General features: G+C 38.9%; 2 protein-coding genes across 2 annotated transcripts in view; both read right to left on the reverse strand.

Annotated features, from left to right (window-relative positions):
* HDAC2 (histone deacetylase 2) overlaps positions 1–6,705 on the reverse strand; it is a 23,777-nt gene extending 17,072 nt beyond the window's left edge. The window contains exon 1 of the mRNA XM_074151183.1: positions 6,507–6,705. Within this exon, the coding sequence (XP_074007284.1) occupies positions 6,507–6,558 (52 nt within the window). The 5' untranslated portion in view covers positions 6,559–6,705. The remainder of the gene's footprint in view (positions 1–6,506) is intronic.
* A 43,601-nt stretch (positions 6,706–50,306) lies between these two features.
* On the reverse strand, positions 50,307–57,243 carry HS3ST5 (heparan sulfate-glucosamine 3-sulfotransferase 5). Its single transcript, XM_074150450.1, has 2 exons — positions 57,105–57,243; positions 50,307–52,055 (listed from the first exon to the last, which is right to left on the reverse strand). The coding sequence occupies exons 1-2, from the start codon at positions 57,209–57,211 to the stop codon at positions 51,125–51,127; spliced, it is 1,038 nt and encodes a 345-aa protein (XP_074006551.1). The 5' UTR covers positions 57,212–57,243; the 3' UTR covers positions 50,307–51,124.
* Positions 57,244–288,358: the final 231,115 nt, after the last annotated feature.

Raw genomic sequence — 288,358 nt, forward strand, 5'->3', positions numbered from 1 at the left:
CAAAAAGGCTATGGGGGAAAAAAACTGCCCCTAAAAGGTCATACATCAGAAGCTGAGGGCAAAAAGGAGGGCAAATCTAATACCTTTACTACAGCAGACAGTAGTAGGGGAGCAAAGATGCCTACAAGAAGTGATGTCAAATCAAGAGTGAAGAAAATAGTGGGTAAAAACTGAAGAATAAAGTAATGGGAAACAAAACTGGAATAAAGGGGAGCAGAAATTACTGATGACATAGTCACATTGTACCATAACAGAGGCTGTAGTAAAACTTGTCAATTTGCAGGAGCTGATTTTAGGATACCATCCTCAGCCTGCCCTTACCTACTAACCCTAGCAGCTACATTCCAGAATTTAACTTCAGATCCATTGCTGAAACCACTTGTACAAACATTCCCCAGCCACCTGCTGCTAGGGACCCACAGTAGTTTAACAGAACCTTGTAATCTAACTGGAGAACAACTAGACACACAATTAAGGTAACAAATTTGACACTTGCTTCCAATAAAAGAATGGCTGCTATGATGGGCTAGTTAAGCTTTCTCCCCAACTCAGATACTGTCAGAACATACATACCTCCACTTTGAACAGTGACATTCCCAAGACGCAAACCATTTTAACTAGAACTAGCAGTACATAATGTTTCTGGAAACAGACAAGCCTAAAAGGTATGTCCAGTTGTCAATAGCTTTCAGCTGGAGAATTCCATAACAATTCTTTGCAATAGTGCCTCTTTTCCTTTTGACCAAAGTTTTACTGTTCTTACACATCTTTCAACGTGCTCTGCCTTGTCCACTTGGAATGAAAGAAATACTATTTTCAAAATGCCATACTATTTTACAAATTTTGGTAGTCAGAGGTAAGAAGCACTGCTCCAAAACAGCTTCAGTTTCACTCTTCAACACAAGCTGCAGCTCAGGAGGAAGGGAAAATGTCAGCTTGCGGTAGCATCACCAGCTACTAAGAAAAGCAAGCATTACAGGACTCTAAGTCTCAAAGCATTCTAAAATCCAGCTTTCAAAGGGACAAGGAGAGTAAGGACACTTAGGAAAACTAGATATAACCTCATGTAATGTGAGGTTCTCTAGAAAAGCAATCGCTTAACACCTAGATCTTAGCCATCCCATAACAATGAAAATACCAAGTTTTAGTATTAAGTTAAGAACTTTGAAGAACCTGGACCTACTCCTGACTTAGGTATTTAAGTGGAAGATAAGCACTTCTTGTCAGTTACTGAGACCTGGAATCTTACAGATACTTATGAATTAATAAATTAAGCATACCTTTTAACTTTCACTTTATTTTTTTACCAGAAAGGAAAACTTCTAAAAGAGTTGGCAAGTTGGTAAATTTAATGGGAGCTTATTTAATTTAATGAAACAGAAGATCTGTGGGTGAGTATCTGGCAGAAGCATATTGACCCTTCCATGTTAGAGGTCAGCAGCAACAACTTAACAACAGATATCAATATAATACACTTTAGCAACAGGCAATACAGTTTATATCTTTCAGGTCTTAGCGTCACAAACAAAAAAGGGTTTTGGCATTAGCCTCATAAAGGAAAAATAATCAAATATATGTACAAAAAGACCATTAAGTTTCAAGGGACTGTTGCAATGTGTATATTGGCAGGGGTGGAGGAAGGAAAAGGTACTCAAGAGATTCTTTTTCTTCATCAGGACCTTGATTTCCAGCCAACATCACATCACAAAGGGGACCCATCTTGGAAACATTATCCTGTGGTCAAGGCAAAGGTGTTAAAAGTCTCTCCTCCTTTACCCAGTGAAGGAGAACGTGCCCTTCCTGGTAAAAACACTTCATCCATGGATTCTGAAACCTCTTCTTCATATATCACAGCCTTATTGGAGTACTTTGGGAAGAAATGCATAGTGTACCAAGAGCTAGTGCGTTCAGGGATGGGTCACCACCCCCACGGAAGGTGCTAAAAAGCCTTGCACTTAGTGCCAGACCGACTGTGACTGCAGTATGCATATATACAGAAACAGGTACAGTGAGGCCAAGCGCATAAGACTAGTATTGCAGGTAGTGTGAGTACTTGACCCTAAACTTGTCAGTACAAAAGTAAAATTGTACAGAAGTGTTATGAGCGTATTTTGTATCACTCACCAGCGTGGGTGCATGTGGAAAGTGCAAAAGAAAAGAATATAACTGAAAGAGGAAGTGGAGGGAAAACATGCAAAGTAGTATATGCAGAAAGTTGGCAAATCTATTAATCCCTCACAGAAAGTCTTCAAAAACTGACATTTACTGTTTTGTACCAGTAAAAATATCAGCTAAGTGGCTCCCATTGAGAAGTAACAACATGATCTCTGACAGTTGAGTTCTTAACTAAAACGAGACAAATCAAGTACCAACTTAATTCTAGCACAAGTTTACTGCCCTGCACTGTTCACCACATGATGCAAAATATGATACCAATAAATGACTGGAAGACCTACCTGAAAATTAAGTTATTACATACACTGTCATGATCTGGGTTCAAATATATTAAAAAAAAAAAAAAACAAACAATAAACATTACTTCTCAATTCATACAAGTTACTTGCCTAAATTCTGAAAGCTATCAAATTAAAATAAATGAACATAAGTTTACTGAACATAAGTTTAAGACACTCACTTCTCTATCTGAGACTTCCGCAAGGTCTACAGATGTTAAATATTCTAATACACAGAAAAATACTGGAGGCTACATGCCCTAAAGGAACTTCAATTATGTCTGACAAACACACAACCGACTAACAAAAGCTGCTGTCCTTTAGTCCCTCTAGTTACTAAGACAGAAAAATAACACCTTTAAATTAACCCATTACAAAACAGTCTGAACAGCCTGAATAAAGAGGCAAGATATGAGGTTTACTTATCTTTTTTGACACTTTGTAACTTGTAAATTACATTACTTTGTAACTTTATTATACAGATAAATTGTTATGTACACTGACCATATCTCTGCTTGCTTCAAGTACGGTTACCACAAAATCATGAGGTATTTCAGAACTGCACTAAGTGCAGAAACCTAACTGCTACAATGGAAACCACATGAAAAAAGCCTTAATAGCAGTAGGTACACTGGGATTGACTTCTGCAATACTAACGGGTGAACTCATGTAACGATGAACCTAGAAAAAAGATCAATGCCTGATCAGTCTAACAAACAGCTACTCAAACAGGCCTAGAATTACTGCACTAGCATCTGAAGGGTTGGGGGTTTTGTTCTGGTTTTTAAAATTAAGCAGGCAGCAGAAGACTAGCAAAGTTCTGACTTTTGAGTCCTGAGCGGAGGTTGGGCACCACAGCCATGTTCAAAAGCCACTGTGCAAAGCATTGATGAGTCTCCATAAAACGCTCTTCAGTTAAAGCTGACATCTGCAGAGAAGATGAACTTAAACTGCAAGTGCTAATGTACTTAAACTATGCCTGAATATAGCAGCATACTCTCCTATTAAAACAGGTTTAGTCTCGCCTTGAAGGGCGGAACAAACCACATTCTGATGCAGATCTCAGAAATTTTTTGTGAAGGTAGAACCTTTTGAACACCCACATTAAATTACGCACAACAAGCAATCTAAGCAACACTGCTAGTGCACAGGCATGGAATAAATACACTTATTGTATATAAATACACTTATTATAGCTGCTGTGTGATTCTCTAGATCTGTGCTTTGCTGTACAGGAGCACAGACCTGGAAAGACCCTCTGGGTCCTGTCCTCATTGCTATGGGCAACTGTACAACATGTACCTATTTTGGAAGAGGCCACTGAACTACCTGAGCCACATGCTGCAAGACTGTAGCAACAACCTGAAGACACATGGTAAGAGGCTAAAATAAAAGCTACGATATCTTGCCATATCTAGTATGGTTCCAAGTAGTGCAAGCAGACTTTGGTAAGCTATAGCCATACACATATTAAGACTAGAAGCAGTTGTTAACAATATTTTAACATGGCTAAAATATCTTAATTTGCGCAGGTTTTGTTCTTCCCATAGTATACTGGCTCAAATTTAAATAAAATTCCTGACCTAAGCATGATCACGAGCAATGCAAATTCTGCAAACTGGATGTAACTGACAGTCTATTATAAACAAACTCCAGAAAATGACATCAAGCTTCTTCTATCCAAAGTTTATTGGTTCTAGGTACAGTGTGAAGGCTATTACAGCTGTTAATTATCAGAAAACTTTAACAAGCAATACACTCAGAGACAATTTCCTAAGTTACAGGCTAATTTGAAAAAGCAACTTTAGATGGCAATCACACCAAGTTTCCCTAAAAGCATGTAGGAATTTATTGAATCGCAAAAACACGTACATGCTTCTAGTACTTTTCAACACTTTTTAGGGTATACTTTTAAAGAAACAAAGTGAAAGTACACGTGGAGGAAAAATTATGACAAAAATGGTAATATATTTCAGTTATTACATTACATACTTGGAGATACACTACTGCCTCAGTTGTGTGTTGAGGTATCTTTGTATTTTTTTGGTTTGGGTTATTTAAGGCTTTGAACACTCCCCTTGCTTTGAACTCAAGACTTTGCTGGTACGACATTACAAGATACTCAGAATTGCCAGATGAACCACAAATCAGCATTATTTACTATAGAAATATAAAAGTATTTACTGCAGGTATTAACTCTAGAATTTCTTCTAATAACTCTATTTCCAAAAGAAGTGTAAAATAACTGATGCCTTTGGCAATAAAAAATAATGCATCAAAAGCATTCCAAAGCTGGTAATTTCTTCTACAGAGAAAGTATTTTTTTAAAATCACTTTTACAATAGATACTCCTTTGCCTACCTTATTGTTAACTGCATTTATCTTAGTCTACATATTCAAGCAAGACAGGAGCTACAACTGGTTTTAAGTCGCCATTATCCTGCCACCTGAAAACTTCCTTCTCCAGTTTCTTCTCCCTCTTCACTGGAATAGCTTTTTGGCTTTTAAGGGAGCCTCTGACACGAGCACCGAGTACCAAAAACCAGGGATCACAGAAAAACTGAACATATTGATACCTTGTAAACTATAGCCACGTGACTTTAAATAAAGTAACAATTAAAAAGAAAAAAGCATATTGTTAAAAAAAAAACCATGTAAACATTTGCAAAGAGAGAGCTTCTAAACTATCACTGCAGTCTTCCTTTCAACAAGGCAAAAAGTGAGTCCTCTTCCCAAAGAAAAGTAAGATTCCAGCCTCACCAAAACTATCCCTAACAGGGGCCTCCTCCTTTCCCCTTTAGGCTGAACAAAGAACCAGAGCTAGCAACAAAGAGAAGGGGGCGGCAACCACGACTCGGCCTCCTTTAGTGTGGTAAAAAAAAACCAAGACAGGCCCCACAAGATCTGCCATTTCTAAAGAATGGCAGATTTGCTACAGCAGCATACACCTCTGATATCTTAACTGGGTTTAACTATTCATCTTCATTTCCAAAATGGTGAAAACACCAAAGCGCTACAGCAAAACAGCCTCAACCTCTGTTTCCTGGCTACCACCAATACCAGTCTAAAACACCGACTTAAAAGATTGTTACGGAGGCGATTCAAAAAAAAAAAAAAAAAAAAAAGGAAAAACAAATGCAAACTCGGGAAGAAAACTGAAAGTTGTCGCTGTAACCTGTGGCCAGAGAGAACCACAAACAAGCCGCTGCAAACATCTGAAATTAAGCAGGGGCTCGATGGACTTTTTTCGAGGCGGCTGACGACGCAGAACGCAACTCGCCGCGTCCCCGTCGGCGGAGCGGGCAAACTCGGGCGGCCTGCACGCAACTCCCATTTCACTGTTATTAAACACCTACGCGCCCAACTTTCGTGTTTGGCGGGCGGAGGGGCTGCTGGAAGCCAAACCTCCGCTTCGGTGCGTGTTCGGGGGGGCTTGGGGGTGGTGGGGCAGAGTCCCCTCGGCGCACAAGCCCTCCGCACGGGAGGCAGAGGCAGGGGAAGGCCCCAGCGCCGAGGACCACCAGGTGCCGACGCTACACATGGCCTAGACTTTTTTTTTCTTTTTTTTTTTTTTTTTATTGCAGGGGAGGAGCCAGACGCGGCGGCGACTCCAACGCCTCTGTGCCTAGCGGATGGAGGGGAGTGTCTCAACTTTTCTTCTTTTTTTTTTTTTTGTTTTTTCTTTTTGGGAGGGGGAACAATAGACACCGCATTCACCCCGCCGGGTCTCGCAAGCAGCTCCCCAGCTCTCACCTCGGCCGGCTCCAACTCCCCCCACACCACCACCACCACTCCCGCCACCGCTTCCCCCCCTCGCCCGGCGGCCCCCCGGGGCTCAGCCCCGCGGCGGGGCGGGAGCACCCAGGACCGATGGCGGGAGCGGGTCGCGGCGGCGGCGGCGCAGGTGGAGAAGGCGAGGACCCCCCCCCCAGGTCGGGGCCGCCATGGAGCGGGCAGAGGGGGCCCGTAATGGCGGGAGACGGGGCCAGGCCGCCGCGGGCGGCCGTTAGAGGGGGTCCACACACACGCGCGCGCGCGCGCGCTCCTGCTCACCGTCATAATAGTAGCAGACTTTCTTCTTGCCGCCGCCCTGACTGTACGCCATAGGGCCGCCGGGGCCGAGCCGGAGGGAGGGAGCGGGCGGCCGAGGCGAGCACCGAGCCGGCACAGAAGGAGGAGGGAGGGGGCGGGAGAAGGCGGACGCGGGAGAGCGGGAACTCACGACGCCGGGCCACAGGCAGCGCGAGCGGGCCCGACCATCGGCAACGGGATGGGGGGGGGGAAGCAAGCCGGATGCGTCCAATCTGCCGCCGCCGGGGGTGGGCGAGGGAGAGAAGGAGGTGGAGAGGAAGCGTGCGAGCGAACGTGGGCTCTCCCGTGCTTGTCCCTGCCGTTGAAGCTTAGTCACACACAGAGTCAGGAAAAGAATCAGCAAGAAATCCTCATAAGCGAATTTTTGGAGGCAGCGCTTTCCTTGCCCACCCCCACGCCGCGCAGTGGTACGGTCCGCTGGCGGGCGTCGGGCTCTGTCCACGCCCCTCACGGAGCCCTCTGACGCATGCGCGGAGTGACCGTCCTCCCTCAAGCTGGTGGGGGCCCGGCGCTGAATGGCGGCGGCGGGGCAGAGGCAGCCCCTAGGGAGGGGCTGCGAGAAGAAAACCCTCGCTTCACAGGCCGATCCCCGTGCCCGGAAAACAGTGGGCCCTTCACCTGCTCAGTGCGGGAGGAAGTCACGGCGACTCCCCTCAGCTTCCCCCAAGGGACCAGCCGTGACCGGGAAGCGGTTCACGCCGCCGGTACCTCAGCCTCGGCCCGTCTTCCCGGCACGGCAGGTGCTGGACCGGCTGGTGTGGTGGGCGTGTTGTGTCATGTGCTACCCCTGAAGCGCGAAGTCATGTAGTCTGCTGTTTCCCACAACAAAACCAATTTCTGTTTGGTTTTTTGTTTTCTCCACTACTGGAGTTATGTATGACTCTTCTTTTCATTATGTTAGAAGTCCTGAAGGTTTACACAAGAGCTGCCATTTTACCCGTGTTTGAGAAGAGCCCACCCAGTGCCTGAGGCGGCTGCAGCCAGGCCTCAGGCTGAAGCAGAGCTCGGGGTACTCGGGCCCTGCTGACGCTGTTGCTGCTCAATACCCCCTGTTCCAGAAGAAGTTCAAAGCCGGCTTCACGGCATGCCTGGCAACCTCTTCTTCCGAAATGAAGGTGTGCCATGGAAGATGGAAATAGTTGGGGTTTTACATAAAGGGCTTGACACCTGAATCAAGTTTCAGATGGTGATCTACCAGCAGTTTACCTTGTCTGCCTCAGCTCCACTCCAACCACACAGGAGGAGGAAATCCCCCACAGAAAGCACACATGAACATCAGCTGTTCGAGTCCCAGGCCAGTTCTGAGACAGAAAAGAGTATATAACAAAGCATTAATGGAGAAGGTGACTATTCCATTTTAATATGTAGCTACATACAGACCCGATTTTACAACATAATGGAGATATTTTTATACCTTCCTGTATTTGCTTGTTGCTGTTACTGGATGACTTTTAGCTTTGTTTCATGCTTTCTCTGCATCATTATACTAGCTTAGCTTGTTCTTTTACACAGTATTTATGTTGTACCTTAGTATTTATTAAGTAACATGAAAAAAGGAGCAATAAGGAGCTTTTAAACAGAAGAGTAACTTTCAGCTTCAGCATTTGCAACTGGCCTTGCTCTCCTAAAGCATGTCTACTATGAAAGTTCAGTGAATGCTTATGCAAAAGCGATCAAGATGTTCTCAAATCCGGAGTACCCCCACCCCATACCTCGTAAAAGCCAAGCTGAACACTTTAAATGAAGGATCTATAGCACCTTTTTTTTTTTTTTTTCCTCCTCACAGCTACTATAGAAAAGTGGTATTACTCATATATCTCAAAAATCATAACCAGATCACCTTCCTTCTCTCTCCTTGCATAATCTAGAAGTAGAATGATACAGCTAGAAAACTTGCTATCACTTAGCTCATTACCTACCCAAAATGCACAACCCCATGCAGACTTATGTACATACCTCCATTCATTTTAGCAGAACTCGATAAGTGTATTATCAAGTTAATAAAAAAAAAGCACAACCAAAAAACCTTTAAAGAGCAAAGGAAATTGTTCACCTAACAATTAATGAGTTTCCTCATTATCGAAGGCCAAAGAGAGCCTTTTAAACTACCTCACTCCAGACCATACACTCAGAAAAAACCAAACCAATTTAACCTAGAGATACTCACAAAATCTTTCCATTAGTTTGCCTCTTCATAGAACAGTTATCCCTTACACCAGTCAGTACAGTACAATCAAACACCCTATATCCTTCTTTAGCCATAGTCATACTCATTTGCCTCCCCTCCCCCTTTTTTATCTGTGAAAAATAAGTATCTTCAGGTGCTACCTATTAGCAGCATTCACAGCCACAATCTTGTAATCACACATACATAAATGATAAAGAGAAAGTCACAGACATTGATACTATTGACTTGCCCATTGTCTAGTAATGTTAACAATCTCTTGACAGCACAGAAGAGAGCTAACATGGAAAAAGAAGTTTTCTCAAGACATTCATAGACTTTACGAGAGTTCTAAAAAGCATAAGAGTAAACAGGGCTTTGGGGCTCCTTTCCTGAGAAGGAAACATAGGTTTCATCATGCAGATACCTCGCTAGTGAGATCACTTTATGCAGTATGTCAAAGTCATTAAAGAACAAAAAGATAAAGAGAACTAAATAGAAAACTAAGTGTGAGATTCAGGTTTTCTCCCCTGGTTATTTGTGCAATAAGCACTGGCAATATTGCTGTCTACTAATTGCTTTTGAATTTCAAGAGGGTTGACTGCTGAATATTCTTCCTTAATCATTGCTGGAAAATGCTAAGGTTCATAGTGGGTTTGTATTAATGCCATGGAATAGTCATTACTGTCAGTCTGGGAGCTAAGGGAACTTTGCTCTGCTCCTGGATGCTCATGTCAATAGTAAAACATGGCAGTGATTTCAATTTAAGTGGTTGGCCAGTGTATTCTCTTACATGTCTGTCATTTCTCTGTGTAGCATCTTCATCTTTATGTGATGTGTGTAAACATAATACACTAGTAGTGTATTCTGCCTGGGGCAGCTATACCCACCCATTGAATCTCTTCTGTAATTGCCTGAAACTGGTTCCCTGTTCAGTTGTGTGTCTGGCAGTCTGATAGTCAGGAAAAGTCTGTCTTCAGTGCACAGCACGTAAACACAGATGCAGTGTTTATGCAAAGTGGTAGGGTATAATGCAATAGCTCTAATGCTTGTCTTTCTCTTTTAAAAAATGGCTACATAATGTTTTTAAAGCACATAAACATCAACATTCAAATATTTTCTTTTAAAAACTTACTTTTTATAAAGTTGGTAGGAGTAGGAAGGCAGATGAGAAGAAACATGCAATGCTAAGTATAGTTTAATGAGAGTAATGTAATTCACCCCTCCTATTTGTACTGAAAACTTTGACAGACCTAGAGAAAATAGTATACACTCCCCTCTGTAAAAACTTAGATGGCCATCACTTGCTTTTGCAGTTAAAATACTGTTTCTTGGTGACTGCTAGAGTGCCTGGTATATGCAAGCTACCAGTGTTCTTTGTTTGCAAAGAGAGATCAGTTTAAATTATGCTAGGTTTTGGTGAGATGACTGAATGATATTCTGTGCATCTGGTAATGCCCGAAGAAAGATAGACATCTTTTTAAAAGGAAATCTGACAGATAGTTATGTCATTCAAAAAATACAGATTAAAAAGTTAATGTCCATCACGATATATTTCCCAAAGCTACAGACCTCTGTATCAAGCACAGTACTTGTGACTTACAGATGTCTGCTTTGCTTTGCTTTATCATATCTACTTCTGAGCTAAATACCAAAATTGTGTGGAAGGTAAACTTGTGTAAAGTAGCAGACAGATCTTCTCAACGTATAAATGATGTTTTCATAGCTCTGTATGCTTACAATTTTCTAGGGTTACATTTTCTTAGAAGCAGTCTAATTTCCAGAAATTGGTACAGACAATCGCAGGTAAGTTTTTGTTTTCAGTAACTAGTGGGAAATTTGTACCCTTATAGTGGGAAACAATCTGCTGGTAGAAAGTCCCCAGATGACGAGCATATCAGGCCGTGGGAGAGCAGTGTACAGATTACCATGGTTCTCCAGCAGCTCCCAAAGAGTGAGTCCTGAACTGCTATAACCTATAAATCACTTCCTTATTTCTCTGTCTCAGGGGCTGAACAGGTCACAGCTGATAAGACATTCTGGTCCCTACATGATTCACTCTCCCTCCTGATTCCTTGATTAACCCTTGATATCTCAAGCAGACAAAAACAAGTGAGACACTGGCCATCTTCAAACACCCTGCCAGTGCTAGTTTTTGCGTATCAGGTGTACGATGTGAAGTGTTATTAAGATAAAGCTGTATCTGCATAACAAAAATGCACCAATTTAACTTAAATCAAATTTAAAACCAATTTAAACTGTAGTGAGGCACTGTATGAACGCTATTTCAATTTGACAGCTGCAGGTTAGCTTCAATTTAAACTGATTCTAATCTTCAGGGACTAGTCTGATAGAAAGCAGCATCCACATAGTCATTTGTATCAATTAGAAAACAATTTAAGGTAAACAGGGGCAAACTTCCCATATAACTGGCGCCTATCAGTTTGAATTTCCTATCTGATTCAGTCTTGACAATGAATAAATTGTCAATGAATAAAACCAGACAAAATAAATGGAATTCTGCAGTCTGTAGGCAGTTCACTGCTCAGAGGACAAGACTGTTCGCCACTCCATTAGCCATACCAGTGCAAGGTTAAAAAACCAAAAGGGTGACCTGAGGATGCATGCATCTGAGGAGACGTGCAGTTGTCAGCATGCAGATGAGATTCTTGGCAATTCTCTTTGGCTTTATTTCCGCTGTGCGGGAATTACCAGCAGGCTGTGGATCAGCAATCTCATTATTGCAAAGTCATGAATGTTCCTTCTCTCCTCATCTGTTCTTAGTGTGGATATATCACAGGTGCAATGTACCACAGCATTTCTTTGCAGCACAGCAAACCTGAGTGTCAAAGAACAGAAGCAAAGATGAGAAAAAGTGTTTTTACAAAATGGGTCCCGAACAATGATTTTCTTGTTACTTCTTGTAAATCTAGTCAAAAAGGTCATCATTCCAAAATTTTTAAGCAACTATGATTTTTTTCAGGAAGCTCACTGAAAAAAAAAATTGTCTCTTCCAAATACGAAAATACCCATTCTACCCCACTGACCCAGCTTAATATTACATTCTAGAAACCATGTTAATTTCACATTTTAGGACCTGTGATTTATTCGTAGCTGTCTGTAATAATGTATCAGATAGTTCGAGATGAAAATACTGCAGTGTATGTACTGTGCATATATTGACACTATACTAGCAACACTGCCTTTAGAAAAGGAAGCAAGTTTTTCTCTACCCCTTTCTGACGTCATTTTGCCTGGAGCCACCGGTGTTGATATGCTGGCTATACACTTGCTTCTCTGCCAAGATTCCCGTTTCCTCACCTCACCCCACTTGATAAGCTGATTTCTTCAGGAATATTGCATTCATGCAGGTGGTGGCTGGGAGATCAAAACATTTGAAGGGCAGGCTGAAGCAAGTTTCTTGGGACTGAAGTAATTGAGGAGCAAACTAAACCAGAGTTTTTAGGTTGTTGCACAAAAAAAAAGAAAGTCCCTGTTACATTTTTTTCTCCATTAAATTGTCCATGACGTTTTATTTGCTCTCTAATTAGTTTGAGCTCATGATATATTTGATATGGGGGTTGAATAATGGACATCTTAGAAGGCTGGTCTGAGGGCTGGCGTGATCATATCTGTCTCACGGCCCCTACAGCACTTCCCTGTTTCCAAATTTGGCAGTACACCCCAACAGCAGGCCAACTGGACCAAGAAAAGTGTCTCTTCCATGGACCATCCTCATGTCCTCAGTCCCTTCCTTGGTTTCTGTGTAGGTCAGTGGGTCCCTTGCCATGTCCATCAGAATGCCATTCCAGGCAAAGATCAGACAGGCAGGGGTGTGGGAAGTGCCACAGGGTGCTTCACCAGTGAGAAGACTGGGGGGACCAGTGTTCTCCAAAGGGAAGAGCAAAGAATCATAGAATCATGGAATGGTTAGAGTTGGAAGGGACCTTGAGGGTCATCTAGTTCCAACCCCCCTGCCACGACCAGGAACACCTTCCACTAGACTAAGTTACTCAAAGCCCCATCCATCCTGGCCTTGATCACTTCCATGGATGGAGCATCCACAACTTCTCTGGGCAACCTGTTCCAGTGTCTCACCACCCTCACAGTAAAGAATTTCTTCCTAATATCTAATCTAAATCTCCCCTCTTTCAGTTTAAAACTGTTACCCCTCATCCTATCGCTACATTCCCTGATAAAGAGTCCCTCCCAATCTCTCCTGTAGGCCCCCTTTAGGTACTGGAAGGCTGCTGTAAGGTCTCCTGGGGCCTTCTCTTCTCCAGGCTGAACAACCCCAACTCTCTCAGCCTGTCTTCATAGGAGAGGTGCTCCGGCCCTCTGATTGTCTTTGTGGCTCTCCTCTGGACTCGCTCTAACAGGTCCATGTCCTTCTTGTTCTGAGCACTCCAAAGCTGGACTCGGTACTCCAGTAGAGGGGGAGAATCACATCCCTTGACCTGCTGGCCACGCTTCTTTTGATGCAGCCCAGGATGCAGTTGGCTTTCTGGGCTGCAAGCGCACATTGCCATCTCATGTTGAGCTCATCAACCAACATCCCCAATGCTTTGCGCAAGTCCAGGTAGATGACGTCAGTTGCTCTTCCTTTATCCACCAACGCTGTAATGCCATCATAGAAGGCCACCAAATTTGTCAGGCATGACTTACCCTCAGTGAAGCCATGTTGGTTGTCACCAATAAGGTGAGTCATATGGTATTATGCGTTGATAGAACACGTGGAAATGGTATAAAGCTGTATCATGGAAAGTTCACATTGGACATTATGAAAAAGTTCTTCATTGAGAGGGTGGTCTGTCACTGGAACAGGCTCCCCAGGAAAGTGGTCATGGCACCAAGCCTGTCAGAGGTCAAAGAGCATCTGGACGATGCTCTTAGTCATGTTAGGTAGTCCTACGAGGAGCAGGGAGTTGGACTCCTTATAGGTCCCTTCCAACTTGAGATACTCTGCAATTCTGTGATTCTATGGTATTACATGTAATAAATAATGTCCATTAGGCTGAAAGCTAAGAAAAAGAGTAATATGAAATGTAATGACATAAGACAGCATAATAGCAAGGTTGCCCTCTAAAATGCCTAGAAGGAATGATAAGGAAGTAGTCTGCTTTAGCAACATCATCGCCAAAGAAAGAGGCCGTGGCTAACTGCATCTTACATATAGCCCAGCTCTAAATCTAGCCCAAGTGGGGTCCCTCACTCCTTTCTCACCATCACAAATTCTAAAGTCTCCCGGTAGCCTGTCACTTCTGTATTTTATGTTTTCTGTGATACTTCCTGCCTCAAGAGATGAGGCAAGTAAAAAAGATGCATTGATTTGGTGAGAGGTGCAGAGAAAGCAAGCTGGTTCAGGGCCTGAGAATTCTAAGCTTTAGCTAATTTAGCTTACCAAGCATGTTTTTTCTCTTTTTCTTCAAATGTGATTTACTTAAGCCTAAATGTGTACACAAACAGCTGGTTTAGCACCTAAGCTAATTATACCAGCTGGGGGTCTGGACAAGTGACATTCCAAGTGATTCCCAGGCTACTTACTTTCACTGCAGTTTACTTAAATAGCCAAACCTATTTTGAGAGCACGGAGTACTTACTTCCTCTACTGTATTTATGTCAAAAGTTTTAACAAGTCTAAATATATCTTCAGTGTCCCAAGAGACCTAGGATTTAAAAGCAAAATATAGCAGAAAGCAAAGTCTCTAGTTCTGACATGAAAAGCAAATAGCAGAACTAAAACTCATATCTTTTTTTCAACTCAGGTATTTAATACTCTGTCACGGGCAATATGAAAACTTGAGGTTACTCCGTCATGTGTAACCTGATGGCCTAATTCTCCACTACTTTACTATTTATGGAGTCCTGAATTAAAGCAGGATTTAATACTGCCCATGAACTGTCCCCTGATTCAGATTTTCAGGATTAAACATCCTGAGGTATTGATATGCAGCCCTCACAATGTTGTGAAATGTACTGTTGAACCATAGGATAAACATATGAATCCGCTGCATATGCCTACCATCTATTCCAGGTGTGGAAAAGAAATACTTACAGATTTGTTTAGCAAAAAGCTAGGGAAACAAGTGTTTTCAAATTCACAACTTAAAAAGAGGAGATGGTGAATTTACCAGTTAGGAGAGTCCACCCAATGCACCTGCTGCATTTTGGGCAACTGGCAGATTCTCTACATTGTCTAATGATCAAGTAGTTTCTGAAGAGTAATAAAGACTTGCACCAAAACCTGACATTTTTCAAGAGAAGAAAAACTAATAAAGTCACATTTCTTGGTGCTTTTTTAGAAGAAAAATATGGACTTCCTTTGCATCTGAAGACAAGTCCAGTCTCATTTTAAGCTGTTACTCCAAACTTTGAAGTGACTTTCTCAGGGGGACATATTTCACATCAAGTGGATATATTTAACTGAAATTTTATCAGGGGGAAGTGTTGGGTTTTTTAATTATTATGCTGGTTTTAACTGTGTCAAAGTCTATTTTGGTGTTCAGAGTGCATTTTGGAGTACAGGAAAAACTCACTGTACTTCTGTCCCTGCCAACTCTTGAAGCAGTACAGACAACTAGCTGAGTCATCTTCCAAAAAAGAAAAAATGCAGTCACCAATTGGATGCTACTAACCAAATTTAATAGATGTTCCCCCCAAAGTCTGCAGCTGAAAAAGCAGAGAGAAGAAAACTACTGCTAGAGAATATTATAGTTTCTCAGAGGCAGAAGATAGAGTGAAAGGCCAATAGGTTTCATGAAGATTATCCGCTCCACTAACTTTCTTCTTTCTATTTAGGGAGACTTGGAAAATTATATTTGTGTTAGAATTTGCCCAAAGAGCCATGTGAATGAATTAATTCATTTTTTCAAGTCCCTACCTTACTGCTCTGATGAGTAAAAAGTGGTAGTTGTGATATGGTTTCTGCAAATTATGTTTCCTTTTACATTAGCATCATAAGCAGATAAAATACTGACACATTTGGACTGCTTTGCTAGACTGATCCTGGGGTGCGTCCAAATGAGAGGGCTACAGGCCATAAAAGCTTGCTTGTGTCCATGCTGCAAGGGATGATACAAAACACTTCATTTCTAAGTAGGTAACTTAGCATACAGCGTATCCTGAGAGAGGATCTCTATCAGTGTGTCATCCTGAGAGAGGATCTCTATCAATGTGTCTGGAAAGACTTTCCTCAGCCCTTCTTTTACCATGCATGCACTGTGACCCCTCTATACAGTGCCACCCCTTCATGCAGCTCCTCAGCACCTAGTCCAGTCTCAATGCATTAGTATCTTCTAGCAAGCACACCGGTATGATATATGGGGTAGCATATGATGGTGGGAAAGATGAGAAAGGACAAAAAGACTTCAAAAACTCAAAGGAGGAAGCAGCATACTCACACCCAAACTACCCAAACACCACGCTTAAGCTCATTTCAAGGACCATGTCATCCTGTCGAGTACCAGTCATAGTCTCAGGTCAGCTGCTCTGACATAATAAGAATATAATGAAGTCCTTGCTGTCAAGACTTGGTTCACCGTCTTTGATGTTTCTGGAATTATGTACTATGTGATGACCAACAAGAGTTAATCTCAAGATGGTCTTGACTGACTGCTAAGTGAACAAGCTTGGCTGATAAGTGGGTGGGAGAAGATGACGGAGGACAGCCAGTGGGAGGAGACACAGTGCTGCCTGCTCTCTTGAAGAAGAGCTTGGAGGATTGGACTGCCTGGGGAAAGGGATCTCACTGCTTTCTCCCGGTTGTCATCTTTAGTGTTTCTGTGGTCAAGCCCATGGCAAGGGAAGTTTAGTGTCCCATCCACCGATATGTGGCTACGCTAAGTGATTTTCTCTGCCACCCAGCCCAGAGTTTATTGCTGATATTTTTCCTTCTTTTTCTCTGCTCCCATGCTCACTCAGAGGCTGCAGAGATTGCTCTCTGCTGTGGATCTCCTGAAATACATCATCTGAAGTAGAAACCCCCCCTTTTCCTGAGCAGTTATTTTTGTCCTTATTCTTGTTACAGCCTTTTTCCATGAGCGCTGCCTCCATGTTTGTGTTTACCTGACTGGGACATCTATACATCAATAAACTCAGGAATGAACTAACTCAGGTCTACCTTGGCAAAGCTAGGATCTTATAAAAATCTCCTCTAGAAAGAGGCTCTTGTTAGAACATTTCAGTCTGAGTAGCAGGCTGAAGACTTTCTGCACATGTGTCTCAATACCAAGTGAGCTGTGGGTTTTTTTACAAACAGTGTCTTATGCTTGCAGTGGAGCTGGGCGTGAAGATGCAGTGACCACATTACAGTGCCTTGTGAGCTTTATAATGGTGAATTTGAGCCCTTTCTGGAGGAGACTACACTTTCAGAACATATCTAGTGGTTTCTGGAAGCGCTGTGAGGACTAGGTGACTATCAGGTTTACCCTGCAGATAATAAACAGATAATAAAGAACCACTGTATGATACTCTGAAATAATTTTCCAAAAGTTAGGCATTTAATCTTGAAGCTATCATAAGGGGAATTTTACAGAGCTGTATTCATCATTAGGTTAACCACCACAACTCTCCTGTCTAACATAGTTTCTTGATTTAGATAATGTCCTTGGAGTAGGAAGGAAAAACTCTGAAAGAAGCTATTGCAAAGGAGTCCTTGAAGTACACTTCTGGCAGTACTTTTGCTGTTAACAGACATATAGAATAGAAACAGAGGACTTCTGTTTGTGTTCCATACAAATCCTGAGGTTGCAAGTTTATTGGATTCCTAGTTCCTCTGATAGAGAGAGAAAGAAGGAAGAAAAAATGAGGTAAAGTAGAAAATATCCCCAAATTTAAAAATAATTTAAAAAAACCACAGAAGTTGGTAATTTTTATTCTACCCATAACAATAGTTGCTAAATCTCTGCCTCCACAGCTCTGCTTGAGAGAATTTCCCCTCTTGTAAGAAGTAGCTATGTTAATAATTGATAGCATTTGTTATTTATAACATGAAAAAACCTTTCATAAAAAAATATTCCCCCAGACATAGTAATGTCAGATGATCAGATGACCAGGCACGTGAACGATGCATGTAAGGTCTTGTGAATGTGCCCCCCACCCTCCAAATTAATGCTGGGTTTCCTGAGCCCAGTCCTGCTGTCTGAGCTTCATGTGTCCTTGGCTCAACTTCAGCTTGCAAAGGTGGAATATCATTGGTAAGTATTTTAAGGTTCTTTTTGGACTGGGGGCTGGGGAAATTTGATGGTGTATTGCAGTCATTCCTTTTCCATCTCTGATAAGCAGTCATAGAAGGGTGTTGACATTTAAAGCATTATCAATGGGTAGCTAAGTTGGTGCCCACTGAGAAGGATGCGGGAAATTGTTTCTCAGAACATTTTTAGTTGAGGTCCTGAAAGTGCAAGCAGATGCCACTACATCTGTTACATCCTCTTCCCATGTCTGAGTGCATCTTTCCGACCACATTAGATGGAGATTTCAGTCTAAGGGAAACAGCAACAAACACAGGCAGTTCCCCTCAGCCCCTAAACCTTTAGGATCTGGAAAACAAAACAAAACAAAACAAAAAAAGTATTTGAAAGATGCCAATATATCCTACAGCTTACTTGCAAATCAAAACTGTGCACATGTTATCTATTAGTATTAAGTGATGTAAGAGAAACTTATTTTAATACGTTTTGGGTAAATAGCTGCAAATGTATGCGCTGACAACAATGTGGCTGAGAGACCTAGGAATCTAAGGAAGTAGCTGTTCTCCTACATGAGAAACATATGGGACAAAAGGCACTACATGGTTTATATGGTCAGTTACATAAAGAGAATAGCAAAGGAACCAAGTGGTAAAAGACACAGTAGAAAGCAGCATTTTTTCGTAATACTGTTTGCAATTACAGAGTAGTTATAGGTCTTTCATAACAATAAATGTTATGTGTGCTTTGTTATTTATTTTTTAGAAATAATTCAACCATTTTTTACACATTTATTTGTTTAGCATGTTGAAATTCATTTTCCTGGCTTTGAAATATTTCTATATGTCTATTAGTAGCATTGTTCTTCTCATCATTACATGCTTAGAACAAACAGAATTAGGACCTAAGATCTGTGAATCATAATTTAAAATAATATTTAAGTTCTGTTGCTGATGTTGATTTATCAGGGCAATAATTTTCAACAGCTGCACAAGTTCTCCTTTTTTCCTTTTGTAGCATTGATACTACAGTAAATCCCAATGGAATAAATTCTGTGTTGCAGCCAATGGAATAAAACCAGCTTACAGTTACTTAAGTGGCAAATATAAGGGAAACTGTTATAAAAGTCCCCAAGACACTCTGTTAGGAGTCAAGAGGATAGACACAAGATAAAGGAGAACCTGGGGAAGGGAACACCTATTTCATAGTTACAGACTGAGCAATACCTCCCTGTTTGATTCCTTTAAAGCAAGGTACGAAAACCAAGAAAACAAGCAATTAAATCTAAAAAAGGGAGATTGGACTACAGAAACAAGAATAGGCACAGCATAGGGCTCCTCCTTATATTCGCTCTTTCAGGTTCAGGAAATTCTGACTCGCAACAAAAGATTTGAACAATGTTGCTTTTCTCTTTTCCAGATCCTTCCTGTGTCTATAATTTAGGTGGCTTCTGGTGGCTGGGAAGGTGGGAGGGTGTTTGAGGAAGAGGAAGGAAGCCTCTTCTTCCTACAGGTGTAGTTCCAAAGACAGGTCATCCTGACCAAAGGCTTTGGCTGCCACCTCCTCCTGGCAGCCTCAGGACATGCTGGTTGTCTTGAGCTTCCACTGGACTACTCCTCAAGCTGATTCAAATCACTTAGCAGAAAAGTAAGCTTGCAAAGGCAGCAGGTACTTTGGTGTTACATTTGTGAACTGAATTCACTCATAGGAGAATCTTGTGTGCAGGAGAATTGACACAAAAGATGGGGTCACGCCACATGCCTGGGAATGGGGAGAGGAGCGCAATCAGCATGAGGAGAACAGAGTAATGGAGGGGATCAGGGGATAGAGGAGGAAGGAAGAGGAGAGGAGAAGAGGTCGAGATCTAGTGACAAGAAGCTGTTAGTGTGCTAACTACTAAGCAAGTCACCACCGGTAAGAAGACCATCAAGACTATCAGAAATGTGAATACTGCCTTTGCTTATCAGTGTCTCCAGTATCCCAAGTGCTCCCTCACCTTTACTAATTTCAGGACTGGTCACACACCTGTACAACTGTCTTGCAAAGGAAAAGTTTTCTGTCTCAGGATTTGAGTGAGGCAGCCTCTGCAGTGATTTTTGGTAGTGTTAGAGCCTTCTCTGCCTGTCCACATGCAGTGAATTATAGCTTCCCAGCAAGGACATTAATACCCTGTGGCACAGCGCACCACCAACTATGACTTGCTGCTGCAGAATCTGTTTTTAATTTCACCGCTTCTAGGATGAAAGAAGAAATCACAAAGCTTAACTCTGGCAGGGAGCATGGTAGGGCGGACAATCAGGGACAGGAGCTAATTATGTTTCCGTTGCCATCAAAAATTTGCTCCCCTGTAATGATTCTACCTGTTAAGTTATCGTACAGATGGAGAAAGGCAGCTCCATGCCTTAGAGATGGCCCCCGTTTGCCATACAATACGGTAATAATCCCAGTCCCAGCTGCTTTATTTCCCTGACTCAACAGTGAAGGAAGACTTACCCAAGGTTCTGGTTTACAGCACCTCTTCTGAGCTTCTGAGATGTGTCATAATCACACCAAGACTGCATGGCAAGCCTTCTGTTTGCTGTAGAATCAATGTCTGCAAATAGCAGACAAACCAAGTAGTTCCAGGATGTGTTCCCAGACACTGCAACTCAGATATCTGTGCTGTACAACCGCCAGTGGTTGCTGGTTTTGACCCAGACTGGTCATCAGTCTTCCAAACATAGGCCTTGGGCATGGGTCAGAAGTTAGTATGGTTATGAACCGTTTCCATTAGGCAGTTTGGATGAAGACATCTGGTTTTGAAGGGTAATTTTATGTTATGAATGTGGGCTGTACTGTTCCAGTTCAATTCAACGCCACAGAGCTGTCCTGGGCCTCTTTAACTTACTAGCAGAGACACAGGAAAAGAACTGATTGCATTTTGGGCTTTCTGTGTTAATGCACAGTGTTTAGTATTAGTGCTTAATTTGGACAGAACCAAACCTAAATAAGGGTCCCCTATGCATAAAAGTCTATCTCTTTGCAGGTTTTGTTTCAGAAGAGTCACACCGAGAGTTTATTATGTGTCTGCCTCATGCATTACAAGGGACATATTTTAATTGAGTTGACAACACAATTAAGCAAAAAGTTTCATGCCAGTGGGGCACAAAATGGTGATTTTGGGGTTGTTTTTTTTTTTGAAAGCCATTCAAAACAGAAAATGCTAAAGCTGTCCTTCTTTCTTTTACATTAGGAGGAAGAAACTTTATTTATTTTTTTTTTTTTTTATTCTCTTTGTTGTCCTTAGTGTCAATTCTGACTTTAAAGTCAATGTCTTCCATAAGACTGCTAATGACTTTTTTCCCCAGACCATGCAACCATTTCTTTAGACTGTACTTCTTTTTAATTGACTTGCTAAGCTTTCTTCCAACAGCTTCTCTTCTTTTCTTCTCCCTTTCTTTCGGAATTCAGAGAAGGCTATTTGGACTGATTTCAGTCTCTTATAGATTTTGGAAAGATTCCAGAGGCAAAGATAGGACTAAAACAAACTGGCAAAATCGATTATTTTAAAGTTTTAGCTTTTGGTTTAGACAGTTTTGACAATAATGCTGAAAGGATGTTGGAAAATGTCACAGTCTGGTCAGAAAACTGCAGTATAATGTGTGGTGAATAAGTAGCACATCAAGTGACACTGATAAAGGAGTTCTGGGGAAAATGATACCCTCAAAAATGTTGTCAAATTATTATACCCCAATTTCTGCTCCCACTTACATCGAACTAAGTCTGCAGCAGTTTCACTGACTTAACGTCAAGATTGGATTCTTTATTCCCATACACAATTTTTTCACAAAAGGTGAGCGTCATCGGAGTTATTTCAGTGAGAAATAGAGAGCTCAAGTTTTTTAGTGAAGAAAGGGACACCAGAAGCTGAGGGATCACTGTGACTGCGTTTCCCCTCAGCAGTGGGTGCATGGCACAGAGCGCTGGCACATCTCCCCTCGCAGCAGCCAGCAGTGGGATACCAGGTACCAGAGGTCTGGGTGTCAGGCTTCTTCCCCCTGAGAGCTGTAGGGAGGGAAGAAAGTGAGCTGAGGCATTTTGACATCCTCTGATAGTTATATAATTGCTAATGAATATATTTATTGGTGCTTTAAAACATATAAGTAGTTCATCAGCTTAGACTGAGCACTTTATGTACATCTCGCATGAAAAGAAAAGGACTCAAGTATGATCCTTAATCCTGAGGATTTGCATGTAGTCCTGGGATTACCACTTTTTCTGCAACCTGCATCGTGGCAGTCCTCTGCCAGTGTGACACCTTTCAGCTTCACGGAGTGATGTAGTGCAGCTGCGAATCAGGTGCAATGTTCTCCCATCACCCAGCTATTCCCTGGGACACCCAGGGTGTACAGACCTCATCATACCACACCAGCCACAGAAGCCCTCCTGGAAGGGAGGTCAAATTAATACCCTTCAAAAATGATGATGTTCAATGGCCATCCTATCCAGTAGTATTTGGGATAATTACAAAATTCATTTTTAACAGACTTTCTATGGAGGAAGCTGGGATAGCGTTTCAGTTTACCTGCATGGTTCCCTAGAGACGTGTCATTTCTTCTTAACTGTGACTTTGCTGTGAATTTCTTCAAGCACCACCTCCCAAGCAAATAAACAAAGGAAAAAAAAAAAAAAAACCCAGGCTTCTTAGGGATTTTCTGTTCCTTAATGCTTGAATATGCTAGAATACATAGATGGACATTTGTAAAGCCAGGAAAATAGAAATAAAATGGCTTGCATTAATCTCGGGTGAAATGTTGTTCTCTGTCATAAGAACTGAGTTTTGTCAAAGGCAACCCTTGAACCAACAGGCCAAATTACTGAGTATCCTTAACTGGCCAATTCCATAGCAGAAATATGTTATTACTTTGTAATAAACCTGATTTGATCATACTTGTATCTTTTTCTTTCCATGCAAGGTGTACATAAAATGCTCGGCCTGAGCTGATGATTACTTTTATATCTTTTGTAGCACTAGTAAATGCAGCAGCTCTTTTTCTTTTCTGTATTTGGCCTCTAAAAGATTCCCTATCACTACATGCTTCCCTTTATTCTCAGAAGATGAAACAAGTGTTTGATTCACACTGGCTGAGGCAGCAATCCTAGCCAAACATTTTTCCCCATATAGGCTAACCCTGCATTTATGTTACTGAGTAATAAAAATCTCTGGTAGCATAAAGTGCAGACAGCAAAAAATGGTAAAGGCAATGCTTCCTCCCTGGCTTTTGTGGAGGGCAGTGGGTGCTGTTTTCTTGCCTTTATCTCCTCATTGTTCACAAGCTCTGAGTTTGTCGCCTGTCATCTTTCACGGGGCACGAGCTTGGCAGAGTCCAAATGCCACACACTGCTATTTTCGCCAGCGGGAGAACTCCTGGGTCTCTGAATGGATGTCTAGAAAAATTGCTTTTTATGATCTTTTGGTTCAGCTGGCTCTGCGGTGGAGGCCTGCTGCAATTGTTTGAACAGTTTGTAATGAAGAGGGCATAAGGAATAAATATTCAGTCTTTCCCTTGGGAATGTAAGGAATGCATCTGCCTGTTAAATGTCTCAGAGTTTAATTCAAAGAGTGAAGTAATCCGCCCAACAGTATGCACCTTGTCCTCAGAATTTAAAAATAAATGGTCCCTCAGGTTGTTCAAGTTATGGATTTACTTTTGCTTGTTGTTCGCTCTTGACTCTCCAAGTATTGTTCACCATCCAAATGAACTCTTGAAGTAGGTATAATATAATATCTTCTTCTCTCTTTCTGGTAAGTGTTTGGACAGCTTATGCATAGATTAGCCTTTTAGTACCATTGGGATTCTGCTTGAGATGGCTGAGTTCAGCTACACAGGGCTAAGGAAGCCTGTTGGGTTATTTCGGGTGACTTCGGGCTGTTTAGTTAGCTCAAGCAGCACCAATACTTCCCTACTTGGTTTATAGCTTGGCATTTTAATAGAGCAATTAGGGAAATCCTTGACTCATCCTTAACTGGCACAGCCCCTTTGATTTTAGTAAAATAATGGTAAAGTGACGAACTATCCAATACTTACCCTACCTTAAAGCTGCCTGTGTAGCTCCAAATTGCATTTTCTCAGTCTATCAATATTCCAGCCTAATAGATTTTAAAGAACTAAACACAATTCTAGTGCTAAGCATAAAACTAATTTTTCAAGTTTTTTTAAATGAATTGCTATTTGGATGTAACGTGTTATAGCTACATCTGCAGCTTCTTGTTGTAACAGGCACAATTAATAAGCTTACCAGGCATTTAGACCTAGAAAAAAATTACAATTTTGTATCCAAAATAAAACACTGTTACCAGTGGCAACCTCATTGGCCATTTTAGCAGATGGACCAGGTGCTGGAGGACTCAGGGGAAGGAAACTACTCTGTCAACATGAAAGAGGACCCTTCTTTGTCAGGACAATGTAGGAAGGACGCTCAAGCTATACTTGCTTTGTGTAAAATTGCAGAGCCACAGCTTCTAATGTAGGTTATTCTATAGTAAATTACTTTTAGAGCAAGCCAGAAATAATTGGAACAAAGCAGGCTATAGCTGCTCTCACCTGCTTTCACACCTCCAATGGGAACTAAATTCACTAAAGTGGACTGTAAGAAATAGCAGGGGGTGGCTCTTCCTTTTCACCTATGTCTGAATAGCTGGCTTCACCCTGCATCTGGGTTCAGGCAAATTAGCCTGTTGAGGGCAACAGCCATCTTCCCTTCAGGCTGCTGGGGAAAAGTTTAAATCCCTTTTGTTCAGAACTAGTGGAAACTGCAGAGGCCATTCACTGCCAAAACAGTTCCGTGGGGTCCAAAGGACTGAGAAATAGGCTAACAAATTATAAGAGGGAGGCATTGTCCAGTGGAGCTCTTTTTGTCCCCAAAATGCCTCTGGCCTGAATTCAGAAGAAGGAAATGCAGGATATGCCGAGATCAGCCCTCTGGGTTCACCTGAATGCTAGCACAGGAGACAAAGCACACTGGATGAAGATGCGCATGTTCATCCCACGTACACTAGCGCGACTAATCCACACACACAACAGCCAGACTGTGAGCTGAGCCATGCAAAGGGAAGGGGAAGCAGCACTGGACTGGAGGTCCACAGGTCCAGTGGGACCCTCTGAAGTTCCCAGTAGCCAACTCTAGAGCAGGAGTCTTTAGGTGTCAGGTTCTTGAGCATTGCCTGAAGCCGAGGAGAAGCCAGGCACTGCAGCTGCAGCAGGGATCTCTGAGGCATAAGCAGCAACACCACAGCAATGAGCCTTGAGAAGTCTGTGTGTCACCACAGGCATCGAACGTCTGCTCGGCCCAGTTCAGGATGGACTTGGACTTTGCTGCCACCACAGACTGCGGTGAGGAGTTGCGCTGGTGCTCGAGACCAATGGCACTGGAGAGCTGCAATTGCTGCGGCTGCTCCTCCCTCAACACCCCACCTTTGTCCACCACAGACACAGTAATCCTGGGTAGCCCCAGGCCATCAGACACCTGACCATGATACATGCACCCAGGCAGAATTTCTCGGCCATTACTGCCATTACACTCTTTCCATCCTTGTCTATCTCTGGTCTGACATGTGAGCTGAAATCTAAACATGTTTCCTGCAGCATATCATTCCATATCTTCTTTCTTTCTTTCTTTGGTCTTTAACACTGGAGAGAATAGCAAGTTTCTCTTCAACAGCATTTTGCATTATTGTTGCACTCTAAACTACCTACAATTGTCTATATTTATTGTCTGTATTTCATCTTTTCTCTGCTGTGCTAGAGAAATGCATGCTTGAGAGGTCATCATTTATTCAAGACAATGATAAAGTATATTATTGTGTTCTATTTTAAAATTATAAGGAAGAAATGGTGCCTCAGTCCAGAGGTGCTGGAAGCTCATAAACTGTGGATTATTTAGTGCAGCAGTTTATGCAGGAAATTATTTACCTTTGAAGATTCTAGAATGGATGAGGGATCGTTTTCTGTGTTTATAGTAGGATGGCATTAATCAATGGGGAAAAGTCATTTCATTGACAAGAAATTACTTAGCAGGTCTTTGACTAAAAGACAGAAAGTTACAGAGTGAGTGAGAAAAGATAACAGCAAATTTCTTCCCCCAAAGAAGATTATTCATAGGAAAACATTTAAAGCAAAATAAAGCAGATGGGACTGGCATAGGTAGGATGCTGAGCTAGACTCACCTGTCATGGGCATAGCCACCCTTGTCTGAGGCAACTGACCATCAAGTACCAAACCACATACCAACCAGACCCAAAGTCTTTTTTAAGTATTCCGTATCTGCTACAACCACAGGTTGTTCGGGAATTGTACAAAAGAAGGATATTCATACAAAATGTTTGCTAATTTACATATTCCTGTACCTGCAGACATTGCGCAATCTGCAAACTTGATTTTGAATAAATTATTTAGCAGTAATCGGTCACATTCAGTCAAGAATAAATCACTGGTTACATATTTAATTTTACTGTCGTAGTTCATCTTGGATTATAGATAATCCAAAGGCTGAGATACAGTCCCATTTCCACTTCAACGGAAACAAAGACCACTATGCTGCATTTAATATTCATAAGGGAGCAAATTCCTCTCACTTTTATGGAAGTTTCACTCATAATGTAAAAAAAGACTAATGGCAGTTCTCACCAAATGACAATTCTATAACTAGGGGGCAATCTCTGAAATGAGGAAGAGATTGTTTTAAAACAAATAAAAGAAGTAGTTTTTACACAGTGGATAGAAAAAATATAAGAGGAAGGTTGACAAACAGGAGTGAGGAAAGGGAAACAAGAGAAATTCCAATTAGGAAAAAAATTTCACAATGGTTAAATTGTGGTTAAATCCAAGAACATGTTGCCCAGAGAGGCTGCAGAATCTCCATTCTTGGAGATTTCAAAAGATCAGGTGGACAAGGGCCTGAGCAACCTGATCTAACATTGAAGTTAGCCCTACAATGAGCAGGATGTTGGACCAGGTGACCTCCAGAGGTCCCAGCCAACCTGCAATAATCTATGATTCTGCATACTTCTGGAATGTGTTGCTGAAGGAGGTTGAGGGATGCAGACCATATCAGCAAATTCAAAAGGGGATTAGACAAATCCATTGACAACGTGTCTATAGACAGATAGTAAGGAAACAGGCAGGGATGTGCCCTCTAACATCCTTGATGATTATGGATGCTGGAGGTGGATAAAGGGAATAGTGGATAGCTATTCATGATGTCTCCCTAAGTAGCACTTCCTATTGACATAGCCAAGGGGAAAATACTTGGCAAATGAACAGCTGGTCAGATCCACAGGACATATCTTTTTATCATTAATTTTTCTTATTTAACTTATTTCTTGGCTGCAACACTACTGCTGCTGCTTCTCTGATACATTTCATAGAATCATAGAATGGTTAGAGTTGGAAGGGACCTTAAAGATCATCTAGTTGCAACCACCCCGCCAACCTCTCACTATACCTGTCTCAAGTCCTTTGATCCCTCTGTTTCCTAAGTTTCTGCTGGTTTTCCCAAAAACCTCTGATGAAAACTAGGCCCAAGTGTCTTAAAAAGCCTGTCAAGTCTGACGATGTCGAAAATTTGTCACAGAAAAAGGAGAGCTGATGGATTCACCTGTGCTGTCTTTGGTCTCATGATAATCAAGGTGGATTGGTTTGTTGGTTTTTTTTAAAACCAGCCTCTCCATGGATTGAATAACTACCACTTGCTGCCCTCTGCTAGTGCCTTGGAAATAGTATTGGTTGTGACTCTGGGGATGATTTTGAATCATGGACTCACCTGACATCACACCAAAGTATCCAAGGTACTTCACTATAGGCCTCTGCTGGTTAGTAGTCTGCTCAGATATGGACCTGCCAGAAAGCTACGTATATGCTGTTTGAATTCAGAATTGGAGGGGGCCCTGTGCAAGAAAGAGCTACAATACGAACTCGTCACATATAGAATTAAAAGGGATGCTCAGTGCAGAAGATGTGAGCAGGGAGATACAGGTTCTAGCAGACTGGAATTTACTGGGGTCATTGAAATCTGTATTTTGGAGTTAAGCCTGTTTCCATCTTGCCGAGAGAATAGTCTGCAGTCTCAGTTAAGAAGAAATCTGGTCTCTACCTCAGAAAACAGGATCAAATTCAATGTACATTTAAAACTTTGCAACAGATTTTTCATGCTTTGATGGATTGAGCTAAAAACAGAATTAAAATCTTAGGTAACAAAGAAATACTTGTAGGCATATCTCAGCATACATTTATTAACAAAAGCCTATAAGCAAATAGTTATATTTAAACTTGTGTGTTAGTCAAGCTGACTTAAATATACAGCAGGCCTGAAGTGCTGTCCTTAAGAGGTGTTCTTTCTTGAGCTCTTCTTTCTAAAGTCTTTAAAAGAGTTCAGCCATACCCAGGTTTCTCCTGCCCTGCTGGAGATATTGCAGTTATCCAAGCTATGAAAGCCTCCTGGAACTTCTGCTAGGCTAGCATGCAATCACAGCCTCTCTGGAGTAGTCCCATCTGTCTATAGCATAATGATTCACACATTATTCCTTAGTAAAGGGTAGGGAAAGTCATCACTCTGGGAATTTACAATCCCCTTTGGTCGTCCACTATGCCAGAACTGTAACAACAGCTTTCATTATTGTGCTCTAGTTTTAATGGATTATCCTTTTTATTGCTGGCTGCAGTTGCAGTTCTCAGAAATAAACCAAAAATTATTCATTATATTAAAAAATTCTCCAATCTTCATTAATGTTGCTCTCTTTAGTGTTATTTATTGAATGATTAAATTACCATTAGCAGATGGTAACTGAAGTATATAAAATGCAAATGCCTACAATATCAAGCAAGCATATTTTACTGACAAAATTTAATATAAGTGCACATCATGATTGCTCTTTTTTTGTGCAGAGAATGGAAGATAATGGAGATGAGTACCATGTCTCTCTTAGATTAATTAATCTATTTATTCAACAAATCAAGCTGATGCCAGTAGTTTAGTTAACAATATGGAAAGATAGGTGATATTGGAGCATATGGTCTGCAGTTAAAATGAACTTTGTTGCTCTATAACGGAACTTTTTCCTTGTTTCTTAATTTTAATGGTATACCACCAGAAGCTAAAGGCATATTAGAGAACAAGGTTGTAAATTGCTTCTCAGTTTTATTCTGAAGCCTAGATAATCACATTTTATAGATGAGACTCAAAGCACTGAGATAACAAACTCTAAATACTTGATTAGTACAGAAAATGTTATTTTTCCAGTCACCAGCGTCCTCCACATTCCCCATGCAATTTGCTTGAACTTGTACCCCAAAATCCCATTGACTTCAGTGGGGATTAGGCAAGTAACATATATTCAGACCTGTAGCCTTTTCAGACTATAATATAAAGGTAATGGGAATCATACAGAGTGTCCCCATTGTCTCGTTTCCTGATTCAGCAGAATTAGTTCTTCCTTTATGCATCTAATTCAGCAGGAGCCATATGAAGAGTCCTGGAAACATTAGGGTAAATGCACAGTGGGGACCCCCCATGCACACATTCTTTCTTAATGTACCTGGGGCTCGGGAAGGCTCCTACTCATTACAGAGACAAATGAGAAGTGCTCGCTTCAGTGGAGGCAGCAGTAGCAAAACCAACTGCACTTTCTGCATTCTTCCTTTCTTCTCTATCAGGCAGCTTCTGCAAACCACAAAGCCAGCTGACACAGGGCATAGAACAGAAATTTTTGATGCAGCCTGGATGTTACAAGCTTGCATTTGTTTAGTCGCACATTTTTTGTGACAAATCAAAGAGGCTAGCAGTAGTGAGGAGGTGGGATATAAGTATAGTGATAGAGTGACTGAACTGTTTGCAAAGTCTCTGTGTTGCAAATCTGTGGGAATAACGCTGTAGGTGATGAATGAAAGGTTTAGTTAGCCAACAGGAAGACAGTAAGAAGAATCAGAGCAAACATTCTTTAGAAAAAAATTTATGTATTTATATATAGCATTGCTGTGTATGGGCTATTTCTACTGTTTTAAGGCCAGGCACGAATCCCTTTACTTGAGGGAATTAATTTACATTTAAACAAAATTAAAATCTTACTGCAATTGCACTGTTTGCAAAGTATGAAGTATGACTTCAAGTGGCTGTTGAGTAGAGATGCCTGGCTGTGAGTGTTCCCTCCATCTCTCCTTGCGTAGGGTGAAGCATTTGGACTTCTTGGGTCATATCCCAGAGGTTGTAGCATTGAGAAAAGTCGTGCAACACTGATTTTGCTCAGAAAAGTGTGGGTGGGCAGGAAAGGACTATCAGCTCTGGAAAAGTATAGCTTCTGCTGTCCCCTCAAAGTGGTATATTTGCCACTTGAAATTTAGCCAGGAGCCTGAGGGTCCATATTGCCACAAGGAAAAAGAGTTGCTGAAGGACCAGGCAAGAGGTTTTTGTGCTGGGTGATTTTAGAAAAGGGGTAACATCACAGTTGGAAAGTAGACTGAAGCCTTGACTTTGATGGAGAGTCATATTAAGCATTAAACTAATTCTTGGGAGAGTTGGGAAATGTGAGTATTTAAGTTCTAAAGACTTTTTTGTAGTAAGATAGAACAGTAGCTTTGTTTGCACCAGCTGAACAATAATTAACTACATTTGACATAACTAAGTCGATTAAATCCCTTCTGTCCACTTAACTGCAGCTTATTTCACTTTCAAACAGTTGCTACTCATGCTTTTTAAACTGAGTAAAAGCAACTTTTCTGTCTCAGCAGACTCTACAGCTGTATCATATTTACAGGTAGGCAGGTCAGCAGGTCCCAGGAAACCCTCCAGTTATACTGGCTGCGTCCTCCCTGCCACCTCAGTTGAATAAATGAGCGTAATTTACCAAGATTAACTGTTGGATCTCTGGCAACCTGGCTCTTGAATGACTGAACATTCAGTCTGGCTGCTGAGGAGATACAAGGGGCCATACCCTACAGCAAGGGTTCAGTATTGAGAAGCCAGGGCCGGGGCAGACAGTTACCTCTCAGCATGGCTGTATGTGCGGCACCTGCTGCAGGCTGCAGCAAATCTCTGAGAGGCTCAGAGATGGGAGGTAAAAACAATCACAGACTGTTAGCTTTTAGTTGAAAGGGATGTTCTTTTAGTTAGGATAAACTTCTTAGCCAAACCTCTCAAATCTCAAAGTTCAATGTGACTGAATGTGGACAGGCAGAGAAAGCTGTCATCTCAACAAAACTGTTGCCTATGGTATTTGGTACAGATCCTAAGAAGTGTGGACACTCTTTCTCATCTAAGGTGGTTATATAGGTGTGTGAGTAGTTCTATAATGAATCAAGATGAGGGGACATTGGGGATACTAGAGGCACTGAGAAGGGAACAAAGTAAAGTCCCATTCCTGATGATGCTGATGATCTGCTCACCCATCCTCATCTGCTAGAGACTATTAGCTGTTTGGTACTGAGTATTCATTCTTATCTCCCTCAGGCCCCCCTGTTCAGATCTCATCATGCTATATAATGATGCTGCGGTAATGAATTAATCCAGGAGACTAACATTTGTCATATTGGACTCATTCCTCTCCTCCACCCCAAAATAATTATGTGCAGTGTTTTGTTTGATATATACCATTATTTTGATAAGATTTGGGTTTCTTTTTCTACACTGCAAAATGTCTGTATCAGAGAAGACAAGGCTGAAGAAATGCAAAACTTAAGGCTGTACAATTCATGAGGGTTTTCATGTCTTGGGAAGAATTCCTTCCACAGTTTTGATTAAACTGGTGTCCAGATTATATATATCATCCTGTCCAGATATTTCTGGACACCATGGCCTAGACCTCCATGACAGACTGCGGGTGCCTTGTCCTCCTGTGTCATCGCTTTTTGCGACTGAATATTTTCTGGCCCGTTGTCCCTTCTGCATGTAGTGCCTTGGTAAGCAGCAGGCAGTGGGGTTATTGGAGAGGTCCTCTGCTGAGAGACCCATCTAGGAGGTCTCATTTAAGTTTTGCTGAAGTGTGAGGGACGTGGCTGAGCCAAAACATAGTCTTCTTGTAGCACAGCAGAATGTGGGTATCAGCCATTTCATGGTACAATTGTAGTTTGAGAAAAATGACACCTAAATCCCCAAAGTCACTCAGATCAATGTTCTAATCTTTTCTAGCCTAGGTTTCTTTATTTAAGAACAGCCTCACTTCTGCATGAAATTGCTTAGCAAACTACGTATCAGCCATAAGCGAGGGAATACCCTGAAGAAAATCTCTAAGATTTTGTAGGTTAGGATATCGGGATTGTTTTAGTCAAAATGAGAAACCTGTCTCTCTTATTGCAAAACTAGTTTCCCATTGTATTCCTTGAGGGGGAGCTCCAGTTAATGAAAATGACTCAGGGTGAAATCCACTGAAGAAAAAAACCTACAAAGTAAGGGAATATTTTCTAAAGATGCTAATAAACCAACTGATGGAATGAATCTCTCACTTGTATGTAACAAGCTTAATTTTCTAGCTGATACACTGCTTTTCCAGCTGTCCCCCTTCAATTAGTATGCAGTAAAGTTCTGTAACCAGGATTTCTAGCATCTTCAGTGGAGCACAATGGTGCAAACAGCTCCTGTGCTTTCAGCTCATGCTCCTTGTGTGCGCAGAATTTCTCAGCCTCTCCCAACCCAGAGCGAATATATTACTTTTTCAGTGAGTTCCCACCTACTCTTCAGGGAATAAAAGTTTCCATTAAGTTAAATTTAAAAAAAATTATTATTTATGACACACAAAGAGAAATCAGTTAAATCTTTTATATTTTAAGGAATGTTATTATTCTCAGCCTTTGACAAAAAGGTACAAAAGTGCTACAAATTCTGTATAGAGTACACCCTCCTTTTTGGATGTATTCTAAGTACTACATTTTAAGCTGCAGGTTCAGAGGTTCTCACAGTAAGGTAGACTCTTACAGCTGTAATTTTTCTTCCTTCTTTCTCTTTTACTGAGAAAGATTCGCCCCCCACCTCCTTTTTTTTTTTTTGTTTTGTTTTTGTACTTTAAGGTTCATCTTAACATGGAATTATAATTTCACTCAAAGAGTTAACTGCCACAAAATTATTGACATCCAACGTTATTAAAAAAAATTTACTGCATTTGCCAGATGAAAATAGGTCACCCTCACAGGTGTGCCTGGGCATCAATTATACATTTTATGCTTAGGACCAGGCACCAGAAATATTAATTTGCTAAAAATTGAGACCTCAAAGATTCCCACCCTTGTTATCCTGTGTTTCAAAATAACAAAAAGTCCTAGTATTTGGATAAGAAGGTCATGAACCATCATACCACTGACTTGCCTCTACATCTTTTGCAATACAACAGAAGCAGCAAGTATTTTAATAATTTTATGGCCTTTTTTAGTCATATGGTTGCTGTAGTATTGTTTTGGACAGTCTTTAGGCATCAGTGATCTTCAGTAAACCTGGAAAGAAAGGAATTTTTATTTTTTTAAGATATACCCATTCTTATGTGAATAAAAGCAACAAGATGAATTTACCTTATGACAACCTGAATGTGTTGTATTACTCCTTTATCCATTTTCACTTGCTTTCCGTATACAAACATACGGGAGTTGTGCAGTGATAAGGGAGTCGTTAGTCTAAAGATGCGCTTTACCACCGTTTTTTCATTGCAGAGCATACAGTCAAACACAGCCATTGCTCATTGGTATAAGGAAGGCTTTATCACAAAGGGCAAAGGAAGGTTGCTGGGCTGAAACAGGCTGGGCTTACAGGACTACCTAACATCACGACCCCAATTTGATTACTGATAGAGATGTAGCCATAGTGCTCAACAGGTTGTTTTCCTTCTAACGAATTCCTGATACACCTATTATTGTATCAATACCCTTGTTTAAATGAGGCATTCTAATTCCCCAATCTTATTCTTCAGACTTATAGAATATAAATAAAATGAAGTATAAAGATATAATGGTTTAATATTTCCTTAAACTGCATTTAAATTATACTTAGTCTGTATTGATTGTTTTTCACCTTTTCCTATATGACTTTTCCTGCTATCTGCCCTTTACTTCACACAAGGATAGGAAGTTGCCTTTAAAGGATGTATCTTGCTGAAGCTGGTGCTCTTCTACATTCGTCAGTATTTCCTGACATCAGTCATTTCCTCGATGAACAACTCAGAAATGATAAATTGCTTGTCTAGCTTGCTCTATAACTATCATCTTAAGTAGGTGCATGATCCAACTCTTGAAGGCTTTATTATCAGTAACCTAAACTTTTTTGTGTTCTTCACCCATGAACCTTTCTGAGACTTTTCATTTGACTACTAGGCTGTAAAAAATGGCAAGTTAGTCTTCTCCAGCCTCAAAATCCTGAATGTCTTTTGTACATGTTATTGGAAAAGTAACATGAGCTCTGTTGAATGTATTAAGTTTTAATGAAAGATCTTGAGATCCATGCCCTTGAGACCAGTTATACTGGGGATACATTTTGCAGGCCTAGGACATTTCCTTCCACAATTATAACAGAGGGAAAAGTTTCCCGACAACTCTCTATAAGTAAAAACATTAAAGGATTCTGTGATAATAGCGTTACAGTTCTTGCAAAGCAAAGCCAGACCTAGTCTGGTCCTGGTTGTCTGTGGTGCAGACTGGAAGATAGAATAGTGTGTTAATGCTGACTAAGTGCTCACACTAGTAGGGCTGGCTACAGCATTCAGAAATCTGTAAGCTTTTATCCTATGGTACATCTGGAGCGTGGACAAGATTTCAGCTTCCTTTCCATGGTTCTGTACAATTACACCTTGATAACCCCATCTGTGAGATCTTTGAACACCTTCAGGCCGAGTGTCACCAGATCTGGCCCCCTACCTCCTTGGTATTTCACTGACTTTGATGAAAAAGGTCCCTGTGTACAGTTCTCACTGCACAGTTAGTAAAAACCTCTGGACCGTGAATTCTTGTATGTATGTAGAGCCCAATAATAGTAAAAATCAATGAACAATAAACCTAGCAATTGGGAATCTAGCATCACTTACAAACAACCATAAATCAAATGGAAACAAAAGGCAGCAAACAGATCTGAATTGTTCCTTTTCTTGGAAACGTATGGTTCATTAGGCATACTGTACAAATTAGATTTAAATACGCAAATATGGAAAACATAAATATTTCTTTGCTTTTACTTTCAGTATAAACATAGATTCTTTCTGTGAATTAGTACTTTCCTGATGAAAATAAGCACTGGTCAAACTGCAAAAGACCTCTAAAAATATTTGAGCTGTTTTTCCATGTGTTATGACAACTGCCAATCTTCAGATTTAGCTATTAGCATGCTGTTCAAAGATGAGCAGAAACAGCTGGTTACATAATGGTACATAGAAAAGAGTGGAAACATTTAGCTTGATTTTCCTGATACTTCTGGATGTGGTGTTGTGGCTCAAGTAGGTGATGTCAGCATATTCAGATAGGATTAATTCAATTAAAAAATAACTTATTTTTCAGAGTATATGTGTAACTTCCTTTATAGTTTATGTTGGTTGTTTCTTCCAGGCCCACTTTGCAGAGATTACTTATATTATAGCTCAAGCTATATGGTTTTGATTTTTTGTTACCGTGGTCAAAAAACCATTTTGACCAGTTCTGCTGCTGATTTTTGCTACCATTTGACTTTGGCATCCTTTACTCTAATAATTTCCCACAGTTTGGTCCCCAGAATATTTTCCAGACATTTTCCTTCATTCATTTCATTAAGAAAGAAGATATAAGGATAGATCCCACAGCTGCAACTGCTAAAATGTTATTGCTGTATCAGAGGAATACTTTGCATTCTGCGTGTTCTTTTGCTAATAATTATATTCTGTTCTCCAGATTTCCCTTCATTCATGTTTTCTCATATATCACCTTGCTTATTGCTTTGGTTCAAGTTACCTGTTTTAATTGGCACAATAAAGACCAAGTAATCTTTGCTTGGGAGGAGCTATGAAGTCTTTGGTATCTGAAAGAATTTTCAAGTTCTTTATTGCAGATATGAAAACATATATTCTCATTCTTTACTTTGCCCTACTACTGATGTTGTGGTAGATTTACCATAGAACGAAACTCTGTTGTGTTTGCAGTTATATATGGAAAAGGAGCCTGGTGGGAAAGAGATTCTTAAGCACCAATGGAGTCTCTCTTAACCCTTATACTCTTCAAATCTGATTCTTCTAAAGCACTGACCACTGTGACTGAGAGTATGAGACTGTGTTCCTCAAATCTTAAAGTAGAATCTCCTGCAGAGGAGATCATGATACTCGTGTAGTTTATGGCATGCTACATCAGGGAAGCCAGATGTATTTGACAGACAAGTGACTGAAAGTGACTGAGACTACTACAAAGTTAGCAGGAGTGTAAATCCTCAGCTGAAAAATAAAAGTGTTATCACCTCCATTCTGAGGCATGAGCTGTCCCAGTCACACCCAGTAGCTAAATCAATGCTATTGACTAGAGCCAATTGTAATTTGGCATCTGTAAGAACAGAGAGCAGAAGGTATCGGTGATGGATCATTATCTCTTTCCTATCCCTTTCCAAAGTAGCAGAAATACTCCTGTGTATTTCTTTTTGTGGTGACACTTTCTGACCTAATGTGACATTTTGGCCTTTCAACCATATGTGTGTTTGACCTTATGAACTTTTCAGTTTATAATATTTCACCATCTGGCTCCAATCCAAACACAAACATGAGATTTCTGTTACTGCTTTAAACATCAGTTTCTTGAGCAAACAAAATATATCTATGAATCTATAGATTCACACAGAAACGGAACCACATACACTTGTAGACATACACACACAAAAATTTAATTGAGGAGGTGTACTTCTCTGTAAGCTCATTCAGCACGCTCTCACTACTTCAATGAGTAGATCAAGGTGTTGACAGAGGTAATGGTTTGAATTTTAGAGATTGAATATCTAAGTTGTTTTGCACATAATTACCTAATGCAGCAAGGGTGCAGAATAGGTGCCTTCTCTCATATGGCGTCTGCTACTTTATCAGCAGAAGCTAAGCTACTGAAGCTTGAAGACATTTTGCCACTTGGTAAAAGTCCAGCAATTCTAAACATCAGGGGGGGGAAAATTAATAAAATTTATTTATGAAATTGTTTTTCTATCACATTAACACAGATTTTTGTTGCTGCTGACTTCTCTGATACATGTCTAATTTATTTGCTCCCTATTGCTGTGCATTGTCAGGCTCAGATATTAATGAATTTACCTGGTATAACCTCTACACAGTGCAGAAACGTGATTCCCACTTTGTTGAGAAGAAACTGAGACACAAGTGACCTGCCAAAGTCGTACAGGGAGAGTGAGGCAGAGCCAGAAATTCAACCCAGAGCTCCTGCATTTTCAGGCAGAGGCTTAATAGTAAGATGACCCTTCCTTTTTATCAGATCATATATGCTTCTTAAAAGCCAGTAATTTCTAGCTTGGGTGCCTAAGGTTAGAAACATATATCCAAATTTGTATGTGCTTTCATAAATATCTTGCTTTTCAGCTGCTTCTTCAGCTGCTGACTTGCTGCTTCTTTTGAGAATTTTGTTTGCTCAAAGTTGTAAAATATACTCTTGAAAGTGGGAAAGCCACCTGTAAAAATAGTATTTTCATTCGCAATTTAGAAACTGGCAGTAATATTAATCTTGTGGAACAGTTTGGTTTCTGCTTTTAAATAGGCAAACCCATACAGGTATTCATAGAAGTATCATTGTTGCCAAAAACTTACACTACATTAATTCCAGGCAAATTTCTTTCATTTTTTTCACAACTCTTATCCCTTCACAACCACTGTGAAACTTCTTTATGCACTCTCTGAAATTTTAATTATGCTATCTGTGTCCTTTTGGTCTACTTGAGATTAATGGGAGTCAACTGCCTCTTATTACCTTTCTAAGTGAAACATGATTATGCTTATCTTCAGGAAGGGTGCCTACCCTTAAATCAAGACATTTTCCTCTTTTTAAAGTGTTCCCATCTGATCTCTGAAAAATGGTACCTAATGCTTTACTAAAAAAGAAGTTAGACTAACTGTTCTATAGTCTCTGGAATACCCATAGGATTTTTTCTTAATTATGACATTAAATTGGTCCATTTTCAGTCTTCAGGGGTCTATGTTGAACTTTTATTCAGTGATCTTTTTTAAAAAAATACCACTCAGATTTTCATTGGTTAGCAGTTACTAATGCCTTTAGAAACCTTGGGTATGGCAGTTTATGCTTATTCCTGGGCTCATTTTATGGAAGTAAATTGTTTGAGAATCTGAAGTCTTATTCTCTGTGAACAGGAAAGAAGCTGAAAAGTAGAGGACTGAAATGGGTGTGAAGACTAGATCGGTCTCTCTCCTCTTGTCCTGCACTTATTGGTAACTATAGAGAAATTCATGCTGCTCCTGGCTATTTGGTGATATTCACAGCAGCTTTCTGGGGGCTGTCAAGCAAATCCCTTTCATGTGCACTGTGGGATAAATGCTGAGGCTTCTTCATGAAAAAGATGAACTTGCTATTCTCCTAAAGCATGTGCGCTTTTTTTTTGGCTTAGAAATTCCAACCCAGTGCAAGCAATTTTGACTCAGCCACGATTTAAGGGCACTACCCATTGGGTTGGGGTTTCTGGATATCCAGCATATCGAGTGGAATTGTTGTTCCTAAGCCAGTTGAGCCTCCAGATGTTTGGAAATCCTAGCCTTGTCAGCATAACTGCTGTGCACACGGAAATATCTCGTATGCTGAAGACATTTGCAAAAAACAGAAATATAGTAAGCCCCAGACAGCTATGAAAACTACCTTGCATCCTGATAACTCATCCTGCAGATGACACAAGAGGGACTTGTGCACTATCAGATAACAAAATTGGAAGGAGGGGTGGTGATACTGAAGGAGACATAATGTAAATGGTCTTGACTCTGATGGAGCAATTCTGCATAGAAACTGATCTTGATCTTCTTTTTTTGTCAGGTTCAATAAACCAATGATATCTTTTGGGTCAAAATGGCAATAAAATACAATCATTGGATAACAGTAGCTGACTTGCTGATTATTTATTCTCTCACCAATTTTTACGTTATCTGGAAATGGCTGGGAAAAGACTTCTGTGCTCATCAATGTTGGTAAAATATTAAATATCAAGGAGCTGATGAACTTTCTGTGTTTAGAACTGTCATTAATTATTAAATAATAGCATATTTAAAATATCATATTAAAAAGATGCACCACTGAAGTTATGTTCAATTTTATGAGCTTTCCAGCAGAAATGCCATTGGACAAAACCATCAGCTGTGATGTTACTTTGCCTTCTTACAATTTTCACACAGATTTTTAAGGAGATATCCATCCTTTTCTCAAGGTAGATTTGACGGCTTGAAGCAGATACTGCAGCTACTATTCTTAGGATTTATGTCGCTAACTGAACTTCTGACTTTCAAAGCGTTCAAGTTTGCATGACAAGGAATGATCTGAAGCTCTGTGGCAGCTAATGGGTCAAACAAGTTTCTCGTTATCCTAGAGCATTACAGTGTATTTCTGCAGCGGAGTTTGAGGATAAGATCATAGTTTCAAGTCTGAGTGTTTGGGGTTTTTTTGTTTTGTTTTTGTTTTTTTTTTGTTTTTTTTCAATTTGTGGGTTATGCTATCTTGCTCCATAGCTTGTTCTGTTGCTTATGCATTTTCATCTTCATTATAACTCTGGCCTTTGAATAGAAAACTAACACCTCTGCTTCTGAGCAATGCGCTGAGTGCTCTCTCTGCCAGCTCTGTTGGATAATCCAGCTCTCACAGACTCATTGTTACTACTGTTGTTGTGGTTGTTGTTATTATTACAGCTGCATTAGTTCTTCAGAATTAGGACTACCTGCCTTTGTAACAATTTAAAGTGACCTAATCGTTAAACTGATTTGGCAGGCACTTTAAGAACAGAGAAGCAAGAAGCAGGTGCTGTTCCAAAGAGAGAGACCCGTGGTTCAGCACTGCCACACTTACCTTTTCTATGAAACCCCGATGGTGGGAGCTGCAGGTAGAGACTAAGACCTCAGATTCCACAAGCTGAGGAGATTCAAGGTGGTGGAGAGATACTTTTTGATTCCTTTGCTGGAGGTGGGCTGATAGCAGGAAGGTTTGGGAGATTGCTGGGAGCAGGGGAGGAAGCTCATCACTCACAGCTGAACTGGGGCACTCAGCTGAGCCAGTGGATCCCTTGAAAGTTTAGCTTATAGAGGGAAGATAGAAAAAATATCTGGTGTTAAACTGAATCTGTCCACTTCAGGTAGGTCGTTCTTATTTACAATAAGAAGGAATGAAACTTTTGAAGACTCCTGTATTCTTAAATGGGAAAGCAGAATAGTTGTGCTGGTGGGCCCCTGCCCTTGTTCACACAAACACAAGGGTGCAGAATTCAGCCAGGCTCATCAAATAGCACAAACCTGGCACAGATACTCAGGATTATGAGATGCATGACCTACATGGCAAAGGTGCATATACCTGGAGAAAAAGCTATTGGAAAATGCAGGCTACAATATATGTCTTTGGTTTACTTTAGTTCCTATTTTTTGTTTTATATTTCATTTTCAAATCTTTCTTTTCCATTCATCAGGGAATATATGTCCTGATTATTTATCAAATTATTTTCTCTATTATTTCCTTTCTCAAATATACCTGTTAAAGCCTTTTTGATTAATCTTAGATACTTTGACTGGCATAAAATTATTTTGCTTATTTCCATCTCTTATATTGTCCCCTCACATATGGCAACTGATTTGTTCTATACTCTTTTCCTATGTTCAATATGATTTTTTTCATACTTACAACCACAGATTTTCAGTCCTATTTCTTGTCAAATTACATCCGTGCTTGCTTCTACGTATTCTTTCTTTCCAAAGAAACTAGTGCCTTTTGTCTATCACTTTTATTTTCTCCAAGGTTTTTTTGGTGTGGCTTTTATTCTGAGATACAGAAGCTGTTTATCCTTCTGAGATGCAAGCTGCAGGGTTATAGTAAGGATTCATTTGGACAATTCAAGTTGGCTAGCTCAGCATATAGAGTTCCTCATACACAACTTTTACAGACTCCCTTGCATCCTGCAGCCTAATGCAGGGTGTTCCCTGTCTTGGAGAAATAACATAATCCTTGCCTGAAAGCCATGCATGAGCAGTCCCCAAGTAAAATTCATGCGGGTCAGGAGTCACGGCTTGGCCATGCCTGCTTTAGAGTAGCTCAAAAAGTGCACAGAATTCTCCCTTCATTTGAAACATTGAGATGTCAACTGGAATTAGCTCCTTTTCAAGTTGTTGATTTCTCCTATATTTTCGTTAGGAGAGTAATAACCTTTGTCAATCATGCTCGTAGTACCTTTGGCTTCACATACAGAGCTGCCCTTTCTGCACCCCTGGAATTTGGTGACTCATCAAGCAAGAAACCCAGCAAAAGGGGCAAGATTTCTTTCATGTGAGAAGTCTGAGGAATTACATATCTACTATTTTATAAAAGGACATAAACCAGCATACAAAAGTCACAGAGTCCCTTCCCTAATACAAAACCACAACAAAATATGTGAACAAACAAAGTCTTACCAAAACAACAGATTTCTTTAAACAGCCTTAGAGAGAGACTGAAAGAAGACCCATTCCAGGTGTCTGTATCCCAGGTGGAAAGAGCTCAGATGTGATGGAGATGAACTCTGGAGACTAGAACAGAGCAAGTGTACATGAAAGACTTAGAATAAGGCTTACTCTGCATGTACATATACAGAAAGGTTATGTAGCAAGGGAGAGACTTGCCTTGGAGAAGGAGAAGATGAGAGCAGCCCCCACAGGAAGACCTCCCCTTTACTGTATGATGGGCCAGGGTGCACACCTGCACCAGCAAACAAACCCACTTTGCCCCTGCCCTCCCACCACTGCAGATTTGGGTTCCCACAGCAAAGCCAAGTTTTCCCACCAGCTGGGAAATGTAGTCCAGCCCTGGGAGCTGCACTGAGGCTGCTCATGATCTGTATGTGCCTCAGCAGATTCCCTGACTTCATCCCTTTGGTTCAAGTCAGCACCGTCCACAATGACCTGCATGGAAGACACTGGAATAAATCATTGTTCTAGACTTGTGTTTCCTTTAGGCAGAGATTATGGGGAGCCTAATGATGTGGGACTCAGAGTGGGAAGGTGATGGCATGGGGAAAGCAGAGGAGGAGGATGGGTGAACATGTGCTCCCAAGGGTGCTATGTCAGCCCCCCAGAGAGGTTTCTGTCTATTACCTGACCATACTCAGACATAGCAGTGTAACACCAATAGAATTTTCCCAATCTAGATGCAAGCAGAAAATATGCTGGGGTACACTGGCGGGATATGCCGGGACCAAAAATCAATATAGACAAAACATATTTACTACACAGCCCAGGCCTGTCTTTGAGGATACATTATTTTGAACAATGGCTCCAGCAACTGTGATGCTCCCCTCTTTTTCATACCTGAAACTTGCCTCTTTCCTCTACAGGATCAAAAAGCTGGGTTTAACAGAGCTGTCTCCCACTGATTTTACTATAGGTGTGGCAGACAGGGTCTCTTAAATTAAAGGCAGTGGTACTTCATTCCTGTGGGCTCTGGTTCTATCTTGGATTTGACTTTTATTTTTGTGGGAGAAAATCAGCTCCTTCTAGATTCTCATAATGCACTTCCCAAAAGCTGCAGCAGAAGAACTGGAATTAATTGAATATAAAGTGCTACTACACCTTCAGCTTGATTGCACAAAAAGCTGTTGAAGTTAAAAGGACATCAGATCTGCTGAATTGTAACTAATAAAGAGCTGTAAAGGAAATGAAATGAGTTCACCAGTTGTCATGGTTTAACCACAGCCAGCAACTGGGATAATCTATGGCTAGAATATCCTAGCCATGGTGCAAGTAGAAACTGCCTTTGGATGTAGCTCAGTGCACTTTTTGAGTTGAACAAGGAAGCTGGCAAGAAAAGTCTTATGCTAACGCTTAGGAACAACCAGGAAGAGAAGGTCCCTACAGCTGTACCCTACTCCTGTGATCATTTCTACTCTTCTATGCAATACAAAAATGCATTGCTACTATTTTATTTATCAAGTAACTTAGCATTTTGTGTCAATGCTATTCTAATCCATTAAAATGGAGTAAAAATAGAAAGCTGGAGTGTTTAAGTAGCTCCAAGGCTTGATAAGATGTCTGAGTAGCTATATTCTGCATTTCTTTTAATATCTAAGTGTCAAAAGTGGAAGAAAACATGACAGCTGTGAACTACTCAATGTCAGTTTGCAACATTTTAAAATAAAACCTGTGTGGCTTTGCAAAAGGAGATTTTACTGGATCTTAAATATAAAAAAACCCACTTGTATAAGTAGCTGTACTTGTTCTCCTTTTGTTATCAGTGGATAGAATGGCAGGCCACCGGACCAGGGCAGACTATGTGCATGCAAGTGGCAATTTTAGACTCCAGGATGGAAACGTAGTCAGACTTTTTCCCTAATCAGCACTGAGGGCGAGTTTCTTTTCCAGTTAATCCTGTGGGCCTTCAGAGCAAATTGATTTAAATGAGCCTGAAGGTGTAACAGTAACTGCCCATTGTATAGGATATGCATTGCTAATTACCACTGATGGCAATGATAATTACGTGTGGCTACCTCTTAGAAGACTGGCACCACTATTCACTTTAAAAAAAAAACAAAAAACAACCCCAAACTGAAAAGACTATTATTTCCTTTATCTCCTTGATGCAGGCTGGCACCCTTTCAATGCATAGCAAATGTGGAGCTTTTCCATTTTTAAGACAAACAATGGTTTCGCTTCACCAGCCCCATAGGTCCAGGCTGCGTCTTTGCAAGGCGCTGTGATACACCACGACCATCCAAAGTAAAAAGGCTTTTTTTCTGTTCCTAAAGCTGTATTACTAGTGCAGCTACACCGAGGAGCTTGTAACAGCTGGAGCAATTTTCTGAAGATGAAGTTAGTAATAGTGCTGCTGCTAGTCCCACCTCTTATGAAATGCCTATCGCTTTTTTCATATAGTAGGGAATTGTAAATTAATTCTTGTGTCTCCATGGGTTTGGAATAGAAACGATGCCTTCACAGTTCAACGAAGTGGAAAGTCTTTCATCAGTAGAAAATCAGCCAAGGAATTGGATGGCAAAGGCCTCATACATTACAAAACCGTTGTTTGCAATTAAGGCCAGGAGTAAGATGTGCATGAGTCTGTCATGTTTCTTTTTGTTTATTTAATCAGCCTGAGGCATAACATTAGATGGTTTGAAGTGGCATTGTTTCCTTGTCACATCCTGTGATTTACTGTGTATTATGTGTACAGTATATGTACTGTATCAAAGGACTGCAATCTGTTAAAAACAGAGACAATTCATATTTTGCCTGAATCCTGATTAGGACATTTTCACAGAAGCATTAACCTTCTCAAGTAGTGACCACTGCTGCTGGGGGGAGATTATTTTGAAAGTTGTTAGAGGGAATCAGCTAAATACAAGGATATCAGCAGAATGAAGTTGGGTGTGCCACAATCTTTCTCTGCAGTCACAGGGGCAAAGACTATGACAGCCTCTGCTGATGTTTCTTTTTCTGTCTCACAAGACAGAAACTTCAGGGAGCGCTGAGGATCACTATGCACCATGATAGAGAACTTTATGACTGATGTAAAGTTGACTGGACTCAAAGCTGAACTGAAACTAAGCTACATATGAACTAAAAAGAGTCAAGTAGCTTGGTCAACATCAGCTCCTAAAGTCATGTTACTGCCAGTTTCAATAGGGATCTCAAAACAGCAGGTAATCTTATTTACCATATGCTAAGCACAGTACAGCAGATGGACGATGGCATTCTAGTCTTTTCTGTGCTTTCCTTGCACTTGTCAATTCAAGCCCTGGGAAAAAGACTGGTATCCAGATTGATAACACATGGACGTTCTCTAAGGGCTTGAATTTTTCATCAGTGCATTATTGCAAAAGAACTGAAAATCCTTTCTCTATAAATGTAAATGCAGTTAGTGATAGCTGGTAGTTCTGAAGATGGGTTTATTGTGTCTGTCTCAAAGTTCTCAGAATGTAAATCATGCTTTAAAAAACAGTTTAGCCAGAGCTGATCAGCTGGTAGAAATGTGCTATGGAATATCACACATTGAGATCTCCTCAAAGAAACTTTTAAACAAAAGAAAAATCAACTCATACATAGTAATGATGATTAGCTTGGGCACATCACTATTTCAGTAACATGCATGAGCCTTCAGTAACAAAATTAGCTTCTTACATGTCAACCTGAGACTCACTAGATCTATGTTGCCAACCTTTTAAAATTATCTTCTTTTCTTCTCTGTGAAGTAAATCTTACACGATAGACCCTAAGCAAGGACATTGAAGTAGAAGGCTAACAGGACTGTGACCCAGCAGCCAGTTGATCTCCTTGCAGCTGACAGGTAGAATAACAAAAAATGTTTGGTATTAGTATTAAAAATCTCTTCAAAGCATTTATCTGAAGTCCTTTTCTCTGCAAACAAGCTCTTTAAAAAGTAAAATTTATCATAATTTAATCTGTTTCTGCAGTCTTTCACAAATCTGAAGACCAAATCTGCTCAGGGATCTCCAATAAGTTTAAAGTAGTGTGGCAAGTATTTTTTTTTGAGAAACTAAGAAAACAAGCCATAACATTTTCAAAGTGAGTTGGGAAGGACAATAATACTTCTATTACCATGCCAGAATATTCATTTTCAGATTTTAAAGGTGCTACCCAAACTTCTCTGATTCATTTTATACATCTGTTCTTGCAAATTGATAACATAGGAGTGTTTAGAGTGCAGCTGTGAAACAGCTGGTCAGTGGGTTCAAGGGATTTCTGGGTAAGTACACAGAAGAGGAAGGCACTCAGTGCTGTTACATCTGAAGATTGCACTGTCCCACTCAAGTCATCCAATGATTGCAAACCACTGAAGCCTGGAAATATCTCCATGCTTTCCTTATCTTTATGTTCTTCTTGAGGCATTAGCTATTGGCCACTTCCAGTGACAGAACCTGGTTTCAAAAGACCTTTGCTTTGACCCAGTACTGCTTTAGTAACATTACTCACCTTTTTAGGTGCTCATGCTCTTAGGTCTTCTGTTTGCATAGTGAACTGAAGCTGCTCCATGTGAAAGAAGCATGAGAGTCGGTGCAAAAGAAAGGGAAAGAGAACATTATGTGGGCAGGGTGGTTGAGATGTTGGCAGGCGTCAGCTGGATTGCCTTAAATTGCCATGGCGCTGTAGGGTCCTTCTACAAACGTGATTTCTTTGTTTTTTTGCAGAAAAGAAATAGCATTTTATCTCATTTTAAATGAAAGCAGAGATGTATTCTGCTCCTGACCTCTTCTTCATCAAGATGAGTCATTTGTGAACTTCCTGCTTACTTCCTGGTTACTGCAGGCCTCTAAATCATTGTACCAAAACCAGCAGCAGTGATTTGTTAGATTGTCATTAACAAACGATGCTTATGCATTATCTTTGCCTCCAACATTAGCTGCCTTAGGAGAAACCGGACCTTGAACTTTTTCAAGTGGGTATTAAAAATCCCTTCCAGTGATGGCTCTATCTTTGGTCTTCTCCAAAGATGTAGACAATTCATGTCAGTGATATGCTATTGCTGGAATGATGAAAATTCTGTTTGATATATCAGTTAAACTGCAAGCAAACACCTTTTGCTAAAGCACTCAACCCTGGCTCATGGGAGATAAATAAGTTGCATGTGTGAAATCATGTCTGCAAAATAACTGGATGCAATGACTTCAGCATGGGATTAGGTATCCCAGTTTAATGATAAGTTTATTCCATCAAACTGAAAATCCCTAGAAACAGAATTGTGGAATTCAGAAAAGCCTAAAACTCATGAAATTTCTGAGCTTACCCCCTTGGACAGGTACACAAGCATTTAATTAGTAAAGTCTCATCTTTATGAGATGTTATGAAAGCATCATTTGAAAACTTCACACAAACCAGCTCCCAGTAATTTTATAGAAGCTTTATTCTTTCACCTTTGCTAACATGTGATTGTTTAGAGTAAAATAGATCTAGCTTACTAAATCATGATTTCAATAAGTCTCATTTCTATCAAGGAGCCTATATGGAGGACAGGGAAAGGAAGTTTCTCCAGAACTTTATTGTCATGAGTTTGTGGATTGGTTGAACTTTTCCTTTTGTTTTCTTCAAATTATGATCTATGCTTTAGTCTTACATATAACTCAAATCAAAACAGCGAAACAAAATAAGTTAAATCTTTACCACATGTATTCAGACATGAATCTTTTGTATTCACTCATCATCCCACACGTTCTGGATGTATCCCTAGGGCATGTATCCAGTATAAGTAGCTGCTAATATAATTTGGAACTGCAGAAAATATAATTATTATGCCTCTATGAAACAAGTTTTAATGGCTGTATTGTCCCAAGTTTATGGGTATATCTCAGTGTCTTGCTGTAGAGAATGCCATGCAAGAGACATTGTTCACTGTGAGCTTCTTGAAAAGAGCTTCACTAAATTCTCTTATCTGGAAGTTTACCTGCTGTGGACCTTGTATTATTATATCCTCTGTCACTCAGCATCACTGCTGAGGCCATCCAGGATGTGAAGAAAGACTTCTCAAAGTCACTCCCTTATCCCCACCAATCAGAACGTTCCAATAAGTTGCACAGGCTCCCCATATGTGTTAGGTCAGCTAGCCGGGGAGTAAATATGTGCACAGTAGTGCTTTCACTTGGGTTTGGACAGTGATTACACTGATTTGTGACACTGGGATTGGACCTTCTCTGAGATGTGTGTAACATTGAACTGATGGGCAATACTTAAGAAGAACGTTAATGGTAGAGTGAGATCTTCACAGAACGGTTGGGGTTGGAAGCGTCATCCAACCCCCTGATCAAGCAGGGAAACCTAGAGCCAGTTGCTCAGGGCCGTGTCCAGGTGGCTTTTGAATATTTCCACGGATGGAGACTCCACAACCTCTCTGGGAAACTTGTGTCAGTGCTTAGTCAGCCTAACAGTAAAAATTTTTTCCCGATGTTCTAACGGGGCCTCCTGTGTTTCCATTTGTGCCTAATGCCGGTTAAAAATCTTGGACTGATACACTGAAATATGTAGCTATAAATGTTGTCTCTTTTGTATTCTTAGACATCATGGCAAAAAAAAAAATCCATTAAAATAGGGCTTATACATTTTCATCATGCTTATTCTGCTTTCATTAAGAATAGGCAGTATAGTGGGTTAATGGTAAATGAATCACTGATCTCCAAATGTCAGTCCTTTATCTACCTATATACTGATTTCTGAAAATACAATTTTAAATTCATCTCTGATATTCTTTTATGCTGCAAATTGTTGTTCTATGTAGTTTAAATAGCAGCTGGGACAATCTGATAAAAATGCACAGAAATATTAGCAGTTTTAATCTAAACATTTATCAGAGCTGTGAAGCCTGCAATTTTACGGTACAGAAAATATGAAAGATGCAATGTCTTTAGAGAACTTGAATGCCATAAGTTAACAGCTGCAACTTCATATAGCAGTGCATCACTCTGCAATCATAAACTGAAGCTATGAGCACTCTTCCCAGTCTGAACACTCATGATCAATTTGAATAGAAATGATTCACTCAGGATTTGGGAAGCAAAGCAAAGAGGCTGAAATGAATTATTCACAAATTGTTCCTGAAGAGGTAAATACCATAAGGTCAGAACTCCTCAAACCGGTTATAAATACAGCAGCAAAATTCCCATTAACCTAGGAGTGTGCTTTGGGTGGTGTGTTGGATCCATGTATTAAGAACCATTTTTGAAATTTTCTTTTCAGTAGGTAACGTCAAAAAGGACTCGAGGACGTTGCACTGAAGGCTCAGTGAGAGCGAATCAGTCTCCTGCTCTTTTAGGCTTCTTAATACATTGCAATGCCTCTGAACCCTCTTTCCTCTGCTGCTATTCCTGATGATTCCTCTCTGCTTTTTTGAAACAGATTTGTCTAAGATACTGCCTAAATTTATCTGTGTGTCTCCCAAATTGCAAATGATCAGCTGGAGTTAAGCCAGCTGACTTTAACAGGAATATGCATAGGCGTGCCTGCTAGATCACAGTCTCTGTGATTTTTCTGATCAATGCAGAGAGATTTTAATTTGAAATGCGTATTTCATGCTTAGAGGTAACTTTGGCCTAATTTGTCCCTTTCATTTGAAAATATATCTCAGCCTTCATTTGTGGTTTGTAGCCAGGACTATATGTAGCCAGTAGGTATCACCTAAAGCCGTCTGGAATCTGCTCACTTGAAGACAGTGCAAATGTTAAATTGGATAGAATCTCCGCTTTGAACGCTATTAGGCAAGTTAAACGTCTCAGCCTTTATGTCTGGATGTGGGCAGGATAAATGGCTCTCATACAGGAAAACAGTGAGTAGTATTGTAGCTACTGCGGAAAATTTCACATATGCTCTACCGTGTTGTGTTGGCAAGGCTCCGAAGCAGCACGAAGAAAGGGCACATTGCTCACAGTGCTAGCACATATGATTAAAGATACAGCAAGACAAGTAGCAATCTCTCACAAGAGATTTAAAAATCACTTATTTAGAAAACTGATGCTTCCAAATCACTGAGCAAGATAAACAGCCCACAGGGAAAACTTGATCGTATTATAATCTGAACTACCAGCTACTCTGCTTTCATAGCTCAGAATATTCAGATGCTCTGGATACCTTCCAAAATCTGTGTCCCCATCAATCTTTAGATGTTGGTTTTAAAGTGGCTGGGGTTTTTTTCTTCCTTTCTTTCTTTTCATATTTAAAAGGCATTTTTCAATTGCTTTTATTCTTTTTCTTATGAATCTTTAAGAGCCATACAATGTATAAAGCACGAAAATACTCATTTCCTGAACTAATTTCTTGTACTTACTGAATGGAAACATGAGCTATATGTTTCTACCAGGAATAACAACACTGTGGTTGGTTTCAGAGGTATCAAAACTGTTTTCCTTGACTTCTGAAACATAATCAGCTTTCGGTGATGAAATCTCTATTCTTCTAATCTTGTTTGTCTGTTTGTTGTTTAGGTTTTAATAGCGGCTCTGCATTTCTGATATACCTGGTTACAGTAATCTTTTACAGTCATTCTTTAGCCTCACGGGCTACTGCAACTGAATTAATTCTAGCAAAGTGCTGCAATAGAATAGCAATAATGTTCTTTGAGGTGTGTATTGCACCAGATTCCCAGATGGATGAGTTTTTTAATAAACTCAGCTTTACCACATGTATCAGTTTTCTCAACTGTCTAGAAAGTAAGTGTACACGTGCAGCTCTCTCTCACACGTTTGCACTTCATTTGCCTGGGCTAAGGGACCACACTGATGCACATCAGGCAAAAGTGAAAAGTTGTTGCACATATAGGTAATTTTAATCCATTCCATTTTTAAATACCACAATAAATTTAATTTTCACAATAAATTAAATAGCCATATTCAGTTTACAAAATAGAATTACTTAGTGTGAAACCAGTATTTACAAACATTGTACACTATGTACACGATGTTTAGCTTTGCCGACACACAAGCATAGAAGAAAAAATTATTTGACCTTTTTTTGACACATGATTGACATGCTACAAGTGACACTATGGTCCATACAATAAAACAATAGTGCAAACTCACCACAGGAACTCTGAAACAATGTAGTTTGTATGAGATAAGATATTAATTTCAAATAATAAGAAAATAGTACTATCCACTCTCATTGTAAAAATTCAGCGCTGTGTTTAAAGTGTCAGTATTCCTTTAGCAATATACATACCAAATATAGCCTGAAGATTATGCTTTCTCACAGCTTCACAGACTTTTGACATGAATTTTTATGGCATAAACTGACATTCTGCCTAGATCAATAAGTATGTCACATAAACACTTCACTAAGCGAGAGGAACACTGACCCTTTTAACGGTCTCTGACTTTATGTCCCTAAATACCTCCTTTCCCTTTATTATTATATCTTAAAAGATGCAACTATGCTGACAGTAAATTTATGTTAGTTACTACTCTGTAGAAAAAATTGATCCCACCGTATATTTGGTCACACACTGCATATGTACATGTATGCATGAAAAAAGTTACTTTGATAGCCGTGTCTATGAAAAGTGCATATTTTAGCAGAGACATTTATTGCATGTCTCAGGTACAACAGAAAGTGTTGTATGAAGTTTAATTTAGGGCCAGTTAAATGTTCTCCCAGTGATCTGGTAAAATTTTTGATTAAAAGGATGAAAGAACTTGCGCAATTTGGTAATGACAGAGGTATCCACCTCTGGATGTATGCGTCCCTTGCTACCCGCCAGGCACTTGTTAAAGACAATGTTAAATCGCAAGCAGTAAAACCCTCTGGTGGCATTGAAGTATAAATTGTACTGACTTATCCTCGGAGGAAGATTTAGGAACTTCTCGACCAGCTGGAGTTCTGGCAGTGGTTCTGTGATGAGCCGGTCTCCGTCCACGATATGAAACTGCTCGACTGGGAAGTACTTTAACCATCTCTCCAGATGTTTTGTGTAGATGCTGGTTCTCACTGCCTTGTATTTAGTGTTCACTTCGCAGGTATTAGGATCAATAGCCAGCTTCTCAAATTTGTAGTAAGTTTTGTTCTTTCTTTCCTTACCTTCCAGCACCTGAGTGTAATCAGAAATAGCTCTTGTGGTAGGTTCCCTGACAATGATCAATAATTTGATAGATGAGTTCATTTTGTAAATCCTTTCAGGTACTTCCTCGGTGATAAAATACGCGGGGCTTTTCTCAATTGTTATTTGATGAGGGTAAGAAAAAGGCATTTTTTTCCGGTACCACTCAATCCCCTTGGCATAGTTCTCATCATTGTCAAAGAAGTGAATCTCTTGAGAAGCTTTGACCACTGCAGGGTGAAGGTTCAGCATCTCTAGCAGTGCTCTGGTGCCTCCTTTCCGAACGCCAATGATAATGGCCTTTGGAAGCTGCTGAACCAGATTGTGCAGTCGTATTTGTTCCTTGGTGGCATTGCCCTTTCGGAATTCATGGAGCAATCCTCTCTTGAACTGCAGAGCTCGCAGCTGGATTTCGTCCTGGCTGCGGGGCCCAAATCGACCATCAATGGGGCAGAGGGGCTGCAGTCTGCAAGAAAAATAAGAGATATTTGTAAAAAAAAGGTATGTCTTAAGGCAAGTTTTCTGTATAAGGCAGTCATGCTCATGGAAACCTTTCACAATGTGGTGTGATGTGCGTATCTTTCAACTTGTGTCTTATTCTGGCAGTGATTAAATTGTTTGCAAATAGTTTGATTATTTATTCTAGTATTTTGCTGTGATTTTGCTGAGTAACTCCCAACTCCAGCCTTCTGCTCTTTTCAAGTATAGACACTATGATTACTGTTCTCAGGGCTTCTTGAACCTTGCCTCACCTCCCACATTGCTGATTACTTTGTGATTGCTTTGGCAGTTTCTAAAACATTCTAAGATGAATTTTATTTGGTCATTTTGATCTGAAAATACAGTTCATTTAAGTCATCTCTTTCCAACACTTTTCCAATTCTAGCCTGAATTATTTCCTGTGCTTCCCATTGTGTTGACTTTATTAGCTGCTGATCCAGAGTTGGCCTTTTTAGTGAAGAGGAGAAAAAGGAGTGAAAAATAGCTTTCTATGCATCACCTTCCAATATTTTCCCTCTTCTTTAGAAGGTGCCTAGTGTTTTCCCTGGAACAGAATCAGAAAGACCAAGGTTCTGGATCAGGCATGATTAGCAAGGCACAGAAAGAACAGCAAGAAAAGTTTTTAAAAATGCATTTATTGCATCATTACAGCAATGATTTTCTAATCATCACTTATGTATCCTCCCACTGAACCTCATTTTGTGCCTTACTGTTACTTCTTTTCCTCCTGCATTTTTATACTATTCTTTTATATTCTCCTGCAATTATTTCACCTTTTTTCCACTTTCCTAAGGCTTCCTTCTTGTATTTGATGTTACTGAATGCAAGAAATGATTCAGTGAGAAAAATGTTAAAATTTTGCTACTACAGAACCTTGAATAAGCTCTCACCTCCACTTCCAAATCAGCGCTTTGGTCATTATGCAGGCCAATATTGCACTGAAGATGAAAATGGTGTGTAGAGAGAGCTTCCAAAGTCCTACAGAAAAATATTATTAAAAATTTTGCGGAGCCATGCTCTCCAAAATTAAGGATATGTAAGAACAAAGGTTGCCTAGGCAATTTTAATATGAGCTTGCTGTGCATATATATTATGATACATTTTTTAAATTACATGGCCACATGCTATTATTTTTCACAGGACCCCTGCCTCAGCCTGTATACCAGATGGGCAATGCTCATTAATAGCTGTTTAGGTATTCAGTATTTATGCTGGTTTCTCAGCATGTGGCCCCTCACTCATTTGCTGTATATTATTCAAAACCTGCTTTCAGGACAGAATTATTTATTTCTTTATGTCTTTTCCATCCATCACTGCTTGTTGGGGTCTCTAATTTGACACCGATGCTAGGACAATGGATGGTTGGGGCAAAGTCACTTTGATCCCCCTAGCTAACCCACTGCCTCTTTCCTTGATTATCCAGATGCTGAGAGATATAGCCTGTCCAGGCAGAGCTGAAGAAACAACCCAGATGGCATTGCTGGGTTCACATGAGCTCTAGCTAAGTCCTGCAGGCTAGTTAGAAAGTGTGGTGAGAAGTGAGTTCCTGTTGTTATTTCTTTTCTCAAGTTTCCAGCCTCTTCTTTTCCTTTGCCCTCTGCCATCTACTGAGTAAGAGCCTGACTCAGTCACAAAGATGCAAACCTGCCAATGAAAAAAAAATCACAACAAAACAAACAGAAAGCAATGTCTTGACTTGACAATGGTACAATTTGGTCAGACTGTGGTGTGGCTGGTAAGAGTCTTTCTGCAGCAGTGAGGTGGCAGTTAAAAGCCTAAGAAACAGAAGCTGCAATTGCTGTCTCTGTTCTTCTCTTCCCTCTCCTTCTGTGTATTTGTTATTTGTTTTCAAGCAAAAAGGATTCCACAACAGCAGTTCCAGACCCATCTCAACTAATTTTATCTCTTGCTCAAAAAGACAGTTAGCACTGCCTTCAGTGTAACACAACAGCTTGTCAAACAGGGTGGTTTCCTTTAAAAGTAAATAAATACTTAAGATATCCTCTAGCCTAAGGGAAAAGATTGGTTGTTGTTAAAAGTCCTTCCTCAACACTTTAGATTTCAGAGTTTTTTACTGTTTCCCCTTTCTTCTCCTCTCTCTAAACAAGAAAAAATATCCTTTAAGAGATCTTGGCAGTGGTGGTATTAAGCAGGCTGTCAGGTCTTGGTAGCTGAATCCCCAGATGCAACTATTTACTGTTATATCGTAACATGTTAATATTTTTGATTCGCTGAGTCATTTTCATAGAATCATAGAACAATAGAATGGTTAGAGTTGGAAGGGACCTTAAAGATCATCTAGTTCCAACCCCCCTGCCATGGGCAGGGACACCTCCCACTAGAGCAGGTTGCTCAAAGCCCCATCCAGCCTGGCCTAAAATGCTTCCAGGGATGGGGCATCCACAACTTCCCTGGGCAGCCTGTTCCAGTGCCTCACCACCCTCACAGTAAAGAATTTCTTTCTGGTATCTAATGTGAATCTCCCCTCTTCCAATTTAAAACCATTACCCCTTGTCCTGTCACTACATTTCCTGACAAAGAGTCCCTCTCTGGCTCCCCTGTAGGCTCCCTTCAGTTACTGGAAGGCTGCTATGATGTCTCCCCAGAGCCTTCTCTTCTCCAGGCTGAACAACACCAGCTCTCTCAGCCTGTCTTCATAGGAGACATTTTGTCCGTTAAAATAGCAGTCCATTAAAATAGCAGTCCTTTGCAAAGAAAGGGTATACGACATTTATTATATCACTGAAGTTGCTCTCCCAAAACAGGCAATTTCTCAAACTGCTACAGTAAAACTCCACAAGTATTCTTGAGAAAACCCACCACAGAACAATTAATCTCAGGGATCTATATTTTTAACTAATTTCTTAACAGCTAAAGTACATCTGGGCAATCTTAATGGCGAGTAGCAGTGCTCTCTCTCCTGTTCCAGAATACTTGCTAACTGGCTGCTAATGTAGGTGTCATGGTGATGAAAGATTATGAGCCTGGTTTCAACAGGAGAGTTTCGGAGCGTTGAAACCAGGCACAGAGGCTCCCCACACTGCCGGCAAGAGAGTCAGGCAACTCAAAGACTGGTCCAGATCTTCTCAAAATCACCAAGCACAGAATCTGTTTGAGCGTCCACATGCGAAGCAGCTCCATGCACTCAGGATCTGAAGGATGCTGGCCTCCCGGGGGGGAAGTGCTCAGCTCATCTGACTTTATGACTCAATGAATCAGATAAGATAGTGGTAATTTCCCTTCAGGCCTAAGAAAACTCAAAACACTCCTGCTGAAGAGCCTAATCTGAGGCTATTAAACGTGGGCCATCCCCAGCTCTCTTGTTCAAATTGGATAAGCATAAATTAAGCATAAATGAATCTGGATTTCTTCCTGAACAATTAGTTATTCCAAAAATCTATCAAAGCCACCCAGCATCCTTTTACTGACAAATTCAACAAGTTTGGATTGTGCCCTAGTGTTAAGGCAGAAGAACATTTCCATTTAATTAACCTGTCTCATGCTTTCTAGCACTTCTCTCTCTCTCTTTCACAACAAGTCCAAATAAAGGGCTGTTTTTTAGCAGTGTGGTATTTTTCACACTGGGTAATGCAAGAGAATGAAACTGAATTTTACTGCCATTGGCAACACTATATATGAAACCAGTGGAATTCACTGCTGCAGGAGGTCAGTGAGTCAAATACTGTGGCGAGATAATTTTATAGCCATCAGTAAATTCTGTAGATGTGCAAGCACAGATTATAACATAAGGTTAATTAGATTTCATTCCTCTGAGCATAAAATATACTGTTGCAGGGACCAGTAAGGAATTCTGCCTCCATTTACAGAATCACATTAGTTGCAGTCAATTTTTCACCTCTGAAGCATCTCTGATGCTTTGACCACCAAGGGAAAGAAGATACAAGTGCTTAATTTGCAATGCACTTGGTCCTAGCTGAGTACAGTCTCCCTCTTATTCTGAGGAGATTTAAGCAGCTGAAGAAGGCACCCAGTGACCTCAGATGGAGCTCAACATTACCTATCAATGGACCCTAGGTAGCTCTGTTTTCAATTCACTTTCCATGCACTGTGTATTCAGACAGCATTGTGTCACATTTTTGGGCTCAACTAATGTTTTCCATCATTTAAAAGAGCACTGTTAGAGCATTAGCACTGGCAAGCCGTCTACCAGCATCTGGAAATCTCGAAGTCTTGTTGCATTCATTCTTTCAAAACAGCTTTTTTTTTTTTTTTTTTTAATCCTGTATTTGTGTAGCACCTACTAGGGCAATCCCAGACCAATTTGAAGGTGACAGAAACAGAAGTGTCAGTGCAGGTAGCACTAGAGTTGCACTGTCAATAACCAGTCAAAATTCAGCCTGGTCAAAAGTGCTAAATACTCTTTGATTTCCTCTGCTGGATTTTCTACTGTTCTCCAGGAAAGCACTTGCAGAGAAAATGCACTTATTTAGCATATTCAACTCCAGAAAATACTGGCTAATTAACATAGTTAAAATTCTCAAACCCTGAAGCAGTCTTTCAAGTAAAATAGTATTCAAAACTTGACGAGCTAGTCTGCAGGCTCATACTTAATTTTAACTATCACTGTAGCACATTAATTGCTTGCTCATAAATTTAGAAAGATGATATATAAATACATCATAACTGTTTTGCTGAAACTAGAGGTCAACATACAGATGCACACAGACAAAAATGAGCCACTGTAATGACATTTTTACTGGGTGCTGTTTTATTTCTCTGAAAACAAGTGCCAATGTGCTTAGAATACAAACGGACAGACAGAAATACTTTGACAGGGATGACCTGCGACTCTATTTCCCTACTCTCTTCTCCAAAGAGAAGGAAAGAACAATGAAAAACAGTACTAGAATAGACAGTCTTTCTGTCTTTCTATACATAAGTAGACACTAAAAAAGGGGAAAGAAAGAGAAAAGTAAGAAATCAGACCCTTTAAGCAAAACCGAGAAAATGTGAGCCTGTTTTTAATGCAGAGAGCAGCTACTTAGTGACTTACCTATCCAAGCTCCCAACTCTGGCAACTAGATATAGGAGACTTCCAATAGCAAGGCTGCCTAGTACAAAGAGCTTCTGTCTCAGCAACGCCTGCTGTTTGAATAGCATGGCCCTCCATCAATCTTCAGGACTTTTTCAGTCTGCAGAGACAGAAACACATAAAACACTCATCAGAAAGCAATATGTAGGGTAATGTTTAATCAGATGTTGCAAGGGATCAAGCCACACTTGCAAAATCTTTTCAAACTGCAAAACAAGTAGTTAAAACTTTTTTTGTTTGCTACTGTTTTTCTATCCCACATGGTAAAACCTGGCAGTGTATCTGGGCTAGGACGATAATTCTGGAAGTCAATAGTTCGGTTACATCCCCCATTACTAGGGCTGTCTGATAGCCATACTGTGGGCCTTGACTGTGTAGAAGCTTGTATTGTAGTAGGATCTCTTGTTAGGTAAATACTTTAAGCCCTTCAAAAGCAGCCTGGGCTAGGTTGCAACACAAATTACGTGCTTTGCTGCAAGTGAGGCATCAGTAACCAGGAGTTAGGCTTGCAGGTGCTGTGCACACAGTTTATGGGGGCACATTTACTATGTCTCTAGTATTATTACAGCGTAAGCCACTGTACTTCCCGATCTGTGCCAGCAAGCCCCTGATGACAGACCTGAGAAGCATGTAGCTGGGGCGGGCACAATGACCATTTTTCGTCACCAGCTCATACTATCAGCTCTTCCTGGGCTGGACGTTTGCTCGGGCTGTTCTGTGGAGAAACCCTTAAGCACCTCATCTGCCTGACATCGGCCTTGGCTGTCATCTCAAGATCTGATGGGACACAAACTGTAATCCTTGAACTGAACATGCCCAAATTCCCAGATTTCAGAAACATCGAAACATTGGCTTAAATTTCCTTTTCTGATGTGCACCAGGCACCATCTAAAGCCCACAAATGAGCTTTGCTTCAAATACTTTAGATGAGTGGTAGGCATGAGTCAAACAATGTGACCTTGTGCCAAGAAGATTGAACCAGAATAACCAGGAGGTCCCTAGGTAAGGTAGAAGGAAGTGCTGAGTAAAAGCATATGTCTTTAGCCTGACTCTTCCCTAGACATTAGGTTTGTGTTCAGGACTGCAGACCTGTTTTAGGAGACTCAGAGCTGCATGCTCAATACCTTCTTATAAGAACTAAGGAGAAAGATCAGTGTCTTCTTTCAGAGCACAGACAAAGATGACATGGTTCTTCACTTTCTACCAATCCTAGGCTTTCTTATAAATGTACAAGAGACTGTTCAAATCTTCTTACTGGCTCAGGGGATATAAAGCCATATTGTCTACCTACCAAATGAATGCTTTAATCACCAAATCGATCCTATTGATATAAAAAACCACAAATATAAACTGGACTCACCTGAACTACTCATCCATGTTCTCACTCCCTCAACCAGGGAGTGTTTAATGTATTATGGAGTAGTTCCAACAGAAACTGCTTTTTTTCTGAATTTTGACCAGACTTACTTTGAACAGTTTTTGATGTCAAGTTTCTTATGTTTTACTTTACTAGTAAAACTCCCTTTGCAGCTCACTTTCTTCTTTTCCAGCCTTAGGTCTCGCATCAAGCAAGACTGGGATAGATTATTATAAGCGTATAACTATATACAGAAGCAGAACGGGTAATGACAGTGCAAGGTTTGGCTGGCCACTGTTAAATAGAGCCTGCAAATGTTTCTTTGTCCTGCCCATACTGTTGAATTTTTGGCCTAGAAAGCTCTTACAAGACTCCAGGATACAATTTGGGAGCTACTACAGGCCAGGGACCATTCCCAATAGATAGCATGCATGTAGCCTCCCTGCCTGCCTTAGTGCTGGCTGAGTTTCATGGTGTGGATGCAGGTCATTCCATACTGGTTGTCTTCACGGGTGGTAGAATAGTCATTCCCAAGCACATTTATTTTACTGCTATGTAGAAAGCCTTTGTAAGACCAGCCCATCATCTCTTGATAAAAGAGCCATGCAACATTGAAGCTCTGAGTCTGACTGAGACTCTAACTGAGTCTCTAACTGATGTGCTAATAATAATAGTAACTCCTTATACAACCAGGTCATAGCTCAGTATAACCTCTCACACAGGATAACCTATCATACAGAATATATTGCTTTTTACATAGATAAAAGCAACTCTATTTCCTGGATAAGATCCTTATTGCAACGAGAATCTTATAAAACACAGTGTAAAAGGAGTTTGCAATGTAAATACAGAGACAGAAGAAGTATTATCATCTTTTAAAAAATAAATGAGGAGCAGGGGTACAGAGGGATTGCTCAAGGTCACAGACAAAACCTACAGCACCAGTGAGATTCAGTGTGCAATGTCTGAATTCCTGTCTCGTGCTTTAACTACATGATAAACTTTTGCCTTTTTTGTAGTATAATTTTTCTTAACATTGAAAAATAAGCATAAAAATGACATGTAAATGATGAATTCTAGACTTTAAGCAAGAAAATCCATAGCTGAAGCTTAATTATTAAGAAAAATGCACAGATACTATATCTCTATGCTGATATGCTACTGCTAATTGCTTTTTAAAATAAGATATTTAATTAAAAAACAGGAAAGAGAAGGACATGATGATGATGACGACAACAAATTTTTATGTTTCCAGTTTTAAATCCTTTAGTGCTGCTCTCCCAAAATAAAAGTATCACTTCAGTGTTACAACCATGAGTTCTGAACTTTGTCTCTCAGAAAACATATACATATGCAACCCTCTGTACATGAAACTAAAGTGCTGTCTGCATGTTCTCCCCTATACAAGCTCTTGGACCCCAGTTAAGTCCTACCTGCAGGCCTCACTAAGGTTGTGGAGCTTATCAGGCCATAATGAAATCAAATTAATGACAAGTTGTTTACTGAAATAGATGCCATGAAGTCTCATGTCCACAATATTCATGTTTGCAATAAGATTCAAAGCAAAAAATCCAAGCAAGCCTGACTGACCAACCAACCAATCAACTAAAAAAACCCCAAACCCAAACCAGTTCCATTTGCTCTGTCTCTTCATGTACCTGAGTACAGAAAACTTCTCCACAGAATGACAAGTACTAAACACCCACTAGAAATGCAAATATAACATCATTTATTTGCTTGTTTCATTTTTGTTATCACTTTCAGCATCTAAAGCCAATGGAAGGAGAGGTTGTGACATCTATAATAGTTTCCTCAGATGTTAGGTTTTTTCATGAAAAAAATTGTAGAAAAATAATATCTCAGCTTCAGAAATGACTACATCTTGCAATGGATGTACTGAGATAGCTCTTCGTGACAGAGGACTGAAAAAACACTTCTATTTAAGCCACAGAGTTAATACAACCAGAATGTGATTAAGGTGAAGGTCCCTAAGGCTGAAATGTTGCTGGAGACTAACACAGCAACACCTAAATGAAATGGAAAGAAGAAATGAAAAGGAACAAATGAAAATTCTGGGACACATTATAGGCTGAACAAAGTTTTCTATAAGGAAGGCATACTTTTAAACTTGACAAGAAGCTGGAAGGCAAGATAAAATGTAATCCAAAGTGACAAGATTTTAGCAGTTATTTGAGGCAAATAGGGGTGTTTTTAAAAAAAATTTTGCTCTCTGTTAGGGATGACAGCTGAACTGGCACACAAGCTACTAACCAGTAGAGGGAAGCTTTGGAAAGCCGCAGGCAGAACTATCGCGGTAGCTGGATGCTGAATGTGAAACCTCCTACCAAAGAGATGACAGTATGCTGTTGCACATTGCCAGTGCGCTTACATCAGAAATATCTGTCTTCAACAATCTAGTTAAATATACGTACGAGGAAAGTCCCTTCCTTGGGTATCCAAGAGAGTCACGGTGCATAAAGAACAACACAAACAATTCACAGAGTGGAATGCATAATTTCCAGAAATGAAAACGTGCACAACATCATGTAAAGAAAAAAGTGTCATGTGCTTTGTGATTTCAGATGCACGACTGATCTAACTTGTTAGATTGACATGGTAAAGGTAAATATAGAAGCTTCATTTAGCATTAGAAAGTAGCTTTATCACTGTATTGATGTGAACACTTCAACCAACTCCATTCCCCATGTTCCCATCCCTGTTGGTGAGAGAACTGGGGTTATTGAGTTGCCAAAAGAAGACAGTATAACTATGTAGAATTGTGATGATAATACCAATTAAAAAACAGATGGACTGTTCCTGAGAAGATGAAGTGATCATGGATAAAGGAAGATATTACATGTGCTGGCCAAATAATGTGAATTTTTGGTGAACTCTTGTAAAAGTTAATTTCAAGTTCAAGTTAAGTCAAAGTAAAATAAGTAGGAGAAAATGGGAAAAAGCATACCAATAATGACGGTATTACTGATAAAAGCCTGAATTTGATAACACTGCAAATTGCGTAGAAACACTGAAAACAGAAGCTGTTGTTATAATCATCTATTCCAAATAAACAGACAATGAGACAAGAAGATCGCCAGGAACTTGTTTGAAAATGATCAGAGGGAAATTTTTGGACACATGGAGCAGAGATGAGAAGATGCTACTGATAAATGAATAGCATGTGGTTGATTACGGAGAGAAGCATAAGAAAGGAAGGCAACATATAATCCTTTGGTAAACAGACTGGAGAGATACAGTCTTGATGGAGTGCTGTGATTAATCAAAGTGAAGTACAAACCACAGGCAAATATGCACAAAGGAGGCTGGAAAAAATAATAAATAGGAGATGTTTTTAAAGTTGAATTTATCAATCAGTTGGCATAGATTTTTTTGATTTTGCATACCAGCAGGGGTCATCTGTTGACCAACAAATATTTGTCTTCATACACTGTGAAAAGATCTCTGACTTTATCTGGATTTAAATACAGTGACTGAGAGAACAAGTCAGGAACTGATCACTTGGCATGTTTCCATTTCTCTTGATTTTGCATTATGTTTCTTGAAAATTAACTACAGGTTCTTGCATTTGTCACTGTGAGTAAAATTCATACAAATCAAGCACTTAGACTTTTTCTAGGGTGGGAAATTACATGGTGTTTGGGAAAGGAAGGTATTTATCCCTCAAATTGTGCTCCTCAGCTCATGATCTCCTTCATGGTCTGTCTGGAATAGCCAGTCACACTCCTACTCCTTCTTTAGGCTTATCCAGGTCCTCCCCTTCCCCTTGTGCTATCTCACCACCGATGAAGGTCTAGGCTAGTGGCAAGGAAAAGATACGCTCCCGCTGTACTATTTCCCCCGTACCCTTCGCTTCAGTGGTTTAATTGCAACAGTGCTACTGCACCATGTGGGCTGGATTAAAGAGCTAGAATAATCATGATAAAGCAGAACATGATTTTTCATTAGAGAGAGGATTTTTCATTCCTAACAGCATTGAATAATATAAGAAAAGACAAAATTCTTCCCCTTGTAGACACAGTAAAATGAAAGGGATAATGGGAACTGAAAGTTTTGAAAATACCATTTTTCTGAAGGAAGGGCAAAGTGCTGAGCCCGCATAAATGAAATTTGGATTTAATTTTTTTTTATATTTTTCATAATGGTTCATATTTTCAATATAAAAAAGAAATTTAATTCTGATGTGTAATTACAGTGTTTCATTTTTTTCTCTCTAGCATAAGAATGAGATGAGATGGAATAAGATTAATGCACACTTGCTCAGTTCAGGATGTGAAGGAAGAAAAGAAGGAAATACTTTCTCAACATGGAACAAGTTCACAGATTCAGGTAAATGTCCCTGTGTACTAAACATGTCCTTTTCACCTCATGACTCATATTGACTGAAAGAGTGGAGAATAAAATGTCAGCAAAGCTGACAGAACACAGTAAATGATGCAGATAAACTCCAACATAAAGATTTCCTATAATCTTATGCCACAGCCACGACAATAACTTAAAAATACCTTTTTTTGTCTGCTATTGTAGAGTTTTGACATTTAGGACTGCCTTTAAACTGCCCTTGAAGCCAGTTCTTTGTGTGAAGAAGTGGTAAAATGCTTTCTCCAGAAAGGCTGCTTTTGAGACCATCCACAAAATCAGCGTCTGTATGTGGATACTAGATAAGAAAACATATGTTCCTTTCACAAGAAGTTATCACACTATCAGTGCTGAAAGAGCATTTATGATTCATAATTCCAAGCCCATCACAGGGCTGGCTTGGGAGGTACACCCAGATATCTGGGTTCTCTCAAGCCTATAGAGAGTGGTAATGGCTATTCATTTAGTCCACTGCCCACAGGAGATTTAACTTCAGTCACCCTCAAGACTCATCTATCCATAGTTTAACTATCTCAAGGTAGCTACTGTGTCAAGTGACAACAGTACAGAAGGCCATAACCAGCTCTTTATCACATTCCTTTCTCAGCCTGACCTCGGGGTTTTCTTTTGCATCTTACTGAAAGACATTGAGCAAGATGGTGTTGGGAAGAGAGAAACAGCTCCAAAGCTCGCTGTTGCCTTTGCAGTGCCCTGTGCCAAACAGATCTGCTGCCAGATTGTCAGAGTAGTTAGGAATCTCAGACGCTTTGATGCCCTTGAGGTCTCAGACACATCTGCTTAGGAAAACTGCCTTATTGCATCTGAGCCGGCGAGGCAGGCGGCTGCGTTCTGCTGAATGATGACTAGGTTGCCATGATCCACGATTAGCTACAATGCTCCAGGAACACTTCCAAGAACATAGATCTTAATAGGACTTCATTAGTCCAAAATACAAATGCCTGTCTCCCTGCCAGCATCCCGAGTGTATTACCCTGCAATGCTCTTCATAGAGCACGAGATTAATCTGATAGGGTTGGCCCTTTTCTTTGAATTAATGGTGTTTCCCCAGCTACTTCCCTCCTTTTCTTCTGAAATGATCACCTTCCTTGTCTGCTCCATTTCTCAGGAACGGTGGAGCTGATGACACTAAGATATAAAACCTGTGGACCTGCAATTCTGACTGTGGAAAGTTTATAATAGCTACTAATTTCACAGTCTTCAGAAGAGAATACCAGCCTCATTTCTTCCAGCTGGCATTACAACAGCTGCAACCAAAAATAGCAATCAGAAAGGAAAAAGCAAAATGCAGTGAAATGGAAGTGGGGAGGAATGACTGCAAAAGTCAAAAAAGAAATCATAAGGGGAGGCCGGAAGCACTGTCACATTAGGAGTAAGCAGTTTGCTTTTCAGCTCTGGGAAAGACTTAAACGGGAAGATTATGAATCCTCAGAAAGAAAAGTGAGCAGGTAGATACCTAGAGCTTTCTTCTGTCCTTCATTCAGAGTACTTCAAATAGAGTCATTAACAGTTTCACTGCATTGAATGGGGTATAAAGAAGGCAGGGAGGTCTTGCTTAATATGTTTCAGCATTAAAAAAAATCACATCTTTTCACATACTTGCAATTTTAAAACATTCTTTTCTGCTACTTCAGGTCAGGCTTGCGGACTATTGCTCCTTTTTTTTTTTTTCCCCCCTGGAAAAAGTTGCCCTTTCCCAAATAATTTCATATCTGAAATAAGACAAATGAAAGACTGTTTGACGGTGTTTTAATTAATTAAAACCTGACAGACAATTTAAGTTAATTCCCCTCTTAGCTATTATGGTGGCAAAATCTAGATGCCCTTCTGCATATCCTTACAGCTCTATTTTCTGTGATTTTCCTTTAGAAAAGCAGCAAAACTGACTTAAATGCAAAACAGTACCAGAAGTGAAAAACATTCATGGGAAAACTAACAGCAAAAACTTAACCAAGCTGCAAATCTATTTTGCTGGTACACTGCATTTACAGTAAAAAATGCTTGAGCAGATTTTCCTCATGGCTTTTACTCCCCAGTGAGAAAAAATTCCAATGTATGAGGTAACACATCCATCCACCCCTCTGTGTATATATGGGCATGTTTAAAAATATAATTTGCGTGAGTCTGAACATTTTTTTTTTTTTTTTTTTTTGCAGCCTAATCTTAGTCCTTGCTCCTGAGGCCAGATACACTGGCCCAGCTGCACTGCTGCCAGCCCCCACGCTATGTGTGCTGCAGAAATACCTACCACCTGCACAGCTGTGTCTTGCTCTGGCTGCTAAACTGGAGTAAATAACAGTGATAAGTCATTTTTTGCACTATTGATGCAAATGACCAGGTGCAGTGAGATGACACTGCATAATTCTGCAAGACAACTAAATATGATGACATCTTCTTGTGGTCCTGTTCTCCTTCAGCTTCTGTGACTCTGTGACCTGTTTCTTATGCAGCCTCAGTTTCCTCTGAGTGTCTTGTAGAGCGGGCAGTTCTCTCTTTCCCACCTGCATATCTTTAGGTAGATCACTTGCTCATCTCTTCTCTTGTCCAAACTCATATTCTGGACTTCCCCATTACTGATGAGTAGACATCACACTGTCTAATATGGAGCACCTATGTTCATTCTGGATTGGTAGCATCTCTGTCTTTTACTCAGACCCTTAATCTCAGACTTATTCATCTCAGACATCTCTCCAAAATCTCACATACAGGCTAAAGGTCCTAGGTCCTCTCTGCAGAACTGTCCTACAGATATAGTCCGTTACATAGCTATATATCTAAAATTTTCTAATGGGTTCCCATCACCATTTTATCTTAACTATTGCAGTGGTCTTTCCTCAGGCCTTGATGAGTATAACTGTTCCATTCACGTCCATTCTGAACAGCGCTGCAAAGAGCAGTCTTGTAGCCTCTCTCTCTCTGACCACAACACATCTGTCTAGACACCCTTTTATTGTCTTCCTGCTTTCTCTATCGTACCTTTCTGTATATTTCTGTGTCTGAGGGAACGGGGAGAAAGGGAGCTTAAAAACTTGACCCCAAAGACCACTCAGTTATTTTTCAGAATGCAAAGTCTAGTTCCCCTGTAAGTCCTGACCACATTTCCCTAAGTAGTGCTACCTATTTTAAGGTGGAAATCTAAGTGAAAATATCGATGCCAGTTTAACCAGGGACTTGTTACTATGTCTCTATGAGAAAGAGACAGACCTATTAACAGTTTTGTCTGAAAAAAAGTGCACTGTGATTTTCTCTTGTGCGTGTGGTTTAAAGGCCAAAAATACACTGTTATGCTGGCCGGAGTGACAGTTCACAGCCCCCATCTGGGTGGGAAAAAAAGGGGAGGCAAGGAGAGACAGCTCATGTCTGCAGCAGCCAGGTGTTACAGAGCTGCACGGTGCTGGAGTGTTCCCCATAAATGAGCTCTCTGCTCACTAAGCAGCCCTGCTTCACTTGCACAGCCCATTCATCTTCCTCCCACTGCGCAGTGTGGGATGTAGAAGTAACTGCTGTCTTGGGGCTGTATTCACTCTCTTGCATGTAGATAGCTTGGTAAATATGCCGGCTCCATGGTTTTAAATTAAAAAAAAAAAAACAAACAAAACCATAAAAAGTCAACTGAAACCTCTTTGCACATGCTTTACTGGTGGGTCTCTGAGGCAAGAAAGATGCCAGCAGAGAGAAGTAAGTGCTTCTGATCCTCACTGGCAGTCACACCTGAAAAATTCCAGAAGGGCTGCTCCTCTGCTGGCATGAGTCGCCTGCTCTCCCTGTCTCTTTTAGAGCAACTTTTTAGGGAATACTTTTCAGTCTACTATTCATGGTCCTTATACTGATTTCACACTAATGCAGGTTGATTAACTTGGTGGACTTAATCTAACTTGAGCTCCACGGAATAGAGGGGATCTAATCCTTTCTCTAAGTGTGCTTATGACTTAGCATCACTTTCCTAGAGATGTATTTATTTATTACTTTTAATTTTGTCTTTTTTTCCTGACCCATCATAATGACAGTCACCACATGGACTGTCCATATTTTTGGATATAGACACATTTTGCCTGCATGGTAAAATATGCTAGAAGTGATGCCACTAGGAGAAGCTATTACTTGTCTGTGACATAGTTAGTGGTGAAACAGTGAAAGGAGAGAGAAGCAATGGATCTAGCTAGATGAGAAGCTCATGTAATTTATCCAGGAACTTGAAATAACCTCTGGCCTATGCAGTTCACGTTTGTAGTAGCCATTAGTCAAGGTATCTGTCCGGTTTGGCTTTGCTCCTGATGCTCATTTACAGAACCTACATCCTAATACCTTTTGGGATCATGGGTTGGCAGCAGCCTCAACACTGACTGTTTCGTACAAATATAGAAAACTGTAAAATAATCTGCACAATTCAAAATAGATTAGTTGGGTGAGAATTAACCCTAGAATATGTCAATGTTTTCTATAATTTGTTTTGAAATATATAAAAACACCTCCTCATGTTCTCAAGGACCTCATATTTAAAGCTGCTGCCATATAAGTATACAATAAAGTTAAATCACTTTATTGTTTGTCTGTGAAAATATAGGTCCTAAAGAGTACTGCTTACAAATTGTGTAGCAGAGTGACATCTTGTAAATGTCTCAATAGATGGAAGAGTTTTTCTAATAATGAAAAAAGAACACCCACAAATAATTTATTTGTCATTTGGTGGGGGAAAAGAAGACTGAATAATTTATTTGGTCAATATTATTTAATCATCAATAGAACTGGTAGAATAATTTATAAATTTACTTATGAATAATTTATTCATCAATTGATGGTAGGAGGAAATTAATGAAGTAAACAATATTCGAGTAACACTCAACAGGCTCTCAGAAGCAGGCAGGACAGCCAGGGAGGAGCTGAGGGAATGGATCCCTTTTGTCAGCCTGTGCACGAGCACAGGAGATCACCAAAGGGCAGCTGCCCCATAGCCGCCTCTGTAGCTTGCTGATAGTAGTCACCTTCTTTCCCATCTACCCACCCAGGACAACAGCTCTGCAAAGGTACCCTGAGAGCGCTGTGTGATTTTTTTGTGTCTTTGATAACCGTGGCAAGCTGTGTGGAGATTACTCCTCTGGTCTTTCACTGGATTCTGCTGTGATTGCTCAAGCCAGACGCTGCTCACTCTGACTTGTGGCAGCAGAGGCTGCAGGTGCCATCGCAGCCGTTCAGCAGCTTGAAACTTGTCATGCAGCTGATAAGTGTGCTGTGCTCTGCTTGTGTACCCAGGGTAGGAAGCAGAAGGTTTCTCTCAGAAAGCCACTGTCCCCTGTGTCTAGATAGACCACAAAAAAAAAAAAAAAAGAAAAAGAAAAGCTCCAAGGCATCTTAGAGGAAAAAAAATAACAAAATATTTCATGTTGCATCTTTAAAAGGCAAATCATCAAGCTACTTGGATCCACACTAGATTACAAATGTCTGGTCATACAACTGAATTGTACCATGCCTGAAATCAAGCAACAAATTGCTGATGTGCAGAGTTAAAAATAACCCTATTGCCCACCATGTCTTTTCAAAATATGACTTCAGAGGTTTGTAACTGCAACCATCAAAATCGTTTCAAGGTATATCTTATCTGAAGGTAGTTTTTAGATTTGTTTAATTTAGTAATGCTTTCCAGTGTGGCTGTGTGAGGGAGAAGTTTCTTGCTATGTAGTACATTCAGAAATACCCCACTGCCTTCATAGAGCATCCACTGCTTTGCTCTGAGTTTGCGCTACTGCCATTGAGTGAATCCATAACATTTCCAGTCTGAACCCTAACCAAGAGCCACAACAGAATACTATTGATAAAAATAATCCCAAAATGGCTTTTGTCGTGTTATAATCTTACATTGTAATAGCTGTCATAAAAATACAAATATAAAGTAGACGTAGGGATATGAGTAGAAGGTTTTTTTTTCAGTTTTCAATGTGCTAAGTTTGATGGTGGATATATGTGCAGTTTGGGATGAAAAGAGATACCATTTTTGAATAGGCTAAGTGGAGGAATCAGCTGTCTTATGTTCTCCTCTCAACTGCTACCAGGATTTTTCCACTCTTTGTTCTTTTGTTAACTATAAATTGTAAGCACTGAAAATCAAAAAATGAGGGAAAGTTTATGAATTATACACGGTCACAGAGTTTATTAGCGGTCTGTGCTCATCCTCTTGGGAGTCACTAGAGGAAAAGCTTTGAGCAATTTCCAAATTTTCAAATGGGTTCTCCATTTCTTTATCTCATTCAGCTTTTGATATGGTGCATAAATTATTTATCAGGGCTACCATTATTTCGTTAGCTTGCGTTGTCCTCTGGCACCATGTCTGCAGAATGATATTCATTTTGCATTTGCAATTACTAAACTTAAAAGAAATCAGTTAATTCTTCCTCTATTCAGCTTTCTCATTTTGCAGAATGATGTTTGAAGGACTGAGATGTGAACAGAATTTCATTTTGACCTTGAACCCTAATTACTCTTTTCATCCTGCCATTTCACCAGAAGATGTAACTAACGTTTATGTAAGAAATATTTCTATTTTAATTTCTTTTTTTTTTTTTTTTTTTTAGGTGGGAAGATGGGATAGGATATAAATTTTTCCACATCATAAATTCACCATTAAAGCTGGTTAAGTTCAGAGAAGGATCTCTTTTATATTCTTTAAGTCTGTCTCCTTGAAGTTAATTTTTGAGGCAGTTCATCTCATAGCTTCCCAGTTGCAACAGCGTCTCAATGGAACAGCTTCTCAATTACTTCACCTTACAGAGTGTAAAGGAGACACTAGTCTTTTCCCATTCCATGCCATAACATACAATATAGTCTTAAGCAAATGTTTATGATTTACTTCCTCCTGTTTTACTCCCATAACGTGCTTCCATCCCTTCCTGCAATCCCTCACCCTGGTCTGCTGATGCAATTACCAGGTAGCCGGCTATCAGGCAGATTTCCATTCAAAACTATATCTAGGTAGCTTTACACCTAAACCGGTGTGCTAAGGGACTGGAGCCACATCATAGCTTAGCCTAGAGGAAAACTTTGTCCTCACTGTTGGGTACAAGAGCAGACTCAATTACACTGGTCCAAAATAATTTCCCCTCATGCAGATGTGGCATATCTGTTTCCTGCCCCTTCCTAGGGCTCCTTGGCTGAAGCCCTCTTGCAAAAGAGGAGGAAGAAGGAGAATCTCTAGTGGGAGAGGGCTTGTGGCAATTTCTGTCCAGCTGTGGTTCCCCTTTTGCATAGAAGACCTGGTGATAGCTGCTTAAATATCCATGCCTGTGAGGTGGTAGCTGTACTGAACAGTCAGCAGTGAGAGATTGTGACAGAGCTGCCTGTGCTGCAGAGCAGTGGCACTTCCCCACCTGAGGCCCCTGTCAGGACAGAGGATGGATGGCAGCACCACGCTCCTTCCCCTGTGCTGACAGCCACTCAGGTGAACGATTTGCCTCCTGGCATATCTGCAACAGGCCCTATTTTCTGCAAATACAAGATCACAGCCTAGAATAAAGAAACAATATTACAGTATTACCTAAGATTATTTTTTCTGGTACCAGCTATGGATTAATTCACTGATTTCTTTCAAGTAGCACTCTCTCCTACCTGCTGGGTCACTTTAATCCTTTCATCTTTGAAAATGCTTCTCTTATGACTCCATGAACATTCTTGCTGCTAACTAACCATCTTATTTTTCTCTAGAAATATTTGAGGTTTTGTGAGCATTAATATACTAGTGTTCTGCATTACTTCCTTGAGCAATTCTCATTCTTGAGAATGGCAGGCACTTTTACTCTTCTAAGAGCATTAAATGCATTGTGTTTGATTCATCATAATGTATTTAGTAGTTCTGTGGGACTGATCACAAATGAGAATCCAAGCAGGTGGGATGATATCAGTGGCCACGTTGTAATTATCAACAGAATCAGACTTCATGAGAGTGAGGTATGAGATAGGCCACCTCTTACCTCTAAGTTAATGGTCATTATGCGGTCTAATTAATAGTTGCCTAACAGACTATGTGGTTGCAGAAATGTCTTTATGTTGTATTAAGTGAGCTAAGGAAGTTGTTAACTTCTGTTTTGTAAAACACAGGTATATAATAGGTACAAAGGTACCATGGAGCTGAAGTTTTATATATACAGAGAACTTTGATTTCCGTTGCAACATATGCTTTTGTCCTTCCCCTTTGTATTAGTAGGTATATTTTTTTGTCTCCAAAATGTGGTGGTTCAGTGCCATCGCCAGCTAAAGCTACCCACAGAAAAGATACCACACTACCCTCAGCAACAGTAGGTTTCTCAAACTACCCCATGTCAGAGGAATCATTCCTGTGGTCCTGCTGAGACTCCAGGGGCAAAGTAGATGTATCCTAAGCAAACAGCATTTCCCCACTGTGGGGTGACTTCTCCCCACTGCTCTCTGCTTCTCCCCAGTTGCCTGTTGATAGGATGCCTCTTCCAGGGACAAGCTGTCAGGCTTCTGCCCCAGCTACCCACATTCCCAGGCCACCAGGGACCAGCCGTGTAACTGCCCCCCCCTGCTGCCAAGTCCAGCCTAGTAAGACCCAGTGAGAGGGCATTTTCTTGCACCTGGCCACCTTGAGATTCCCAGGGTCTCTGTGCTATTTATATATACAGGTCGTGGGCTCTGTGTGGATCCTTAGGCTAGTACTGCACAATAACAGGCATTAAGCATCATTCTGCTCAGCTGCCCCCCAGAGGTGCCAATCCACATCACAATCCACAGTGCCCAGCTTTAGGCTTTTTTCACACTGCTGTGTGAAGACAGGGCTGATTAAAAAAAACCCAACAAACAGCAGTAAATGTACATTCACACTCCTTTTCCTAAAACCAGCCATAGAACTATGGATGTGTTTGTACCCTTTGATGTACCAGGCGGAAAAAGAAAGAAAAAGAAATATCTCTTTTATCTCTTAGAATACTAACAGCTTCTTTCCATCTATGAAAATAACAAATACTTGCTTTAAAATTAAGTCTGTCAGATGAATATTAATGGAAAGCACTTCTGCAGACTAGTATTTAGTCTGCAGTGCAAAGGTAAAAAAAGAAAATTAAGCCATCCACTCAATCAGCTCCTGTCAGCGAGAGACTGCTCTGCACAGTGCTGTGCATCCCGCTCCTTCCGAGGTTACTGAAGGGGCCAGTCCCCACACATGGAGCTCCCCTTGTTATTGCAGCCTCTCTAAAGATATGAGTGTTACACAACAAGAACAGCTGCTAGGCTTATCCCTTGAATAAACAGAAGATAATACAATTGAGTTTGCTTCTGGCCAAGGAAGGTCTGGCCTAATGCTTTAGATAAAAATGTGGATCAGATTGTCTGACACCAGTTTAACACCTGGAATTCTAGAGCAGGCTCTAGCCGCTGCCTTACTGCATTGCTATACATTTCCCTGCAGCGCCCCAGCACCCAAGCCTTGACAGCTGCAATGCTGTGAGGATGCCGCAGCCCCTCCTGCCTGTCACTCTCTCTCAGATTGCAGCTTGGAAAAGATAAATTTGTTCCACTGGCAACTTCTTCCTCTGTTCAGGGTTACCATTTTTTCCACCAAAGCCTCCCCTTGCCAGCTAACAGAAGTAATGGAGCTGAGACCTCTGCTGTGACCGAGAGTGCTTTGAGCTTTACCCACCATCTGCCTTATAGGAAGGCAGATCTGTTTGAAATTCCCATAGAAGAACAATACTATTATTATTGCTAATTAATAGTAGACGAGGACACAAACCCATTCCAAATCAAATTAAGTTCCAATCAAAAATGTCAAGTGTGATTTCTAATTGATTGCATTTTAAAATCAATCGGGTTGCGTATGTTTTTTTTCAGAAGATCCAACAGCTTACTGATACTTGTCTTTCTAGTGAGACTGAGACTGAAGCAGAGTTGTGGAGTTTTTCTTTTAATGGAATTGATTTTTTTAAAGGAAGATCTATTTTAATTAGAATTGTACAGCGAGGTTTGTCAAGCTCATGCTCCTCTGGAAGTTTATTATGAGGCTGTGCGAAAAGAAAGATGCTCTATGTGTTTGCTCTCTCCCAAAGGGCCAGATGAAGTTAAAATGAACCTCTGTGCCTGCTGGCACATACAGACCCCATGAGTCTCCTAAATTCCTGCTCAGCAAAGACTGCTTCACGCTGAGAAAAGGAAATATCATCGCCTTTCTTCAGAATGGCAGATTAAGTTTTCCCTGGTTCCCCCTTTCTGAGGATCAGACTCCAACATAACATATATGGATGCTAAAGAGCCCAGATGGCTGGTTCAGCTTTAAATTAATAACATCAGTACTCCAGTCAGATGGGGCATGATACAGTTGTTGAGTTTGTTCGCCCCCACCCCTTCTGTGTGTTACACTAATAGTTTAATTTAGTGCTTCTGGCTCTCCTCTTGAACAAGTTTCAGGAAACTGCTGTTGAATAGCGGGTGCCTGTGTTTGGCCATGAACATTCAGAATTAGAAAGAGGGACAGTCTGCACTGCACTTTCTTTCAGACTGTGACACTTAAACTCTTGGGAAGTTGTAACAGTGTAACTAATAATATTGGAGTTAAGTCTTTAGATGCTACAGGGGAGAGCTATTGCAAAAGTGTGCTAAGTTCCTGGACTATGGGTAGTGCGTGACTGTATTTCAAAGGCAGGTTAGTAGAGAAAAACCACAATATGGAGCAAGCACTCCATGTTATGAGGATGAATTAAGAAATCCCGAATAATAATGACCATGGATCAGTGGAAATCAGTACAATAGGACATGCAACAGTGATGGAAGAAAATCTGGAGCTCTGGGAGCGAATCCTTGGAAAAACAATGCATCATTAAATGAGTCATTAATCATTTAAGGAAAGATTAATGGAATGACCATCAAAATCATAGAATCACAGAATCACAGAATGGTTGGGACTGGAAGGGACCTTCAGAGGTCATCTAGTCCAGCCCCCCTGACAAAGCCAGGTCACCCAGAGCAGGCTGGACAGGATCACGTCCAGGTGGGTTTTGAATGTCTCCAGAGAAGGAGACTCCACAACCTCCCTGGGCAGCCTGTTCCAGTGCTCTGGCACCCTCAAAGTAAAGCAGCTTTTCCTCACGTTCAGATGGAATTTCCTGTGTTCCAGTTTGTGCCACTGAAAAGAGTCTGGCCCCATCCTCTTGACACCCGCCCTTTAGATACTTATAAACATTGATGAGATCCCTTCTCAGTCTTCTCTTCTCCAGGCTAAGCAGACCCATGTCTCTCAGCCTTTCCTTATAAGAGAGATGCTCCAGTCCCTTGGTCATCTTTGTAACCCTCCGCTGGACTCTCTCCAGTAGTTCCCTGTCTTTTTTGAACTGGGGAGCTCAGAACTGGACACAGTACTCCAGATGTGGCCTCATCAGGGGACAGTAGAGGGGAAGGATGGCCTTTCTCGACCTGCTGACCACACTTTTTTTAATGCACCAAGACCACTGGCCTTCTTGGCCACAAGGGCACATTGCTGGCTCATGGTCAACTTGTTGTCCACAAGGACTCCCAGGTTCTTCTCCACAGAACTGCTTTCCAGCAGGTCAACCCCTAACCTATATTGGTGCACGGGGTTATTCCTCATTGAGACTGAACAATCCAGTTTATGTCTTGGACAGAACCAACATCAAACTATTTGGGACTTACCTAATGGAAAGAGTGACTTATGCAGGTACGTACAATAACAGAGAAATCTTCCTATTACCTGGGTCCCTAGACAGTTTTTCCTGTTCAAAATATATATTATTTTTTCTCCTATTATTTTGTCATGTTCCCAAAGGGCAGTTAAAGTTGCTAGGGAATTAATATATATCTATTCCTTGCTATATCCTTCTAAATACGAGGAAAGACAGAAACTGGCTTTGCTGTGTGTTGTGTTCTAGGGTTTCTGGTCAGGTGACATCACTCTGCTGTAAGTTGAAGGCCATGTTCCCACAGGACAGTACAGTACAGGAGGTTCTGTAACTTCAGCGCAGATCTGAGATCCACCCTCCAGAGCATGCTTTTCCTCTCTGAAAAACATACCTATCAGTCAATAACTGCTCATCTCAATTCTTGCTTTTAGGAGAGGTGGAAAACTCATTACATTCTTCTTGGACTGTCCATGTTTTCTTTAACTAAATTATATTTGCCACTGAAAAAGACCTATTGATTAATTTAATAGATCTTTTGTTCTTTCTGCAGATTAATGTCTTACTTTTTATCTTGCTTCTTTGTGCAATATTCACTTCAGTCTATTTAAGCATTCTGAAAGCTTTATAGCATTTTTTAAACTCTTCATGCTTTTGTCCCTTATGCATCAGCTTGAGCAGGGGTGAAATCACACAAGCACTCAGCAGCTACCAACACAAACAGGTCCCTTCTCCCCTAGGGTGGTGTCTGGTGCAAAGATGACAAGCACCAAAAGGATTTGTCACTCAGAAAGCTGACAACAAGATCGCTGGACTAAAAGTTGACTCCAATTCCCAACAGGACTGGGTAGGAATATATATAATTTTCCTGTGTCTTTTGCAGAAAAAATTCTGACACCACTTCTTGATTCTCATCTCTCCTCCAGCTAGAGCCTTGGGAAGTCATTCTGGGTGTGAAGTTGCAATAAATCCTGAGGACTCCAACAGAGCCAACAAGAAGACAACTAATATACCAGTGTGATAATGTGGTGGGTAAAGTGACGGGGTAGGAGAAGCAGGATGTAATGCTTAATGATAAAAGTTCTCCTCAGTCAGTGCCCTAAATGTCAAAAGTCTCACCTGACAGTTTAAAAGCAACAGCAATCTGGCTTCAGAGCCACACGGTGGAAAGTCACATTCCCCTAGATATTAGTCTTAAATCACGATCTTGCAATGTGCTCTGTTGACACTGTACTGAATATCTAGGCTTTTTTACAAATTTTCCATCTGCATACAGCAATTTTCTTGTTGATGTTTAGACATGATTGACATAATTTGACAATCTGGCTTATTACTTTGCTTTGTAACTATGTAAAATGCTGACAATGATTATCCCAGTTGACTGAGGACATGCTTCCTGTGACACAGTAAACAAATGTAGCAAAGGAGACTTTTTCCAAATGATTGCTCCAACCCCCTAATGAGAATGTTAACTTATTTCATCAGGGCTGCACTACACCAAACGTCTTAATGAATCCTCCAGTCACACAGCTCCGTTTCTTGAGCCTGGGGTACAGTTGCTAGAATTGTATGCCTACGGACTTTTCTCCAATCTTTAGCTGCATGCTGCATTATAATGAACCCATTTATTATACTGCCTGCAAAAAGACATTTCTTTGAAAAAGAAAGTATTTCCGAGATTTGGTTTCAAAACCTACCAAACTCCTTAGAGGAGCGCTTCTTCCTATAAACCAGTGCCTCTTAATGGAAAGAACCTGATGAAAGAATGAGTAATGATAGGTAAAAAAATAAGAATAAATCAACCTGCTCATTAACCTGCTTGCACAGTAAATTCTCTGTGCTCTGAAGGCCAGGATTTAAGACAGTTCCTCTAAATCAAAAGATTCTCATGAACCCTGTTCTCCAGTTCCCTTCTATAAGTTATGTTTGGGTAGTCAATGACCATTTGTAGGGGATGTTTTTCAGGTGTTCGCAAACATCAGTGCTGATTTATTTGGAGAAAATAACACATGGTATTCCCAGGGGAAAAAATCATTACCTTAGTTTTGGTGCATCTAATTACAATAAGTCTCTATCATACTCACCATCTACACTAATTATCCGGGGAATTGGCAGTGTTTAACAATGACGGAAAGAGTGCTCCTGTGTCCAATTAAGGTTTTCTATGAGGATTAATAAATCATGTCTCATCAGCCCCACTGACCCAGAGGTGTTAATCTTCACCTTATCACTCTAATCTTAAAGCAAAATTCTGCAGATCAAGAGCAGCAGAATGGTTGAGTTAATTGTTCCATTAGGCTGATGAAGTCTTTATACCCATGTCCAATAACACACTATTCCCTGAGCGTCTTTACATACTCTGCTACAGAGCAGAAAACAAACAGTAAAAGGACTGCCACAGCTCTTCGGCGCAGGTGTCCGGTAGCTTGGACTCTGCTCCATACTCAGCTGTTTTGATGTAACTATGCTGCATTCACAGCCTAGAGCAAGGCACTGAGAAAATTATAAACAGTCAAGAGAGGTTTTAGCACATCTAAATGCAGTAGCAAAAGGAAATAAATCATGCAGTCAATAATGAAAAGAAGACTTAACAGTTATCTGCCCTGTAAACAATATCCTTGATTAGAAGGCATAAACAATACTGTTTTATTTAAGGGCAAGAATCCACATATTTCACTGGGAAGAGTTTTTCTCATTGACAAGCCTACAGTAATCATGGAGAGCATGGCAAATTGAGTTAAAAATATGCTCCTCACCACTACAATAAATTAGAAATCACTATTTAACTGTGCTCCCAGTGTATTTGTATTTGCCTTTTTTTTTTTTTCCCCTAAGTAATCATGCAGGTTAAATTCTTTTGGCACAAACATTGACTAGAAGTACTGAGCTTGTGTTAAAAATCCATTTCATAACAATTGCTTTTCAAACAGTTTCTCCTCCTGATCTGAGTTAAACAGGAAAGGAAACGGGAATTGATACCTTTCAGAGCATGGGTCACATACTTTTGTGTCACTGAACAAAGAGAGAGAGAGAGATGGGATCAAAGGCAAAATAATTTCATGGGGTGGGTAGAGGAAAACAGGAGAAGGGCTGGATTTCTGAAAGGCTTTTGAATATATAATCTTTATTCCTATTCACACACTATTTCCTTCCCCATGTTTGTCTCCTTTTCTTCTAAACAAAACACAAACCGCTGCTTTCCCTCTCCCCACTCTGTCACACCCCCAAGGCAATGGGACTCGGACAGACTCTTCCCCCTTCCAGGGGTAAGAGACTAAGGACTCTGCATTGGATTCAAGAGGACAAAGTATGTTCTTGAAGTAAGGCAAGTGTTAAAAGAAGGTTAAAGAGTTAGGTTAGAGGAAAGAAAAATGAGTAACATTTTTTCCCACTTTTCTCCAAAATGAGTCACATATTATGTTATTTTCTGAAACACAGGCACAGCTTCTTCTTTTACGCTCTGGATTCACTTCTGAATGTAACACCTGAACAAGCAAAGAAAACATTAAACAACACAGTTGTTTATGTAGCTTTTCATAAAGATTTCTCAGAGAAAGTCAAGCTCTTGGACAGCTGCTCTTTCATCCATATTATTATTTCTTTTTTTTTGCATCTTGAAGATATTTCAAATAGATTCCGTTTAAAATAAAAACAGATAAGCTATTACCATGCTACCCTCTGTGTCCTATGCTGAGAAATGGGACATATTATTATACTGACTTCAAAGCATTTAATCTGTAAAAAAGACAAGTGGCTTACACATAGAAGCGTGCATGTTATAAAGAACCCAGATCAGATCATTTAAATGATTACTTTAACCAATACAGTTTTGAGATAAATCGATTTGCCTCTTTTCCCCTCCTCTCTCTCTTTCCACAATTCAGCATTCAACCAAATACTACCAGGCATACAACATTCCCAAGGTCATTCTACTATCCTCCTTCAAGATCCCCATTAAAACCCTCTTCTAGTATAAGACTATGAACAAAATAAAATTAATCCTCCCTTGCCCTCCAGCCTAAGAGGATTCAAACTCACATATCTCACCTCCCAAGAGAATTGCAACCTCTCCATCTCTGGACCAGTGTCCTTATGTATGCACATGCATACACAAATACCCAGAGACAGAGAGATGGACAGAGCACTCGGTGCTGCTCCGAAGAAAGCTGTTTTATTTTACATTAAATAATTAAGGATTCCTTGGGCCAGAGAGCAGGACAGAGCATGAACGTAGGGCACTCAGCTGGGAAAGAGACCTGTTTTCTGCTGTTTGCTCCAAAGACTTCTTGCTGTTTAAACCAGTGACTGCTCTGAAGGAAAGACATAACTAAGTCCTCTCTGCCCTGGCTGGTGAAGCATGTGAGCCCTCACCTTCCAGGTGACTTAGGTGTAGCAGGAGGACTTCCAGGAAAAGAGGTCTTCTGTTGTTTCCTGCAGCTTGTATCTGCATTGGGGCAGCTGCTGGTACTGAGTGTCTGCTAGGTCATCTTCTGGCCAGATCACTGCCTCACCAGGTACCCCTAAAAGTCAAACAGTGTCTCAGAAAGCTCAGGACTCAGTCACAATGTGTTGCTTTTATGCTGTACTGGTGTTAGACTGCCTTCTCTTCCTGTGGGGTGGAGAAGGTGATAGGACTGTGTCAGTACCTCTTTTTGGACAGGCTTAAAAAGTGATGGCTCCCCAGGTGAGATTTCCAGCACAAACCAAAGATCCTGAGTCTCTCAAGCTAAATTCTCAAACAAGGCAATTTTCCACCCATTCTTCTAGCTGTGCCAGATCACAGAGGTGTCTTTATAACATGTCTAAGGCTGGTGTTATGAGTTACAGAATTAAGTATTGCCAGCAGCTAGGTTACTCAGCTGGGTTATCAAGATTCAAGTCCTTCCTCCAGAACAAATAATTATTAACAAGTTTCTATTCACACTGGGTGAATGAAAGAATGGATGAAAGAAACATCAAGGAAAAATGTGAAATATCATTGTGTCTGCTTTATCAAATACAGAAAGGCGGCTTTGGCACCTAGCTGTAGGACAGAGTTTGCAGCCAAGAATATAAAGAGAAAGGAGATGTGTCTGGCCAGAGGCAGACCCTTCTTTCGCCTTCATTTCATTCCTGGTTAGTTCAGGTGGCTTCCCGTGCAGTTCCAAAGTGGAGCACTGCACCAAGGATAGAGGAGTCCAGGAGACACCAGTTAAATCCTCGATATGTCAGTACCTGTCTTCTACATGGCTGAGCATCTATGTGTGCCCATCCTACAGTCCTTCTCCTATTTAGTTCTTAAGATGTACAGAAGAAATAAGTGTTTACAAATCTGGCTGAAATCACTCATATCATCATGTGTAGTTGTTGTGCCCAGAAAAGAAAAGTGTGAGACAGCACTGAAAATTGTGGTGTTGACAAAGTAAAACCATTTATGCAAAGAACATTATTAGGAGACAAGTAAAATGTTTGGAAAGTAGTTAATGTCAAACCATTCCCATTCATACATTTTTAAAATAGATTTATAAAATGCATCCAATTTGTGTTTTGCCTTTCATATTTCTTGTTAATTTCTTTTATTGTAGAATTCCACTGAGTGAATATCTCTGCACATTATGTACAGAAGATAGCAGTGGAATAATTTTATATCTTCTTCTGTCTCCCTCTGCCTGAATTTTAATAATAATAAGTCTGAATGGTTATAACAAAATTGAACGCAACCTGCCTGACAAACCAGGCTGAATGAATGAACAACCTCAGTATTGCCTTACTCTCCAGATTTGTGACATATTACATCTAGTTTATGCAGAAGATGTTATTATCCTCATGTTTCTTCTCTTAAAAAAAAAAAAAAAAAAAAGAAAAGTTGCAACATTTACGGTTCTCATTCTGTTTGGCAACAAAAAGTTAGAAAAAAAAGAAAAAGAAAAAGAAAAAGAAAAAGAAAAAGAAAAAGAAAAAGAAAAAGAAGAAAAAGAAAAAAAGAAAAAGAAAAAAAAAGAAAAAGAAAAAGAAAAAGAAAAAGAAAAAGAAAAAGAAAAAGAAAAAGAAAAAGAAAAAGAAAAAGAAAAAGAAAAAGAAAAAAGAAAAAGAAAAAGAAAAAGAAAAAGAAAAAGAAAAAGAAAAAGAAAAAGAAAAAGAAAATATAAGGATCAAAAACCTGCCTGAAATGATGAAAAATAAAAGGGGAGCCATGTGCACATCTCTCATTCAACTATTTTCAGTTCATCCTCTCAAATAATCAGGCAGCCATTTATAACTCAGTTGCAGCCTTTAATAGAAGGCCAAATTCAGTTTGCTGGAGTCTTAAAAATGAACTTTTATTTTAATTAGCTGGAACCTGAACCTCATCAACATGAAATCAATAGGAGTATTTCCACACACTTAATATGTTTGGGGTTGCACTTTTGATTTGCCACAGCATTTTCCTAATTTGGACACCTTTTGCTGTCAGTAGCTGGAAGACTGCCAGTTTGCTGCTGTGGTACTCGATCTGGTCCACTATACAATTTAGAATTTTGTTTCTCCATTTATTTATTTGCAGTTTGAAATAGTTCTTTTGTCACCCCAGTGAAACTACAGTTGAGGTGAGTATTTCTTGGGGGTAGATATAGGGTCAGAAGAAATATCTTTCTTTCATGGAGAGAGGCCAGTAGAGACAGATGAATGGAGAGAACAAAGCCTCTACCATAGATGGAGCAGCATTTCTTCTGTCCAGGAGGCAAAGCTAGGAGGTGTGGAAGTATCCAAAGCCTTAAGAAGTGCCAATAAGGTAAAAAAGCATCTCTCACAAAGCTGCCTCCACACTAAATACAACCCTCCCTTGTGGGTCTTTGTTCATTCTTAGAAGATCAGAGCCGCATGGGCCGTCTGCCCCATCCTGTTGTCTCCCCTACGTGAGGTGTAGAGGATTAGTTGCCAGATTTGATAGCATAGATTGAAAAGAGCTTATTTTGGCTGCAGAGGAGGAGTCTTTGTCAAAGACCTGGAAGAATATTACCTGCTAAGAGGTAGCCCAGTAGAAATTTTGGTTAAAAGAGGCTAGTTGCAGTTTGTAATCTTATAGAAAAAGATATAATATTGATTTTGAGAACAGTGTTTATTGCAGTTTGCATCTGATTCTTGAGGGGAAAACAATAGGCAACTGCTAGCTGTATTTGCCTAAACTGCTTTATATATCCCTGGCTGAGGATAGTGTGAACTCAACAAATAATATATTTGGATTACCTTTCATGGATCACCCGTTTCTCTTCTGTTAGCCTTCACTCAAAAGAGAGACTCTTGTAGGTCTTCTTGCTGAAGACCTCCATCTTTCTGAAGGGAAACTCTTGCCAGGTCTGCTCCAGCTGAGTGTACACCTCTCTAGGGACAACAGGACCCCTGTTTTACCTTTTCCTTGTCCTTGGATCTTGCTGAGTATAATTTATATTGTTACACAAATTTGTTGCAAGCAAAGATTTTTAAAAAAATCAGATTTACTCTGCAAGTATTAAACTGCAAGCTCAGCCCAGCAAATTTATCTTCTCTAACATTTGATTTCTTCTCTTTGTCATTTCTTTTTCTTCACCTAAAAATTTTCTCAAAAAAAAGAAATTTTGTCAACATAGCTGCTCTCAGCATGCTGTCCGTATTACCTCAATAAAAGAAGGAAATTTGATGTCTGGACATATGTAGTCTTGTGGAAAAGGGTCTTACTTCATTCACTGACAAGCCTAGCAGTATAGCTAACGGCATTTCCCATGGGGGCTGGCCTTGCTTTAAAAAAGAGGAGAAGAAAAAAGAAAAAAAATCAATATTGACTCTTGACACATTTTCATTTACATCCCTGCATGGCTTTCAGTCTGGGCACAAATCAATAGGCAGCTTTTAACACTGCTCAACTAGTTTGTTCTATGTAAAAGAAAAGAGATTTGCCTCAAGTGGCTTGTTTTTCCCTTTGGACTCCGGGCAGACTCTCCACCATTAACAGTGTGTGATTCTTCGAAATGAAGTTGAGTTTATTTGACTGCTCTTTCTGTGACTGATCCAAAGTGCTTGAACTGTAATATTAATCACACGACGTTTTCTTCATCACCACTTACAGTCAATTGACTTTGTACTTAGTGAAAGCGTCTCAAGCAGCCAACTCAATGTACCAGAGGGCAAGAAGTCAATAGGAGGAAGAAAGATTTAGTTTCAAATCACACGGTGTGCAGCCTGTGGAGCTGCTGCCACACACACACTGGGCACTTTATCACACTGCAGGTGTGCTGCTATTGCATGGTTTTGTTTGCATGATGAAGGCATCTGCATCACCCAAGTTGTTCTTGTTGAATAAGTCCCCTCAGTCAACTACAGCTTTTCCTTCAATCTCAGATTTACATGAGAGACGTAGGGATCAGGTACTTTCTCCAAAGTGCACTGGGTTCAGCAACTGTTTAGTTTCAATTCAGCTCTCTGCAGATTTCAGCAGAGAACTGACCCATGAAGCAGGCACCTTCTGTTTCAGATATACTGGTGACTGTTACTCAAACGTCAGGCATATGCCACGCTAATAATACTACCCACATGCTTAACAAATGCCAATTTGCCTAAGATACCATTAATACCATTTTAATAGCCACTTGCATGCAGTGGGCCTCTAAAACCACATCTTTGTCATACATTGATTTTTGAATATAGAAGAATGGGAGTACAGATTCCCAGAGGTACAACATTGTCAGTTTTGTTTCCTAGAGTCTCAGCACCTCACCTGAGAAAATTTTTAGCTCATGAAGTCTCCACAGAAGTTTTCACACTAAAGGACTGCATGCAACATTGAAAACAAGAGCCTAGAGGATTCATTTATCGCATGCAATACCTTAGAAATGTTCTTCGCTAGAAGCAGACTCCATGCGAAGTCCAACACACCATAAAATGGGCAATCACGTCTTTTTGTATTGCACGTTTTAAATGTGCATGACCAGAGTCTTCCCACTTGTGTAAAGCAGCTCGTTAACTGCCTTCATGGCTTTCAGGGGATTCACTGTAAATAAAGCGGATTCTTCAGTGGTGCAGAACTGATGTAACACCCAGCACAATGTTGACTCTCGCTCTCTGGCCTTCCCTAGATTAGGCCTCTAATTATCTGTATACGTTGTTACTTGTAATAATAAAATAATGTATGGTAAATGAGTACATGCTGATACTAATCAAGTTTGCTACCCCTTTATTAAGTAAAAGTGTCGGTTTATTTTCTGTGAGTGAACCAGGGTTTATTGAAGACTCTATTTTCAGTGGATAAAATTAATATCATTTGGATGGAACACAATAAGCATATTTCACTTGAGACAGATTTTGCTGGTTATTAATGTTTCAAAAATTCCATAGACTGGCCCAAACTATATGAAACAGCTGTCAGTCTCAGACCATGCAAATCAATTTTTATTTAACCATCCAAGTTTTCTTGACATTTGTCTCTTATGAGTTTAGAGTTACAGGACAACACGTGTTTCCCAGTGGAAAAAAACAGAGTTGTAATAAGAATAAAGAAGGACTTTCAAGGACACTCACAGAGATCAGTCAGCCGAGGCTTTCTTTAAATCTGTATTCTTATTCTGTTGGTGAGGTTCAAACCAGGTTATATCAAATAAGTGAAGAAAAAAGTAAAATTAGCTATCTATTCAAATGTATCCAAACATTAATTTGGAAATCAACTCTGCATACTATCCGTTTTGCACAAGTCTTTAGACCTCGGTTCCTGATACAAATACAGCATGCACTTGTTCTCAACTTTGTCCCCTGACATTTGCAAAATAGTAGGCAAAACTCAAATTAATTGCTTAATTAGGAAGCATAAAATCATACTTCCTGTGGAACAGATCCATTCAATGCGGCTTGTACACCGTGTACCACAACCAGACACATAAGGCTTCTACTGCTACTCACCAAAAAGCCCATTAAATGCCAAGTCCATAAGCACACTCCAGCTGTTTTATGCTGCTCCACCCACAGGACTGGAGGCAGAGTACCCCCGTGTAGGGTGATGGGGTTACAAATGCGGGCAGTGCACAACCACAGCGGCCAGCGCTGTGCCCCAGCACACCAGCAGCAGCAGGAGGGTGAGGGCTGAGGGCAGGACGGGGTGGCAGTCAGCTCTGTCCCTATCAGGTGACAAACAACGGGCACGCCAGAAAGGTTGCAGTCAGGCTGCCCGGCTGCCCCCCCCACCCCCTTCTGAAACTCACCCACTGCTTAGCTGCAAAATATGAGCAATACTTTAATCCCAAATGGATATCAGATATAACATTTCATACCCGTTGTAAGAATACTTCCAGCTCCTATGACTTCTTTTGTAGATCTCTGATACTATGTACTTTGAAAATTCATTTGGAATACCTATTATAGCAAGTAACAAATGGGCATTATATAGTTGTTGATACAAACATAAGAAAATCTGAGGTCTAAGTTGTAAGGTCACCTGAGTAGTTTTAAATTTGGCTTTCCTGTCAGCTAAATAGGCTCACTAACTACAGAGAAACAGACTACCATTGAAGATCTTTCAGTAGGAGAGAAACTAATTACAGGAACCTCACCACTATAATTTCCCCATTTTATAGAGGCATAAGTGGGAGGGAGAGGGAGTTGAAGCATCTTGACTGAGGTCAACCAATGACCAAGAGATGACAGAGCCAGCCGCATATCATTTTCCACTGGATCAGCGAGCAGATCTCACTAACTCTGCAGCTGAAAGATCACTCGGGAGAGCCGAGGGAGGAGATGGTCACATGGAGCGGGGTGTAGAGGATAGGGAGAGACTGGAATTGTCTTTTTGAAGCTTGCAGCTCTATTGGATTAAGCACAGCATGACGGACTGTGTTTCAGCTCTGACTGCTCTAGTGTAGCGGTGTAGTGTAGCAGAGATAATACTAGGCAAGGTTTCAGTGGCCTTGGGGTGAAAATAAATTGTTCTAAACCTCCTGAAACAGAGCCTAACACTCTCTCTCAGAAACCACACCACTGAAGTGCAGCATACGTTTAAGTGGACAGTCAGAGTTCAAACATATGCAGTCATGCTGGTATTTCACAAAGGACTCCATTCGGAATGAAAAAGAACATGAGGATAAGGCCATGGGAATTTTTCACCATCTGTGATAATAATTCAGAAAAAGCCTGGCATGCAATCTGCAAAAGAAAAATCTCTCTTGGGGTTGCAATTCCAGGATTTACTTCCAGGATTCAAGTATTACATTTTTTTAATGCCTTATGATTGCTCACAGAGGCAGATGATTTCTGTGCGTGGCACAACTCTTGGAATGAGTTGCCATTCAGTGTAAAACATTTGACACAATGTTTTTGGTGTAGTACTTGCAAATGACCAGACTCAATGCTGTACTTAGGCCAATTTCCAATACAATACTCCACTATAGATTGTTTGATTCCTTCATGTGAGATTTCCTGAGATGAAACACTGATGTAACACAAAAAAACCCATTACATCAATTGGTTTTCTTAGCAATTTGGGGTTTTTTTACACTTGTTTACATGCATAAAAGTTCAATAATTCTTAAGCAACAAATCTATAGAGGTACACACGAGTTAAAATTATCAAAATCGATTCCATTGTTAAAAATCCCAGAAATTGCCATTAGGAAAATGGTATTACCAGACTATTTCAGACAGCTTGCCTAGGCAGTGATTCTTTTCTGTGGTCAGGGTAGGGCTGTGCTGTGGGCAGGCTGCAAAGTTCAGCCCAAGCAGCTGCCAGCATCCCAGCCAGTGTCCAAACTGCCCAGTAAAACTCGCCTCTGGTACCTCCTGCTCCTCGATGCCACTGCCCCTTCGCAGCGGGTGCCTGACGCTGGCACTGGCTATGCTGCCTCTGGGCATGCAGGGTCTGATCCCTATTTTCAGGTCTATTTTTCCTCCTATGCTGAAGGAATCTGAGCAAGTTATTCCTAGCAGTTTCCAATGGAGTCCAAAGTCTGCTGGCTTTCTCCTTTGTACCCTTCTCCCTATCCCTGGAACTGAATGGTACAAAATGAATAAGAAACAACATGGTGAAATATAATCAAAGTGTACATTTGTAGAAGAACCTACTTAATGGGGAAGCTAGTTCCTGTTCTGCTTACATGCTTTAAAGTTCTGATGTCAAATGTATTTAATCCTATTCAGTTCATGTCCTCAATCATTTCTTTTGACGGCAAGCTCCATTGGCTAATCATTTATTCCTGAGTCAGTTGAGGCTTGCAACACACTGGTTATTAATCAGATCAGGTTTTGCATTCATTAATGGTGAAATGCAAGTGAAAAAAATCACCCTGTCTCAACCAGTCTGATCCCAGTACACACGTGAACGTGGATTGAACTGAAACCTCCACAAAGCTGAACACTGGACTCAGCAGGAACATGAGAGAACCCAGGACAAAACCCTGCTCATGAGTTCTCTGCTTTGGCTTTAGCTGAAGTTCAGAATTGCAACAACTGATCCTGAGACGATAGAGGCTGAAGGCAATCAAGATACAGCCAGAAGAAAATGGGGATCATCCTTTTTTTCCTTTCTTTACTATTATTAAACAAATCTCTCCTTTCAAAATTTTGCAGTTGACTAACTTATGTTATATTGGTGTTAGAAACAGGAGCATTTTGTGTGAAGCCGTGGGCACCGCCTGGGCTAGACTGCTAGGCATTTGAAAGATTTCATAGGGGTCCTTTGTCTTAAATGTAGGTTTGAGGCTTAGGCAATTTTGGATTTTTGACAGTTGTATTGGCCTTAGTGCCTGGTTCCCATCACTGATGTCTGCTGCTTGTTCCTTTCCAGCCAGGTTGGCACATCACGCTTTTGCAACACTCTTTTTGTGGCCCCGTGTGTCCGGGTGAGCCCCAGCTACTGACAAGCTACATTTGACACAGCATCCTGGAGCAGGAGAAAGGCTGCCATCCTTTGCTGCTCGGAGGTGCACGCTCACAGGGGCCTGGCAGCAGCCTGCTAGTCGGCAGCATCCCCCTCTTCCACCTATGAGCAGCGTGGCCCCCCACTGAGACACTGCTGCCTTCTGCATGGAAAAGGCAGACAGGAGAGAGCAGTATTTGAAATCCCAGCAAGTGCCTACCTATTAATTTTTATAATCCTGGCCCAGACACAGGATGGTAAACAGGGCTATATGGGTCTTACAGGTAAGGACATAAATAGGTAAGTAGATGCAAAGGTACAAATGAATGTTGCATATCCTATGTCTGCTGAGATACCTACGTCCTTTTATCTCAAGTAAAACTTACAAAGCAAAATAAGGATAACAAACATGGCTACCCAGCAATGTAAACATGTATAAGGGGAACATAATAAAGGAGTATTTTAACCTAATTTTATGCAGAAAGGGAGTTTTTAAAAGACACACAATTATCTGAATTGTGATGCTGATGAACAGATCCCTGTAGAGTAGTGACAATATTGCAATGGCATCTCTTCAGAGCCCAGGCACTAATAACAATGGCTTTATTTCCCTTATGCTTCTCAGGAGTAAGAGATTAGGAGAACACTTTCCTGCCACTAGCAGTCCTAAGAATTAGTGAGCACAATATTGCATCTTTATATTGTGAAAAAACATTTTCAATAGCCCTCTAGAGATACAAGATTAGAGAGATGGATTTTCCACTATAAGGTGCACATGCTTACTTGTCCTAGCATCAGCATTTCTCCCAGCACGTCCATAGCAGTCACACACACAACCATATGCATGGCTGGATGCCCAATTCCTCCATGTTAACGGCAAATATTACACCATGTAGTAGTAGCACTGCAAAGACGAATGTAGATGGTACCAAAAGATGTCAGAGCCATTTCCTCTGTGAAAAGTATGAAGGTCACAAAGGACTTCATATGTGTACATATATACACATACATATGCAAATAAATATTTGGAGTTGTTTAGGTTGGAAAAGACCTTTAAGTTCATTGAATCCAACTGTAAAGCTAACACTGCCAAGTCTACCACTAAACCATGTCTTTCAGCACCACATCAACATGTCTTTTAAATACTTCCAGGGATGGTGACTCAACCATTTCCCTGGGCAGCCTGTTCCAATGCTTGATAAGCCTTTAGGAGAAGAAATTTTTCCTAATATCCAATGTAAATCTCCCCTGGTGCAACTTGAGGCCATTTGCATTTGTATATATTTAAAAAATATTTGCACGGAAAATTATATCTGCTTCTGTTGAATTGTGGAGACACCTCATTTCATAACAAAATCTGTTGCAATGGTATCATTTAATCTAGATATTTAATAACGTTTTTTAGCAGGTAGCAGTACTTAGGAACATAAGAAACGGGCTCCTACAGTTAGTTTTAAGTGAATAGCTCTGCTGAATTCCTGCTCAAAGATTTCAACCTGTGTTATTTTCCTCTTAATCTCTCATGTCATTTAAAATGGTACATCTTTAAAAAAATACATCTTACTAGAAAATAATGTAGCAGAGTTTTGGCTTCTGCTAATACAATGACAAGACAGGTATTCTGTTTTCTCCTCTCAGTCTTCAGGTTCCCACTTACTGTCCACCTTTTTTCTTCCCTCCTTGTAACTATTTTCCCCTATACATCCTGACATAACATGTGCTTACACTAATTGGACATCTAAATCACAGTGAAAAATTTGCATGCTATAGGCTCTAGTTTTAAAAAAAATTCCAAATGTTACTAGCTGAAATGACAAAAAATGTGCAGACAAGGGAGAAAAAAGGTGTTTTATTAACAGGACATGGAAACCTTGTTCTGATCTGTTAGTATTGTGACCATTTGGATGGAAGAGATTGATGATATTTGGGTAAAACATAGCTGAGAAATAAGGTCTTTCTCTCATAAATTCTGCAGAAAAAAAGATATTCTTGAAGGTACAGCTTCATTTGAATCACATCTATTGCCTTTACAAGCATAACATTTCTCTTGCTCTCAGTAAGGGCTGTTTTTTCTCTCCATATCCCACCTTCATTTTTTTATGGTGCATCTGATAATAATCAGTGATTTTATTTTTTGTTTTAATAAAGCCTCATTTCCTAGATCCATGCCATTAAAGAGGAGAAACAGAATAAAAGAAACCCACTCAATGTATCAGCAGCCAATTAACCAGCTTTAGTGCCCATGGAGAGTAGCTTGCAAACATTATTGAAGTGTTGTCCAAAAGCTAAGCTCAAGGCTGATAGAAAGTCTTTTGGTTTTTGGTTTGGGCTTGTTTTTTTTTTTCCCAATAATGCTATGATTTTTGGGGCCTAACTAGATGTTCTGGCTGACCATGCTGAGACCAAGTAAATCCTGTGTCAGAAGGCAGCTATTTGGCAGGGCATGACTGTGAAAGGACTGCGGTGGTGCTCTTCTGGGCAAAGGAGAACACTGTAAAGACTCCTCCTCGGTCCTGGTGCCCGAGGGTACCTCTCCAGTGCACATCCCAGAGACCAACGGGACAGGGGAGGAAGAACAGACCATTGGGAGGGATCTCACAAAAGACAAACATGCAGAGCACTGGGGCTGTGAAGATGCTGAGCAACAGCTCTTTAGCCTTTGTGTGACATCAGTCCAGCGTGATGCCCTTGGCCTAGTTGTTAAATCTTTTGGGGATGACTCAGGGAAATATAAGTTCCCTTTTAGTTTTCTGTTGATAGATCTGCAGTTTTAAATAAATAAATTGGTAACAGCATCTGACATCATCAGCTTGTTAATGGAAGTTTTATCCTCTGGCACCAATATTATCTTTGACCATTATATACTCTGGCTGCAAAAGGAAGTAGAACACTGTGTAAAATAAGATAAAAAGGGGAATAACAGAATATGATGGACATTAGCAGGGAAGCATGGTCATTGAATTTAAGATACTTCATAGGACTCAGGACATCCAAGTACAGTTTCCTCTTCACCTAATGATTATCAACTGACTGGGGAAGTGAATAAGTGTATCTGTGCCTCAGCACCATAACCTAAAATATTTCTTTTTTCCATCTTATCTAATTAGATTCAAACTGTTCAAGTTAGGGACTTTCTCTAGCTACGTACAGTAATTAACATTAAAAGATCTGTTGTACTGAGTGCACTAGTGTGCTGGTTTTAGCTGGGATAAAGGAGTAGCAAATTAAATAGCGACATCTATACCTTTAATAATATTAGTCTCTAATAGTAGTCACCCATACCTTTAAATAATGCTTAACATAAACCAATATTGTCACAGTGTACATAAATTATATATAATATGAAATATTGTTGTGTGTGTATTATATTCGTACGTTTTTGTGCATTGAATATAACTACGTATTATACAGATGCATAAAATTGAATATAAAATTAAGAATATGAAACCATAGATGTTACATATAGTCTCTTTTTTTCTGGCTCAAGACACAAAGCTAGCTCTTAAGCCATAATGCTTTTAATTTTATAAGACAGTGCCAGTTTATCTCACTCCAGAATACAAGCCAAGGTAGCTAACTGCATGTTATAAGTACTACATAGGTTATTTTCATTTATATTGTTTGATTAGTACCGTACTTGACCTTTTAATATTTATTAACCTAGTGAAAAACACTTCCTGTCAATAAGATAGTGCTGGACATAAAAGAATATATTTCACCTTTTTGTTAAATAAGTCTCTGACTTTCATAGAATTACATGAATTCTCTCTCTGACGTAAATAAACCCACAGCAGTTTCAATGAAGGTATTACAGAAGCTCCACATCGAATTTTGTGCAGTGATTTGGGGAAAGGATTGAAGTGATTTTCTGCTATGTAAAAGCAACTTCTGTTACTTCTAGCTACTTCTGGAAAAGATTGGGTAGTGGTATGGATTTGATTAGCTCATTTCTTTTCTTTTGACTCAGGGACAGGGAAAATAATGAACAACTAATCACTTCAGGTTACTGTTTTTACACTGAGGCTATTACAGAACCAATTAAAAAAGTCAGACATGAAGCTATATAGATGTGATTAGGTTATAATGCTAATACAAGGAATTTTGTATAGATAATTATTCTGCAGTACAGACAATTCCAGAAAAGACTAATCAGAAGACATATCAAACACCTAAGAATCACAATTCTGTCTGAATTCTTTTTGTCTGTCATTTAAAAAAACTGCAGACATATTGTGACTTTTTAAACAATAGAGGGAGAAAATTACCCCAGAATCTTTCCTTCCTTGCCTTGCACAACATTGCCCTGCAGTTTACAGAAGCTCAGTTTGCACTATGTGCCTGCATTAATCATAGATGGGATGCAATTCAAAGCAGCTTTGGACTGTCTAAATTCCAGTAACTGGTAATAGTTTCCCAGGTACTACCCCACAACTGCAGACTACAACAACACAGCACACGCCGTAGCTCAGCGGAGAGAGGGGATTACACCTCTGCATCAGGAGCTGCAGAATTAGACTCAGAGGCCGGCAGTCATAATGCACTTGCAGCAGCCCAGGTGCAGAAGGGAATACGACAGACAGTAAATCAAGGTAGAGCTGTGCTGCACTTTGTGTCCAATTTCTAGGAATGGGGAGAGGGTAGGAACAAATTTGTTCATATTTTTATTTTCAAATATGTTTTCTGTGCTAGCATCACATTTTGAAATGCAGAAGAAAAGTGTTTGTCATGTGTATGCAACTCCTCCTGACCTCCTGCACCATATCTCCTTCTCCCCTCCCTCATCACTTCTCTCATCTCGGAGTCCTCTCCTCTGCAGTTGTGCTTAGAATAGGTCCTGCATCCCCCTGCCAGCAACTCATATCTTATCTCAAAACATATGACTCAGTACTGTCTCCTTCTCTTTTTCATTATTTATACCATGTGCCCTACACAAAGTCGTGTTACTCGGTTCTGAAAACCCCGCTGCAATTCAATTCACATCAAAGCAGCCAATTTGTCAGCTTCTCCATCACCTAAAAGCTCTATATTCACTGCCCGACCTCCCTAAGCATATCTGCTACTTTCCTGCCTTCTGCCACATAAAAAACCCCAACACTTCTACCATGCTACTTGCAGGGAATTGACTGATTTGATACATAAATTGTCTCTCCTCTTCTCTTTTTCAGCATCTGCTGACTATTTAGCTGTCTCCTCTTAATGCGTTTGTTCCTCAGGGCAGAAACACTGCTCAGAAAGCTTTTAGCATGCATGGAGTGGTGCTTAAGTAATAACTACAAACTTCATTGTGCACCTAACTCCACAAGCCACCACCTATAGTTCCTACTTTATTCCAAAATGCATTTGTATATCGGTCCTTGAAATGTTTCAAATAACAATATTTTCCCAGCAAATGATGCCCTGTATTTGAAATAAAACCTTTGCAATAAAACCTAGTAGAACTGCTTGTTGAGATCCATTAATCAAACTACATAAGGAAAATTTGAAAAGCTTCTCATCACCAATCAAGTCTGTGTGGGCTCAGCCATGTTACCATGTCCTGCTTCTTGAAGTGTTCAACTGGAAATCCATTTCTGGATGAGCACAAGCTCATCTGAATGGGTTCTGAGGGTGATATGAGTTGCAGCATGAAGTACAGTAGCAACCTAATAAACTCTTAGAAAATTGCAGTCTTAGATCTTTCTAAGGTCACCTGAAAAGATAAATTCTAATATGATTAAGCCTGGAGTTGACCTGTTTCATGGACTTTATCTTTTACTAATTTTTTAAAATCTTAATTAGTATTTAGCATTTATGCAAGTCTGTGTGATATAAGATGCTGAATGATATATGAGTTCAACAGAGTCCGCAGCTGAAGGACAAGTATTTTAGTAAATGTGAGACCTGACCCAAAGGCTATTTCCAGCAGTTTGTCATTTAGTACAGGGAAGGTTAGGTAGGTTACAGTGATATATGATCTTTCATGCTCTGAACCTAACAGCACAGTTGAACTGCTCCTATGACTTTCATTAACTGTACGCAGCTCTTTTTTTTTTTTATATAAAGTAAAGTGAAAATGTGACAACCTTTCTACCTGTGACTGAAGGAAGAGTGGAAACTTGTGATAAGTTCGGTCAGTCCATCAAAACTCCGTGCTCAGTCCATGTAAGACTGAATGCAAATTTCTGCTGACTTTATTTTGCACTCATCCATATACCAAGGGGAAGAGGGGGAAATCTTGGCGAGGGCTCCGCGTGGAACCCTGCCAGCACACTGCATTAAGCACTCACCCTGGTGTGGGACCAGCCTGGGGAATGCCAGTGAAAAGCAGCACCTGCAAGTGTTCTGCAAATGGCACGGGACTATGGAGGGGGTGGAGAAAGGATGTAAATGGGGAAATATGATGAAAAATGGCAAAAAGCCATGAGCAAGCAAGACATATGGGCAAGCTTTTCTGCTTAAGGGGACAAGTTAGTAGAACAATTCTTCTCTTCCTTTCATGTATACATAAAAATCAGAGCTGTTAAAAATCCAAGGACTGAGAAATTGGCATTTTTTCTAAATAACAGTATTTTGAAAAATGCTGTTTTGTTTTCCATTGTTGCCATTTACATTTTTCCCCTCAACATTTTCTATCAGAAGACTGACAAAGAAAAAAAAAAGGAAGAAAATCTGGAAGATACTTATTTTTCTCTAGCCAACTGGACAGATATCTGCAAAAACAAATAAACAATCATTTCAAGAGGTGGTTCATAATGTGCTTTATAATCACAAACATTTTCTTCAATAATGCTCCTGCTTTTTATTGAAAACCTTTTCAGGTGAAAAATTTCCAACAAGTTTTAAATAGAATATTAGGGGCCCGATTCTGTCTGCAGGCTGGTGAAGCAATTCTGTTGAACTCAAGTTGCCTTGCATTAAACTAAGCTGAATGGAGAGCTGGGAGTCTTCTGTGTGCTCCTATGTCAGCTTGGGGATTATCATATGAACATTCCCCAGTAGTGGTAGCCCTTTTAAAAAGTCTTCCAATGTATAGCTACGAGTGGAATAAAAGTTCAGGTTCATATGGTTATCAGTGAAAAAGGAAGCAAACTTATACTAATCTTTCTTTGACAGTAATTTTATATCTCCCCCAAACAGCTGAAGAAAGAGCCTATAAGGAGAACATAAGGCTTCTCCTATCTATACCTACCATAATGTCCTCACCAAGGCAAGGCTGAGGGTAGAATGCCAGGACAAGTGGTGGGAGATCCCTTTTTCTCCCACATGAACACACAGGCAGTTTACCAGTGAGCATACTGGCTCTGGTATGCTCATCACGGACTGGTATCACCACCAGCATGGAGGTATGTGGTGGAGGTCTGGAGGGCATCCACACGACAGCACTGCTGTGGCAGGGAGAGCAGAATTCAGGCACAATGTTGAGGAATACACCTTGGCTTACAACCTCTTCCCATTGCATGACATCAATTTGCTAATGGAAGAGTATTTAGAATCCCTCTAGTACTGGGTAACCTTTTCCCATAATGATTTTACTAAAGTGGCTAAAATAAGCTGGGCTTGCTTCTTAGCACTGTAAGGCTGATTGTCACTAGTTGCATATGACCTTGCCGCATGCAACCCTTCCTTTGCTCTAAGACGCTGACTCAGTGCTAAGTGTCGGATGAGTCAAGTGCATTATTGCAGGCGCCTTAACTTCTGTAGCTTTGGAAAGTAACTATTCTGCAGTGCCTTCCACCCCCTCACAACAGACATCTGCATTTCTTCTATATACAGACCAAAAAGAAGCCTTTGTGGGAAGGAAGAGCCCCGGCATAGTGAGCAGGTGCAGGAACTCACGCTGGGAAGCTCCCTTTTGCATCACTGACTGGTCCCAAAGTCCGCAGGGAGCGCTGGACTGTCTATGCTTTCCTGGTGGAAGCGCAGACCACAGCGGCACTGACCGCGCCTCTTGTTTTCCAAGAAATTTTCACAACAGTGGCCTGAGGGGTATTGCCTTTCCCTTGCCTTGTATGAAGGCAAAGTTTGTGTTTGTTTGTGCGTTTCTTTTTGTGCTTTTGTTTTTGGTTTTTGGTTTGTTTGGGTTTTTTAACCTTAAGGTTAAAGCACAGTAGTCAGCAAGTTCTAGCCTCCTTTCCTGGCTCTGCTAATTATGTCATTGTTATTTGGGACTACTTGGGGTATATGACGCCCTGCTGATAAAGGGGGATAGTATTCTTTTCTTTCATACAAGGCAAGCCTAGATCCTATAACGACTGTAGCATGAGACTTTCCATGAAAAAACCCACAAGCAATTACCTCAATACAGGACCAGAATCTTAGATGAGAAATGACACTGGGCAGAACAACCTGTAACTGTGGTTATCTGCATTGCTTCACGCAGTGTGCCATTCAGCATGGTCGGGGCCCGTCTGCAGTGCCCAGCACAGCAGAGAAACCTAAAAGCCCTCCTGCTCTGCACAGTGTGTGGAGGACTGTGATGCTGCAGGGTGAAGGGGAACCCCTCCACCTCCACAGCATCCTTCTGGAGGGTCCAAGATGCTTTGTTAAAGGAAATGCAATTATGCTCACGAAAATCTGGAATATAACTGGCATGTTGCTTATTAGATTTCATAGAATCATAGAATGGTTTTGGTTGGAAGGGACCTTAAAGATCATCTAGTTCCAACCCCCCTGCCGTGGGCATGGACACATCCCAGTAGACCAGGTTGCTCAAAGTCCCATCCAGCCTGACCTTCAACACTTCCAGGGATGGGGCATCCACAACTTCTCTGGGCAACCTGTTCCAGTGTCTCACCACCCTCATAGTGAAATATTTCATCTAACCTAAATCTACCCTCTTCCAGTTTGAAGCTATTAACCCTCATCCTATCACTACATGCCCTTGTAAAAAGTCCCTCTTCAGCTTTCTTGTAGGCCCCCTTCAGATACTGGAAGGCTACTATAAGGTCTCCCTAGAGTCTTCTCTCCTCCAGACATTTCATGAAAAAAAGATGTTGTGTGGAGATTTAAAGGGCCATGGTCTCACTGGTCTATCTAAGGAAGTTTTAAAAACTAACACTTGATTGACAAGGCACTCCTTTAAGAATAATATCAGTAACTCAAACAGGGAAAACCACTTTTGAAGTCTCTGGAAATTAAAATCTATCTCTGTTTTACTGCATCAGTCCTCCACATTGTTTTTAACATTTAAAAATCCTCTGAATTTCCTCTACCAATTTTGACATTTTTACTATTTGTATGATATATTTTTTATTTTTAATCTAAATCTTTCCAGACAGCTATGCTGAGAAAATTCTAGCAAACAGAACAGCATCATGAAATTAGAATGGCCTTCAGGAAATAACAAATCTACAAGGCTTTAAATAATGTATGAAACTTTCTGTTTCAAATTGCCTTTTACAGCTGAGTGATAAGACAAACCATTTGGGGGTTTAAGCTACTAAACTTTTTCAAAATTTCAGCTACTGGAAAACATGCAAACCTATAACATTTCTTTCTTTTTTTTTTTTTCTTCACCAAAAGAAAGTTATTTAGTGTTTTCCAGAACAAAAAAATAGGTTGTATTTCCAGCAAGATACAAGGAAAAAAAAAATAGTCTGAATTTCTCAGAGTAAATTAATCCAGAGAATTATATTGCAGAGAGAGCACTCATTATCTAAGGCCTTCTTATGTGCATACACAAAACGGCGCATCTGCATCCATCAGACCTGTTGAGCTGCACTCACGACACCTGAGAGTGAAGCCTGGGGTGTCTCTCCTGTCCCATGACACACATTCCTGCAGAGCATCGCCTGCCACCCAGGCGGTATGTTGCAGGTGGCCGTGCTGAGCACTGCAGAAGGGGATTGGGTTGTGGTGCTCCAGCACGGACCAGGGATGTCTTGTGAGGAAACGCGCTGCCCACCCAGCCTCAGGGAAGGGACCTGATCTTTTTCCTCCTAGAAGCACATGTATCCTCCTGCCTGGTGATGTGGGTTTTCACAGTAAGGCCCACAAAGGTGGTGGGGAGAAAAGGCTGGATTGGTTTTGCCCTTTCTTCAATTTCGGGGAGTGGGAACTAGAGAGGTGTGCAGCAGGATCCAGGGGACCTGCAGGCAGCCCTACAGCAGCTACAGGCAACTGCTGGCGAGGGTAAAGCTACTCCAAGCCCCACGGCCGGCCTGATGCCAACATCTGTGCTTACAAAGGAGTTTTCAGCTTTCCAAGACAGCTGTTTTCCAGAGTGCCAACCCTGAGACAAACCTCTTTTCCCCAGGGAATCGGATACCCTGTCTAGAGGGATTTCTCCTGTAGGTCCTATCTCTGCCTGGCCAACTTATTTGTTAATGCTCACTTGTGGAAGGGGCTGAGAGTCATCAGCTTCCTTTGAACTCGGTATGAATAAAAATAATTCAGCATCACAAGCCTGAAATGATTTTGAGTGAAATCCTGGCATTAGTCAGGCAATGAAGTGAATGGGCTGTTATTTGGTCTTTCGTCCGACAGATGCACATTTTTACCACCTGAACATGACCCTTCTCTCGCCTCTTTAGGCACATCCTCTGCTCCACTAGAAAGGAAGGACTTAAAGGTGAAGTAGGTACTGCTGATGTTTCTTAGTGCTAGAGCCTGCTTTTTGTGGCTTCAAACTTTCTCAGGTTTTGAAGAAGTAGGCTTGAGTTTTCTACGTCTGGTGTCTTTTTCAAGCTGAATTTTGGGAATGGAAGTTTCATAGTCAAAATAATTCAGCTGTTTCAGAGAACAAGAAGAGAACCAGTATTGAACTATGCCTCTTAAAAAAAAAATAAATTGAAAAAAGCACAGGGGAGTTATGATGGAGAGAGCAGAGCAAGGGGCAGAAGTATAGAAGCCAGCAAGGAGAGTAAGTGAGAGTGAGTACAAAAGAAATAAGTATGCGCAGAGGATAGGATCTGAATTGAGTGTGAGGATGCTCATAAAATGAAAATTAATCGTGTTGCCATTTTCAGACAGTAGTATATGTCTAGGAGTTATTTCATGCAGTCTTTTATCCAACTTGTGCAAGGTGACTTGCAGCCACAAAGGGGTAGACAATAGGGCAGTGTTGTCTCATTGTCATTTCTTCCTGATTACATTTGAAAGAACATTAAAGAATTGTTTCTTTTACTAGTAAAACACATCTCTGCTCTAAATCTGTTCAATTTATCAAGTCTGTTGAAGTGAGTAAAGTCAAGTCTGTTGAAGAAATAAAAATCATTGTAGGCATGCAAACCATTCATTTAGTTTCAGCTTGACTTCAGACATCTTGGGGAGAACTCCAAATATGCAGACCCACCCCCAGCCTCCAAACCATGAACTGCCTCTCAGATATGAAGTTTGGAAAAATAGGGAACAATCAGATGAAAGACTGAAATATTCTATTTAGAGAATGTTGAAGATAAATCTTTCTGCTTTTTTTTTTTTTTTCTGACTGGAAAAAACTCATTTTTTAATTATTTGCAGTTACCCCTAATATTAAACTCAAATTTTTCACCTGAAACGTCTTAGCCAATTTTACTCCACAATGTAGTCTTGACAACTTTCAATAGCTGTTTTTAGATAAATATTTTATCTTAATTTTTTTTTTTCCCTTACTACTGTGTTTTACGTGTGACTGACATTAAAAAAGTGTTTGCACTTGTACAGGTAGGGGAAGCTGAGTCTCTTCGCTCAACACAGAGTGATTTCCCCTTGTTTATCTCCATCATATTTTACTTGCATTGGAGTATTTTCTTGACTTCATCCTTTAGCACAAAGCCCTATATCTTAGCATGAAGCAAACTCCCTTTTTTTAATCCCTCATGGCATTGAGCAAAGTCATTTCCCTCAGCGTGGGCTTTCTGAGAAAGAAAAATTATCCGAATATTTGCTTCCAAGGAAAAGCATTTTAAAAGAATGAAGGTTATCTGAAAGGATATCTGAAAGGATTATTGTGAAAGCATCTTTAAAAACACCTGTGAAAGCGGAGTAATTAAGTGGTTATTGTTAACTCTGCTGTTAATGTGCTCCATTGCCGTGGGCAGCACAAATACATCTATATCATTAGAAGAAACTCTTTTTCCTTCACCCTTCATTGTTGCCGTGTTAGTCAGTCATCCTACAATCATAAATTTGCTTTTCTTGTGTAAAGCATGTAGTGCCAACATTTTCAGGATTTCTTCGATATGAAGTTACATTTAAGAGATTAGAAGAAACACAGGGGCATAGGAATTGCCAAGGTCTATGTAATTCACTGTCTGCAAGAAAACTATTAGTCTTAGATAATCTGCAATCTTTTGCTAACTTTTCCTCCATGGAAAGCTGAAGTCTGAGATCTAGCTTGTGAAACAAATTGAAGCATGAGAATTGTGACCTCTTTTCTTGAAATGGCAACCAACATGTGAACAACCAGCATTCTTTGGTGGGATATTATGATGTACACATTTTAAAATATGCCAATATCTAACTTCTTGAAAGAAAAATTTCATTTTTTTAAACACAAACTCACATACGTCATGCTACGTACTATCAAGAAAATGACAGCTCTTTTCACTGACATGCAGTATGCTAATTGTGTGTCATAGTTTACGTGAAAGGAAATTCAAAATATGTCCTGATCAACCAGGAAACACAGTATTCAGTTGATAGTATTTCAGTATTACTAACATGGAAAATATGTGTAATCCTTTAATAAAGGTGTTCTTAAATGGAGGCGCCATTACAGTCACACCAATTTGAAACATTTTTCTTTTAGTTTTTTTTTTTGGCTGTTAGTTCTTGCATCTACAAGGTGGAGTACACAGTACAATCTTGTAATTTGTTGGAAAGAAGGACAAAACTAACCCAGAGGAAATGCTACAACAGACCTAGGATGTCTAGCAGCTCTTTAGATTTAAAAATTTCATGGAGACACTACAGAACATGCAGCCTGCACTGTGCTTTCCATGTTCACATCCATGTACAAAGATATTTGTTTTGAAAAAAAATGTGAATTCTTTTTATTAATTTTTTTTTAAATACAGCACTCTAAATATCATTCTAAAGCAGATAACAGAATTCAATTAAACCTTGATATTTTCATTGTAGATATGAATTCTAACACTTTCCATTTTACTCCAGGCACACAATCCTTCCATTTGTTTCCACTCTACTAATGAAAATAGCCACTTTATACAGCCAAATAATAACTGCAACAAAAACTTAATTAAAGTATTACTGTTCTCTTTATAGCTATCACCAAGACTTCTACCTTCTGTCAGATTTGGTTAATGGGTTCAAAAATTAATAGGAAAGCGTAAGAGCCTGCCAGACAAATATGGACATCATATTTTAGTAAATGACATTTTCTTCAGATGAAAAGGATAAAAAATCAGATTATTTCATTCTCATCAAGTAATTCACATGCTTGGTATCAGTTCTCACTCAAGAGACATACTCAGATATATGATGTTTTTTCACTCCAGAAGTGTACCACTCCCAAATTTCACATACGTGTATAAACTAAAAAAGCCTCACAACTTTTTGACTTTGGTCCATCCCTGGGAAAGAGATGTTTCTCATCTGCTGGCAAGGAATATTTGTCACATTTCAGCCAAGAGCATCTGAGCATGTTTTAGTTATCTATTTATTTGCTTGCCAGAAAAACAGATGATGTTAATCACAGCAATGATGGAAGAGAGCATCCAAAAGGTCCACATGGCTTTTGATTAAAGCATGTTTGATAGTATTTTAACTTCAAGGGTTTTGTTGCTGTCACAGCTCCCTGCAGGGATGCACCTAATATATCTGTGCTTTTTCACCAAGCAATATGTATGGTATGCTAGCTCTCTTGCTGTTACTTTTCATATACCCTTTTCTATTTAAATCCTTTGGTGATTTGGTATTCACATCTAAAGGTTTATCCAAAGTTTTAAAATATTTTGGAAGCCTTAGAACTGAGTTTTCTTACTGCCTATTCCACAACTCCTTAACAGTTCCACAGTTCCTCCTGGAACATGGAGAAATCCTTCATGCATAGCAAGATTTTGCCTCACCTTACCCCCTGATTACTACTCCCTGTACTGACATATGCTATTTTCCTTTGCACACCTATATTGCTGTGTGGGCTTCCCTGTGGCCCATATTAGGAGCTATTTGGACAGTTCTGTAGAAAGACGCAGAAAAGTTTTTGTGCCTTGGCTATGCGTGTACTTTTTAGGCTGTACCTACACAAGGTAACTATTCTTGTATAATCCCAGTTTTTGATCTGAAACTAATACCCTTGTATACTAGCTCATAGGAGCACTTACAGATGTGGGACAGGAGAGACTTTTGTTCAAAAATGTTCCTCAAAATGTGCCACCCAGACTAGAACATGTCAAATGCCTTGCTCATACATGCTCTGTTTCCAGTACAAAGAGGGCTCTCAGGGGCACTAAAATCTGCCTGGTCAGTGCAGAGAACAGAGTCCAGCTTTGCTGGAGGGTGAGACTGTGGCCATCTGGAAGGCTTGGCGTAAGGGTAGTTGGACTGGCTGGAGGGCATCACCCCTCAATGCTCACAATTGCCACTGAAAGACTTAAGCACTGGTTTAATCCCAAATTAAAAAAGCGAAGGCATATTTACCTACCTGGGGTGAGGGAATGGGTGAGGGTGTGTGAGAGAAATGGAACTTTGAGGAGTTGGGATTCACACAGAGACCCATCTTAGAGAATGCATTTCCACAGACAGGAGGGAGGTGAGGACACTGTAAAACTTCAGCTCAAGGACTACATCAAAATTCTGGTTCTTTCTAATGAACAGATTTAATCACTAATGAGCAATAACCATCTCACTAAAGAGTCTTTGTTGTGATTTGTCATTATGCATAGGCAAAACGGACTTGGAAACTGAGTTGAACAGTGAAACAGTTGGTATGACAAAAATTTCATGTTAGTCCAAAAGAAATCCAAACCTCATTCATAAGAGTTACAGAAGGAATTTGATGATACCAAATGACAAGAAGGTGAGATGGCAGACAAAATTAAATGTTGAAAAAGGCAAATTAACATATGTTGGTAGGAACAACCTGAAGTATAAGTGCACACTAAAGCATGGTCATGAAAATCAACTCTTGTCCATCAGGAGAAACGGATGCAAATAGTTCTGTCTAAAATGTCAGCTTAGTGCCCAGGGGAGTTGAAATTACAAAGAAATGTTAGAAAAGGAAAGGATAATAAAAGACAAAACATCATCGTATCACTGTGTGCATTCCTGGTGTGTCTACTCTCGAATTCCGCCGATGGTTCTGGTTGTGTCACTTCAAAAGGGACAAAGTAGAATTAAAAGTTCTTCAAAGAAGAATAAGGTTGGGCAATGACCTCCCTGTGAGGGATAATTGCATAAACTGGAACTCTTCAGGTTGAAAAAGGAATATTGGTAGAAAGAAAATATGATTTCATTCTATAAAATTACTAATTGCATGGAGATACTGAACAAGAGCCTGATTATCCATTATTTTTCAGGATGTAAGAACTAGGAAGAACCAAATGAGATTATCATTAGGAGGTTTAAAATAAACAAAAGGAAGTACTTTTTCAAATAAGGCATAATTTAGTTGTGGAACTATTTGTGAATGTCAAAAGTATAAGTGGATTCAAAGGCAGATTGAAGACTTTCAATGAAAGATCCATCAAAAGCTATTAAACATAGTGAAGTGATTACAACATACAACTCACAAAGTCTCTGAAATGTAAATTACTGGGAGTAGCAAGGGTACAAGTTAAAGTATCATTCTATATTTGCCCTGTTTCTTAGACTTATTCCATAAGCACACTTTATTTATTCTTGTCAGAAATGGGATACTGGAGAAAATGCACTTTTGAGCTGATCCCGCACAGCTGTTCTGCGTGTAGTACATAACTCAGCTTTCACTTAAGCCAAATTAATTTCATTGACTTTAATGGGAGACGAATTAGGACATCTAAGAGAACGAGTCTCCCAATATGATGTTTTGCTAAGGATATAAAACCTAAACTTGTTAGATTGGTAAATGTAAATTCAAAGGAAATTACAAAATTGCCCAAACCACAGAGTGCCTTGCAATGTAGCTGCAAAGCAAAACCACTGTAGAGATTTATCTTAAAATAAAGAATAGTTCTAATACAAATCATAAAACCTATAGGTTTATGATTTATCTGTTCTTGAATTTAAGTGACGGGTCAGCTGACTGCTTTCGCTCTCTCAAGTGGTAGCTGATCTGGTTGCATAACTGTTCATCCAAGCTTACAAAATGCATGGTCAATTCAAGGTCAGGCTATAGTTTTATGAAATTAAGATGATAATAGATATGGCCAAACTACAAACCTGTCACCTCCTTTTCCCAAATTATTTGCTTTCCTGAGACAGTCATTAGTAAGTGCACAATTAGATCAATATTATTTGATTTTCTTTTCTTTTAGAGAAAGAACTCTTTTTGAAAACAAGTCATGTTCGCAGAGAGAACATGTTCTTACAAAAGAAAGAAAATAAAACCAGAGTAGAATAATTATTTTAAGAGTGTAAACCAGAGAGTTATTGCTTTCGTCCCAATACCATGACTAAGTTTGTTACCTAAGGCAAGTTAAATACCAGTGGCATATTAGAGTGGATAAGCATAAATTGACTGACAAAAAAATATTTATTTACATGAAAGAACAATATTTTTAATTTTGAGGAAATATTGCTTTTGCATGTCCAAGCTTGCTCTCAAGACACCTCTCGTCCAAGCACTGTGACATTGTACCTATGCGTAATACTCACTGTATGCTACGTAGGGAGAATGAACAATCCCTTCAGCTGCAGTGCCCTAAAAACGTGAAGGGTAATTCAGGTGCCTAAACGTGGACATTGAATGCCGATTGAGATGCTCTGTGATAATTCAAGATACACATATGGTGCTAACAGATATGACACTGAATGATGGAGGACTCCCTCCTTTCAAAGTTGTAGTACTCTGGGGCACCTCAAAATGTATTAGGAACATATATTTAGATACTTGATTAACTGCCTAGGTTTCAAATTTAAGCAAGTTATGGGTGGCGTCTCAGTAGAGAGTAACAGGTATGTCCCAAAGCAGGTCATCTCAGCCTACGATACCATTTTGAGATAGCTAGTACCTGTCACCTGTGGAAGGTTACCTGTCTCTGTAGAGAGCAAATCTTAATGGGCAACCAACTAACTCAGGCTTGACACCCAGTTCTTCTTCATCCGCTGTCCAGTGATATGGATCCCACCCAGTTCCGCTACTGGGGGACCGTTACAGTGCTGCAACACAAATATTAGTAATGTGTAGGGGTTTTGTTCTCAGAGATCAGAACAAGCTCTAAGGACTTAATGTTAAATGTTTCCGGAGTTAATGTTAAATGTTTCTGTTTCGTGATGAGGGAATGGAGTAAGAGGAGTGAAGTGACTTAACCCAGGTCTCTTGGCAGGCTACCAGCAGAGCTAACGATGCCGCCCTTGCTTGTGGATGTCTAAATATGGTATATAAAAGCTACTTTCTTCTAATAATGAATTGTTAATTACCTGGCTGGAAACAAAGATGGAACTAGTTAGATTTGTTTCATGTTTCATGGTGAGTCAATATTAAATATAACTAATATAGGTGAACAAATTAATATGGTAAGAACATTAAGCTTCACAAGTATGTTTACTGATAGACAAATGTAGGAAATTGAATGGGAAATAAGAGCAGTAGGTTTTACCTTTAGTGTCTGGACTTACTAGGGAGGTGTGAATATGTATCACCTTAACCAAATATCACAACGAAGGGAGAGAAAATTCATTACTGTCAGAGGGAAATATATGAACTTTACTGTGGTCTTCCACTACTCAATAGATTGTTTCTCTAGGGAGGTATTGCAGGGCTTCTACACACTGGGAACACCTTGATGGCCTAGGTACAAAGGAAACAGCATTTTTTTTTTTTAATAAATAAAAAAATTATGTCCTATTAAAAGGAAGGTTGGGAGCATGAGAACTTATAAGTAAGTGAGAAGAGTATTCCCGCTTTTCTCTGGGTAATGAAAATACATTGTTCAGTTTTACATTGATTAATGGTCACTTTATCTTTATCTTTTATCTTTTTATATGTTAATACACAGTAAGAATGCTGTTTTCAAAAAAAATATCCTTTTTTTTTCAGAATTAAAGAAAGAGAAGAGTATGTTGGAAAATGCCATTTTTTTAAACAGTGGATACACATACAAAACCATACAGTGTGTGTTAGACAAAAAATTACTTACTATGCATGGAAGTCTCAATATGAATATGCATGGAGGTGATATGTACATGACAAAAGTGTTAATACTTCCATCTGAAGTTCCAAGAGGTGCCAATGTGATATCTAAAAGCAGTATGTGCCATTTTTTTACCAATTTGGGGTTCACTAAATGTATGCTTTGAATATATTCATACATTGCTCAGAAGGGGCCAGAATAATCTAGTTTCTCGTATCTCTACGCATGTGTTTGTTTACCTACATACACATGCAAGCTTACACTTTACAAATTCTCAAAAAAAAAAAAAGCAAAATTAAAACACAAAGAAAGGAAAATATGTGGTCTTTCTTTCTCTATTCTCTCTTTTTTTCAGGAAAACAGAATTTGAAAGAAGTCCTGTCTCTAAACATTTTAATTTTGAATAAAAAGGCCAATTAACACAAAGTATTTTAGACACAAAATTCTGAAAAACTGTTGCAGAAGCCAAACTATGTCTTATTTTCTGTAAACTTAATTAAAAACAAAAACAAAAAAATATTTCTCCATTTCTAAAAGCTGAGTTCAAATATGACCTGACACTGTCCCTTTGAATTCAAAACCTGAAGGCTGGAATCACTCTGGAGTTCTCAACAGCCCAGGGAAACCTGAACAGCAAAAGTGTTGGCTCTCCTTCTTTAATTCTTGAGTTTTCCAGCTGTTGAACTCTTCTGGATCATCTGTCTTTCTTGGCAAATGTTTGGCATCTAGATGCCTCCTGGGGTGATAAGTCAGACATGGTCTCTTACATATTTGCTCTGAAGTGTCACTAAGATGATGATGCGCTATCTCTATATTTTTAAAATAACTTTGTGTTTGAACATGTGCATCTGTATAAACAGTTATTCAACTCAATTTTTCTGCAAGCCCAGAAACCCATACTGCTTCACACCATAATGGACTTTGCCAGCTCTGAAGACAGAGTGGAGCTCCTCTGCTGTTCTGATGCATCAATATGTAAGTACTCAATTGGCAGCTGGATTAGTGCACAGCATGCATTTTCTTCTTTGTGAGTATTTTTTTTTTAAATTCAAGGGTAAATGTCAAAACAATGCTGTAAAACCAATTAAGGAGAAAGAAAACAAGATTAGAGGTGCTACTTGAATTATTTATTGTTGTTCACTGTTGCCAAGTCTTTAAATAAGTACTTAATAGACCTTACTGTAACTCTCTGAGCAATACAGTAATTTATTTAATGCACAGTTCAGCAGTTTCTTAACATTAAACTGAAATAGTCCATATAGTGTGTTGTGAGCCTTTCTGAAGGCTCCTAAATTTGGACTGTTCACCATGTATGAAAATCTTCACGCAGAGCTAAATTTATTAATTTCATTCAATAATCTGATATACTAAACAGGTATTGATTTCTGTGGAAGGGAATACCAAGATTTATTGACAAGAAAGATTAATTCTGACCAATTTAAAGCCAAGGTCAATATTTATCTTGAGGGGAAATAAATCTTGATATTCAGAAAAACAAGAGGCTGCTATGTATATATTGTTGTTTATAGTCTCAGTGTTTTAATCAGAACTATCTGGAAATCACTCCTCCATGGATTTGAATTTCAGGTATTTTTGAATATTTTGAATTCACTTGAATTATTTGAATTCCAGGTGAACTTTTTCATTGATATTGATATTAATATGATAAAGTGGGAAAAATATTTAAAGGACTGGGGAAAACCATCTTTCCTAACCCATTTCCACCAGCATTTCTAGGGAACATACTGAATACAGTCAGGAAGCATTTACTTTTAAAAATGAACAGATTGGTCGACATAGCCACAGATTTCCTGATTTGCGGTCTAGTAAAACCAGGAACTTTGTGATGTACACACAGTTCAGCAACATCATGTGAATATTCACCAAGGCTGTATCTGAACCATGTCGGGGGAGAAGGGGGTGGCAAGGGGTCTGGGTAAGGCTGGGACACACACAAGCACACACCACGCTGTGGTGCCCAGAGCCAGAGCAGCCCCAGTGTCTCACACACAATATTATCTGTTTCTTACCCATAAAACGATACTGCCTTTTGTGAACAGTTGCATTATATAGGACCTATGGCTAAGGCACAAAACGGGAAGTTAAACAGTACATATTATAAACTTAAATTCTTTCTCTGCATCACACAGAAGATAAATTCATCATGGTCTTACCCTCCATGCTGCCATGCAAATCAGCCTAATGAAATGGAGGATGAAAATCAGTAATATCCATGAGGTGCTCAGGCTGTATGGCAGCTTGTCATTCACGCAGCTGACAGAAGAGGGATTTATGATGGTGAAGGGGAAGAAGTTCTGGTTTTGAGGGAAGATTATTTTTGCTGCCATTATCTGACTATTTGAGCTGTAGGTGTCTTACTCTCTAAACATTTGGGCTGGGTTCCAAATCTTTATCTATACATGCGCTTGCTTGAAAAATAGTGTCAGGCACTCATTAGCAGTAACCTACAACTTTTGAAATTGACACCATTTACCTACAGGAAATTGTCTTTTTGAAATAGTACTTCATACTGGACCATTCTGAGATAATTGTTCCAATTAAAAAATACATGGGGCATTGCTGTGCACCTCAGGATGGAAACTTTATTGTGCTGTGAAAGAAGTCAATGGGAGTTCAAAGTATTCAGCCACCTGCAGAACTGATGACAGAAAGCCAAAAATTTGTAATTCATGCTGGAAAAAGAAACTAATCTACATGCAGATACAGTGCCGAAAAAGATGGTAGTTTTAGCTTTGCTCCTTCTCCTCCTCCACCCCGGCTCCCCCTCTCCTGGCTTCCAAAAAAGAAAGGAAAAAAGAAAATGAAAGGATGGATTTCTTCTGTCTTTGAGTATTGCTGAGCTCTACATAAATAGGAATATGCTCACTGTAGGGAAACAGTGAGATTCAACTATTCCCATTAAAATGCTAATTACCGCCCTTTTATAGATCAGTTGGAGAGGATTTGGGGAACAAAAATAGCACCCAGAGATTATCACAGAAAGAAAAAAATCAAAGAAGAAAACATGACATTAAAAAAACTTGCTTCTAAATTTAGAATCCCACTAAAGTGAAGCTAACCATTTATTCTCCCTGGAGCTGCTCCATATATTAAACTGATATTGAGAAGTCATGAATTGCTATGCTTCCAAGCACAGTTCACAGTTTGGATTATTGTGCTTTCATATATTTTGTGTCCTGTCCGAGCTATCACTGACATCTTAAAAGAAAGTCCTCCAGTCCTTACTACGTAGAAATAAATAATGTGGGACAACAGCATTAAGCAATATAATCATGAAATTACCTGTTATTAAAAACAGAGCACAATCTTTTAGAGGAAATATATTACTCAGCTGTAAAATAATATGTTTGCCATTCACTCTAATGTTTCAACATTATGATTCAATCTTCTAAAAAGCTGACATGGAAAATAACGGCGTAATAAACCAATTCATCATAATGTGTAAAAGAAACTACTGGAATAAATTGTAATAACCTTTCAAAAACTAGCAGCTTTTAAAAGTATTAATTTCTACTCCAGATAATTGGAAAAGACACCTGGGCGGCCAGGCAATATTTTTTATGGGATTGCCCTGTCAGGAACTCAGATTGTCTTCAGAGTCAGGAGCGATCGTTTAGCACTAAGTGACAGTGAATCTTGCAAATGGGTCTTCCTGGATGCTGTTTGCCATAAATTACCAAACTGAACTCTCCTTCAAGGTCAACCATAAAAGAAGGCAGATATCAAATGGCCTTCACAGAGACCCAAAGTATTCTTCAGGGCTCACGTAAGCAGGCACTGGCTGTGTTGGATCCCATAAAATTGACTTAATAGACTGACAGCATAAATTATTATCAAACTTCGAAGATATTCTTGGGAACTAAATAGCTGAAGAACATAATTGAGAGTTATAGTTTACAGGAAGAAGGACTAACGCAAGTTGTTCTACGTGGCAGTATGTGCAATGATACAAAATTAATAGCATTAGAATTGAAGATATCAATGTTTCAAGGCACGCTCAAAAGAACTTCCTAAAAAAAAGTAAGACATCCTAAGTCTGTTAACTTTTTACCTTTTGCCTTTCACAAAATCTCTTGGCATTTTTTCTCCAAATGAATATCAAGGCCATCTATGTTTATGTAAGCATTGTTAGTTCCAGTGTTTCTGCTTTGAAATCATCGCTCTGGATTAATGAAAGTTTAGTCAGTGATGTTTATAAAAGCAGCCAGCAGTGGCATAAACCCGTGCTACAAAAGTGATTTTAGTGCTTTTTTCTATTAGAAACAAGAAAGGGTAATAAACAATCTGAACTCTGATGTCTTGAAATGCCAGAAAGTTTTTTATTGCCATCCCTTTTTCTCCAGTATGGAAGCTGTGTTCCAGGGGTAACAAATGTTAGTTCACATTAAAACAAAACAAAAGAAGAAAAGAAAAAAGGATAGGCAAATTTCGCGACCGGGCCTGTTTTGTGGACCAGCAGTGTGTTACGGAGCACTGTCCTAAAGGCTGCTCACTTGACCTTCCATTGCTGTAAAGGCAGAGGAAAATCCTGCTCAGTACAGTAGAGTGTGTGCTTGCAAAGGAAGGAAAAGCAGGAGGGTATGAGGAGGTGGAATTAGTGGTACAGTGTGAACAACACATGCTTCAGGGACACTAGAGAGCCCACTGGACCGTGGTGGTGCCAGAGGATGCTTCAACCTTTGATAGATGTTGGTTCAGGTCACGTGTGGGGATGCAACAGTCCCATTGTAACCCCTCCTGGCCCCTTCCCACTCCACTGAAATGTATCCTCATGCTAATGTGCTTTTAAACAATTCTGTAGTGAAATATTGGCGTGCAGCAGCCTATTGGAAATCTTTAAGGAGCTGCTGCGGTGCATAGAGCAAAGCCTCAGCTAGTGCAAAGTGCTGACACGTTTTTCAGAAGCCTCTCAAAATGACAAATTTCTCCTTGCATACGTTATACTGTTTAGCCTTAAAACAGCAACAGATTTTATGTTAAAAATAAATCAAAGTGGAGGTTTGGGGATTTATAGAGTGAACTCTGGCTTAACTACACCACCTCAGCCAAGCATCCCCAACAGCATTCCTGTCATAGCTGTGTAGTATATTGTGTAGTATGAAAACGGGGGTTTTTTAAACTAAACTTTTGATAGTTTTACAATAGTTCTGTAAGAGCTCATGAAAGGATAGAAACTTCACTGGACAAAGCAAAGGCTTTTGAATTCCTGTGGTTCCCCATATTAATAAAATGACTTGCAAAGTTTCATACTGCATATGTACCTTTCTTTGCTCTGCTGTGCTGCTTTCCTCCTTCCTTCCCTGTGTGCTGAGCCAGTCTTTCTTGTGCTACGATAATACTTTTGTGTGTGCGATGACCTCTAGAAATGAATAGCTATTTCATATAATTGCAAAGGTACCCCACTCTTTCCCACTAGCTTCACCTCAATCCTGAGAAATGAAACAAAGAGAGATTCTCCTCACAGCCACTCTTCAGTGAGCTCAGCTGTCTGAGCCACAGCCAAAACTAGGTCAAACAGCCTGTTTCCACATCACATACTGACCTCTTAACAATTTTGTTCTGTGATATTCCTAGTGGGTCTTAGCACAGACATTTACAAGAAATGAGAGGAATAAAATCCTCTCCAACACTTTCTCTAATTTCAAAATAAATTGGTGACATAGTTTGAAGTTCAGACTGAAGATGTGCTAATTATACAGGGAAAAATCTAATTAAGCGAATCAGGAAACCCATGGCAACTATTGTCACATTCTTGTATGACAGAAGCATCAATCTGGCAGTCACTGGAGCATACGCTCAATAACTGCCTGAACTCAGATCCTTTTTCATCAAGACCTGCAAAGTTAAAATGAGATACCAGCTATGACAACAGTTCAGCTTCACAGACCATATTGCATGAAGCAGCACTTCCTTCTCTCCTCTTTTCTTTCATCTACAAAATAAATAAATGTATAAGAAACCTCCCAAACAAAATACACTTAGTATATTTGTATGTTGAAAGTGTGGAAATGTTATGAAAATGACATTCCCTACTAGTGAAAAGGGCCAAGATTGTAATATAATGTAATGTATATATTTTTCTTTCTGCAGCAGTGAATATATTCCACTGAAAAACCATGGAATTCCTGCTTAGAAGAAAATGGGAGATTAAGAGAGTGAGAAAGTGCCAGAAAGACAAAATCGCATGTCTGTAGGAGAGGTGAAATTGCACCACTGATAAAAATTACCACTTCTGCTGGAATTCAACTCTTCCAGCGCTCATTACTTTGACTACAGCAAGAAGTTAAAATATTATGGTCATTTTGAAGGCCCTTCCCTCTCCAAAAATACCCCTAAAATAGTAAGAAAAATGCTATTCTCGGAGACAGGGAAAGATATACAACTTGTAATACCGTAAAGATGTAGGACCTATTTAAATACGTTTGGTACATATGCCTTCCCAAAGCTTTTACATTTAAAAGGTTCATCCAAAGAATCTCTTGCATAATTAGCATTCCTGCTTAAAGACTGAGGGAGATTTTTAGGGAGAGTAAGAATTTTTTTTTTTTTTTTTAAACCAGCTGATACAGCTAGAAGGAATAGACCAGCTTCCAGGCATGAAAGAAAGTCAATACATTTAATGGTATGAAAAGAATGATATAGGGGAACACAGCATTTGGGAGAAACCAAAACTCCCTGCAAGGCTGATGAATGTGTTGCTGGTATCCATGAATTAATGAGCTCAGGCATAACATATATGTGAAGAAGAGACTATCAGTGAAGCAGTAAATTCTCAGAGTTGTTTGACCAAAGAACAAACAAAACTCTCAGCCTAGAACACTGCAACATCCAGGGGGGAAAAAGAGAGATCTGAAAGAAGGGTCGATCTGTGGCAAGGAGCACACAAGGTGTTGGGTAGGATATGAGAAATGCAAATGAGGATTGGGCAGAATTTTGCAAATAAAAGCAATGAAAGGAGATACTGGCTAGAAGAGATTTTTCAGGACTGATACAATGGTAATGGGAACAGTTTGCTACACAAGGAAGTGGACTCTATTAAACTTTGACTGAGCAGCCACATCCTTCCATGGGAAATGGCGTGCACGACACACATCTTCTGGTCAGCAAAATTGCACTTACTGCTATTCTCCAAAAGACTCACCCACCCTTTCTATGAAGAAGCTGAGGTGACGTACCCTGGTTGCCCATGTGTAAGACTTTACTTAAGGACAATAGGATAAAAACATCACAGGACTATAAATAAATTTCTGAGCATGACTAGGTCATAAATTCATTAAACAGGTAATGTCAGAGATGGAGTTCTGTGTTCCATTTCCACTAAGACATAGTAAGCAAAATAGCACAATAAAAGGACATAAATATATATTTCATAGATTAGGGCAGTTTTCTGGATAATGTATTATATAAGATAATATCACAGACTCTGTAGATTCAGTAGTACTTGCTGCACTTTAAATCCCTCATGTGTTACCCACTCAGCTAAAAAATTTCACAACCTAAAAAGCATTAGGTGCACTTATTTACAGAGGCTCTTACAGAATAACGAAGCAGAGGATACAGAACTAAGATTGTCTTGCTGTTCTATGTTTAGATTTTATTTCATCTCTATGTGATACAGAAGCTTACCTGCAAAGTATAGCTTACAAAAATTGGCCCATAATTAACTGCTGCCCAGTTTTTTGGTACCTTGGATAAGACAACTGAGTGATCCATCAGAAAAAAGAATACAAGATTTTTTTTTTTCTATAATTACATTTAATACTTGACAAAGGAGGATATAGTCACCCATGTTATTACTTAATTCAGCCCAAGAAGCATTTCCAAAGAGAGTGAACAAATCCAATGCTTACAATCAAGTAACTGGAGAATTGTGTAAGAACATGTTGCTAATCCATGTACCATGCTCCAGACGAAGAAGTCAAACAAATGTAAATGCATTAGCATAGTGTGATAAAAATTAGGAGTAGTAATAGCACATTAATTCATTTAAGTATAGGCATGAGACTCTTAGTGCATGAAAGGGAGAGGGTCATTTACATATTACTGCTTCTTAGGGACACCAAGTCTTGAAAAACTGTTGCACAGAGTACTTATGTCAGTATATAAAATTGAGGAAAGGCACTGAGAAGCCTCTGGAGACAATCAGAAAGAAAAACATTTGTGGCGGTATCAGCAAAGTCACCAAGAATAGTTTTGCACAAGTAGAAATCCAAGATTGTCAAAGACAAACCAGAAATGTGGCAGTTGCCAATGCTGGACACAGGTTTTCTCTAGCAGAGATGACAGTATGATGCTACAATCTTCTAAAGTAAGAGTTAATTTAGAAATAGACATTCTGTGTGTATCAAACAAGCAGGTAAAAGCACTAAGCTGTTTTTAACTGAGGAGATACTACTGAGTGCTACTAGAAACAATGATGGTCTGCCAAGAGAAATGCTTTGTTTGCCACAGTGATGGGGTCTCAGTTATTTGTAAGGAACACACACATGTAATATGACTTAATTTTACAGGTGAAAGATATAGTACCATGATCACTGGAATTAGAAAAAATTATTTCCATCCTTTCCTTCACTATTTTGCCTTGGTCTGTATGAAAAAAAAAAATTATTAAAGTGAGTATGTAAGTTGTCCTTGTTGATCACAGCATCCCCTGTCTTTGTCACTTTGTCAAGCCTGCACTTCTACATAGCAAAAGGTAGCATCCGTTTGTTTGGTTTTTATATTACAACATTTTTGTTTCTGTTCTGATTCTTGTTGAGAAGCAGAGACTGAGATTCAATTTGTGTGTGAGGAAAAATTATCTTTTGAACTGACCTTTGGTTCAGGCTTGACGTTACTATCACAAGTATGTTATTAATAAATGTGTAATCAATTTAAAGCAGCTGCAGCCCAGAGGACTTGTTTCAGACAGCACTTTCAGAATGATCATAAGAAAATGTTCAGAATTTTCTTGGTCCTGAGGAAACAGGCTGGGGTCAATCAACATCTTTTTGCCCTGTTGCAACCAACACCTGGAAATTAAAACCTGTTATCTGTAGATGGTCTGACAATATGTAAACAGGCTGCTAATATACAGTCTTGTTTGTGGTAATATCCATAATGGGTTGGGCACTGTCTGAGCAGTAGAAAGCTCCTGACTTGCCTTGTGGAGCACTCAGGAAAGCGTTGTTCTGGTAGACACCTGCTACATCTTTCACATATGCTCCGTTGACCCATATTTTGTAAGGAATCTGTATAGTGTAGCCTTGTATATAGGCAGCTGACGTGCACGGGGGGAGTTTATTTGACCACTGCCCTACTGTTATTCCCTAAAACCTTCCTGTGATAAACAGGTATGTATGTAAGCTAAACCTGGAGATAATTTTGCTTAGCAGAGGTCTGACGTAAAATAGATCTTAAATGAAGAGAGAAAATTATTTCAATGAGAGGAATACTGGGTTTCTGTAATTTCTCTGCAAGGACTGAGAGCAGGAATAACAAGCATAAGCATTTCCAGGTGTTGAATTTGAATGGATCAACGCAGACATTGTACTGGCCAATGATAGGTAACTTATAGTATCCTAAAAGGGAAACAACTGGGATGGGAACAATAGTTGCAACCATAAAAATGGAAAGCAAATGATAATGGATTTTTAATTAAAGCTTAAACCAATTTCCTTAAATAATCTGAAGTTTACACATGTAAGCTGTTTCTTAATTTTCCCTAAGGAAAATCTATAAATGCTTTGAGTTAAAATCTGAACCAGCTGCAATGAAATCAGGAAATTAATTGTCTTTAGTTTTGGAAGGAGGACCTTTCTGTCATGTACTGTTTCTAACAGCATGGCTACTTCTCGTATTATCTAAAAAAAAAAGGATGAAGTAATTGACATTGTCATTGAGCTGAAGGCATTAGATCAATATTAGCTTGAGAGTTCCCATAATTCTTGCAGTTTTAAGGTTTAAATGACATTGCTGAATATAAAGTGTATCAAATGTAGATGATTTGAGTATTAACTCCTCATTACTGTGTAAAGGATGATTAACTTTATTGAACCTTCACCTTTATATCTTTGGCAGGGCATTGAAAATTTATCTTAATTTTCTTTTAGTTTTCTTTAAAAGTCCAGGTAAAGATAATACAAGCAAGCTGAGTGTTCAAACTTAGATGTTGTTTACTTATATAGTTTATAGATAAGGATGCCTATTTTGTAATGTGAAATAATAAGGAATTTTATGTATACCAATTTGAACAGTTGGTGTCACTGCTTCTAATAATGTCTCTTTAGTTAACAGAAGATAGTGTGCTATTTAAGCAAGACCAACAAAATATGTAAATCAGCATGTATGAAACAAAAAGGGGAAAATAACTGCTGGTGCTGGCGTATTTCTTTCTGAAGGTCTGCAACAAATTAGAAATAATTCCAAAGAAAAGGTTATCTTTTACTAGATGACACTTTTATGAAATTGTTTTAGCTTTTCTCTGTAGTGCAGGAAAGGAATCATTACAAATAGGATACAAGTGACCTACAGATGATAAATCTCCTCCTAGCTATTTCTTTGTGTTTGGCTCTTCGGGCTTTATATTTAATAAATACAGTAATTTTAAATATGTTTACTTATATTTAATTTTGAAATAATTACTACAAAAATATGTAAGCCTTGATGTTACTGCCACAGCCATTTCACATTCATTATTTATGAAACAGCATATAAAGCATATTAAAGCTTTGATCATCAGAAGGCCTAGATATAATCTGGCCTCTTTGTTGTTTTTGGCTGGTGATTGTCTACAGTAATCTGTTTATATTTGACGCTATCATAGTGCTCTAAGATACTAATATACAGCAGTATTAGACAACTACAATGACTGTGGGGTGGAAATTTCCATTTGCTCTGGAAAATATTCATCAACTCTGCGATGACAAAAAACATAATCACTGTAATTAGGTTGTTCGATATACAATGAATTTCGACTCATCATTCTTGGCTGAATTTTCTCCAGTTCCCCCTACTCCAACTCAAATGTATTTATTTGTTGCTTTGTTATTTCAGTGATTCTCCGAGATGCTTTGGAAATAACTGCTGGTCATTCTCACAACAATATCAAAAGTTCACTATTTCTTAATATCATTACAGCTGCTTCAGTATTGTGATTTGAATATCCATGTAGTTTCATGGGACTGGTGGATTAGAAATTGGGAAAACAATTAGTGGGAAGCAATTATTGTGGTTGCCTCATATGGAACCCAGAGTTTTCTCTCGAAGAACTTTCACTGACGTTTATAAGCTTTGGATCAGGAATTTTTGGTCATTAATTGGCTACCTTTAAAGAAGAGCATGAGGACTGATTTACGAGTAATGTCAACACTTGGGAAGTGTACTTATGGGGCAATGAGAGACAGAAATGGGGAATTTTCTGCTGAGGTTATTAGTTCTCAGGCGCCACAGTACTTTACCAAGGTCATGGTAATGGCAGAGACGCAAGAAGTCAGGCAGAACAGAAATTTAGCAGCTCCAGAAGAGACTTTTGCAGGGAAACAAAGAGCACCCAGACAAGGGCAGGTGGTGTGCCCTGGGCAGCAACAGGTCCTGGGTCTGCTAAAATCACCTGCTTCTGGGCTGGCTGGCAGATTTTGAAAGGTATAGAAAACCCCAAACAGACAGAAAAACAACCTCCTTTGGATTAAAAGACCCAGCAAACTCAGTTTAAATTTTAGTTCTCTGCTTCATCTTCAGTATGTTGAAATGCAGTTAACAGTAGCAAGTGTTCATAATAGATAAGGGAATTGTTGCTACTCATATAATTATGCTGTTTCTACAGCCGAGCCTGGCAGTGAGACAGAGCAAGACATAGCATCACACTATTAGGACAGTTAGTGCCTTTGACAAGAATCCATTTTCCAGTGATCAGAGATGTAGTTTCTATTACTTCTTCTGTGCAAGCTCAAACATCAATGAAACAAACATTTTCCAGAAGACAAGTTGCTTTAAAATGCTTTTTTGCAATGCTGATGTTTTTCATGTGTTTTTATAAAACTCCAACAAAGAAGACAAGTGTGAAGATCAAGAAGAAGTGCATACAAATAGCATCTTTAATCTGTATCTGTAATAGGAACTGAGATTTCTCAGTACTGCAGAGATATATTTTTTTAATGACTCAGGCAAATCCTTTCCTAAATATATTCATCAATTTGGGGTTCTTTTGCTTTTTTCCTTACCTAGCATAATGTCTTCAGAAATCTCAATTTTCAGAGTAACATTCAAAAGTTGTGCACAGTAAGTCATCTGGGGTACTCAAGAAAATTTTGTTCTTTCAAAACTCTCCCCACCACGTGAAAAAACCACCTCTGTGGACTCATGCATGCCATCTGCTGGCACTTGCTAAACCTCTTATAGGTACGGTCTTGTTTTGTGGCCTCTCCAGTGTTTCTCCCAGTGCCTAAAAACACCCCCAGTACCTGCTAAGGTCAATCAAAATTATAGGTAGATGTTTCTAAGAGGCAGCATGTCCCCAGCTGGACACCCAGCTTCTGAGCTATCTGGCTTTAATAAGCACTTTCAAAAAGATTTCTTTGACTGAATTTCTGTCTCCTTAAAACATGTTTTTTAATGATGCTGATATCACTATTTCTTGTGTTAGTGGGAAAAGTGTTTGAAAAATACTGGTTAATATTTACATGTTCCTTCATGAAAAATATTTTATTTCAGTGTGATTCAGTGTCATACGCATACATCCATCTGTGTGGGTAAACAGTTTTTGGTATATAGAACATGCACACTTGGTGCCAGTGATTTATAAAATCTTGTGACAGTAAAAAAATGTTGAAACAGGCATGCTGGCATAATGGAGAGCTGCATTTGCAGACAGTAGTTGCTTTCAAAACTATTACAAGCTACATTCTATTAATGCCTTTTTTCAATCACTTTAATAATATGGCAGTTAATCACAATTTTAAATGTATGCATTTTCAGCTAAAACAATTGTTTGTGAATATGTACAAAAATACCTGTCTATGCACAAATATGCAAATTCATGTATACATATAAAGATAGATGTGGATGTTTGTCTATTAACGTGTTTGTGTAAGGGGAGTAAACCAGCAATGTCTGAACACATTTTGAGCACCACTAGAACTTTCTTGAATTTAAAGGTATGTGTATGTACACATGCACACACGTATACACACACGCACTCATATAATTTCAGTAAGCTGAAAATTAAGCAGTTGAGGCCTGTATAATAGCAGGCAAGCTGAACTGCTTGGTGCTGTTTTACATATACCCAACCACCATTCTGCAGGAAAAGACTGAAACCTGCCTGATATTCTTGTTCAGTAGTGACAGTAATCACTGGTAAGAAAATTGTTAAGAGGCTGAAGTGATAACCTAAGACAAGCACTGCATAGCGAAGGTCCCTTTGGATGAGGAAAATGTATTGTGGTAACATCAACAAAATAAATGGGGTCCTCCATCCTGTCTGCACACACTGACTGCCTTGTTCTGGGGATGGGGACAAGGTCTTGTGCTTTCAGCTCCTACCCGAATGTGCCAATCTTATATAAACTATTTGCCATATATTAGTTTCTGGCTCACCAGAAATGGTATCAAAATAACAGAAAGGCCTCAGTTCAGCCGACAACTGGAAGTGAGGTAAAGCAGTGAAACATCTGTCATTGAACCGTCTCTTCTTTGTGTTGTTTTATGGAATCTTTGAAGGAGGAACCGTGCTTATTTAGTTTTTTGCAAGGGGCTAATGAAGTTGCTAGTGCTAAGCAAGGAGAAAATAAAAAGGCAAACAAACATGCAAGGGTAACTCTGTAAAGAAAACATTGCAACACTCAAAGCTATGCAAGGAGGCCTGAATCATGTTTCTTGAAACTAAGACATGGCTTCCCTGAGCCAGCCACTCACTCTACCTCTAAGCATGTTAGTCTGCGGAAATTCAAAGCCTGAATGATGGACATTCCAGTTGAGAAAATATAAGAGTGGTTAAGCAGAGTAAAAAAATATTTTAAAAATAATCTCTTAAAATGCTAGCATATGAGAAATAAACAATCGATAAATTCTGTAACATGCACTGAAGAAATAGGGCAAAAGCATAAATCTTCTAATCTCTGCCCCTCACTCGTCCTCCCACACTATTGCAACAATGGAAGTCTTACTTTCTGGATTGCTGTTCTACTTAGGTTATCTCTGAAATGGAAAAATAGCACACATTGAACATACATTGGTTTCTGAAAATGAATATATTATATGTTTTTAAGGATTGGTTTGATAATCTTATGAAAGTTTTCAAGGCACTAACCCATTAAAGTTAAGCCTCTTATTAAGACCATATTTGGAAAAATGTCACAGTGACACAATTCTGGGAATCGTAATTAAGAGAAAAGATACTGACAGAGAAGATATTATTCTTCACAGAGGAACAGAAGTAGCATAAAATAATTTTTCTGTTACTTATATAAATCATTTGGTGCAATTATAACGGTGTTCAAGGATTAATATTGGAACGTTAGAATGATAACATTTAAAATAATTGCTTTTGTTCCTTTAATCTCCTAGTTTCATTGTTCTTTCATCTTCTGCTTAAATCCAAATGTCTGCATTTGAAACTTTTAAAAACATTTCACCAGAAAAGCTCATGGAGATATATTATCTCACTTTCATTTCTGTCCTGAGGCTATCGTGTTTGACAGTGACAGAAAATAGTTTCAAGGACAATATAATGACAGAGAGGGAATAAATTAAAGGAAAGTATAAACTACTTAGCTGCAGAAATATTTTGCTCTTGTTCTAAAGCTATAGTCTGGAATAAATATTTTAAACTGAAAAAGTGCCTTTTAACCATGAGCAGGCTTTTAAAAATCTGCTACTATTTAATTCACTGATAGCCTTGTTTTGAAGGAATATTCCTAACGTTATCCAATTACCACTTTCTCTGCAAACCATAAAATTTGAGTGAAAAGTTGATCACATATATATTCTGAAAGTATTTATTCATACCATCAACAGTGTCTTGCTAATCAGGCATAAATCTGAGGCATTGTTTAAAATACGGTGGTTGTTTTCTCAGTGCTGAAATATTGCAGAGAATTCTCTAATTCCTGCTTCTATGGGGACTAAAGCTGCTTCCACACACCAAGGTGGAGCTGAGGGCAGCAGACTTTTACCTCAATAGATGCAGGCCTTTTTCACACCCTTTTCCTCTCCCCTTCATGTCACATGCCACAGCCTTCTCCTAAAGTAGTCTGTATGGTTTTTAGATGATGGGAACCCCTCTGAAGGGGCTGAAGGACGTGCCTCTTCGTTATCACTGCACCGACCAGTACACCTCTGCGCCACGGCCAGGGCTCTTGCTGGCTCTCTGCTAGGCTGTGTCCTTGCTCTAAGTATGGGTGTTAATGACGTCCCTGTGGCCCAAGAGCCAACTGAAGGTGGGTTTAACCATCCACCTGGGAAACCTTTAGTTGTATGTGGGGTTTGTAAAAGCAGAAGCTTCAGTGCCTTGGAATTTCAGATGTTGACGGTTAGGCTACAAGTCCTTCTCTAAGATAAGGCTAAATTCTCATTTTACCAGCTGTGGTTGGGGCTTGAGGATTTTCTCAACTGTGGCAGCACTGTCATGGGCAAGGACATGCTTTGTTTATGAATTTCAATGCTAGGCCAGAATACACAGAATACAGCCAGAAACACTGCGTATGATCTAACGGGTAAAGAAACACAGAGTTATGTGCCTGGGGGTGGTAGCATATGCAGCAGGAGCTGCTTGAGCAAAACAGAAGGAAACACCAATCACAGGGGTAGGTGCAAGATCTCAGCCCCAGCCCAGGGTTAGGGACCTGGCTGATGCAATGGGCAGGTACCTCCCTGACCCTGGGACTGAGAAACCAAAGCTAAGAAAATGATTCAGAGTTAATGCAATATGCACCCATAAACAGTGTCTATCAATTTGGTCCGAACTCAATAACTTTGAAAGGTGTTGCTTTATTTCAGACCTGAAGGTTGGCTTTTCTAATTTTAGTCCTTTAAGCAATTTGCTGACTGTGTTGTGGCTACAGCAAAATAAAACTGGAGGTGGTTAATGCAGTCTCCTGTATAGAAGAAATATTTAAATTCCCTAAGGCCAAAGACCTTTGGTGTCTAAGCAGAAACAAAAAATGGATCAAGAACTTTAAAAACTGAAATAAACAACAACTACTGAAAGATTTCTAGCACCTCAGAAGTGGCAACTTGAATGTGGATGTCCTTTTTTTAAAAAATATTAATGTGGAAGTCCCCATGTCTACTTTCTGAAATTCATTCCAAGTCCTTTATTGTTTCTAGCTCTCATGACTGGGCCGATTTAATCCAGGGTGTCTGTTATCCTTTTAGTTTTTTTGAAAGTCTCAACCATAATTAATATTTTGTATGGTAACAGCAAACGTGTTTATTACTTTAAAAACAAATGTAAATATTTACAGCCTAATATATAAAAATTGATTAATGATGTTAGGTAGCTGAGTTTACACACTTAAAGAAACCTGATATTAAATGCTGATTTAATACTCAGTGTTTTTTTTCTATGCATATCAAATGGAACACTCAGTGTGAATTACTGACTGCTTTTGAAAATGTAAACCTGTATGCCTTTCAATTCTGATTAATATACATGAAGGCAGCAGTACACAATTCTTGTCAGAGTGGCTATGCTTGCAATGCTTACATGAAAACAGTTTGAAGACGTTACGAAGAAAAAGCAAAAAAGACAGCAAAACCGAAGCAAAACAAACTCTGAACCTAGGAGAGTGTTTTAGAAATAGTTATTAATTTCTTTGTATGTTTAGATTTATTCTGCTTTCAGTAAAAACACCAAGTAGAAAAGATAAAGGATAAAGAAACAAACTTTCATGAAGACGAGTTTATTTTGGGGAATCATGGCATAACTTCTAACTACTGTATGACTACTCTGTCTCTGTAATAATTACATAAATGAATCCTGCTTTATTTCATACTATATTCCCACAATGCCTTGCCATTTCCTCAAGTGCCATACCCATTCTATTTTTTTTAATACTTCCCCAGTAGCAGCCTACTAAAAGGCTTTTAAATAACTCATGCAAGCCTTTTTTTCTTTCGTCTTCCTTTTTTTTTTTTTGAAATTAATCACCTATAAAACTGCATATTCTCTAGGTAGTAGGAGATGAGGATTGCCCCCATTTTGCATAAATTGCTTTTTTGTTATTATTGCAAGGCTTATAGGCTCAGCTCCTTGTTAACATGGCTCACAGTAAAATTGAGTTTGTTCAGGTCACACTAGAGACTAACACTTGCCCAAAGATATTTCTGTGCTTATTGCCTTTTATCCCCAACAAATCCTCCTCACTGAGCAATAACATTGTTAAATTTGCATCCAGGTCACCTGGGTTTGCAATCAGGGGGCATTTCTAATGTACTTCCTTCTCTTGGTTCCACATGGGCCACAACTTTCACTTTCTAATTTCTTTTGGCTGACTGACAGCTAAGCAGTGAAAGAAAAAGAGGAACCTTTTCTCCATCTATCCATCCATCCATCCACTCACCCATCCATCCTTCCTTCTGCCCATCTGGCGAACTCCTCAACCCTCAGGTTTTTTTCCTTTTAAGTCCAGCTGTGATTTTGGTTATGACTATCCTTCCTGAGCAATTACAAAGGTTGAAATGAAGCCACTGGCAGGGGTAAGGCTAGGCTGGACTCTGCTCAGTGGGGGACCTGCCTCCCCTGCTGTTTGATGGAGGGTGGCAGCAGGACCTGAGAGTTCGATGCTTCCTTCCCAAAGCTTGAGATATCTCTGTGGCTTGCCCCCCACCATAAGAACAAAAATTGCAGAACGTCACCTAAAATAAAGAAGGGTATAGCCATTCCTCCACCTGTGACTGCATATAAAACCATGTTTCCCTATTTGTTTTTCTGTTTCTATTCAAACAAGAGGGGCTGCAATTCTTGCAGAAATCAGGCCTTTTGATTTTACTCTGTTTTCTAATCATTATCCTGGTTTAAACAACTATCCTTAAATTCTGGAACAATTCCATTACAGTGGAATGTTAGTCATGCTATTCAGTCATGCTTAATATTGAGTGCATGCTTTTCCCAACTTTCCCCTTATTTACAAAATGCAACATAAAAAAAATTATAAGTTCCTAATTTTAATATGCATAACACTAAAATTCCCACCTCTCACCCTCCTCAGTACATGGAGTAAGCTCTAATCTCTTTCTGAACCAATATGTACTACAAGAAGAAAGTACAGTCAAGTGAGAAAAAAAAATATCTCATTGCTCAAATAAGCAAGATATGTATATTCATATATTCACAAAGAAATTCAGCAATGTTTTTAAAATGAGAGGGTTCTGGAGATTTTCCAGCTTTCTTCTGGCACTATCAGTAGGGGATATTTCAAACTGCTGTTTCTTCATCACAAATGCAGAGTCACTATTAAGCAGCACCCAGGAAGACAACTGAGCTGATGGGTCTCGCTTGGTTCACTGTATGATGATCAGATCATAGGAATGTAAAAAATTGTCACGTCTAGTGATGATGTAAGGCAAATTTCCAGAAAATAAATCAACCGTGCATTTTACTACATTATCAGCTTAACTAATATTGAGAAAACATGTCTTGTTGACTGAAATCAACACATGAAATATAGCTTGTTAGTAACCGTATCAATTTCCTAATCAACGCTACTTAGAGTTGACAGAATAATGCTAACCAATGCAGAAAACAGGGCACATGCAGAAAGACACTCTGTAATATTGGGAAAGGAAGCATTCTATGCTCGAATGAAGAAAAAGAAAAGAAAAGGCAGACAAGTCTCTATACATCCCTTCACTCACACATTGCAAGTGTGAAAAGGATATCCAAGCATCATTTGCCACATGCTCTGAAGAGCAACTTTAAAAAAAATTTGTCATTTTTTTTTGTCACATTCAAGAATTTTACAAGTATGAAAGAAAAAGCTGAAATCGGACAGTGGTACATAACAGATGGGCTGAATTTCACTTTATACCCCTAATAGGAACGACAGTTTCCTTAAACGAAGACTTTCTGTAATGATGTTCTTTAAAAAACTCAATAAATATACCTTAACAATACCCACGTGAGATGAGAATATTGCTAGTGTTCTCACAAGACAGGGAATCGACCTACAGGGGCTCAAGAGGAATAGTCAAAAGTATCAGCTAACTTGAATGTTAGTCCAAGAGGGCTGCAACCTGGCCCTGTTCTGCTGGCATCCTCAGAGGATGGTACCTGTGAACTTCAGCTGCAGCTGGGTGTCGTTCACCATTTCTGTCAATCAGACCCCAAGCATTTCCTTTTGCTTAGCCAAATTGCGTGAATTGGGAGTAAAATCCACTTAGCAGACAGCTGTGAAAATGTAAATTTTAGTCATCTGCCCACCATCACCAAGAAGCCTAGGGCAGAGGCCAGGAGAAACCCAAGCTAGAGTCTTCTCTCTAGGATCCTCTTCTTTGGTCTAGAGTTGAAGCAATTTAAGAAGTTGTCCTCCCTTGCTCTTATAACATCCACAGCTAGACTGTTTTAATGCCCTCATCAAGAGTTTGAGTCTGCTTCAGCACAAAGTCACTGGACTTGTTCCAAGTTGCCAGCAGTGAATGCAACTCAGTTGTGGAGGCAGAAACCTCCAGCTAAAGGATGGTAATGAACAGCTGGTGGGTAGTAACTGCTAGAATTGCTATACTGACTTTTGAACCCTCAGGTGCTTTAATTTTTTTCTTCTTGCATTTTTCTGCCTTAGCTGTCATATAACTTCCATTTTTTCCCCTTTGAGACAGGCATCCTACAGAGATTAGCATATTTTTTTCTGTGTATTGCTAGTTAGTTCTCAGTGCTTAGTCCCCCTGTGCAGTGAACCAAGCAGAGGTCTGAAAAAAATACTATGTAATCATGAACTAAAGACTGTGCTATAATGCATACACTCAAGGGGAGTAAATTAGCACTGTATTAGGCTATCCCAGTCCCTGGGTGCTTACCTTAGCTACGTGTCAGGACACAAACCTGTCATTTCTCCACACACCCTTGCTTTTCATGGCAGAAAGCTTGGCCTTGTAGGTAAGAAGCATGCTGTAGTGTTCTTCTCCCTGCGTGGGAGCGCAGAGAGGTGCACTGGAGCACACAGCAGCATCTCTTGCTAACAGCAGCCGAGGAGCACCCGGACTGGTTCCTCACGTGGCATAAGTCTTCTCTCCTTGCTCTAAGAGTGTAATTGAAACCAGACTGTGTACTACTACATGGAGGTCCCATCAGGGAAGAGGAAGCAAACACTTTGCTAGGTGGAACAAATGATTTAACTACAAAGAAATGCTGGACTAAAAAATGCCAGCTTTAGTTCTTGCTGATTGTCCTTCTGCTACTGTCCCCTCCGCTTGCCTTCAGCAAGCCATTGCCTCGCTCTGCAGCAATTCTCCCATGGGCTTCACTGTTTCTGCAGTTTTAAAAATCTATGCTATTCACTCTCCCCCACCCATCATGCCCCAGTTTTTAATTCGCTGTAAGAGCTTGTTTGTGTGCTCCCCCAACATTTATCTCTGTTCAAAATGATTCTTCACAATCTGTAGTAAATAATAGAAGGAAGAATGCCCTGTAAGCAGATGCCCATTCTATTTATGTTTGCATATAATTCAATTGTAGTCCTTTTGTGCCTTAAAACTTGAAAAATCCACATTAATAACACATCTGTAGGGTTACAGAAGTACATCTGAAAGTGCCAATTCACTTTTATTTGCACACTATACTGGAGAAGCAAAAGGCCAGAGGCAATAGAACGAGGAAGACTGAAATGTTGTTTGCAGTTCAGTCTGCCCTTGTCTTTTCAAAAGGCTAAGATTATTATTATTCCCTCACATAGTAGCCCTATGAATTTCTTTGTGTCTTGAATTGTGAGCTTCCTATTTATGGCTTTTCCTGAGTTTTGTCATTTGCCTTGCTTGCAGAGTCTGGCTGCGAAAGCTGCAACACGCTTCCTCTGTGGAGCAATTGCAAGAGTTGCTAAATATTATGAACATGATCCCACAACACATCTGGCAGTGCACTACACTACACAAGCTTGTTACCTCTTTGTATGGGGGAGGCCCAGAGGAAATCATCATAAAAGTGCCAAAAGAATATCTAGCGATGACATCTGGAAAAAAAAATCCTCTAATGAAACTGGGACAACCGAGAAACATGCTGAATAGAAGCAAAGGTCTTCATGCAATAAGCAAATCCGGCAGCTGGGGCGTTAAGAAACCCATCAACTATCACGGGACTGAAGATAGCATTGCAGGGATGGCAGAAGTGAGCAATGGATGAGTTGGAATGACTCATGTGTTTGCAAGCCCCGTTCCCTGTTAGCGGTGTACTTACTCATACAGAGTTTATCTTATGCATTATTTGTTACTTTCATTCATTTTAACCTGCAGGCTGTAAACACATTTGTTATGAAAAGAATAAAATTACACAAACTCTGTGTGAAGCCCCTGAAATCTTGCTACAGGACTATTCATCACCTACCCATTCTCATCATAAAGGCACTGCACCATTTGTTATTATTAGATAACACGAGAAAGAGAGGAAAACAGGAAAAAAAAAAAGAGAGACAACACAGAATGGAGTTGGGAAAATGGACCAAAGGCAGAAAAGACATGGTGCTGGTGCTGGAGGACAAAGAAAAAAGAGAGGAGACACAGGCACGACAGAGTGATGAGACTCAATTCAACAACAGGCTTCCTTTATAAAAATATGTTTTCTCTTGCCTCACTACTTTTCCTATTGTGATAAGGTGAAGCTTTTGAGTAATTTCGCATACTGCCATGGCAGTGATTATCAGAACAGTCTCATGAGTACTTTTAGCCAAATAGTCTTCAGAAGTTCCTAAGTCCATTTTGTCAATTCAATGGGAATTTTAATTGACTATTAAAATACAGCATTACACAATAAAGACATTACTGTACTGCTGCAGAAATACCAGCAAATATGTCATCAACAGAAAAGGCAATTCTCTTCTGTGGGTTTATCGGAACTGCTACAACAGCATAAATAGCCTGGAGCAGCAGTAATTGAGGATAGAGAAGAGCTTTCCAAATACGCTTTTCCTCCAAACATAAGCAAAACACAGCAAAAGTCCAATCATTAGAGCATTAATTTTAAATGATTGGGCAGTTTCTCCCTTCCTACTACTACATATGTAATAGGTCATATTTTACTGTGCCATATAGGATGACTGGCTGCACATCTACACAACTGGGTAAAAATTACGTGACTAAGTGGAATTGCCATATGATGACACTGCATAGAACCCAGCCTCTTTGACCATATTTTCTGTCTTTCTCATTTCCAGAACAAACATCCTGGTAACTGCACTGGTTTAAGACACAAAGATTTTTGTGCCCTCAGATCTGTGAACTCATGGCGGGGGCAGGGGGGGGAACCCCAATTTTGCCACAGCCCTGTCTCAGCTGATGGTTCCTTCCATAGCAGGTTCCTCTGAACACTATCACAGGCAGGAACGTGCTTCACCATTCCCCGTGAGCTCTCTCACACGCACAACACAGAGATATGACAGTGTGCTAGGCATCGTGTCAGCAACAGTCTGTACAAAAATCAGCTCATGGCTGAGACCTGTGAAGCTTACCATGGCTCTGCCATCCTCAGTGAAATCTCTATACCACAGTCTGAACCAGCATAAATTGTAAAGAGAAAACTTGCATTTTGAAGAAATGATGTGTTCACAGGAATGTGGATATAACAAAATCATGTTAATCAGCTGAAATTGTATTTCTGGAAATAGCATAAATGAAACAGCATTTCTCTACGCTGCATTTGTGCTGAAGTTGTGTAATGAAGCAAGCGACCTTCCACTTAATCATGAGTGAGTTTTCTCATTAGACAGCAAACAGTGAAGAAGAAAGCGTGGTAGAGTCTGCCAATGAGCAGCATAAAGACCATACACAGACCGAAAGCAGGAGGAATATTACACACTGCTGCTGGTCTCAAAGGGCTTTATTAAAAACAAAAGCATATAAAGTAGTTCCTGAGCAGGATGATTTTTAATTGTGTCCTCTTGGGATAACTGTACAAGGCAGACTTACTTGTCCCTCTTGTAGTCTAGAGGGACCTAACAAGCTCTCAACAGATTCCCTTTGGTCTAAGATGAGTTACTGCTGAATATCTGGACTCTAGTTAAGTCTTAGTGACAAATTCTGTTTAGCTGGTTCTGAAACAAATGCAATTTTATTGACATCTTTTTTACACTAAAAGAAAAAAATTAAACAAATATATAAAGGGTTGGGTGTGACAGCCTCTTCTAGTTCTACTTTCTTATTAGCTTAAGCCTCTGAGCATACACAAACCACCGTGTAAAACTAGCAAATTGTGTCCACTAAACAATAATACCTGCAACTTGCCTGCTTGTGGTGGGACTAGTGACCAGCCTGATTTGCCTTAAACCCTCAGGAAGCCAGCCTATCCGTTTTCTCCAGCCTTTCTACAGGCCAGGGCTTCTTCTGCCAGATCCAGGGCAGGCAGCTGGGCACAGCACTGCAATGCCACGTTTTACAACCGTTCTTCGTCTACACTCTGTGTTCTGCTTATAAGGCATAGGCAATGCATGAGGAAGGTTGGGAAGAGGAAAATCCATAATAACTGTGGTAGCTAAGTAATGTGGGAAAAAAACCCAAACTAACCCTGTAGGAGAAACCCTCTGCAGCTAACCAAGCTAAACAATAGGAAGCACCAATGGAAAGGATGTGGCTTAAATTTTGATCCTGCCCTGGTGTAATTCCAAATTTTTTCCTGGGCAAGCAGGGGTTGCTTCCCTCCCATTGGCATTTGCAGACTAACATCTGTAGCAAGATCGATTATTTATCACAAAGGATAACCAGAGGAGAAAGAGCAGAGCCCTCTACTACCATCCCTGGCTTATTTCACAGCTTTATAGTTAGTGCCAGACAAAAAACATGCAGCAGACAAGCAGGACTCTTTCTCTGATGATTAGATACCCACTTGGAAAGAGGGAAACCAGGCTCCAGTGACTACTTGGCAGAAAACGGGACAAAGCACTCCAGCAGGAGGGCCTGACAGTCTTTGGTTTATGTTACCAAAATGTCTATGCCAAGAGGTCTCAGTATGACAGTCTGTAACCAGACGTCTTCTACCGAAACTGCTCATGGGCAGCGGCTGAAGATTTGTCCCCCCAATTCCTTATGTTTGCTGTGATATGGTACTTTCCCTTACCATCCCATTGCTTTACACTGATCTCTCAGATGTTGTGAAAGACGATGAAAGTAGCAAGATGAAAGAAAAAGGGAAAGCTCAAAACAAGCTCCCATTAAATATTCATAACTGCTAGTAATTACAAACAGAAAATAGGAAATAAAGCAGCAGTGATTACGCAGTGTCCAAATCATCTATTTGCAAATCCCTCTAGGAATTTTTCTCCATAGATTTCTGCTGCCTGAGTTGAAAACTGAGCCAGTCTTTTTGGCCTGTATCTTTGATCAAATTTTGTTACTTTATTTATTGGTTATATAAATGTAGGCTTGTGTGATGAGTTTCGAGTAAAAGTAAGGCTCTGTGCCTTACTTCTGCTCTCCACTATAACCCATAATGAAACTCCATCTTCAGGAAAAACAACATGGCATCTCAATGGCACAAAACTTTTAGATTTCAACACCTAAACTGTTGTGTCTGTCACTTCAGATGTTAAACGTTTTCTTTTGTGCATTCACAAAAGGAACGGCCTTCTAAATATTTTTTTCATTCTTTTAGATTAAGGTTTTTTATATTATTTCTGCTTATTATGATAACTCAGGTGATTCTGAGTAGCCATTTTTAAGTCTGCTAACCAAAACCTTTAAATGTTTAAAAACACATTTAAAATGTTGCTTTTCAAATATAAGATGACAGCAAAAAAAGAGCTTTATCTGAAGGCTTCTTACACATGTAAAGCTTATACCTACTTCATGTAAAAAGTGATGAACATGTTAACTTTCTGGGAATTTCCATTTTTTTCAACTACATAAAATCACACTTATTCCATTCTGGCTGTGCTTCTGTGGGGTAAAAGCTGGTGTTACTTAACCAGTGTTAAATACCAGCACATGTAGAAGAATCATGAAATACATCACAAGATATTCTTACAGGTTAAGATATAGACAACTGCTGGATTTGAATCTCATGTCAGTGCTAGAAAACAAGGTGTTCAGTCAGATCAAGGGTGAAAAAGTTTGTTGAAATCCAGTATTAGTTTTCTGAGCCATAATAGTCCTCTCAGATTACAGAAAATCACAGATAATTCACCCTGTTACTACTTTGAATCATTTTAATGTTCCCATGAAGAAGCCTCCCCCTCTGATATGAAACATCAGTTCATAGAAACACAGAAAAAAGCATGAATTCTGCTTCCATGGTGAACTTGTCGGTTTTTGCCATCTGAGCGCTCCACTCAGCTTTGGAGACCACAGTAGCCTTGTTAGGTTTCTAAGGCACCCTAATTACGTACATTTGAGATTGCAGAATGCTTTAATTTAAGCCAGCACACAATCAGATGCTGTGCTTTCACAAATATTCAGAAACATCATCTGCCAGGATCAAGAGTAATTGAACTGATATCTACTGGGTTTTATCTGCAGCTTTGCTGCATAATTTTTCATTTTCTTTAGAAGGCTTTAGCACAAAGAGAGAACATGCCTAGAGTCCCACAGAGGTGTTTTGACATTAGGCTTAATAAAGCATGAAGAACTCATTAATAAATAATGTTCTGCTAGGTTAACAAATAAAGCCGAATGCATTTGCGAGACCCAGAAGTAAATCACATCATGCATGCAGCCAAATAACTTGTTAAAGTGATTGCAGTGGTCCCATTTCTTCAGTGTGTTTGGCACAGCCCAACACAACGTTGCACAAATAAAAACCACTGCAGTGTATGTGCATACACCTTCAATTATAATGTTACCTGTCAATTTTTATTTGCACTCTGTGGGCTGGAGGGGTTTGTAAACACGCATTCATGACAGTGACAAAGAGATATTTATAAATTGTTAAGCTTTGCTGAGAGAGCACTGCTGTCTGGAGTTTCAAAGGAAAAGACCTCTTGTATTCATTGAGTTATGCATCATCCCATTCCTGTGTCAAAGCTACAAGCTCGATACATTTTACTGCAGACATGTTTGAGTTACAGCTTTCAAGGCTGTATCAATATTTCCATATGTCCTTACTTTCCAAGGTTAAACATTCTGGCAAGTTTTGAGTCAAGGTCTGAGGAGAGCTCCTAGCTGCCTGGGGTCAATGACACAACTCCTGTCAGCTTCAGCTGCACCAGGATTTCATGTAGAAACCGGAGTTGGATTGGGGGAACACAAGGGTCTGGATTCACCCTCTATCACGACGACTTTCTCAGTTAAGTGCCTAAGTTGGGAGCTGAAGTCACCTTACACTCTCCCTATAATCAATGCCAAGAGATGAATGTTTCCAGAATGTGATTCAGATCTGAGCTGCTGATTACAGAATCAGCTTAAAATGAGCAAATTCTCAATTTAGAGACTTCTGCTACGTGCTTATCCTTCTAGGCAGGAAAACTCTTCAGTCCCTCCAATGAGGGCAAGGAACAGATTGTACAATTCAAGCTTAGGCCTGTGAGATCTACATAGTTTGTCAGGGAAAAAAAAATTAAAAGGAAAATGTTTCCTTATTTTATTTTTAGCTTATATTTGAGATACAGTCATATTCTAAATAAAGAGTCATGATATTCAGAAACAGGGACAAAGAATCCAAATGTATGTCTTCAAGTCTCTACCACAGTTTCTATAAGCACAGAAATGCTAAGAAATGCTACATTCCTCTATGTTAGTTCACTGTCATTTGTAAGTAATGCAACTATCTTGGAATGAAATTGATTTAAAATAAGAAAGAGAAGTATTTCATGTCATCTATTTACTGAAAAACCAAATTCCAGCATATTTAGAGTGCTTATAAAAATGAGATTATTTTTCACATCTGACTGAGCTGCCAGGTTCTAAGAGTTACTGTGAATAAGAGGATCGGATGAAGCTATAATGTCATCTGAAAATGACTTAAACTCTCTGATATATTTGATGAAAGACATAGCTATTTAGTTGGGAAAGAACCCATCTTTCCAACAATTTTTTCTTGTTGTTTTTTTTTTTTTTTTTAAAAAAGACAACATTAAGAAAATAAACTTCAGATCCATGCCATTTTTAGAACATGAAACTGAGAACAAATGAACCTTTTCATCTGGGCCACAAATGAAGTGATTTTCATGTGACATTTTGAAATTTGAAAAACAGGACAAAAGTAGAAAAAGCTTTTTTTTTAGAACATCCACAGATTTAAGCTGTGCAGGGATATGAAATGTTAAATAATCCCCTGTGATACGGGACAGTAACTAGGGGTGGGTAAAGTGCATGGCCATTTCTTTTCTTTGTTTTTCTTCCATTTACTGATGAATATAATTTCTACCCATGATAACATAAGAATGCAAATTCATGAGCAAAGTCAGTGAAAATTGAAACAGTAAAGTATTTTAGTAAAAACGCTTTCCATATGTTATCCTATGATTTTGCAATCTCTGCTGACTCGGTGGTGGGAAGTAGACTTGTCGGTTACCTCTGAAAATGAGAGAGATGTAAATTTTAGAATCCAGTCTCTGTTCCCCCCCCTTTTTTTTTTTTTTTCCTAAGTAAAGCCTAAGTATTCAAACTAGGAAACAATGCTTTCAGTATCTGGTCAATGGAGAACACAAGTTTTTGGTACCTGGGTTGGGAGAGCTGAACTGCCTGCAGAATACAGGCAGTTTAGCCTGTTAGCTGAACACACAGCACAGCCGATACTGCAGTGCTTCTGGGTTGTGTGATCACAGGATCTGAAGTGACAATCTCTCTTGCAAGCTAAGATACTTGTGAATCCTCAAATACTAAATGGGCACTAAAGTTTTTTTTTTTTTGTTGCAGTTTCACTGGTAGGTTTCGGTATCCAAATTCTGCTTGCATTTTACTTCAGCTATTTACATGCTTCTAGCACAATACCAATAGTCCAGAAACATATATATCTATACAGGGACACTGACTTTTTTCTTAAGGACATAACTTACGAATAACTTAGTGTTACATGACGTTGGACAGCAAAATTGCAACAAAGTTCTATCCATTGTGTGTATTTTCATAGTTTTAAGAGGCTACATCTACAAGTTTCTTAAAAAAGCAAATATCCAACATTTGTTTATGGTAAGCCTTATAAGGGTGCAGCTAACACTTCCAAACAAGCTACAACAGATATTCACATAGCAATATGTGTATATTACTGTGTGATGGAAACACACAACACATACAGCTGTAAAAGGAAGTGCTTTATGGAAAGAAAATACTATTGCTACCTCATTTCCATGCATATTAATCTGCAAGGAGAAAAAATTCAGAGAATGGTATTTGTGCCACACAATATAAAATTCAGATAGATCAATTGATCAAAACCAGTAAGAAAAAGAGAGCTATTTTAATATTTTTTCCTTTACATTAATAATTTAAAAGAAACTTGCAATTAAATTTTTGTAAGCAAAGTGTACATAGTTTTGGTACATTTTAAATATTAAAAGGTATTTGAAGCACTATGCAATAGCTGTCAAGGCAGGGATTGCTTTGTCAGATCCATTAAGATAGTAATCAAGCTTTCTTGCTCTCAATCAGGATATCAGCATGTTAATAAAGGAGGGAAAATGCCACCCCCTATCAGAATAGTGAGAAAGGACGTAGTAAGAATTTGGCACCTATTAGTATACACATTTTGCAGCTGAGTTTGTAACTCTGTTTTAGGGAAAGAAGGAGGATTTAGGCTTTAAAGTAACAGTTAAAAATATAGAAAAAATAACCAGCCGAACCAACAAGCATAAATTCCCCAAGGGACCCAGTGTTTTTAAGGCAGTATCTCCTAACTTTGATCCTAACAGATCAAAGCACGTCAGCTCTCATTACACCCCCTTGAAAGCAAAACATTCACACCCCAGGTTCTGGTTTGCAAAGACTCCAGAAGGCAGAAGCCGACCAGGAAAGCATTTTGGGGTGTTCACTGCCCCCAGCTGCACTGGGACTCCCCACAGTGACATGGTGTTTGGGGCGGAGGAGGGAGACAAGTAGACCTCAAAGTGGATCGGTTGGCCGTTCATTCCTCAGACGAGCTGGGTTACACAAACGGTCAAGGAAAAGAAATTCCCAAAGTTCTGGAGGAGTCCCCTGTGCCCTTTTAGCTGGTTGGACTGTGCTCACGATTTATGATTATACCTTATGATTCAAGTACTGAAATGGGAGAAATTCTGCATTGTTTCCATGCCTTCTCTAACAAGCTCTGTCTTTTAAGTACCCCTCTAGGAATATACACACAATTTAGAAAAACAAATGCTTTATTCATGATAGCAATAAGTACAGCATGACTGTACACATACCAATTGAATAGCAGTTTTGCATTTTTTATTTTATTCCACCCAATAACTACATGTTCCTAGAAGTGCCTCACAAATGTGCACTGAGTTTTCTACACAGCTTTTAATGGAGAACATTTTAAATAGTTTTCATAAAGTGAATGAAGCTGTGATAAGCAGCACAGCTGGTGAGCCAGTGGAGACACTACAAGGAAGGAATTACCAGGAGGAAAATGTTCTAAGAATGTATTTTCCTTATGAGGCCCAAAGATTAACCAATTTAGATTAGTGCTCCAGTTCGCATATGCAAAATATATATGGGAAATAAACAAGGTGTCTTGAGTACTGTCTGAAAATATCTTTGCTTTTGAGACAGAAATTTCTCTGTCAAGTATCTATCAAAAATCAAAAACCATGTAATCACCAGTAAGAAAAGCAAAAAGTTAAATACCTGTATTATCATTTCACTTTTACTTCTGAATGTGGACTGGAGGAAACATGGATGAAACATTCAGAGGAGCACATCTTACTTGGGTCATGTTGTGACCTCTGAAAATCCAGGGAAATAAACTGCAGGTGACTTCTCACACTAACAAAATCCTCACCAGTGAGACCCCAGGATGACTTTTTTCTGCTCCCTGTTAAGGGAACTGAGTAAAGCAAAGATGATGCTGCCAGGGAGAAGGGTCAAGAATTTGACAGTGAATACCAACAGATTTACAGTTATTTCTCCTCCATAAAGATGCTCATAGATTTTCATTAATGTTTGGGACCAGGCTCAAAGACCTGTTCCATCCTGAAATTGGACTCCAGCTTTCCCAAAGTGCTTTGTGCGGCTTCTCCAACCATTTGCTTTCACGGGCATTATTTGCTTGCAACTTTCAAGTATGATTTTACCTCTACTCACCAGTTATTCATTTCTATCGGCTACTACTGTTGTGTCCTGGCACTTCACAGGTGAGGGATGTTTGTATGACCTCCTAGAGTTTAAATCACCTGTCTTTCACCTTTCTCCTACTGAGAGTAGAAGGCTTGATTTTAGCAGATGTACAGAAATTCTGATAGTCAAATTCTTTGTTGAAAGGAATCTGCAGAGTGCACAGACCCTAAGAGCTCACCACATAACCAGAAGAGATGCATTATGCCTCTCTCAGGAGCCTCTTTGCTCAGAATGTTTTAAACTGTTTCTTGTAGAATCTGTCCATTTGTGGGAAATGAAAAAGTAATCATGGATTTCAGGAGATCCAAAATGATGGTACCTTTGAGAACAAGATTAGTGCTTTCTATCCAAAATGCAAATAGATTGGGAGCCTCAGAGAGGCAGCAGTTCAGAAGCAATGTTCTCTTACTGTGAAGAGTGAAACAGCCCTGGATACAATGAGTTAGATCAACCTCTTAAAAAGTATGCAGAGACCTCTGTGGCTAAGCCTTTGTCTTGGAGGCATGGAATAGTTTTCTAGACATTGTTATTTTTGCTGCCTCATTTTCTAAACTCAGTGAAAAGCTAGGAAAGGCTGAAAAACCCCCCTGTGTTGCAGATGCTTTTAATTGGAGTGGGAAGAATTCTTGATTCATTCTCTGGGGCCACAGCTGAGCAACATGTTTTTCCCTGCCTTTTTCCAAAGATGTGAACAGTCTTATTGCAAACTAGTGCTTAAAGGCATGCGCCTAGGAATCTTGCTCAACTGGCTGTCTGGATCATTTCTGTCTTTCAACCAGTATTGTCTGGATCTCACCCAAGTTCAATCTCAGACAGATGCTCTTCTCCAGGAGCCACTTTCCTCTAGGCAGTGCAACATCTTTGTGATGGCTCTGGTTGCATCTGTGGAAAGTGAGATATACACTTGGGTGTCATCTGCAAAGCCTGTAGCAGCTTAGCCCCTCTCTGAACAGTCTTCTGAAAGTATTGGAATGGGACGTAGGGAGAGGATTTATAGCCCTATGGTCAGACTGCAGGTGCAGGATATTGGGAAAGAAAAAATATTTTACCAGTGTTGGTTTGAGGTATTACTGAAACCAGGTTTTGTGCCTGCAAGGTATACAAGACTGGGATATATTCACTTAGCATTTAAAGGGAGAAGAAAGACAAATAATTCTTTATGAACATCGAAATTAAAAGTGCATGCAAATTAATACAGTCACAGGAAGCTGGATTAAGCATACCAGCAAATGGAAATACGGTGCCCAGTATAAAACTCTCTGGATAAAACAGAATAAAGACTATTGTTTCTTACTGCAATATATTTTGGCCGCTGTGTATTTTACATTTAATTTTACAGTACAGAAGACATTACTGAAAGAACAGCTTTACTTGATAATTTTCTTGTTTGGTAGAGCTGATGTATTAAAAAGGTTAATGTACTAAATTTACGTTTTTCTATACTGATTATTTCTTACTCCAGTAATCTCTTTCCTTCCTGATTCCTAACCTCTTTAAAAAGAAATGATATAAAATAGGACTTCTTTTTGACAGTTTTAGTCAGAAAACCTTACTTTCCCTGCCGATTTTCATGCTCTACAAGCTTTGCTATCATAAACCACTTTGCATGTATTAAGAAGGAGTATTATATTAGATGAGGCAATTTAAGTGTATCCCATTTCACTTGGTGAAACTAAGCAGCTTTGCATTATAACTAAGTTGAGCTAATGAGAATATGCTTGAAGCGTGTGTTACCTGGAACTGAAGTTAGCTAGTCATTCAATACCGCAACCTGTGAGTTTGCAAAATGATGGCAGGAATCCTGCTGTGAGGGAGATAGGAAAATTATTATAATCTGCATTCCTAAATTGAATGAGTATTTTGCTCAGCAGAGGCCTCTTGACTGCAAATAGTCTGAAATTACATCCTGCAGTTTAAAATGCTTTTTTTTTTCCAAAGTGAGTAAAAATGCCCACATTTTCTTAAATCAAATATTTTTTAAATCATATGTGAGTAAAATTAGTGAGAAAGGGGAAGTCATATATCCTTCATTTCCTCTTGTAAAAGCTATTTGATATTCAAATTTTTGAGAGCAGGAACAAAGTGTCCAGAATTCATGGTTTTATACTTTTATCTTAATTATTTAATTATTAGATTGATAATCTTATCATCATATCTCCCTCATCACTTTATTACTAAAAAAATTCCATATTTACAAGTTTCTTATGGTTTACAAAAGAAAATTGTAATATGGATATTTCATCAGAATCAGCTACTAAGTGTGATGCTCAACATAGTAGTAAGCTAAAACTCATATGCAAAGTATCCAGAGAAGACTATACAAACATGAGCAAAAGACTATGAACTAGCAAGCAGACAAAGGGAATAAACTTCCCTCACAAGAGTGACATGGAAAACATAACTTAATTCATGCAAATTCTTTATCTCAGTAAAGCTAGAAATGATACCAAAAAAAAGAAATAAAAAGGCCTGGGGATAAGTATTAGAGGTCATCGTAGTTGTTTGAACAATTGTGTTCTACTGTGTAAAACCAACAAATACTGCAAATACTTTGCACTGCATCCTGCCTGGGAGTCCAAAATGGAAGAGGAGGTGGCTCATCTTCTCCTCCTCAAATTCTCTGTCCTTCAAGTAGTGGCCAGTGAAAAGGTTAAAGATAAACAAAGATGATGGAGCAACTCGTATGGACATCAGTGCTCCGCATCTAGCGTCAGAGGAGGCCTCAGCTTTGTATCACTTGGCTGTGTGCATACTTGTGAGTTAAACACACCAGGGCTAATTTTCTCACCCAGAGTGTGGGTGACCCAGTCTCTCCACCCCAAAACTAGGTGGCCGTATTCTTAGCTGTTTCCCAGAAACTGTCCCTACCCTGTGCTGCTCCCTGAACTCTACCCTGGCATTGCATGGGATTGTGGGGCAAAACCATGCTAAGGAACATGCAAACAGATGGGATGGATGAGCAGGAGCTAGGGATCAAACTCACACCCAAGCCCTATTTTGCTGCTATAGATAGATATATAAAGTTTTAGGTTTGCTGATGAGGCATAATGGTTGAGAGGAAGATGCAGTTACTCTTGTGTGAAAGATGGTTCTCAGGAGACCCAGCAAGTCAAGCAAAGGTGATGACAAGGGCAGAGACAGATCTTAAACACAGCCCTTTTTCCTGGAACTTAAGGGACCTTATGCTAAGTTGCAGTCGTGTTGATTTGGATTAGGATTCACAGCTCTGACCTACTTCTGAAGCGGTGGATAGATCACTTCTGTTTTTCCTCCTTACAAAATATATCTGACAGAAGACGTCTTTTTTTTTCTGTACATTAGGTCAACCTCCCAAGACATGGAAGGGCAGAATTCAGTCTTCCCCACGTCAGGGGACTCTCTTCCCACCCTCCGGGAGGAACCTGTAACCTCCAGGACTTAGTCTGTATGCTGTATACTTAGCAGAAAAATCTCCAGGATCAGTTTTAATCCTGGGGTTATGCTAAATGTGCCCACTTCATAAGACATCATATCTTTTTCGGTGTCCTTCTTCATTAAATGAGGAAAGTTTCTTTTAAGTCAATAAGCTAGGTACTCATTTCAGTATAACCACCCTTTATTCATTCACATCAGGGTCATTTCTTACTTTTACTACCTAAGCTTCTGCAGGCCTTGTGGATAACCCTAGATGCATTTGTGTTCTTGCAGAAGGTAAAAGTCAGTCAGTAACAAAATTCATCATGAAAAATTTGGACTGGTGAAACTCCACTGGATTTTCAGCCAATCAGATAATTTAGCTCATTTTTTTTTTTATTTGCACTGTTTAAATGAAAATATCCACTACCTATCAAAGAAAGTTTACTCTCCAATCTATCAAATAATGTTTGTAACATTTTTCGTATCATAAAGCACAAAATCCACAAAACTGAAGAATAAAGCATTTTTTGGTGTAATTTTCCATCCAAAATTATATTTTGGTGTTAAAGAATGTGTGCTTTAGTAGCAATACTGCAAGCAAAATGAAAGGTAGGTAGGATCTTCCAGCATTACCTATCCTAATACAGCAAGGCTCTGTCAACAATTGTACTGAATTTGCAGAACCCGTAATCCTATACTTTATATATATTTAACAGTCCGCACAAATACATATTATACAAATCCCTCAAGCATAAGTATAAACATGCATGCAGTGAAAGGAGGTGGAATTCACAACATTTTTGACATCTGAGCTCTGCAACGGCATGAGATGTTCACTCCTTAGTTCTGTATTTGTGTAAAGAGATGTAATATTATAAAAAGCAGTCTACACGTTAAAGCTACAATATATGTCCTATATGAACCTTACTTTCTTGGAAAATATTTAGGTATTGCAGTGAGGGCACCACACAGAACTAGCATAGCTCTCCTTCGTATGGAAATCTTTGCAAAATCTTTCAGCTCCTCTAACCTTCTGCTTTTAAATGGAGTCTGTATTTTTATATCCATGTTCTTGTTCCTACTGAACTCTGTTACAAAAACTCTCAGTAACTTCAATAGAACTTAGATGAAACAAAACTGTATTGTTCTTTTTCTTTTTTTAATCCTCTTCTTCTATCTGGACTAGACATTTGGTGCCAACAGGGAAACAATTCCTTTTGATGAGGGATGATATTTTTGTCTTCTATTTACTTTATACAGGGAGCAGGCATTTAGAATGCAAACAGAAATGCTAGCTAGAGTAGCAGACAGAAAGAGATTGATTAGAAAGCCATTATTCAGATGATATCACTAGAATCCCTCCACAAAAATGAGAAAGCAGAACTCAATTCGTGTAGTTCTAATTGCATCAAGTTTGAGCTCCATCTATTTCAGCCAGTAGGTTTCCTGAAACCATTTTAATAGGTTGTGGAGATATTTAATAAGAACAAATAGTATTTGTAAAGCTAATTATTTTTAAAAAATGGCCAAATCCAATAAGATGAGGTTGACAGAGTAAAACTGAAAAGAACTTTGCTCCCCTCCTCCCCCAAATCCAGACAAATCTGAAGAATATTCTGCAGATGGCAATCATAGAATAAAATCAAGGTTACGTGACTGTTCACTTTTCTTCTCTACTGCATGTAGCATTATTCACTCATTATAAACACAACTTTTTTTCATAATGTTATGATTGGTGCTGAAAATCCTGATGTATCTTTCTGATCTTGCTACTTTCCTTGTCAGTTATGTGTCTGAAACGTGACTTGATGTGCACATATGCCCACGCATATTCCACCACCTTTCTAGGCATGTATCTGTTTGCAGAATGGTTTATTCTACATTTTTGATCATACTACAGAAAAATGGTGTCAGTGAACTGTCCTGATCGAAGGTGATTTCCTGAGGTGACAGAGTGGTGACACAGGAATATCGCTAGATTACATAATATTGTAACAGAAATCAAGGGATAGAAAAAGCATTTTATTAAAATCTCACAGGTTCCAGGAAGCAAATAGCTGCAATTAGGAAGAAATCTTTTTTTTCCAACATTACATATGTCTTCAGCATTCCCCTGAAGCCCACATGCCATCTAGAACAACTAAGCACCCAGATGGACAAATATCTATCCCCTCATCCCTATTGACTGTAAACGAAGACCATCTTGTGAATAGAGGTAAGTAGAATATTCTTCTTTTTCCCTTTTTACCAGTCGAAAATCAGTGTGATTGTAATGCACTAAACCCAAGCTTAGAAGAAATACCACAAAAATGGCTAATGGCAATCAAGCTCAGAGCATGAGCAGAGCTTGATTTGCCAGCCAGCAAGTCATTTAGAGGGCTTTAAGTTGCATCAGCTCACTAAGTACATTTATTCCATGGCAGTTAAAAGCATGATCTCAACTATATATGTGATGCTGATCACCATTTTATCCACCTGTGGCTATGTTTAAGCAACAAATTGAAACACAGTCTGCACTGCTAATGGTTAAATGAAACAGTCCTGAAGCTTCAGGCTTTTAAGGAATACACTAACCTTCGTGTCCTTATGCACATCCAGAAAGTCCAGTACATCTACTTTTAATGAAGAACATTCAGGAAAGATTTAAGTCATCTGTTCCAGTGTTCAATCTCAAGAAGACTTCAGTGGTTACAGAAAAGAGCAGTGAATGGATAAAGCAACTCCAGGTATGCAGTTGGAAAGATCAGACATCTCTGCTGAAATGGTGTGCAACTCGCCGAGCCTGTGCAAAAAGAGAAGATGCTTGTTGCATATTTGAAAAAGAAAACAATAGAAGAAACACTCAGTCTCCCTCCTTAAGACTTAAAAGAAATCTTGTGCAGCAGGGCCCCAGAGGTAGTGCTTGCCAGGTCATGTTTTTGAACATACTGTCTCAGTATCTTGTAAGCATTGGCAGCCTGGAATCTGGAGCGCAGGTTAGGGGAGGAAGGGGAAGGGGAAGGAAAATTACAGCAAATGTGTTTCACAATAGTAAGCCTCAAACAAAAAACATTCCAAATAACAGAAAATTGCTAATTACACGTGTTTTAAGCGGGCTACAGCAAAAATAATGTTAAATGTTTACTGGCAAGAGGCAATATACTGCATGTGCTACTGCTGCTCCGCTGCCTTTTGCCCTTGACATTGACCAGAAATGTATTTTACAGGCATTTTGTAAATCATTGGAAAAGATACTTTTATACAGAGAACAATGCCAGACCAATCTGGAGAAAATGTTAATAGTATTTAGTGAGAATTGTTTGACTATTCTTGTCTTTCTTCTGTTTTCTGTTGGTGTTCTGGTTTTTGGTTTTTTTGTTTGTTTGTTTTGTTTTGTTTTGTTTTGTTTTTTAATAGCCTATCTATGCCTCCATATTGAAGGAATGGGACACAGACACAAACATGAATATGGCATTGAATTGCAAACCCTGTACTGTGATTTCTAGCTTTAGGCATGAACATATCTACTTTCTTTCAAAGTAAATCAAACCCAAGGAATCTGGAATACAGTTAAGCCCTCAAAATCATCAATGCCAATGTGACCTGCCAAAAGACATTAACTCTGTAATTATTCTGTTAGTCAGGAAAAAATACTTCTGAGTGGAGAAGCAGAATTAAATCAAAAGGATTCTACAGAAACATTACAAAGAATGACCAGTTTGAGCACCTTACAGTGTTGTCGGAGTCTAACAAGTGCAGATGCCTTTGCACACTTGAAATTAAATGTTCTTGGTTTACATTTGATGCACCAATAAAAGAAGGTAGAAACATACAATGCAGAAGCTGCAGAATCTAGTATAAGTCTAGGAAAACAGCAGCCATCCTTTCTTTGCAATGGAGTGTTTATTCACTACATAATTTCCATCTGCATTACATAAGCTGCTTATTTGGCTCAAGAGCAGTTTACTTCCGACTGCTGTTGCCTGTATGATACGTGATTTACAATGCTGAATTATTTGTTTTTCCATTAGAAACATTTATTTGTTAATCATTTATTGGATAAATGGCTTCTGATTGAGCAATTTAAAAAAGTAGGCAAACCAATGGCAAAAGACACCAAGCAGCATATTATAATGGTACAATAATTCGAGCTCATACATTAGACTGAACTGATAATGTCCCAAAAGCCCTCTTTTGATAGCTCAGTTTCACAGAGTAAATATTCAGCTAAAATAACTAATAAAACATCTCAACTACTGCTCTGTGAAATCATGCCGGTATCACAAACAGTATCTTTGAAAACATAATAGGTTGGCTCCAGAAAACAAACAAACAAACAAGCAAAAAAAAACCCTACAGAACTTAACTGCAAGTTAAGTATACATGGAAATGAGATTAACAGTCACTTGAAGGAGACAAATGAACTCCTCTCCCAGGTATGTGACTGGGACTTTGGAAATCAGAAGGGTCTGATTCCTTTGATGTCAGAGATAACTGGAGATTCAGATTGTAGCACTGGATCCAAAGTGTTTGCCATCAGTAGTACGTGCGAGACAGTGAGAGTGGCAAATGTGATAAACCCTTTAATAGGAAGCTGTGAAGGGCTCTTATCACAAATAAGTCATGGTCTGAGTTACTGAATTTTCAGCTAATTTTCAGCACAAGGCAAATAAAATGTGTTCTAAAAGGGCTGTGCTTTGACAATCTTCACTACCTTTGAGGTTTTAGAGAAAAGTCAGGAGATTTGAAAACACTTCTGGAGGAAAGTTGCATATACACATTTTCCCTTTTTCTTATAAATGCATTACATGTATTAAATAACAATTTTTTTCCAGTACAGTAGTCAAACTCCCTAAGAATAATGTTGCTGAATGTCCTATCATTTCACAAGCATCCTGTAATTGCAGAATGGACTGGTTTCCCATCAAACTTAAGGAGACCAATCAATAATGTGTTGACAGTGTGTAGACTTATTTATAAAATGGATAATGTTGAGTTTAAATGAACACACATATTCTGCCAAGAATAGATTGTTTTCAAACTTAGTAATAGATAGGATTTCTCTTCTGTTATTTGATGAAATCTCATATTGATTATAAACAATAAGTTTCAAGAATGACAGATCTACCAATAAAAACCACAATTCAACATGGAATATATGCAAATATCAATATATGTAATTATATATAATGATCACAAATGTCATCAATTTATTTACTGTAAACAGTTTAACTGAATACATATGAAGTGAAAAATCAAATTAAGTGGGGTAACATTTTTTTTTTTCTTATTTGATTTCTAATTCATCTCTTTCTTTTTGTGCTAATGAGAACACTGCAGATTTTTGTTTTGTGGCTGTCCATTTTTGATGTGCATTTACCTGCTCTACCTAAGACCAGATTCTTTGGCCAATGTGTCCTTTCAGATTCCATGCCCAGGATCCCATTCCACGCCCCACAAGAGGGCAAAAGGACATGGTAGATCCAACCACTTTTAGCTCTTTCCCAGAGCAGGATTTCTTTCAACAGACTGCTTTTCATGTAAGGGTGTTAGCATTATTGTCAATACTATTAACCAGTATGTTGTGTCACTCTTTTTGCACAAAAAAGACTTCTAGCTCCTTTCTTAATAAGCTGGACATGCCCAGACATATCCAGGGGCTTTATCAATAGAGAAGAAGCAAAATTTTTAGCGATTCAAGCAATTCCTGCATGCAAAGCCTTAGCTACTGCTTTGGCCCATGAATTGCTATTGGCTCCCGGTCCTCTGACTGTTCCCACTTGCTTCATGTTACTTTGCTCCTGAGCTTCCTTTTGAAATGACTCAGTGGGTTCCCCATATGTCCTGGGCATCACCCTGGCCATAGTCCACACGGACATCACTCCCCGTAGGCAGTAGGGACTAGACCTTGCCAGGCTTGACACCTTCTGTCCTACACAGTTGTGTGGGCATAGCCCAGCCAGCTGTGGTCCTCGCATACTACCACATGCCCTTATGACACATCTCCTGCCTTTTCTCCATTCACTTAGTGGAGAGACAGGAGGAGAGGAGGACTAAACAATAAGAAAATAACCAATTGATGTAGATGTGTCATTCCTCTCCATTAAGAGAGCAAACCCCTTACTCAGCCACTTGATGACTTAAAAGCATTTCAAAAGCTCATTGAATTCAAAGCAAAGGATATTGTCTCTCATTAGAAACTATTCAAGAGGAGTCACCTGTAGGTTTGCACTGTTCCAGGCTGAGCTGGTTCCCACTCCTTACCAAGGGCAGCTAGACACAGCATAGCCGTGTGGCTGCACCAGTGTCCAGTATTGTGGATTCCCACTGTTAAAAATCGTAAATCAAGGTACACCAAAAAGTAAGATCTGATGAAGGTTATGTTTCTTTTTTTTTTTTTTTTTTTTTTTTTTTAATAATGAAGTTGAGTTGCTTTGCTGGTTTCCTTCTTTGAATCTGCTAGGTGCATTTTTTGGGTGTTTCAAGTACAAGAAAGCACTCTGCAAGAAATCTTATAAAAACAGATGAAAAGATGAGAGTTTCTTGATTCTGGAAAGGCAGAATTAAAAAAAAAATTCTTTTTTTTTTTAGTTCAGAAAATCGCAAGTAACTAAGCACTTGTCCATTTTAAGAAGTGCCTACTTCTTTCTTCACACACAAAAGTTAGTCTCCCTTACATTATACACAAAACCTGGTCATGTGCGTGCACCTAGTCCATTGCAATGTAAAATAAAATGAGTTATATTAAACCACGACAGTTGAATACATGCTGCTTCAACAGAGTGAGACAGAAGGCACTAAATCTCAAAGGGTAGACATTTTTTCTCTTTTACTTTTCATTGTGATCCCTTGCAGTAGTAACTACCTGAGGTAATTCTAAACACCAAAGGTCACTCAGACTAAGACTGAATGAACATTACTTCATTGTTTGGTTTTAGAGCTACTTTGAGCCAACACTCAGATATTGTAATTTAATAATACAATAGTTAATGTGCATCTTTCTAAAGAATTTAAAATCTCAGTATTTTAACTGAATGCGATGTGAAAGTTAAGGTGGATAAGAAGCAGCCAACTGGCTACATTTTCTTGTAGACACCTCTGTGGAAAAAACACAGAGAGCAGCTATAGCTGCTTCCACAGCAGTGAAGAGGCTGCCCTGGCAGCGTCAGGGCTGCTCTGGCAGGTTCAAGTCACAGTCAGAGCTGATCCCTACAAATGAACTTGCTATGAATGCCATGAAAACACATACAAAGAGCCATAATTACGTGACTGGGGACAAAGAAGAAAAAAAAAAAAAATGAAATACCTGAAATATCCGAGATTCTCACACAGATTTTCACCTCCTGGCTTCCCTCTGTTCAGTGAGAATCATTTTCAGAATAACCCAAAATTTCTGAGTCTATGGCATCCATCCAACCCTGACAATCATACTGCCCCAACTTCTAAGAAACCAGATCTTCTAGTATTTGTATCTCTGGGGTAAACTTTTTTGACAGATGGCCTTAGGGCAGTAGCGTTGGGAAGCCCTCCAGTGCAGACCTGCAGAACTGACTGCGCGCAGCCCAAGAACTTTTGATGAAATCCGGGAGGAATTTCTATAGATTGCTTCTTTCACCTGCCAAATACGTATGAAGCAGTTACGCTCAGGGAAACAACTCTATTCTTGCAAATTTTGACATGCCACATATTCCTATTTAGCTGGTATTCAAAATGTTTTAGAGACGTGTGACGCCATGGCATGTCATCATGACCACCACGCCAAGTTCATCACCAGCTTTTCAGTTCCAAGATCAATTTTGGTTGCAGGATGGAATGAATTTCAAGTGGCTCGATAATTTGCCACCAAAAAGCTGAATACTAGCAACCTGCATTTTTAAAAAGATCCATTTTTCTTTTTGAACTCAAATTGGAGTGCGATAAAACACAACTTGGACTGTTTGTATCAATGTGTAATGGAGGTTGGTAAACGCACTATGCTACTGTGTCCACATTTCAAAATAAGCACAAACATCCCATTTCTCCTGTTTAACTGTCAGGCAAAAAGTGGCATCAGCATTCCATGCTGAGTAACGTGTTACTACAGTGTCAACCTTGTGCAGTGTGTCTACACTAAGAGAGTTACAACAAGTCAAAAAAATTCTCAACTAAAATTACATTATAGAAAAAAGTGTGAAATATGCAGTAAATTTCTTGAGGCAGGAGTCCGAAATAACAAGCTTCCATTATAATTCATGTTTAATAAGAAAAACAATAATAAAAGAATCATGGACAAATTTTGTCAAAGTACCCTTCAACAGTTGCACGTACAACAAACAAAACATCATTTATACCTACGTACTGTTCAAAGTACCACAAAGGAACATGCATATACCTTTAATCCACCATATTACATATATACACCATATATGCAATACGTACATACCACATATAATTTACATGGGTTCTTGTGCACCAGCTCTGCAACAGTTATTCAATGCAAATTGCTACCTGGGACAAGAGTATTGCTCTACTAACATAAATTCAGCACATTAGCACAACTGTACAGCCAGTACGTGATCTACTGAAATGGGTCAGTTTTATGAGAAAATCACTAGTCCTTGGAGGAAACAGTGAAATGCCCCTCCCCGCCCCCCCCCTCCCCCCCCCCCCCCCCAGACACAAAGCCAATGTGAATTTTCTTAGTAGGAAATTTGTTTCCTATGACAGTCAGAAAAAGGAACAGCCAGTGGCCCACCATCTATGCCTGCGTGCCGAGAGATATCTTTCTACCATATTGACACAAGAAATAGTGCAAAAGCGTACACGGAGTGGATGGAGCTCTGACACCGTTCATGTCACAGCCCTGGCAGCAGCGTACACCATGCTCACTGGAGAGGGAAGGCTGCAACACATACCGACCCTTGGCAGCTCTGTGCGACAGTGAGAAGATGAGGAAGGCCAGTGGGACTCACACATGCTCATCAGCACACTACAAACTGACAACCCTGACCAAAGATTTCAGGAACAGTTTAAGTACCTATATTTAAAAAGGAGACATTTGTTATGAAGATATTTCTCATAAGACTTGTATTTCTATGTTCACATCTATTTAAATATGTGTATTCATAACACTAATTATTTTGGGGCAAAAGGAAGAGAGTAAAACCATCACATATTATAATGTTCTGTGGAAGTTTTTCCCTTCAAAAACTCAATACATATGAATATTAGATGCTCCATCTCTTCAGAGCTACTTACTACATCTTACCATGTAGCGCCTGATACAATCTGTAAGTGGGAGAGAACAACTGAAAAACCATGATAGGGGGTTCTTTGCTCCTATGTCATGGGCACTCTGTCTTTCCTAATACATGACCTCAAGGTCACAGGCAAACCTTTCTTTATTTTCACGTTAGGCTGGGTGTCAGGGCAGCAGTATATTTGGTCCTGAGTCCTATCCTCTTAACTGGAGCTTCCAAATATTCCAGTTATATGGATTTTTTAAAAAGAGGCAAGAAAGAGCACCAGAAGACCCATTACTGGAGCATATGACTTACAAGGACAGGATAAGAGAACTGTTTGTTCAGCTTTAAGAAGGGAGTGCTAATGGGACACCTTACTTCAGTCTGCAGTCACCTAAGAGGAGAGTGTGGAGAAGATGGAACCAGACTCTCCTCAGAGGTACACAGTGGGAAGATAAGAAGCAGTGGTCACATCATGCAACACAGGAAATTCTGCCTGAGTAGAAAGAAAAAAATATTCACCATGAAGATGGTCAGATGGAACACATTGCCCAGAGAGGTGGACTCTCCATCCTTGCAGATATTCAAAACTCAATGGGATGAGATTGAGCTACCTGCTGTGTGACTGGGACATTGGACAAGAGATGCCCCGAGGCCCCTAAGTCCCCAGGTGACTCTGCTGAGAAGAAGCCCTGGTTCTTCTGACAGGTCAAACAACACTTGCAGACCTGCTTCCCACAAAATGCTGGGTATTTCTAGGAGAAAAGAGTTTCTTATCTTTCTGAGTTAAATCCCCACAGCAGTAGTCTGAATCCCAAACCAGATCATATGCACGTCCTAAAGAATCTCAGCCCCATCAGCTTTCCAGAGGAAGTGCAGCCTCCCGAAAACTTAACTTCACACACCCGAGCCGACTTAAAAGATGTATGACTGTAGAGAGCAGTAAATCTGTTCTCACTGCAAGTATCACTTATCTTTTCAGTACCTTTGCCCATTAAAGAAAGGTTTTTTTCTCATTTGGGGATGAAGCACAGGCCAATCATAAAACGAGTTAAATGTCTCTCCTTGAGCACTTCTCTCCCTAAACTGATAAGCATATAAATTAGATGAATTAATATTTTGCAATTCTAATTTCTCTGACTGGACAGCTTATTTGTTTCATCTGGGTTTTCAGCAGTTTCACATCTTCTCAATGTAATGGGATGTTAAAGATTTTAGTATATTTCCAGGCAGACAATGAAAACAATGTCATTCTGTGCCCAACCTTCTGGGATCTGATTTAACCCCCTTCCCTCAAAGGCAGCATGCTTTGATCTCAGTACCTTGCCTACCCACCCCTCCTCTCTCCTGGCTGTTGCAGCAGCCACACGCAGCTGGTGGGGAAACAGGGGTTTTCCATGAGCACATCCTTTTCCAAGGGACAGCTGCCAGGTGCCATGAGGCAGCGCTGCGGGTACGAATACACTGTGTATCTATGTGTACAGCCCGTAAAAGCAGCCTATCGCTCCCCAGTCAGATGTTTAAACAGTCTAAACGGCCACCTTTTTGGAAATCAGTTCTGCACATAAACCAAAGACACTGTCGGCCACGAGGAATACAAAAAAGTTGCCTGTGCTAACAAAATTATCTTGCCGTTTCCTGGTTTCCTTCATAAACATGCGCAGAAAGAATTTCTCTGCACCACATAACAGCCGCGCTTGAGGCAGAGCAGCAAACTTTATTTCCAATTTGCTTTTATGTCAGTTCCCATCCTGTCCAAATGCTGCCAACCAGTATCATATTAACAGCAGATCTGAAAAGTGTTTTTCCTTTCCAGACCAGAGGTATTTAGTCCAGTCACAGACGACATAGTTGAAGTTTCACAGTGTTCTCCTGTCACGTGTCAGATTAATTAACTCAGCCCTGATAAAATTAGAAGTTTCTTTCATTCAACCATCTAAAATACCAAATTCCACTGATTTCCTGCAGAGATACACAGGCACAACAATTCCCACTGCAATCTTTCATTATTCTTTACAGAGATACTGTGCCATATTCCATAGTCCCACTAGAATTTCACTGATGTGGCTGTACTGACATTGGTAAAATTATTCTTGATTTACTTTGGCACAAAAGAGACCAGCATCAGGCCTATTGGGATAAGAGGGTTCCTCCCCATGGTCATATTTACTTTACTTAAGACTACAAAAAAAAATACAGTGTTCAGACAGCTTCAGTATACCATCCTTTCTCATGAGAAAAAAGAAAAAAAAAGAAGAAAAAAAGAATTACAATTTGCTCTAAGGTGATCTGCTGCTCTTTGTGGTTACCTGGAAGAATGAGAACATTATCAATCCAGCAAAATACAGAGTTAACTCTGATGTTCAGTTTTACATGTACAAGTGATCTTCTTTGGTGCTTAAGAATGACAGTTTTCCTAATGACAGCTCTAGAAATAAGAGTTTTTTTTTTTTAAAAAAAAAAGGGGGATGGCTTTCATTAAAAATTGAGAAAGTGACTGATATGAAAACAGGGTCAGCAGAAGCTGTTCCCACATCCCATGTTATTTCTACGCATGTGCGTTTACCAGTTCTGGTAAAAACCAATGGGTTCTCTAGAACAGACGACCAACAATTGCTGTCCTTCGCTTGTGGTGTTTCATCAGCTGAAACTGATAGGAAGGCTGGGGAAAACAACTGAAAAAGAGGCTTATGATAAATGAAGATTGTCAAGGACAGGCAGGTGAATGACAGAACTTGCTTCACTGGAAAAGGAAGATGAATGCTTAAAATTCTTTCTTTTCACTTTGGTGAATATTTTCCTCTCTATTTCTGTTAAACATATCAAGATCAGTACTATCTGAAAACCTTTTTGGTTTTTTTAGAAGCCAATTAACATTAGTGAGTAACCTCATGCATGTCAATTTTGGAAATTAAGTGTATATCTTTAGGGTGCTCAGGCACTGGGGTGTTAAGAACAACACAAGAACTTGAAATGAGCAGAAACAATAAACATATTGAATGAATGTGATTTGTGATAGTGTTTCAGCAGGCTATGTGGAAGAGTGGTGGAGCTTCTTTGGGTGTACAGAAGGTTTGTTTAGCCACAAAAGTTGGCCAACAGATCTGCTCTTTCAGTTCTATTTTGCAGCCATAACATCTGCTAAATGGATCTATGAAACTATAAGTTACGTGATGGAGGCAAGAAGCCTTAAAGGCAACCCTACCAGGCCTTTCTCACTAAAAAACTTCCACTTATGTTAATAGGAACACTTTGCACAGACACTTTGCAAGTAGGGTGCAAGAAATTAAGCAGGGACTCTGCTAGCCCCAGTTTAACAAGTTGGACATGAAGAGCACTGATTTAGCTCCACACATGTATTACTTCACCTGTGAGTTTTAAAGACATCCATAATATACATTTTCTTAGGAGTTCTCACCACTGCAGTAGCACAAAAAACATACTCAGTTGAAAAACCTCCTTTGCATTAAAATAAGAAAAGATTTTTTTTCCCTCCTGTGATAAAACATGTACTATTTTCTATCCTTTTTCTGGTGACCATGCCTTCCTCATGCAATAAGGGGAATGCTTTCTAGGTTTTATTTTTCCTAAAATATTTGGTCTATTTTAATTCATTTTTCAATGAAAACTGAGGTTCCTATATGCTCACTTGACTCTGGGCTTTACAAAAGACCACAAAATATCAGTTGGCTTACAATCAAATCAAGAGCACTGACAACACTGAAAAAACACAAACCAAAATACTCATTAGCAAAACATCATCTTTTCAAAGCAGGTGCTTATGGAGAGAGAGCTCGCTTGTTTTCTTATAATTGCCCCTTAGGTGAATTTTGTATTGCACTCTAGCTGTGCTTTACGGGCAGATTGGGGTTGATCTGGCACAGCACGGGACCCAAAAAGATCATCAGTGGCCGCTCCCCAGATCCTAAAGCCCACTCTTGCAGAGACCACAAGGGATGTGAGAGGCAGCTGGATGCCAGAGAATGGAGATGCTTGGGTGGGCCTACCACAATGCTAACTTCAGCTCTGGTTCCTACGATCTCTTTCACTCAGGCTAAAATGACACTACTGACATTCAACAAATCTTCCACTTATACGTCTGGTTTTCTTGAGGCATCAAGATAAAGGCTACCAGAAAGGAAATGGGCAGAGTTGAATGAAACACTGACTAGTCATAGACCTATTTGCAGCTGTGTCCTCTAACCCCATCCTGAGCAGGTTTGGTCTCAGCTCAGGCAGGGACTGATGGATGTCTGAGAAACGGGTTTAGTCTACCAACTTTATTCCATTTAGAAGGATTTTATTTATTAGAGGGAGTACTTTTGGGAGTACTCAGAAACAATCATTTCTAAATCAATGTCTGAGAAGATCCATGTCCAGAAAGCGCTTACTCCTTTTTTCATAGTCTTCTCCAGAGACCTGTGGGATAGACAGTTCAAATGACTTAAACCTTATTTCTCCAGAACAGAAGGCTGTGTCCTTGGGCTTGTTGCTGTCACTGCATGTATATAACCTCCACACACGTTTTTCTGAAGTTCAGCTTGCCCACCAGTTATAACCCCTGTGGTAACTCATATGGGCAATGATGATTTGCCATCAAAATTAGAGACGGTCAGCAAAACAATTTAGGAGAAATATTTTCCTGTATTTTTGAGGAACAAAATTTTAAACTTTTTAAACCAGCTTTGCTGAATGGTAATAGAATAATCTTATTTTCAAATTTATTTATGCAAATGAATTATAACTCTCAAATGAGTACTTGCATAGACGAACTTTCAGGTTCAAGAACTCAGGTGTAACAGCTACGGTCATTTAATTAATTCCTGTAGACACATTTCTGATCAAGCAGATTAATTTTAAAATGTGCAAAATGGACAGAGGTGCAGCAGTTAACACTACAGTCAAAACAATTCTTACTCAGCATTGCTAATTAGGAAATCCCAGCAGAACAAGTAATATGATACTCTATAGCACTATTGAAAATCTGAAAAATAGCAAATTCCAAATACTCCAAACAGAATGTCTTAAGAACTCCCACTGCAACAAATCTGTTCCATATGAAAGCTTTACAGCTCTTGTTCAAAGCCTCAATAAATGCAAATATGATCACTGCATATAGACTCTGAGCTGATGTAATTTGCTATAGCTTCATGGAAGTCAGTGATGATACATTGATTTCCACTAATGAGGGTCTGACCTAAAAAATGCTGCATTCATTTACCAAATAAATGCTTTTTTCCCTCCCCAGTTTCAAACTTTATTTAGCTTTTCTCCAGGGGAGTAGAAGTGCTGAATTAGCATGTAAATACACTCAACATCTACACCATGAGCCAAGAAGATCATAAGTGCAAGGAGGGCATAAAAAATTCACCAATGTGCCTCTCCTTACTATAGACTGAGATAATCACTGTCATAGACATGAAGAAAGAACACCACAGAAGGTGTTCTGGAAAATTTTCAGTTGTCTATAAAATCCATAGCAGTAATTGGGAAACAAGCTAGATATCTTTATTTATACCTGGAGTCATAAAACTATTTGCTCCTGTCATCAGCATTTAGGAAGAAAGAATAGTAGAAAAGAGCTTACTTGACTCTTTCCACAAAAAAGTTTTCCAGAGGAAAACTTCAGAGAAGCAAGGTGGATTGGAATAATAAAAATAATTTGTAATCTATCCTGCTGTTTTGGCAGTGATTTTTTACTCCTGTCAAAGTACTATGTTTTTTCTGATATACTATAAGAATGAAATAAAACTTTTCTTAAGAAGATGAGTGACCCGTTTTTGAGGTAGCATTCATATTGTTATCCTCTGGGTTTTATGTTTAAAAGATTATCTCGACATTAGGAAAGAAGCTTTTCTGTATTTTTTCCCCAGTTAAATTTTGAACTCTATGCTTACAGGGAAAAATAAGCTGATAAGAGAGAAGAAAAAAAGTTTCAAACAAGAGTTCCATTAAAAAAAAAACCAAACCCAAACCTTTAAAGATATAATTTTCTGAAACTTCCTTTTGGATTCCATTTCCCAAACAAAGCACTTGTTGGCTGACTTATTTGACATTATCCCTCTATCTAGGACTCAAAAGTTATTCAGTGTGGCTCCTTAGGTTGCAGCAATTTTAAGTAGGACACTTATTCTCCCCACTAAAGAGAGCAAAGCCCCAGGCACCCAGTGTACTTGCCTGTCACTTGTCAGAAGTATTCACTTTGGTTTAGAAGCTGAGAATCTACCACAACTGGGAGTCACTGGGAGTCACAGCTGTGACTCTACTTAAAGAAAGCATTTTACTACATTTCTCTCCTTAGTCATACTTTTGCACCTTGATAGTACTAGAACCCACAGCATGGTCAGGTAAAAGAATTTTTTAAATGAAAAATACTCTTTGATTACTGTCACAGGTGCAAAACTTTTATTATCCAAGAAAGCAACCTACAAAATTAATTTATGCAAGAAAAATGAATTTGCCTGTCCGGGCAACAGTTAAGAATATACACATACCCAATTTTCTCACATGTTTTTCTTTCTTGATAATAATATAAAGATGATTCTTGTTTGAAATTGTCAGGAATCAAAATAATTTGAATGAGGTGTTGGTTGCCAGGCCAGACAAACAAATTCATCAGCACTTCAGCGTTTCAAAGGTTCCAGTCATTTGCTAATTTAACAGCTTTTATACAGGGATGACATATTCCAAAGATATTTTTCTTTTATTCTTATTAGGTGCCTAAATCATCCTCTGTACTCATGTTGTGGGCTCTGTAGGGCTTACTGCGGTGGTTACACCCGACAGAGGTTGACCTGAAATATACCACAAACACCTGATTTAAGGACAGAAGGAAACTCATACCCTTCACTTTTCTATGAGAGTAACTCAGACGCGTAATATTATTAAAATATTTTTATAGTTGTGAAATGCATAAACCCGACCATATAATCATCACTTTCTTTTCTACATAATTATAGTAATTTTGTAACATATCCAGAATGTAAACACAAAAGAAATGTAATTGTCGTTTTTCACAACAGCTAGTAAAAACGCTGCTTTAAACTTAAACCCACAAAAATGTGGTCACGCCTTATGCTAGTGGTGCCTGGAACAGCAGAAAACAAGCCTAAAACCTTGTTGTCTATAAAATGTATTGATCAAACAGATGATTGAAACTAGAAATTTCAAAGTTCAAAAAGTGGAACATCCCAAGTGGTATAAGAAGGGGTTTGCCTACTGTCAGTGGAACAAAGGAGCACAGAAGCATTTGCACAAAGTGGTTTTGATATCAATAGACTGAATTGTCAAAGCTATGAATCATCATAAAAAAGTGCCTGTAACAAGTAATACAATACTTTGTAAGATATGCTGTAGCGAATCATAGGTTTAAAGAGAAAAACAACAAACCCAAACTATATTACTTAACTGTTTTCCCCCCATCAGAATAATATTACACAGCACAGAAAACTCATTTTTACATTTTAGTGTCCTATTGTATGTGCCCTCAAAAGAACAATAATTGTTCTCTTTTCTTTTAAGGTTGCTATGAATCTCTGAATAAATATTACAACTAAAAAAAAATAAAATAAAGCCAGTATTTCCTTCAATACTGTCGCTGGATTGATTTGATTTAAAGATTAGCATTCACTGACTTGTTTCTACCTTTTTTTTTTTGGTGATAGTTCCATAATATCACTCACATTTTATCTACCTTTTTGTTATAGTCTCTGAACATACTTTCATATCTTCAGAAGGCACATAAATACTAGGGAAACAATATTCTAGTTATTTCAACTTTTCTCATCAGGAAGCAAACTGACACTTTTGTGTGGAATAGGTAGGCTCCAGAAACACAGCATATCACGCTTACAATGGTGAAGTGAAATGCGACTTGTACAGAATAATCAGATAAATTCTAGGCTGTGTACCAGTATGCAATCTTCTGCTTTGTCCACAGCTCAAGCTGCAACAAACAGGGAACTGGTTCATACATATTCATATTCGCAACAAGGAGATGAGGCTCCAAAGAGGCTGGGTGGCATGAAACAGAGCTGCATGGCAGCATGCACATACAGTCCATAGGCCAGAGGAGCCCAGCTGATCCAGCAGGTGCATCTATAGTTCTGCACAGGACCCCAAGGATCTCTTCCCCATTGTCCCAAGGAAAACCTCAGTTCCAACATCCGCTGCTGGAAACAGGCAGATTTGCAAGTTTGGTTTGTCTAATATGACACTTGCATACAGGACAGAACTGAATGATGAAACTAAGTAATGAAAAATTTTCCATTATTGAATTTTTCTTCTTTTAATATACTAGGATCTATTTTCTCATTAAAAGTGCAGAAGCTTTGCAACAATAAATAATATATGAGCCAAAATGTATTTCTTATTCATGGATCTGCTGGGAGTTTTTGCATGATCTGTTTTAGGTCTACAAAGCAAGCATTTAAACAGTGAATACAGACTTCATAAGATTATTTGGCAGATAGCTGCTTCTTCTTTCCCTTGTTCTGGATCACCTCACCTTATCAAAAATTCATAGAAAGGAATCCATAGCCTGATGGCGTTTAAAGACAGAAGGTAACATTATAGGTTTCCAATGCAATCTGAAAACATATTAAGATGAATTTTTCAAAGAAATTCCATGGAGCTTGGAATATCATAAGTGTAAAAACTCAAAATATGTGATGACAGTTAATCATCTAAAACAAGGGAGTCCATTTTCTGAACAAGGCACCTCCCTGAATTGAATTGCTTCATCAAACTTTAAGCTTAGAGCACTAAAGAGTAATTTAAAAAATTATCTCAGAGAAGGACCTTTAAGGTCCCTCATGTTTTCTTGTGCAATACTTTGCAAGTGTTATTGTATATTTAAAAAACAAAAAATACACTATGAAAAGCCAGCCGTGAAAGGCTAGAAGTATACTTTTTGAGCGTTTTGCATCTCTGATGTTCCCAGAGAAAATGTCACTTACTGTAAGAATTCATATCATTTCTCTACATGTGCTTAACTGTAAATTAGTATCAGTACAAAAATTGCTCTTTAAGTGTTGACTAGTAACTGTGAGTTTTCCCAGTAACACTGAAGACAGTGATATCCCTTTTCAGAACACGTGCAACAATATTCTTACACAAAGCACCAAAGACTAAACAGAGAAAAAGAAAGACTAGATCTTCAACACTGGTGACAAAAATGTTTAGAGTCAAAATATTAACTGTATGACTGCAGTCTTTGGTCAACATCACTGCCAAGAAGCTCCTGCACTGGGCACAGATGTGTGCAAAGCTCAGTCATATAAGCAATAAATTATAATGAACCTCCAAGGGAACAAACACTGAGGAAGAAGTGGAAATGCCATTGGCAAGGTGTGATCAAACAAAAAAAGAGGCTGGAAAAATGCATCGAGGTCAGAAAAACAAATCAGAAAATGAAATTGGTATCTGCATGGGCTGGGGTGTTAAAATTAATTTTACAATTTCTGCCACAAATCATAGTTAACACTAATATAGTTCTGAACTGAAATTAACTCTTTATTGCACAGCTGATATGAGTATTTTCTTGATCCTCTTATCTGAAGAAGAGCTAGTCTCCTGTATTTGTGAAACACACTTATTTTCTCACCATGTCCAGCTAGACCCTCGTGATCTCTTGGCAATGTGGCTCCTCAGTTCAATGACTGAAAGCCGAACCTCAGCTAAGGTTCCACATCACAGTTAGGGAATACAGAAATGAATGCTGATGGTGAGCATGTGCCCTGGGAAGTGCGTGAGGGCCACTCCTTGCAATCTGACAGACTCTACTGCGTTGTAGAACGGTGTGGTCAGCAGAAAGCAGTCTCAACTCTCCTGACTTACAAAGACAGTGTCAATGGTGGTGGGACAGGTATTAGTCCCTTGTGATCTTTCTCTGACTTTCTAAGGACTTTTAGCTGATTCCATTGCCACATCTGTCCAGGATGGAGCAACCAGTAAAATACTGATGTGGTTTCCAGGAAAGAAAACCTGCTTAAAGTTAAGGGGCTTGTTTAAGAGAATGTACAGCTAGACATCTCCTTTGCTCCACTTCTTGCCCAAAGACAATTTTTGAGTTGTATGTGTTGGACAACAAGATGTAGAAACATTTCAGCTGGCTCAAGGAGCAGTATAGCCATGGGTGCGCTTTCAGGTTTTCTCAGCAGAACCTATTCATTTGGCACAAATGTGCTGTTCTGCCACAGGTCCTCCAAATTGGTGAAAGTGAATGCTTAGTCTCAAGTCAAGGATATCACCATCACATACAAGTTCTGTAGCTTTTTTCTCCTTCACTGTCTTTCAGCATGGTCTAAGGCACTTGGGATCAGAATTAATCCAAACAGAAGAGGAGACTCAAAAGAAACAGGCAGCCTTTTGACTGTCTTGCCTACCATGTTTCTCCTTTCATTCCTCTACCTCCCTCCAGAAACAGACGTACCAAGCTCACCTTTGTCCCAGTGCTCTTGCTACCCAAATACTGGGTGATGTGATGTCCAGCTTCTTTGAAAGCTAAGTGCTGAAAATTTGATCAGAAATACTCAAACCTCACAAAATGTGATCAAATCTTACAAGGACAGTTAGTTCATTTTTAATATGGACAAAAATGCCTTTTGGTACTAGACGAGCTTATACAGGATAAACTGTTTTTTTTTCTTGAGGCCTTACATTTAACAGATTTTTTTTTCTTTTTTGCCTGTAGCAACATATCTCAATGCATAGCTCTTCATACAAGTTGACACCTAATAACTTCTGTATAAGAAGGCTGAGTTTTATTAGTCATTTCTATTGGCTCTGGCAATAAAACCCTGTAGCCCTAAAAAGCGCTAGTTCCTCTGGTGAGGAAGTACCAGCGCTAGTACTGCGCTAGTACCAGGTGAATGCTTGCAGGAAATCTCTAATAAGCAGCATTTGAAGAGGCCGAGCAGCCAGGAAGGGGATATTTTTACACCCGTGCTGATGGTTTTGACTGCTGTAAACACCTACTGGTAGCCCTCTAGGATGTCTGCATTAAGCCTTTGACTAATGAAAATACTGATAATAATAACAGCTTGGACACCTACATGTGAATGCTTAAATTTAGTTGTTCGAAACATGATCTGAATCCTTTTCCAAAGTATCAATCATAGAATCATTCAGGTTGGAAAAAGACCCTTGGGATCATCGAGTCCAACCATCTCCCCTACTCTACAAAGTTTTTCCCTACACCATATCCCCCAACACCACATCTAAACGACTCTTAAACACGTTCAGGGATGGTGACTCCACCACCTCCCTGGGCAGCCCGTTCCAGTGTCTGACCACTCTTACTGTGAAGAACTTGTTCCTAACGTCTAGTCTAAACCTAACCTGTTGCAACTTGAAGCCATTCCCTCTTGTTCTATCGCTGTTTGTTTGTGAGAAGAGACCAGCACCAACCTCTACAATGTCCTTTCAAGCAGTTATAGAGGGTGATGAGGTCACCCCTCAGTCTCCTCTTCCTCAAACTAAATAGTCCCAGCTCCCTCAATGGTTCTTCATACGGCTTGTGCTCCAGGCCCTTCACCAGCTTCGCTGCCCTCCTCTGTACCCGCTCCAGCACCTAAATTTAAAAGCGGCCATAGCGCGAGCTTCCCTCAGACCACGCGGAGAGCGGCAGCGGAGAGCGGCAGCGGTGAGTGCTGCGGCTTTAAATTTGAGCTAGATGGAGACGGAGAGGGGGCTTCCCGGAGACGGAGAAGCCGAGGGAGAGCGGAGAGACACGAAACGAGTCGGGAATCTCGCGCGGGAGCCGGGAGGCTGACGCGGCTGGGGGCGGGCCGGGCGAGCCGCGGCAAATTTAAAAGCGGCTACAGCCGCAGCAGAGGAAGAGCGCGTGCCGGGCGCGAGTGAGCGCGAGGGCGGGACTATCAGCGCGCAGAGCGTGAGGGAAGCAGCCATCAGCGGCCGGTCCCTTCCCGGCCCCAGGCAGGAACATGGCCCCGACACCTGCAAAGTGCACCACAAGGAAGAATGTGGGAACTCAGACCGAGCCCCCGCTAAAACCCGTGGCTGTGCAGGTCTCCGGCTGCAGCGGATGCCTGAGCCTGGCACTTGTTCCCAAGGGAGCCAGTGACACCGCCTGTGCGCTGTGATCAAATAAACTGCCTGCTCAGGCAGGTGGTGGAACTGAAGGAAGAGGCAGAAAGACTTAGAAGCATCAGAGACAGTGAAAGTGAAATAGATCGGTGGAGCCGTACCCTGAGGCAAAGGCAGGGGTAGAGGCTCTACAGGGAGTGGGTGATCTCCCTTCCCCCTGTCCCCAGGCAGAAGAGAGGCACTTACGGGACAATGGAGAATGGAGGCAGGTCCCTCCTCGGAGGGGCAAGCAAAACCCCTCCCGGTCCCCCTCACCTTCCCAGTTGCACTTGCAAAATAGGTATGGGGCTTTGGATATCGAGGGGCTGGTAGATGAGGATGGAGACGAGGATCTATGCAGTGAGATGCCCAGAGCCTGCCACCCACCCCCACGCCTTAGGACTTCTGCAACAAAACAAAAAAGGAAGGTAATTGTGGTGGGTGACTCCATTCTGCGAGGAACAGAAGGCCCCATTTGCAGACCGGATCCATCCAACAGAGAAGTCAGCTGCCTCCCTGGGGCCAGGATTAAGGATATACAGATATACAGAAAATCAATGTGAATGTCCAAATGTTAAATATAGCTTTCAGTCTCAAACATGCCTAAACTCTACACTCTCTCATAATCATCAACTTTGTTTTAAAAATTAAAATGAAAAAAAAAATAAAATCCTGAAACACTCAACTTTCTCCTTGCTATCTAATGTACAGGAAGTATAAAAGCATCAAGGTCTGTGTTCTGGAGGGAGCAAAGTCCCAGGCTACGAGGATTTGGAAAGGTAGGGAAAACAAATAGGGCTAGAAAGACAGGGCTGTCTGTTTTAAGCAAGGGAGGTCAGTACACAAACCCTCATACCAACTGCATCGTGCTACTGAGTAAAATGGCAGATCTGGTCAGCTTACTGTCTTCTCCTTGCTTTTCAGCTATGATGCTATAAATAGAGAGTTAACAATTTCACTGTTTCGTATTACACATATTTGTAAAGTAACAATCCATTATTAAAAACAGTTAGTGAATCCCATGCTAGCAAGTCCTGTGCTCCTATCCAATAATGAACTAGCCTTTTTCCTATATCTGTAACTCGGAGTATTAGTTCCAGTATTAGAGCTGGAGCTGCTTTCAGTTTTACTGCAACAGTTATCGCCCCCTAAAGCCAACATAGCTTGAGAAGGTAAGTTATCTGGAGTAACGGAGAACATCATATGGTAAAGAGTCAGGCTGTTCTGCTGACTGCTATCCTTGCAGCTCGCAGACCATGCCTGGAAAAGAGTGATACAAAGAGGTGCCAGCACCACATCTCCAGTTTCCCCGTGAAGATTGGCTGATGACAACTTAAACTGCTGCTACACACACCACCCTGCTTTCTCTGTGGAGCACTGCCTGCACCCATGCATCTGGTCTTTTCCTCCTTGCACAGGACAGATACATCTTCCCTGCCTTTGTATATTTTTTTTTCAGGGAAAGTGCTGATGCAGGAGTTCTGCTTGTGGACTGCTCAAACTGCCAAAACTCAAATGAGGGATGTGTACATTTCAAAATACTCCAACCTACAGAGAAAACTCTTTCTTGACGGATAACACTGATTTCAAATCCGCACTCTGCTGCTGCTCCCGCAGACGGCACATGACAAGCTCTGTGACAGTGATTGCAATCCCTGATGATAACAGCGGGATTGTTATCTGCTCTTCAACAGCGTGCTGCCAGCAGGAGCCTATTTAAGCTCGTGAAACACGCAAGGTCATTCACTCCCATCACACTTTTGTTTTCAAATTTTGTCTGGGGAAAAAAGTTTTCTTCACTTCTATTATTACCCTCCTAATGTTTTAATTCAGTGATTAAACTTCTCCAGACAAAGGAAGAAATGTGGCAATATTAATTTTAGTCCATTAACTACACCTATTACTTTCACCTTATCAGCAAATATCTATTATTTTGCACAGACATGCATTAATCTATGCAGCAGCCAACACAGGAGGTTATACAGTTATCTTTAGCACTCCATAGATATGTATTTTCCATTATTACTGTACTCAGCTTTTCTCCCTGGGGGGGGCTTCTAATGTGATATTTAGCTTGAATCCTAATGCAGCTAAGCTCCATTAAAACTGCACACATGGACTCAAGGGCAACTGTAAATAATGCAAAAATAGATCAATACTAATCTTGAATTGTTTATGTGTAATTCTCATGGAGCGCTTATATTTATGACTCCAGCCACATCCCGTCTGGTAGGTTCTGACTGGCTGCTCCTTGCCAGTCATGGTGGGGACTTCAGGAGTGTGCAACATTAATGTTACTCTTATGGATCATATACCAAATATAAGGAAAATTGCATTCCCTCTATATAAATACATATAAGGATACAAAAGTACAACCCCATCAATAATAATAAACATTTAATTATAGAAGTATATATTTTTCTTTTAAAACTAGATTCTCATGAACAAACCCCTTTAATAATCTTCTAAAAGTGTTCTCTTCAGAAATCACTGTGAAATATGCAGTTTTCTGGATAGCAAAATGCCTGCCTTCTCCTACCCTCTGTCCCCTTTCTGTTTATCTGTTGTGATTTTTCTTGTTTTGTTTTTCTCCTCACCAAATCTTTTTAGGAATACCAACTGAAAAGCTACTGAGTATGTTTTTGATGAAAAAAGCTCCTTGTAGAGTTTTAGCAGTATATTTTGCTCATTAGAAAGTAGCAGACAGATTGCTGATGAAAATTCTAATAAGTAATATTAAAGCATTAATACTACCAGCTCAGGGTTTTGTACAACATAGCAAACCGTATGCTGCAGAGCTTGGGATCTCTCTCCAGCTGTCAGCTGACAGTATCCCTGGGTTCCTGCTAATTGGCGGCATACCAAGGCAAACAAGTCAGCTAATTCCAGAACAGTGAACTGATTAACTTTGGGTGTATATACATATTTATAGAGAGTGTTGCTTTTGTCTTAATAGTAAAAAATAGGTTTAGTTTTTAATTTTAAAGGTTGTGGACTACAAAATTATTAATGGCATAAAAAAACCCCTGGAATAATTCTTTAAATTAAACGTTTCAAAGGTATTAACGTTAAAAAGAGAGAATGCACATGTATGTAGAAAACTGAGAATAACCAGTCATTGTATCATTCCTGTTTACTCATAAAAGCATCACAATTACTTTAAAATACATATTTTCAAGAATATATATTTTAAATTATTATTTAATTACTTTAAAACACATATTTTGCAAGAATATAACATTTTCCCTATTTTAGTACTGAAAAAACTGCATTAAAATAGAGCAGTTTATTTTCACTTTTTACCTCTTTAAATTCATACACTTTTATCATAATGCCATAAACTGATAAAATCATGTCTTTTAGATCTATAACATCGTAAAGTATTTACTTTTTTTTTTTTTTTCTTTGATGTGAATACAAATAACTGTGTCAGCAAATGCCACTCTCCACTGCCGTGTAAACAGTTCCCCTGGTTCCATTGTTTCAAACCTAATGTTTGGAGGGTTCAAGATCCTATTGAGCAGCCAGGAAAGCGGTTCTACTTTATGACCAGAATTCTCTAATCTGGTAAAGAGAGAAAACTAAAGAAATGAAAGATCTGGGACAGTAAAGCAATGTTGATATGCATGCTGAAGGCTGCCTGCATTAGAAGCTATAGATGGTGAAGACAAATGGTGGCCTAAAGCTACTTCTGATTATATTTTGTTCCCATTCGTGCCTGATCCTCTTACAGACCAGAATGTGCAATTTCGGATAGGCCCATGTAAGTCATTCTTTTTTATGACCATGCTGAGAGCAACCGTGGTATACCTTTAATACAACAGTATTGAATAACAGAGGCATTAACAGTTCTGAGAGCAGAGGTTGGAACATCGTATCTGGCTAATAGCAAGACTGTCTTCAGTTTTAAACCAGAAATTGGTCTCTTGTTCTTCTGCCCCACCACTTTTGCATTCCAGGTTTCGGTGTGGTCCAGTTACAAGGGAGAGATGGAAGATGCTTTTGCAGAGAAAGTCCATTAGTCTGACAGTGTTCTCCTGGTAGGGGGAGCTGTTATTTTAAACTCCCTGAAGATGGGAATGGCCTTGAGATTTGGCCTCCCACATCCTAGCCCAAATCAATAGAACACATCTGTGGTTACAAGTAGAATTATTGTGCTGATACATGGTCAACCATCATTAGCTTTTTAATTTCTGAGAAAATAAAATAATATTGTCAGACTCTACGTTCTGCTCAAAGATGAACAATAGCATTTTAATCTATAGTTTGCCTTGTGTTCTATGGTCAGGTTCTCTATACATTTACTAGTGTGACTTATCAATGGAAAATTAATCAGCTTGACCACAACTAAGTTCAATTAGCTGACAAGATTGTGGACATTATGTTTCGTTATTATAGAATTGAAGACCTTATTCTAAGACTACCTCTTCACCATCTCTTTTATAATTTAGAGCAACACCACATTAACAAAAAAAAAACCACTTTCTGCACCAAGTCCTTGCTACTGTGAGTTGCCAACCACCTTTCCTTCTAACAGGTTTTCTTATTGGTAAAATGACAGATCTGGGAATTATTTTTAAGTGTATGGGGTTTTTTTGCCCCCAAATCTAGTCTTAATTTTATATGAATGGTTCTCTCCCTGGAGATCATTACATACCTTCTGAATATTGTCCACACTCACTAAATTGAGCCATTATATAGCACAGTGCTCTGCTATGGCTGCAGGCAGGAGCAGGAATCCTAAAAGATATGTATTCAAATATTAAAAGATGATATGCAATATTTTCTGGTTCCTGAATTAGCAAATCAACACAGGAAAGGCTTATGCTTATATAAAGTATTTCAGCTTGAGTGTGACAACATTAATTATCCACTGTAACATGCTGATTTATAATTATGAAATCAGTAATTTAATTGGCATGTAATGCAGTAAAAACATTCCTGCCAGTGTCATTATCTAAGTGCCAGTGCTTGATGCTTTCAAACTTAGTTAAGCTATCAAAAAACATTATTTTGCTAAATGCTTATACCTGCAAAACCGATAACTATTTGACAAAAATGTTTAAAAAGTGCTACTACATGACTGTCGAAGATACTATCTTCACATTTCAGACAAAGCAGCCAAGCTCACTGTTGGTCATCAAGCACATCTTACTGTTGATAGAAATAGTGAATACCTATACTCCTTGAGAACAGAAGTTGCCTCCAAATCATATAAAAATGATTGATCTGTGGATTACTGATTATGTCAATCTGACTGTCAGAGCTTCATTCCTGGATGCAATTGCGTGTTGGCATAGAATCGTCTAGGTTGGAAGGGACCTTTAAGATCGAGTCCAATTATTAACCTAACACTGCCAAAACCACCACTAAACCATGTCCCTAAGCACCACACCTACCCATCTTTTAAATATCTCTAGGGTTGGCAATTCCACCACTTCCCTGGGCAGCCTGTTCCAATGCTTGATAACCCTTTCTGTGAAGAAATTTTTTCAGAATATCCATCCTAAACATCCCCTGGCACAACTTGAAGCCATTTCCTCTTGTTCTATCACTTGTTACTTGGCAGAGTGACCCCCACCTTGCTACAACCTCCTTCCAGGCAGTTGTAGAGAGCGATAACGTCCGTGTGTTTGAAGGTTTGTGATGGGGTAGTATGATTAATGTAGCACCCACCAAAAGATGAGAGCAGCCACTTCAATGAAGCAGAGAGGAGCAGTACAAGAACTGGGATCAGGTAAGCCAGTTCACTATACTCGAGGTACTGTATGTTAAAGAGTCTGGGGACTTGTTTTACTCCTGCTAGTCCTTTCACACCTGAACTAGAGATCATAGGTAGAACAGCAGGCAGTTCTTCAATCTTGTAGGCTTGGGTGAAGGGCCTGATCTTCAGAGAGAGAGTCACACAAAGGGAATATATCAGAATAACCTTAACAGGACAGTGATCTGCATGAGTGATGCTCTGTCAAAGGAAGAATCCAACTTAAAAACTGGATACAGCAGGTGGTAGAAGGCAGGGAAGAGAATAAAAATCCCAGCGCTGTAGCCAGTAAATCATCCTACAATGGTTTCTTAGCCTTGCACTACATGACGTATTGTGCCTGTGTAACTATTTCTGTGATGGAAGGGATTCCTTCTACTGAAATTGTTTTACCTCTCCAGCTGCTAATGGGACTGAAGTACTACCACTCTAAGCAGTTCATTAAACCCTATGGGAGTAAGCCTGGATAAGCAAGATATAACTGATGACATAACAACATGAGCTGCTGAAATATTTAGGCCTAATTTTCAGTTATTGCATACTAGCCTTTTTCAGTTTCCTGGCACAGTTGAAGTGCTACAACCACTGAGTGTGGACAAAGCCATTTTCTCACATTATTTTAGAAGAGTGTCAATTCCTTATACAATATGTCATTTTGATATAAATAAAAGTATTCTACTAAAAACTGCTAAGCTAAAGATAGCTGTAAGTATACCAAGAAACATATAGTATTACCAGGAGCATGGCCTATGAGGATTCTTGAAGGCAGATGTATAACTTCACATTAAAAGCATCATTCTGTTAGATGTGTGTATATGGAATAGGATTCAACTCGCATTAACTAAAAGCTAAGCAACAGACTTCAAAGGGAATCCCTCTGCGGCCAGTGGAGACAGGCATCTCCCTGGAATGGTCCATCCCTTCCCAAGGTAGTACTGCACAGTGTGTTTGTGTTGGCTGTCACCAAGGGTCTTCAGCTGGCAACTCTGAGGCCTGCCTTTCACTCACAGCTCAAATCTCTCAACAAAGTCACCATGGCAGTGTTTTCCCAAAGCCTTATAGCAGTATTTTCCCATTGTTATTCTCACATCCTTACATCTGCAAGCCTCAAAGTTGTTGTTGTGACACGTTCTTATGCGAAATGACTGCCACTGGTGTGAGAGTCACCCTTCTTCCACTCTTTCCCTACACTTTGGTTACTCAGTGGACCAAATAAAATGCAGGCACACAGCTTAACCAGCTGCAGCACCTGACCCTAAAGCGTGCTTCCATCAGCACTAACAGCATCATGCCCATAAGCAACTGACAGTTTGAGCAGGTCTTGAAGACATCCATATAGTTACTAAAGTTCATGTGTGTGTGTTGGTAAACCATCTACTGCTGATGGGAGCAAGGCCTGGGGGTGCTCAACTGTGAACCTTGTCACTTATCTCCCCTGATGGCCACCAGGGATAGTTTTCTCTTTCCCTTTTCTCTCTCCTTTTCTATTTTTATCTTTCTCCAAAAGCTACTTTGACTGTAATGCATGCCACCAGCTAGGGACCCCACTGACAAATCTCTGTGCATGTGAATCTGTCTCCTTTGTGCCACAATAGGTGACTGATATTTTTCAGACACCTAATTTTCTGACAGTTGGAGTTCGGTCAAAAAAATCCCACCCTCAGGCAGTGCTAAGATGGAGGGAGCTGGCAGAAGGCCTTTTCTAACATCTGACTTTTAAACACCAAGCTTATGTGCACAGTCCTGAAGACTGTAACCAATACACAGTAGCAATAGGATTATAGCCTGTGCTGGTAGAATAACTTAATTGTTCATGCTCAGTCTTTCCAATATTTCCCACAGCTTCCGTTCTGTTTGAAAGTAAACCTCAGCCTCACAAGCACTTTTAAGTCTTTGGTAACATTAATAGACCACAATTACAGAAGAATCGGAACTGCAAGAAGTAAACTCTCTAGTTTAGCACTTGTAAATCAAGATTCCTAGGCTTCTTTGATCACCATAAAAGTAATTAACCACAACACGAAAGAGAAATAAATACAAAAAAAATGTGATTGAAAAACGAAGCTATTATTTAGACAATTGAAAAAACAGGATATGCAAACGAATGTGGAATATTTAATTCCACTTCTTTGTGTATTTTCATTATCGATTGTCATTACTAAGAAGATTCACAATGGAAAACATCATCCCAATTTTTAATCACTTTAAATACAGATTTGTGAAGCATCACATAATTACCTTTTATTCTCCCTTTTGTACCATAAGGATGATATGAAAAGAGCTATTTTTAAAGTAGCATACTGCAATACATAATGGCCATGTGTTTATAAAACATTAACTGTTAGTGAGACTCCTCAGCATAGTGATTTGTTACCCATTGTCTTATGAAAATGAAGCCAATTCAAAGCAGTCACTTCTGCAAAAATACCAACTGCAGCATAGGGTACAGATTTCAATGAGCAAGAGAACATCTTTAAAATAATAAGAAAGAAAGTGAAATATATAGAAAGTTTCAGATTAAGTACAGAAAACACAAAAGCCTTCAGTTATGGCATTTTGGAGAGGGGGCTGAACCCACCATCTTCCCAAACAGTCAATAAGTGAAGACAGTAAGTGAGACATAGCAGAGCAAATTAGCAACACACAGATATAGTTACGCAGTTTCTGGGGTAGACCTGATTCATATCCAGCCTAAGAGAAGCCTGGGGAAAAAGCTAGCCTGGCAGAAGTAGTCTGTTAAAACATTTGCTTACTCATTTTGCTATTATATGTAATCCATAATTCAGCATTAAGTAGTTTGTTTGAGACAACTGAATGTTGAGAGTGCCCATAACTTTTTGTGAGTCTCCTGATGTGCTTTTCTTAAAGAACTAGCTTCTAGGAGTTATTTTAACTTAATTGTCAAGTTATAATTGTTAAGCATATTGCTGGCCTCAATAGCTGTGCTAAAATTTGAAAATATTATCAGAATATATAAAACCAGAAGGCAAATAAAAACAAGTGCAAATGTTGTTGGCTTGTTTTGGCTTATATTTACATTGTAATTTTTGAACAGCAAAGCTTAAGCACATGTTTATATGCTTTGCTAAAGTCGAGCTGAAATCTGGTGTAAACGAGGGAAGTGGAGTGAATAGGACTCAAACAGGACCTAAGGACTGAACACTAAGGACATTCTCAAGGACTTTCTGGAATTGGGACTTGGACTGTCTTTTGCACAAGCTAATTCAGATTCTACTTATCTAAAATACAACTCAGCTACATATTAATTTATTCAAATCGCTTGAAAGTAATTACTGTATAAGTCAAGAAATAAAGTGAAATAATGTTATAATATAACATGTGTCCAAAAAATAAAGATGAACTACAAAGTATATGAGGAAAAAAGTAGCTTTCATTTACATTAAAGAAAAGTTACTTCCCATAAACAGTAAAAGTAGGTTAAAGCCAAGGGAAATCCTGTGCCATGTTCAACAGCATTAAAAACTGACATAACATGAATGATTGTCAAAAACTGATGGGATCTGGCAATGTTAAGAAATATTAAATAGGCAAGAGATTTTTTATAATGTTTTACCATTTTTGACAGTTTATATACCTAGAAAGAAGGCTCATTAATAGTTATAAAATGCAACCTATTCAATTTTGTTTCATATTCTCTGAGGCACTTCAGCAGCAATGAAAAGATGATTTGGGCTCAAGTAAAGGCTTTTGTAATAGCTGTCAACTTGACCAAATACTGTTTTGAGCAATCTGGACAAGAAGTTTGACAGTGTACTTAATTCAATACAAAATTAATAAAGGCAATTCAAAGCAAAAGCTTTTTCTTAAGGGAGGAGGGAAAGAGAAGGAATCTGCTATTGCCACAGCTTTTGTCTCGCTTTCCTTCCTGTTAAGGACTAAAACCCATTCATTTTGATCTACAAGTTCCATTTGGATGAATGGCTGCCTCCAGGAATTAGCCTGTGTCTGAGACAGCCGTTTCTGAAACAAAAGACAAAGTCCTTGATACTGAGTCATTTTTTGACTTGGGGTTATGTGAACACAGCATTTACAAGTTTGATTCTCTTCCATTTACATTTAATAAAACATGGTAGAGTGTCACTTTCTGCTTTAGCCAAGTGACACAGAGTTTTTGTGTTCCAAAACCACTCCTGCTTCTTTATCCCACCATCCCCTATCTTCCCCTCACTTGCTAATTTCTATTCTACAAGAACAATGGCACTCAGGAGGGAAACAGTGGCATTGAAACCCCAACACTGGGGCTTAAATTAGTTGATATAATTTTTATTTGACTATTAGGACCAATATTGCCTTAGTGTTTATGGAAGATAATGATATATCTATTTGAAAAAGAATCTGTGACCTATATAAAAGACCATTAGAACTATAAAGTCCAAAAATTGTCCCCCTTCCTGCTCTTTGTAGGATATAGAAGTTTGGGAAGACTATAAAATGATAAAATATGATAGTAACCACAGAAGCTTTTATACTTTAGCAAGAGACAGATGATCAGAAAATTTTGCTGTATTGTCTGAAGCTGCAATTAAACTCCAAAACAAAAATTCTCAAGAATACACGCACTGTAGATATACACACTGGAACAAGAAAAGAGAAATTTAAATCTATAAGGCCATGCAGAACAACTGCTCCTGCTGTCAGCATTGGTGATTTTCCCTTTCTTCCCTAGGGGCTGACTGCTGACACTGTATGCCACCAGTAGCTTCTGTTGATGCAGTGAAAGAAGAAGCTATTCCAAGACCCAAAACTTACTTTGCCCCAATCAGAGATGTGTTTGTATACACAAGACCACATTCTTCAGATTAAATGTTTTCTGATAACTTTTACAATATAATAATTATTAGAAAATACTATAATCTGGACACTAACAACCTTGAAAGGGAAACAAACATAATCACATCACTTTAGTAACTGCACAAACCAAGCATACAAAAAACCTCAGCCATTGAAGAGATAAAGAAAAAAGGCAAAGTCAAAGCAGTTAGAGTTGTAAGGATGTGAACAGCGTCTCACTTCAAAGGTATATTTTTGTAGTGTTTTGCCGCTCCACTCAAGTACCTGAACTAAGAAAGACCTACATGTCTGGAACAGAGATGTAGTTGTGTCAGTATGGCAGGATGCCGAGGGCAGCTGGCCCTATGTCTCTCTGAGCCACTCAGGTGCATCTGTACCGCCCCTGGGATACAACCCTGCACAGATCTACGGAGACATCTCAGCTCACCTGGGGTTGATGCATCTCAGTAGTTTTTGCTGAAAATGCAAAACTACACTTTTGCGTGCAGCTTTTTTCTTTCATTTATGTCTATCCAAACATTTCATCCAAATCTCACAGTGTTTAAGCTGGTGATACCTGGATGACCAAGTAGGACAGCCTAAAACCTAGAGAATTTAATTTGGACCAGCGTCTCTCCCATTTTGCCATGAGGACACATGCTAAACCACTGATAACGCCTTCTGCAATTTTGCAGTTTCCCCCAACTTCATTCAATGAGGCCAGGATCGGGAAGTGCTATCTCAAGTCACCACAGTAACTCATATTGACCACATCACAAGAAGCCATAAAAATATTATTCCAGACAAGGTACAAGTGCATGCCGAGAGATGCCAACATTGCTTATTTCTGCTTAGCAAAGGGGCCTCTCTTACCTTAAAGAGGCTACCTTGAAACTGCAGCAAAGTTAGCAAAGGTTGCATCATCAGGGTCTTCAATCTGTGAGTCCTGTCCCAGACTTAATTAATAAACACAGTTTATGGGCAGGCAGGGGGAGGACAAAAGTGCTGCCAACATCACCTGTCTCAGAGAGAGACAGAATTTTTAGGCAACGTGTTCTAATGGGGTCCGGTTGGCATGCCTCTCTTCAGTTATATAATGACAGCCTTTAGTTATCTGACTCACATCCTACCTCTCAGTGTTAGGTATGAATCAAAGCCATCTCTGGTCAGAACACATTATCCTTTGCCACTGAAACGCCACCTGATGAAACAAGAATTATATAAACTCTCAGAGCTTATGTTTTAAGCATTAACGCGTTTTCCCTCAGTGGCAAAAAAATAGTTTTAAAAAGTTGAAAGTGGAATTAATTATGAATTTACTTGTTCATGTAGAATAATCTGTCTTTAAAATAGCTCAGCATTGAAATTGCCTCAAAGGCAGAAACATCTGCTGCAGAGCACAAGCACATACAGCCTGGCTAAAAACAGAAACCTGAGATTTTACTGTTGATCAGCTCTGCCTTCGCCTGTACTTAACATTGCTGCCCAATTGCATTACAAACACTATAGAAGTGTAGTGATTGCTCTGAGTGACACCTAAAACACAATATGCAGGGAAGATGAGTATGGGGATGGAGAAAACTAATGTCAAAATGCGTTTACATAAAGCGTAGTCCTAAGAAACCTGCCTCTTCAGCACAAAAAGCTCATACATACCTAGATCTCAGAAGGATTGTATTCAAGAAACAGATGGAAGTTTGCATATTTTTCAAAATAAAAAGTGAAGCAATAGGAAATAGCCTGCAGAGATCCAGGCAATCCTGATAGTTCACCAGTAGCTTACCACTCAGGGAGGAGGAGGGCAGGGAGGAAAAAAACCAACCAACCACGTACAAAGTCTGAAGTCACCACAATGTGCGTTAGTATTTGACATTGAGATTGCTTATTTTTCTTTACAAGAAGGAAGGAAAGTCCATTGTGATAGGGCAAGAGACACTAGCCGTGCAACTGAATAATGCTTGCAGGAACAACTAACCAGTTAAAAGGAGCCTGCAGCAGGGAAGGAGTTTGTTCTGCAGCCTCTTGCCTTGAAACAGCAGCTGGTCTTATTTTCAGACTGTGGAACTTCAGCAGAGCATTTCATACCAATGTGAAAATGCATAGGAACAGGTAAATATGCAAACATGCCATCCATGGCCATTCCTGGCTACTTGGAGGTGAGCTGGCAACTGCAGGTCCCCAAGAAGCTTTGCAGGTTTTCCTGTGTACTGCTCTAAGCTATTAGGTCCTGACTTTGTATTCATCATGAACAGAGCAACGGGAACATGATCTCCTAGTAGAGGCCTCTGTTCTTCATGATTTCTAACCCTCCTCACAGTAACACAGGGTGAAGGCAGTTTCAGCAGGCAAATGTTTGTGTGTTGGACAGATTCACTGGAAATTTATTGCTGTTTGCTGTTTTAAGCTCCTGCAAGAACATACCTAATAGAAGCCTATTACTGCCTTCAGTACACATGCACAGACGTGTTAGAGTCAGCTCCTGACCTGCTGGGATAATGGAGGGCCCCCAGACAATGCGAAAACATGGGAAACACAGAACATATGTAATTGTAAGTACATATAATTAAAAAGTAAGTGAGAAAAGAAAACTTGACAACACAGTATTGACTGCAGACCACAGATATCCTAAGTGATGTGGAAATGGCAACTCGCTTTGGAAGCATTACAATACAGAGCATCACCTCACCCATGGCACAGTTAACTCCCAAGCCAGATAACCTCCCTATTCAAAAGAAAATTTATGGAGTTCAAATTATTGACTTACAATCAGGGTAACATAACATGTCTTTCCTGATAGCTGTAAAGAATTGCAGCTCTCCGTCTCTCTCACTGTACATAATGCAGGAAAGAAGAGAAAAACCACTTTTATGTACCCGAATATCAGAGTCCCATTTTGCCTCTGATAACAAACAGGAAAATCCATACAAGATTAGTCTTTTTGTGATGTGCACCTGAGAAACAGACAGCAGAATTTTTTAGCATAATAACTCACTGTTAGATTACCACTTCCCATGCACCCGTGACAGGGAGAAGAAGAAACAACATCTGTGCTTTCTAAATAGCTGCAAACTTAGAAAAACCCTTATAGAAACGTGGAAAGCCAAGGTCCCAGAAGGGCACAGTAGAACAGAGCTTGTACGAAGCATTTTTAACCACTGGTTTAGGTCGGTCTGTGTTAACAGCTGACTGTATTAAATCAGACCAAATGACCACCAGTATAGTCCTACTCCATCACTGGTTAAGGATTAAGAGACCTGGATGTCCCTAGCTCTTCAGCCTGCACAAGAGCTCCACTGCCATTAAAAGCAAATGAGTGTGGTACATGTAAGAGAAAAGGAGTAGGGAATGGTCATATTTAGCAGTGGATTTACATAGTCCTCTGCCTGGTGAATTGGAAATCAAGTGCAATTCAAGTGCAACCACTTTAGAATTCAGAAAACTAAGTCCTGAGAAAAATCACACATAAAGGATTTAAATGGCAATCAAACCATGGGCTATGGTACTGAGATCATAATGGAATCTTATTTATTGGCAAAACAAACAACACAGAGGAAACATACTGAAAAGCTACATTAACTGATAAAATGCTGAGGAAAATGTTGTCAGGATAAGAACAAAGGAGAAACCTACTTGCAGCTTTGCAATACTATTTGTAATACTATTGCACCATAGTTCTGATGATGATGATAACTTAAACATGGTCAGGATGCTGCAGAGATATAGGCTTGTTTGTTTTGGTTTTTTTTTTTTTTCCTTTTTTTTTTTTCCCCCAATACATCTTCTGGACAAAGGGAGAGGAAACCCCCAGCCAAGGAGCTCCCCTGTGACATAGTTAGCTCAAGTGCTTTCCCCAAGTCCCACTGCTGTAAAGGAACATATTGGCAGGGAAGGGACATGGTTATACTGTTCTGGCAACCTCCATCTGGTGCATTTGTCCCAGGGGTGCTGCAGACAGCTGGCATTAGTTTCAATAGGCAGAGTCAAGTCTTTCTCTGGATCAATGTGTACAAATCAGACTTGTAACTCTGTTGGTTGCTGTTCTCCTGTACCAGGCCGACTTTGCCACAATTGGAAAACACAGGGTTTTGTCTTATTTGTTCACTTCTAAACCTAAAATATTATCCATTGTAACACCAGTCACTCAGCATCATCTTGCCATCTTCCTTGCCATTCTAGCAGAGAAAGCTGAGTTTAAAGCCCTTCAAAGGGGATCTTTTTTAATCTGTCCTAATCTGCGGAAAAATGAAAACATTAAAATATAGCTCAATCCTTACAAATTCAGGATATCTGAACTCTCCTAGAAAAAAGACTGAGTCCATTAAACTGAACCTCTTCTTCCACAGGCTGTACTGAATGTTAGGAGGCTGAATCAATTACCTCTATGAGATCCTCCGTGAATAAAACCTGGCTGAAATCATACCTGAAGGATCTATGTGCTACCTTAAAGGTTTTAATGAAGTAAATTTTCAAAAACAGCAAAAGTTGTTACTTCCTTCTTTGTCCCAGACATCCTGAATTCATACTTTTGTTAATCAATTTAAGTAATTTGATAATTTAAATACATATCAATATTAGGTCGAGTCAAATAACATATACCAAAAGGGCATTATATCTCTTATATAAGGGGCTGTTGCAAACTGTGTCATTATTCAAGACTTTAATGCATTACTACGGAAACATGGACAACACAAATAGCCAAAAATAATAATAAAGAAAAAGGTACCTATTATCTGTTGCAGTGAAATTTTACTAGCAGGAAGAAGTCTAGCAGCAAAGAGACTTCTTTTGCAGTCCTGCGTCAGGGGCTAATAAACTGTCACCCCAATGCTGCAGACTTTAGTCCTTGAGAATAGTCCCATTGAAATTAAAAAGCTTCAAATGTTCTTTTTCATTATGCTTAAAGAGATCTTTTTTAGAAAAAAACACACTTTGAAATCATTCCAATATCCAAAGCCATTGTAGAGGACACAATTGCTGCTTCCATATGAGATTTCTTCTAAAAGAGAAGGGAATTCAAAAGCTGTCTTTTGAAGTATAAAAAAAAATACCTTCATTTATGTAAAATTTGCTAATAATATGAGTAATGATACAGAACTAGGTAGAAAAAATATTTTTAAAATAAATGTCAGGTTTTCCTTCATGCTGTTTTACATGCCTATCATTCTCTTAACAGCTACACATCAGCAGAACATCAATTGAGCACAAATTCCAATTCTTTCATGACTCAGCTATTTAATGTGAAATTAGTGTCAAATGCTTATGTTAGTGAAAAATAAGAATTTGCTTGCAAAGTTTCTATGTGGCATCTTATCCAGATATCATGTGGCAGTTTTATTACTTAACATTTTAAAATATTATGATCAAAAGGGTAAATAGTCTTGAAAACTCAAAAAACCCTAAAATACTCCCTTTTCTCCAATCCCATCCTTCCTTCCCTTATGGCCACCTGGGAAGCTGTTTAAGTTTGATAAAAAAAAAAAAAAAAATAAAGAAAGGAATGAGATAGGCTTTTAGGTCTATTCACTGTAGCAGAACAAGTAGATTTTTAATGTTGTGTTTCTTCCATTATCCATATCCAAACCATGATGGCTTCTCTAACAGAACCTTATTTTCACCATCTCTGAGGCACTGTTTCCAGTGAGATCCTTGAACTGCCTCTCAGCTACCAATGTGTCACCTTTCTGATAATGCTGCCATCAAAACATACGTCCATTAGAACTTCATTGAAGAAACTGGACTTTAAGCGTGTACGTGTGTAAATCTTACAGTGCGGGGGGAGGAGGGGGGGCGGGGGCAGGGGAGGGGAGCAGGGACAAAAAAGAAAAAAAGAGACAGCTCCATTGGCATAACGTGACCAAAAGAGTAAAAGGAGCTATCTTACCTAGAAATGATTTCCAGAACGCATCAAGCTTGACTACCGACATTTCATTCTTTAGAATGCAAAGGCATTTGAATCATTCTAAACATTAGTTTCTTTCATTAATATCTATTAAAATAATTTCTCCACATATCACAGAGCTCCTGATTTTTCTTTTTTCCCCCCAGATAACTGAAGTCATTTTGGCAGAACTGAGGTAAAACTTGCAATGCAAGTAACTTAAATGTAATAGTTCTGATCAAAAGCCCCTTTCTTTTGCTGGAACATTTTCATTGACCTCAGTGAGCTTTGGTTGAGCTCCAAAGGAGATTATTAAAGTATTTTGATTCAAAATCTAACTAAAATGTGGAAAATTAAGACTTGGAAGGGACAAGTTTGTTGCTGCTGTAAATTTTTACAGCCCTACTGACTTCAAGGATGTTTAAATAATTTATACTACCAGATGATTTGCCTTAAAAATTCACAAACAACTTTCAATTCTCTTCTATTACTTTTCCACATTGCACAGACCACAGTTTGGACCATAAATATGAATGTACAGTCAGTACTTTGACTTTTTTTTTATTATTATTGTCAGCTTTTAAAAGATAACAAATTGTGTTCACGTTGTTTTCCTGCTGTTCTGTATGTGGAGCGGATAATAAATCCATATCACAGCAATTGTGATTTAGAAGAAGATGCATGCTGGATTTTAGAGCATATAATTAGGTCAAGAAGGCAGCCTGGATAGCTGACTTGTCTGGAAAAAAATTTAATATAGCTTGCAGACATTTTCATTGACAAGAGAAAGTGACTGAGAATTTCAGTTTTGTATATATTTTAATAAATCTGTAGGTAGTAAAGAAAGTAATTTGGGGATCTTGTGAGGGGTTCCTGTGTCACCTTGAGGCAAGACTGCCAAAATACAGCCCGTGTGAAATCACATATTTGTGAGATGATTAGGAAGCTTACAAATGCTGTTTCCTGAATATTATGGGGCAAATCCTATTGTGAACACATGGATACAACAATACAGAAACTACACTGGCAGTTAATTTAAGAGATGCATTTGAACTTCTAATGTCCTAATTACTTTGATTCAGACAAAGTGTCTTTTTCTCTGTAAGCTGTGGGTAGATCTAGGGCTTGAGTCAGTTTAAACTGAATTATATCTTAGCAGCATCTGTATTTAGGGTTGCTCACATCTTGGGCTCGCTATTCAGACTTAAACTATTAGACTTTTTCACCCATAAAATTATGTAGTTGTTTTGTAACAACATAAATATGATCAAAGACATAATTTATGGCAGACCTAGAAAATTTCTTAGCAAGCCAGTCGGTATGATGTTGAGAGGACCTGTCCATTTGCTTTCTAATTTTTTCAAATACTTAGTTACCTAACCAAAAGAGTCTTTCTTTATAAACCTATAAACGCTATTAGATTCTAAATGACATTGAGTGATGTAGTGATATCAGAAATACCTCTAATAGTATCACAAAAGGCTGGCAGGTAGACCAAGTGTTAGTTGATAATGGAAAGTGGGGTGAAATTCATAACCTGATTTGAAGCTCATTGAACTTCTTACTTTGAATCTTTGAAGCCATCCAGTTCAATAGGCATTGGACTGGCCTTTTAAAAGACATTTTTTTTTTTTTTTTTAAATTTGCACTGAGGCATTTGTAACATGAAATAGCATATTTAAGGAATGCATGCTTTGCCTTTTTAATGTGTCCCAGCCACTTAAGTGATGATAAATATCAGTAGAAGGTTATCTGTAATATTATTGACTTTGTGGGAGTTCTTTAGTGTTACAAGATTCACTTGGGTTCTCCATCCAGAAACGTTACTGTTATGGGAGAGTCTTAGGGAACAAGCTCCCCTTCTGACAGCTCCCAGAAGGCAGGTGTTCAAAGGACAGGGAAAAGCATAGAAAGGAAAGCACTTTGAGTCCAACAGGCTACTCTTCAGATTGTTATAAATTATTAAAACTGGAGGTGGCCCTTGAGAATTGGAGGAAACTCCCACTCTTTCACTCCCCAAAGGTTAAACAGGAGATATCAATGAATCTCATTACCATCACCAGAAGAAAATTTTTAAAGCATTAGTCTTTACCTGGACTGGTGACTTCTAGAAATACAACCATGTTGCAGAAAATCATATAAAAATCAGGTATTGCAGTAGCTAAGGGACAGCTTTCATAAGGAAGCACAAATCTAGTCTATTTTAAAAACTTTCTAAACTCAAGACAATGTTGCTATATTATATAGATTATTCTAAAGAGAATGTCTTCCCTTGCAAATCTTTCTTCCTCTTTTTGCTATGTGATCCATGACTTATGCAAATACACAGTAATTAAGCATCAGCACTATCCATTCTGCTTAGCTGACAATAACGCACCTGGCCTAAAATCTGTAAAGCCAGTTACCCACCCACTGTCTCACCTGAGCTGAATCACAAGAATTACAACTTCTCTCTCTCTCTCTCTCTCTCTCTCTCTCTCTCTCTCTCTCTCTCTCTCTCTCTCTCTCTCTCTCTCTCTCTCTCTCTCTCTCTCTCTCTCTCTCTCTCTCTCTCTCTCTCTCTCTCTCTCTCTCTCTCTCTCTCTCTCTCTCTCTCTCTCTCTCTCTCTCTCTCTCTCTCTCTCTCTCTCTCTCTCTCTCTCTCTCTCTCTCTCTCTCTCTCAGCAGCAGTAGCAGATGGACTATTACTGATGGAAACAAGCAGCTGTTGATTTGTCACTGACCCCAGGGAGAGTGCACAGAAATTTGATTCAGTCTCTATAGTTTTCTGACTCCGAAACCTTGTTAGAGCTTTGCACAGAGGTATAATATTACGTAATCCCTAGGGTAGGGCATGGGTTTGTAAAATAATTTTTGAGATGTTCCAAGCTTTGGCCAAAGATTAAACATAAGGGGGAGGTCTGTTCTTTAACTTCAAATTAGTAATTAGTGGTGGTGTTTATAAACAGCACATGCATGGTGCTCTCTAAAACAGCAGAAGGGAAAGCTATGAAAACAGGAGCTGATGAGAAGGATACTAGACTGAACACACCATCTATGGTATTCTAGACTGTACAGTGTTGGGGATGGTCAGAAAAATGTGTGGCAATCTAGATTCTCTAGTGCAGGCTGCAGGGTTGGTTTTTTTTTTTTTTTTCATAATTTAATTTGATTTTACAGTTTGGGAATTTTTTAACAGTAAGTATGTGTTCTAATAATATCTATCTCCAATAACATTTAAAAATGTAATACTGCTCTTTTTAGTCATTTCCAAGCTGCTTTAAGTGTGATTTTAAATGAAATAAGGAACTACTTTCTCCTGTTACAAACTGACACGTAGGCCAATGCCAGTATTATTTAACCCCTTAATTTATGGTTTCTGCCTTAGGCAGCTTTCCCTGGTTTGATGCCATTCTAAGCTGTGAAATTTTCATACATACAACAGTTCTCACAACACCTACATATTCAGTGTATCCAGAAAACAAACATACTAGAAAATAAAGTCCTTGGAGTGTAGAATTTTACAAAAATTATTTAGTGACGCACTCAAATATAGTTGGAAATTGCTGAAACTTCGAACACTGCTTTTCCTTATAAAGGTACATGGATAATCTATCTGTGTTTTGTTTAAAGACCAATAGGGTAAAAGTTTTTCTGGTTTGGGGAGGACAGCTGGCTAGTTTTCAAAAGGTATTCTATTCGCAATTACACAACTTTACAAAAATCAGAAGACTGAAAAGAAGTTTGGATTTCTATTTCTTCAATGATTACGGAAAAAAAAAAAAAGAAGATCAAAGTAATAACTAGTAGTGATGACCTTGCTAAGAAGAAAAATCTTTCCTTTCTCTTACTCCTATTTCAACATTATGTGCACTAGGGCAAGGAAAGTTCTGTAGCAGTAGGAATATTGATGGTTTAAGAATGGGAGGAATAGGATAATTGGAGACAGCTGGGTTACACAAGCAGTACAGTGGCTGGTGGAATTTCATGAACCATTCAATTGTTTCTACAGGTTTATCCATGTGCTAGAAGTTGGAAGTATTCTTTTACACTTCAGTTGGATAAAGATCTACTTCTATCCATTTACAAAAATCATAGCAACACTTGCACTTATATTTGGAGTGCCTGAATCAAACATTTCACAGAATTATACAACCTATTAAATTGCTTTAGAATATGAGGCTTCTGCTCCTCTCTTGTCTGTTTTAGAATGTTTTTTTAAGCTTCCCTCTTAGTTTCTATACTGTATTTCCCTTTTGGGATGATTCAAGTGTATTGCAACTTTATGGTACCTGGCATGTTAGGATCATGCTGAACTTTTCAATCTTTTTCCTATTACAAAAGTATAGTTTAAATATTATGACAACTATCATATGCTTGTTCTAAATACAGATCACAGAGATCACCAATTGCTGTTCATGGTCTTAGTAGAAAACTTGATTGTAACTACTTTATTGCTTTTTATTCCAAAAAGAAGTAAAATACACCCAAATAATTTTTGTGAGTAGAATATAAATCCATAATACTGACAGTGGCAAAAGAGACTTCCTTTGTGTAATTGTAGCTATCTTGTAGAAACTAAATTGCCAAACAGATCAATGGGTAATTTTCCAGATACAGCTAGAAAATGGAAATGTATGCTCTGAGCACTAGACTAGATTTTGACCATGCACTGGATTTTGAAGAAAAGATTAAAAGATTAATATTCCTGCTTCAGCAGGGGAGTTGGACTAGGTGATCTATATGGTCCCTTCCAACTCTAAAAAAAAAATTCAGTGAAAATTCAGTGAAATTCTTTTATCTGTATTCCTGTCAGAAGAGAAGAACATTGAGAAAGAATGGAAATAGACAGAAGTTTTTCTTTAGTCAATATTCGCCAAAAAATTAGATAACACAGAACTAACTAGACAGCAAAATATGGTTTACCCTTTTACAAATTAAAATAAATGCTTATTGCTTTAGGCTATAGGTAATATAATTTAAATCTCATTTGTATATACCAAATTAAATAAGTTGTAACAAGTGAACAGGATGAACCGGGAAGTCTGATCTTTGTGGGATTTATCTTACTTTTCTGCCCCATTTTTTTCCTGTTACCCTTTCTGATATAATCACAACACAGAACAGTCTGTCTCTCACATGTCACTGTGATTCATCTTAATGTTTCCTATGAGTTTGATGAGAGAGTAGTGGCAGTAGTGAGAGATGGTAATCCAATCTCCTTTGCCCTTTCCTTAGTTTTTCTGCTTGTCTGAGAGTCATTAAACAGTTTGTGATTTAGCCATATTGGTCCCTTTCTATATTTCCTTAAGAATGGAACTGTTTGAATCTCTTTTTAAAAATTGCTTGTTAAAGGAACGGCTTATTCTGCTTAAGTCCTCTCCTGTTAAGCTTTTTTCTCAAATCTCAGTGTTTGCTGAATTTCTCTGCGTATTTTTGTTTTGCTATTCTGCTCTGTGCTCTCTTCAGAAAAGCTGTGAACTCTGTCAATTCACTGTCATTCTCATCCAAGTTATCGTCAGCCTTCACAGTATCAAGTGATTATCTTTCTGTTGGCTGGAATCAGTCCAGAAAAATGTCTCCCTCTAAAATGTTTCTGGAAGTTTTGTATCCAGATCTTCTTATGGCCACATTCTTAGAATGCTGGACATTGTACCCCTAAAGTACTCTCCATTTACAGTCAAAATCCCCAATGGCTACCGGGTAGTTCTGCCACATACACATAAAAAAGTACTCAGAAAAAGCCTCATACACTTGACCTGTACTGCGTCTACTGTATTCCAGTGATCCAAGTCAAAAGTTAAAAGAAACATTGTGATGTACCAGACAAAGAACATTTCCCTTATTCCACTGTCTGTCCTTGAACGAACTGTAACTTTTTATTGTAATATTTATGTTGTATGAATCCAGAGGGGTAATTGGTGTGTCTCTCTTATACCAATTAAATCATATCTTGCTCTTCTAGTGAGATTTGCAGCTCTTGCTCTTTATTCCTGTATTTTCTGTATTAGTATATTTTTATGTATCTTAGATTTTCAGTAGACTGATCTATTATCATCCTTCATGTTCCTCTTATGACCTTATTCTCATTAAATTTTTCTTTCCTATTTTTTGTGGTTTTGCACAGCTTTCTGCTGTTTATCATTACCTTTGGGCTTTTGTTTCTCAGTCTTCTAAGTTCTTTACCTGTAAAACCCTTTTCACGAGCTTTATAAAGATATTTCTTTCTTCTTTTTAATCCCTGCCCCACTGCTCAAGGAACTCATCACAGATAAAACAAACTGAAGTCCTCTTAGTAGCATCCTCTGTGCAGCCACAGATCTGTCTCCAGGACACATCCAGTCTGCAGGTGGCTACTTGGAGGTTGAACATCATCCCCTACATACAGTTAGATTACATATCAGCCTTCACATTTTTCCAACAGCTCAAGATTTTTTTATCTCCTTATGTGGGACATAATCACAGGTTTCTTCCGTTAGTTAGCTCTTTCTTTTGAGCTTTCTGCCCTGCTGCAATATTTCATTTCTGAGATAAGATAATCAAAATGCAATTACTTAGAGAAAAACACAATCTACAGTTTGATTTTAATCTATTCCATAGTCAGAATGCTCTCATATTTTTACATACTAGACAAATGTTTCAGCCACTTTTACATCATCAGGATTTTATGACCTTTGAATTTGATTACATTTTATTTGGTTGACATTCTCACAGTCCTCTGAACTCTGAGATAGTCACAACAATACATTTTATCAGAAGATCCAAAGTCAACTGATTAGTCATCAGATCATCAATAAAAAAAATAATCAGTGTTGCTAGGCTTAGTATTGATTGTTTGAAATGCTAAAATGTATGCATATTCTAAAACTGACAGTGCAATATAGTCATCATAAACTATGATGAGACTTCCCAGAAAAAGGTGTAAGGTTTTATTGATTTTAATGTGATTTAACCATCCTCTAGCAAGATGGCAGTAATAATTGCCATCCCAAAGATGACATTTTTTATAAAGCATAGATCAAATTCTAAAACCTTAAGATGACTTAAGGGGGGATACTGAGTTCAGAACCTGGATCAACAGTACATTTGTGATGTTAGATACAGTATATCTGTGAGACTTGTTCTGCCAACTAAAATTTTAAGACAAGAAGCTAGAACAGCAAATTAAATGTTAAGTTAGTGTGTGAGTCTTTGGAGTAAGTATTACGAATTAGCAAAATACACTTTTTTTCCTTCTACCTCCAAAACCTCTAAAGTTTCTTAATTCTCTAGATATCCCTATATGTATTGTTCACTTTCAGCTGTGTCTTTTTTTATTATTAGTATTAATTTCAGCTTTACTGGAAAATATTTATAAAGACCAAGGACATCATGCAGTTTGAATGGGTAAATCAAACCTGCATTTGATTCAAACTAAATTCTCTGCCCTTAAAAATTGTAACTTTCTCTGTATGGGGCTTTACCTTAAGATAATGTTGAATTAGTAGAGAGAGTTTCTAACAGGTTACAGGGTACTTCCTATCAGAAGTTTATCCCTCCCTACCCTCCTGCTTGTAAAGAGAGCAGGAGCCTGTGCTCTGCCTACCTGAACAACTATGTGCAGCGCAGCGATTGTCACTAGCAAAAGGCCATCTCCCTGATTTAATACAGAAGGAAAAGAGCAAAAACTTCTTAAAGAGGGGCCCTTAATCCCAGAAAGGCCTTCTCTCATCCAGCACAGCAGAGTCTTGTTGCAGATCTCATCAGGGTATAACAAAATGAACTCCTTTCTAATTAGCAATTTGTCTCTGTGCTACCCTAAATACAAAGAATACTAAGTTAAAATGGACTACAAATGGAATCTACAGATATTTTCCCTGGCTTCCAATCTTTTTTCAGTGTTCAAAACTTTAATCTACTCTTCTGCTTTCATTATTTTTCCTATTCAGAACTGAATTGGCTTTCAGTTTAAAGTAGCGAGGATCAACTTCTATTAAAAAAGATAAACGGCACACTTCTTGACAGTTTTCATGAGTGTATAAATTACTGAGGCCTCTTCGTGGTGGTGCAGCTTTCCAGTTTACTCTTATTCCTTACTAAAATCCAGTAGGAAATTGCAAATTACACTTCGCTTTAACTATCTTTCTCATCTCTCTTTCATCATGTGTACAATGTCAGCATGATGACGCAAGATATATATAAATCCTCTCCTGTAGTTAGCTGTTGCTATTACATTTTCAGATTAAATCTAACTGACATTCAAAAAGCAGTCTAGAAAGATGCGTTAAACACTGCGTGAATCAGCTTTTAAAAATGTTCACTGTACCAAAAGGAATAACTGCTGTATATCATGCTGAGGGCTTAAAATGACAAATAATTTGTTATTGTTCTTTTTGTAGGCTCGGAATAATTAGCAGTTGATTAGACTTAGAAGGGAGGATTCAAAGATTTTTTACAGATACAATTTTGAAAACATCATTAAAGGAATAGATTATAATTCTAAATGCACTCTGCAAACTACAGTTTTCACCTTGAACTTTGCTGAAAGCTGGACTTGCATTAAAAACTTAATCAGATAAGACAGCAAAATAAAGAAAAAATGTTTTAACCAGTGTTTTATATACCGATACACAGCCAGCCTGTGTATCAGAAAACCTGCTTAACTAAGAAAATATATTGTATATCAGTTCAATATTTAAAGAATTTTATATTGCCACGTGATATGTATTTTACAGTATAACATGCTAGATTTGAACCAATGTGCTAGTGTTCTTCACTCGCACAGGTTAAGTAGGAATCCATTTTTATTAGCAAGCAATCACAATCACTACTGTTTACTTCTGTACTTTTGTCAGCAGCCCAATAGCAGCAACTAGGAAGAAAGAATCCTTGTTACTACTGTGGAACTCTGAAAGTAACATTTCACTTCAAATATACCATGAAAGGCAGCTTGAGGAAGCGACAATGATGTGCACTTGTATTGAAGGACAAATCTTGGAAATGTATGGGTAGTTGTTATAAATAAAAACATAAATAATTTTTTTTAGTAGGAATGATCTTCCATTGATTAATATTTTAGGACATGTAAAAGTAATTAAGTTAATGGAATGATTATTTGCTTTATGAAACAGTTGTTTTAATGGTAAAATTCAACCATTCATTTAGTCAGAACAATAAGCAGAACTGGACTTCGATTTTGAAAGTTATAGGCTGACAGGAGGATGCTAACTGAACAGTTCTTCACTACAGAAACATTTTTGCTTTCAGCATAAAGCCTACTAGATATAATACTGTAAGAATGCATATCTGGATTTGAAACTGATTTTTTTTCCTTTTTATACAATGCAGCATTGCCATAGAAAAATACAATATAAGTACAGATTCCTTTTTGTTAGTTCAGCAAAAAAGGCAACAGCCTCAAGATTTCAACAAGCTAGACATTTTTTTTTAATCTCATTTTATGTATAATCAGTCTTAGAGAAGGCAGTAACTCTGCAGGATGAGCTAACCATAATACCAATCTGGTTTTAGCAAAAACTTCAAAGGAGAGAAATAGTAAATCAGTGACTATGGTTAGCTGTTGATTTCTGTATGTACAATCCACTTTTCTGAAGCTAGCCAGACTCGAGGACAAGTATGAAATATCAGCCAGATAAATAATGATCATAACCTGTAGCTGTTGAGATTACCAGCAATATGAAGCCAAATAATAAGAAAAAAAGAGCACTTAATTAATCATTTATGCAAGATTGTATCTGATACAAAGTTATATGTGTCTTCTGGTATAAACATTTGTTGTGTTTTGACTAAAACTAAGTAGTCTCAACACCAGGACAAAGATTAGGCTTTCAGATCTTTAGGACTATAGGAACTCAAGCTTTAGATGAAAAGTGGAGAAAAGAAGCCCAATGTTTACAATAAAAACTGGAATTGAGGGGAAAGGAGCATTTCAGGTGTTGGTCTCTACAATATTATTTCTGTTTCTAGTACAACAAACTGTATAAAAGCACCAGCATCAGAGTCCAGGTCTACCCTCTTAAGACTTCCTTACTCTAATTATGCTCCGGGTGAGGATTTCATCTTGGTGCTTGTCCTTCTCTGATGACTTGTGTTGCTTCCTTCACAGCTGAACAGGTCTCACAGGATGAGGGAAGCCACCCACGTACCCAGATCCTACCTGGAGAGTTGGGGCATGCTGACCCTTATCCCAGGGACAGACTTGGCCTCAAACTCAAGTCTCTTGCTGCGTTCAGGGAAAGAAACAACGCAGGTTTTGCCCAATATTTTGCTTCAGATGCTGCTGAGCATGCCTTACGTTTCCTCTTTTTTTTTTTTTGCTTGTTTTGCAGTCAGTGTGTATCTGTTAGATTTAAGGAAAATTAAGTCCATCCTATTGATTAAAATAATGACCCTTTCTCTGGTCTTTTTTTCCAGTGTGAGTACTTATTAACTGTGCTGAGCTTAGTTGAAGTCAATGGGTCTAGTCTCACAAATGAGAATGAAGCGTGACTGAACCGTACTGCAACCCCAGCAGTCATAGCTTCACAAGTCTTCAGGGTTTGCTTGTGAAAGGTCCTACGGATAAGACAGCGTCACTGACATGCTTTTATTTAGTGCAAGGGATGAATAACATTGAGCTGTTGCTTATGATGTCCAGCTTCCCATTCCTGCCCTCCTATGCTGCAGGTTCGCCTGCTGCTGCTCGCATGACAGTTTGCCAAACCAGTGCAGATCATCAGTCCAGCAAAAAGAGTCAGTAAATTTCTGTCAGGTAAGTGAGCTGAATCAGACTGCTGTGAGGCTGGAGGTGCACCGGAGCCCATACAAGGGCGGGAGCAAGAGAAGTGGAAAAGAGGACAGGGAGCAGTTGAGGATGGGGCAAGAAAAAGGAACAGCAGAGCAGACAGACAGCTTGGGAGCCACACCTTCTGTGATATCCATGTGGTTACATTTGTTCAGCTCTATCACCTTTCTGCCATCTTTCATCCATCAAATTATGACCTCCCGACTAGCTTCTATTTAAAATTTAACTTCTGATCAGGAATCCACTGGGACCAGAGAAGCAAGTTAACGGGCTGATCTTGTAATGAGGGACCTGCAGACTGTGGTTTAGCATTAACCATGCCATTTATAGTAGCCAAAGCATTATTCACCTTCTCTAATTTTAGCCATTCATTTTAGTTCACCATTGGAGATTTCTCTCCTCTTGATTATGCTGATTCAGCTCTTTACATGGCTGTGCTCTAAACTGGACTGCAAAATGAAGTGCTCAAAAAAAAAAAAAAAAAAGAAAGAAAAAGTCTTTCCTTTAAATAAAAACATGCCATTTCACCAGTCTGATTTATAGTCAGGGGTAAAAAATGCTGAATTGGCATAAATAACTGTCAGGGCTCAAAGGGAGGCAGGAATGTATGGCCACTTGTGGGGAGGGGGGGTGCCACATCTTACACGTGATATGCTCCTGACAGAATAGGAGCATGAAGAAACGACAGGCTTAGTTCAGGCATTAGTTTAAACTTGTGAACAGTGTAGACAGGCAGCAGATTAGAATGTTTAGGGAGGTTGTGAAGTCATCTTTGCTGAAGGTTTCTAAGAACAGATTAGACATAAGCCTGTCAGGATGTGCATAGCTTATCTGGGCCTGGGAGTTGGGGTGTTCTAGCCTTGTTTTCTACCTGTTGGTGGAGTGTTCTGAAATATTGTCAATATTTGGTTATTTCTATATTCCCAATATAATTTCAGAATTAAAAAAAAATAATGTTTATTTTATTATTTATTATTATTATTAGCTTTGTCTGAAGTGGCAAAAATGTGCTACAGTGGTGTACTCTTTTATTGGTCCTGTATCTCCATGAAGATTCCTTTTAGCAAAGGGATAATAAAGCCATAAAGCAATACCTACTTTATCTTAAAGCAAAAAGAATCTAAACCATTTTGATATAACCACACTTATGTGTACTTGGCTTATGTCAACATCAATAGTATTAAATTGTAGAAAATTACTGTAATTAAGCAGGCGATTTGATATACACTGTCAAAAAGCCAGCTTTATAGAGCTGGTGACACTGCAATTGTTAAATGTGATACTGGGTGTTCATTTCATGTGGCTTGGAGCAGAATATCAGGCTCCAAAGGGAAAAAGGCAGTTCTTGAAAAATCAGGCTACTTTGGAAAGTCTCAGATATCCATACCTGAAATATTCAAAATAACTGCAATAGAGTACGAGAGGTAGCCATTTCAGTGTTTCACCTAAAGAGGTTTGAGCTAATTTGGACATACATTTTACATTTCACAGCTCTCATATAGGAGTTTAAGAAGCACAGAATAGTGCCTTGTTTAAGAGGCTAGTCCTTTTCCAGTTTGATTGTTTCTCTAGAGACCAAATCTTTACATAATGAAATTTTTCTTTTTTTTAAAAAAGGACTTATTTTTCAAGTGAAATAGATCTGGTCACTTGAGGTTCCTTTGAATTCTTAAGACACAGTTTCAGGATTGCTAGATATTTAAGAGTCATGTATGGATGCCAAATCAGTCAGCTCTAAAGATTGGACTACTTTTAAATAAATAATGGATGCAATTCCATATCCTTTTTTGATATTAAGAACATCAGCAGGAAAAGAAGTTGGATATTATTAATAAACTAGGTGATCACAAAATAAACACTCTCTGGATTTTAGAGCTGCATAAGGCTTCTATTGTCCCATTTTTTATGTTGCTTATATCTTACCCAAAAATACAGACTTCCATTTGCAGTATCTTATTCTTGTTTACTGAAACAGTTTGTACTAAATTAGAGAGTGAAGGAATGAAAACCAAAAAGCCTGAATACCACTCTTGAGGCATTAGATGCCAAAGCTGGGCGGGAAAGAAAGAAAGAAAGAAAGAAAAGAAAGAAAGAAAGAAAGAAAGAAAGAAAGAAAGAAAGAAAGAAAAGAAAGAAAGAAAGAAAGAAAGAAAGAAAGAAAGAAAGAAAGAAAGAAAGAAAGAAAGAAAGAAAGAAAGAAAGAAAAAATATTATAAGTGGGGCAGGATCATTGCCCCAGCCTTGTCTCGTGTACAGCATTTCAAAAAGTAACAGCATATTATAAATTTATGCCAAAGCATCTAAGCCGATCAAAAGAGTCCATGGAGAGCTGATCGATTCTTTTTATGTCTTCTGCATACTCATTAACTCTACATTTACTAAACAGGTGATAATCTGAATTTTGCTTCAGTCACAGGAAATCTAAAGTTGTCTAATACTTTCCACCATAAAATCTTAATTTCAGTTGTTTGTAACCCTCTCAAATTTGAATAATAGGGGCTTAGAACATTCATCCTGTCTGGCTCAGACTGCAACATTTGGTAAATTCCAGCCATTTCAAAGAAAGAAACTTGGGAAACCACAATGCTAAAAAACCCAAACAAATAAACCCACCACCACCTGTAGGGACAGCTCATTTTATAGATTTCGGAATCCCTAGAATGCTTTCAGAGAAAAAACCCCAAATCTTGTACACATATGACCTTTGAGCCAAAACCATGTCTTTTACCTTTTCTTACATCCAAACATATATTTTCATGGGGGAAAAAATCAATAGTTTTATACTTAGTAGGTCAAATTTTTGTAGCTGATTTTTTTTTCTTGAGGATCCTGTTCTCAGTAGGTATGTACCAGCTTTGGGCTGTTGTGTGACCGAGCCCAAGGGGGATTATATGTTAAATACATACAACTGCATGTGTAGATGTCTGAGCTGGTGTTTATGTACAAGTGCAATAACTGAGATTATTTCTATTCTAGAAGACTATTTCTAGTCTTCTCTTCAGACTTTAATGATAGGACAAATCACGTCAGAACAGTATCTCAAAGGAAATTGCTACTATATCCTGACTAAACCCCTCTTCTCCATTCAAAGAAACACATTTCCAATATTCAGTTGTTCTCATGGACTCCATTATTAATAATCTTCACTCTACAATTAAGTATTTCCAGCAGAGAGCGAAACCACCTAGCAACCTAGAGCATAATTTTGAAGTTATTTTAGGATATGATAACAGGAATAGGGATCCATTGTGTGCAATGGCCACCGTGCAAAGTGGTACCATTAAAATCTTAACTGGAAATTAAGTGATTGACTATTACTGTATAAGAACTACAGGAACCTATGAGTGGCATACATGAGAAATCAAGCTGATTTATTCATGGGAGACTATCTTGTGGCTTTTGAGGAGTTCAAGTGAGGCTCCCCTGCCAAGTATATACTGTGTGACAGCAGTAACACTGCTAGTGTAATGACAGGTCCTCTGTATGGGAAGAAACAAGCGAGTCTTACTGATGCTTAAAGCATGATGACACCCTTGAACTCATCTACAAGTTAATTTCTGTCCTTCATACAGCTGAGTAGTAGTACCCATGAGGAAGCACTGCCGTCTTTAGCATCTTAACTATTTGGTTTGTTCCCCTCTGCCTTCCTTGAATTCACTGAACAATGTTAACTTTGCAGTAGAGTAGGGAGGTAGATTGAAAACTGCCTGCAGCTTCAGAAACGATTTAATGTTGGGTAATTTATTCAAACATTTTGCAGTTCAAAATAGTTTGATCTTTCTATAAAGCAAAAAAGAGTTTCCTTTCAATTAAGCATACCATAAAAATGACTGTAATAGGCATACAGGATTTGCTAAAATTCTAGTTATCTAATCCCTGATCTCTATGCAATATCTTTGGTTCTGTAATTCACAAAAAGCTGTCCTTGTTTTGAACAGGTTGTTTTATTACTACATTTTCACACATTTGCTTTCAGTCACAACTGGGAGACTTTGGCTTAAAAGGACTCCAAAGTCCTGTCTTATAGAGAGTCAGCATGTTCAGATAAAATTAGGTTTTTTCCCAGCTAATGTAGCCTGCCAAAATTCTTTCTATTAGTGGCACCTTGGCTTTTTACAATACTAATATCACAGTGCCCTATAATTAAAGGGCATTTATGTCTTCCACATTGCCATTAGTATAAAATTGACTTGTATGGCCAAAAACATGTTAAGCTTTTGGTTGAGCAAAAATAGTTGAGGGAAGCTGATGCCATTAAGTTCTTTGGTCTGTTAAAACATTCCCAAGAGATTAAGGGTTATGCTTTACTTTTAACTGTGCTCACATAAAGTATGCTACCATTTAATTCTATGGAACTTGAATTAAAAATGACACCATTTAAGTCTCACATAAGTTTTAAGTAGCCTATATTTTCTCTCCTTGAAATGAGGGATTCTGGACAGTGTATGAGACTTCTGCATTGTTTTATGGAAAGTATGTCTAACTCACTTTACCATCACTGCTTCCTCATGTGTCATTGATTTCAGGCAATTTAATGCCAGAAAGAACATTTGATCATTGAGTCTGACCTCCTGAATATCACAGCTCATTAAGTGTCATCCATTTGCCAATTTAGAATCTAATATTTTGACTGTATTGAATTTCTTTTCTTTCATCTGCAGGTGATTAACCTGTTGTGGGAAAGGCAAGTAATTAGACTATCACAGTTCCTCAAATGCCTAGCAATAACTGAGAGTTGAACAAGAATGGCATGCCCAGTTAATCATACTACAGGACTCATACCACACAGTGCAGAGAAGTCTAATGATCTCTACAGACATGCGTGAGGAAAACATTCCTTCTTGGTCTCATGAACAATATAAGGGTAAATGTGTGAACAAAGCTGGCCACAGAAAACTATTCTTTATGCTGTCCCAGGCTACTGCTCAGTAACAGCCAGCATGTTATTCCAGTTGCAGCCTATCTCTAAAACCTCAAGAAGAGATGACTATTAACCCCAAATATACGTGGTCCTGCTTTTCACCAGGGACAAGTTCCTTTTTATGCTGTGCAAGGTTAAAAACTTCCCTTATTTTTGCATACATTTCTTTCTCAAGTGAGTGTTTTAATCAACTGCGAAGCCTGTAATGACTTGCTTCAGTTATCAAGTATGAAACTATGAACGATGCTGTAGTAGATTTCTGGCTAAGTACTTAAGCTAGTCATATTATTGCTAACTTTGGAATGATTCAACAAGTAATATCTTCTGCTTGTTTTACTTTTTTATTTATTTTAACAATAAAGCCTTAAAGTCACTACCTAAAAGTAGATAGAATGGCCACTATTAAAGCTGTTGGTTTACATATTGGGACTCCCCAGTATGCAAGGCTATTACAGTTGTTTCAGGAAAAAAGACTAGACTTCCCATGACAGTATTTTAAACACAAATGAAAACAGTACTGGCTAAATTTTGATGAATGGTATTCATTGTTGTCAATGAATTCATTCTTCCACATTTTCCATGCTTCCTTCCAGGAGAAAAGGATGCCCACTCAACACAAAGCTCAAATGAAGACTCGTTGTGTAAAAAGTGTTTACTATCTATAAATAGTTCTTAAGAATATCGCAGTACAAATAGTTCCTGCATTTATCAAAAATATTAAATTCACCCTTGTTGTGATCCCACTAGCATCATGTGAATGATACTAATCTCTATTACCAAATACCCAAGCAATGGTGACTGGCAAGTACAGCATTTTCATGCATCTGAACTGAAAAGAGGAAAAGATGACGACTACTACTGAGTTCTGCCTCTTCCCAAACAGTACCCCATCTGTACTTTCTAATTTTGTACTGGTTATTCAAAGGTAAGCATCACTTTAAGTGTCAATGCTTTGGCTGGACTGTAGGTTTTCTGAGACATGGGACATACATGAAAATACAGTAACTCTTAAATGTTACACAGTCAATTATAAATACATCTCAGGTATGAATTAGAAATGTCAAGGTCAGGGAATCATTGTATCAGATGATGATTTTGAACAATGTAGAATAACTAGAGTCCTGAATGTTTGCTCCATTGTGAAGGTGGAGGATGTCTCTCTTTTGAACCTGATAAATGTGAGAACTGAGATAAAGTAGGTCATCTTCCAGAAAAACTGAGTAAAAGTTACCTGGAGTAATAACATTATTAGCTTAGTCTGGCCCCCTTCAGCGCAGGAAACAAACAGTGAAGGACAGGACCCCTGAGATGTGCTGATAGGCAGGGAGGGGAATGGGAAAGTGGCCACCTCATTTGGACATGTGTTATGGTACACTCTGGGAGCAGTTAGTCTGAATAAATGGGTAATTTAAATCAGGTGATAAAGGAGTATTCAGAATCTGGGACACTTCACAGGGAAATAATACTATATGGATCCAATCCCAAGTCTCAGCGTGAAACATCTTAATTTTTTCAGTTTGGGTCAACTCAACAAGATATATGAAGACTAAGTATTCTTTTTAAAAATTATATAAAGAATTAAAAAAAAATAAAATATCCAGACCAGATGATCTTAGGGACATGGTTTAGTGGTGGATTTGGCAGTGCTAGGTTAATAGTTGGACTCAATGGTCTTAAAGGTCCCTTCCAACCTAGACAATTCTATGATTCTATGAAAGCAATAGCTGATAAATCTTGGATAGAAATGAGGAAGAAATGCACAAAAGTACAAGTTTTTGCTAAAATCCCAATTAAACATGTATCTGAAGAGACAGGTTTGCTTTGAGCATTTTGCAGTTAAATTAAGACCACAGATTACTCTGATAAAAAAAAATAAAAACCCAACTAATTTTAGAGTTTTCTCAGTGCCATACCTACATATGTCAATATATCACAGAATCACAGAATTGACATGGTTGGAAAGGACCTCTGAGATCACTGAGTCCAACCATACACACACAAAAATAACCCCCTACAATCTCAGCCACTAGAGCATGCCCTAAAGTGCCACATCTACACATTTCTTAAATACCTCCAGGGATGGTGACTCCACCACCTCCCTGGGCAGGCTGTTCCAGTGCCTGACCACTCTCTCAGTAAAGTAATTCTTCCTAATATCTAATCTAAACCTCCCCTGCCACAACTTCAGACCATTTCCTCTGGTCCTGTCATTATTCACTTGGGAGAAGAGGCCAACACCCACCTCTCTACAACCTCCTTTCAGGTAGTTGTAGAGGGCAGTGAGGTCTCCCCTCAGCCTCCTCTTCTCCAAACTAAACATGCCCAGTTCCCTCAGACTCTCCTCATATGATTTGTTATCTAGATCCCTTACCAGCTTGGTGGCTCTCCTCTGGACACGCTCCAGCACTTCAATTTCCTTCTTGTAATGCGGGGCCCAGAACTGAACACAGTACTTGAGGTGAGGCCTCACCAGGGCCGAGTACAGAGGCACCATCACTTCCCTACTACTGTTGGCCACGCTATTCCTGATACAGGCCAGGATGCCATTGGCCTTCTTGGCCACCTGGGCACACTGCTGGCTCATGTTAAGCTGGCTGTCCACCAACACCCCCAGGTCCTTTCTGCTGGGCAGCTTTCCAGCCACTCTATGTGGCTCATATCTATGTCAAACTTGTGTTGCAGAAAATTTGAACATAAATTTGGAATTCTCAGGACACAACACGTGGGTATGACCAAAGAAGGACACAGCAAGAGGAGATCAGAAACTCAGGTCTCATCAAAATAAGGTCTTTCTTTATTTCAGTGAAAAACAACTTACAAATAGCCTATATGAGGCAGGAAATTAACCACCAGGGCCACAGCAGAACACTTAAGTGTTAATCAAAAAAATTCAACCACAACTTCCAAAGAAAAATATTTGGAGTTTAAATATTGGTCTACACAGAATTTTTTTTTTTTTATGCAATTTTACATAGCCACTGCAGTTATTACTTCAACTTTTTCAGTGAGAGCAATATGTTGGTATAAGCCCTGATAAGACCGCTTACACAGTAAAAAGTTTTCTAAAGTCAGGGCCACTGTAAGAGTACTTTGTGCTGGAATACAACAAGCAAAATGCTTCTCTTGAGAATGCAACTTAAATCAGCAAAACTGTACTCTAGACAGTATACTTTACTCCAGTACACCTTTCCTCTTCCTGTGATAAATAAGTTATCTTGTGAGCCTGGCTGCACTTAACAGGTTTGTTGATAAGAGCTACACTGATAGAATTACACGACCCACTCCTTTGTAGTACAGAAATAGATCACTGATAAAATAGCTTTCTTTGCAGGTACAGCTTAAGCCAGCTCCTTGAACAGAATAACATATTCTATCAAAATATTTTTTTTCTGGCTCTTGAACTAGCACTTCTGCCTTCATTACTGTTTTGATTAAGGGTGTTATATCTGGAGTGACCAGAAATGTAGCATCTTTGAATGTAGACTACTGCTGGTAAAAGCTCAATATTCTTGGCATAACTGCTTCTTTACCTGCTTTTAGGTGCTTTTACTCCTATAGTTGTGTCAACCAGAGTGTGCACTGTCAGGCTTTTGGCTAATATAGCTATGCCAGTAAAACCTGAAATGCAAATTTGGCCTTAGACTGGTGTGACTTATTCCCTTTCTATATGGGATTGAACTAATATATGCCCCTTTACACTGGGTGACTGTTTAAATCACAGATTGTACCCATATAGCTTTTAGTGTGTACTAATGCACTAGTCTTAATGTCCCACCTGCAGGGCAGAATTGCACTGATTTAACTTAAATTGGATTTCAATATGGTATAAAGCTTTAACATACAAATGTAGTCCTGGGAATCAGCTGCCCCGATGTTCTTACGCATAATCTTACTCTGCAGCATCCTCTGTACATGTCAAGAAGCTTACCCTCCTTGCGAAGGGTAACCCATATCAAATACCTCACATTTATCATGAGGAAATGGAGCATGCACAATACACAGTTATCATGGAGTTGCTGATGCCTGGTAACATATTGTCACCCGGTCACTTGCTAATATGTCAAAGCTGATAGTTATACTGTGATAGACACCTGCATCGGACATTGAAAAAGAGTATGTCTAAATACTTCACACAAGTAGGGTAAATGACTCTATCCGAAGTTTTATGTTGCAACTACCAACACAATTCAGTAGCAGTCTATGCAATTTAATCCTAGATCCATGTCTCCATGTTACACTGAAATTGCCTCTGCATCTGCACTGCAGACATATCCTTTAATCTTCATCCATATGAATACATTAATTTTTGACAAGGGATGAGATCCTTACCCTGAAGAGCTTCAGACTCTTTGGAGTCATGAAGCAGCTTCCTGAAGAGGTAGGTATCCACACTGCCCTAAATGAGGGTTAATATGAGAATGCTATTTTTTTTTTTCATGAAGTTACTGTGGAGTGATTTGGTTAATGCCTTGACCTCTGTGTCTGTGTTCATATGTTCATGGGTTCATATCAGTGCAAAGGTGATTTCATTCATAAATCTTGTCCCAGCTGACCCATAAAATACACTATTAAAATGAAAACTGTGTCCACAGACAGATTTTCACTTATTTAGCAAGGTCATTTTAATTCGTCTTTTTCGTTTATACCTATGTAACTTTCCTATGTGGCCAAGGAGAAGGAAATGCAGGTGGTAGAAAGAATTTTTTTCCTTTTTTTATTGCTGTGTTCTCTTTTTGAAGAGATAAGTGAGAAGAAGGAATTTGCATTTTTATTTAAAGCAACAAAAATGAATTTGCATTTTACCAAGAACTGCAGTTTTTTTCTCAATGCCTAATAAAATATTGATATTAAAATAAACAATGGAGGCACTGAACAAACAAAAATTTTAATTAATGCTGCTAAATGATGAATTCAATTTTCTTTTCATATTTAGAATGCTTTCAGATGCTGCCCACTGCTCATTTTGGATTCAGGAAAATTTAAGTTTTTAACTACTGCATCTAAACCAGAGACATAGCTTAAGCAACTGGAAATGAAAAATAAATAAACTAGCTCTCTGCTATCATGAGCTAGAGCTTCAAAGGTCACATCTGAGCTGCAAAGAGTGAGTAGAAAGAATATCAGCATGGAAAAGAAGGCTCAATGGGAGGATGAGCAATAGGCAAGAGTGGCTCTGGGAAGGACTTGGGAAGCTTTGAGGAAAGGTTCTGGCTGACAGGAGAGATGTCAACATCTTCTTGTTATCCTTCTCTTAAGTGAAGGATTGGTCTTAGCTGAAGGCGGCTGATCTTTGCTTGGAATCCCACTATTTATTTAATAATAACACTGGGGCTAAATGAAGCCTTTCTGCTCCTCTAGTTTTTGTAGACTGACTTCTACCATTTCACCATAATTCCTTGGCTTGTGCTAGAACAGGAATCTCGTGTTTCCTTTCTCAACACTAACTGGCCATGCTTTACTTCCAAGAGCAAATAGCAGTGTACAGTCAACCCAGCAACGCTAAGGGCCTTGTAAAATCAAATTGAGCTTCTGACTTTGCACTACTGATTCTATTTCTAGATAAGTAAAAGAGCAATGGGACAGCTCTCCTCCAGAAAAAAAAATTGAATACAATAGATGATAGATAGGGAATGAATTCACAGAAGACAACAGGGAACCCAAAACAGAAGTAGAGCAGGTTTAAATAATGGAGTGTGCAGCAGCTTCTGCTGGGATTCCAAAAGGACACTTGCGACACATACATGGAAGCACTTTAAATTAATAAACACCGTTATAAAAATAAGGCATTTGCATCAATAAATAAATGACTAAAACAGTATTTTAGAGGCTTATGCATTTAATGCATTTATGCATTTATATGCATATGCATTTAATGTTCCCTTGGAGCATGGACTGTGTGCTTCATGTAATTCACTTACTGTATATGTGGAAGAACAAAGATGTCATCAGCATTTGTGTTAGTGGTGGTCCTCTTTAGAAAACTATTCAAGATTATAACATACTTAATACTGCAGAAACATCTACATGTAGATTTTCAAACCCTAACAATTTATGTAATTACATTTTACTTTGCCCAAATTGGCACACATCAAGAAATTGATTCTAAAAGGCCTATGCTCAGGACTTCACAAAAATTGGACTTTTACGGATAGTTGAAGCTGGGCACGCAGAAGACATCAGAGTTATTATTCAAGTGTTGTTTTTTCAGTTTCTGTCAATAGTTTTGACATTCTCAATGTGAGAAAAAATTATCGATGCTTGACACCTGTGTCTGGGACAAATGCTGTTTTGAACATTTAATGGACTTTCAGATTGTATTGACCTATGTTGCAGTTTGTGGCCTTCTCTTATTGTCTGTACCCTGTGTTCTTAAGGACAATACTTGTCAAAATGTTTAAGAGAAACTAAGTAACATAGAGAGTGTTGCCTGTCTTTTCTATTGCAAATCCTGTGTACTTAGTAGTGATTTACTGATCCAGTAAAAAAATATACTAACTATCAAGCCTACTGTTTGTGAGGACATTATAAGCGTAAATATTTTCTCCAGTAAGACTGACACATGACCCCTAACAAACAATCACTTCTTTCTCTCTCACTCATTGGTAGATAATGATATAAATAATTCTGAACATTTACATATAAAACCTTTACTTTCCTTGTAATGATGTACTCACCTAAAAGTAACACCTGGTAATCTCAAATCTTGATTAAATTTTAATAGTGTACAGGCTACCGACTTGGACAGGCAAACGTGAAAAGATCATGTTACTCACAGCTTCAGAAATATCCCCAAATGCTGAGGAGTAGAAAGATTAAAAATAAAGAAGCAAAATAAAAGATGAGAAGGGGTGGCGAGGATGAAAAAAGTTTTCTTTAATCCATATGAAAATTAGCTGCAAATAAAAGCATATATATGTTTGGTGATTGTATTCAATGTGATAGATCTTCACTTTTGCCTTTCTGGTGCCTCTTTTTTTTTAACTTTCCCTCTTTTGTTGCCTTTTCTGTGTACCTTATAATTCTTGTAATTTATTTATGTCCTTCATCACTGCATGCGAGGTCAACTATTATAACAGCATCCTCCCAAATCCTCCCACTCTGTACTTCACCAAACTATGAGAACACTGTCTAAATGGGACGTACTATCTGAATATTGTTGCCAAACAGGGCATTATGCAGAGAGCCAAGTAAGCTGTACAGAGTTCTGAACTCCAGCAATATGCTGAGAGTGCAAGTACACGATGTTTTTGTATTCAAATTTTCTGTGGACATGATGTAAGTCAAACTCTGAAGAAAGGCCAAATAAAGGAGCTTCATAAACAGATTTTGTAAATTTGAGAAGTAATTCAAAAAGTTGCTTATAAACATACTGGTAGTTACTTAAAAAAATAATGGCACAAAGGGGTTTTTAAGGTTGGTGGGGATTTTTATTTTTTGTTCTTCTTTTTCTGAATTGATGTTGTGGAATAAAGATCTTTCCACTGCATGTCACCTTAGAATAAAGTCAAAGAGGTCTTGCTGGCAATAGGCATAGCAGAAGATGGCACCTCAACTGCAGGCAAGACCATCAGGAATTAAGGGTAGATCTCAGGACATATGTGATCATTCATATTATCCTTAATGTTGTTAAACTTAGGAGCAGGAAACTAGGAGATTGAATTCAGCTCCCAGAGCTGTATGTATGTATTTATTTATTTTTAAGGACCAAACAGTGCGTGGTACCTGATGTCTCCTTGTCTCTTTAGATGCTAACATTACCTCAGAATTAAAGGAAACCTGAAAATTTCACCCTTCTGGGTTTGCTAAGACATTTGTGCAGAAAATCACTTCCTACATGCTGTTCTCTGAGAATCTCACAAGAGAGCTGTCTGGGGAGAAGTATTCCCCTGAGCAATATAAAAGCATATGCCTTAAATACTTATTTCAGGGAAGGGAAAATGTACTAAAGATGTAACAGTGCAAGTCAGGCATGACTAGATAGATCCCTTGCATACTAAAGGGAAAAAAAAAAGACACCTATAAAAATTACTTGATAATTAGATAATTGTTGTTATTTGTTGAGATCTTTAATATACAAGACCCTGCCCAGGATAGCACTCCATAAACCAATTAATTTTATCAAAAGCTGATCATCCACCTGTTAAAATCTCTAACAGTCATTGGAAGAGCAGGAGGACTAGTCACTGCTCCAGCCAAGGAGAGGGCCATAGCAGGGTTGCTGTGGTCAGGAAATGTTGCTGACCTGGTGAAGTTAGGGAGCTTTGAGTTTCAGCAACAAAGCAGGGTTGTTTCTCCAATTCCCCTAATAAAGAGACTGCAGCAAGGCCCAGCAGAATAAAACCAATATTATCTCACGCTGCAGTGAGACAGCACGTCTCCCTGTCGCTTCCAAATTCTGATCTAGAAAGATGCTGAACTCAAATAACTCCTCCAAGCTTTCAAAAGAACTGTGGTTCCTGAGGACCTCTGAAAAAGCTTATGCTTGCCAGTCAATGCTATGTGTACCCCAGTTATAAGGGGAAAGAATGAAGCTTTTGTCACCTTGAGGAACGCAGTTTAATATTTACAGATTAATATGTGCTGTATGGATTATATTACTATTTTTTCTGCAAAGAGAAACTTGTCTAAGTGGCATTAGTGCCAGGAAAATGCACAAGGACAGAAGAAGATGTAGTTCCTTCCCCCATCACAAGTCATCAATACTCTCTTTTCCTTTAAAACCGTGTAAGCACTTCTATGTCATCCATACAAAAGCTCTGGAATGGACAGAAAGAGGAGGAAAGCATTGTCTGCAGTTGAAGTGACTTCTTATTACAGCTATGTTGGTAGAACAGATGGAAACGCAACTTCTGTGGCAGCAGGGCACAACAAACAGGGCTACAAAATCTATTTCTGAAACATTGTTATGTTTGAAATATGGACTGGAACTTGCAGCGGTAGCTAGTTAGTTCCCACGCTGTGGGCTGGCCTCCCCAGGGTACCCACCTGTGAAGCAACACCCGTGTAATAAATAAAGGGATCCTGGTACAGTGCATTTTAGCGTTGCATAATCTATTTTGAAGCATCACTGCTGAAATCTGTGGAAATGTATCAGAGACTAATCTAGGCTCTTCATCAGTTTGTAAATAACCACTAATTTATGAGGACATTGATGGCTGATTTAGAGCCTGACCTTTTCTTTCTTATCCTCTGGAATACCTATTGACATTAATAGCAATTTTTGGGTATGCAACAATGCAGGATTGGACCCATAATACTCAGACATAATTGAAATATTAAAAGGTTATTCCAGATATGTAGTGCTCTTGACTGCAAAATTCTTTAACTAGAAGTATTTGGAAAGCATTTTGATTGTAGCAAATTTACTACTTGCAGCCAGTGATTTATTTCATGCCCTAATGCGCTAAAAGGTCAGTAGCCTAAATTTATCTCGGCGCTTTTCAACAGGTTATGGCTTCTACAGTGTGTTCATACATCACGTACCTTTGGATGCTAATGTTCAATCTAATCTCCAAATTCTTCAAGTTAATGGGAATTCCCTTAGATCTGAACTTTGCCTTTTTTTTTTTTTCCTGTTTCAATCTGCACATAAAATCACCTTGCAGCAAGATGTTATATTCTCACTTTTTGCCTTGTTTTGAGTTGCTACTAACAGCTTTTAATTTGGAAAGACTATCTCTGAATTTACTGCGCCTGACTGGTTTCAGCTCAATTGTTTCCCTAGCCAGCAGAGCAGTTCATTTCTCCTGAAGGTCACCGCAAGCTGCCAAGGAATTGAAATACACCAGCTTTTCATTCGTGCTTCAATCTAATGTTGCAGTACCATTAAGATAAATGGAAGTAGGCATGTTTGTATGACTTTTTCTATCAACAATTACCAAATTTATTATAATACCAAATAAATTAGGCTATCAGTGAATAAGCAACTGTCCTCTTTGACTTCAACTCTTTCCTCAAGTCACTCAAAATTAACCCTTTCATTACAGTGGTTTGACTGAGTGCTGATAATTATTTGTATAAATTACACCATCATGTCATCTGCTTGTGCAAGTGACTCTTCCAGCTGTAGCACGACCACGACTAGTTGCAGTAAGCCAGTGATGCTACACAGATTCAAACTATCCCATAAAACACAGTGGCCATCTGTTGGAGGAGGGCAGCCATTAACGGTTTTAAGGGCCTGGATGTGGTCCAGTATTGTTCATTCTGCCACTGAAATGAAATGACCATTCTAATCAACTATATGCTTTTTAAAACTGGGTCATCATGTGGCTCCAATGCCCGTGTTGTTTGGAATCAATACACGCAGTGCTGACTCACACTGATAAAAGGCAAACTACTCTGGTCTGTTTCCAAGCTGAACTATTTTCAAGTTTGTGTGCTGTCGAGTATTCATAATTCCCTTAACATGAGAAGTTGTTTAAAATTTTGTTAAGACTCAAATGAAAATTAAAACTGTGAAAATAGAGAGTCTGCCGAAATAGATGTAGTGTCTTGACAGCTCTACTGGACATTTCCCTGAAGCAGTAAAATACAGTGGTCAATAATGACCATAAGAATGAAGAATCTATAAGAATCTACAATAATATTCATATTTAAAAAAAAAATATCTTAAATAAGATGAATTCTGGAGTCTGTACAATAGTTACTCTATTTTATGTAAGGCTGCTACTCTATTTTATTTAAAAGACAAAGCAAGGAAGGAGGTTATTTCCTTGACCTTCCATCTTTCCACTTGAATATTTATTTAAAGTTGGACTTCTGAGTGAATTTGGAGATTTTTAGGAGTTCTTGGATCTCCTGTCACAGTGGTGGGAAATCCATTAACTAGATGTGAGAATAATGTAATGTAGGCACAACAGTGCCAGTTTCCTCACAACAGCCTGCCAAAAGACATAAAATGGGTCTATCAACACCTTTGCTGTTTTACAAGTGATACCTTGGGAAGTGTTGCAAATTATTCCTAGGTCTCTGATAGTCTTGTCAACAGATAAATACTTACTACAATCAAAATAAATTAAGTTAATTTTATTCATGGTTTCAGACAAAACTAAGTTCAAATCTCAAGCAGTTATAGCTAGCACATTGCATGCAGTCCAAAATGGAAAACCTTGGCTGATAATTACTGACACAAAGTAAAGAAGGGTGGCTTGTTTCACACAAATGCTTTCTTGTATTCATTCCTTATGTAACACTCCAGCTAATTAGATGTTAGGTAAATATTAGAATAACTAAGTATTGTTTGCATTTGAATTTCAGGCACAGAAACCTGGAGCAAGTTTCCATGTCTGAACACTGGTACTAATGTACTTATAAAGTAAATATTTAAGAAAAAAAAATTAGTCTTTTATGGGATTTTGATCTATCAAAGCAATCATATTACAGATCTATTGCTTGCTGTAAAGATCTAATTTATTAATTGACCAGCAGAACTGGTCTGGTCCTTACTCAGCAGTTAGGTCACCTTTCTTATCTGGCTGAAGTTCTGAAATGGAAAAGGAAGCCAATCTGTATATAACCACTTTGGGTCAAATCATCCTCAAAACATGAAGAAAACTTGCCCAAATACACCAAGCCCAGAAGAACAACTCCAGGTCATTCTTTTAGCTTTTTCCAACAGAGGATTTATTTTTTGGTTGAACATACAGAGGGAATGATGACTTTTATCTGTTTCCCTTCCAAAGGAGTGAGCTAAGGCTGAAGTCCTTGAACTTGCAGAAGAGTGCAATGGTTTCTGATCCTCCAAGAGGGAAGCTTCTCAGCCATCGGCACTGAAATCCTATTTTAAATTTGAAAGTTATACAAAGAGGGGTTTTGAAGTCATGCTGCCTCAGGCATGGAGATAGAATCATAGAATCATAGAATTGTCTAGGTTGGAAAGGACCTTTCAGATCATCAAGTCCAACCATCAACTAACACTGACAAAAACCATCACTAAACCATGTTCCTAAGCACCATGCCTACCCGTCTTTTAAATACCTCCGTCTTCTGTACTATTGGGTTGCAGGTATGTATTGGGGAAGAAATTATATGAACAGCTCTGTTTTACCTAACCTGTATGCCTAGGATGTATGCAGTGGATATGCAGCTAAAGTACCTGTAGGTTTATTGACGCACTGTTGGTCTCACTCTGGTATCCTCACTCTGTATTTCATACAATTATTTGTACTGGGACAGTGGCTGAAAAATATATCATTACAGTGTTTTACAAGCTCTTTTCCTCTTATTTTGGGTAACTTGAATTGCTGTTCAAATATGAATTGAATCCAGAACAGGGAGCAAACCTACATTTTTTTTTTCAACAATTTCACTATTGTATGAAAAGGGATGAAAGGGGAAGAATAAAGAGACACCAGTCTCACCAACTATTTTATTTCTGTTTGTGCAATAGCTGGAAGGACCAATCATCCAGTGATACGTTTGGATTTTTTCAGAAAAGAAGTGAGCCAATTGTAAGTAATCTCATAGTGGATACCCTAATGTCAGTGTGGACATTTGGTTGCCATCAAATAGAAGAAGAGCAATTACTATAACCAGAACAAACTCAGCACCAATATAGTTCTAAATCCAGCTTCATCAGCGTCTGATCTGTGCTGCTAAGATATTTCAGCCACACTCCTTCTATAATCTTTTCTCTCAAAAAAGAGCAGTATGAATGAGTATCTGATTCACTGGGACCCCTAGTTAAGTGATTGCTTAAGGTGATGACTCAGATTAGAAGTCTGACTTGGAGGAGCTGCTGGAAGATTGCTCTCCCTCTTCCACTGACTGCAGACCAGCTTGCTGGTGGCTGAAATTAGCCTTTGTTTAATACTTCACAAAATGACTGGCTGCACGTGGGACTGGCTCCTCTTCTTACACATATTTCGGATGTGTCAGGTTTACTAAGTGCTAACCAAAGGAGACAGAACTAGCCCACAACTCAACCATGAAGCATACTTGGAGGAAAACCTACCTGATGGGCTCTGTAGAGCCACCCAAATGCCCTGTTTCTTTTTGCTGCTTTTTCAACTTTGGCCAAAGGTTCTGCTCCCGCTGTGGAGCCAGCAGCATAATTCATAGAACTGCTTCCTAATCCACTGCCAATAAAAGCAGCTTAGTTTAGACTAGCATTTTAAGCTGTTTAAGTAGCTTGTTTCACTTTGCCCTGGAAGCTGGTGAGGGACTTCACACACACACACCACTCAGCAGGGCAGTGACAAATTTGGAGCAGAGTGTGCTGCAAAGTTTCACTGCTGCACCAGGAGGATCCTGGCTGTCATCTCATTTCCCTCTGGCCTAAAGGTTCCAGTGCCACAGAGATAACAGAAAAAGAAAGAAAACAAAACAAAACAAAAAAACATTTCCTATTGTTATGGAAAAATCCCAAACTCTATCTGAACTTTTACCTCATGCTATCTTTTATCCACCATATTCTTCCTCAGCAAGAAGCAAGAAAAATCAGAAAGCTCTCTTCTCTAGTGATTTGTTCTCATTAGAGTTCAGTCTCCTGGTTAATTAAAGAGCCCCAGGTGCCAGACAGAACCTTGTTTGCGATAACTTATTTTGTTTCGGTCGGTCCCTCAGCTCTTCTAGCCAACAGCAACAGAGCAGATACTTCTTTCCATTGCTGTTCTACAGTATAACAAAATTAGAGGTAATTAAACCTTCCAGTTGAATCAGCATAAGTGGCATGGCATATCTCTAGTTCCTGCCATTTTCATCACCTAAAGAAACCTTCAATATGTGCAGGAACTTGTTCCTCTCTCTTTGGATCCTGATTTGTAACAGTAATGCGGATTATGCTGTTTGACCTAAATGACACAACACTTGACAGCTATCAGTAACCTAAGGTGATAAGAGTGTAATAAATGTGTTTCTCCTGATGTGCTGCTGCCTATGAAAGAGTTAACTCAGAGAGAAAACATAAGGTAAAAGAGCAGGGGCAGCAAGTTATGAGGAATCTCCAGGATAATGCATGTGATGTTATGTTGGTTATGTATTACAGATCCCCCAAAGGAATTTTGCAATATTTAGTAATAAGTGCAAACACCATTAAGGGCTTGGCAGAAGATGAGATTTTCCGCACACCTCTCATAAAAAAATCTGTTAGACACAAGTGAATGAGATCTCATTTGTTTTTTACTAGGCTACACTCTCGTCACAATGAGTTTGCACTCCACCTTGTGCTGTGGTCCACCAAAAGCTTAGTAACTTCCTACAGAAACATATAAATCCTAGGGAAATCTCAGGTCAGCTGGAACATGAAACAACAGTGTCATGTTTCTGTCCCACAGAACCATATCCCTTGCTCTGACTTTATCCTAGATCATTTTTATAGATTTAATGTAGAGAGCAGTCAAACACGCTGGAGTAATTGAGGGGACAGTGTAATCTGGTGGGAGTCCAGGCAGCTGGGAGCAGGCTTGGTCTTTTGTTATAGCAGCCTGTTAAGTAAGTTAAAAGTAGGGAAGTCATTTTACCAGCAGAGCTATTTGTTGGACTGACAGTGTAAAGGCAGTCATTGAGACAACTTCAGGCCCAGGATATCCTGGCATAACCCACTCCATGGGGTACAAATCAGGATCCCCCTAAGCACACTAGCGCAGCTTTGACACGCTCAGAAGAGCAGGGGAGGCTTGGTGAGCTATAAAATATTCCTTTCTAAGGGCTTGTCTGAGCACAGATCTTTTTACTTACAACATACAAGTCATATAGGTATAACTCCTCATATGAATGCTCTCATGGTGGAGTAAGATCAATTGTTTTGGGTTTTTCTTGTGGTTTTGTATTTTCTGTCTAAACTGGAAAAAAAACCCAAACACAACCCCCCCAACTTAAAGCTATTAAAATGACAGAATTTGCAAATTTGATTTAGACCTGGACTTACATAATTTAAAATTCTGTTCTTGCTTGCACTGGTTTACTTTCCCTAATCTGACAAGACCGAAATGCTCAACAACCCCACTGTGCTCTGACTCTAGCAAAAGCTGATGTACTTAAAACAGTGTGAGAAATGTGCTGCTGTGAGGGATGCTGACCCACCTTTTCTCCAGTGCAGAGAGCAGCACGTGCCTCCCACCCTCAATACAACAAACAACTTCTGTGAACTTTACAGAACGTTACAGAACTGGGTATTGCCTGGATGGCATAAAATTAATGTCTTGAATATGCAAATCCTACTATATTCTGGAACTAAATACCCTCAAGAATTAAACATGGCAGTTTCCTGATAAGTAATTGACTTTCTCCCACCCACTGAAAAGGAAGAGATAAAGGCTCAGTGTAACATATGTCTGGATACGTTCAGGTCATACATAGTGACAAAACACAATATGCCAGAAATTATTAAGTAGTTTCATACTGTTCGGCAGAAATGAAGAGGGGAAGTCATAAAATTTTGGCACACATTCAGCTAGGCAGCACATCTTTATTGAATGAATATACATATCTGATAAGTGACCACTCGAGAGACCAGTGTAAATTGGCTGTATAGCAGAAAAGGTCCTCAAAAAAAGGTCAAATGAACTTATTCCAAAGACCACATGGGGATACTTTTATGTGGTCACTTAAGAAAAAGGCTGTTCATTGTAGATGATTCATAAGGTTATCAAAAAGCAAGAATATAAGGGCTGATTCTTCCGAAGGGCAGAAGGTCTTCTTTAGATTTACAAGGTTTTGCTGAAAAAACTGTACTCTATGGTTACATTGATAAATCCTAGCCATGGAGACAGAGCAACAGCAAAGGAGTTTCATTTTGGGAATAGAATAAGCTGTACTCGCAAAATGGCTTTTTTGCTGTTGTAGAAGCATTTCTACATCCAGGGAGTTGCTATCATACTTATGTCAGGATGGTGAAAACATCTCACCCCTCCCCAGCCCAGCTATGTCAGCAAATTATTTTAAGGGCAAACATTGTCTAAGTAAAGAAACTGTCAGAGACACTTTTTTTAAGGTCTGCTTGTTTTAGTAAAACACATTGGAAATTATTTCAGCTTTTTTGCATTAGATTTTGTTTGCAAGATATCATGACTTTGGATTTCAAGCAATTCCTACTGCTGTCCTTCTGCTTTATCCTGTCACTCTTTTTCTTTCTTCTCCCCACCCCCTCCATGACAATGTGCTATCTCTGAAGGCAGGGTTCACTTGTGGGGAAAAAACACAAATAACAATGATCACAGAATCACAGAATGATATGGGGTTGGAAGGGACCTCTGGAGATCATCTAGTCCAACCCCCCTGCGAAAGCAGGTCCACCTAGAGCAGATTGCACAGGAACATGTCTAGACGGGTTTTGAACGTCTCCAGATTTGGAGACTTTCAATGTTCAACATTGTACAAGAAAGCCAACCATATTCTGGGCTGCATCAAAAGAAGTGTGGCCCTCTCATGAGATCCCACCCACCTGGAGTACTGTGTCCAGCTCTGGAGCCCTCAGCACAGGAAAGACATGGACCTTTTGGAGTGAGTCCAGAGGACGGCCATGAAAATGATCAGCGGGATGGAACACCTCTCCTATGAAGAAAGTCTGGGTTAAGGTTGTTCAGCCTGGAGAAGAGAAGTCTCTGAGGAGACCTTATTGAAATCGTTCAATATTTAAAGGGGGCTTATACAAAAGACAGAGAAAACTTTTTTACTAAGACCTATAGTGACAGGACAAGGGCCATCAGTTTTAAACTGAAAGAGAGTAGATTTAGATTGGACATAAGGAAGAAATTCTTTATTGTGAGGGCAGTGAGACACTGGAACAGGTTGCCCAGAGAATTTGTGGATATCTCATTCCTAGAAATATTCAAGGTCTAGTTGGACAGGGATTTAAGCAATGTAATCTACTGAAAGATGTCCCTATCCATGGCAGGGTGGTTGGACTAGATGATCTTTAAAGGTCCCTTCGAGCCAAACCCAAGAGAAAAAACAGATTCTCAAATTAAAGTTTATGTGATAAAAATGACTTGTATACCAACTCTGTACAGAAGTAGATGTCATTAATTAATTCAAATCACTAAACTGAGACTCCTAATTTGAGTAAATGTAAACACAAAAATAAAAGGGTTTACATTTGATCTAGTCCCTCTAGGTTTTCTTTGTAGTTAGTGGAGAAAAATAGGTACTTTTATGGCATGTTTCATCTACTCCTAAACTAGACATTTGAAACAGGTCAAATGAATCATACCCTAAAAATGTCTCTTTCTTTTCTTCAGCTATAAAGGCCATCTAACCGAAATACTGTAGATGTTGGAAGTTAGGTGAGATGAATCCCAATCCTAGTATATATAACCATCACAAGATAAAAGGCAATAATAAATGGAAAGACAGACTTTGCTCATGGAGACAGAGAAGGTAATCTGAGCAAGCTTCATAAATCCATCTGTGAGAACTAAGCCTCAGCTGATAACCATAATTATCTATAAGAAGTAAGAACAACATGTTTCTTTTTAACTAATTTACAACTGTTTACTCACAAATGGCGGACGGTTGACAGGAAGATTTACCTTTGCTTACTGACCAACCATGCTTATAAGGCCTCTGGTTCAGTCTGATACGTGTCTTTGTCCATAACACTTTTGCGTATTGCATGTGATCAGTGTTCCAAATTTCAGAACTCAATGGGCAGAAATGTATTGATTTTTCAGAAAAAAAGAAAAAAAAGAAAACATGAAAAGAAAAAAATCATATCAAACATTAAGCCTTTGCCATCTATTTACCTAAGCAGCTACAAGCACCTTTCCAATTATCTGCAGCTCAAAGAATAGGGCTGATGTAGGGCTGAATTAATACCTTGCAGCAAAACAGTGTTCCCACCTTGGCTCTAACCCTCTTCCCAATAGATTTTTATAGGCTGACGCTCAAAATTATATACCTTTCTGAGAGGAAAATAAGATTACAAAGAAGAGGAAAGAGGGAGAAGAAGCTGCCAGAGCCGTAGGAGAGAGAACATTTAGGCACAGGTAGAAATTGCACCTTCCATGGAACTGAGAAAAACAGGAGACCCAGTATGGCTGGGCATGGGGACCCAAAGCTCTATGTACATGAGAAGGAGTATGGTGGATCTTGACATGAGGAAAGCAGGAGAACAGAGACACACCAGGTAAAATGGAACTGGGAATATTAGTATAGGGAAGGAGGGTCTGGGAAGAAAAGGGGGGACGGAATGTATAGGGAATCACATCAAACAGTGAAAACTGGTGACCTGGGATGTGAAGCAATGAGAAGCAAAGTAAAATCAATGCCTATATGGAAACAAAACAAACAAACAAAAAGTGGTAAGTGGACTGCAAGAGTCCCTGAAACAGAAAGGAGGGGTCGGCCAATACACAGGACTCACACAGGTTAGGGACAGAACATGAAGAAATCAAGAGTGGAAGTGCTTTACAAACCAGGAGGGTCTTTAGAGGGCTATCAAGAAGTTAATTTAACCTTAGCATATTTATCTTTACAAATCTTAATGAACACTGTGCAATTAACATGTTTCTTCAGAAGACTGGTGACAATGCAAGCAGTTGGGTGTTTTGTTCTCAGGACAGTTGACCAACTTCTTGTTTGTATTTTTTAAGAGGATATGTGAGGTTCCAATAAAATCCCACCTATCATCAACATCAAAGTGTCCTCTCAGTAGCTAAGGGGGTTATTTAAGTGGACACAAAATATGCTGGTCCAACCTCAGTAGAGTAGAACTTCAGTTCTAGTTTAAGGATTGCTAGTTTTCTTAGGAAAATTAATTCATTTTTTGTTAGAAAAAAGCCTGTCACAAATTATTAGTTGTGGATCTAATTCTGAGTCAAGATCTTACCACTAAGTTCAGTGAGGAGCGATGTAATACTGGGCACATGTTGCTTTGTTTAATGTAGTCTAGCTCTTTGTAACTATAAAATTTTTTAGCTTAACTCATGTAAATACGTATTTAAAATCACTTCACAACACACACTCTGCAGCACCTACAAGTTAAACTGGGATTAAATTCTAAAATGGAATAATTTAAATGTTATTGTTTTCTAGGGACTTACACATCATCTGTGACCAGTTTACAAAGGCTTTGTTTGTTATCGTTCCTAAGCATCAGCCAAACAAACTCACCCTGGCTTCAGAAAACCAAGCTGTGCTCTTTCCTTTTCACACATCATCACCAGTAATAGAGATTCTAAAGGCAAAATTAAACCCCAAGATAATGTTGGGCCACCCCACTGTCTTTAGATTAAGCCTGCAATAGAATTGCATAGGTGTAATTGACTGGAACTTAAGTAAATAATTCTGCTATGGAAGAAAAAGCAGATAGAGTCAGCTCACTCCATATTACCCAAATTGGTCTACAGTACTACCAGAATTAAGATAAGCCTAGATTTTAATTCTTCAAATGCTTTCTTTAATTATTAAGTCTTCTTTATTGGACTATCATTGTTAAATTTAATTGTATACAACTACACTGAAATTATTTATATAAGAATGTCATTTTCCATAAGTAACAAATGAATCCATCCATATATATGTCTGTGATCTATAATGAGCCTGAAGATTTATTGTTAAATTTCCATTCTTTTGTGTAATTATTGTGATAAAGAGAAATTAACATTCAATTTTAAGCATCAAGTTTAAATGGGTCTAAATTATCAATTCTTGCAGAAACACCCTCAAATAAACCAATAAAGGAAAAGTCGTCTTTCTCAACATCTCAGTGCTAGAAAAATGTTAAATTTGCCACTTTTTTCACACAGAAAGGGGAGGAAAAAACACAGCTTTCTGGAACTCCACAAAAAATTGCACTACATTGAATAAAACTATTGACATCTTCAGTGCTGAACTCCAGCCATAGTTCACACTTCTCCCCCCTCCTGCCTCGAAAAAGTTTGTTTCTGTCTAAATTTAGCTGTGTAATCAACACTGTGAGGTGTGCATCAAGAATCCAGTCCAAGACAATGGGTCAACTCCAGATTTCAAGATAAGAAAGGACTGAAGACAGAAAGCACTAGGAGAGAGGAAACTATAATCTCTTTGACACACATGGTTTCTACATGGCACTGGGGATGAGGGCATGAAAGAAAGCAAGGATCACTCCAGAGTTTATATAACCTCATTTTCAAAGTCACTGAACCCATGCATCTCCCATTCATCTTAAGAGAGCAACGCCACTGCAAGCAAAGCCATAGGTCTGGGGTGTCTCCTGATCCCTTGCTTTCAAAAGACTATCCATGACCCAGTCCCCCCGTCTCTCTCTCTCTGAGTGTCTAGGCCATTTCTACTGAAATTAGTATCTTTCTGGCCTATAGAAAATCCAAAGGCACAATATCCCTGAAGTATAATGTAAGAAAGAAAAATTTTATAACCTGTTGCTAAGGCAATTGTATATTTCAACATTATTTTGTTGCTGAAGATTTCAGTAGGTATACAGGGGTACAAATTAAAGAAGGCAGGAAAGAAGAAGGAGGATTACACAGAGATGTTAAATTCCAAAGTGCTGTGCAACTCAGAAGAATTTGAGAGACTTTTTTGTTTCTCCCAACTAGGCTTTTCAGTTTTGCATTTCACACCTTATTGCAGCTCCTCCCAATAAAGTATTGTGTTTGTGGGCTCTCCAAAGTCATTAGGAAATACTCAATGAACATATTACAACTTTATGAAATGAACCACTGAGCCAAGTACAATTTATTCTATAATGGTGGAGGAAACATTCATCTAAGCCTTTAATAATCTTCTCATATCTGTGGCTGATAAAACACAGTGAAAACAAGTTGATAGTTCCCATCTATTTTTAATAATGGCCACTAAAAAAAAAGCTCCAAGAATTAACAATAAGAGAAATTTGAGAAATTAAGTGAAAATGTAGATATGCCAAAGATATGTTTGGACATAACACTTAAGTAATATTCATGTCAGCATCAAGTAGTAGTCACATACATGCTGTCACTGCCTCTAGATATGTAAGGCAGACATTGAAAAGACATGTTAAAAGATATTGAAAGCTTTCTATTAATTTCTTTGTTTATTTTATTTTGTGGACAAACTACAGACTTCTTTAGTTCAATAACAAAAGTAATCACTTTTGACTTTTAGGCTGAAATCTTGGTCACAAGTGTCCTTTTCCTTATTATATTGGTTATCCATTGACAGATTTAGATTAAAGTGTCAAAAAACCTACTTTATATATTCAGACAGTGCAGAAAGCACTCCCTCCACTCATAAAATCCATATTAGGCTGGAGACATTTGTGTGTAGAAGTTTATTTCCTATTCCTTTTGGGATTTTGAGATGCTACCCAGTGTTGGGGAAAAAAAAATAACAAGAAAAAAGAAATTGAGGGGTGATATTTCTTTGGGGAGGGAGTTGGATATTAGCAAGTTCCTATAGGCATACAAGCTGTTGCCTCACAGTGGAGTGACCTGAGAGAGGCAGCAGTTCCCAGCCCCTGCTGAGTTGTTCTGGAGCAGGCAGCCTCACACTGCGACAAATTATCACTCTATGAATAACATCATTAAGCAAACTCAGAGGGAAAAAATAAATTGCCATTCAGAAAACAGCTATTTGCCTAAAAGAAGTGGTAACGTGGTGTACCACCTCATGACAGTTTCGGTATTAACTGGGAAAAGTTTTCTTAGAAAAACCTCAAGACATCTACTTAAAATGAGGATGAACTGAAGCAATATACTCAATTTTGTCTAATATCTTAGAATGCTCTGTAAGATACTCTGTCATAGCTAAATCCAAAAGAGTACATAATAAAAGCATATACAATTGTGTTTGCTCCAGATTAAGTACTTTCATAATGCATTTGTGGACTGCATAAATGTCTCTTCCAGCTTTTCAGTTATTCAGACTAATACACAATATTCCGCTACTGTTCCTGAACACATAATGTAATACAGTGATCACAGTTATCATTAAAGCAACTTGCAAAATTCTTACAGAGTTGGCATCATTCAAAGAAGAATGTGAATTACTTTTATGAAACTTTCAAAAATGTAGACATTATTTTTTTTACATCTTCATAAGACATTAGCCTGTAGTGATTTTTTTATGGTAACACAGTAGTTTCATGTAGGAACTTATGAAATGAAAATCTGATTTTTTCCAGTTTAAGATCATTTGCCTCATTGTCAACGAATACATCCATTTTTTCTTAATGAACAGCCATATGTCTACAGGGACTTAGAAATTGAGGCACTGGCAATGGATGGCACAGGGGCAAAGTTAGCCCCTAAAAGTTCTAGAGAGTGATACTCTTCTTCAGTGTTTATTTACAAACATTTCTGTTGCAGTGAACTTTAAAAAGATTATTTGAAATGGTGTTATGATGTTATAAAGTAATAGTTATGCCACCTACAAATAATGACTGTCTCTCCTTTCCTGTTCCCGTATGAAAGAGATAGCCTGACCCATAGCACTGTCACACCTACCACAACTTCTACATCAAGAGTGAAGAATTAAAAGTGAAAGGAAAAATGCTTAAAATCATAAATGGGGTCAGATGCTGGGTATACAACAAAAAGACCTAACCATCACAGCTCATTTCCTATACATGGTGGTAACATATGACCCAGATAATTATATTCTCTCCTAAACAGACGGGAGAGGAGTGAGGTGTGTCAGAGAGCTGGAAGCAGCCCTTTTGAATGTTATACCTTGTGACAGGCATCCCTAAATTGTGCAGCTGGCTTCAGACCCACCAGGGACTCTGGCAGAGCTGGATTCCGGTGGCAAGAGTCCTGCCCTGGTGGATTATTTCTCATGTCAGTCATCTGGGCTCTGTGACCCGAATGAGAGGCCCCATGCAGCCATGACACTGCTGCGTACCCGAGCTTCCCTGTGCACCACCTTCCATGGCGGGGCTCTGCACAGCCTCCACTGATCCGGACCGGACCCTGCACAGTAATTACTCCTACCAAGAGGCTGGAGTTTTCAAGAGACTGTAATGGTATTGGGGAGTGACGACACAAGGTCCTTATGTCTACCTCGGAGGAATATATTGCTCCCTCTGTTGCTCTCCTGGCAGTGTGAGGCTAGAGCAAGAAGAGGATCCATGCCACTCGCACTGAGTGAATGACCCCTCCAAAGGACAGCATACTGTAGTAAATATTTTTTTAGGCATTTCTGAGTCTAAGCGTTGCTTTGGGGACTTTCAGTCAGCAGTTAGAACCAATAGATATTTGTAATGCCTCTGAGTGTCTCAAAACCCTGATATCAAAGACCGTGCGTAGGGGCAGGAGTCTCTCCTTGACCCCGTAACCATCCAGCCTACCAACAAATCTGCCTTGCTGTAGGCTAGGACTGGAGTGGGCTGCAGCATGGTGTGTCATCACCTCTATTTTTCCTCCAACCATCAGGGGTTTACATCTACTTACCACATCGTCAAAATGTGGTAAAAAAAAAAAAAAAAAAAAAAGCCCGGACAAGAGTTATTTTACCTCTCTGAGTGATTTTATTTCCTGCTCACTTTCATTCTCCAAAGAGAGAAGCAATTAGCTTGTGGTGAGCTGTGCTGCCCTGCCACATAATGGCCTCCTACCTTTCTTACCTTACCCTTTTTTCTTATAACAAGGCTCTGTCTTCAAACCCTTTCTCCCAGTGAGATTCTGTCCTCAAATCACTGTCTCCTCAGAGTGCTCTGAAAAGGGGAGGCAACAGATGAGGACCAAGCCATCTAATTGTGCTAAAACAGATGAGGCACTGAGATTCCCCAGGATTATGCAATGCTGATTTAACACTAGCCCTTGCAATTTGCAGACTAGCTCAGACAAAATGAGTGTATTGGTAGCACTGAAAACTCAGGTGACGATGGGCTGGCAGTCCGAGTCACCAGGAATATTCCTCAGATCTCTCAGAGATAACTGATCCTTCTGGCTCCCGTATAACCAGGAAGGCTACAGCAACTTGGGCTGACTAAAACATGGAAGAACGGCAGTGTGGAGGAACCAGATCTACGGAGACTGGATGAAATCTCCCAGCCAAAGCCCTTTCAGAATTCAGAAGAAGCCAAGGCCTTGGCCTCTATTTTCAGGTCGTCCCCAGTTATCATGATTTGAATGACTACGTAATTCAGAAGTATCTGGTACGCCCACAGGTTGGCCTGGCTGGCATTTTACAGTCCTGAGACATATCAGAAGCACCTTCTCTCAAAATTGCGTCACAAGAACCAAACCCACGTGAATCCAGCACTTCTTTGGCTAAAGATCCTTAAGTCCTTCCACAAATTCCTTCTTCCTACTCATACCACAGGAAAAGATCCAACAACTTTGAAAATAAAGATACTGATCTTCAGCATCTCTTACAGTTGTATTACTGAGTATTTATATTTTGTAAGATAAAAGAGTGCAGGAGAGAGAGAACCAGTTCATTGAAGGTATACTTATCCTTTGTTGTCTCATAAAACACAAGATAAAACACATCTCTATTGCTGTATTTTTAGTTCCAGCTCTATTTATACAATGATGTTGTTGGATTTTAAAAGTGTAAATTTGCTGTTACAGATTGCATCATGTAATTTCTATATTGCACTGGGGTAATTCTCAGTTATATTACCCAAGTGGCAGGTGTGGGAATCAAGCAGAGCACAGAGCTTGTGGTAAGGGGACTGCAGCAGCAGCGTTTCAGGGGGAGCAGCAGATGCTCTGATCTGCACAGGCCAGCTGTGCTGTTCAATGGAAAGGAAAGTGTGTGCAACACCCCGTCTCCCTACAAGTCGAGAGCACCACTTAACAACCCTGGGCACATTTGTGCTCAAGGACTCTGATTGCTCCTGCCCTCATAGGGGTCAGTAAGGTCATAGGAATCTTTTCATATTTGTCTTGGTTCATCTTTATGTGATAACATCACCATGTTACTGTACCATATGTACAACCCACATCTCATTTAAATCTTCATCTTTTACATGAAGTTGAATTTACCGTGAAAGATCTGATATCCTGCAACAGGTAAGCATTTCTCTCTTGTGACATATGTTTCTACAATTATTTTTCCTCAAAGTTGAAAAGGCTTCATAAAATTAAACTGCGATAAGAAATGCAGTCTTTTCTGGAGGGCAATATATATGCGATACTATATTTTCTGCAAGTCTAAATAAAGAACAATCTTTTCATTTGAAATTCTAGTGAAACTATGCAGAATATTAATTAATCAACCTGGAACATAGCCAGAACACCAGAGTTTAACATCCTTGCTCTTGTAAAAAGTACCATAGTATGTTTTTCCTCTGACACGAGAGGCTGAGGACCTTGCATAATAATGCCCATACGAATACAAACTAAAGTGTCCTACTAAGGCATTGTTTCATTAGTTCTTTATGAGAGGGAAAAGAAACCCCACACCAAAACACCCCAGCCCTCTGCCAAAGATGCACCACTAGAAACAATTGCTTGGAAGTGCTTGGATTTTTTTTTTTTATTATTATTCTTTAATTCCATCAAAATTGACTAATAATTGGAATTTGATAATGTAATTAATAAAATAAAAGGCTCTGGGAAAAGGCCTATACAATAACCATTTCTGATATGATGTATGTGGAAACAAGGGAATTAAAAATAATGATTGAAAATATGCATTATATACATCCAACATATTGATGAAACACACTTTTCAAATATGGAGGAAAAAAAAGTGAACATTTAAATTCCAAGCATTTTGAAACAATAATAGATCTCCAATATAGATCTTAGATCAAACTCTAGATCTGTTCTTGGTTAGGACTTTTATGGACTCTTGTAAAGCATATAATTAAATATATGAGTCAATCTATATTAAAAAAAATTAGACCACCATTTTGTAGCATAACATATTGCCCAAGCACAGCCCCATCTACTAATACATTTTCGGAGTTGGTTACTACTTCTTGGATTAGAGAGCTACAATTACATTCTCCCAACACACGCAGACTACCAGAATTCCTTGTTTCAATAAGTAGAACTCTCAGATTTTTTTGTTTGGGGTTTGGGTTTTTTGTGTGTGCGTTTTGGTGTTTGTTTTGTTTTTTTTTTTTAGGAAAGAAAAATTGATTCTTTGGGTTTGGTTTTAAACATGAGAAATTTGCTTGAATGAGTCATAGTCTGGAACCAAACATTTGAGCAGCTAGTATGTTTCTTCAGGAGATTTTTTTTTTTTTGAAATATGAAAGAATCCAGCCCTCTTCTCCACCTCCTCCTTTCTTTTTCCCTTTGAGTTCTTCATACCTATATTGCAGAATTTCAAGATGAACAGCAAAAATGAGTTCATGTCTTAACATTCAGTTGAGCTTCAGTTCTGAACTGTGAAAATAGACTAATGATAACCTGTTTCCTCTTCAGGATTTATGAAAATTATTAATTATATTAGTGACTCTTGCAAATTACAAAAATGAATACTGAAAAAAGTCAATGAGAAAACCATAATTTCTGTCTTCAAAATAAGGCCTTGAAAGTATGAAGTGAATGAGGCATAGGTTCACTCAGTAAACAATAAAAATAAAAAAAAAAGAATTGAAATGTTGCTCATTAGAGACCCTTTTCTAATCAACATTCCAAATGATTCAAGATTCCTTCTGAAAAAGTACTATGCACTCATGTAATTGAAGTCTGAATCATAATGCATCCATGCAGGAGGCCTGAAAGCAAAGTGCTCTGGTTGTGACGTTTCCTAACTTTTGAACTCTTGCTTTCAAAAACCTTCCCAGTATTTTTAAGTGTTTGCCATTTGTTATACGGCTGCTTACTTGCTTACAGCTTGGTTAAAAAGGCTAGTTACTATTTTGACGTCATGATCCTTGATTTTGGTTTCTTCTTGTTTTGGATGACTAAATAAGGTTTCTCAAACTGCACAATTGAAAGCAGTGGCTATTTTTGAAATCTCTTCTTTTATACAGACAAGCTGTTAGCACAACCAACAATTATATATATTCCCCATCATTGTAAGATTGTGTAAGATTACACAATACAAAAAGGGTTATTAAGAGAGCCAAAATTAGTATACTAATGATTCAATTTGACAGTTTCATTATGTATAATGTGGATAAAACTGATAGAGAACTCCTTTTAAATTACTCCTGCCACATTCTGAACAAGACCGCTAAAACAACATAGAATACACTAGCTTACGTTCTTTTGTAATAAATTTATCATCATGGCAAATATGTAAGCAGCCATATATTTTTCCTTTTATACCAAATGTTCAGGACAGTATTTTGATCTAATTATATTTCATCTAATTATAGTTCATCACGGTTAAAATATCAGATTTAATGGTATGTCACGGATTAACAGAATAATTTGATTTCTACACTGTTAATTAGAATGTACATTTACATGATTATGGAAAGTTATATATGAATTACAAAATTAATACTTAATGTTTAAAAAATCCCTTCAGCCTGTCTCTAAGAGGATCTGTAGACAAATTAAACTATTCAAAAATATGTTTAGATATTTAAGGTCAACTAATGGTTTTCTTGTCTATAGTTATGTCTACTATAGACATTATAAAAGTAAAAAACTAGTTTATAAGAAATTAGTCATTCGCATGTGACAAACTCAAACATAAGCTTGGAACATCCCAGGGATTCTCCAGCTAATTAGCTCCCTCGTCGTTCTCTCCCGGTGTACATACACTGGCACTGAGGCGGGAATCTCCCCTGTCCCCCACTGCAGTCCTGACAAGTAGAACCAGGGGTATCTGGATGTGTGAAGGACAAATCCACTTCCAGGCTCCTGTGGTGCAAAACCATACATGTCCCATCACACCATCATCTTACAGGCATGCAATAACTGGCAAGGACACCACAGCTAAAGAAAAGAGATATTTTCAGGATTTTCTAGGACAGACAAGCAAACAAGGCCATTCCAATCCAGAAAGATGCTAATAACTATATGGAAATGGAATATTCTGGCCTGCTGCAGACCCATAGCAGATGAGTTTACGGTTTCTAGTCAGCTGAAAATGTTGTGCTACTGCTGGCTGGAGAGACAAGTTACTCTGTAGAGTAGGACTAGGTGATGTGCTGCTCTGCATTCACATCTGCCCTCCATGTTTGCCCAGGAGAAGATTTTTCACCTCTAACTTCTGAGCTGGAAAATTATCAGGTCCCCTAGTTTAAATGAAGCTAGTATATGTTTTCCATGCCAGAAAGAGCGGGTATGTCAACAACATAATGGAGACAGTCACTTTACAGGCTGCAGTCGGTCATAGGGGCAGTGGCATATGACAGTATGAACCCTGCAGGAACATGCAGAATGCTGAAGAGATCCTGCATTCATCTGCAGGGACAAGCAGGGATTTCATTCCTTCCCAGTGACACAACCATCAGCCCTGTTTGCAGACTCAGTACAGCAAGCAAGAAACTCCAGCAATTATTACACTGGGTGAGGAAGACTACCAAAGGAAAGAAAGCATATTTTATGTAGAGGGGGGGGTGGGGGTGTTGTTGTTGGTTTTTTGTTGTTTTTTTTCTTTTTTAAATGCATGGCAGGTTGAGCTTCTGTGGTAAATGACAGACCACTGTCATGTGGGAATGCCACAGTGTGTAACTGACTATGAGAAACACCCCCATTGTGGGGATGGTTTGATTTTGGATCATTTTAGAGCACTTTAACACATCACAAAAGCAATTTCCTATCTTTTTCGCTGTCTTATTTTTCCCTTCACAATCTCAAGTACCAATTTACTATGCAAACCTATGCCAGGATTTAGCAGGAGTATCAGTTACTTGAGTACAATTGTAGAAGAGTTATAAATATGCAAAAGAACCTGAAGTCCAAAGTTTTGCAAAGCAAGGAAGGTCTCAGCTGGAACCCTGGCCATCATGGCTATTTTCTGAGTTTAAGACCCAAGGGTAACAACCTAGTATAAATGACATCAAGAGAATGAGAAACATATTAACTTTCCTAGTCCTTTTATTTCCCTTTTCTTTTCTTTTCTTTTCTTTTCTTTTCTTTTCTTTTCTTTTCTTTTCTTTTCTTTTCTTTTCTTTTCTTTCTTTTTTTTTTAAACAAAGAACAAAGAAATACAGAATATACCCTCTTTATATTCAATGTCAATAGAAAGAAAAAGTCACTTCCACCAGGCTTTTATTTCTTTTCTATTGCACTGGACTACTCTGAATTCCTCCCGGACAAGAAGACTCAAGGAAAACCAAGGTGAAAACTTAATACAGCTAAAGAATAAAAAATTGGGAGGCATCTGGTTTGTGTCTTAACAGTACAAAATTGGAGTCCTTTAAATAGTACCAGTTCAAACACGCTATCACTGTGGGAAAGGCTGGCATTATGTGACACTTTCAGAAACCCTAGGCTGATAGAAAAACAGGCTACAGGTGGAAAATATGTAAATAAGACTTTTCATCACGTAGTGACTGAACCACATATGAAAGCATGGATAGGGCTAATTAGCTACTAAGGCAGCTGTTGAAAATTTGTCCTACCTGGGTATCTCAAAGGAATGTCTACACTGCAGTCATGCTGGGAGCCCAGCTCATGTCACACCCGTTTAGGTACAGGAGAGCCACCACCGCAGAGAGGCCCTGTCTTCCCATGTTTTCACCCACAGTGGGACTTATCTCAGATCACAGACACCAAGTGCAATGGGCAGAGAAAGGTCTGTCATCAAAGGTAGTCGCAATTACTGGCATGGGGGATAGTACAGCCTCGAGCTTGCTTTACTGGTTGGTTGTACACTAAAACTCCTTCCCTGTTATGCCGCAGATTCTCTTGAGAAGGTAGTGAAAATTATGCAACTATCACTAGCAGATTGCAAATCTGGTTTTTGTCTCCATGCCTCTCTTTTAACACAGCCTCAAACTGTCCTTGGAAAAATTACACTTAGTCAGTTAGTACCTACAGGTCCAGCTAGCCACACAAGCCAATTTTGAACCAAAATACTCCCTGCCCGTTCCTTTGAGTTGACACCCTGCCCCTTTGCCAGCTCCTCCCGACATCCTCAGAGCATTTCCACCCTTTTCCTTGACAACACATGTTCACATTAATGCCACAGGGAAGGGTGTCCACCACGGGTCTTCTCCTCCCGATCACAATGGTTTCTGTGCTGAGGCAGGACATCCTCCTCCCCGAGACGCAGCATCAGTGATTGTCTTGCTGCTCTGCAGAGCTGGGCAGAGGGGACGGGAGTGTATCCTGGGCACCTGAGGGTTTAGGTGCTGAGCAAACACATACGGACTAGCAGGTTTGAGAGGAAAGGAACGAGTAAGAAATTATGCGTACGGGGTGTTGTTGGAAAATGTCTACATATGGATACACTTTTTTTGCTGTCATCCTTACGGAGAGAGAGCACAGGCATGGCTCACTGCTCAGTGCACGCTTTCTCTCATACTCCATTCATAAGTGCGACAACAGGGCTTGGCACGAAGGTACCTGGGGACACATTTCTGAATGGTGAATACGAACCATATTGTAGTTACAACCACCCAAACACACACTTCACTTTTCAATGTAATCAAACTTAAAACCTTAATACGGCATTAGATTCTTCCAAAAACTTATGAAGAAACCTATACATCTTGCCCTAGACCTCACCTTTACCTATACATGGAATTACTGTATTGACGCTGCAGAAGATGTAATTAACTTTTTATATGATAGATTAAATCCTTAGATCTCACTGTCCTCCAAAGGAAGGCAAAGGTTTGGTGTTTAGCAATAGCATTGCTCTGATCATGGGACTGAGCCCCTTTTACCACACTGGGAATGGGATACGTATCACTCTCTTTTACCTCCCCCCATAACAAGCAAATACTGTGGAGTACCCAACCTTACAAGAAAAGGTAAACAGTTAGTTCTCTTATGTTAGATGCAGGAAATACCTGAAGAGTCCTTAGTTCGGATATGATAACATTTTTTTTTTTTGCCCCATGTTCTTCTTTAAAATATTTTTTAAAGTTCATATTGTGAAAGGATAACCTGAAAAGTAGGATCCTTATTTTGGAAATCATTATAATTTGGTCTAATTATGGCATAATGTCCAATAAAATTAATTTTTTTTAGTCATTAGTCATATATTCAACTAGTAGGTGTGTTAGCTAAGAGATGAGAGAGTTTTATAAAATGGTGTCTGTCTTATCAGACAGCCTGTGGTTTCAGTGACATTAAAAAATGACAGGAGCTCTTCACTATTTCTAGTACAGACGCAGTGAACTACTCCTCGTACTAGTGGAGTAGTGTCCTTTTTTACTGAGTATTTGAACACTTTCAGTCCCATTACGTGTCTTATGTCCCCTTACAAATTATTGGGAGTAGCACATTTCAAAAATCAAAAATGCACAGATATATAAAAGGGAGGAAAATAAATTTGGTAACTCAGCTAAATTAAAACCTAATTTGCTCAAATGTACTTTCTACAGGAATGTACAAAGTAATGAGTTTTAATGATAGAAGTGTCCAAAAAATTTTTATTCCAATTTATACACTAGAAATACTTAAAGATATAATTTTTAAAACTAGTATTAAATATTAAAGTAGCAATAGTTGAACATCTTTCCAAAACTCAATCCATAATGAAGTATAATATATGCCTGTGCATGAATTGGTTTATATATTTAAAGAAAGAAAAAGACTGAAATATGATACTAAGCATTTAATTTCATGTAAGGATGAGATGGCAGAGCCCATGGACATGCTCCTATGAAAAACACAGATCTGATAATTTTCTGAATACATGATCAATTAAAAACGAAGAGCAGCTATATTTATAAGTTCACAGTGAAGAGCACCTTGTGCAGGCGTAGTTTAGAGAGCCTCAACTTCTCCCCTGTTCTGATACTACACTGAATGTAGCAGAGTAATTAAACTAAAATATAAAGCTTATGAAAAAAAAAGGGTAAAAAAAAGGTCCTGGAATATGGCAAAAAAATCAACTGTAAGGGTTTCTGCAATGATTTTTTGAATGTTTTTTATAAATTCTCTACATATTTCTCTCAAATGAATGTAATGAAGCAGATTTATTTTTTAGGAATAATTCCTTAGCTCTTATACTATTTAGCCATAGATCTAGTTTTGGAAATTTTAATTAGTATACTGCGGAAATATCTTACGTACGAAAGGAATTCAGAAATTATACTGAAAATCATGCCATGATTTTATGAATTTCTGTTGCCAGGAAAATTATTTGAATGACGGGATACTGATTATTTTCGGAATCTCTCCTTATTTAAATTATCTTTATGGCATATTTCTTCAGAGAGTTTCCTATAGCACAGAAACTTTTCCTCAATTAACTGGAAAAAAATATGGGTTGGCTGAGTTTTGTAGCAGGGTTCAGGCAGTTAAAAATGAAGCCACAATTCTTGCACATCACAAAGGTGAATTCAGGCCCAGTGCAGACACAAAGAGCTTTGAAATATGACTATTCACACCTAAAATTAGACTATGTCAAGTAGTAAAATCCAAGTGCCAATCACTCTCTCTGCAAAAAAAGACAAAATCTTAACTCTTTTTTCTATTTTTTTAAGTTTTCTTTGCCATAGTCACAGCTAGAGACTTACGCCTTTTTTTTCCTGCAGATATTCTACTTTTATTTAAAAATAAAAGATAGCACCTTCAGAGAAGCATCAGAGAAATGCCAGTGCCAGGTTCCAATAAAAAATAAAACATGCTGACATAGATTCTAAGGTCAGGAGGAAAAAACATGACAATTTAGTCTGACCTTTTTCAAAACACAGGGCACAGAAAATTGGGAGCTAATACTTGCAATAAAAATTACTTTTACTAAGTTTACATTTTTGCACAATGGCAGCTTTAATTTTCTCTCACTAGATGGACTTTTAGTAGGATTTTTCCAAGGTTATCTGGTGATATTGTTTTAAAGGAAAACATGAGAGGAAGGTAACAAAAGAAAAAAGATTTCTCAGTTTGAAATATGCTGACTGTGTATTACACAGTGTCATTTGACTGCTTGTCTCAGATATAGACTCTCCTGTTTTCTGTAAGCAATCCACAGGACAGCATTCTGCTTCAATGAAAAGCTGAAAATGCGCATTAGGACACCCTTCATGCCAAATAGAGGACAAGAGATCTCTCTCATTCCTTTGAATGCTAAGTATATTTCAAATAATTACAAAAATATATATAGAACTACATTTATTTATAAGTTTAGAGAAAAATCTTGCACTATATACTTTTTGAAAAGCTGGAGCTCAGTCAAATGTCACTGGATCGACAAAATGCGTTTTAAAAAATATTTATTTGGGCAATGGCTTTGGATTTAACTTTTCCAGTTTACCAGCCCTGGAGGTTTCAGTTTTCTCAGGCATTAAAAATATTAAAGTCATTTGCTGTTTAATGATTAACATGATTGTGGAGTTTTCCTTAAAGGTAAAACGAGAAAATATTTTCCTTGAGCTTTCTGGGTACCTACAGCAATACGCCCATCTTGGAAATTTCAGTTCAGGGGCATTTTCAGAATGATAAATCCTTCATAAATGAGTGTCAACTCCTCACAGTTATTAAATATAACTTAGGTAGTTAGACCAAACCTCAATTATGATATTTTTATGGAAGTGTCACCAAGTGGTGCTATTACATACGGTGTTCCTGTTCTCCGTGTGTGTACAACTGTTCAGCTGTGGCTACGCCAGGCTCTGTGTAAAGGGAGTCATCTTTTTCCAGCAGCTGTGCATGAGTAATGAAGGAGTTTGTTAACTGCAAGGTCACTTTTTATTGCAAAGCTGCCACATAACAACTAGGTAGGAGCTTTGGGCTCCTACCCAGAGACCGTGCTTGATGTTTTTTTCCCAGAAGAGACATATATCCATGCAGGAACAAGTTACACATGGAATAGATCTAGATTATCTGTCATTCATTTATTTTCAGCTAGGGAAGCAAACTGCAAGACTCCAAATAGTTGTAACTCTTCATAAGCAACAGTCACGTCAGCGTGTGTTCTCCCTGTCTGCTTAAATGTGCAAGAGCTGTATACTTTATACCCAGTGACATGACTTTTTGAGAGGACTTGAGTTAATTAAAAAAGGTAGTCAGGATCTGTTAGAGTTATAATGAAATCTTTAGAGTGACAATGCAAAATCATCCTGCAGAAATCCCAAGACCTCCACATAAATGAACTCAGCTGATAATATTTATTGACAGAACAGTGGTATAATCTCATTAATATTTGCAAATTTCAATTACAGGGAGGGCATGAGCATGTTAAATAGTCACAGTTTTCCATTATGATTGGAACAAACACTAATTTATTAATCCGTCATCTAATTTTGAAAAAGGTGAAAGTGTGATGCTGCTGAAAATGATAGATGATAAAGCAGATTATTTTTGCATAGATGTAATGTTGTTATTTTCTTCCTGTGACATTGAAATTCTGTATCAAGCTCTGGGAGAGAGGAAAGGATAAGAAAGCATAGGTCATTCTTCATATAAGTGAAGAATTGAGATGGATCACTTAGCATGATGAAAACAAGTAATGCAGTATTTCATTATTCAGGATCTGTATCTGTTGGATAACAATCACAATTGCAGTTTACAAAAAGGGGGGCAACTTTATGTGTATTTCCCAAGAGGAAGAAAAAGACAATGAAATGCCATTTTGATCCTTTTTGTTTCAGCAAAGATATTCCCAAATGAGAAAATGGACAACTAATCAAGCAGAATAGTTTGACAAGAGGACTCTGTCCTCATAAGGACCCAAACCCGAACACTCAAAGAGTTGTCTAAACATCAAAAGACATAGGGATTTCTTGATATACCTTTACATCTTCTACACAACTGCATTCTTATATATATTAACAGAGCAGTTTGTATACTGGAGCAATAGATTATTTGTGGAGTTGTATAATCTTCTTTATCCTTCTGGGGTTTTCATTGTAAATAATATGAAGCATTATCATTACTTTCTTATTTGCATTATTTGGAGCATATTTGTACCAAAAGGCTCCTGTGGAGAATCAGAACCATTACCTGCCTCAACTAACAACCAAAAAAAGTCACCCAGTTCCTAAGAAGCCAATGATTTTAGACCAGGACAAGGATAAAATAAACCTTCCAAAGAAAACCTTGCCCTCCTTCTACTCAAAGAGCAGAACTGGTGTATTATGCATCACACATCTAGCACAAAAGCAACCATTCAGCCCCAGAAAGAATAGCTTGCAGATGTCACTGCCAGGCACAGTTTTCTGTCAGTCTAAAAATAAGACACGATCTTAGAAGGAACCAAAGAAGCATTCTAGAAACTCTTTGCTAACTGGCAAACGGCTGGACACATGCCGAAGTTAATAAGCCTTTTCCAACACATGGTAGATGAACAGTTGTTAAACTTTCTTCCCAGAGCTTGCTGGAGTACTCAGAAAAGACTGTGACTTATCTGGGAAGCCAAAGAATATCTTTTTTGCACAGTCCAGGTACACAGCAGGCTGCAAGGTTTCACTGTAGCAGCCATCCTAGGCTTTTTACTTCATTCTGCTCCTGAAAACACAACAGTGAAACACATCTGTTTTGGCATTCTTCATTAGACGTGATAAAAAAAAAAAAAAGAGGTTGAAACCACAGCCTCATCACCTATCATGGAAGATGTCACTCTGTCTCATCAGCATGCACAGTGCAAATGGATCTGGACTCATAGTTCCTTGGAGGGAAGATGAATACGTTTGGTGGCAGCTGGTAGAACAAGGAATATATTGAATTCATCCTTCCTTTCCCTCTGGCTCAAAGAGACCTCCTCCCAAAGGAGAACAGCTCCAGTCAAGCTGAGTAAGAAGATATGCTGTGAGCTGGGAACTATTTTCAGCTTTTCAAAATTTGATTTCGGTACAGAGAAGGTTAGAACTAGCATGCCTCTAAGGCTGTTAGCAAGAGAGGGTCCAGACGAACCAGAAAGGTACACTTGCTCAAGGCCTTGCTAAAAACTACCTCTGGGTAGCCTTTATCCTTAATGATCTGGCAGAACAGATGGCTGACGGGTTGCAGGCCCTGCCTAGAAGCAGTGGGGTTTGTTTTGTGCCCAAAAGCTTGTCCTATTCCATGGCTGGATGCCCACTGCAATCTATGGTTTGGAAAGAGCCTGAAGGCGAGGGCAGGGTCAGACCAGAGGAGGTGGTAGAGGACCAGAGGAGGAGCCCAATGGGTTGGGCTGGACAAGCAAGGATCATTGGATTCAAATTCACAGTAGAAGAGGCTACAGCAAAAGAAGAAGCTATAAAACTTAGGCTGGGGGGCATGAGGATCACTGCGTGATGAGAATCAGTAACAATACAAGTAGAGCAGCAGGAGAGGTAACAAATACTGGATAAACTACATAAGAAATAGTTACATAAAACTTTCTCAAGACAAAGAGGTGGTAATCTTGTTTTTTCTTTATATGCATGTAAGGGAATGGATTAAGGAATGCTACTGTTTGGAAAAATAGACCTGTGTCTTTCACCTTGCCTAATTCCAGATTATAAAATGATTGTTTTCTACATAGGTTTTAAAATAATCCCACATTTTTGAGTAGGCAGTCAATTACAAAACCAACAACGCAAAACTGTTAATTCAGATGCACTTATTAACAATTGCAGTAACACAGAACTCATATAGTTAACAATCTAGCGGCCAGATACTCAGACAATGAAAACTAAAATAACTGCCAGTATCTATAAATTCAGAAATTCTTACCCTGCATATTTATAAATTTCAGCCTGTGTATCAGTGTGCTATTAACTGAACTAAGCTTAAAATTCTGTGTGCAGTTTTAAAGATAATTTTTGAAAAGCATGGCCTTCTGAGGATAGTTATTTAAAATTCAGAAGGCTGCCCAGAATATCAGAGTAAGTTCAGCATTAGTGTAATTTTTCAACCTGACCCCAGAGGCCCACGAGCTAAAATGCCAGCAGATTAAAATGCCTTTTAAGAACCATACTGCACTAAGCGTATGTATGACAGAGTTATACTTTGAGTTATAAGCAGACAGTATCACTTTTGAGGCAGCAGCTGACACAGTTGGGCTAGAACAATTTTGCTACAGCGTGTGCCAAATGGTTGCAGGACCAGGCTAATAGAGAGGTCTCCATTACTGTAACAGCAGCTTCAAGGTTAGTTGGGGGGGTCAGAGTCAGGCCTGCCACCCGCTGAAAGCAGGCAAGAGGAAGGGACAATTTTGGCCAGGGTAACAGCTGCTTTCTCATAGTTTATTGGAAGCTATTGGCACCGGTACCGCATTGTCACCAAACGTGTCACGATCTTTCTCCCTGGATGTCTCAACCTAACATCTGTTCAAAGCACCTTTTATAACATAGACTGAAATATTTAATAGATGCTTACGCTTATTGCCACAAATGACGATGTTTTGATACATAGGCAGTCTGCAGAGATTTGCATCTCATAATTTTGCAGTCATAATTATTAGGGCTTTTTCCAAGAAATAGGCGGGATGAAAAGGCCTCATCTTCAAAAGAAAGATGCTTAAAGAAATCTCAGACTTGTGGGAAATTCTGTGTCTGCCCCAGATTTGAGACTGGCTACTAGTTCACTGTCCATTAGCAACTGTTTGGTAAGAGTCCCTCTTAACTCTGCACTGCATGACTTGCATTCATCAACTGAGAACTATCATCCCTGCAGATCAAACTGAAGGAGAGAAGAGATAAAGGCAGAGGCACCAGAGGCATTATGGCAGGATGCTCGGAGCAGGATGCTCTTTAGAACATGAATTATGGTTGCAGTTAGTAGACATGCTTCAGCCACACATCAAAGGAGCTCCTGGCCAGCTTTGGAACTACTTGTTTAACTATTCCTTTTTAAGTATCATTGATAAAGAAGTTAAACTTTTTAGAACACAGTTCTCCTTAATCATTACATCCTGTATCTAGTGTTAAAATGCATTTGTATTCTGATAAGTGTGTACAATATATATTTAAGAATAAATTAAAAATCAATATCTACAGGTATATAATAAATAATCATAATGTATCTTTCTCAGATTTTTACCAGCAGTCTTTAAATATCTGTTACTATCCTATCGTTTTTAAATGTATTTATAGAGTTGCAGACTGTACATAATTTTCCAAGCATGAAGCATTTTAGGGAACTCAGTGATTTCAATTGCAAAGCAAATTAAGTGACTTGTATGTCATCCCAACTTCCAAACCAAAGCTGAGCTCAAAATCCTGGTGTGTTTCATTGTTTCAATGTTATGCAAAATTCTTCACTTCTTTGCTGGTCAAGCCAAATAGCTCCTACTGAATAACGAAACTGAAATTTGACTATTGTCTATTTATCAGATTCAGATCCAATTTTTTTGTAAGTTGTGTCCATCAAGCTCATTATTTACGTACTTATACAATAGTTAAATCAGACTCCTTGAAACTCCTCTGAGAGATTTCCTAAAAGCATCACTTAGAGGAAGAAATGGCTAAAAGATTTAGGTTTGTTCTTTCTCCCAATTTGAAACCACCAAAGGTATTAAATCAATGCAGCATGCCAGACTCCTAACCGAAAGCATTGTCCAGAGAAGGCACTGGGACCTCATGACCTTCCCCCTGAGATTCAGTCTTACCACACACCTGGGGTCACGGCATTTGGAGGCAATTATTTTACTACTGGTAGGAAAGTATTCTCTCTCTGTTAGGTGACTTTCCCCCAAGAGCTCTCTAATTTATGTATGTAACCCATGAACCACAAAACTGGTACTGAAAGATTACAGAGAGAAGCAGGATCTCTCTTAGGCAACATTTTTGTTTAGCAATGCCCGGACTAATTTTCACTATTTTTGAAGTTGTGCTATCCTACATTGGTGAAAGAATCATAAAACCTCACAAAAGCTCACCAGTAAAAGGTGAAGAAAGAGTAGAGAGGATGACTTGTAGAAGTTGCAAAAGATATAGAAATAAAAGAAATAAAAAACTGTGATAGGAACCACTCAATTTTTTTCTAAAATAGAAATTTTCTCTAATTTAGAGAACCACTCTAAATATTTTCCTCCACAACTGAAATAATATTTTTGTTATACAATTAGTCTACTGTCATACAATTACTTATTAAAATTTTATCCAACTATCCTGTGTAAGCATAATTTTCAGTTATCTGAGAACGTCTGTATTTTAAAGCCTAAAGGAGTTTGATTTCTGAGAGCACACCCTAAAAGTTTTCTCATTATTTTTTTCTGACACCCAGAATACTGAATATTCAACCAAATAAAGATTTTTGTCTCCATTTTTATTCTCTGGCAAAAGTTAGTAATGCATCTTTGAGAAGTGCTTGTACCCTCGCTTTTGTAAACCAGATTTTTCAACATTTCAGAAAGTTCTTATGATAAATGCACTGAAAGTAGATAATAGCTTTCCTATAACAGTGATTTCTGGATAAACTGACCCCAACATTTAATAAGAAGCATAACTATAGATAATGAAAAGTAATCAAAAAAGTAGCTACCGTTTCCTAAAACATTTTACCGTGCTTAGATCTTCCACTACTTTCAGAACATTATTGCATCTACCACAGTTAATGACTGCTTACAAACAAGTATTAAGCCCCTTATACGCTATTTGCAAAAACATCATGCTGTGCTGTAGTAACACCACTTAAATCAGTGGAGCTCATTCCAAACAAGAAAAGTGAATAAACAATATGTACTTATTTGGAGTCATACTGACCTAAATAATACTAAGACTACATCTATGCAAGTGAATTAAATAATGCTAGGGCATGAATCCATGCCCTAGAACTATTTTTTTTTTTTTTTCTAAAACATAAAATCTCAGGGCAGTCTCTGACACTTTTTTTATCTTGGCTACTTGACCAGCTGTCTCCCAAGGGTTTCCTGGGCACAGCTAGGGCACTAGCCCAGGCTGGGGAGCGTTCCCAAGGGCAGGATAGTTGCAGCCTGTGCTCGGGAGGCTAAAGGAGCTTAACCATATGGAAGTGGCCGTGCTTAGCTGGCCTCCAGGCTAAAGACAGGCCTTGCATCATTCAGTTTATTCATAAAAAAATATAGGCAAGGAGCAGAAATGCAGCTGTAATAGAAAAAAAAAAAAAATCTAAACAACAAACATTCCCAATTCATCTCCCAACAGTAAACATTCCCAATTAATCTTTCATTATTACTGGAATAAAAGAGACAAACCCTGACAAATCTGTTCTCTTGTGTCCCTGGGGGATAAACAGAAGTGAGTGGCCAGCTTCTGTCTACCACCGTGCTGAGGATTTACACTGTATCTCCATGCTGTGCTTTCCATATTGATCCGGTGCACTGGTGCTGATACACATCCCAGTCCAGAGGCAAGCTGTCTCATCCGTAAGTACTACTTACTGATACATGTCAAGTCACATAAACACCATGTATTAAACTTAAATTCCTGAAACAGCAGACTAAGTAAATCGGTTTTCTTTGCAGCTTGCCACTAAATGTCTTTTAATCCTACATTCTGAGCCTAAATACAGTTTGGCCAGGGAACGTTTTCCTCTTAGATAAAAGACACACCTGATTGCCCACTCACTTATTTTCTTTAGTTATGGCAAAACGACACTTCCTTCCCTCTTTCTTTATGTTATCACCTTAAGTCTGCCTCAGTGCGAGGGCTGTATTCAGGAATAAAATAAGCAACCCTCCAGCAGGAAGTGCCTTTCCAAGACAGCACCCGGTTACCTTTTCAATACTTCCACTGTATCCACTGGACAAAAAAAAAATCTACCAAATGGTGCGTGCTCTAGAACTGAGCAAGAAGTATTCTCCCCATCAGGAAAAAAGTTTGGAGCTTTTGAAATTCTTTTTTGAAGTTGCAAAATGGAATTAAAAACGGTCAAATTTTAGAAAGAAATACTTTTCTGATAAGGGACAAATCAAGAGTCTTGTGTCAATATTTTGGGGACTTTTATTTCTTTATTTATTTTAGTTTTTCTTATTTTTATAAAAAAAAAAATCACTGTATAAATGGAAAAAGAAAGGAAAACATACCTTTTAATTGATATATTACCACAGCATAGAGAAAATGTATGAAATATAAGTCTTTTCTACAGACAGCTTTGGTTTCAAGGAACTTATATGTCTGAAAAACATAAATTTCAAAGAAATTTCAATCAGCTTCAAGTTTTTCATCAGAGCTGATTGAAATATCTTCAAAGACAAGATTTTTGTAAAAAAAAGTTTTGATCCATTCTGAATTGACATTAAAAAAAGGATTTTTTAAATTTAATGCAGAATATTTTCAAGGTGATGAATAACAAAGAAGCATTAATCATATATATTTAGTTTGTGTAAAAGAGAAGATTGTTTGAAAGCTTAAAAATATTTTTATCTCTTTTAAATTTCTCCCCTCTTTTTCTCACTGAAATTCTTCCCTGCTTCCCCAAAAAGAAAAGCAGAAAAGAAAAGAAAAATGATGTTGATATCTTTAAGAAACTTGTGTGTTACTTGGTTCTGAAACAAACAAACCAAAACTTTCTAGTTTGCTTTGTTACAGAAGAAGATGACAAATCTGAATGACAGATAAATTTTTTCTATCCATTTTTGTTAAAGAAAATAATCTCTGTTCAGGGATAATATTCGTAAGTAAAGCTTCTGTCATGAAATTCATCCTTTGTTGTTTCTTACTATTAAGTTGTGTAAGGCGGAGGTAAATGAAAATGTCCCTGAAGCATCTGCACCATAAATAGTCTCTTTGCTAACCTCCAGGAGAGAAGCAAAGGCAGTTACAACACTGTGTGTCCGATACAGAGGGGAGGAAAGAGCTGTTGATTCATGTTGACCCGGATCTACCTCACTGGCAGCCAGGCAACAGCCTTGAAGGAACTGCTGGGAAAGCAACCACAGAAATGAAACACGATTTTAGGTAGATCTGAATGAAGGTCTGGGTTTCCATTTTCTGCAGTTGCACAGGTCAACTTTTTGAAGCCCTGGTTATTTGGCTATACCTAAAGGAAGTGCATTTCATTCTTAGGTCAGGATACTGAAAGAGGGGCTAACAATGTCAACTGTAACCAGAATTGTTTGGTATATGCAAACTGAGAACTTCTAATCCTAGAACTACTTGTCACTAATTCTCCTCAGATCTTTTCTACCTCTTGAATGAAAACTCTGTGGCTGGTAAAAAGCTTAACATTCATATTTTCTTTTTGGAGTTATTTACCCAAAAGATTATAATAGATTATTTTAGCCAGATTGTGCATCACCATTCAGGAATGTCATTTTCCACCACAAGACAAATAAAGGCATGTTGTTTGTTATACTAACAGACTGTACACTGATAGACTTTTTTCCTACTGCAAATCTGTTTTACTTTACATTGGAGATTAATGCTTTTACAAGAGGCAGGAATGTGAAATTATAAATAGGAAGGATTTGCTGCCACCTCTGACATTATTTATACTTTTACAGCAGTTACAAGGTGAGGACATGCATCAGCAAATTATCTAAAACTATTTTCCCCAAATCGTACTTCTGACATCATGACAAAGTTATCTCCACTCAATCCAGTCAACTGTCTTTCCAGCATCAAAAGCTGATACTAAAAAATGGTATCTCTATTTACTGTATTAAGTACAGTGTTGTATTAAATACTCCTCTGCTCTATTGTCACCTCCTGTTTTCCTAAAGCTCAACATTACATTCACTGATAGTCTTTCCTGGTTCTTCAATGTAAGACTGTAGTTGCTTTTTCAAGTCTTAACAGGAAGATCTTGACTGTGATTGTAGATGACAATAGCCTGTAGCTGGTAAAATATCTTTCAGATTCATGTTTTTCAGGACATAATGTAACATTGGTTTCAGGCACTGAAGTGAAGATTCATTTTGTTTTCTCCTCTTCAGGACTCAGGGTGGGTTTTTTTTGGTTGTTTTGGGGCGTTTTTTTGGTTTTTGATGATTTTTTTTGGCAGCATTGGCTATTATTTATAGCCTTGGGTTTAAAACATTCTGCAGGAGAACCGCTGGGCCCTGTTGTTTTACCTTCAGGAAAACAGTTTAACCACTCTCAGCTATTTACTGTGCTGTCATATCTTCCTCTGTATCTTCATGGCCAGAAAGGAAGAACAACCACCAAATCCCTGATGGGGTGAGGGAACCAGACAGTAAAAAAGTAGGGCATTATACAGACTTTGATATTAAAAGAAAAAAAAAATAATATGTATGCACATCTATAGACACAGATAAATGTGTATACAAATACACACAAAATCTGCTAGGGCCATCTGGATTTCCAACAGGGGAAATAGTTATTTTCTGGCTTTTGTCTTCTTTTGAAGCTCCCATCCTATTGGTATGTCAGTTTTAGTTACTTCTCCCGTGGCCAGAACATGTTAGGTAACTCAACTTTTGTAATTTTATTTTTAAGCTCAGTTGCATTTATTTTTGTTTTACTTCTGTCTTAAGGATCTTTCACAAAAAAAAAAAAAAGTACTTGTTTTCCTCTCTTAAAAAAACCCAGCAAAACACATCTTTACATACTTTTACTTCATTTTGCCATGCCTCCCACCATTTCCAACTTTGTTTCTACATTCATTTAGGGTTTTGCCAAACTCAGTTGTGTCTGTATATCTGGCAAAAAGTCTTACCTTCTATAAGAGAAATACCTATCTGGTAAGAGAAAAAAATAAAAACAAACCTGTCTGCACAGAATCCAGGATGCAGTGTAAATCCACTTCCACTGATGTAAACTGACTTGTCTCCCATGAGACGCCAGTTTTCTAATGCTGTCATCATAGTAGCAATGTCAGGTTGCAAAGGGAGGATTTGATGTAGGTTGAAAGTCCATCAGCTAGTGCAGAAAGTTTACATGCTGCTGAGCAAGCTTAAGTATCTGTTGTAGAGGACAAATCCCTTATTCTTTGGCTCAGTTTCCACTTAAGTCTACATAGCATGAATCCATTATTAATGAATATTAATTTCCTTTACGTACTTTTAAAGAAAAATAGCATATATATATATATATTTATATTTATATATAGTTAGTTGGTTCATGAAGTCCTACCAATCATTTTTGGTATCTGTAGACATTTTTAGTGATTTGTGCTGTAATGTAAAATCCTGTCATCCCTTGGTAGACTCTGAATATGCGTCTGCTATAATACAGTGTAATAGTTTTATTTATGACTGTCCTTTGGAGACTCCAGCAACTGTGTGCAGTCAAGATTGTTCAAGCCATTATAGTACAAGATTGTAGTACAGTGATTTGAATGGATAAAAGTTCTTTCATATCCAAAAGAGAAATGTATTGATAGACACTGTTCTACAACATATGAGGACAAAGGTGTTATTTTAATCTCCCAGACCAATGTATTTTCTCAAGCAACACTGTTGCAATCAATAAGATGCATAAGGACTAAAGGTGCTAGTGCAAAAAAAGTATAGGAATTACTTTTTTTTTTTTTTTTTTTTTTTTTTTTAGTGGGAAACATTCTATATTAACTCAGGTACTTTCAAAAGCCTTATCTTCTGTTTGAGGATATTAAGCAGTTTAAACATTGGGACATTCCTTCAATTTCCCTCCTTGAAAAATGTCTGGATCTTACAAAATTGTCTATTAAAGTCTATCTTATGTTCCTGATATTATATCTAGAGTGGTAGTCCTTCATTGTAAACTTCATCCTTCACATTTTATCTACAACAGTTCATTTTTATTAGGAATATCAAAGAGCACAGCTGTGCAACTCTTTTAAAAACACTTAACAGCTTGCAGTACTTCTAAAATATACAAAACTTAAAATAATGAAATATAGAAATATTTAAAGCTTTTCCCCCGGAAGTGAAAAATTAAAGAGTTCTGATGCTGAAAATATTTTATAACCACAGATTTAATCATTTGAATAAACTTGGGAAAATTATTACTTTTCATGGTCATTGATCACGAAAGCATCTTTGCTCAACAAAACAGGTGATGAGGTCCCTTTGAGGTCAGCACATGCTTAAAGACTAATATTTATTTAAGGGTTTTGCTGATGTGAATCTTTCTGCAATTGCCATTTAATGTGATTGTGTTAACAATGCACAGTAATGCCTGTTTGTTCAAGAAGAAATTTTGTGCTTACAGACTTGTAACATTTGAGAGAGAGAGTATGTGGAGCTAACACGGTATTTATGCAACAGGACAGAAGTACTGTTAAGTGCTATTGCCGGGCTGGGCAAACCAAGTGCATAAATAACATAGAAAAACAATCTTGATAGCAAATGGTGTCTGGCCATTTTCCTTAAAAGATTAAAAGTTCTGTTCTTGATTATTTCTTTAATTTGCATGTGTTTGTATTCTGAACCTAAACTAAACTACTTTTTCTTGTATATCCATCTTTATTTCATTTAGTCGGCAGCGTGTCATTTAAATCTGCATGGTTTTCTAGGGAAGATCATACTATCAAGAGAAGATTGAAAACACACACACACACACACACGAAAACAAAGCGCCGTTGAGACTAGACATAGGCCAGTAATTGATATTTTAAGTTGCATGTGACACTCTTTCCTTGTTCTGTTGCACTGCATTTAGATATTGTATGGCTCTCCAGACATGCTATGCATAATTTTACATACCATCTGCTTTACATGCCAGGTTCCATATGTACAATGTATAACCTAAAACCAATATTTTGATTGATTTGAGCTACAGTGGAGGCTTTTGTTCTTAAATTGCTGGATAGAAGAAAATAGTCCTAAATAAGTTATCTGACAAATATGTTCTAGGATTAACAAGCAATCAAATTTATTTTGAAAAAGTTTTTAAAGGTGTAATAATTACAAAATTCAGGTCACTTTCAACAATCCCACTAATATTGCTTCCTAGATTCAAATACTAAGAGACCTGTAAACACTTGCTACCATTCACTTAGCAACTATAGCAATACAATGGCATAAACATGTTTCAGAGTCAAGCAAGGGACAGCAAAAATAGTCTAGAAAAAGACATATCTGAATAAAGATGAACAGCACTTATTCCTCAAAACAGGATGAGGTTGATAAAGATGCTAAAAGTGAGTAATGGATATTCAGAATCGTGTCCTGGAGATTCCCAGTACTTCATTATCTGGCTTCTTTCAACCCGTTTGCATTTTAAATACCAAAATCTTTTATACTCTTCAGTTACAGGTAAGCCTAAAAAACCTAACTGTCTGGTTTGGAGATGCTGTCCACAAGAACATCTGTCTGTGTTTCCATATGCTTGTATGAAGAATTAGGATTGGAACACCAAAATGAAAAGAGTACAGAATCTCAAACGATGGCTCTCAGGATAAAAGTCAAGATTTATGCAAATAGATATCCTCATTTTTAGAACTGCTGGCTGTCTTCATCCAAGCAAGCAAAGGGGATTAAGCATTGCTTTGGACCTTAAAAAACCCACCACCACCTCCCCCCCAAAAAAACAGTCCAAAACTCTTAATATAGAAATAATCACCATATTTTTTACATTTGACTTGAAATGAAAGTATTACCCACAAAAATAGATTGTGGCATTATAGTGTGTTAGTAAACAGCAGATAGAGTAGAGAATACAGGAAGCAACAAAGCAGCTCAAAAGAAAATTTTTCTCCATGCAGTGTCCCATAAAATATGTACCCTTCACCTCCATGTATGGCACATGGTAAAAGAAACATTTGAATTCACAGGGAAATTAGAAAGGAACCTGCAATATGACATTTTAAGAAGGAGCTTTCTGTCTTCCCTATTTAATTCCAAGGAGAAAAGATATAATCAGTGAAGGATTTGTCCATTTTACAGGTTTTTTTTTCCATTGTAACGTGAACATTTTAATCTGCTCACAGTTAAGTATCAGTGGCACATTCAGTTCAATTCAATGACAATTTCACCAGATGCCTACAAATAAAGCTGAACAAGAGATGCAGCACCTCAAACTTTTTTTATACTTGCCTATTAACACACACTTGTTCTTAGAAGGGAAACATTATTATTGGAAAAAAATGAGGTTATGTTTCTTGTCAATGCAATAGTCACATTCTTCATGGAGTATGGGCATAATTCTAATACTTGACAACTTGTTGACCATATGCAGCATTTTCGGGGTTCTTTCAACACTCAGATTTGAAAAAAATGTTAAAGCGTGTCTTCACACTTCTTTTTTAAGGCATTCCAAGCAATTGAAAGTGGTTGGTCAGGTTACAGGAACAAGACTAGCTTTTTCTCTTTGAATATCAACATTTTTATTTGGTGTTTCATTGTATATCTGACTGCTCCCAATCTAAATACCGCACTGAATAGAGGATGTTCTGTAAACTAGAACTGCCATTTGCTAATGGATTATTTTTACATAAAATCCTCCTTGTAGTTCATATTAATATGGACATTTTAATTATTAATCACAAGCATTCTTTCTTATTTGTATCTGTGTTGTGAAACAGTTCTTAAAAATGGGATAAGAAATTAGTGTACATTTAGATTTTCCTCCTCCCTGGAGGGAGGCTGTTCATGAGTTAAATGCTTACGCAATACCTTTCCTTACAAACTCTACCACATTTCTCTTGTTACTTCTCTATTGAACCTTTCTGGGCCTGATCCACAGGCCACTGAAGTCAATGGGAGCCCATCCAATCGTCTCAGTAGTCTCCCTCTGCTTCCAGCTTTTTAGTGAGAAAAAAAGATACACAGCACTGGAAAAGTATAAGGTACTAATTTAGTAATACTTTATAAAGTCTACGGGTAAGACAATCTTCTTCAGTCCATCTTGATATCAAACATATCAAGAAATCATTCAAATATTTCACCACTGCAAAGTGGGAATGAAAATCTAGAAGATGCTCCTGACACAGTGCAGTTAAATATCTTTGGTTAAAAAGCTATCTTTTGAAAATGAAGGGATTTTCATGCATCTCTCTCACTTTGCTATCTCTCAGCCTTCTGCCTAGTTGCTGTCATTTGAAAAGCACTCGGTATTGGCCAAAACCTTCTTCCTCTGAAGTCAATGGGGAGTTTTGCCATTGACTTCAATGAGAGAATTATCATATCCAGGATGCAAAACACAGTGAGGAAAGACATCTTTGTCAAAGTAGACATTGTAAAAGTAAGAAAAAAAAAATAAATTATTTAGAAAAATCCACTTAAAAAATCTTCAGCAATAGTCAGCTTTTATATATGATTCCTACAAATTGCACCGGGCAGCCTAGGAGAACAAAAAGCCCTTTGCCCGGTGTCCCTGGCATTCGGTAGCCGGAGTTGATCCCCATCCTGCCAGGAGCTAGCCGAGCGCAAACCCGAGCGAAGCAGAGCCGCGCACTCATTTGACAGCAAACATTTTGCAAACATTTAAGTTTTCCCTGAGGGACGAGCGTTTTGCCCCCGGAGCCCCCTACAGCGCACGGGAGGGAGCAGCCGGGACGGGGAGCGGGCAGGGGAGCTGCCGGCACCCTCTCGCCGCCCTGCCGGGGCTCCGCTCTCCTCCCCTGCCGGCTCCCCTCCGCAGGTGAGGCTCCCGCCGGAGCTCCCTCTCTGCCCGGACGGCGGCACCGCGGCTCCCGAAACACCGGACGGCGCCGGCAGCCCCCGGGGGACGTCGCCAAAACCGAGGAGGGGAGAAGCGGGGCGCAGTCCCCTGGGCGCGCCGGGGGCACCGTGCCCTTCGCGCCCCGGACCCAGCGAGGCGCGGAGCGGAGCCGCCGAGGAGGGAACCCCCGGCGCTGCACAGCACCCTCCACACCTTCCCCGTCCCCGGGGGACCCCGGCGCGGAGCCCCGTTACTCACCGCGGTGCTGCGGGCAGCGACCCGCAGCGCAGGCGAAGTGCCCCCGCCCCGGCCGGTGCCCGCTGCGCTGCACAGACCCCGTCCCTCGGCGCCCACATCCAAGCCCCGGCCGCGCAGCCTAAAAGTCCTTCTGAGGAGCACCCGGCGAGCCCCGCCGCCTCCTGTCTCGGATCGCTGTCATCTCCCCTCCCCTCGCCCCCCCCCCCCGCCCCGCGCCCCCCTTCGGCGGTCGGCAGCGTTATAAAGCGGTCCCGAACCCGTCAGATCACGCACCGGCAGAGATGCCGGTCCTCGCCGCTACTTACCGGGCATCCTTCAGAGCGGCGGGCGGGCGGGAACGAGGGAGGAGGAGGAGGGAGGGAGGGAGGGAAGGTGGGAGGGGGCTGCGCGGCGCTGCGCTGCGCTGCGCGGCAGCCTGGGCAGCTCGGCAGAGCGCTGCGAGTCAGCGAGTGAGTGGCTCCGTGCGTGTGTGCGGGCTGCTGGGCACGGGCGAGGGGAGGCTCAGGCAACCGAGGGGCGGCGGGAAGCGGCGGGGGAGTTCAGGGGGCGCAGCCCGCCCAGCGCGGCGCGGCCAGGTGCGGCCCAGCGCGCCCCCGGCCCCCCCGCCCCCCGCCGCCCCCCGCTGCCGCGGCGGGAGATGCCGGGGAAGGGGTTGGGGGAGGCGCGCATCCTCCCCGGTGGCACACGCACCGCGGGCGGGGGGGTGGGGGGAGGGATTAAAAATAATTATAATAAAAAAGCCCAATCATAAGAAAGGGGGAAAAAAAAAAAAAAAAAAAAAAAGAACCAAAACAGCAAAACTCTGTCTCTACTTCCCGGCCGAGGTTTGAGGCCCCCCCGCGCCCCAGAGCTGCGGTCCCGCGGCAGCGGCGCGCTCCCGCCGCGCCGGGAGCCGCCACCGCCCGCGGTGCAGCACGGCCGCAGCTGCCGCTGCCGGTAGCGCCCAGCTGGGAGCCTGAGCCTCTCCCCGCGCACGCGGGAGCCTTCCTCCCTCCTTCCGTCCCTCCCTCCCTCCCTCCCTCCCTCCCTCCCTCCATCCATCCATCCCTCCATCCATCCATCCCTCCCTCTTTCCTTCCCTCCCAGCCCGCTAAGGCGGGCAGGGCAGGCAGGTGCTGCCGGCTCGCCCGGCGGCCGAGGGAAGGGCAGGGCAGGGCAGGGCCCTCCGCCGGCGCTGCGCGGGGGCTCAGCGGCCCCTCCGCGGGCAGCGCCCGCGCTCCCCCAGGCATAGGGGAGGCGCTGGGAGGCTGGCCGGGCCGGGACGCGGCTGGAGGGGAGGGGAAGCGAGGGGCGGAGAGGGGGAGCCGGGTGCCCCCGAGAGCTGCCGGCGGGCCCAGGCAGGCAGGGGGCGGCGGGATGAGGAAGCAGCGGTGCGGGGAGGCAGCGGTGCAGCGCCCCACGGCAATGCCCGGCAAACGCCGCTTCCTCCGGCTCGGCTCACCTTCTGCCCGAGCGGAGTGACCCGCTGGGGAGGACCGAGGACCGTGCATCGTTACTGCCTGGCTTCGTTGGGGGGGGGGGGGGGGGGGGGGGGGGCAGGCGGAGGAGGGAGGGAGAGCATAATTATAACAATCACACGGAAAGGGGGAAAAAAAAAAAAAAAAGGCAAAAAAAAAAAAAGCACACCAAAAAAGCCCGTTCTCGGGAGGGAAATCAAAAATAGCCACAACAGCATTGAAAGTTGCTCGCTTTGTGATTTGCATTATAACGCTGCCGCTGCTGCCTGGCTCCTCCAACAGAGCACCCAAGGAACACGCAAGATGGGAGAGAGGGAGCCAGATACTTTCCGTGTGCTCCCCCTCCCTGACGGTAGTTCTCTCTCTCACAATCTCCCTCTCAAAAAAAACCCCACCCCAAACCAAAACACACACATACCCCCCTTGCTGGATAGATGGCTCCAGGGGGTGGTTCCCGAGTTGCAAGCGGAGTTTGCCCGGGGGCAGGGGGCGCGTAGAGGACCCCTGGGACTGCTCCCCCCGGGGTTTTGGGCCTCCGGGTTTGGCACCGCGGGGAAGAATGGGGGGAAGAAAGGAGCCCGGGGGGGCGGCCAGGTAGTGCCCAGCGGCGGAGGAGCCGGCCCCCGGTACCTCGGGGATACCCGCGGAGGCCCGCGCTGCGCCGCGCAGGTGCTCGCCCCCGCCAAACGGGTGCGCCGTGGCCCCGCGCATGTTGCGCCGGGCGGCGCGGGGCGGGCCGGCGGCCGCGGAGCGCGGTGCCCGAGTCCCGGAGCGCAGGGCGCCGGGGAGCGCGGGAGGCCGCCGGTTGCTTTCCCTCCCTCCTCCCGCTGTGGAAAGCAAGATGTGTGGTGCTGTTTTAGGGAAAAAGGTTGGATAAAATCTAACTTTTATTTACCGACAATCCATGCCCCGATGAAAAAAAAAAATAGCACCAAACCTTAACCCGGATCACCCAGTTAAGTGTATGGAGCCAGAGGTAGCGTGGCTGTTTGCCAGACTGTGATCCATTAACCTCTTTAGCTCATTGTTGGCAGGCAACAATAGCACACGATCAAATTCTTATATTTCAAAGACAAGCTATTTTCTTTTCAAAGTAAACTCCCCTCTCTTATGTCGCAATTAAAAAGGGTCTCTTCAACAGTAAAAGTAATAAGAAAGAAATATACTGTGGGGCTTTTTTGCTACCTCGTGTTCATTTTATGAGTAAAAACACTTTGCCGTGCTTAAGGTAGTAAGTACAAAGGTAGACAGCAGCATATGAAAAATTCTTACTTTATAACAAGAATTTTGGGTAATTTTACTTTCACCATTTAATTGTTTATTATTTAGATCATGTGTCATTTAAAGTTTTAGTTCCAGTTCTTTTAGAGAAAGAAACCAAGCAAAACTCAAAATAATCAAAATTAGAGTATGAAAATAGGATATACAGGGCTTTTTTCCTTCCATATATGTTATGGATGTATATACACATATACATATATGTCCTTTAATCCAAATACATTCTGTCTGAAGTTATATATTCATACATAAATGTGTGCAGGTGTACATGCTATATATATACATACATACATTATATAAATAACATACTTCAAAATAATTTTAAAAAATAGTATAGAAAATGAGTATAGAAAAGAAGCAAAGCTAAAACCACAGCTCTCAACCCCCTGCTGAGCACTATAAAAAAATGCTACCACTTGGAGGAGAAGTCATAGAGTCACTGAATCAGAAAGAACATGAAAGTTAAACCTCGCACCTTATTCTTCACAGAAGCAACTTAGTTAATACATCTGTGGAAAAATAGGAAGTACAATGGTTTCTGGGTTTTTTGGCATAGGACATTTTGACATTAGACTGTGGCCATGTTTCAAAATATTTGTTTTGGAAAGCCTGCATTCAGAGAAGTTGAATCTGACACTGCAAAATTGAGCGGTCTGGCCTGAGAGTGGAAGATAATACGTGCAAAAAGGACAACTGATGCCATGAGGATCTGGGGAATAGGAATGGTAAAGGCAATGGGGTTGGGGAGTAGGGCCAGTTGGGTAACAACAGTGAATACAGGAAGCTGGCATGTTACAGGGGAAACTGGGCCTGGAAACAAAATGCTGCCTCATGTGGAGGAGACAGTATGAAAGGAGATCTTCATCTCCTTTCTCATGGTCAGGCTGTGATGTAAAACACATCCCATCGCTCATTAGGAGATGAGGAGTGTAGGAGAACACCTACATCCTCTCAAGACCTCCATACATTGCTTCTAAATCCTCTGTGGTTTAAGAAAAGTTCCCCCCCCCCAAAAAAAAAACCAACATGAAACTCTGGGAAATCTGAGTTCACAGCACTCACCTACTTCCTAGAGAATCTTTGTTCATTTGTTTATCCCAAGGAAGAACATTTTAGGGGTGTTTTTTGTCACCTTAACCAATTCCTCAGACACAGTCAGCTGGCACTATGCTGTCTTAGCCCAAAGAGAAAAAGGCTCAAGACTCTTCACTAACTATTTTATGGTTTTAATCTGAGAAAATGAAGTCTTGATCCCATTTTCATTAAGATCAGTAACAAATTCAAGAAGTGACTGATACATTAGCAGAATGTTTTGAATGCATGGGACTGCCTGGCTTCAAGAGCAGACGTTTGGGATGGGAAAGAGAAGTAAATCTACACTGTATAAATAGTGTTAAATTCAGGCTATATTTCAACCTGTTGTGGCAAGAGTAGTCGGTAATAGCTCAAAAATGAATGAGTGCTTATCACTACTGTAGATAGCCTGTTAAATATTAGATTTTAGCTGTTTGCTTTTTCACTGTGTTTTTTTCACCAAGTCCAAGGTGTTTTCTCCTGACTTGAGATTGCCTGTTGTAGTATAGGAGAGGTGTAAGGCATTACACAGTGGTCCCTCTTTGCATATGTTGTGAAGGATAATCACATTGATAATAGCTGATGCAAAAGTGTGAAGTTCCTGGCTCTCCAAGCTTCCCACCTTTCACATGGTAGAAAAATAGCTGGTTACCATTATTTTAAAGAAATACAAGGTTGACCCCTCTGTTCTTTAGTAAAGTTCTTCTAAAATGTATTCTTTTTCTACTATAAGGTATATTACCTAACAACTTTATTGTATTCATTTTCAGTACTGTAACTTGAAGAAGTATATATTATTTATTACAAACAGGCTTTGATAATAAAATAAAAACCAAAACCTGTCATTCTCTGCAAAAAAAGCAAAGCCAGCAACAATAGATAGGAATGGTAAGATTGAAACACCCAGCCTTTCTTACGCTTGGTATATGGCTGCTTTAGCATGTAATCTCATTGACCCCTCTAAACCAAGTGAGCTTTTTGATATTCAAGAGTGTTTTCTAAAAACATCGAAATGATGGAGAAAATGACACTGATTGGTACAGGATGGCTACTCTTCCTTATGTCTTGGTAAGAAACTAAGATGATAGCTTGAAATGGTGGTGTTTTGACAAAATACGAAATTCAGTTCACAATCCAGATCCTGACCCTTAAAAGCCATGCTGTTTTGTCACACATAGACACATGGTCTCAGTTGTTAAAAAATAATGTAGCTAATGGTAATAGGAATATATTCTGCCTGCATTTTCAGTTTAAAATTCAAGTTTCAGTAATAGTTCTGGCAATAAGAGTGCTAAACATCTATTTAAAACATTAACATCTATGTAACATCTATCTAAACATCATATTGTTAAACATCTGGTCTGTCACAAAGTTATGTTTTATGTAATCATATCCCAATTTTTCAAACTTGCGTTTTGTTTTATCTGAATTGTGTTGTACCCCAACTTTTTATTAATTTACGGCAGATTGCCTTTTGTTTTTTTAAAATAAATAAATTGTGCCCTTCAAGAACTTATTAAAAAGTTAAGGTGTTTAAAGATCTTATAGGATCATGTAAACTCGTGTATTACAAGAACAGATATAATTTCTAAGAAATCTAACTGATATACTTCTCTTAGGTTGGAACTTGCTATCGTAATCCACTAAAAACATGCTTCACTGAATCAGTAAATACTATATTTTTGAGCTGTCTGCATATTATTGACTTTCACATTTTCTGCAAAGCATTATATCAGAAATCCCTTCCCCCCATTGTTTTCGTACCAGAAAAATCAATTAAAATCTTAGATATACAAAGCAACAAAGGTAATCTAGCCTTGATATATTTCAGAATTTATACCATCTCCTTCTTTATTTTGTTGAAGCCTTGCTTTGCGGGCTTATCTGCAGCACCTGAAAGTTTTGACAACTCTTCCTGAATATACAGGAAAACATAGTAAACCATAACAGGTTGAAAGGCATCTTATTTAAAATCATGGTGAAATGTGACTAGCATGATAAAGAAGGACTTTCATGTTGGGAAAAAAAAAAACAAACCCAAAGATACTAGGCTTAGAATCAAATTCTGTCTTCCAATGTCCATTCATGTCTCCCTCCAGGAAGGAAAAAAAATTATATGCAAAGACCTAACATTAATTTTAATAGAAGATCAATGGATATGTGCAGAGTTCTTTGGTCACTGGGCAGCCGAACTAGTCACCATTTTCACAGGTTTATGATATTTTAGTGTTCTGTTCTGTTCAGTTGCAAATTAATATACGAGGCCTACTGGCTCCTGTTTGCCATTCATATAAGCTTTGAGAAAATAGCTGAGGTTTACATATAAGAGGAATAACTCTCAGCTATTCTACTGCCCCTCCTGTGTTTCTTCCTGACATTGCCATTGTCTTAAACTGCTTTTAGCTCTTATAAGTTTGCTAAACTTCAGTGATTCGACCTGAAATTTTGTATGCTGGAGCATTGCCTCAGGCTGCATGTTCTTAGCGTACCCGACAAATGGCTCAGCTATATCTGAGAACAAGATTGAGGGTCATTATTTTATTTCTTGCTAATGCATGCCTTGTAATACTTTTTAAGAACTCTAGGACCTGCAGGCAATGGAGAAGAGACTGGTAAGTTGGCAGGGTAATAAGTATTAGTTTAGTTGAGGACCCTTTGGAACCTTCCAAAAAAAAAAATTTAATTTTTTCCAGTTCATGAACACTTGGAAGTTCAGTTCACACATGCTAAATAGCAGTTTGTTAGAGTTGCAGCTAATTGTGTATGTTTAGCTGTTCTCCAGTCAGGTATATTCAGATGCTGCCTGGTTTTGTCTCTCCCAATGTTATGGTTCTTAAACAAGAGGGTCTGTCTTTCCTCTGCTCTTCATTTGCTTAGAGCCAAAGCTGCACTAAGGAGGCTGGTTCAGCTGAGCGCAGGAGTGCAAGATGTCTTCTCTGGGTTTCTTGGGACCAGGAAGCTGGCAAAGATGAAAAGACAGGCATTTCCATGGTAAAAAGTATGGGAGAAAGATTTGAGACCTGGGAGGAACTGGTAAGAAAGAGACTGAACTCAAATGATTAACTGCTAGGTGCAGGAAAGGAGCATGGGAAGAGACAACAGATCTGGATGGGTGGCAGTCAGATGGGAAAGCTATGTGAGAAGTTTATAATTTTGGATATGCTGATAAGGAAAAAGAAGAAATCTAAATACTGAAGACCGTAGCTGGATAAGTGAAAAAAAGTCAGGTGGAAACAGGCCAGTGAAGATGTGAAGATGAGAATGAAGTCCCAGAAGTGGGGGAGAGAGCGAGAGAACTGGAATAAGACATGAAGGCTGAAAAAGAAACAGAAAAGTCTGTAATACTAGAGCATACTGCTGTGCAGATCTTGGAAATGAACCAACCATCCCAAACCTCAGCGTTTCACTGTTATCAATAAATATCTGTGAAACCTGTTGGCAAAGTGTGCTCCCACTCTCCTCTGGTGCTGCTCTACACAAGGGGTGACCATCTGTTACCATTGTCAAGCCTGACGTTAGCTGTTCTGGCAGAAACATATCCTGTAGGTCTAAATTTCTGACCTCAATGATAAATTTTGTTGGTGTCAGGCCATTTTTAAAAATGTTTATGTCCAATCTTTTTTGAAGAGTAGAAAAAGCATGGAAAATGGAAGGAAAAGGAAAGGGAAAGAAGGGGACCCTCTAATTGTTAGTATAATATAGTGTTATATAGTGTATAATATAGTGCCATCACATATTAGGCAACATTAGAAATAAAGTCGCCTTTACTAACTCCATTCATCTTTTCCTTTCCTGCTTGGGGATATACATTATAACACAGTTTAAAATTATAAACCCATGTAATAGTTTTTCTTCCATCAGAATAGGACACCTATCACTGCAGAAGATGAGTCCTGCTCAATGACTAAGCAGCTGCATAATGTTTTGTTTAATCATATAGAATCATAGAATAGTTTGAGTTGGAACAGAACTTTAAAGGTTATCTAGTCCAACCCCCTGCAATGATCAGCGACATCTTCAACTAGATCAGATTACTCAGAGCCCTGTCCAACTTGACCTTGAATGTTTCCAGGGATGAGGCATCTACTACTTTTCTGGGCAACCTGTTCCAATGTTTTACCACCGTCATTGTAAAAAATTTCTTCCTTATATCCAGTCTAAATCTATCCTTTTCTAGTTTAAAACCATTACCTCTTGCCCTATTGTAACAGGCCCTGCTAAAAAGTTTGTCCCCACCTTTCTCATAAATCCCCTTTAAGTACTGGAAGGCTGCTATAAGGTCTCCCTGGAACCTTCTCTTCTCCAGTCTGAACAAACCCAACTCTCTCAGCCTGTCTTCATAGGAGAGGTGCTTCAACCCTCTGATCATCTTTGTGGACCTCCTCTGGACTTGGTCCAACAGGTCCATGTCTTTCCTGTGCTGAGGGCTCCAGAGCTGGATGAAGGACTCCAGGTGGGACCTCACCAGAGTGGACTAGAGGGACAGAATACTGCTCTCAGTCCCTTCATTCCCCAGCCTGTATTGGTACTGGGGGTTGCCCCAACCCAGGTGCGGGACCCTACACTTGGCCATATTAAACTTCATGAAGTTCACAACAGCCCACTTCTCCAGCTTGTCCAGGTCCCTCTGGATGGCATCCTGTCTGTCAGGCATGTCAACCGCACCACTCAGCTTGGTGTCATCCGTAAACTTGCTGAGGGTGCACTCGATCCCACTGTCTATGTCACTGATGAAGACATTAAACACTACTAGTCCCAACACAAATCCCTGAGGGACACCACTTGTCACCGACATCCATCTGGACATTGAGCTGTTGACCATTATCCTCCGGATGCAACTGCCCAACCAATTCCTCATCCACCAAACAGTCTACCTGTCAAATCCATATCTCCCCAATATATAGAGAAGAATGTTGTGGGTGACTATGTCAAAGGCCTTTTATTTTCACTGGCCTTTGAGCAGATCAGACACTTTTTACCAATTTGTTTAAAGTCTACTGAGAAAAATCTTAATTGCATCTTCAGAGGTTTTTCTCTGATACCAGTCAATATGGCATCTGCATACCTCACAAATGAATATTAATATACTTTCACAGTGCTTCCATCATTCCCATTCTAGAGATGAGAACTGAGACATAACAAATTGAAAAGATTATCCACTAGCTTTGAGAGCAAATGTAAAATTACCTAGGAATTAACATTTTAGTTGCTGAAAGGCTATTGTGTGCTGACTTCAGCTGAGAGGTGAACACTTCTACAAATGACACCCAGGCTTTTAAGTAGGGCATCCAAAAATAAAATACTCATAACTTGTGAGAAATATGTGAACAGTTCAATTTTGGTGTTTTTTTCATCATCCTGCTGGAACTTCCCAGCAATTCAAGGGGAGAGTATCCCACTCTTCATGTTACCATTCAAATGGTTTAAGAAAGAAACATTCATTGAAATGCATACTGAAACTTATTTCACTGCATAAATTCTAAAATTTTTTTTTAAAAAAAGGGCAGAGACAAAACAGATACCAGCATTTTTTAAGATGTGTCCCATTTTATCCCCAGGGTTAAGTCATCCTGTGCACTGATGAGGACAGGTCCTGTAGAAACAAAAAATATCTTCACAATCCATATATGAGGTAAACCAGAACCCATCTATGCTTTAGACTTAGATTATGTCTGAGTATTAGTTCTCAAAGCGTAGTGAAAATCTAAATCCGAGAGTAATCTGCTACTGAAAAGTTTGCTGAACATTTATTTTGGAGCTGAACTGGAAAAGTTTGTCTACTGTCTAGAAGCGCCTGGAAAATTTCCAGCTTTGAAGTTGACAGCCCACTTCACTTTTGGTGCTGTCATTGCATTATTTTGAGCACTTAAAATATTGCATTTAGAGGGAGAGAAAGGATCCAAGCACAGCTAAAGGAAAGGGAAAATACTTGGAACTGCTGGGGGCTGGAAGCCTTTGCTTCTCTCTCCAAGTGTTCTAACAGTGATGCCAGGATAACCTTTCTTGTTTCCTGATTTGGAGCAAACATTGAAGAAAAAGTAAAATATGACCATTTCTTCCTTTACTGTCCACGACAACAAACTTCTTTTGCTAAGTTATGTCATCACAGAATTTCAATGGGACATAAAATGTTACAGTTATTTTCATATTCTTTTTCCACTGAACCTGAAAACAAAACCCCTTTAGATTAACAAGGACTGGGTGATATGCAATACGGGGCCCTCCTTTTTCTCTGCTAAAACCCATAGGTGGGGACTTTTATCTGTGGGAAGTTTTATAAGAATCACCAAATGAATATTTCTTCTGAACTGATTTCTTGTTGGTCAGGAATTGCTTTGCTAGGCCAAGATAGACAGTCACCTCATCCATCTGTAATATTCCCAGAACAGCCTAGTTAAGATCAGGTCTGTGGGCAATAAAACTCGGGACATTGGGGTTTTTGGTCATTTCTGTAACCACCAGCGGTTTACTAAGTTTGCCGGTTCTATTTGAGCCACGCTGCGTACTGCTGCTTTGAACTTTGACTGAGCCACATGCCTACTTGAATCCACAAATCTCAATCACAGTGGAGACATGCTGCAGAGCTGGGCCCTCAGCTCTCCTCTATAGAATTCAGAAAATTCATCATGCACATCTTGACACCGTCTCCATGCTGATGTGTTTTCGTCCTTGACTGTTGATCCACAACAAGCTCTGGACAATGGAAAACGGCTGAATTTATTTAACTCAGACTCTATGTTTGTGGAAAAAAACAGTAAATATATACAAGTATGTGTTGAATAATGTATTTCAAGAGCTGCCTGTGATCGTGACTGTTTACATTTACTTCCATATTTAACAGATTTTTTTTTGTAACAAATCCAAACACTCAGCATCACATGCTAAGTAAATTTGCATTTCATGATACATATAGCTGGCAGAAATAGAGAGAGATAAGCGGCACCTGCACTGCAGGTGACATCCTATAAAATGTACATTGTCCTTCTAGATGCCATATTTCGGAGTTGGTGTACAAATTAACCTTTCAAGTTCAACTATCGGAATCTGATCTTTGATAATGGTCAATTTTCCCTTTAGAGATACACATCACTAAATACATGGGTTCAGTCTCTATACATTCACGTATTACAGAACCATATATTACCCTTTTAGACCAATTCAGAAGCACTGATGCCCCTGAAGTCTTGCTGGTGAGAATGGAAGGGACATGTTTCGTGTATCCCATTTCCCTCCTTGCTCAGGCACATGCCAAATAATCCCATTCACAACAGGATTAGGTGTACCAAGATCTCTTTTAAAAGCTTTCTTCCTATTTATTCCAACTGGAAAGCCACTGTAAAATTTGCTAGATGTAACGGTTAGGAGCCTTTTTCATTTCCACCTCAACATCTTTATACCCATCTAGAATGGTTTTTTGTTTCAGCATTGTCATTTAATGAGCTCTTTTTTCTTTCTTTTGTTTATCCACTGACGTATTTGTGGACCTCAGTCACCTCCCTCCCTGCTTCATTTTTCTACATATTCTTCTACCAGGAAAACATTTTTAGGCTCAACCTGAAAATTTGGCCTCTACTGCTGTTTTCTTCCACAGCCTTCTCTGCAACTCTTCTCTTTAAAGGTTACTTTTCCTAACCAGAAAACTCAGTACTGTATTGCAGGCAAGGTTTAACCAGGGCCTAGTATATTGGCACCAGTGTTTGCCTGTTTCTCATGGATTCACCTTTTGCTATACATTTTCCCTTTGCGTTTGCCATTTTTATGCTGTATCATACTGGCTGTTCATTCATTCGGAGATTGACTATCATAGCCCATTGCCACAAATAACTTCCAGCTGATGAGCCTCCAGCATACTGGAGAACTTTTTATTATTAGCTCCACGTGCATGACCTTGCATTTCAATCTAGTCCTATTTCTGTTCATCCAGATCTTTTGGTATTCTGTTGCAATCTCCTCTGTCCTATCTTCCACATTCATGGCATTGGCAAACTTTATCGTTACAGATCTAAAACTGTGCCAGGTTGAAAACAATAAACCAGATGAGTTCCAAGATCATATTCTGAGGAACTGGACTAGAAACCACCTTGATACTACCATCTGAAACATCTGTGTGCTGCCGTCCCTGAAAATGCATCTTTGTCAATTTTACAATTTCTCTATTAATGTTAATCTTTGTTTGCAGATATACTAATAGTATACCAAGTGCTACAATATAAAATATACCTATCCAATCACTAAATAGAAAAATCCACTACAATGACTGGAAAAAAAAAAAAGTTACATTGTCAAAGAAATATATGAATAAGGAAAAAAATCTCATAATAGTTCTCAACCAGAGAAGGAGCAGTTGTCACATTGTCTTTATTGCAACGAAAATGTTTTTTCGGCTGTTAAAAAAACCCAAACCAACAAAAAAACCCCACCAAACCTGTTTGTGGCTGTTTAGATATTCAGGCAAAACAGAACTATTTTGAGGCTAGAATAGTTAAGTACTAAATGATATGGGGTGAATCTATGAAATCAAGGTGATCCATTCCAGTAGTCTATCAGTGGATGACTGTAGCCTTCTGAAAAACTCACCTTTTGAACTGAACTTTTCAATTAATTATGTAAATCCATAGTCTTTCATTAAAATCCAAGGCTGATTCTCTCACTGACTTCAGTGGAATCAAGATTATCTAGTAACAATAAGCAAGTTACTTTTTGAAAACATGACCAAATCAAACCAGGTCTCTTCTCATAACAGAAGAGAGAGGAGTCAGGGAAAAGACTAATTTCTCCAGGCATTTAACAAAAAGACCAATTGACTTTTGTTTTGTTTTGAAGAGCTCTAAAGGAGCTGTGATACAAAGAGTAAAAAGGACATAGAAGTAGGTTATGACCTAACCAAGAATCATCTATAATATGTAGTAAATTCATAAATATTCTCTGAAGTCCTGTAGGCAGGATTGCTGTGGTGGGCAGTGATTATACAATGTTCCCATAAGATCTTTTTACCAATTAATTATGCATTTCAGAACATACTTTTCATATAATGTAGGGTACATGTTGTTTCCTACCCATTTCCATTACATTTTCTGTCAACATAATTCATATATCTGTATTTCTTTTGTGACTGATCATATATATTGCATAGAGTTTGAAATGGATTATTAAAACATTCATGTAGGTTGTACCTTTTGTGTGCAGCTGCATGAACTGCCACCGTTACCAAGTCTTGAAGCGGTGGGGTTTTTTTCCATAGCTCAAGCTCTCTTTTGTAGCTTTGTATGTATATTTCCCTCAGAGAAACAAATGTTCTCATATTCAGCCTAAATAAGCATTTTAGCAGGCATAAGTTTTGCTTATTCTAGTCAGAGCAAAATTAGATATTAATCCACCGCCAAACAGAGTTTACAAGAATGTAATTCAGACACCAGATTGCAAAGTGCTTTTAAGTACTCCTGCACTATTTCCCTAAAGAGATTGGTCTCTTAACATGCTGAAGGGGAAGAGCTATAGAATGCACACTGGAAATATGGAGAATATTTCTTCCCTGTTAATTTATTACAGTGAATTGACATAATGAAGGATGACAAATAGGTCTTTTTTTTTTTTTCATCCATACAGTGCTTCCCATTCAAATGTGAATGTTTTCTGTATGAGGGTCAAGAGCAACCCATTTAATTACACAAAAGCCATGCGTCATGTGTTGTGAATGTAATACGGAGCAGAAGAGAAAATGTACTGTGTAGTGATGAGTAAAGTGTTAAAGGGTCACCAGAGGCCTGCACTTTAAAAAAGAGCCTCCATGGTGTCTGAACTCATTGAAAAAAGAATATTTTTTTTCACCTTAAAGTTAGTTGTGGAAAAGAATATATAAAGACTTTGTTTTGAGCTTTCTTCTGTCCTGTAGGACTGAACTTGTTGCTGCCATTATAAATTAGAGATTGGTACACTGAAATATCCATACCTAATAGATCACAATAATATGTTCTGTGTAATATAATAGTATATAATGTTATATACTCTGTTTATAATACATATAGGCTATTAATTTTTCTCTATATATTAATATTAAATATGCACATGTATTAATAAACACATAGGAAAATATATCTAATTCAGATTTCCACTGGATTCAATGAAAGTAAAATGGACATGAATTCAACCTTGTTCATTTTAATTCCTTGTCTGGAAGCTCACTATGTAACTTCATAACTTACCATGTAACTTGTCTAAAAGAAAAGTGATAGTCATTAACGTTGCATATTCAGTAAAAAAACCTCTATAAACAGCTTCATATTAATAAATTATAGTAAAAAAAGAATCATAATTTTTTCATTCTATATGCTGTTACAGCTATTTCATATATATATTTTATCAGCAAGCCTAATAGAAACAGTATAAAAATATAGGCAAGATTTCAATAGTTAAAGCACGGTTAGTATTGTTAATTAAAGGATTTTCTTATTTGATTTTGTTGAGCATGGTTCAGTTTTTATAGTGGTTAAGTCCAACAGGAAGTGAAGTTACCATACGTAATGCAACAAAGCTAGACCTCTGTGAACTTTGAAATAAATGCAGTCTTGCAAAAAAAACCCTAAATACAAAATAAATGTACTGATCTGCAGTTTATATACTTCTGCATGACATTTCCATTTATTTCCTTTTTTTTGTTTGTTTTTGCTTTTCTTTGTGTATCAAAGAATAAGAAAACAAAATTGGTTGGTTGGTGTTCTTCTTTGTCTAAGCAAAGGTTTTTGTAAAGGGTACTGTGACTTCAAAAACACACCTACTTGTGGGTTAGTGAGCTCACTGAAGGTCCGCTAAGTCTAAGATGATCTTAGGCCAGTTGTTTGTAGAGAGAAATTTTGGTAAGATGCAGGGAGCATTACTGACCTATTATTTTTACTGAAGAATTTTTGCCCCAGATTCAGGAGTTTTTACTCTTTCAGATTATTTCTAGCTATTTCTTATGTTTTGCTTCCCTGACAAGCGAGAATAAGCTGTATTGAAGTGATAACATCACAAGCAGATGAGCACAACTTTCATTGCTGCCTTAATCAAAATAGGATGTGTTCGTAGGTCTTGCTAATGGTCTTAATTTGTATCTGAAGTCTGTTACTGGGGCATTTTTCTTTCATCATGCTCCTTCCCTCTGCTTTGCCTTCTTTAGATCAAAGAATCTCAATAATTTTAATGTTTATTTACTTTATAAACTAAGCTAGCTTAAATGAAACTGAAGCTGACATCACAGCACTTGTAAACCACGTGTTATTTAAAAACTTTTTTTTTTTCACTCCTTGCATGCGCAAGATTACACACAGTTTAAAGAACTACCTGGATGCCTGTCTCCCAAGTACACAAACATCAGAAATGTTTTATTTTAAAAATTAAAATTACCTTATCTCAAAGAATCAAGCTCTTAGAAAGCTTTACCATCCACCAAGTTCCACTGGCACAGAAGTTTATCAGTGTGTGAAGTTCGACTAAACAAAATAAGCAGATCTAATTCTGTTTCTTTGCAGAAACCAACCCTCTTGTATTTTACTGTTTAGGGTCTTTTATTTAAAGTGCTTTGTCTTGCATGTCTGCCATAAGACCCCCTGTTTTGAGTGCTGACCCTTTGTAGTTCATAAACCTTTTGGATTTATGTTACAATTTTCTTTGAAATCATCACACAAATTGATATCTTTTCATTTAATCCAACTTAATAATAAAAAAACCTTCAGATCAATAGTTCTTATTCACTTTTTTGTGTGTTCTGGTCATCTTTTGGTGTCTAAATTTAGTGGTTTTCACTGGATCTGAGTATATTAACTGAATGTACTACTACATAATGGCAGGAGTCTATCTGAATGGATTTAGCAATCTCTCTCTAAAATGCAGGGATCAGGTTCTTGCCAGGAAACCTCAGACAGGATTTGAGGCCATGCCAGTGTTTGAAGGTCAGAAAAACTGGGGTCGCAAAGCCGATGAGAATGGGGTAACCCAGCCTACCTACCCGTGTGGAGCCACACAGCCAGCAAGACATCAGCTACGAGGGAAACAGTCAGTTAAGGATGGCCGTGAATGAAGTCTGCTCATTAAAAGGGTTGCTGATGACATCTCATGAGCAGGATGCCCTTCACCCAATGAAATAACCCTGTTGTTGTGAGAGGGTTGTGTGTGTCCCCCAGCGCTCGTGAGGCTGAGGGGACACCTCGCCAGCAGGGTGAGGGGCTGAGGGGGTGACCTGAAGTACTTGAACAGCCAGATGTGAGGATGGTTGTACAGGCCGTCCAGGCACTGTTAGCTAAAAGAGGCCATCAGAGGGCACCTGAGAGAGAAATTCTGCATTTACAATCCATAAAACAGAAGGGTGGTTTTGTCCCCGCCATTTCTTGACAAGTTAACAACTAATTTTGAATGGTTTTATTCCATGTAATTAACAAAAAGAATGAAGGGCATTAATTCAGTGGCGTGTAGTACTACAGTGAGATACATTAGGCTTAGGCAGAAATGGCAGTATGGAAAGTCACTGATACACTTGAACACACAGCGGCTATCTAACCCCACGTATCTGTAAGTCCACGTAGCTGCTGCTGGTAAATCAGACGAATCAGAGTTGTTTCTTGCAACCTGAATGAAGAGCAGCAATGGTCTCTTTAAAATTCAAGGCTGCTTTCATTTCAGAGGTGCTTACTTTGTTTTTCTAAGTAAGAATATTTCTTCTTGGCTGTTAAAAGCGGTCAATCTATGATGTTTATTTTGTGTCATATAGTGCCCTTTTATGTGTCTCTCTCTTCTTATCTGTTCACTCCTTCAATATTTAGTACTATCATATGAAAGTATTATAGTAACACAACAATCAAGGCAGAAAGCATGTTTTTGAAACATAGTGGCAGGTACAATAAATACTTATTTTTCATATTAAGGCATATATGTCTTCTTGAAATAATTATATACAGTCTTCACCCAAGGATGTGATATACCGCTGAAATAAGTCCACTAGGGCTTATTGTAAATGGTTTTTTTTGCAGCTTGTTTCCTTACGCTTTTGTCATTCTGCACTTGATTTAGAAAGAGATTCATGGAAAGTCATAATTATTTTAAGAAGGCAGCAGGGAAAGTGTTCTTTCACCATGTCTATAAATCTTTACTTATGCTCTACAGAGAACTCTGCTCCCTATGTCTGCTTTAACAGAGTAAGAGGAGTATATCATAATGCCTTGAGTTGTCAGAGCTTCGGGAATCTTTATAATATGAGATCACAAGTGGAGACAATTTCATTGTAATAGTCCTGGCAACAAAGGAAAAAGGATACCAATTCAGCTGGCACACTGACATGATAGCAAGGATATATTCTTTCATAGAGTTAAAATATGTGAGGGATTAGAACGCGTGTGTGTATATATATATACACATACGTATAGACACACATATATACACACACATATATATGTATAGCTAGGAAGCTAGTAAATCTGAGACTTAGAAAAGGACATGACTACTGAAAATAGGGTCTATTTTTGGGATAATATTTCTGGAGAAAAACAGAATGTAAAAATTGTCCCCCTCAGAATGGTAAATAACTGCCTTTCAGAAGAAGCTTTCACTGTTTCTCCCAATGAACTCCACAGCAGATAGCAGCTTGGGCTATTGCTTTTCATTCTCCTAAACACACCTTTTCAAAAAAACATTTTTCCTTTTCTTTTTCTCTTCTGCAAGGAACTATTCCTTTGTAAGGCTCACAGCCTGTCAGAGAAAAAGTATAGTTCTGGTGGTTAAATACAGACACAGATTTCTTGTGGAGCTTAGGGAATGTTTTTCACTGGAAATTTGGAGGGCGGTGTGGAGAAATAATTGTCAGGATTTTTTTAGGCACAGCTAATTCTACTTTGGTTAGCAGTTAAGCTAAATGATTTTTTATGGACCTTCCACATTTATTTTTTTTTAAGCTCCCTATGAGATCCTGCTGGTAAGCAAAACCAGCTGAAAGCTATTCATCAAACCCACTTTGTTTTAAGATCATCACAATATTTACTGCCTCTGTTTACGTAAAGTCACCTTATGGTCATTTGTAAGGAATTAGGTGTCCAAGAATGGATCTCTCAAGGACCTGTCTGCAGTCTTAGTGGCTGCTCTGCAAGATATGTGTGTTGCACAGTAAATACTGTGTTCTGAGTGAATATTAATGATATGACATGAGAAGGAAATGAAAAGAAAATGAAATATTCAAATTGCTGGATTCTGGCATTCAGATATTTCATTTTCATATATTCTTTTTAAAAATGAGAAACCTAAATAATAAAAAAAACTATAATCTAGAGAAAGCTAAGAAAGATGAAAATTAGGTTGGTCAGAAAAAACAGCTGGAGTGCCAATATATTTTTGATGGGTTCCAGTCTAAAATTTTCAGACATGTGAAAACCCCTGAATGTCTTAGTAATTATGTAAAGAAAGCTTTATCCTTTGCTATAACAGATATTTGATGTATAGCTCTCTCTCCTTTCTTTTCCTTTTTTTTTCATTAGCAGTATGAATAAGAAAAACTAAGTTCTGTCACTCTTGCCTCATCATTTGTTTTATTCTTTAAGTGTGAAAAACTTATATAGTGTAAGCGTGTATCCTTCCTGAGTGAAAAGTACTGTTTATTTACACTGGAGTAAAATCTAGAAGTATTCTTTAATGTTAGTCTTCCATAAAGGTCTTGCAACTGAAAAAAAAAAAAAGTATATGTAGGAGATTTATTCTGTAGATTCACTTACTATTTTTGTTACCTTGATGAAATATAAACAGGTAATAATTTTGCTGAAGCATGATATACTTAACTTGACAGTTTAGGAAAATTTGTAATCTCCTGGGAATTACAATACTATATATTTAGAGTATTCAATATTACCACATGAAAACGTCCTCTTTGTAAAATGAAAAATAGCCTTTCTTTACAAGACGTCCACACACCATAATTTATTTTTCCAACAAATTTTATCTAAAAAATTGAAGTATCTCTAATGATTTCCTCATGCTAGGTATAAATATGCTGTATATAGTTTATGTATACTTAAATTAACAAAAGACTATTATGATTATCAAAAAATATAAATATGTATCTAAAGTAATTTAGTGAAAATAACTAATTTTGTTATTTTTGCTCTTCTAAATTTCAGAAGTTTTCCAAAATCTCAGTAGAAAGAGGAACAGCTTTTATGGCACTCCTTCATGATTGTGCAGTTTTGATGCATCAAAACCCAAGTGAGTTCTATCATAAAATACTTTTGCCCAATTAATACTTATCCTAACTACTGCCAAAACAGGGAATTTGTTTCCAAAGATACTGATTGACTGATGGAAAAAAAATAGAGAGAGAAAGAAAGAAGAACTTGACATCAGAATAGAGCAGAAATTTGTTTTTGTGAGGGTCCTTTTTTATGTAATGGAGCTTTGCTAAATGATCTTATTAATAGTTTTTGTTTCCAGCAATGTGTGAGTAGAAGTGTTGGTGCCATTGGCTAGAGGCATTAAGCTCTAAGCTCTATCCAAACATACGGTTGCTACAAATTTGGGAAAACCTGTTTTTTAAGATTGCTGCTACTCCTTACCAGTCTAATCTGTATTACTGGTTCTGTGATCCTCCTCTGTTGTCAATGACTTAGTCAGACCTGGTCTCTTTTGAGATCATGAAAATGTGCTGAAGTGTTAAGTGATGGTTGTTGGCATTAGAAATATTCTAGGTGAATCTGGTTATTCTTCCATGTGCCTTAAAGAAAGATAATCATGAGATTCATTGTGTCTCATTTAAAACATTTCTTATACCAAACTTTAGTAGGTTCAGACATAAAGTTTTCTTTTTTCTCTCTATGCCAATCTCGCATAGACCAGAAGCAATTGGAATTCTCATAGACCTAAGTCTGCGTAGTGGCTCCCAATACTGAGGCTACAGTCACAGCTTATATCAGTCTTAGCCCTGCTGGGTTCTGGTGTAGCTGCCATTCAGGTTAGGACACAGCTCTTCTCATACTTCTGATAGATGTGCCAAAGAAGTGTTTGTTCATTATGATTCAAAATCATTACTGAAACAGATCACTTGCCAAAGTTAATGGGAATTGCATTTTTCTAAGGACTATATACGTCACATGTGTAGGACTAAGATATTTCCATCTGCTCTCAACTCTTAGTACTCAGCTTCCAAAAAGAATCAAACTTTGCAATATATTTTCCTTAATACCTATATATGCGATGTTTTTCTTAATTAAAAAAGTACAACCCGATTATATTTTGTATGGGTGGGTAGTTGAATACATAAACAGAAGAGAAAAGGCTTGTATTCAACCATAACAGGCTCTCAAAGCAATTTCAAAGAAACAAACATCGTATGTCATGCCTTTTTTTTTCTTTCTTTTTTTTTTCTTTTTTTTTTTTTTTTTTTTTTTAAGTGTTATGTCAAGCTGTTCAAGCTTGGCTTTTGATTCCTCTGGTAGTAAGATAGCTGGTATTTTAGCTAGCCCTCCCATACAGGTGATTTAAGCAAGATTACTGTTCAGTGCATTCAAAATGGAATCGACAACCAGTTCAGAAAGAGGAAGAGTGGGTTTCCAATATGAAAAATTGTCTGCTTCCTCGAATTTTACTAGTCATGTCATGTTACATTAGACAGAGTAATAGAACATTAGCTGTGTAATGAGACATGACTGCTAAAATGTAAAGGAGAACGCACTTTCAGATTGGCTGGTCCTGTTGAAAGTGATAGCTTGCATCTAATCTGCAACGCTTGTAGATATTATGCAAACCAGCTGTTTGTGAATTCCAGATTGTTTGGAAATTGGAATAAGTGTCAGATACATTATCAAATTCTCAAAACATTTCTGTATCTTACCTTTGGTTTCTAGATAAAAGGAGGTTTTTGAGAAACACAGTTATAAGTTATTTTCATATAACACTTGACAGTTTTTCTGAGACCCTTTGGCCCATAACTTCAATTGAATTAAAAGGTGATTTTTTTTACAGAAGTCAACAGGTCTTCAGACATTTAAACAATTTTAAATCTACTCTGTTTTAGAGAGGTGCAACTGCATAAAGTTTTATAGTTCTTAACAATGTAGTAGTTAACAATGTTGATCCAAAATTATTTTTCTTGTTATGAGCTAATGTTTCATTACAACTAAAATATTTTATAGAAAGTCTTCTCATATATTTTATCAGGAAAGAGAAAGGCAGAGATTTTAATTTAAGATTATTTTGAGTAAAGATCTCACCCTTGAACTTCAAGGTGTGAGGTGTGTTCTCTAACCACTGAGTTGCCAGATATTTTGAGGCATGCTAGATGGTCTCCTCTGTTCTGTGACAGATTTCAAAACATTTTCTTTTCTCTCCTTTCTCAACCAGTAGTAAACAAGAGCAATTTTCCAACCCCTTATGTTTTTGTGCGCTATAACTGTGGGTTTCAACCATATCTCACAGCAAATCAAACCAGCTGTTTCAAAATCTGAACGTTTCTAATATTTTGTCTTTGCAGTACTAGTGCTTGTCACAGCAATGCTCTGCATCATGCAGTAAGCCTCTAGAACTTGATCATATTCATATATTGCATTTTGTACCTGGAAGGGAGGAATAAAATGGTTAGCATCTCATAATGGACCCTTAAATACTAGGCAATAGATCTAGGTTTTGACTATGTTGAGTAACACTGACACAATAAATGATGAAAATAACCCCAGAAGTGGGAATATGAGATTAATTTTCTCAGTGGAATGAACATTAAAAAAAGCAAAGGTTACACATATGGAAATGCACATCTAGAGAAAGTCAGGAAATGCAAACTTCTAATGCTATGAAATCAATCTGCTCGTTATGTCCCTTACATTTAATATTTAGAAAAGTGATTCCACTTTCAAGCACCCTGGTTTATTCAGAGTAATGCCATTTTATTAAGATATGTGTGCTAGGCAAACCTAGCTTCCTCTGAAATCTCTAGGAACAGTCAATCTCATAAACAACAACTCATACTTTGAACAGGAAAAAAAATCCCCCAAAAAAAAGAGATTGATTTTTTGTGATGCTGATTGAAGATGAACATTTAGAAGAAAAAACAGATCAGACTGAGTCTATGAACTGTTATGTATGTAGTTTTTTGTGAAAGTTTCTCATTTATTATTACTGTGCAATTACAGTCATATATCTATACCAACCATAATTTAACATCAGTGTAGATGAATTGCCAATACTTGGCTTCCTCTGAGCAGAAAATGCCAAACTGCTGATCTGAATTATATTATCAAGCAAACTACAAGTTTTAAGTTGTTCTGCCTTTATTCACATCTTGGGAATCACATTGCTAAATCCTCACATGGTGTCTTGAAAAAGCACCCCTTTAGGACTATATTTTTTTCTACATATACTTTTTATTTAAAGTGAAGATGTTTCTGCTTAACTTACATTTTTAATAGCAGTGAAATCCTTTGGGTTCTTATTAGATGGAATCTAAGCAAAAAATTCTTTCATCTGCTCTGCTGTACAGATCTTTTATTTGAAGGGTAAAAAAACTCTTTTATATTTGTTGTTGTGGTTACAGACTATATGCTGGTGTCTTTACACTGCCAAAATGACTAAGTTTTATACGTGCAGTTGAAGTCATGGTCAAACAGGCAAAAAAAGAGAGGAGAAAATAATGTATGGTTTCTTTGTATCCTGGTATAAAGTCCTGCACTTACAGACCTCTTGGAATTTGTATTCATAGAACAGATCTTTCTCCAAATTCTGGTACCTTTTAGAAACCCTGCACTGGAAACAGATCCAGAAGCTGGACTAGCCATCAGGCCATGCTTAGGACATAGATACTGTAGTTGTAAAGATAATTTTATTGTAAAAAGATAGCTACAAAAGACTGCATGCCTGGCCTTACTTCCAGCAAGAAAATTTGTTGACAACTTCTCAATATAGATTTCATCATGGAAACCATTTATATATACAAAAGCAGAATTTGGAACTGTATTGTCAGGGCAGCTCATTATAGCCAAGAAGGAAACCCATTATAGACCCTGTCTGAAAGCCATCTTCCCTAGTCTTTTGACTTATGATGCTGACCAGAAATTGGCTAACTATGATGTCTAGACTAAGTGAGAGCTAGAGACAGCTTTCATTGATGAAAAAGAAACAGTAGAAAAAAAAAGTGATACTAGAAAAAAGAGTAAGAATCATTAAGCTACTAAGCTATGTAATTGTAGGACCTCTTTTCCATCTAAAATATTATTATTGTTATTTTTATTATTGTTATTATTGATATTTAGACAGGTAAATGCACACACATTTTAGTTGCAGGGGATTTCATTGTAGGATTACTAATAAAATATGCAGTGTTTTTTGTGGGAGTGCAACATCTTACAAATCACTGTGTAATACACAGACACAGTCTTTCTCACTGCGGGCAATAAAATAAAACTAAAACAAATATAAAAAATCTAGGCTACATAATTGAAGTTCCTCTTCATTATTCTGACATTAGCTAGCCTCAGGCTTTAGAATCTGCTCAATTGTAATGAATCGTTAAGATTTTAGTTGGACCAAAGAGAAGATAACACCTCATTGTACTTTGTCGTTTGCAAGATTTTAACAAAATAACATCTGCTATCTTAGATTGTGGATGATTTAATTTTTAAACACTTGTTCCCAACCTTTAATTTTCTGCAAAACAACCACATAAATTATTAATTCATCTATATTTCCTCAAGGCGAGCTAGACTTAAGGTCCTTCATAAATATTTAAGAATTCGACTGCAAAATAAACAAAAACTTTCACTTAACTTTTAATTGCAAGTCCCAACAACCAGCAACAGCATCATCAGTAACAGTAAAGAGAAAGATTTCAGGTGGAAGCATATTTTTGTGAAAGGATACGGCCTTTTTAGCTTGTGGAAATTCAATGTGTTTTGCACCATTTGCAAAATATGTATTTCATTAGCAATAAACACCAGGAAAAAAAAAGGGTCAGTGTTCAAATCTAATCCAGTCTTGACTTGAAAGACTTTCTACTGGTTCAGAAGAACATGAAGCTCAACACACATACATCTGTGCATACACTTTCTCCAGGAAGATATCTGTCAGTATTAATATGCTGTATTCTCCAGGACCAAATCTGTGTTGCTGTTTAATTCTGGCATTGGATCTGAGAAGTGAAGGTGGTTTCAAGCATCAGGGTGAGCCTAACATAATCCCAGCTGCCAACTTCTTCCCTTTGCCCAAAGGAATTGTTCTAGTAACTATGGATCATTGCATTTGCTATGACTCACCACATCACCAGAGCAGTTCTCACCTGCTGGATAAAATAGCTCTCCGAACGCTTTTGAGCGGTGCAGAGACCAGAGCAAAATTAAGATCTGGGCCTGTGAATCAAAACACATTTAATAACAACCTTTTTCATATAATATTTTCTTTTTACAAAAAGTGTGCTTTTCCACAAAATTTTTTGGGATTTTTCCCCATATTGCATATGAGAAAAATACTTTAAAAATGTATTTCCATGTTTTCATGTTTCAGTATTGTTTTGAGATAGATGTAATATTTTGAAAATAATTATTATTGAAATTTATGTATTTAGGCTTTATGCCTAAATTTTTATAATAATAATGCCTATTTTTATCATAATCTTTAGAACCTTTTTTGGTTTGGTTTGGTTTCACCCCCTAAGATAAAATCAGTGAATTGATTTTGAAGGTTCAGGTCATACCTAACTTCATTTAAGAAATAATCTTATGGAGACAGTAACTAAATAAAAGTTTCAGTCGCTATTCCAAAAGAAGGAAAAGAAAAAGTTTCTGCCATAAAATGCAAAAACTCAGGCTCAGTATTTTCAGTTTTCTTCTAGAAATGCGTTAAAATTATTTCCCTAAAAGATAAAACTTGATAAAAATCCAAGTCTGTGTAAAAGCGGAGAAATCAAAATATTCTGCACAGTGTGGAAGAGCTTCAGCTGTAACTGCTTCTGCTCTTTGCTTTCTCTTCCAGTCCTATGCAGAGCATTTTGGCCATTGTTCCTCACAGGTATGGACTCTTCGGGTCTAACCGTGCTCTCATCTTTCTAGTGCTGTCCAGAACTAATTCCAAGGAAGTACACAAAATACGGGCATGTGAGAGCACAGTAAGGGAGATTTAAAACAGGCCCATGAAAGTATTCCTCCTGCCTTGCCATATGGATATTGATTTCTTTCCCTCAGGCTGAATATAATTGCCTGCTCTAATTTAGCATTGATCTACCCACCCAAGTTTCTTAAAGCACTACACAGGCATCAATTAAATTGTTCCTAATACCACCTTTGTGAAGCAGGATAGCTATAATTTTTCACACTTAGAAGATGGTGAGGGGTGAAAACTGATTCGTCCTGAGCTATGCAGTGAAACAACCCTGAATTAAAGCATGAGACAATTATACTTTGCCATGTGCCTGTTATCAGATCATTCAGAGTTTTTCTAAAGGCAAAATATTTGCTCATCTAATGATTTGGGATTCCAGTGAAAAATACTTGGTTAGATAATGAGTGTACAATGACTGCTGCAGATCAAATGTGCCTATTGCCTTGACTTCTCTCCTTTCTGGGATTTTTCTACTGTCTTATCTTTTGTCTTTTTCTTCTACCCACTCCGCTTAAAATATAAGAGGCTTTTTTTTTCATATGCTTCAGCTCTTGGCACTTGATTGTTGGTTTGTTCCCTGATAAGAACTTTTATGCATCATTGCATGCAAGAAATAACACCTTTTGCTGCTGAGGACGACAAACATGATTTTGCTGCTCTTCTTTTTAGTGTCATTTTATTTAGTAGTTCAAGAGAAATCAGCTAGGGTGTTAATGAGGAGAAACAAGTACAAAGTATTTCATATACACATCGAAGAGTTCAGAAAAATTACAAGTTCAAGCATATTTACTGGGAAAGCCCAGTGCTAAGGCAACACAGGCATTAGACAATTCTTTGAATCAGGTAGTAGCAACTAACCAAAGTCAGACTGGATATCAGATTGAATTTAGGCAGTTCCTCTATGCCATATATGACTTGTAGTCAATGAAGATAAAAACCCAAACAAAACCCCCCACCTAGCACACTATTACAAGGCTTGTAACTTGCACAAGGCCAAACATTTACAGTTATGTTCAAATGTAAGGTGGACATGACCTTTAACATGCTGATTCTAGCTTTATCTGAGAGAAAAAGAAAAACGTATTGATAGTGGAAAGCTGTACAATGTGTACAAACTTTAATTATCAGCTATGCTACGCTACTCAATGCTTACACAGAGAAACCACAGGAAGGTCAATAACACAGTACTTATCATTATTTGACCTCATTTTCTACACTGCTTGGCTTGAACGATGTAAGTCTTTGCATTTTTGGCCAAGAATTCCTATTTCAGAGTCCCCTCTGGGCTGCACTTAGGGCCATGGATTAGCTTTAAACATGTTTATAATATGAGCCAAATCACTTTAGGCTTCACTGTTAACATTCTAGGAAATTAGGGGTGTAGAGTATAAACTCCTTAGGCTGTTTCTTCTGAAGCATACATTTTTCAGCATAGGAGATGCAGGAGAGGTTAATGAATTCACTCTTACCTCCTGATGAAGGAAGGCGATGGAAATTAAGCAGTATTTCCTTGCTCTGCCCTTACAAATGTGCAACACATGATAAAAAAAAGAAAAGTGTGGTGGTTTTTTGTTTCCTGATTTTTTTTTTTGTGTATGCATTTTTTGCTTTTGTTTGTTTGTTTTAAATAGGACCTAACCACATAGCCTTCTTCCAAGACACTAGTTTGAGAGATGTTTGTGCCTAGTCGAGGCCTTTGTGTGAAGGTAATGACATAGAAAGGATCAAAGAGATCCAGGCCAAAAGTTTTGACACCCTCCACTGTATACACAAATACATGCTCTCTCTCTGTCTCTTATCTATATGATGATATATTCTACTTTAAAATGTTTGGACTCTCTAATCTTTCCAAGTGATGGGCCTTGGGGCAAACTGTCCCACTTGCCTCCCATTAGTCTACATGTACAGCCTGACAAAACTGCATCATGCAAGAAATACAATGATCTTTATACGCTTACACACAGTGCAACACAAGGAATCATGGCTGTTGTTAACAGAGAAAATATAAGCCTATCACAGCCTGCCAGCATTTACTGCATTTTAAGCTCTCCCAGAAACACATCTGAGTCCCGAGCTGCACAATTACCGTGAAGCTCCAGCATGAAGGACTTCTTAGTAAAGCCATGTCTAGGAGCAAGCGCTGCTTCTCCATGGCTCCAGCATCAACCCAAAAGAGCAGAAAGCCTTTCCACCATGTGCTGACCTCCTTGTCTGTGTTGACACTGGCTGTTCTCTTCTGCAAGCACATGGAGGTAGTACCGCCCTTACTCAGAAGTTGCTGTCCCACCTACCCTGAAAACTGTGGCACAAGCAGCCTCTAAAGAAAGTGGAGTAGAAGATTCGAGTTCCTGGTTTGTACTGTGGTACAATGTTGCACATGAATTTGTCGTATGGAAATATTACTTCTGCTGTCATTTTCCCCCTCTCAAGTAACAGCGAGTTTTGGGGGTATAAATTATCAGTTCTCAAATAGCACATTTTGTTTATATGCTATTTCAAAAGGTATCTCTGCCTGCAAGGGCAATTAAGCAAGAAATGGAGATAATTGCTATTCTTAATTTTCCATTTGCAGAATGAAATAGAGAACTTTCCCTTTTTAAAATATATATTTATATCTTTATACACACAAAGGGAAGAGCGACTAACTAAAATGTAGCAAGTACTTTGTAGAAATAGCAGTAAAGAATTTTCAGCTTTATGGTGTTGTCCAGGAGGTAAGGCAGATAATAGCTTTCTCTGATAAAAGTTTCCCAGTCAAAGAAAAGCATTTAATAGCAGCAATACCTGAAGTGCATACTGTGCAACTTTAAGTATCACCTGAGCTGGGGAACAGTTGGACATATTCATAGGGGCTTTTTGATAACCCCAGGACATAATGTGTGCTCTGATCATTTACAAGAAATAGGAATGCTTTTCATATGCATGACCTACGATGCATTTTAACTGGGAAAGGCAAGGTACTTATCAAGATAACACTGACAGGTGGCAGAGCAACTTGAACAGTACAAGATAGAAATTCTCAGCCAGTGGGCGGCAAGAGAAAATGGGATAACGCTGACTGGTGTAAGCTGATAGTCTCCAATTACAGCCTCCCGATTGTTCGAAATAGGACATCGGGAGAGACCTGGACCACTAATGCTGCTAATTCTTATTTCCCCCCCATTGGAGTTCCTTGATTTTCCTTAGAGTATCCTTTCACACTGAATGGAACCATGCTTTGTGCAGCTACATCCAGGATTACTTTCAGATGAAAAACTGAGAATAACAGGTCTTTTCCTTATCTGCTTACAAAAGAACAATCATTACACTGTGAATCATGTGGCCGCAACTAATCTGTTTAAATGAAGACAGGTATTTTTCAGGTGTCCTGAGTCATGGTTTCCTTTTATATCATTTTTCCTTTGTCACATTTTGTTTTACCTTCCCCATGACCTGAATAAACTAAAAATAACTCAAGGTTGATGCATTATCCTTAGTTTGTTAGCTGTTAAGTTTAAAGTAAGTTCTCTTTCTTTCACCACCAAGCACCAAACAAAACAGCAACCCCGGTTAGACTTGGATCTGAGTTTTTTTACACTATCTCACTGGCTTTTTGGAGAGGAGACAAGTATTTGATGTATATGAAGAGATGGCTTTTCCTAAATTTTATTTCCTTCAATCTTACTACTGTGTACTGAAAATGTTTCACTAAGATTGCTTGCAAACTTCACCAGCACATATTAGCTGCTTTGGACTATTCTTCTAAATCAAAATAGTCAGAAACTCAACCCCCACCTTTCTGCGCCCCTTTCCCAGTTATTTCAGATTTACAGTTCTTTTGGTTTGGGGTGAGCCGCAGCAACTCATAGCTACCTGAGTAAACAGGTGAACTTGATCCTTCACATTTCCTTATGTGTGTTTAAATTAATCAATACTATCTCAGTACTGTGCCAGTGTCAGTGGCAACAAAATAGCGGAGGTCAGACTTAAAGTTGCTTTTAACTTCATCCACACATGTGCACATGCACATGTGGACTATAAACACACAGACATCTCTTGACAGAATTATATGATTGCTAGCTTTAATCGCCTCTCAATAAACAAAAATTGTTCAAAAACCACCTCTGTATTATCTGATAATGTATGGGGTTTGCTGCAGTTTGCATTGAGTGTGAGTTAATCTCTCACAAAATAATGTTTTACTAAGTCTCAAGGTTGGCTGTAGGACACACCATCTTAGCTAATATCACACAGGAGATCAGTTATTTCCCATTGTGATTCCCAATTGGCATCTTGCAGTGAGCTTGTTTACTGCTCCGCAGCAGAATGGATTGTCTGTCGTTAAGTACAAAAAAGCTGCATAAAAATAGTGTTAAGTCTCTGGCTTAAGCTGACAAATTCTAGGGAAGTCTAAATCAAAGATGAAGTATCAGAATAGCACTTGTTATGTGCAGTAATATTACCTTGGAATGGGGAAGGAAGACAGGGCAGGCAATAGCCGTTGTCTAGCCATTACCATGACAGTCTTTTACTTGGATTCAGAATAGTAAGAGCTCTTTAAAAGGTCCTTGTTTTTCCTTTTCAGATTTGAACAGAACAATGTAAGTGGGCCAGCGCTTGTAGGCCAGCTTTTGGTCCAATTACAGTTTGAAATGGTTGAGTTATAAGAAGAAGAGGATTTCTAATGGAGATGTTGACTGAGCAACCAGGCAGCACATTTATAATATTGACAAGATGATAAAATCAGTTCTTCAGGGGAAGAGCAAACCTTTTGACTTGAGATGTATTGGATTGACTGGTTTAAAAGGCACTGGTCTGGTATAAGTACTCCACAAATAGTATTGAAAATCCAGTATAGTGAAACTTTTGCTTTCTCTGTGTCAACTGAATCCTTAAAGACATGCAGTGAGATAAATAACATTTAGACATAAAATTAAAAAACAAGCATGCCAAAACCAAACACAAAACAAGGGATATATTCTGGTTGCTGAGACAAGATGGAAATATAAAAATAGAAGGTCAGGTGAGAGGGAAAATAGTGCTCTTCTGGAAGAGTAAATGTTAAAGGAAGGTGGACATGGCTGTGAAACAAAATAAGAAAAAATGCCTCAAAAAAGATTAAGTAAGAGAGAGAGAAAAAAGAAGAGTAGTATTTGCTAGATAAACTACACACCTAGGGGGAGAAGAATTAAAAATAAAATTTTATATCAGGGCAATGTTATGCATTTTGGTACTACTCCCTTGCAGAGAGAACATAAAATGAAGAATAAACTCAAGACAATTCAGATCTCTCTTGTGTTCACAGCAGGGCTAGGCTAACAAAACCATGCCTATCCCACCAGCCACATGTCCTCCCAGTACTGTTTCCAGGCATACAGAAATCTGTGTCGGTCAGAAGACAAACTCCTGAACAGCCTATCTGAGGGCAAGGACAATTGTACATTTGAAAAAAATGGACGATCTTATTCTAAACTCAAGCATACCTGGGTGGTAAAGAAGAAAGATTTGCTGAACAGATTTCTACCAGTTACTGTTCAAGGCTCAGATGAAATCACCTATCATGGACTGTTTAAATCAGGAGAGTTGCTTAGACTTTTTGTATGGACAGTAGAAAAAAATAGCACCTCCAGGCCACTGGTGCTCTAATTTATTTGTGGAAATGTCTTTCTCTGGTGGCAACTACACTCCTAAAATAGACATAATCGGCAATGCAAGGTGAAGGAATTTGAATCTGTGCTCTAAATTTAGCTAATTGTCCTTGCTCTGTGTCACCATGTTTATTCAGTACCTCAGTAAGAGTAAGATTTTCTCTATGCAGGGGCTCTTCTCAATAAAAATCTATCCTTGTGAAGCTGCACAACTTCTGCACAGGCTCTGCATGGAGTAGTTGCTATTTTTCAGCAAGGAAGTGGGTTGCAGCTATAGAGAACAAAGTTTGGCTTCTATTTTCGAAGCCTGAGGCTCCGGTCTGCAGTCAAAGCCAAGCTCTTGCTGCTTGAGTTGTGTAGTGTTTAAATAAAAGTAATCTCAGTCTTAAATTCAAGCTCTCTGTGCCATAGCAATGAAAATAACATACTGTGCCTGGGAAGTGCCTGTAGGGATGGAGCCATGCTGCTGGAAGCAGGTGTGTGCATACAAATAACAAGCAGGGAGAGAGGAGCCCTCAGAAAGCACTGGACTTTTTGTGGTTCCCGGAGATTGTGTGGCTCTGTGGTTCGGTCGTTGTTGCAGCTGGTGGCTGGACAAACCCACCTCCTTCTGTACATAGATCCTAGGAGACCACTAAGAGAATTTTTCTTCATCTTTTCTGGCTAATTTTGCATAGAAAGCTTTAAGGTACAAATAAACCACTGCCACTGAACTAATATGACCCAATTTCATATTTATTTATGAGTAGGTATTGCATATTGCTCTTATTGAAAGAATAAACCCATGTTAATAAGAATTTTAAGTACTTGAAGAGCCCAGCTGTATATGTCTGCCAAAATATAAGAAAAGTAATTAGATTATAAGTATATCCCAGAAGCAATGCACTTAGCATTAAAAAAAAAAAGGAAAAAAAAGGAGAGTCTCAGTGTCAGGACCCTGAGGGCACCAACAGACCTTAGTTGCCCTGACCAGCCTCACCTGGGACCCTGACCCACACTCCACACACGAGCTTGGGTGCCCCATTTCAGCTCAGCTTGCAGTTGTTGCTGACTTGTGTTTTAGATGGATCTGTGCCTTGTCCCCAGCTGATGTTGGCTGAAGTTCCTGGGTTGACTTGACCTTGGACCTCACTTGTCATCTCAAGTTCATCTCATTTTTACTGGACTGTTGATAGTATCCACTGCTGTGACCATCCTGCCCTGCGTTCCTGCTTGGGTTGTCCAGGACGGTGCCTGTCAATAAGGACACCGTCTGCCCTGGAGTCACCTTTGGCTCCTGTTTATCCTCAGTTGCAGAGCAGCTCCTGCTGCTCCCTGACACCCCCACTCTTTAAAAAATCTTTATTGATACAAATGATGGATAAGGTAGATCATTCAGAGGGATGGATGTATGGACCACTCCTTTACTAGAAGAGGAACGTGGAAGTAAAACTCTGTTCTGAAGCACTGCAATTGCTGAAAAAAGTAGCAGTTGTTTACAGTGCTCATTATTTATCTGCACTTCTTCTATTTTGAAAGGTACTTCTATACAACACCATGGAGTTTACCATAAAATTTATCTAAGGAGTTCCATTAAGAATATTTTAAAAACTTTATTTGACATTTTAAAATTTTGTAGGTTCATGATTCTCTTTATTTTTAGTAAACGAGAACTTTTTAAGCAAGATATTATTTTCTGCTCCTGGAAATCTACTCTATGAGGAATGATTAAGAATATCAAATTAAAATGTTCTCAGATCCCCTTTTGTTCCTTTCAATCAAACAGGAGAAAATAGATTATTTTGGCTTTCTAGTCCTTGCATTTTTTTTTTTCTTCTAGCGTCAATTGAATTGACAATCCAAACAATGTTTTTACAAGCAAATGATGCTGTCAATAGTCTTGCACTAGACCTTCGTCATGGGAGAGGGAGGGTTTGTCAGTGTCTGCTTATAGCTGCCTGATTCTGAAAGCCAGTCTTAGTGCCAGGCAGTCCTAACTTTCACCTGTACCAGTGAGTCGCTGGTGTAGTGCAGCAGTGTGTACTACTATGAGAGGATGCTCATGGAAGATGTGATGCCTGGACATCAGGGGAAGCTCAGATGCACTGGTTCTAATGACCTTCTGATGTAAGGATCCCTCAGGTTTGCCAACTATTTGAAGAAGAAGCCTGGCTTAAGTATCTATCCTTCTGCCTCCAAATAATTCTCTCGATACTATTTATTAAGACTCTGCTTAGACTTCCAAACACCTGGAGAGTTCTGTGTTTTGGTGCAGGCTTTTAAACAACAGAGGAGGGGACAAGGGCATCAGTATACCTGATTTCATGGTGCAGATGATGCAGAGGAAATCTCTCTAACTCCTATAACTGATTTTTATACATCTTTTAAAGGGGTTTTCAATAGGTTCTTTGTTGTTGGATAAACTTCCTTATAAAGTCAAAATATATATATATTTTTTTTTAAGCCAGCAGCAAGCTGGCAAGTGATGAAATCAGAGTAATAGGAATAAAAAGCAAAGAAAATGGAGATGTGGTTCAACCAAACTCTTGGACTACAATGTGTGTGCTTTGAGGTCAGATTTATTTAATACAATTTCATTAACCTCTTAGAACTACAATTGCATTCTTACTAACACAAATTTCCTAATTGAAGGGACTAGAATACCGCTATCTTAATTTGGGGTCTTTGGGGCTTAATGTTGTGACGGGAGAAATAATATTATAACATGCTTACTTCTCAGTATCATTTGGTAAAGTTTGACTTTTAGTATTGTAATTTCACTATTCCTGTTCATATTCAACAATCATTGTCTCATTCTTGTGTGGAAACCCTCTCCCAATATTTCTTTTAAGATGTTTCTAGCTAGTTTACAATCTTACTTAACATGCACAGAGAACATTCTTTCAATCACTGATTCTGCATCCCAAAATAAAGACCGTGGTCCTTACACTTACAGTTAGGTTAGTAAAGACTTAATTTAGAAGCTTGAAGTTTTGGTCCACTGTATTATATATCATTAGAGCTCTTACATGCAACATCTGGTTACATCCTATAATGTCATCCTATTGTAAGTGAACATTTAATCCTAACTCATTATGCCTCTCCGAGCAAGCTGCAACTCTGAAACCTAGGAAGGAGATTTGCTTCTGTTCACAGAGATTGATGCAATCTGTAATTAGAACCCCATACTCTTCCCAGCTGCTGTTGCTGGCACAGTTGCATTTGAGAATGATGTAATATAACTTCCATTGCAGCACTTCCTACTCTTTTCAGTCAAATGTACAAGCTCGCTAGCTTGAAACTCACCCGTGCCTGTCACTAGCCCTTATTTTCTATTTAACTTTGTGCAGGGTTAAAAGGAGCTAGCTTTAGTTGTCTGTGCCACCCAGTACAGAAGTTTGTTATTAAATGAAGGAGAGGGACAGCTGAAGATCAGTAGAAAATGTCTGAAATGCATAGTAGTAGCATAGCTTAGAATCATATTTGCGTAGGTCTAAGTTATACATGTAAAACTGAAGTACATAACTGTTATTACAGAATGAGGGGCTTCAGCTCTGGAAAGCAATGCCTCCAAAAAGTAATTACAGAAGACAAGAAACTGTCCAGTGTAATGTTTCAGTAAAAGGGCAAAGCAAATTTTAGAATTACAGATAAGGAAACAGTGACTCATATTTAGGATACGTTTAGGTAATTCTACATCTGAATGTGGCTTAGATCAGACTGTTAGCTGCAAACCACTCTTTTATACTTGTTTCTAAATCTATGTTAAAAACTGTGGAAGAAAAAGAATGAGATATTTTGTGTCTCATAAAGACAGATGATTTTAAACTAGAGAAATTAGTTCAAGGCAGCTTCTAATTAACTAGAACTAGATCAAGCTTTATGAAGACAGACAAATCTGTTTGTTTTTTTTTTTGTTGAAAAGGGGACTGGGAATTTTCTTATTTCCATGAATAAGTTTCTGAGGAGAATAGTGGGTGGTCACAGTCTAAAAAATTATCAATGACAGGAAGGACAACAGCCAATTTCTAGAAACATAAATCAAGCAAATTCAAATGCTTGAAAAGCACAAGTTTGCAAATGTTATTTTCTCACAGATTTTAATCTCTGGAACAACACAGGTATCAATGTGACCAGTCCTTCAACTGCTAAGGTCCTAAAATCAAGGTTAGATACATTTTTGAAAGATATGCTTTAGCCAAAAACAAGTTAGTGAACACACTGGAAAGCTAATTGGATGAAATTTAATATGAAGGAGTTCAGACTAGAAGATTTAATGATTCCTTTTAGCCATGAAAGTCTATGAAGCCAACCAAAAGACTCCAGTTGACCTCAGTAGATTTTTTTTCTGTAAAGATAACTAAGAGCATTAGCCTTCTTAGGCCACACACCAATAATTTAATTACCTTCCATTCTCAGTAAACTTTCCAGAAGAATCACATTCTACCAGGATTAAACACATCTATTTTTTAGTGAAGAGATAACAGACTTCACAGAGAAGAATACAAGAGATATTGAACTGTATATACGCAAGTGAATTACAGCACCTGGTATCAAATCAATGGACCATCTCTGGTATATCTAGGTAGAAATGACCTGATGGCCTTCAAGTATATGCAGTGAGTTAGAAACACATCTCTATTCTACTGGCAAAAAGAAGAGATTGTTGTTTTGGATGTGTTAGCTAAACAGAGTGATTGAATTTAATTGCCAGTCCAGCATTTCTTGTTTAAACTGTTTTGAAAGCAGCCCTGCATGATGGCACATCCTGTGAGGAAGGTGTAATATTTTGCCCATCAAAAGAGCTGAGAAGGCAAAACCTTGAATATTTTCCTTGTCAGCTGATATGAGGAACAGGAGTTAATGACATAGGTTTTGAGATTGTTTCAGTAAATGGCTTGCTAAGATAGGTTTCCTCCCTTCTGCAGTGTGGAAAATTGGAAGAGAAGTGAGATTCTGTAATTGTCTGAGACGGTTTTTTTGCTGGAGCCCACATCTGCATATAGATGTTTCCATTTTTGTTATTGTTACTGCAGAATATAGACCTGGAAACAATCCGTGGATCATTAGTCATAATGAAATTTAAGAAAACAAGGGAACAAAACCAGTTTCCAATTCCTCTTCCCTTCCTTTTTCCTCTCCCCAAAAATAATCCTGTATGGTGTTGCATTAAGGAGCATAAATTGGACAGACTCTGTTCCCTGTTATATCCGTATAGCCCCCTTGCCATCTGTGAGATGGTTCACATGGGCATCGCAGAATTTATTTCCACATATCTTGCAATTAATATCAAGTGATTCTTTGAACATGTGGTTCAAATTCTGCGGGGAATTTTATAACAAGATTTTAGTTTCCTGACAGCACTTCAAACTAAAATAGTTTCAAATATGCAGTAAAAGGGAAAATAGTTGCTGTGGGATAAACTTAAGGGTCATTTTTTAAAAGGACACATTCAGATACAAGATTAAGGCTCTTTTCTGAGCTAAGGGACCTATTCTCCTGTCTGTGAGTCTGTATTTCCCGAAAACGTAAATCAGAGTTATATATGCATACTGAGTGGAGACTAGATCCTTAATTGTCCTAATTATATTGTTTGGAGTGAGATGATTTTATGTTGGGTTTTTTATTTTTTTTTCCTTTGAAAGACTAAGTGTTTCTTCAATTCTTACTAGGTTTGGACAAATGTGTAAAAAGGAGGGGCAAAAATGCCCTATGGGACTTCCATTTACTGAAACGTATGCTGACTGCATGAATCAAAAGAACAAGAAAGCCACTCTGACTCTTACTGTTAATCAGCAGAATTTAATAAAAATATAAAAGCAGTTGTGCTTCCCTTCTAATGACATAGTAAACGGTCATGGAAATATGGAGAACATGAAGACAAATACTTTATTACATGATTAATGCTGTGATTTCATTTCTTAGATAGATGTTAGGCACAGCATCGTTCCAAGATGCCTCCCAAAATCTGTAGAAAAAGATCTAAAGGAAAATAAAGCCAAGCTATAGATAACAACCCATTCTTTATATTGACCCATGAGAAACCTGAAGAACATAGCACAGCCTTTTTGTTACTGGTCCTAATGCATGGAAGATATTATCCCTATGGAAACAATCCCATAAACACCTATCATCCTATCGCCCTTGGCATTCTATCTGCACTACTACTCTCTGCAGGGGAGACTGAAGCCAGCAGTAGTATGTGTACATGGAGCAGTAACACCCTGGGATCTCCACCCTGCACCTAGGTCTACATGCAAGCAAGCAAGCCATGAAAGCACGGTGAAGATGGGGATAGTTTCTGACCAAGGGACATTCCCAGCAGCTCCTTCCTAGCAAACATGGAACTTGGAGCACAGAATACCTACCATGAGTTGCAGGCATAACAGGACTGATTTACTATGATGTTATTTCAGTTTTATGGTGATATGACACAACTGAATCGTTGCATCAGTCTCAGCATTTCTTTGCTTTCTTTTTGTTGACAGAAGACAGATTACACGATGCTATCTTTATATAGAATACAGAACATTTTCTTCCTCCTTTACAGTTTATTTAACAGCAATTAAAATTTATCTAAAAACTGGTTGAACCATGTGCTCAAGACATCCATGTTTGTAAAAGATCAATGCAATAGAGAAACAGCTGTGTCACTCTTGTTGATTTTTCAATTAGATTGTAAAATTTTTTAAGAAAATCCAGTTATAGTATATGTGTTACTCAAAACCACCACCAGACAGGATGCAGTGCATGTATGCAGTGGTCTCTAGCTATGAGTTCATAAAGTCCCCCAAGAGGCGGTGAACATGTAATCCTGTTGGTTTTGTCTGCCCATAGCGGCCACCATATTCTTTCATGTGAGCTGAGTCACCACACAATCTGTTGTTGGTGGCCTTGCAAAAATTTGACCAACTCTTGTGTCCTGAGTTTATCATGTCTCAGATTTATCAGGACCACTAGTCTTCATATCTTATCTCTGTCCTCTTAAAATGTCTCTTACCCCCCTCTCATCCCACATTTGCCCCTCAGCCTGATGTCTTTTTATTTTTAGATTACTGGGAAATAAAAGCAAAGTCATACTGTTGTAGGATTCTTCTCCTCCTTACAGAAAACCTCTTTCACTTCTGCTGGGAGCTATTTGTATTATGTCACTTCAGAATTTGTTACTTTTCAGAAATTCCAATATAGCAGGCATATATGGAGTTAATATAATGTGATCTGGTAATGTGCAAGTATCGGTTTGTCACTATTAAAAATGTCAAATAGTCCCCCAACATTTTCCGCAATCAGGAACCATGGTGAAGTTTTTCCAGCTAGGGAGCTATGAAAGTCTCCTGCTTCCCTATTCTGCAAATTACTGAACACCACTTTTCTGCTTATAAATGTGAGAGAAAACGGAAACAGCCAAAAAAATTACACAACTAAAAAAGGCCCATTGTTCTGAATCGTAAAACTGCCAAAAAGGTAAATTGCAGGTCTGAAAATGAATTTATTAAAAGAAGATGGAAGACCTGTTTTTTTTAAACCTTCCAATAGATGCACTAAATCAAATCCCAAATCTTCAGTAGCAGATATTAGACGTCAAGCTTACGGCTCCCACATTTATCTCCCCATGCTCTAGGTATAGCTTGGTTCAGTGCTGGAAAGGAGAGGGCTGCTATAATTAAGATGCAAAGACACTGTCTCTGTGTTCTTTCTCACACTATCTATACTGTTAGTCCTTGAAAGCCAGGCATCTGAGACTTTAAAAAAAAAAAAAAAAAATCATGCAGGGAAAAATAATATTTATTAAGGCAAAAGCTGTTGATAATTTACAACTTATTCAGGAAACCAGAGCATTATGTTTTCATCATTTCTCAAAAAATCTTTATTAAATTATTCTTGAAAAAAATAAGTTGAAAGGGTTCATCATTTCTTCTACTAGCTCCCATAGTATCCTTCTGAAAATGTTTCCTTTCAAGATTCAAACACAAAGGTCACTACTTTTCTGTCAGATACTGCTGTGGATTTTTCTGAAGAGTGATTTATAGGCTGTAAACTCTCTTACAAGTAAAGGAATTCAAAATGAAAAAGCATCACAGCAAATTAGAAAGCTAACCTCAAAATTAAAGTTCAGGCCTAAAACTTTGATTTGGTAAGTTGCCCTTCATGCAGCTTACAAATTGTTAAAACCCAATTTGGTTTCTCTTCAAATGAAAAGAAATAGACTCCATTGAAAAATCCAAAGACGGAGTGGAGCTAGTAGGTTACTGGGATGAGTCAGCAAAAATGAAAGCTCCACCTATGGTATTTCGGCAAAACCAATCAAACAAACTGAGAAATGTCACAGTGATGACAGCCTTGTAAATTCACATGCAAGTGACATTGACTCTAATATCAAATGAATTACATCTATACGAAATGAGTCAAAGCCTTCCAGAATGACCATTAACAGTTATGTGAAGGAGCCATTTGGAGAGAGTAGCAGGAAATTTTGAGTAACCTAAATTCTGCTGCAGAATAAACAAATATTTTATAAACATACAGGTTGTATCTGAAAGTGAAAGTTTGTGAAAATTCTCAGTATTTGTTCTGGGTATATGCTCTAAGAGTTAAAGATAGATGGCTCTTCATTTTGTCTTACTATTCTGTTCTGATTTTACCTCACAACTGCTGCATTTAGAATTCCCTGATTTTTAGGTAGCAGGGCTGAGGAGCTCCTCCCCAAAAGATATTGTGAATGCATGTATTCAAGGGAGATAAATTCTAGATAAATTCTTGAAGAGATATCCGTGGCAGATTACTAAACAGACAAACCCTATCTGGTTCAGGAAATGGCCTGAACTATAAAATTGTTCCAGTCTAGGGGATTAGCTGAGAGAAACAACGGTTATTAGTTCTTACCCCTCCTCTGCCATCTGTTTTGGGTGGCTGCTGGAGACAGCGTACTGGGCTGAAGGCACCTCTGATATTCTATTCTTCTTTTGGGCGCTGCCAATGCAAGACACTCTCAAGAACGTACCTTTGCCCCAGAATGCATTCATGTTTAATTTTGGTTCTCCTCAACTGCTTTTTTGAGATTTATTAACTACTTGCACCATTATTACATAGAAAAGTACCTTTCAGAGTAATTTTGGCAGAAATTACTGGGTGACGTTTATAAATGAATATCTTTTCCGTAGCAGAATTTAAACTTAGACTTGGGCTCTTAGGTTTTGGTTGTTTTTTGTTTTTTTTTGGTTTGGGTTTTTTTTGTTTGTTTTTTGTTTTTAATATATATGTGTATACACACAGAGGAATACATGTTGAAACAGATTGAAGGAATGACTCCTTTAGCAGACTAAGCTGCTGCACACCTTGTGTTTTAATGAACAGCTGTGCTCTTCCCTCTCAATTAGTGTCCACAGCGCAGGTGGAACTGAAAACAGGAGAGAAGACAGAGGGCTGCATCAGCAGTACAAGGAAGTTCCTACATTTGAGTCAAAGAAAAAGGCCAATTTATCATTTTTTTCAGTTTCTGGGATGAATGAGAGAGGAAGAGGATTGAGTGAAGTATGTGAAAAATAATTAAAAACAAGGGCCAAGGAGTATCAGCTTGAACACAGAGTTCAAAGAAGAATATGAGAAGTGTAGTTAAAGGCTATAGAGAAATGGTGAGAAGTGAAAGCTCAGGGCACCCTCAGAAGGATTGTACATCAGTCTGGTGATGGCTTCTGCTCAGAGTACAAAGGAGAAGGATAGGGGTTTATAACAAACAGAAAAATTATTTATTGTTTTTCACCTTACAAAGTAATTTTCTGTCATTTACTGCGGATCTACTTGAAGTGGTTTTTTCAGCTTTATGTTTTAAATGTAGTTTTTACTGAATTCCCCTCTCTGTTTTTCTTTATGACCTCAACTTGTCATTGCTCTTATTCTACTATACTGGAAATAATGTGCCATTATCCAGTCACTTGGTACTATTCCCATACGCGCTTGTTGATTCTTAGAGGATTTACCTGACAATACAGGCTGGGACAGCAACTGTACCCAGCTTAGGCTGGTCATCACAGAGAGTGTTTTTTGCACAGAGCTGCCCAACGAAATATAGCTGGATGACTATTGGGGTAGGAGGGAATTGGAAGCAGATGTAGTTAACCACAAATGCTGTGGTGGTAGTTTGGGTGGGATTTTTAACACCTGCAGGTCAGAAAGTACAAGGACATCTACATGTGAGCTGGTCACCTTTAACTGTGGGAGAAAGCAGCGCTGTGGAGAGAAAGCAGCATTTTTATTGTGGGATTTACCTGACCAAATGTAGCTGTTTAGTTCAAATGAGAGAAATTTCAGCATAGAAATGTCTATTTCTCTGTGGGACTAAAAAGGAAGCCTCACTCAGATGTAGAAATCTACATTTGTTCAGATGAATCCCATGCAGAGTGCCTGCTACGGCAGAGCACGGAGGGGTATCTTCACTCTGATTTGCTGCAGAACTTCTCTGAGCAGGGGCTGATGCCTGGATCTTCTGCAGAAGAAAGAAATAGTCTCCAAGGGTTTCACTTGCCCTAATATTCATTAATTTTTCTTTTATATTCCTGCTGTGAATGTATAGTGTGTCAGTCATACTGAATTAAAACATAGCATGACCGCTAAGAGATTTTAGCAAACACTCATTCATTCACTTTTTTTTTCCCCATCAAAAACTTCTTTAAAGCAGGCTACACTATTTCATTAGTGTAACCAAGTCTGTTTGGTTTTTTTTCTGTGTTCTGAAGCCAATGAGGAGCTGTAAAGCTATGTATATCTGCTCAAACATGTCGATGGAAAGTTCTTTATAAACATTACTGCAGTGGAAATGGAGCAGCCTCTGGAGAGCTTGATTTTTTCATAATACGGGCAAAGTGTTAAACATCTAATCCTACTCCTGTGTGATTAATTATATCTCACGTTATGTGAGACAGGCACTCCGAACTTGCAAAAACATGAAAACCAGCACTCAGAATGAATACACTCAAAAATATGTATGAAAAATAAATTGGCTTCTCTTGAAATTTCGTATGTTGGAGAGATAAATGAAGTTGTATAAATTTACTTCCAAGAACTAAGATCATATTTGAAACAACAAGATAGATGGAAACAATGTCTCCTTTTTCCCTCCTGCATTTTAGATGAGACGCTGCCTCGCTGTGTGACCTGAAGGAGTTGTTGTGGTATAGAAATAGCATCAATACAGCAAACTATGCCTCATTTCTTATGTAGGCACATAACACTCTTTAAATGTTAATATACATGCTAATTGCCATTGCTATATTCTACAGTTCCCCCCTCTCCAGTTCCTAATTCCTTCATGTCAGTAAGCATGACAGGCCAGGTTCTAGCAGAAAAATAGAAGACTATTTGACCTGTTAAGTTAGCAGAAAGTATTACTCCAAAGGGAGAACTGAAATATACATTTGCTTCAAATAACCCTGCACTGGTTGCCATTAAATAGTAAAGAATTTTAAAAACCAGACATTCATTGTTTCATGCTTTTAGTATATGGGAAATCTGATATTTTGGATGCTTATACTGGTGTCAGCAGAGAATTCATTCTTTCAAAGTACCCGTAGAAATGTCTAGGGAGAGGGTGCCTCAGAGCCTTTTCCCTGTGCTTTTACAATTCTTGTCTAGTCAAGAAAATCTGCTCCATAATTTAAGTTTATTTTTAGGATACTCTAACTTACAACGCTGCACATGCCACTCATGGCCAAGACTCCAATAGAGAATTCCGAAGGTACGCACCACTGTACCTTTTCCCATCCCTGTTTCGCCCCTACACTTCTTTCCTCAATAACACTTTTAAGAAAGGCTGAGGACTGGAAACTGAAGGAAGTGGGTCAGCTTTGCGCCGCATCAGCAACATAAAGATTCTGGAACAAAAGCCAAGAGTTCTGCCCTCACTATCTAACCGTGACCATGGCATTCTCCATCAGGAAGATACTCATAATTTCAGGTAATTAAATGACTAAAAAGCTCATTCTGTGCTTTGGCAGCCAAAATTAAATGTGCCAAATGAACAAAACCTGCTTAAATGAGTGAAATACTGAGGCTGCTATTGATTACAATTGGTTAATTCGTTTTAGGGAATATTTTGATCAATGTTTTTGACTGCTGAAAATGATGTTGTAAATGCAAAGCCAACATTCATTTTTTTTTATTGTTAGGATTGCTGGGACTGGGGGAGGGGTTGGTTTGCATTATTCTGCTGCAAGAACAAAGATACTGCATGGTGGTTTTAGATATTTCTGCTTCTGACAAAAACATCCATGAAAAATTTTGAAAAAAAATTAGAAAAAATAAGATTCATTATTTGGTAAACAATTCCCAGAAAATGTGTATGTTCTTCAGTACGTAGCCTGCTGCTTCAAAATGCAGATATATAGATATATTTTAGAAATTATTAGAACACATTTTAGGCAGCGAATTCTGACTCAACGTACTTTTTGGACTACTGCATTATTCAATGAAAGAAAAGATTCTTCTCTTCTGTAAAAAGATTCTTCTATTCTGTAAGTTCATGAAATAAAGCTCTTCAGAAACTCAGTATTTGAAATTACCAGATCTGTTTTTAGAATGGTAAATGCTACACTCAAAAGTGTTATAGACTTCATTATGTCTAAATAACACATTTTGATAGATATTCATTTACTATGTGGTGAAAAAGATCTTTTAAGAGCCTTTTGAAGGTTAATATATATGTATAATGGTGTACATACATATTAATATGTCTATCTGTAATAATATGTATTGATCAGAAATAAATTAATTCATATTTAACACAGTATTCATGATCTTGGCTGTTTTATTTCTCAGAAAGTCAAAAGGGTTTGGATTCTAAGCACCCACTAAGTTTCCATTATAATGAAAAATATGCTGGAAGTAAACACACACAAATAGATTGCCAGAAGAACTCATTTTCATTCTTTGCATTTTTATTATTTGAAGTCTTCTTATAAGTAGGACCTAACAGTAAGGGAAATTGAGAACAGGAATATTGTTACAGCTACCACTATTATAACTTCAAGTAATGCAGTGCATTGCAGCAAAAGACAGACTCTGGTTTTAAAGTATTTCTGAGATTGGATGGCCCAGAGGTGCCTAGTCTGCTGCTGAGAATTTTTGGAGACTTGCTTTCTAAAGCTACAGTGGAATGAGAAGAAAAGAAAGTGAAGGCACTCTCTGTTTGCTTTTGAGTGCTACATCCGTTCCCCTGAACCTTTCATGTCAGTTGGCCTTTCATTACCATCCAGCAAGTCTGATGGCAGCGGCCTACTTTTCCAACTTTATTTCTTTGAAGTGGTAGAGACGATTTTTACACGGAACATGTGAGTAGACGGAAAACTTCTTGTGTCCGGCTATTCCCCTCAATTGCAGAAGAGCCTAGGGAAAGCTTGACCCTTAATGTTTACATCCTCTGATCTGGCAGGCTCTTGAGTGTATACAACAAATAACTCCCACAGTTGCTGCACTGAACCCAGTGTGTTACAAGCACGTGTAAGAGCTTGAGGGTTTTGGAATGGGGGGCTTTTCAATACACTTGCCATCTGATTTCACACCTCTGCAAATGCGCTTTGCTGAAAGCACGATGAAGTTCAGCTGAATCCCTTTGACACAATGATGGAGACAAGTTGAGCTTCACCCTGATACGGTTGCGCACAGACAACAGATTTTTTAAATCAGCTCAGCTAAATGAAATACAGTGTGTCCCCTGCAGAGCTACCAAGGTCAGTGAGAGTGCTGGTAATCTGCTGTTTAAATGCCAGACGCAGAAGGTATAGTGCCTGCAGGCATTTTTAGTTCACATTGTTTATAATGGAAGTCAAACGCCAAGCTTCATTACAGTAAAAAGTTTAGTGTTTCTTCCTGTCTTGCTTTGACATAAATCTGAGTACAAATAAATAAATAATGGTCTAGTAGTTTAGGCAGTATCCTTTTCCAGGCTGGCACAACTCTCCAGTAAACTTTAAAGGGGGCATGTAGGAACTTTACATGATTAGACCTCTTTTTACAAGTTAGGCCACAAATTTGCCCTTCCGTGCAATCTGTCTTATTAAGAGCCAGTTTAATAAAGCAATTTGCAGTTACGCATCTTTACCTCTTACAAAACATTTGTTTTCTATTTAATTTCTTCACCACACAATTTGACCCATTAACCAGCAAAGACAGACATTCAACTTTTTTTTTTTTTTTTTTTTTTTTTGTGTGTGTATGTGCAGCATGACATGTCATGTGCAGCAAATTTTCTTTATTTAGTGGGATAGGAATGGGCGTTTAGCATAGACTGGAAGCTCCTGGATCTTTGGGTCTAAATCTCTGCTGCTGTAAGCAGTCATTCTTCATAATCCCTTTAATAAACTTATTGAGTGGGGGAGGCAAGAAGTCTAGTGGAAAGATATTACCCTGAATATCTTTCTCCTAATGACTAGAAACCTCCTTCTGATTTCCACACTAGAATTATTTATGGCCAGTTTCTATCCATTTGTTCTTGTGCCAATGCTGTCCTTTAGTTTAAGTAGATTCTCTTTCGCCCTGGTGTTTCCCTGTCTGTGCATTTATAGACAGTAATTCAATATCTTTTTAACCTCTGTTTTATTAGATTACCCAAAACAAACCCAGTTTTACTCTTCTTCTAAGACTCATGGTTCTGTGATCACTCCAAGAGTCTTTTTCTTCACTTATTCTTTGCTGAGTGGTCTTAAATACTGCATAGCTCTCCAGGAGTGGTCAGCTGTATGTCATGTAAAGCCACTCAAATGCCATGGCTCCTTCTGGAAATACCTAACCTGATATAAGTATGAATTACATTTGTCTTTTTACATATCACTACGGTTTGCAGGCATCACTGGTACACACAGATCCTCTCCTTTTCTAATATTTTAAGCTCATAACATAAGTTCTTAATATTATCCCCTAAGTGTATGACATTGTCCTTTGCATGACTGGATTTTTATCTCATTACTATTACGCAAATCTCCAAGGTTATCAGGTCTTTCAAAGCTCTCTTGCATGGGGATGTTTCCCAGCTTCATGGCATCAGTAAATTCCATTAAAACAAGCTTTCTTTTGCACGAAGGTCACTAAAAAAAAAAAAAGATTAGATAGCTCCCAGTACTGATTCTTCACTGGTAAGATTCCTTCAGCAAGTTCAGCTATTTTCTCCCTTTCCCTTCCTTTTTGTCTAACTTTTGCACTAGTCCTAAACTTCTCCATGTTAAACAACATGTTCTCCCAAAACACCATATAAAATGCTTAAAAGAACACCTCAGAGAAATCCTGCGTATATTCAAAGTAAATTAACAGATTAATTTAGCATAATCTGTTTGGTAAAGTTCTGCCATGTTTTATGACATTTTATGCCTTTAATTCTTTCTCCCCTTAGATTTATGTTAGAGCCTTTCATTCCATTCTGAAAGCTTGCATGTTATTGAGAACTGATGAGTAGGTCAGTATTTGCCTGAAGAAAATCTCTCCACTATACTTCAAGACAAGTGAAACAGAAAGTCTGGGAGATGTGTCTAGATTGAGTTCTCAGTCTGTGGATTAGTGCCATATCTTCATAGCACACAGCTGGAGTAACTCACACCAACCACTAGGAAAGGAACCCACTGGAGTACAACCAAGATTCTAATACCACACATTTTCACATGTAAAAGGCTTGCTGGAAAGCTCAATGTTTTATCATCATTCTTAGCACAAAGCAACACAAAATCAGTATATTCTCTTATTTATCTTTAAAACAAGTACTACCTACTGCTAGCCACATGTTTTAGCTTAGTCTGCATTCTTTCAGGCTGTTTGAAGTTATCTGATTTGAGATCCTCTGTAATTTGTTTAGTAACAAATAATAGCATTTTTTTAAAGTGTTTGTAAATTTTTTCATCCCCCACTCACACTTTCCAAACTGTTCGCTTTATACAAGCCTTTATAAGAGGCAGGTACCAAACAGAAATCAACCTATCGTTTCCATTTGTGTCTCACTGATTTTTGGGCTGCCTGGAGACCAGTTTCTCTCATATGGTATGGAAAAAAATAGACCTACCTTAATCCTTACCTACCTGTATATGGCACATTGTAATCATTTTTCCCTGGAAAAGCTCGTGACAGTCTCCAGGATTGCAGTGGGAGGTAATATAGGCTATTCAGACGATCTCCTTCTTCCTGGGATCTTTCCCACACTGAGGCATCACAATTCACCTAAAAAAGCTGCAGGGCGGTACAAAATTAGGCTCCAAATTAGCTTTCATTGTGATTCACATAAAACACACAAGAAAATGATGGGGATATAAGTTGAATTTGTGAAATGCATTTGAGGGCATGACAGTTTTCCATAAAATGTTAACTTTCTAAAGACGAGAAAGACTAGGGCTTTTTCTTTTTAGAGAGAAGGTTTGATTTTATTGTAGTTTGGAAAATCTGGAGCATACTGTGTACATGCTGCGTAGACTTGGATCTTGACATTGGTTTAGGTGGCAAAAAAACCCCTAACAACTTCTTTATGCCATTTTAGTAAAATGTCATGCATGGCATCTTTCTGCCTTGACAAGGAAAGGGATGCAATACCATGGTTTACAGAGAGGACCTTACATAATTTAAATAAGAGAG

This window comes from Numenius arquata, chromosome 7 (assembly GCF_964106895.1).
Source record: "Numenius arquata chromosome 7, bNumArq3.hap1.1, whole genome shotgun sequence".
Taxonomy (NCBI): Eukaryota; Metazoa; Chordata; class Aves; order Charadriiformes; family Scolopacidae; genus Numenius; species Numenius arquata.

Coding starts and splice junctions, on each gene's coding strand:
- HS3ST5 (XM_074150450.1), bottom strand. CDS start 57,211: ATGCTATTCAAACAGCAGGCGTTGCTGAGACAGAAGCTCTTTGTACTA. Junction 52,056..57,104: donor AGAGTTGGGAGCTTGGATAG/GTAAGTCACTAA, acceptor TTTTTCTTGCAG/ACTGCAGCCCCTCTGCCCCA.